At 40.1% G+C, this 219,369-nt stretch overlaps 6 protein-coding genes across 7 annotated transcripts in view; 4 read left to right on the top strand and 2 right to left on the bottom strand.

Annotated features, from left to right (window-relative positions):
- The first annotated feature begins 26,192 nt into the window (after window positions 1-26,192).
- Window positions 26,193-124,531, top strand: gabbr1b (gamma-aminobutyric acid (GABA) B receptor, 1b). Its single transcript, XM_053490380.1, has 23 exons — window positions 26,193-26,272; window positions 30,325-30,389; window positions 30,463-30,601; window positions 33,572-33,757; window positions 33,854-33,871; window positions 64,427-64,587; window positions 74,480-74,614; window positions 82,488-82,658; window positions 85,099-85,200; window positions 86,692-86,757; window positions 86,852-87,043; window positions 90,468-90,713; window positions 91,287-91,350; window positions 95,511-95,588; window positions 105,993-106,143; window positions 108,778-108,910; window positions 109,031-109,147; window positions 112,194-112,301; window positions 112,485-112,578; window positions 114,110-114,237; window positions 120,509-120,637; window positions 120,758-120,901; window positions 122,976-124,531. The coding sequence occupies exons 1-23, from the start codon at window positions 26,197-26,199 to the stop codon at window positions 123,258-123,260; spliced, it is 2,988 nt and encodes a 995-aa protein (XP_053346355.1). The 5' UTR covers window positions 26,193-26,196; the 3' UTR covers window positions 123,261-124,531.
- A 3,489-nt stretch (window positions 124,532-128,020) lies between these two features.
- On the bottom strand, window positions 128,021-129,474 carry tnfa (tumor necrosis factor a (TNF superfamily, member 2)). The gene is made up of 4 exons (XM_053490102.1): window positions 129,203-129,474; window positions 129,075-129,105; window positions 128,906-128,965; window positions 128,021-128,660 (listed from the first exon to the last, which is right to left on the bottom strand). Exons 1-4 carry the CDS (start codon window positions 129,359-129,361, stop codon window positions 128,218-128,220), a joined length of 693 nt encoding a protein of 230 aa, XP_053346077.1. The 5' UTR covers window positions 129,362-129,474; the 3' UTR covers window positions 128,021-128,217.
- Window positions 129,475-142,240: 12,766 nt separating this feature from the next.
- Window positions 142,241-176,483, top strand: sacm1la (SAC1 like phosphatidylinositide phosphatase a). Its single transcript, XM_053489940.1, has 20 exons — window positions 142,241-142,360; window positions 145,648-145,745; window positions 146,161-146,235; window positions 147,080-147,207; window positions 147,627-147,776; window positions 161,589-161,648; window positions 163,609-163,642; window positions 163,932-164,033; window positions 164,128-164,213; window positions 166,411-166,497; window positions 170,295-170,363; window positions 170,466-170,545; window positions 170,635-170,733; window positions 170,810-170,948; window positions 172,296-172,365; window positions 172,458-172,530; window positions 172,978-173,071; window positions 173,162-173,254; window positions 173,410-173,467; window positions 173,573-176,483. Exons 1-20 carry the CDS (start codon window positions 142,332-142,334, stop codon window positions 173,707-173,709), a joined length of 1,761 nt encoding a protein of 586 aa, XP_053345915.1. The 5' UTR covers window positions 142,241-142,331; the 3' UTR covers window positions 173,710-176,483.
- Window positions 176,484-182,279: 5,796 nt separating this feature from the next.
- Window positions 182,280-188,122, top strand: LOC128515857 (zinc finger and BTB domain-containing protein 12-like). 2 transcript variants are annotated; one of them, XM_053490086.1, is made up of 5 exons: window positions 182,280-182,405; window positions 184,238-184,441; window positions 185,163-185,357; window positions 185,469-185,663; window positions 185,800-188,122. In XM_053490086.1, exons 2-5 carry the CDS (start codon window positions 184,238-184,240, stop codon window positions 186,802-186,804), a joined length of 1,599 nt encoding a protein of 532 aa, XP_053346061.1. In that variant the 5' UTR covers window positions 182,280-182,405; the 3' UTR covers window positions 186,805-188,122. The 2 variants fall into 2 exon arrangements, with proteins under 2 accessions (XP_053346061.1, XP_053346060.1); XM_053490085.1 differs by having other exon boundaries at window positions 185,163-185,372.
- A 2,415-nt stretch (window positions 188,123-190,537) lies between these two features.
- nelfe (negative elongation factor complex member E) lies at window positions 190,538-196,283 on the bottom strand. Its single transcript, XM_053490048.1, has 11 exons — window positions 196,225-196,283; window positions 195,891-195,981; window positions 194,558-194,627; window positions 194,235-194,380; window positions 194,067-194,141; window positions 193,891-193,928; window positions 193,444-193,802; window positions 193,211-193,355; window positions 191,810-191,864; window positions 191,618-191,720; window positions 190,538-190,829 (listed from the first exon to the last, which is right to left on the bottom strand). The coding sequence occupies exons 2-11, from the start codon at window positions 195,963-195,965 to the stop codon at window positions 190,756-190,758; spliced, it is 1,140 nt and encodes a 379-aa protein (XP_053346023.1). The 5' UTR covers window positions 195,966-195,981; window positions 196,225-196,283; the 3' UTR covers window positions 190,538-190,755.
- A 1,760-nt stretch (window positions 196,284-198,043) lies between these two features.
- The window catches only part of skic2 (SKI2 subunit of superkiller complex), a 25,986-nt gene continuing 4,660 nt past the window's right edge, over window positions 198,044-219,369 (top strand). The window contains exons 1-25 of the mRNA XM_053490151.1: window positions 198,044-198,113; window positions 198,461-198,582; window positions 200,224-200,345; window positions 201,054-201,171; window positions 201,529-201,643; window positions 201,910-201,984; window positions 202,065-202,118; window positions 202,237-202,394; window positions 202,912-203,091; window positions 203,613-203,758; window positions 204,009-204,155; window positions 204,243-204,327; window positions 204,490-204,596; window positions 206,859-207,005; window positions 207,863-207,959; window positions 209,000-209,212; window positions 210,666-210,776; window positions 212,349-212,460; window positions 214,269-214,387; window positions 216,873-217,004; window positions 217,711-217,848; window positions 218,071-218,175; window positions 218,365-218,500; window positions 218,579-218,705; window positions 218,790-219,000. Coding sequence (XP_053346126.1) covers window positions 198,101-198,113; window positions 198,461-198,582; window positions 200,224-200,345; window positions 201,054-201,171; window positions 201,529-201,643; window positions 201,910-201,984; window positions 202,065-202,118; window positions 202,237-202,394; window positions 202,912-203,091; window positions 203,613-203,758; window positions 204,009-204,155; window positions 204,243-204,327; window positions 204,490-204,596; window positions 206,859-207,005; window positions 207,863-207,959; window positions 209,000-209,212; window positions 210,666-210,776; window positions 212,349-212,460; window positions 214,269-214,387; window positions 216,873-217,004; window positions 217,711-217,848; window positions 218,071-218,175; window positions 218,365-218,500; window positions 218,579-218,705; window positions 218,790-219,000 — 3,090 coding nt within the window. The 5' untranslated portion in view covers window positions 198,044-198,100. The remainder of the gene's footprint in view (window positions 198,114-198,460; window positions 198,583-200,223; window positions 200,346-201,053; window positions 201,172-201,528; window positions 201,644-201,909; window positions 201,985-202,064; window positions 202,119-202,236; window positions 202,395-202,911; window positions 203,092-203,612; window positions 203,759-204,008; window positions 204,156-204,242; window positions 204,328-204,489; window positions 204,597-206,858; window positions 207,006-207,862; window positions 207,960-208,999; window positions 209,213-210,665; window positions 210,777-212,348; window positions 212,461-214,268; window positions 214,388-216,872; window positions 217,005-217,710; window positions 217,849-218,070; window positions 218,176-218,364; window positions 218,501-218,578; window positions 218,706-218,789; window positions 219,001-219,369) is intronic.

Raw genomic sequence — 219,369 nt, 5'->3', positions numbered from 1 at the left:
TGAGTGCGTAACAGGAGTGTGTCTTTGTGTTTGAACAGGAGCCGTCTTGTCTCATCAGCAACAGCGACTATGCTGCGTGCTTCTATGGCTTGCTGATTATGTTCTCGTTTTTTGTGGAGAAGATAAAAAAATATGTTTTAGATGAAAAAAAAAAAAAAAAGGAGGGTGGTAGGGAAGAAAATACGAAATTCAAAAGTCAATGGCGAGGAACAGCTGTAGTAGCGGAATTGATTGAAGTCCACGAGCGCTCGCTTGGAGATGCCTGCTTCAGCTCGTCTGGTTCTCTGTAGAGGATTAAGGATTTTAGTGAAAGTCAGGACTATAATTGTTTTTTTTTTCTTCTTTCATAATCAATAGCATGTGCATGCAAGCTGCAGTTATACATCATATATACGTCACGGTTTTCACTATGTTTCAGCGCATGGATAAGGTTTGTGTGCGTGTTATACTCGGTATAGAAATAGCTCAAGGGTGGACAAATCATTAATTAATTACTTAGTCCAGCAGGCTAATGAAAGCTGCCCAGTCTTGTGTTTTGGTTGCCTGGAAACTGAGTAGTGGTATAATAATGTATGACGAACTAGTTACATTTTCATTAATAAGAAAAATAAATAAATACACTACAGTCCATGTTGTTGGCCAGTGTTTAACCTATGAGATATGATGGTCCTCACATAAGGTTCATTATTTGACCTTTTTTATAATATGTCAAATTCTAATTTTATTTGTCACGTACACAGTCATACACAGTACGATATGCAGTGAAATGCTTATACGACCGCCAGTGACCTTAAAAAAACAACAACTTATGTAAGAAATAAATATGAATAAAAAGAAATAGTAAAGAAAATAAATTTAACTAGTAAAATAAACTGTATAAATAAGGGCATAATAAAAATATTACAAAATATAGAAATATAGAAGAAAAAAAAGTGTATATATAAAATTTGAAAGTGACAATGGTTGTGCAAATATGCATAAAAAGTGACTTATTAGAGTGTCTTGTGCAATGGTCCAGAAATGAAAATATAAATATGTAGTGCAAGTGTGTATGAATGTGTCCATGATTGTCCGGTCAATGTTGGGACTCAGGAGTTTAAAAAGATGTTATTAGTCCTGTGTGGTGGTGTGATTGAGAGACCTTGTCTATCTGTCTTGGCCTTCAGGGAGCGGAATCGCTTCCCAGACCGTAACAGAGAGATCAGTCCATTGTTGGGATGGCTGAGGTCCTTCACGACCTTCCTGGCCTTGGTCTAGCACCGCTTGCTGTAGATGGAGTGCAGGTCAGGGAGCTCAGTGCGGATGATGCGCTCAGCTGATCGCACCACCCTCTGTAGAGCTCGTCTGTCCTGCATGGTGCTGTTCCAGAACCAAGTTAAGATGTTTCCCGTCAGGATGCTCTCTATGGTGCAGGAGTAGAAATTCCCGAGCACGTTAGAGGGCAGTCTGAAGTCTCTCAAGCACCTGAGGTGGTAGAGACGCTGCCGGGCCTTTTACACTACGGTGTTGATGTGACAGGACCATGACAGGTCCTGCGTGATGTGAACACTGAGGTATCTGAAGCTGTCCACTCTCTCCACTGGGCTCCTGTTGATGACGGGGGTCTGGTAGTTCCTCTCCTGCTTTGTACTAAAGTCCACAATCAGCTCCTTTGACTTGCTGACGTTCAGGAGGAGATTGTTCTCCTCTAGGTAGGCCGACTCATCATTGTTGGTGATCAGGCCCACCATGACAGTGTCGTCGGCAAACTTGATGATGGCGGTGGAGTTGGTAGTGGCCACGCAGTCGTGGGTGTACAAAGAGTACGGCATATATGTTTGCTTCTAATAGCATTTCGATGAATGATTAATCTTTATGGGAAAATGCAAATGGTGTTCAAGTCAAACTGGGACTTTTGATGACCTTTCTGTGGAATGATGGCATAAAACTGCTTAATATTTCAGAGCCCACTGCTGAACATTCAGCGAGAAAGACGCCTGATCCTTGACAGTAAACGAATACCTTGTCGCCAACTTGCGGAGGAGACCCATATGCCTGTGGGAACCATAAACACAATCGTTCACATTGCATGTTACAGGAAATCAGCTGGGAGTTATTGCACAGTTCTGACCTTGCGCCGAGGCGTTTTCACATTTGGGCCTTTAAAGGAGTTTTGGCCCAAAGGCAGTCCAATCTGAGACTGAGAAAACTTCCTTCCTTTGATGGGATCCAAGCACTAGTGAAACAGTGAGATAAGTGCGTTAGTGTAGCAGGAGATTATATAGACAAAGTCCCGTTTTCACTTGAACATCTCCATGGAAATGGACTTTGTAGTCTTATTTATGTATGTTAAAGAGTTTTTACTCTAATAACTGAGTTCTGTTGGTCTACACAATCAAAAGTCCTGGTTTGACTTGAACACCCCTTATATATACACGTCATTAAAATACTCTTTAAAATACATTTACTTGCAGTGCTGCATGTGTGCATAAGGAAAATAATTTTCCATATTTGGAATTTGTGAATAGACCATATATATAATGTTTTCTGACTCAGCAGGGAAGACTGATTAACATGACCATAAATGTGCACTACAGTATATCAAATTTAAAAAATATTTTTTTCTGCAATAGAGCTTGTTTTGTGCCTATTGTGCAGCTATGAATAAAGGACTAATAACCCAACCGTTAAATCCGTGTGGCCTGGGCACTGAGCTACTCATTTGTCCATCTCTGTGTTTAATCATATAATTATTTCTGGGTTGTTTAACATACTAATAGAATACTTAAAAACTAATTAGTATTTGTCGCAACCCTTGTGTAAATATTACCGCATATCATTCTTAATTAATGATTTAATGGTTTCATTGATAATTTTGCACACACGCACACAAAAACCTGTGCATTCAGAAAAAAAATACTACTTGGCTTTATAATGCTGCTTTTTTCATATGTGCCTTTCATTAGTATTCCTGGTCAGCGAGCCACGTTCTCCAGAGATGTAGTCCCTTATCAGAGCCTACACAGAGCCGCCCAAGGTTTGTTCAGCATTATGCCTTCAAAATGGCAGATAATAGGTTTTATAACTCTGCAGTCGTGATTTATGACTGGCTGTTGTGTAATACATTGTGCCAGTGTGTCTCCGTCTTTCAAAAAAAACAAAACAAAAAAAAACCTCCAGTCCCACTTTCGTGCTTTTGAAACGCTGGATTTGGAGTTTTAAGGAATTTGATGTGGGTCAGGTAAGCTGGATGGAACGACATTTACATCCTGAGCGGGATTTAGAAAGGAAAAAAATATATAAATAAAAATGAAGGAACAGATGACGATCAGCACAGAGAGCAAAAGAGAGGGAGAGAGAGCGAGATAGAGAGAGAGAGAATTAAAGAGTGACAGAGTGTGTGAATGAGAGAATTAGGGAGATTCTTAGGATTCAATCAGGCTTAGAGAGAGAGCAATAGCATTTCCAGACCGACTGGCTAGATGAATAGCGTCCTCCGTTGTAATAAATTGTTAATGGCTGTGAAAAGACCAGCATAAAGTGTGAGCATCACACTCATCACTTAGTTAAGCTGCATTAGTCTGACTGGTTTAGTTAAATGAGCAAGAATAGCATTTTAAGAGGCATTTTTAATTCCTTCAGGACTGACTTCCATCGTATTGATGGAGATAAAGCCAAGTTGTATGTTTGACTAGCGTAGGTACCCATCATTTCCGACGGTAAAAGAGTTTGTAGAACTAAAAATAAGTAAACAGTGATTTTAGGTCGAAGCCCACGTACTGTACGTCTGCTTGTCTTTCTATACGGCAGAACTCTCTGCCCCAATTATTATTTATGTAGTACCTAAGTACTGTCATCATTTCATTAAATTCTGTCCTGCGATCGTTTTAGGACACGCCCACATTGTGATGCATGTGCAGTACGCTGTCAAAACCTGCGGTTTCTCATGTGCTCATAACGTCCGTTCTACTCAACATTTTGATTTCATTTATGGCACAGGTTTAACTTCAGACAAACACCCAAGTACTGCCAACGTTTCGTTCAATTCTGTTCGGCCAGTTTTGCGCGATGCTGTGACAAAATCTGGCCGGACAGACATACAGATATACAGACAGACAAAGAAAGAGAATTTTCTTAAAGAAAGAGAATTTTCTTGAAAGAGTAAGTTCTAACCAATATACGGACAAAACCTTAATTAAATTTATATAAATAGATGGTATTAAATCACATAATTTGTTTTGTTTGCTTTTCTTTCTATGCTTTCTTTGCAAGGGTGCAACTAATTCTGACAATTACAGTCAGACTCATTAAAAGCAGATATTTTAATTTTCTTTCATATGATTTAGAGGCGTCACTTAAGTGCAGCTTTTTAGCGCTAGGTTTTGAGCTCACAACCTTCCTAATCAGTAGCCCTGTTTCTGAGGTGCGATGCAAATGAAGTCTAAATGGCCTCAGATAAAACCTGTGTTTCTGAACAGCATACACTCACATTAAAAAGCTTTTCAACACATTATTACAGTTTAGCCGCCGTTGTCAATTAACGGATAGAAATAAATAAATAAATAAATAAAAGTGCTCCATCAATCCTTACTTCTTTGTATTTAAGGACTTCTTCGTTATCCACTCTCGAACTGTAATGAGACTGTAAATGAGTGCTTTATTATAGACAAGTGCACTTGTCTGGCGGAGCACGTACAGACTGTAAGGCTGGAAGTTAATTTAAGCTGAGAGTTGTCGTGAATGAAGGAGTGTCGGGGAAGCTACGAGCTAAACGTGGCATGCTACAACTGCTTAAGACTTTGATGAAGTACAGTAGCTAGCTTTACTACAAGCTAGTAAGAAAAAATACCTCAGATTGTTGTTTTAAGCAAACTGAGGAAAAGCATTTTAATATTATTATTTAATTAATTAAAAAATTTTAGGTTTTGTTTTTAGCAAGAACTTTGAGTAGCAGTTAGCATTACCTAGCTGAAAAACAGCTTATCATCATCAAGTTTGTCTCTGGAAATATCTAGCTATCTAATTATTTGGATATTTCGGCAATGTTAATAAATAACTGCTTGTTATCTAATTTAGCTGTTAAGCTAGCATTTAATAGCTTGTATTTTGCAAGTTGTTTGATTTTAAAATAAAGTTGGCTGTGAGAAAAGAAAAAAAATGTGGTTTAGCATTCTGAACAACAGCTTTTTACTAGAAAAGCTAACTATTTTTGGTAATAGCTCCTCATACTCTTAAAAGTGTACCTAAGCTAGTAGCATTAATGCTTATCCCAGTAACACAGGATATTAGGCAGCATTAGTCTCAACTGTAAGACAAATGTGTGTCGTGTTTTTTGTTAAGCAAAAAAAACAACCATTTTTTTTTTAATAGTCAGAACCAGATTTCTTTTTCCCCTTTCGGCTCATTCATAAGCTCTTTTTATTTAGATTTTCTGATGCTGCACTATTTAACAATGAAAAAAACCCTTAGTCTTAATACACTAGAATAACAGTGCATTTTTCACACGTTAATGTAAAGAGATGTGGTGATTAAAGCAGCTAACAAATGAATAGAATACGATTTAGAGGATGTGAATTACAGTAGGACTTGTAATGTGGCTTTCATGGACAAGGCGAGTCTTTGAGCATTTCGAGCGCACGCTGAAAAAAAAAAACGCTGGAAGCCGACTCACATTACTAAAACGCTATAATATATGCTTATGCTGAAAACTCTTCAGCCTTCTGTATTCATGATTCTGCCTTTTATCACATACAGTGCATCTAGTGAATCTTATCAACATCTGAGTTGTCTGGCACAGTGTAGTGATTTGGAGAGAGAGCAAGAGAGATGTATGTGTGTGTGTGTACGTGTGTGTGTCAAGAGGATCTGTCTGCACTGCTGCTTGTTACAATAATCTATTGTAGTATATTGCTTGGTGGCTTAGTGGTCCGCACTGTTGCCTTGCACCTCTAGAGTCAAGGGTTCGATTCCTGCCTCGGGGTCTCTGTGCATGTGAGTTTGCTCATGTTTTTGGTGGATTTCCTACAGTGTCCTCCTACAGTCTAAAGACATGCAGATTGGGCAAACTGTTATTCCCAGATTGACCATAGTGTTCCCTGTGATGGATTGGCACAATATACAGAGTTTATCTTGTCTGATGCACTAAATTCTCCTGATATGTGCTCCAACCCCCCTGTGACCCTGTACATAATAAGAAGTATGGAAAAAGAATGAAAACGTGCAGGATTATTATTATTAATAATAATAATATTTTTGAAGTTGGCATAGTGGCTTAAGGGTTAGCACTGTGGCCTTGCAGCTCAAGGATTGAGGGTTTGATTCCTGGGTGTGTGCTCTGCCATGGATTGGCATCCTGTCCAGGGTTTACCCAACATTGTCCCCAATTCAAGTCAATTCAACAAATAGGTGATAGACAAGAGCTTTGACAAGGAGCCATTTGGGATTTTTGAACTGAGTCTGTTTTTCTGATTCATTGGAAATAGCAGGATTCCCCCCCTTTTTTTTTTGTTAAGTGATAAGTGTAGATCACACTTATTCTTGCAGAAACCGACAGGCGCCAAGGCCACGCCTCCTGATTTGAATCACCGTCGCCATATTTGCCAATAATGAGACTGAACTGTGAGTGCAAATAGTAAGACACTCACTACTGCCCCAAATAATTATTCCTTACAGTTGGCTTATTTTGGAAAGGGCCAGTCTCTCACACAAAAAGAGGTTTTCTCACACAGAGAATTAGTTTCATCATCCTCAAAGACGAAAGCTCTTAGTTTTCCCCTCTGTTTGCTTGCACGGTCTTGTGGTGTGTCTGTAAGGGTTGTTGTGCCTCCTCAGCCTTTCGTCCATTGGCGCTCATGTCAGACGTTAGTTTATGGGTGCAGACACGAGCATCGTCGTAACAGCTGGCTTGGAGGCATTTCAAATCGAGACCGTTTCAAGGGGACTTGAGTCGTTTGAGATGCAACCACTCTAAGGGCTCATTATCAATAGCTGCTGGTGTAATTTTATCCCAGATTCTTGGCTTGAGTGTGCAGTGTGTTCTGAGTGGGTAGTTGTACCATGTTTTGTGTGCGTGTGTGTGTATAAGTGTGCGTGCTTTAAATTGCTTTAAATAAAGCCAGGCTACTTAACATGTACCCTGCATCCATATTCGTAGCCCTCTGCCAGCATCATGATTGCAGCAGTTAATCATAAACAAAGTGGTAATTATGCTGACCCATTTGTGATCTATTTTAATAATTTGGGGGATATTTAATAAATAATGCTTATGCCTGTCTTCTATACCAGCGCTATGTTCCGGTCTTGCACTGCATGCGTCCACAGGGAATTAACTACCCTTGAGATAAGAGGAACTCTATATAGAAGCCTGAAGTCGTCCAGTCCTGCTGTAGAACCCCAGCTTTTGTTTGCTTCTTATTTTCTTCACCATAATAGCACTGATGGCAGCGCTGGAGTGCGTAATACAGGCTGTAAATGCCACACTTATTCCTTTGTGTAGACGCTCAGACGCTCTTTTTTTCCTCCCCGCACTAAGTGCATTGACTTTGAGTGTGTATAGACGCACACTAATAATATGATCATTATCAGCTTTTGGACAGATTGTGTAAGTGGTTGTGCAGGCAGTATAGTTGTGATGCCTTAAATCAGATTAAAGGTCTCATCAGATATCAGGAAATCCATTTCGGATGCATGGATTGTGACCTAGTAATTGGGTTTTTTGGCATTAACGCCGTTAATCTGATATGGTTTGGTTTTTTTTCAACGTCTTTACGTGCGTGCAAACGTAAACATCACAGTGACTGAGTTTGAGCACTTTTTGCAATTTCTCTTTGCAGTTCTTGCAAAATGACACAAAACCCTGAAGAAACCATGCATGAACATTTTGTTCCCGGTGAAATGCATGTTAAAAGTCTTTTTTTTATGTCACCCTCACATTTATTTTTACATTCATTCATTTCACAGCTGATCTTATTTAAAATAGCGACCAAGTGAACCGCGCAAATGATCCTTAATGGCCTTAATCAAGAACCCTAAAACTAACAGCTTGGCTTTACCATGATTCGGACTTGAGGCCTGGCTGCTGAGCCCTTAGAAACCCAGTTACGAATACGTGTACAATGCAGACGTGACTTTCCAGAAGGGCTCCACCACCTTCAGCAGGAAGAATTTCATGTCACCTTCTTGTCATGAATCAGGTTTATTGACTTATTGGTTTATTGACGTACTGTTACATTCAGTATGTACACATCAGTGTACAGTATGTGTCAACCCTCTTGAATGGATTTAAATGGAAGTACTGTGCAAAACTCCCGAGCCCTCTTATTTCTTCAAATTATTTTGCTTCAATAGAGCCAGATTTTCTTGTATTTTTAATGAAGTCTTAAGGAATAGCTCTTCAGGCTTCCTGGCAATCATTTTCAGATGTTTTTTGTTTTATAAGCCACACATTGACCTAGGAATCATTTGAGCCTAAAAAGCATATAGCATAATGCATGATCTAGCGAGCAACAGGTGCGGATGATGATGAATGATCAGGCTAATTAATAATGAATAGATGGTTAGTATACTGGTGATGCTGAATGCTGAGTGGTTGGAAAGAGACGAGAGGGGAAATGAGGTCGCTGCGGAAATGAGGTTGAGACATAAACACTTTAAAGCCTATTCCTTTTAATTATTGTACTGTACATCATTTCATTTAATCTAGTTTTAATCTAGAATTTGAAGAAATGAGGGCTACTCGGCTCAAGACTTTCGCACAGTACCATAGGTATTTTTTTAAACTCTAGCCGCGGATGAGATTAATTCTTCAGATCACACCTGGCCTGCAGGCTCTTCAGTCTTTCACCAAGGGGCTTTGAAGGCTTACAAAGATCCTACAAACGATTGCCAGTAGAAAAATGAGTGTGCGAACTCGAGAGCTCTTCATTCTTTCTCTCTCTTTCACACACACACACACACACACACATTGACTCAGCAGGAGCATGTCCAGCTGGGAGAGCGGAATTCCTGGACACAGCAGCTCTGCTCCACAGATCCAGCATCTTTGGTCACAGTCATGGATTGTGACTGAAAAATGAGACTCGTGTAACGTGGCATGAGATAAAAGTGAAAAAGCGAGGATTGAAACAGGGATCGGTCGTCTTGCGCACATCTAAACTGAAGAAACACAACCTTAAGCCCTCTGTGCTATTGCTATTCACACCAGCAATTTACAGTGCAATAATAGCTGTCTATCTTCCTATCTTTTTAAAAAAATATATTCTTATATGCTGTTGCTCGCTCATATGCCTTTTATGAGAGTTAATTTGCATACGCATTTGGCCCGGCTCGGCACAATTATGCTGTCTAGCTCGTCCTGATGCTGTTCTAATTATGTAGTTATCCATACTGTCCCATATAATTTCGCCGTATCGTGCTGTTCTTGTACTTCTGCACTGTGATCTTGTCGAACACTTGTTGCACAATTTGTACTTTATGTAGTTGTGTGTGTGTGGAATCGTAGAGACTGCTTTTTTTTTTTTTTTTGTCTATCTTGCTCTCTCCGAATGTGGTTTATTTAACCGCTCGTCTCAGAAAGCACTTTGACCCGGTCAGGGTCACTGTGTGGCCTTAAAAACACTAGGCTCGAGATGGAGGCCAGTATATCTGTGCACACACACACACTTTCTCGCACTCAGTCACACCTGGGATGTAATTTAGAATCGCCAGTCCACCTACAACAATGTTTTTAGACAGTGGAAAGGAAAAAAAAAAACGAAAAGGAGACAATAGGAGGAGCATTACAGACAGTAACCCTGGCTCAGGTTCAAACCAAGAACTCGGTTCACATTATTCATCTAAATTTGCCTTGTCTAGGCTTTGCTCGTTTCTTCAGCGCGGTCTGCTTACTACAGCAATATCAGCTTCCTCATCTGTAATACAGCTTGGATTTGTTAAACAAAACGAAACAAAAAAAGCAGGTGTGTGTGTTTTGCACTTTTGGCAATGATCTGTATATCTTGATTAGTTACAGCTCTTGTTCAGGGCCTGACTTCAATAGAAAATAAATGTATACTTATTTTAAAAGAAAACATCTTATTCTGTTGAAGATTATATATATAAAAAAAAAACAATTGCTGTATGGCCACATAGTGGCTTAGTGTTTAGTTGTGTTGCCTACGCTGGTCCAGAGTCCGGGTTCGATTCCGCTTTCAGTCTGTGTGCATGTTCTCCCCGTGCTTGATGGTGGGTTTCCTCAGGGGTCTCCAGTTTCCTCCCACAGTCCAAAGACCAGCAGATTAGGCTAATTGGTGTTCCGAAATGGCCCATAGTGTATGACATCACTTCACGGTCATGACGCCACATCATTACGGTCGTGACATGGTCTGTTCCAAACTCTCTCACAAACAAATCAAACTACAGTACAAAAATATGAAGGTGATCGGGGAATAGGTTTCTTAGTAATAAGGGAACTTCATAAAGTCTTTTGTGCGGTAAATATGAGAACTTGAATTACTTTGTCGTGTATTACAGTATATACAGCGAATTGAAGGTACAAAAAGCCAGCTGTTCCAAAATACATGTATGCAACAATTGCACGGAAGATGAAAAACATATGTTAGAATGTCAAATATACAGTTATCTTATTCATATTCATTTATTCAAATTCATTTTTAAAAAGTCCAGTTTTGTTTTATTCTGTATCCTCTTTAGTCTCAGATTCCTGGTCTTATCTGAGAGCCGTGTAACCTGATGTGGTCTTGTGGCCTTGCGGTATCGCATCCACCTCAAGGTTTGATTGTATTGAACGTTCTGAGAAGCTTTTCTGCTCAGCCTGGCTGTAAGGCGAGAACACTTGAGTTACTGTAGCTGTCAAAGCGTTCTCCATCTTATTGATTCCCTCTCATCAGCGAGGTGCTCACAGAACTGCTGCTCATTGGCTGTTTTTGGTTTTTTTAGCTGTAAATCCTAGTTACTGTTTGTTGTGTGTGAAAAAAAAAAACAAAATAAAAAAACAGCCCAGCTGGCACCAACAACCATGTCATCATCAGAGTCACTCAGAAGATTTTCTTCATTCGGATGTTTGATGTGAACGTTAAGTGATTTTAGATTTGCATGATTTTTAAGCGTTGCACAGCTGCCACATGATTGGCTGATAATATAGTAATATATAATATAGTGCTGGAGCTGATACCAGGAGAATTTGGGTACGAGGCGGTGTACACCCTGGCCAGGGTTCCAGTCCATCGCAGGACAATTAGACACTTAAACAATTTGGGAATGCCAATTAGCCTAATCTGCATGTCTTTGGGAGGAAACCCACCAAGAACATGTAAACTCTATGCACACAGACCCGAGGCAGGAACCCTCGATCCTCGATCTTTCACTGCCCAATACACCCAGAGTCTACATCTCCCTTACTTCCCGAACAAACCCACCTCCTTCTCTGCCCAACTGACCAAAAGGCCACACCTCATTCACTGTCCAACAAACCCATAAGCCACACCTCATTCACTGTCCAACAAACCCATAAGCCACACCTTATTCACTGTCCAGCAAACCCATAAGCCACACCCTCTTTACCACCCAATACACCCATAGGCCACACCTCCTTCAATGCCCAACAAACCCACCTCCCTCACTGGTCAACAGACACATAGGCCACACCCCCTTAACTGGCCAACAATCCCATAGGCCAGTTCCTTCACTGTCCAACAAACCCATAGGCCACACCTCATTCACTGTCCAACAAACCCATAAGCCACACCCTTTTTACCACCCAATACACCCATAGGCCACACCTCCTTCAATGCCCAACAAACCCACCTCCCTCACTGGTCAACAGACACATAGGCCACACCCCCTTAACTGGCCAACAATCCCATAGGCCAGTTCCTTCACTGCCCATCAAACACATAGGCCACACCCACGTCAGTTCCCAACAGACACACAGGCCACACCCCTCATCGCCTAACACATACATAGGCCACACCTTCTTCACTGTCCCACAAACCCATAGGCCACACCTCCACTACTGCCCAACAAACACATAAGAAAACAAAAACTTCACCTCCCGAAATGCACATAGGCCACACCTCTTTCAGTGACCCATGTAGACAGTACAGCCAGACCTTCTTCACAACAATTTACAGGAACTCAGCCCCACCCCATTCACTGGGATGAATAATTATAGAGACCATTTAAATGTGTCAATTTACCCACAAGGCCACCTTCAATCTACACTATTTCTGGGAGGTGGGAGCAAGAAAGAACCGAAAGGAAGCCCACACAGACACCAGGAGAACATGTGATACTGTGAGGTTAATATGATAAGGTTTCTAAATAACAGTATATTAGTAATATGCGTAGGGGCTCAGTCAGACACGTACACAACACATGCTAAGGCGCACACACACACACACGTGCTTGCATGCACACACACACACACATGAACCTGCTGTGCTAAATACTCACAGACATCAAATAGAAAACCCACTGAGAGCCCGGTGAGAGTGTGTGTTTGTGAACGAGATGGAAAGCAGGCTATCAGGAGTAGCAGAAAGCGTACTGGCAGCATTTTTCACTGCAGCCCTCGAGCCTTCAGCCAGACTGCCATTTACACTTTACACACACAGACACACACACGCACACATGCGCACAAGCTACAGTAACACGGCCTGTTTTTCTTTGCTGCATACCCTGACATTTGTCCGGTTCTCCCGCTAAAGCTGTGAATCGGCTATGTCGGATATTTCACTACGGCCGCGCACCTCAATCAGCACCATTTTGAATTTCATGGGGACATCTGGTTATGGGGAAATAAAAATCCCCTCTTTTGACTCTAGCTTTAGATGTGTTTACCGACTGCACATTAGTTAAGTCAATTCCGTTTTAATTGTCATTCCATCATCGGACATAAACGGGACGTAGGAGGATAACAATTAAAAAAATATTTAATAAATGTCGTCTTCTTTAATTTACTTAGCCCTTTTATTGCGCCGCTGTTATTACAATAAACGTTTGAGATTGGAGTTGTAATACGGAATGTTTTTTTCTCGGAGTGATAACTTACAGTGCACGAGTTAAAGCTTGGAACAAAATAAAAATGAATATAATATTATACAGTACAAACAAGGTCACAAAAATAGTAACAAATTAATATTTAAAAGAAAGTGCCTTAGAGATTTATGTATACTTTAACAATGCCTTTTTATGTTATTTTTAGGAATTTCATCCTAGCACTGTTTGTGGTTTATTATTCTGAAAGATGCAGTAAGTGTGCACTATTTAAAGGTTCTTTTAGAGTCACGATAATTAAAACTGCTTTGAAAAATAATGGATAAGATGTAGTTATATACCGACACAATTAAATTGTTTATTACTGAATTAACAGCAACCATTTCATCAAAATATTATATAGTCCAGGGTTGAGTGTCTGATTCCCGCCTTGGGTCTGTGAAGAAGGTGTGGCTTATGGGTTTGTTGGGCAGTGAAGGAGTGTGGCTTATGGGTTTGTTGGGCAGTGAAGGGGTGTGGCTTATGGGTTTGTTGGGCAGTGAAGGGGTGTGGCTTATGGGTTTCTTGGGCAATGAAGGGGGTGTGGCCAATGTGTCTTTTGGGCAGTGAAGGGGTGTGGCTTATGGGTTTGTTGGGCAGTGAAGGGGTGTGGCTTATGGGTTTGTTGGGCAGTGAAGGGGTGTGGCTTATGGGTTTCTTGGGCAATGAAGGGGGTGTGGCCAATGTGTCTTTTGGGCAGTGAAGGGGTGTGGCTTATGGGTTTGTTGGACAGTGAAGGGGGTGTGGCCAGTGTGTCTTTTGGACAGTGAAGGGGGTGTGGCCAATGTGTCTTTTGGACAGTGAAGGGGGTGTGGCCAATGTGTCTTTTGGACAGTGAAGGGGGTGTGGCCAATGTGTCTTTTGGACAGTGAAGGGGTTTGGCTTATGGGTTTGTTGGACAGTGATGGGGTGTGGCTTATGGGCTTGTTGGACAGTGAAGGGGTGTGGCTTATGGGTTTTTTGGGCAGTGAAGGGGTGTGGCTTATGGGTTTGTTGGACAGTGAAGGGATGTGGTCTATGTGCCTATGTGCCTTGTTGGTCTCATGGCTTGGAGCGCATGGTTTCCTGCCTGTCTAAATCGTGGCCTCTTTGCTTGTTACCCGTTGAAGAAAATGTGTCCCCTGCTCTTTAAAGCACTGATTGCACTTTACTGAATCACATCATTTCGAATTAATCAGCCTCTAAATCCCATTATATCAAATTACTGCCTGCTTTGGATCTATCCGTCATACTTTGGATCATTGAGCACACCAAGATGCGCTTGTGTCATTAAACGTTGATGTTATGTTAACTCGGAGTAACTAAGGAATCCCTGTTATTATGTTTATCTGCTTCTGACAAGTACAGCCAATAAACTTGCGAGTGGTCCTAAAGCGTTGCTCCATTGTGACATTTTAATATTCTTGACATTTTTATATTCTCGGTCGAGTCACTATGTAATTGTTTTCATCTCGGTAGCTATGTGTCGGCTCTTTCATTCCAGCTCTTGCTCCGACTTTGTGCATTCTTATCTTTTTCCTTTATCATCTTTGATCTTTATCATATCAGACCGAAAGGAGAAGTGCTGCTCATTATTTGGCCTGGCAGCGGCCCAGGAGTTCTCGGTACTAAATGTCAGTCACTCATGAGGATTGTGACCCTTTGAAACTGTAGAATAGAGCACTGGGGAGATGAGAGTCGACACTAACCTTTCATTCTCCAGAACATGGACATATTGATTAATGCGAGGCTGTGATACGAGTCTTTGCCTTTTGTGTTTGTACAGGTGTGCGCACTTTCCTGGATGCGCAGCTTTAATGAATTACCAGCTTTCATTTGTATAATTTAACACCCTGTCTTTGTGCATTTGAGTGTGAAGAGCACAAGCATCGACAAGGCCGGTGTAAAGGAGCGTGAGAAGGTGAAGGCCGTAGACCTGAACGATCTCTCTCTCTCTCTCTCTCTCTCTATCGCTATCTTTCCCTCAGTGATTACTGACTGCGCGATGTGAAAAGAGGCTTATTGGATTCACGTTTCAGTGCCTTCCATCTCTTTACGTCTGGTCACGTACTGAACCGGCCGCTGCCTCCAAACCCAGACATCTCTTGCGATTTTTGAGGAATTAGCATTGGCGATTCCGAGTTTCACATCGATTCTGCAGACTCGGCAGCATCAACAGCCGAGAAAAGCAGCAGATGATGCGGGAAATACTGTAATGCGTCCTGCATGGTGACTTACGTTTCAGGCTTTTTGATGCCTGAGTGCACCTGGGACAGCTCACACAAGGAAATGTGTCCTTGCTTGAGACATTCTCTCTCAGTCTTTCTCAAACACACACACGGCAAGTTGCACTGCTTGTCGTCATGAATCAGAGATTTACATCTGCCAGTCTATCACGTTTTTTGATCTCGCTTCCTTATCAGGATGCAGACAAGCCAGTCAAAGTCAAGAGATTGTGGACTATCACTTGGTATGCTTAAGGCACGAAACAACAGCGAGACAGAACACGTGTGAAACACGTCCGTCTGGTGAAAATGGCAGCGCTTCTGTCGGTGTGTGCTGTTGGGTCGTGACCCCCCCCTCCACCCTCTTTTTTCACGCCTCACTTTGCGTGTTGACCTCCTGGGAAAACAGTGAGCTCGGTGATGGACTGATGCTAAAAGACCGAGGCTGAGAGACACAGGAAGAGAAGGGAAGGAGGGTTAGATGAATGGTTGCCTGGCAACAGAATGAGGCAGTCAAAGGGAGCTTTTGGTTCGCCTTCTGTTACATGTCCTGAGCAGGACTGTCACATGTCAAAAGAGGGGATTATGGGATGGCTGCCGCATGCTTTTTCTGGAGAAAGAATCTGCAAGAAGGGGCTAAGAACTTGACGTACGTAATCGAGGCACAATCTGGATAAGAAGTACGGATTCAGAGCGGCACGTTCATTGTTCTAAAAATACAAAAGAACGTGTAGAGTTAAGTCAGGGAAGAGGAGGATCAGAGAGAGGAGAAACAGTGAGAGTAACATGAAGTTTCAGTGAATGAGAGCGAGAGAGAGAGAGAAGGAGAAAAGTGTTACACCTCAGGTGCAAGCGAATTTTCATGCTTCCATGCCCACATTAGCAGTTGTGGATTTGTGTGGGTTTGCGTTGATGAGCCATGCTAATCCTTCAGAGCACCAAAGCAACCCCACCAACACACTAACATCTATCTATCTATCTATCTATCTATCTATCTATCTATCTATTTATCTATTTATCTATCTATCTATCATACCATAATGTCTCTACTCCTATTATATCTGCACATCCATCCATCCGCCCATCCGTACAACAATTCGCTGTGTATTCTCATTTCATCCATCCACTTAACATTTACCGTCACCCTAATTATCCAACATCTACCACCCATCCATCAATCCACTGCCACCCTATCCTTTATTCATCCTTCTTTAAACCCATCTTTCCTCTTCAAAATGGTCTGCTCTCCCATTATTATCAATCCAACCATTTAATATGTACCATGCATTCATCCAACCATCCATCAATCCATCAAGTCACCCACTATCCACCCATTCCTTTATCTAACCGTTCTTCAACAATCCACCAAACCACTACCCCATTCCTTTATTCATACTTTCTAAAACACCATCAACAACCCTGCCTCCATCCTACAAACCACCCTACATTCCATCCATTACTCCATCCATATAGTATCTCCTAACTAGTTCTTTATTTCGTCCACCCATTCATTTATGTTCTTAAACCACAATCTCTCTTCTTTTAAATATTTATACCATAAGCCAGTACTGTACATCCACCCTTTCAACCATCCACTCTCTGCTCTCTCACTGTCCATCTGCCCGTTTTTACCCAATTACCCAATGTCTAACATCATCCCAATTATCCAACATCTCCGATCCACCTAATTATTTACCATGTCATCCACCCAATTATTCAACATATTCCATTTACCTTATTAATTAACATCTACCATCCACCCAATTATCCAGCATCTACCATCCACCTAATTATCTAACATCCACCATCCACCTAATCATCCAGCACTGCCACTCTTTATTCCTTTATTCATACATCTTTACGCACATATTTCCTCTACCCATCCAATATCTACCATCCATCCATTCGTCCATCCTTCCCATCTACCTTTTTTCCACTGATTCATTTATCTTGACATGTTTCAACAGCCACCAATCTACTGCTGACTGTAATGACAACCATCCGTCCATCCATTCATCCATCCAACCATCCATCCATCCATCCATCCATCCATCCAACCATCCATCCATCCAACCATCCATCCACCTCTTTTCCACTAATTAATTTATCTAGACATGTTTCAACAGTCACAAATCCACTGCTGTTACTGTAATGGCAACCATCCATCCATCCATCCATCCATCCACCCATTTTCCACCATTTTTTTATCCATTTATATGATGTATGTATAAACATATTTGTATATGGTACATACATCCATCCATTCATCCATCCATCCATTCCGCAATCTATTGTATTCCATCCATCCTTCCACCTACCCAACCACATCTATCAACACTACTTCCATTCTACATTCCATCTACTTTTTCATACTGTATATGTACAGTTTTCTATGTAGTTCTTCTATACATATATTTAGACCCATCATCCATCTATCCATCTATCCATCCATCCACTCATCCACCTATTTACAACTGATTCATTTATCTAGACATCTTTTAACAACCCACTACCTTTACTGTAACAGCAACCATGTATCCATCCATCTATCCATCCATCTATCCACCCGCCCATTTTCTGGCAATTTTTTATCCAGTCAAAGTATGAATGGATAAACATATCTGCATATAGTCCACGTAAACGGATGGATGTACCAGTACATCCATCCATCCATCTAACCATTTAGCCATCCTTCGTATTCTCTCCATCTTTTCACCTACCCAATCACATCTATCAACACTACTTCCAGCCCACGTTCCATCTCCATCTCCATACTATATATGTACTGTTTTCCACCTAGTTATATATTTAGACCCATCCATCTATCTATCCCTCTATCTATGCAGCGATTCATACTTTCATCAACCCTGAGTGTACCTGGGACAGCTCACAAAAGGATATGTGAAATTCTCTCTCTCTCGCTCTCTCTCTCTTTTTTTTCTCTCAGCTTCTTGTGAAATATGTGGTGACATACAAATAAATTCCTCCATCCCTCCATTCATACATACAGCCAGAAGCAGCTGGAAACAGTGTAGCACTCTCAGCATCGCTCCTCCATGGTGGAATTGTTGTGATAATCTGTCGTCACTCAGGCCCTGCTTAAGCGTTAACGTTCTGCTTTCTGTTGTGAGCAGTCATTTTAAAGCAAGCAGCTTGGGAAAAAAAAAGTGCCTTCCTTCATTGTATTGCATGAAACACGTTACGGCACATGTATTCATTCGTGCCCCTTGGAGAGCGCTTCAACTCTGTGCACAAGCTGCAGAAATTGCTTTCTATTGTGAGCAGTGCGCCGAGTCTATAATGCCTGGAGTGGCACGCTCCCTCTCTCAACCTTCCCACCTGCATATCAGATTAGTGCAGGAATGGGGCAAGTCTATTGAATTTTAGTCACATTGCTTTGGGTGGAAGTTGAGTGTGTAATTCAAGTGTGTGTGTGTGTGTGTGTGTGTGTGTGGTTGAAAGAACCGTTGTAGAACGTGCACACACCCTCACTCCATGTCTAAGCGGCACCGGTCGCGTCCTAGATTCCACCCCTCCCCTGCTATCTCTCTTCTAGAGCTCAGGCTCTCATCATGTTAAAGTGCCTCGCTGCAGCAGCATCATCTCACACCTCCCTGTTTTTATCATCCTTCATCGTAGCATACACAGTTTAATCAAAAAAGATACACACGAGATGAGAAAACAATGGTCTGTGGAAATCATTCATCTAGTCCACTGCATCCTTCTCACCGGGAACGACATGTGCCGAAGCACCTCTGAGTCACGGCGCAGCTGGGTGGAGATGGAATATGGATGAGCGGGTGTCACCGCGCTCTGTTCCACGCGAGGGAAGACGCCTAGCGGAAGATGAGTCACTCGAAAGGGAAGCAGGAACGCCGACGAGGAGTTGGAAGTGGGACGGGAGGATTTGGTGGAGATCAAAGGAGGTGTATTTCAGCGTTTTCTCCCGTCATATGTCTTGCTCTCCGTCTCTCTTCTAGGTTGGAGATATTTTAAATTCCATCGCTCTCTCGTCCTGAAGAAATATGACTTTTTCTCTCTACTTTTCCATTGCGCTCTTTCTCTCACGGGTCAGGTCAATTATTGATTCGGCATGATTGCTCTTTTTCTCTTTTTAATATTGTAAGGCTGACTGAGTTCACACTTCAGGGTGTTCCATTATAGGAAAATAATCAGCAACAAAGTTTTAATAACAGCACGTCCAAAGTGTTTTATTCCTCATATCCAACACCGATTTCTCTATCCCCGATTTTAGATTTCGCTAATATATTTTTTCCATTTATTAAAGAATGAAACGTCTTGCTTTTTATTTATCTTTAAAATAACATATTACGTGCCTTATGTACTGTTTGTACCGTCCGCGAATATATCTGTCGTTTCCGTTGCCAGCTTGATATCCGATTGTATGGTGGTGAAGGACCTTACTTAAAGGTCCTTCACCAAAAAAGATTCACCAAAAAAAATACATCAATAAGAAAGTTGGAAATGTAATGCAACTTCAGATGCTTTTCTGACGTAACGTTGTAAGGATGCCATCTCCATTAATCTCAGGTCATTAGATAACACCGTGCCCTTTTTATGACCTTTAAAAGCTTTTGACATTTTCACTCATTCAGTGCTGAAAAGGTTGTCAGGTGCTGGAATGACGTGAGGAAGATTTTTTTCGAGTTGTGGCCGGAGCCTAAGTTTGAAGGAGTACTGCAAGGTTCAAGTTTAGACTCTGTGTCATTGTTTTACATATATAAATAACACCACCTGTTGGGTAAACACACTACAGAGTCCATTTATATGGGGATGCTTGAGTCAAACTGGGACTTTCTGTACCTATATAATCCCCTGCAACACTAATGCACTTATCCCAGTATTTCACTAGTGCTTGGACGCCATCAAGGTAGAACGTTTTCTCAGATGCACTGGCCTCCCAGGAACTCCTTTAATATTTCCAGCATGTGGAAATGTCTCGAAATGAGGTTGAAGGACTGTATGGGGGATGTGCCAATCAGTCCTATTGATTGTCTTATGTATTATTACAGTATACAATATATTTAAAGGTTTTGGGATTGTGTGGCTAGGGGTAGCTCAGTGGTTAAGGCATTGGACTACGGTTCGGAAGATCCCAGGTTCAAACCCCACAACCACCAAGTTGCCACTGTTGGGCCCTTGAGCAAGGCCCTTAATCCTCAACTGCTCAGATGTGTAATGAGATAAAAAAATGTAAGTCGCTCTGGATAAGAGCGTCTGCTAAATGCCCAAATGTAAATTTCCTTGCTTTCTGTATTTTTTCTATTAAAAAGTAGGACTAAAATTTTGCACTGTTTGGAGATTGTGTTAATCTCTGACTGGATGCATTTAAAGTTTAACCACTAAATAGATGAATTAATTTGAATAAATAGACAGACTGGGGTATATACAGTATCATAGACAAGAGTCTTAATCCACACAAAAAAACTATGGCGTATTTTATTCAGTTCTTGTCTATAGAGATTTACATTACTGCACCTCTCATCATCCTTAAAATGCGATTTTGTGTATCACACTCTAATTATCTTCCTTGGTGGTTATTTCGGATTACTCCTCTAACAATGTATAGCTGGATGCGATAGAGGAGTGGAGCAGAGTGCTGACACTTGGGGACTTCCACACAGTGATTTAAGCATCGGAACAAAAGAAGGTCCGACGGGAGAAGAACAATACAGCGAGTTGAACAGTAACAAACGGAGACAACAAAGCACCAGATAAGTCAGAGAGAGGAAAACACCAAAGGGCTTGGCACGGCACACATGCAGTAAAACATGGGTTTAAATAGTCTTATGAATGAGGAACAGGTGCATGTCATAACCTCTGAGCGCGGTGATCTGCTGTGACATCATTACCGGGATTAATCTTTTGCTTTACTTTTGTGTCGCTCCCCAGATTGTTCCCCAGTGGGCATGCAGCATGTGACGGTACTTCCTTTCTCAAGTCTACTTTATCAAACTTCACTTCTTGCTCTGGGTTTAAAAGTGTTCATTCAGTTTGTTCGTGCATTCACTGTGACTTTTGCTGCTTGTGGCCATGGTGACTAGATAAGTCTAGACTCTTCTAATCCCAGACCATAAATTTCAGTTCCTCTGGACGAAATGTTCCAGGCCAATTTGTGGATTTGTAGATTTATAGACCCCAGGGGAAACAACCAAGGGGTATCCTTTAGAGTTGCACCTCTTCTTGCTTTTGGCTTTAACCTAGGGTTCATCTGGTTATTTATTTATTTATTTTTGGAGCTTATAGAAACTTACTGGAGTCTACAGTATGTACTGTAGTGTTTTTGTTCCTAAGCTGTGGAGTTTTGGTCCCAGCTGATGACCATGAGGTTGGTAGAGGGGTGTAGACTGACCAGTGAACAGACAGACTTGCCTACAAACTGAGCTTCTGCTTCAGTGGTTTTTGCTCCATTTTTCGTCAATTTATCTGCTACTGCTTCTTTTTTGAAGCTCATCTGAGCATGGCGAAGGCTCGGTTCTACGTCTAGTTTCTTTTCACCACTGCAGTCTTCACTGCTATTTTTGGCTACTGGCTGAAGAAGAAGGGTTGAATCCCTCTGCACATTGCAGTATGTACAGTAGTGACATAGCGGAGCAGTTTCTTACTGCTTTACTATGATGGCATGACCAGTGTGGGTAAAACACTAATACATGTATTAAGTGGGTGCAAAATGACTTCCTGGTCACTGCACGGATTTGCACTGCAACCTTTTTTTGCAGCTTAGGCAACTATCCATCCATCCGTCCATCCATCCATCCCCACTGCACTAGTCTTTCCACTTGCATCACCTCGTCATCCTTCTTGTGCAGTGGTTGAGCTTGTGCTTGGCGTAGGCGGTGGGGTGGGTAGTCTGTGCGTATCTTGACATGCTTTTAGTTTCTCTAGCCATAGTGGCTCTCTGTTCCTCCACAACTCACCAGATCATACTTGATGTTTTCTTTAAGTCTGATATAAAAGACTGTCAGGGAAGACTTTTGTAGTTCTCCCCTGCCAGGATCTGGAGCTCTGCCCTGTATTCTGACACAGGTTGGGCTCCTAGTTTCAAGTCGGTCCTCACTCTGTTCTTCCTTTCACTAAATGGATTATAAAAACACAACAGGAGGCTGATAGTTTCTACTAAGACACATGCTGGAGCTTTCTGATCCCACAGTGCTTTAACCCATGCCAGTGTCAGATGTGAAAGGAGCAACATGATAAATGACTTTAAAACCAGAGGTCTCCCACAGGGAAAATACTACAGTTTATTATAGTAATTACTACACACTGCAGTAAACTGTAGCATTTATTATAGTAATTGACTACATGCTGTAGTAAACTGCAACACTTACTATAGCAATTCATGACAAACTGTAGGATTTACTATATAACTGACTACATGCTGTAGTAAACTGTAGTATTTACTACAGTAATTGACTACACACATAGTAAACCATAGTATTTACTATAATAATTGATTACACGCTGTAGTAAATATTTGTATTTACTATAGTAATTGAATTCATACCATGTTAAACTGTAGTATTTACTATAGTAACTAACTACATGCTGTAGTAAACTGTAGAATTTACTATAATAACTGACTACATGCTGTAGTAAACTGTAGTATTTACTATAGTAACTAACTACATGCTGTAGTAAACTGTAGTAGTTATTATAATTACTGACTACATGCTGTAGTAAACTGTAGTATTTATTATAATTACTGACTACATGCTGTAGTAAACTGTAGTATTTATTATAATTACTGACTACATGCTGTAGTAAACTGTAGTATTTACTATAGTAACTAACTACATGCAGTAGTAAACTGTAGTATTTATTATAATTACTGACTACATGCTGTAGTAAACTGTAGTATTTATTATAATTACTGACTACATGCTGTAGTAAACTGTAGTATTAACTATAGTAACTAACTACATGCTGTAATAAACTGTAGTATTTATTATAATTACTGACTACATGCTGTAGTAAACTGTAGTATTTACTATAGTAACTAACTACATGCTGTAGTAAACTGTAGTATTTATTATAATTACTGACTACATGCTGTAGTAAACTGTAGTATTTACTATAGTAACTTACTATACAATGTTGTAATCAGTAGTATTTAGTATAGACATTACATGATGTAGTTAATTGCAACATTTAGTATAGTAATTATACAGTACAATACAATGACTATACAATGTCATAAACTGTAGTATTTGCAATAGTAACTGACTTCATGCTGTACTAAAATGTAGTATTTACTCCAAAAATTGACTACATGCAGTATTAAACAGTAGTATCGAGTGTAGTAACTGACTATACAGTGTGGTAAACTGTAACATTTAGTATAGTAACAGACTATACAGTGTAGTAAACTGTAGTATTTAGTATAGTAACAGACTATACAGTGTAGTAAACTGTAGTATTTAGTATAGTAACTGACTATACAGTGTAGTAAACTGTAGTATTTAGTATAGTAACTGACTATACAGTGTAAAAAAATGTAGTATTTAGTATAATAACAGACTATACAGTGTAGTAAACTGTAGTATTTAGTATAGTAACTGACTATACAGTGTAGTAAACTGTAGTATTTAGTATAGTAACAGACTATACAGTGTAGTAAACTGTAGTATTTAGTATAGTAACAGACTATACAGTGTAGTAAACTGTAGTATTTAGTATAGTAACAGACTATAGTGTAGTAAACTGTAGTATTTAGTATAGTAACAGACTATAGTGTAGTAAACTGTAGTATTTAGTATAGTAACAGACTATAGTGTAGTAAACTGTAGTATTTAGTATAGTAACTGATTATACAGTGTAGTAAACTGTAGTATTTAGTATAGTAACTGACTATATAGTGTAGTAAACTGTAGTATTTAGTATAGTAACTGACTATACAGTGTAGTAAACTGTAGTATTTAGTATAGTAACTGACTATACAGTGTAGTAAACTGTAGTATTTAGTATAGTAACAGACTACAGTGTAGTAAACTGTAGTATTTAGTATAGTAACAGACTATACAGTGTAGTAAACTGTAGTATTTAGTATAGTAACTGACTATACAGTGTAGTAAACTGTAGTATTTAGTATAGTAACTGACTATACAGTGTAGTAAACTGTAGTATTTAGTATAGTAACTGACTATACAGTGTAGTAAACTGCAGTATTTAGTATAGTAACAGACTACAGTGTAGTAAACTGTAGTATTTAGTATAGTAACTGACTATACAGTGTAGTAAACTGTAGTATTTAGTATAGTAACTGACTATACAGTGTAGTAAACTGTAGTATTTAGTATAGTAACTGACTATACAGTGTAGTAAACTGTAGTATTTAGTATAGTAACAGACTACAGTGTAGTAAACTGTAGTATTTAGTATAGTAACTGACTATACAGTGTAGTAAACTGTAGTATTTAGTATAGTAACTGACTATACAGTGTAGTAAACTGTAGTATTTAGTATAGTAACTGACTATACAGTGTAGTAAACTGTAGTATTTAGTATAGTAACAGACTACAGTGTAGTAAACTGTAGTATTTAGTATAGTAACAGACTATACAGTGTAGTAAACTGTAGTATTTAGTATAGTAACTGACTATACAGTGTAGTAAACTGTAGTATTTAGTATGGTAACTGACTATACAGTGTAGAAAACTGTAGTATTTAGTATAGTAACTGACTATACAGTGTAGTAAACTGTAGTATTTAGTATAGTAACTGACTATACAGTGTAGTAAACTGTAGTATTTAGTATAGTAACAGACTACAGTGTAGTAAACTGTAGTATTTAGTATAGTAACAGACTATACAGTGTAGTAAACTGTAGTATTTAGTATAGTAACAGACTATACAGTGTAGTAAACTGTCGTATTTACTACAGTAGTAGACTATTTCACTATTGACTGTTTTCTATAATTGACTGAATGCTGTAGTCAGAAGTAGTATTGACTATAGTAATTACTATACCTTGTAGTAAGCTGTTGTATTTACCATAGTAATTAACTAAATGCTATAGTATTTACTATAGTAAACTATAGCAATTTTATTAGATTGCTATAGTACTTAGTACTAAACACTATAGTTTTGAATGTATTTTTTTTCCCTGATATGTTAATAGTCATATGGATGAGGAACAGCTGAACTTCACGTTTACACATTTGGCAGTCAGTGCAGGGTAAATTCCCGTCTCTAGCCTAATGTTTCTGGGAATGTCTTTTAGATCCACCGAGACTCAGAGCAGGATAGAGCTGTTAGTTAAGATGAATAAATGGAAGAATGAAAAGGTTATCCAGAACAATGGGGGAGCTTTGCCCAATAACCCTAGGAGGCAGCCTCAGTGCCCGGATTTAAACACTCAATTTTCCAATCAGCATCCTGGAGCCTAAACCATTGTGCCGTCGCTGCTCACATCAATCAATCTATCAATCAATTAACGGCTCAATTATCTTCTAAACGAGCAACAGAATGATTCACTCTTTCTCTCATTCAATTACATACGTTAAGCTCGTTAATTAATCATGTACATGTGTTCGTTTGGCGGAAACCTCTATCCAAAGCCATGTATATTTTTTTAACTGACCTTTTGGAGGTGAAGAAGGACCAGGCTGGTGGTTCTGTAGCCGCTTTAAACACTTTATCTCTTGCTTAGAAATTAATCACTGAGCCACAAATCACACCAGTGTCTTCTTTCCTTTCGCTGCCTTCGAGTCTGATTTCTTGCTGTGTTTCTGATGAAGCTGTTGTTTACATTCATAGTTTTTCCTTATGATAAGACGTATTACTGAATCCTAAAATAGACCGGCAGATAATATCTGTCAGGTTTTTAGGGCCTTCACACCGCAGTGCACGCTAATTACCCGATTTCGGATGCGTCCAAAAGATAATCATCTTAATTCTCCCCTCCTATATCACTCTCTCTCTCTCTTCTTGTCTCTTTTTCTTTTTTCCTGCAGGTGGAGGCATGACGCTATTATTTTTTTATACGATAATATTCATGTTCGACCGCTTCATCGAGGCTTCGCACAACAACACTGCAGGTATGAACATGCGTAATTATCTTGCTCTATAATTGTGTGTGTGAATTTGTTTTTTTTTGTTGTGCGAATCCCATCCGTTTCTTTATTTTTTTCTCTTTCTTTTTTCTACGTTTTCCCTGAACATCTACGCTCTCATTCACCAGTCAAATTAGCGCGTATCTGGAAATGAAATTGCGATCACGTCCTTTCAGGCGCGCCCTAATTGGCTGCTTCCTATCTCAAACACTGCAGGCCTGGCTAGGCTGCTTCGTCCATTTTGCTCGGCTAATGAATCACAATATCAACAGTATTAAGCTGCTGAGAGCTGTTCTACACAAATACATCAGTGAGTGTGTGTAAATCATTTAATGCATAATATTCGTACAAAACGCCAAGGGCACTATGTACATGCAAATCCGTCTACGTTGGTTTTAGAATATTTGATCTGTTAGAATGTACAGTTGGTTATTTCTGATCAATAATGATATAAACATGATCGTATACTTAATACCCGGATACTAAATACTTTTTTTTTTTTTTTTTTATATACAAAACTACTTGATATGCTTGCACACATAAGCAGTTATACTTACAAACATGCGTGCACACCTCCACACTCTTCTGGCCTCTCTTGGCCACTGGTGCCGGTCTAGATGATTACTGTAATTAGTTGGTGACACAAAAGGTGAACGAGGCTGTAATAACCGACTAAAGCAGCTATTACTTGCTCACTCTTAGCATGATGGAAACCTGAGAGCCTCTGGGGAGAGGTGCCATTTATATGAGATTGGATGCCAAGTACTAAAATGCATAGAAAAAAAAACCCGACAAGATATTTATAATGCACAGCTCTGTTTCATATACAACGTCTTTTTTTTTTTTTTTACCCCGAATCAATTTTCCTGTCTGATTTAGTAATCCAGTTTTAGTGGTTTGGTACATTCCCATGTAACGCCGGATGAAACATGAACCTTCTCATTCAATTACGGCAGAGCCATGGGCATAACAGTCTTTATTCATTTGGCTTTATGGCTTTGGTAAATTCCTTTGCCTCCACACACACTGCTGTCATATTTCACTCTCTTACGAGCTCCGATTGCAAGGCAGAGTGCTCCACCTGCTGCTCAACAGACGTGCTATACAAGTCTCTGCATCCATCCCGAGACGGATTCATTTCAACAGTCTTTGAGAAGGGTGCACATTTTTTTGCGCTGTTTCTGTTCCAAACATACAGCATGCAAACTACTGTATGATCCTAACTATCACTAGGCCTTGGTACCTTTTGGATTATATTGAATAGAGTTTCTAGAATAGATTGATTATTATGCAACAGGGTGTTTGTACAGTATATAAACATGCTATAATATAAAAAAAATATATAAATTTTAGATTTATAATTAATTCTGTCAATCGATTAAAATTTTTAATCTAGTTAATAATCGCAGTCATTGTCTGTGATTAATCACGATTAATTAATCACTATTAATTAAATACCCACTTACTTGTATTATATGATGTTGGAATAAAGAAATGCATGACAGACCAATTAAAGGAAACTATTTATGAAGTTTTATAATATTTCAAACATTAACATTTAAACAAGTGTTAAATCAAAATCTCTCGAATGGGACCGGCACTGACAGCGGGGCTCGAACCTGGATTCTCAGAAACAAAAATGAAGGTAGCTCGAGAGCACAGCTTTGCTTTTATTTAAACTTTCACCCGGAATCTTCTTATAATGAAACTTGCCGTTCAGCACACCTGGTGATGTTTCCTTAGTCATCTCATTATCCGCCTTAAACGTACCGTTATCACACACAGCTGGGTAACCACACTGCGATTATGGGAAGCCATTAGGGCCAAACTTGGGCATATGATTAATTTGCGTAAAAAAATAGTGATGCGTTAAAACGTCTAGATTAATCACGCGCGTTAACAGGGTAATATTGACGGCCCTATTTAAAATATACAATAGTTGTATAAAATAGACAATTTAGTGCTGGTCGGATTTCATTTCCATTGTTTCTTTTATATGAAATCCCTTTACTGTGACAGTTTTTCAAAAAAGACGCAAAAAAAATATATATACACACACACACTGTATTATCCTGTATAGAGGGTCGAGGTGGGTCAGGGGACTTAGGGTGCAAGGTGGGGTACACCTTGGACAGGATGCCAATCTATTGCAAGGCACACACACATGCACTTACACGTTACGGGCAATTTGGGAATGCCACTTAATCTAATCTGCATGTTTTTGGACTGTGGGAGGAAACCGGAGTACCTGGAGGAAACCCACCACGCACAGGGAGAACATGCAAACTCCATGCACACAGACCCCGAGGTGGGAATAAAACCCTCGACCCTTGAATTTCAAGGGGACAGTGTGAAACAACTACCCCAACGTACCGGGACGAGGCTGCAGTCAACAGGAAAAATATAACTCAATAAGGTTAAACTGAAATCAGAGGAGTTTATGGAATACTTACAGGAGTAAGATGTAAAATGATCATTAATTAGGTTATAGGTTTGGCATTGTTATATATTAACTATGAGATTTCTTCAATGTTCTACAACATATATATATATATATATATATATATATATATATATATGGGCACACCAACCATTCAATCAGCTAATTTATACACAATACAATACGCAATCATGTGTTACTCATGCACACACAGGGGTTCATAATGGGTTTACGCTTATTATGACTTAATTCAGCGTAAGGTATGCGTATGCACAAGGTTTTTGATTTTGATGGCTTTTCATTAGTTAAATCTTTTTTTTTATAAGATTCTTGGGCATAAAATATATTTGTAAACATCAGGTTGGCTTACGTCCATGCTGATGGGGTATAATTATGCTAATAATTTCCTAGATTCAGGTTGCCAACATTGCATTCTGATTATATCCTGATGAAATGGAAATACCGATGTTAATGTTAATTCTGCATCACGTCCAGGTGTTGTGTATACCCTAGAGCTTAGTAGCTTTTCTATAAAATGTATAGCCTTGTTGAATATTATTACTATTATTAATGAAGAAATCCATATAATAAAATTAGAAATGAGGATTAGAAGACATTAAGACCTGAGCTAATGCTATGTGATGATAAGAAATACAGAAGAGGGATAGGCTAATGTTATGTGATAAGACATATAAACATGACAAGACATACTGTATACTGTAGACGTGGGCTAATCCTTCGTGATAAGACGTATAGAGATTTGCTAATCCTTTGTGATAAGACGTACAGACATACAGTGCACTAACCCTACAAAGTATTCCCGGCTCGCTGCACTGCTGCCTTTATACATAAGCTTCGGAATGTGGCCTCATGATTTCGGGCCAAAAAAAGAAAATAAAAAAGTGTCAGAGGATTTTTATTCCCCGTCTTATTCAAGCTACACTGCACGCCTAATAAGTTGCGCATCGACTCAGAAGTCTTGTTTATGCTGCTTAAAGCTCTGAATGATCACGTCAGTGTAGCTCGCTGCTCTCTTGAGTGAAGTGCCTGTCTTGAGTACTGTTAGTTTCTTTTCTTATATCGCTCTTAAACCTTCGAACGGCGTACCAGAGAGTATTAAACACATTCGAACGCTTTTTTGGAGATATTTAAACATCGATTTGTTAAATTTAGAGTTCATTAGAGCTTGTATTGTTTTGACCTCCTAATTGTTATTATGTAGAGATCTTTGTGCTCAGGATGATCATAATGTGTGTTATATATTACAATATGTATATATTCCATAATTGAACCCTGACCAAAGACCCTATCGCCTCGCACCTTCAGGGTCTGGGTTCGATTCCCGTCTCGGGGTCATGGAGTTTGCATGTTCTTCACGTGCTTGGTGGGTTTCCTCCAGGTTCTCTGGTTTCCTCCCACAGTCTAAAGACATGCAGATTAGGCTAATTGGCGTTCCCAAATGTCTCCTGGAGTGGGCTCCATGCCCCCTAGAGAATAAAGCGGATATTATAATTATCATAAACCACAGACAATGATTGCCTCAGGAGCGCTAATATACAGTGCATCATTACCACAATAGCTCTTTCTTTCTCCTTAGGCTGTGTGATCATCCGTCCACCCAGAGATGGAGGGATAAGATACAGAGGGCTAACCCAGGAACAGGTAACAAGACATTCACTAGTGTTTGCGAATACTTCCTAGACATAGCATTTCATCACTGTCTGTTGTGTTTCAGATCCGCAGCGTGCAGGTCTTACCCGTGGACTATGAGATCGAATACATCTGCCGAGGGAACAGGGTCATCGTGGGGCCGAAGGTCAGGAAATGCCTTCCTGACGGCACCTGGACCGATCTGAACCAGCGCAGCAAGTGCTGTAAGCCCAGCTCCGTGTTTCTCCAACTTGCTTTCATCCAAGCCTTAAATAAGATGCATAAGAAATCCTGAAATACACAACGAGTACAGTATTGGTACTACAAGTGGGTTTGGAGTTAATCTATAAATATTAGCGCGCCAGGCATATTTTATTTATAGGCTAGCTCGAGCACAGCCAAGTGGCGTCAGATGTACTGTATACTTTCACCTACGCAGCTGTTGTGAGCCGTGTTCGAAACGAAGGCTTCCATTTGGTCATTTCAGCCCTTGTTTTCATTTACATGCAGGATAATTACCGAAGCATGGGATTTGCCAACAAAAACGGCAAGACCCATAATTCATTTAGAGACGTCAGGCCCGTGAGGCGTACACGGCTCGGGGCTGGAATCTGTTTTGGGTGCTCCATCATGGCAACCCACCAACAAACATAATTAGATGGTTAACAGAAGATTGATAGTTATTGAGGGAAATGAGTGTGTGTTATTGGAATTTACTGATACACACTGGGTAGTGCTGGTAGAGCCTCACACCCTGGTGATCTTATTGGGTTTTTTCCTACAGTACCTTCCAAAAGCAAGTAAGTAGGTGGATTGGTGATTCTACATAAATTGCCCCTAGATGTCAGCTGCTGTCTGAACTATTGAGCTGTCTTCATCATCATCATCATCATCATCATTATTTTACCCAGACCTCTTGTTCTTTATCATCTATCTCCTCATTATTCTCCTCCTTACCATTCCTATTATGACCATCATATGCCTCTTTTTGTTCATCATTATAATGGCCACCATCATCATCTTCATTACAGAACACAGGCATAAACCTGAAGAACCTGAAGAAGAACGCATTAGCTTTTAATTAATACAGATAAAGCCTTTTCCATATTATATATTATAGTGAGGGTTAAATAGTTGGGAAACTTATATAATCCATGAGACTTATATATATATATATATATATATAAAATCCATGAGACAACTACTCGTAATTCCGAGAAGTGGGACAAAGTCATTATTTATCAAGTCTTTAAGTCTTGGCTCTCAAGTTTCAAGCCAAGTCTTATAACTTTTAAAGTAAATCAAGATATCGATTATGACCCCATATACAGTATTAAGTCTTTTTTTTTGTTGTTAAAGGTTCAAATTTGGCAAAAGGTTAAAAAAAAATGACAAAAATATATATATATCCAGTGTTTTGTTGGATTACCTTTGATTTTGATTACTGCGCATATCCATTGAAATCCAAGTTCAGAGTTGCATTACCTTTTGTGAAAAATCTTGTTTTTGAAACACTCCGTAAAGTCTTCCCCAGAACATCACCAAAGACTTTCAGTGGTGTTAAAATCAGGACTCCGTGATCAATCGGACTCATCAGACCACATGACCTTTTTCCATTACTCATATTAACAAAAACAGTGGCTTAACCTATAACTGAGCGTTTGCATTATGTTATAATCTAAATTTTTGTAGCAAATCTCTGAATCCAGACGGACGAATTATGGCACAGAGAATGACTTGGTCCTGTTGTTAATATAATACATGATTTTTTTCCCTAGATGCCAGACAAACTCAATAGAAATTCATCACTGTGTTGGATAAATGTGTTTCCAGCACTCTGAGGGAATCTGCACACAAAGTTTATCCACACAGTTTATAAAAATGTTATACAAATGTTTGATTTGTAATTACAGTGATGTACCGCTTAGAGAATATAATCCCACATAATTTTATTTTTGTGCCAAAAATAAATAACTTTGGTAAGCAATTATACTCGGTCGTTGGCTAGATGAGCATCCAGACTGGCCGCTGAATTCAAAAATATTCTATTTGGCCAATAATAATAATGTTTTTTATATATAATTATAATATATAATATTATAATTCAATGGTTTTTATATATATATATAAAATATATAGGGACTGGACTAAAAATGAGAGACATTCAGGAAGCCTGTAGATCTATTCCTCAGAACTACAGTACATAAAAAAACAAAAAGAAAAAAAGCCTGTCTCTTTGAAAGCAAACTATGAAGAAATGAAAATATGAAGCTAAATGAGTATAAAAATGTAGATTTTCCATAGAAAATCCATAAATCTAGGCAAACCATCAATCATGTACCGTTGTCACCGTACCGTAGTCATGTATAAGTGTATTATTAATTAAGAAGAGTCTTTTGTCTAAAGGGAAGATTAAAGCGTAAAAATAACAGTCATGCGATTCATCAGTGTCATCAAAGAAATTTAAATTTGAATTCAAATGTGTTTATTAAAGCAGTTCTTTGATTCCAGTTCACTCAGAACATAAACGAAATGAAAAACATGCCAAGATAAATAATCATAAAAAGTGGAAATGTGGTTGTAGTGTCTACATTTAAGATACGTACACTATATGGTCAAAAGTATGTGGACGCTTGGCCGTCCACACAACCATTTTTGCTTACTGAACAAATCCGTTCCAGATGTATTTGTTGATGTCTTGTATTGTTCTGGTAGTGTGAAAAAGTATCCGCCCCTGTCCTGGATTAATTTTTTTTTTTTTTTTGCATATTTGCACATTTAGATAAATGATTCCGATTATTAAACTAATTTTAGTACTACACAAAAATCTAAAATGCAGTTTATTTAATGATGATTTCATAATTTCAGGGAAAGAAAAGCTGCCCAAACCTACCTTGAACAGTGTGAAAAAGTAATTGCCCCTAAACCTTATAATCGTCTTTTATTCGTTAATCATGGATGAATTTTGGCCCACTCTTCTTTGCATAATGTTTCGACATCTGACGTTTTTTTTGCGTGTACGGCACGTTTAAATGTCCAGACTGGAGTAGTTGTGGCTTTCGGAGATAACCATAACAATAGTGTCAGAAACGAAAAAACATAACCACATGGACCTCGACTCGGGTCTCAGAGAATAGGTAAGTGAGTAAGTGTGTGTGTGTGTGTGTGTGTGTGTGTGTGTGTGTGTGTGTCAGTGCTGCCATGCGCACAGGTGTGGACGTCTCTGGAGAACGGTCGTGTAATGGTGCTTCCTCCTGGACCAGCAGTGGAGGGCACCGTGCTGAGATACAGCTGCCTGAGCGGCTTCATCCTCGAGGGCAGGAACACGACGCAGTGCACCAAACTGGGCACATGGGATTCGCCCAAACCCACCTGCCGCTGTGAGTTTCAGCCTCCGCATTCGGTGTATATAAGTGTGTGTGTGTGTGTGTGTTTTAATTCTAATTCTTTTTTCATTTCCTTCTTTTTTAATATAGACAACAGACACCACACAGGTAAGAACTTACATTTTGTAAATATTGTTTCATCCTGAGAGAGCTACATCTATAAGCGGCGTTCAAGTCAAACCGGGACTTGTAATTAGGTTTCTGGTGAATGGAGGAGAAAAAACTATTTACAATTACAGTAGACTTCAAGCTCAGTACGGTGATGAGACTCTTAGTCGCAGTACAATAATTGAGTGTTTTTAAAGAAGACTGGAAGGTGGTTCAGAGCCCACAGTCAGTGAAACGCCTGATCCTTAAAAATCAACCGATAATGTGGAGTTATATTTATTTATAATAATGTGGAGTTATAGGAATAACTCGGCTGGGAGTTTTTGCCACATCCCGCCTACTACAGTCTTGATTACAGTCCATTTCCACATGTTTGGGCTATTAGTGGCTATCTATTAGGAATTCCTGGGAGGCCAGGGTTTCAGAAGTGTCTGATCATGGCTCTGGCGTACTGAGAAAACTTTCTACCTTGATGGTATCCAGGCACAAGTGGACCGCTGGGATAAGTGCATTAGTGTTACATAGAGAAATAAAGGGAGTTTCTACTCTTATAACTGTTCTGTTATTCTGCACAATCAAAAGTCCTGGGTTGAACACCTCGTATATTATTATATTTACATAATTTTTTTTTTTTTTTTACAAACATTCAATTTTCACTTTATTCAAAGCAGTTTACAGTGGAACAGACAGTGCAGACGGTGATAAAAACACGACATTCCACCATCTGACCAGGTAAAAAAATGCAAGGACAGGCTGATTCAACACATACAGTAGGGAAGGGAAGTATTTTAGACATCGATCTACTATATGCATAAAATACAGTAGAAAAGCTACTCGGTGGGTGTCATGAAATGAGAATAGGAGGAGCAAGAGGTGCGTTAACGCTTTTGAAGGAGCTGAGTTTTGAATCATTTTACCAGTGGGTGGCGTAGGAGTTTGGTTTAGATTTTGCACGACACAGTGGCAGTATCTAGGGGTACGAAGACAAAAATAGCCGGTGCTGGTAGCATGTTCTGCCAAAAGAGGGCAGTGTTGGCTTTTAATATGGACGTATACTGTAAGTTCTGGCAGACTCTCACCCAGGGTGCGCTGATTACTGAATGTGTTTCCTTCCCTGAAACACTGACAGAAACTTTAAACTCATGAATTAAAGGATATTAGACTTATTAAAGGAGCACATATTCACCTTTCAGTCATTTTTAGACCTTCAGATAGGTCTCCACAGGGTGTGTGCAAAGAAAAAAAATGTGTAAACAACAACGAAAAAGAAAATCCTGCTTTCTGTTCGTTATTCCCCCCATTTTTTTTTTACATTTGCCCTTGATTAAACAAACTAATTAGATTTTTCCCCTAATGTGACATCATATAAGAAGAGCCCGTCTTGCTTAAGAACCATGCATTATCTCAGATGTGTTTCAGCTGATGCATTAACCACACACTTTGGGTGATCTCTGAGACCCTGTTAATCTGTTAAATCAATAGTAATACAGTGCTGGTCATTTTTATTGGCACCCCTGGTTTAGATGTGTTCTTGGGCTTCTAATAAATTCATTTTTTACTTTAACAGTAAAGAACCATAATGCAAAAAGAATGAAAAATCCAACATTTTTTTTTTACATGAAATCATGTGTGCCACAATGTAGTTAGCGTCTGATGGTGGTTATGGAGACTTTGTGACCCCAAGATGCCACCCTATGATGCAGTTCTCTAACAGCTTTGGAGATTTTTTTTACATTGTGCGTTCTGGTAAGAAGCTATGAAGCTATGGTTCAGCTGCAACAAGTTATTTAATTCTAACTGATGCAGTGACTAGTAGCTTCTCATTTCTTAAACAACCATGTCAGAAGACATATCCTGTGGGCGTGGCCAGTATGATACTCTGTTTCAGGAGGGTCAAATTATTGTCCTTTATCAAGCAAAGAAAACAACTAAGGAGATTGCTAAAATCAGGTTCAGAATTGTCCAGCCCATTATTAAAACCTGCAAGGACTACCAAAAGAAACGTTCACTTTGAAGAAATCTAATCACAAAAAAAAAAAAAACTATAGCACTCATGGATATGTTTAATAGTGAAAGCATATTTACACTCACACGATGAAAAGAACTCAGGCTTTGCATAGCAGTCCGACTCTCTCATCATCAATACGAGATCATAGAGAGAAATTAATGTGACTCTGGACAGAAATTAATCTTGTGACATTGCATAAACTAATCGAAATGATGCCACTGTGAATTCAGGCTGTAATCAAAGCAAAAGGCGATCCAATAAAATATTAGAGTGTGTGACTTTTAATCATTTGGCAGGGCTAACAAAGTGAATCTGTATAGTTAACATGTATAATGCACCAACTGTGTAAATGTTAAGTTGAGCTTGAAGCATGCATTGGAACTGACGTAATCTTACACTGACAGCTCCTGTAGGCAGCTTGCACCTTATACGCAGTTGCAGTTTTACTGTTTAGAAATATATAATGTCTTAGCTAATTGCAGAACAAATTTAGGCTAATGCTGAAATAAAAGTCAAATAAAATAAACATCTATAAAACACTGTGTTAAAAATATAGGGATAGGGTCTGTCCATGTGCCACCCGGCATATAGGGCGACAGATATTCCCTACCCACTTGTATGTGAGCACTTGCGGGTGAAGGCCCTTCCTCAAGGGTCCACTGGTGGTAGTGGTTTCTGGGGCTCGAACCAGCGACCTCCTGATCAGCAGTCCAACAGCTTACCCTCCGAGCTACACCTTTCATCATACTTAAGATGTTTCATTTCACATTAGACTACAAGCACAAGTGTCTTTGTGGAAGAAGACCTGAAGCTGTAAAATGCGATCTGTAAACTGACCTGCTGAGGCTCAGACCGAGCATCAGAATAGGGAAAAAGGTGATTTAATTTAATTTGAACGTGGCATGGCTTGAACTAGCCAGACAGGCTGGTCTGAGTATTTCAGAAACGACTGATCTACTGGGATTTTCACTCACAACCCTCTCTAAAGTTTACAGAGAATGGTCTGAAAAAGGGAAAATATCCAGTGACTGGCAGTTTTCTGAGTGAAAGTACCTTGTTGATGCCAGAGGGGAGAGGAGAATGGCCAGACTGGTTTGAGCTAATAAAAAGGCAACAGTTACAACCGAGGCATGCCGAAGAGCACCTCTGAATGGACAACACGTCGAACCTTGAAGCAGACAGGCTGCAGCAGAACACTGAGACTGAGTCTACTATTTGCACAGGCTCATCAAAATAGGACAATACTGTAAAAGTTTGGATAAAACCTTGACTGGTTGCATGATGAGTCTCGCTTTCTGCGACAAAAACATGAAACCATGGATCCATCCTGGCTTGTATCAACGTTACAAGCTGCTGCTGTTGGTGAAAGGGTTTGCAGCACTTGCCGCACTTTGGGTCCCTTTGTACAAATTGGTCATAATTTCCTTGAACATTATGGTCATACCTGGTTTCTTGAACAGGACAATGAGTTCACTGTGCTCAATAGTCCTCCACAGTCACCAGATCCCAATCCAATAGAGCAGCTTGGGCACATTGTGGAACGGGAGATTCGCATCATGAATGTGCAGCAACAAATCTGCAGCAACTGCATGATGCAATCATGTCAATGTGGACCAAAATCTCTAGGGAATGTCTCCAGCAGCTTGTTGAATCTGTGTCATGAGGAATTAAATCAGTTCTGAAGGCAAAAGGGGTCCAACCCAGTCTTTTGTGAGTGTCTGCATATGTTGTGCCTGATGGTGGCAGTGTTGAGCTGGTGAACGGAGAAGCTTGAACACTTTAAGCGGGTGAAGATGTTGTCCTGTAACAGAAGGTGTCAGTAGAACACCATGCACAGACCATGAGAGACAATCTAATTGATGGATGGTTTATGATTGATTGCAGGTCACCGGTGTGGTTTGGTAACGCTGCAAATCATTGACCGGCATTCAAAAGGTTACCCCTGTCAACTGACATGGTACTACCACTGAACCTAACTTAAGTGATTGAGATATTTTCAAAATAGGAAATTGATTTTTTTTTCCTCCCCTATGCTACCACGGAGGCAGACACCCAGACGCAGGTGAACATTTAGGGCTTTTATTGAAACCACTCAGGCATACAAGCTAAATGGGTAGGCTGTACGCACAATGAGCGACAGGGAAAGTGTCAGGCTATTTATAAACCGGTCCAAACTAGACAATGCAAATGGGATATAAAACAGTCAAAAATGTGTTGAATTGTCAAATATTCAATGCTGGAGCAAGACTTCACAAAGTGCTAATTTACCAGGGATGTTTATGGGAGTGTGGGGGAGTGTGTATAGGGAAATCCAGTCTGGAAATTCATGAATAGGCATATGTGCAAGGTTCTTTTGGATTGTTTTCTGATCATCATATGATGAAGACTCTAAATCATATGAGTTGTAGGGACACAGCCATGACAGGACCACCTGCCCTCTAACTCCTGGGTGGCTGAGCTGACCAGTCAGGACAGTATGAGTGGCACTCTCTGATGAAAGAACATCTTGTGCAGGGTGTTCCTCAGGGCTGTGGCCCTTCTAGGTGCTGAGATACTGGAGTGGCACTGGCAGTGACAAGAATCACGAATGTCAAGAGTGCTCTTAATGTCTAACAGTGGAAGTGGCCATTCGTCATCCAGTGGACCAGGAATAACAGGACTGACAAGTGAGACCTGAAAACTTAGGGTTAAGTGGTTTTGATGTGTCAGTTGTACAGTAGGTTATACTTTGCCCGGGCAAGAAAAAGTCACACACCTTTAGTTTTTATTCCAGGACACAATGTCTTGGCCAGTTGGTGTGTGAAAATGATTCCTCATTCTCCCGGAATCACTCTTTCACAATCTGAGTCCTGGAGTACACCTGCGATATGAGGGAAGAAAAACTTCATATATGTGGTAACCTGGTCATTAAGGACATACAGGTCGTCAGCTGACCTCATTTTAATGTCACATGATGATGCTAAGTCTAGACCTGACCAACCTTAGCAACCCCAAATTATGCACTTCCCTTCTTACCCTGACGCACCTATCGTTTTGGAATAGGGTCAATCTTTATGCCCCTAACAAATTTTGAAGCCTTTTTCTGTATAACCTCCCTAACAACTGGTTTTCCACTGTACCTGAATGGTCTAATGTCTTTGGTTGATAACCTTAACTGATCCCATGGTCTCCAAATGGTGTTTGCCAGCCAGTTCTTTTTCATCACTGATCTACAAGACTGAAACACCAGTGGTACCTCTATTATTCTCATTTGCTCATGTGGAACCAGTGCATCTGTGTTCCAGGGAAAAAGGGAAAAGGGATGGCTGGTAAAATCTGGGTGATCAGTACCTGGAGAGATATACGCCCAAGGGATTATGGCATCATCAAGGTGTCACCAAGACTCAACAACTATCACCAGCAAAATCATTTTGGGAAACCATGCTACAGCATACCCAAGCTTGACCAATCATGCTCCATTTACACTCCTGCTAAGATTTCATATACTTCTCAACCCCTACCTGTGTCTCTCTCCCGCTCTTCAGAATGCCTTGACTTGACGAACATTCTCCCAAGGTACCAGGAATACATGCTTTCAAAGTTCTCCCAGTACTGGTATCTTGGTGATGGAATGAATACTAAAAAGTTAGAAAACCCATCGCTTCACTAAGCACCTAAATCCTGGCTTCTTTGTTTTTCTTATTGTACTATCTCTTTTCTTACAGGGTTTTAGCTTGATAGGATTCTTGGACTTTGAATCTATATCTTAAAGGATACTACAGAGTCACCCTGGATGAGCATGTCTGCCAAATGCCGTAAATAAAATGTTTGGTTTGGAGGAACATAACTTCTGTCTGGAGGTCACTGGATGGGTGCAGGATGATCTTGAAGTTTACAATTAGTCAGTTGATGTCTTTAACGTCATTAATGAACAACCACTCAGATCAAATATTGTCGATGGACAATATGATCGTTTGGAAATTGCTGGGTACATGCATGATGGGGTTTGACATAGCTTTGACGAGATTATTAGAGTCAGGATGATAGGAGAGTAAAAATTGAACTAGAAGAAGGAAAAGCGAGCCCATCTGTTATGTCCTGACAAAGGGGTGTTCTGAACACTCCAGCAAGTGCCATCATTCCTCTAGTACCACTTTCACACATATGGGATTCTTGGAAAGAGTCCTGATGGTACATTTTGGTTGGAGTGCCCTGATTTTGTGATTGGATGGCTCCCTTCTCCACTTCAGATGTCTTAACTGTACCATGTACCATGATAGACTCATGCCTAGATGCTCTAAACAGTCATCTTGCTTTGATGTGGAAAAACTATCATTTGCTTGAGGCTTCCACAATTACTTAAGAGTTAACTCGAGCCTGACGTTAGCAGTACGGCGGGGTGCGTTGCAGTGGTGCTGAAGCTGCAAATAAAATACTTTTTGTCGAAACTGGAAAACTCTTTGCAGTTGTTTGAAATTTAGGGAAGTGGGCCAATTTACTACTACTAGGACTGTCCATGACAACATCCTCTTGACTTATAACCCAGAAGTGTGACTTGTGCAATTCACGCATTTCTTCTTTTCTGAAGAGGGCGTCATGTGAGACACTCTCAAACATTTGAGTAGATTCTGAAGTTTTCATTCATGGACTTTCCTATGTTTCTGAAGGCCTCTGAAAAAACCTGGAGGGGGCACTGACTAGTCCAAATGCCTTTGTAAAGTATTCATAGTGTCCCTTTGTTGTTCATTCAATCATTTTCTCTATTGCCTATTATTTAAAGGAATAGCCTGGAACCGATCCCAGGAGACTTTGGGGACAAGGTACTGTAGACAGGTCACCAATGTAAGTGTAAGTATGTATCCAATGTTGTAAACATTAAAGCACTTTTTGTAAGTCGCTCTGGATAAGAGCGTCTGCCAAATGCCTAAATGTAAATGTAAATGTAATACACCACAGGACGTTCACACATCACTGCAATTAGGGGATGGCAGTTAGCCGTTAACCTAATCTGCATGCAAACCCCAAACACACAGACCCCAAGGCGCCACTCGAACCCTGGAACCTGGAGGTGCGAGGCCACAGTGCTAACCACTACACCAGCAAATGTTGCCTTCTTGAAATCCATAAAGAAGGGTTTGTTTTTGATTGATATACTCTGACAAAATTGCGTTACATTTTGTAATTAACGGAATAAAAAACAGATGGTCGTTGGAATGTGCTGTACCTTTTAGCATACTTAATTAGAAACTGCTTAGACGCAGCAGTAGAGGTCGTTGTTAAACAGGCTATATCTCTGTATAACACTAGGAAGTGGTCTGATCTCAGGAACAGTGCTGGGGTGTAATTCACATATGGCAGCTGCTGATAACCGGCAGAATTAACACCAGCGCTGGAATGTGGATGCATCATGACCTTGTTGTGCGTCAGGCAAGGTGAATGAATTGCAGATGCCTGTATTCCATGCTACAATGCCTGTGTAAGTGTGTGTGTGTGTGTGTACAGGCATGAGTATGATGCACTGCCTGCTTCATCCCCCACCAGCAGTGTTTTTCTGGCCTGATTAATGAGCATGTCAATGTCAGAGTGTGACTGTGACATTCGCGCACACGTGAATGCTTATGAGGCCAGGAGAGAATAGCGGAGGATGTCAGAGAGGAGGGAGGAAGTGAAAGACAGGAGAAAAAGTGGATTAAGGGAAAGGGTGACACAGAAGAGATGAAGAATGGGGGCCCTGGGTGAAGGGGATGAATGAGAAATGAAAAGGCGACGGAAGAAATCAAAGCAGGGGCTGAAAAGATGAGGAGAAAGAAGTCTTCAGGATGCAAGATAGAGAGTGCGAGAGAGAGAGAGAGAGAGAGAGAGAACGGGAAATAGAAAAAGAAAAGAAAGAGAGAGAGTGATTTATGTCTTCTATCTATTTAGTAAATGATGCATTCTGGGTGTTTTGACTTGCTGGAAATTGTTTCCCGGGTTCTTATTACATTCCCTCGACTCCCACCTGTGTCTCCAGAGCTTCTACTCTTAAACATCAGCTCTTGTTTGTTCACACTCCGCTGTGTGTTGCCTGCCATGCATGCAGCAATGCACCACCACCAACACAACAACAACAATATATTGCATTTATAAAGTGACACATTTATGGTCAATGCTTTTAATCCGAAAGTTCCACCGTTATCAGTGCAGACAAGAGGTAAATGAATTCAGAGACGGGTTACGTACTGTATACGTGCCATCGTGATCATTAAAAGCACCTGCGTGAAGTTCGCATCTTCAAGGTTGGCAGATTTTTCTATTCACCAGAGGTGTTAGAGCCAGAGTTTCGTTCTATTTTAAATAGCGTCTAGACCATATCTTTAAAACAAGCACTTGTCTTTAGACTAGAAATAAATCGGGCATGGTGAATTTTTTTCTTTTCTTTTTGTCCTCTGAAATAACAAAAAAAAAATGAAATAATAGCATGAATAGAGAACATTTCCAAATAAATACTTAGGATTTGATCTAAGTTTCGGTACAGGGTTTGTTATTATTGGGAAGCTTGCAAAATAGCACTTGATCCAGCACATTCTATTATTTATCATTTGCTAGTAAAGCGGTAGCCTGGTGGTGTAGTGGTTAGCACTGTCGCTTTGCACTTCCAGAATCGATTCCCGGTCTGCTTGTGCATGGAGTTTGCATGTTCTCCATGTGCTTGGTGGGTTTCCTCCAGGTACTCTGATTTCCTCCGGGTACTCTGATTTCCTCCGGGTACTCTGGTTTCCTCCAGGTACTCTGGTTTCCTCCAGGGTACTCCGGTTTCCTTCCACGGTCCAAAGACATGCAGATTAGGTTAACATTGCATTCCCAAACTGCCTGTAGAGTGTAAATGAGCGTGCATATCTGTGCGATTGGTACCCCGTTCAGGGTGTGCCCCGTCTCCTGGGATATGCCCAAGGCCCCCGTGACTCTGTATCACCGGATGAAGCAGCAATAGACGATAAGTGAGTGAGTGATTTAGTAAAATGGTTCGAAGTAAAATTTAATCTCATATATTTTCATTCATATAAGCGCTTATCTCTTTGCTTCTTGAGCTTTGCAATCATTCTGTGCACTGTAGTCACATTAAATGTTTTTATTAACATTGGTTTCCATAGTTTTAAGGTGCTTTCGTGTTTACGGCACCAAAACATACATTTCAGCACGACATGTTTTGGTTACAAGCTGTCAGACAGTGGTGCTGGACTTAATACCGCTCCACGCTCCACGAGCCAATACAGCTGATCAAGAATAATGGGCTTTACTCCAAGGTCAGAATGGTGTGTAACTGAGACACGCCTCTGTTTTTTTTTTGTTTTTTTTGGGAAAGAAAAAATAGCAGTTTCCACCCCCTAAGCGGACTCTTTCAAGATTAAACCTTCGCTACATGCACTGTATATAACTCACGCCTTCCACATGAAGGGCAGGAAACCCACCACTGAGCCACTAATGCCCATACAGACTGAATGTCTAAAATCACATAAAAGTGAATTTTGCACAATAGGTGCCCTTTAAACAAGGATTTTAAAAAGCGTTCCAACCCAGGATTAGCCCGCATTTCTATAATTGCACCAACTCGAACCTTCATGGCACGCTGGCACCCTCCTGACTTGCACAAGCAGTTATTCTTAGAAGCGCAAATGTCATCATTTCATCCCTGACGCCTTGATGCTAAACATGGCCTTACCGATAGGTCAACATTAAACTCTGCAGGAATCCAAAGCGCAACGCGGCACACTTTCCCGGTTATGAACGCCGTAGGCTCCGCATTGGAAAATATGGATTTTTTTTTTTTTTTGTGTCTCAAACAAAACCCTGATCTCGAACAGATTTTCGCTGTTAAATATTGAAAAACAAAAATGACAGTGTTGCCGGTGGAGCGCTGGTTATTCTGTCTGTACTTAGTCACTTTGGTGCCCAAGGGTGGAGTGTCTCATATATTGACTTTTTTTTTTTTTTTTTTTTTCCAGATTAATAACACGACTGGGTGTAATTAAATTTCTGCTCTTTGTATAGATTTTGGAAAAATGGCTGAGAATAGTTGTTTGGTATGTTAGCTCTTGGGAATGAACATGGGAGCTGGTGATATTGGCTTTTTTTCAGCAGAGAGCTGAGATTGGTTTGCACCCAACAGGCAGCAAGCAGCATTGAAGGATTTTAATTAACAAAAGACAAACCATGAGTGCCCTCTTTCTTTTTTTTCCCCTTCCTTCCTCTGCCTCCATCCTTTATCCCTTCTCCACCTCCTACTGAACTGAATCTCAACATGTGTTAGGTCATTAATGTGAAGCAGTTTCACAGTGGTTGTGCATCATGCAAATTTTTTATTATGCTGAATTTTATCTATAGATATCTATCTAGAGTGCCGTGAAAAAGTATTTGCCCCCTTCCTGTTTTTTTGTTTTTTTTGTGCATATTTGTAACACTAATATCCTTTTGATCATCATTTTAATATTACACAAAGATAACCCGAGTAATTACAAAAAAATGAAAACGGCTGTCCCAACCTTCCTGGCCCTATGTGAAAAAGTAATTGCTCCCTAAACCTTTAGTAGTAATTAATTGTGCCACCATTGGTGCCAACAATGCAATCAAGCTTTTGTGATAACTGGCAATGAGTCTCTCACATCGCTGTGGAGGAATTTTGGCACGTTCTTTTTTGCAGAATTGTTTTAATTTAGCCACATTGGAGGGTTTTCTGGCACGAACGGCCTGTTTAAGGATCTTAATCAGATTTAAGCTCGAACTTTGATTAGGCTAATCCAAAACCTTTTTTTTTTTTTTTTTTTTGAGCTGTTCAGACTTGGATTTGCTGCTATGTTTTAGATCATTGTCCTGAGTCTTTGTGTCCTTTTTGTTCAGCAGTTGCTTTCTCCTTGGAACTCACCCATGGATGGGGTTTCCCAGTTTCTTTATTATTGTTAAATCATGAATGCTGACCTTAACTAAGGCGAGTGAGGCCTGTAGGTCTCTAGATGTTGTTCTGAGTTCTTATTGAGTCGTTATTGTGGAGCTCTTGGAGTTATTTTGGTAGGCGGCTAATCCTTGGAAGGTTCACCACTGTTCCAAATCTTGTGAATAATTTTGTGGTTCGCTGGAGTCCCAATGCCTTAAAAAAGTTCCACTGCCTTGTTTCTTATCTGTTTTTGAATTTCTTTAGATTGCAGCATGCTTTTTGAGATCTCTTAGTGTGCTTTACTTTGTCAGACTTGATTCAACAGGTCTGGCAGTCATCAGGCCCGAGTCTGGCAAGTGAAATTTAATGTAGCTTTTCAAAAAATATGGTTAAACACAGATTATAGTGTGGGCAATTACTTTTTTATATAGGGTCCGGTAGGTTAGGACAGCTTTTCTTTTTTCCTTTAATAAATGAAATCTTCATTTAAAAATTTGTATTTTGTGTAATATTAACATTTATTTGATGATCTTAATCATTTTAGGTGGACAAATCTACCGATTGATCTATTGGTCTGTCTCCCTGTTTCTCTGTCTGTCTGTCTATGTACTGTACTGTATATACCGTATACTGTATATATTTTTTGCCTTTGTATGTGCATGTATATATGTGAGAGAAATGTCTCTCCTCAGATCAAAGGCATTGGCATTTATTTGACATTCTGAACTGACCACCCAAACCTGCAATATCAAAGAGCATCAGAGAGCCTAACCTCAATTTCAGCTGGACAATAAATAAACGTGCACGCTGTTTTCAGTGAGGGAGAGAGAAAGAGAGAGAGAGAGAGAGAGAGAGATGGGAAAAATCAGGTTGCAGTACAAAAAGCCGTGTTTATTTTCTAATGCATCTTGATATGAAGGTCATTCAATTACTCAGCCCTTGAAGCCCAATATGTCTCCATCCATCCATTCATTCGTTCTTCCATCCAAATCCTGAAATTATACACACATTTGCTTTTTTCCCTCCACACACCCTACATTCTCTCTAGTTCCTCATTCAGTCCCTTGGTGTTTCTTTAACTTCTCATATTACTTCTGCTGGATGTGACTCTTATGTGGGATTGCCACATCTATCACCAGTGCTGTTTCCTGCTCCTTGTTTATTGTTAATATGGTCTGGTAGGTTTGCTGTTACCCGCTTATCTGTCTGCAGTGCCATAGGTCTTATTCCAACTTTAGGACTGACCGATCCAAAAGATTAAAGCGTTACATAAACCACATATAAACGCTAAGCTTACTTTTATTGTACTATCATCTACTGCTCCTTCGGTTTATACTCAGGTGTATTTCAGTCTGTATTGCTTGCAGGTATTGCTGTACACAGTATAATCCCTGCTTTAAACATTGAAGCCCCAAGCCTGTAAACACATTCTGGATTAGAATTATTTACTTTAAAAAAAAAAAGAAAAGAAGAAATTGTGCTAATATGTTGAAACTACAGCTAACTGATCATAAATTCAGTAATCCTAATTAGCTAGTGTAGCTACCACTTATCCAATCACTGTGCATTCTCCGGTCTCTATCTACTAAAAACTTGGCTTCAGTCAACAATGACAGAAAACACAACCACCATTGCCTCCTTAACAAATCATGATTGAACTGTGTTTTTTTGGAAAGCTAAGTCAAATTTCACTTGCCACACCTAGGCTTGATTACTACCGGACCTGTTGAATCAAGAAATCACTTAAATGGAAACTGTCTGACAAAGTAAAGCATGATCAAAGATCTTTAAAAAAAATAAGTAACACGATTTAAAGAAATTTAATAAGAGATGAGAAACAAATTCATTGTCATGTATTGATCTGGAAAGGGTTCAAGGCCATTTCTAAGGCTTTGGGACTCCAGTAGACCACGGTGAGAGCCATTATCCACAAAAATTTGTAACAGTGGTGAGCCTTCCCAGGAGTGACCGGTCTACCAAAATCAACTCATCCAGGAGCCCATAAAGGAACTCAGAACAACATCCAAAGAACTGCAGGCCTCAATTGCTTCAATTAAGGTCAGTGTTCATGATTCAACAATAAGAAAGAGACTGGGAGCAGAAATGGCGTCCATGGGAGAGTACTAAGGTGAAAGCCACTGCTGACCAAAAGAAACACAAAGGCTGTTCTCCCATTTGCCAAAAACATGGGCAAACATCATACCAACAGCCAAACATGGTGGTGGTAGCATAATGGTCTGGGACTGCTTTGCAGCTTCAGGACCTGAACAACTTGCCATAATTGATGCAACCATGAATTCTGCACTCAGGTTTTTAGCTTGTGTGATATTGAAATTAGTTTTTGATGATTTGAGTCATTTAAGTGCGACAAATATGCAAAAAAACGGGTGAGTGGGCAATTTTTTTTTCACTGAACTTTATGCATAATAGGTCTCTTTTAATATTTAGTAAAGACGTCTAAAAATAGACAATGGCAATAAATCCTCTTCTCATATTGTTAGGCTGTTTTTGAGTGGAAACCATCAGAATTGTGTCATCATCATCGACTGCATTCATGCGTTTGAAGTTTGACATCTGATGTTTTTGTTAAGGAGGATTTCAGGAAGCAGCTGCTTTTTATTTCAGCATCTGTTTCTCAATGTCTACTGAATTTCTCTAGACTTTAGTTCAGGAGTGAAACGCACTCGGTTGTGTAATTCGGGGTAAGAGCTTTTCTCTGTGCATTGTTTACATCCTGCCGCTATGTTCTGATCTGTCTCAGGGGCGTATCTGCTATAAAACACCACTGCTGTGATTGATCTGGTGCCGGGCGCTTGTTCTTGCGCTGTTATGATCAGTGCCTTTGGAAGCCTTTTTTAGCCACCGGTAGAATTTTCCAATATCAGCCACCTTTCTTATCCGTTATCTGTCAGTGAACAGGCTCCTGTTCGTGTCAGAGTTGCTGCTTAATGCTGCTTGTACTTGGGGATAGTTCTTGTCTTCTCCAGCACTATAGAGGAGACGGTATTTATAGTGCCAAAATCTGAGTGTTGCTGTTCCTTCTCATGGATGACATGTAACTAGAGGATCATCATGTTGTTGTTTTTTTTGCATAGTGTTATAGTACTGTACTTTCCTTCCATCTGCCCTGACCACTGTTCCTGTTTTTACTTCCCCCCACCATCTTGCATATAATGGTCTTACTGTAGTGTTTGGCATTGGTGAATATATACCCTGCTCAAAGAAATTAAGGAAGCTCGTACAGTATTCACAATCTGAATTGCCTCTAGATGAACGATTTATTCAAGTGGAAAATCTTTTTCCTAATGTACATTGGTTAATTTGTTCAGAACAGAATGACATAACAACCGTCAATGGAAACCGAAATCACCAAGCAGTAGAGGGCTGTATTCAAAATCACCCTAAGTGAAAAATTGAAATCACACGCCCGTCCGAGTGATGGGAATTTAATCAACTTGTCCCGTGATTCAAAAGTGTGTATGGGCCCCCATGTGTCTGTATGCACTCCCGATAATGTCTGGGCATGCTCCTGATGAGTTGGCAGATGGTGTCCTGGGCCATCTCTTCCCAGAACTGGATCAGAGCCTCAGTGAGCTTCTGGACAAGTCTGCGTTGGTGCTTAGCGGGATCGGATGCAACGATACATAATGTCCCATAGGTGCATAATTGGATTTAGATCAGTGAGGGCCATCAGTGCTTCTGCCATCCGGGAACTGCGTACGTGCTCTGGACACATGAGGCTGGGCATTATCCTGCACTAGGAGGCCCATTGCACCAACGTTAATGTCCGACAGTCACTCTAAGGATGTCATTCTAATACCCCACGGCAGTTGGCTATGACATGAAGGCCCTCCAAGGATATGCCTCCCTAGATCATCATGGCACTTTTAATTGGTTTTTGCCCTTCTATGGCTCTGTCCAGCTTTTCTGTGGTCTCCAGGTGTTTCTTCCATGCTCTTGAGACTCTGCTGGCAGACACAGCCAATCTTTTTGCGACCGCTTGAATACCTGTGCAACCTGATTAGGCTGCAGGTAATGTGATAAAGATGCAGCGGTAAAGTGATAAAGACGTTAGCACAACACAAAACCTGAGGATCTGTCAGGAAGGATAACGAAAGGGGAAACCACTTGCTAACCCTTTCCTCGTTCTGGGCATTGTCTTGCTTTTGCCTCTCCATTGCACCTGCTTTCACATGTGAAACTGATTCATTACTTGTACTTTCTAAATGGACAGGTTGATGTCCCTGAAGTTTATATAGTTATAGAAATGACTGTGTTGTGATGCAACAGTACAGTGAGCATGTTTTCCAAGACTTGGAACCAGCACAGGTCCCGGTGATGTCCTGAAAGACGCATTTAACCTCACTGACAACATCGGAGACGCATTTAAAATTTCCTACAGTAATTAGTTGCCATCAACAACCGTCTCATATTCTCGATGGTGTGTTTTAAGTGTCTGGGATTTCAAGCAGCTTGTATTCACCACACTGGTACTTTTTCATCCTAATCACGTCCCACGTATTCCCACCTCTGTCCAAATACTTGCTGCATTGCACACACTTTAGAGTTTAGACTACAAACTGTATAAAAAAAAAATATGTATAAATCACCGAGGGTGACAGTGACAAGTTAAAACCCCCTGAGATGACACTAGGAAGAAACCTTGAGCCCATTGGGAACCCATCCTATAACAGATAGCAGGAATTAATCTGCTGCCATATTGTGTGTTAGGAGGCTTGAGGGTCAGTAGAACAGGAAGGTATTTGAGGTGTTTAATTTATGTGCTTAATGAACATCCTATTGCACATTTGGTCCCAATTTGCTGTTGTAAAGGCAAACCCTTGGACCATTGGATACGACTAAACTTTGGGGGAAACTTCTATTGTACACTTTCCAACAGGTTTTTGAGAGCATGATGAGAGCAATGCTTCACAAGTAATGTATAAAGCGAGAACTTTGACTGGAACAACGCAACGCCTCTAATCTGTTCAGTTCTCTCTACATAATGAGATTTAATACTCATTCTCGAGATGTGTACTCCCATAATGAGCAATAAAGCAATTTAATATATTAGAACTGAGCATAATATCGATATATTGTAATGTGATACAGTGTTGAGCAAACACATTGTCACTAAACCTTGCTTATAATTACAGTATAATAATAAATTTCCTCCTAATGTACAGTTTTACATTCCAGTACTGTTTGGAAATCAAACAGGGGTGACTCTTTACACCCCTCCGGCATAAATGTAACATCAAATTGGGTCTGGAAAGACTGGAAATTTTGGCCAGACAGAATTTTATAGCTCTTAAGAAGACTGCGTGTGCCTTCTGACCGTTCTCTAAAGCGCAGGGATGCCATTAAGGAAGGATAGCGGTATGTCAGGAATATCAATTACTCCATCTCCTGATGGAGCATGGGCTCAGAGCGACCGTATTGCTCATCATAGTCCAGACGCTGTCGTCTACGAGGTGGGCCTTTTTCATCATTTTCTGTCTCTGAGCCTCTGTCTTCTTCAAACCTCTGTCGCCTCCTTCTAACTCATCCATCAATCTTCAGCGGTCGCCAAGGTGATCAGAATTAACCTCATCATCAGGACCACCTTCATCAAGCCAATAACCTGATCCTTATCTCCATCTCCCTTTCCATTCGCTTTATGACCATTCCCATATGCCTTCTGCTCATTTGTCTCTTCGTCTTCGTCACACCGCACACCTCGGCGTCTCACAGGCTCATGTGCCTCGATCTTCCTGGACAGTGAGTCACAGCTGCGCATTTCCCATTTCTTCTTGTCTGATGTCTGATGAGCTTCAGGTCATTATAGCGGGATAATATTCCGCTAATCAAGCGATTGTTTTAGAAAGTTGGTGTTATCGTCTTTTATTATCAATTAGAGTAAGTGTTACATATAACCAGCTAGATTCATTTTTATTAGCACCTCTATTCATGTCTATTACTAGATTATATGACTTTTCAAACTGATACTGTTAATCAATTTGGCCTAATTTCTGCCTATTTAAAAGGCATTTTAATTAAAAGCACAGCATGTTTAATTACACTCTGTCTAATTGAAGCAGGACATTACGTGTACAGATGTGCTAATTGGACAGATGTGCTAGAGGGGGAAATAAGCCTTCAATGAGTGTGATCAATGAGAATCTGGTCTAGAACTGCAAATTCAAACCTAAACATTATATGTTTTTTTCAATAAAAGAGGCACGGGTGGGATGCGTCCCAAACATCACTGGGCACACTGACAATCTGGGAGAATTTAGAATTTAGAAAATTGTAAAAAGGAATTTCACCATTTGCTATTAAAGAGGTTGCACCATTAATAGGTCTACTCACTCATCGTTTATACCGCTATATCTTGTATACAGGGTCACGGGGGTGGAGGGGGGGCGGGGGGTAGGGGTTGGGGGGCGGTGGGATTGCCAATCCATCGCAGGGCAAACACACACATACACTCACTCATACACTACAGGCAATTTGGGAACAGGCAATTAGCCTAATTTGCATATCTTTGGACTGTGGGAGAAAACCAGAGTAACCCGGAGGAAACACACCAAGCACAGGGAGAACATGCACACAGAGATGGGAATCGAACCCGGACCCTGAAGGTGCAAGGCAACTACACCACCGTGCCGCCCCATTAATAGGTCTAAATGAAAGCAAATTCCTGATATTGATCATGCTAAAAGCTTTGTACGCTTATCCCTTCTATTTAATCTTGTATTTGCAGCAATCAGCCATAACATTAACCCAAGGTCAGTCTTTCCATATGCACCACAAGCCGCTGAAACAAGTACTGTAAATACTGGTCATGAGATCAACTGCAGTTTAATTCTATGTACAAGTATTTACAAACATGGTAATATCTTCAGGAGCCGACAATGCCAAAATAAAAAACCAAACCCACTAACTAGAGCCACGAAAGTCTACCCAACCTAACAACAAAAACATACCAAAATACATCGAGTCTTACCTAACTCCCTGACTACCATAACCAGGAGAAAAGGGGGAGAGAACAAAAAGGGCAGTAGGCATGATGGTGTTTAAATACAGCTGTGCTAGCTGCTGTATAAGCGTAACAGCCTGACACATATGGGGCTTAGCAGTCAATCAGTTTTTTGAACAATTGTTGATCCGGCCTCCAAATTCCCCAGATCTAAATCCCTTGGGATGCCCGAGACAAACAAGTCCGATCCCCGCAGGCCCCACCGTGCAATCCACAGACCCCAATGGATTTGCCAATGGTGTGCCAGACACAACAGCACACCCAGATGTTTTGTGGAGTCATGCCCTTACGGTCCAAAGCTTCCCAAATGTACTGTAGGTGACTTTAATGTTAATGGTTTTAGCATTATGGCTGATCTGTGTATTTAGTTGGATCTAAAATTGATCGTCGGAGTTTGGACAAAGTTGTAAAGTGTGTGTCAGCTCAAGTCAGCTCAAAGAGGGCTGTACAAAATCCTAAGAAACGCATCATCTATATTTTAGTCAAGTCATGGCTGATAACATCACTTGTGTTGAAAACCTTGGTACAAACTGAAAAAGAATGCCAAACACTAGCATTCTCAGGAAGCACGGCCGGATGTCTAAACCTACTGTATAAATAGCTAAATGCTTATATATTGTGGATATTTAAAACTATACTATAACTATAACTGTCTACTTACAATTTATATACACTAATAGATTTAATAATAAATTAAATGATTTTAATACCTTATTATAGAAAAAAAAAATCAAAATCTTTCAAAAATTCTCAGTGTACTTATTTTATAAACACATCGAACTATTTAAATATTAAACTCATTATGTTTAAATGTGTACCATAAAAAAAAAGTGTTTTTTGTGTCTAATTATCTGTTTTTTTTGTTTCTTGCCCTAAAGTTACTTAAAGTTACATAAATGACAGAAGCAAGTTATGTATGTGCATTTTTAAGACATTAAGCTTTGTAACTCATGAAGAAGTTAATAATAAATAAAATACCCTTTACAATATTGTACGCTGGCTTTCTTACTATTAAAACCAAAATATTTTCAGAACTCCTTTATTGGTAGAAATAATCAGTTGCTTGCTACCGCGGTATCTTAGCATACAAACGCCTTAAAAACTGAGAGTTTTGCACGACATTTGCATTGGCGTGGAAAACATTATGTTAGCATACGAGCAGACAAGCCGAACCATGTGTATGTCTGGGAGCTGTTCAAAACTTGTTTGCTTTACCTTTGCATTTTGTGCAAGGTTAAGTAAAGACATAGCACCATGGGTCTCAAGAATGTTAACAAGGATGATAGCAAGATGAAAACGAAGGCACTTTCAGTTTCATTTTTAAAGCAGCCAAGAGGAATTATAAATTAAGGTTAAGTGAGGTTTAATGTCTGCTTATTTTATATTTGACCTTAATGGCATGTCTTTTTTTAAAGTTTTAACAGTTTTTCTATGTAAAAATATGATTCGTTTTATTGATAATTTTTTTTGGTTGCTGGAACAGATTAGCTGCATTTACATTATTTCCTATGGGAAAATGCTATTTGCAATACGAACTCGTATCTCAAGGTACCACTGTATTTCTGTCTTTCCGCATATAACGGATATAATTATATCAGTAAGAGACATGCACTAAGACCCAGCAGGGGAGACGATTACCCACAATTCCGCAGCGCAAGAGAGAGAAAAACCGCTGGCTCAGTTGTAATCATACGTGATAAATGGTACTCTGTACTCATAAACCAAGACAAGTCAAAAACAATGAAAAATTTTTGCTCGTCTTGCAGGACACTCGCAAACCGCGCTACTCGCAATCCGAGGTTTTACTGTACATGCTTTATTTTTGGTAAATATACATACACATTCAGATTTTTTAACAGATTTTTGCTAAAAACAATTTCGTGCCCTTTTTATATTGTGTGCATGTAACTTTTTTTGAATTTAAATCTTTTAATGATCTTAACTGTCATTCAGATGAAACTTGGCTAGTTTAGATTTCACATAAAATGACATAAACCTGAAAAAGTGTGTTATTCTAATATGCAAAATTGTTAAGATATTGCAACATGAATTTGACATGGTTACGGACACTACAGATTTTTGGCTTTTTTTTTTAAACAAAAACACAATTTAAGCAACAGTTTTTACAGGTTGTACGCTTTTAGAATCTTACACCAATTTTCGTATCAATACTCATAAAGAAATATAAATCATTGCATATTAAATGATTATCGTTTAAAGCGAGACGGTATGTCCCATTTTTGGGACACATATAAAATAATCTTTGCAAAACTGCTGGAATTAGGCTTAAATTTTTCATTTATGTCTATTTTATGAATTATATATAGCATGAAAATAATAAAAACAGGACTAGTATTGTGTTTTTGACTGTATGTTATTTGCTCATAGCTTGAGCTCTTGATCTCGGGCAGGTGACTGTATTACATCTTACCGCTGATTACAAAGCCAGCATGTCCCTGCAAGGTCGTTACATACCCTCGCTTTTCTTTCTTTTTTTTCTTTTTTTTTTTCTTTTTGCACCCAGCTCCGTCTCACACTGATGATTTCGAAGGCTGCAGTGGAAAAAGAGAGGGCGAGAGAGAGAGAGAGAGAGAGAGGCACAGTCAATGGCCTATCAGTTGTGAGCTGCAGTTTCCTCTGTCATTAGAGTTGTGATTTATCGGCGTGTCCTGCTGACCCTTTCTCCCTCCATCAGCTTGTCAGCTCAGCCCAGGTTAAATGGTTTGTCGGGTCGGTGAAAAGAAATGATTCGTATGGCATCTCAATCCGTTGCTCAGTTCCTCATCTCTTATCTCGAGTCATTTACCTACTTACATGTTTAAACGGTAGCCGTTTAAAAGCCACAGCTCTTTTCTTTCTTCCCTCTCTCTCGGATCGTCTCTAATAGACCGAACCCTCCGCGACTTCATCGCGAACGGACTGCTGATTCAAGCGAACCCTGTTTCTCATGTTGTTTGTCAACGTCCTTGCTTGCGCTCTCTACTCTACTGTACTCCTCCTCTCCGCTGACCTGGAAATACCATCGCATCAGTCCTATTAATCCCCTTGTCTCTTATTCATTGAAACAAAGTCCGGAAAAAATTCCCGAGCGCTCCCAGAGCATGAAATAAGCGCTCGCGTGACAACACAATCATAAGAGATGCGCCATAAACATGAGGGATGTCGCCACCAGAAATAGCAGAGTGTGTTTGGCTGCGCTCGCAGTAAGACAGGCTGATTAGAGTCTGTTTTATGGATGGGCTGCAGCTCACATTAACATTATTATATTCAACCACAGAGTGAGAGAGAGAGGGATGGGATTGATATTTGCTGTATTTGGTGCGCCCTGGGGTTAGAGTTAGGGTTAGAATCATTTTTTTTTCATTTAGCTTATTTTGTTGATGCAGTATGAAGGTGAGAAGCATGTAATCATATTTCACAGCCATGTGTTACTGTATCCTTTAAAATATATATATATATAATTATACCTACTATACTGTATAGTACAACAGATGTGGCCAGATGTGTTATCTATTTATTTATTTATTTATTCCCGACTCTATGCTTTGTTTGGATTTTGCAGCACAATTACATGATCAGAATCAAATCGGTGTGTCTGTGTTGTCTCTACATGAGCGGAAACAACAATTATGTGTCATTATTATCATTATCCTCCATTGGCGTTCAAGTCAAACCAGGATTTCCGATAGTGCCCAATAACAGAACCTTTCTAATCCCCTGCTGCACTAAGGCACTTATCTCACTAGTGCTTGGATACCATCAAGGTAGAAAGATTTCTCAGTACGATGGAGCCACGCTCAGACTGACTGTTGCAACTCTAAAACGCTGGCCTCCCAGGAACTCCCTTAATAGCACGAGCATGTGGAAATGGCTTGGAGCGAGGTCAGGACTGTGGCACGAGTTCACATATCGTACAAGTGATGTTTGAAAGTTTTATCGCGACTAAGAGTCTCATCCACGCACTGTTCTTAAAGGCTTCTGTAAATGTCAATCAGTTTTTCGCCTTAATTTACAAGTCCCAGATTGACTCGAACATCCCTTGTATTTCTGTCCACCCTACTTTTTTGTTTTTTTATTAGGACTAAGATAGCAGTCTTCATTACTGTATCTTTTACTTGGAAAGGTATTTATCGAAAAAACTAAATAAAGTACTAGAGAGGTCCTTAAGGTTCATTTATAGAGATATGCTGCATTGACATTATTTACATTAAGGCATTTGGCAGATGCAACATGACAACATGACAACATGGGGGTCGTAAGATTTGAACCTGGGACCTTCTGAACCGTAGTTCAATGCGTTAAACCACTGAGCCACCCCTGACCCCGTTTATCAAGTAAATCGTGCAAAATATGTATGTACACTTGAGTGAGGTGCTACTGAATATAATACGCCATAATTTAATATCATTAGCTATTCAGACACTCACTCACTCCTCATCGTCTACACCGCTTTATCCTTTACACAGGGTCACAGGGGCCCTGGAGCCTATCCCAGGAAACAGGCGGGGTACATCCTGGACGGGGTGCCAATCCATCACAGAGCACACACACTCACACATTTATTCACTGTGGGCAATTTGGAAACACCAATTAGCCTAATCTGCATGTCTTTGGACTGTGGATTGAAACCCCTCCCCCCCTCTCTAAACTTGCCCACAACCTCCAAGGTGGGAATCGAACCCGGATTCACACAGTGTTTTTCTTACATACTACACTATTCGGTAGAACAAGGCTTTTAACCTCTTCCTTAAGGAACAGGAATGCACCATGCGTGAAGTTGTTTTTCGGGTCCACGTCGTGACGGAGTGAAATGAATGAAAAAGACCGGACTGAGTGAGAGTTAATCAGCGGGGTGAGTCATAGCTCCTGAGCCGAGAGTTTTAACCATCACTGGGCTAGCGGAGGATTGAAACGAACAGACGCTCTAAGCAGCAGGTGTGTTATTAAGCAGCGCCTGGTCATATTTCACACTCCAATTCAGCGGAGCAGTGAGCGCGCCGGCTAGCGATTTGCCACTCAACCGCTGATGGCTTCTGCCGTCTCCCTTACGAACGTTCCGTATCGGAACGCCGAACCCGGGCATGCTCTTACGCGAGTCGACGTGAGCTTTGCTCGAGCTTTGCGTGGGTTTGCTTTTTCAGGTTCCCTCACTGTTGAGTGATCTCTCTTTCTCTCTCTGTCTCTCCCTTTCTCGCTCACTCTCTCTCGCCCCTACTCACGGAGAATGCAATCTGTCAATTACCTATGGGGAGCCGGGGAAAAAAAAAACGGCGCTGATGCAATTTCAAATCCAGGAATTTAGCAACAAATGAAATTTGGTGTCAAGTGAAGCGAATCCTCCGGGAGAATGCTCTCTCCGTGCCTTGAAAATAAAAGGATTACTATGGTGATGAGACGAGAAGTGTGCAGACGATTCTGTGCAGAAATCTTTTCCACAGCAGCATTGTGGAGGAGTGGGTAGGAGGAGGGCATCACATCAGACAACTGTGCTATTTGTATGCCTTTTTTTTTTTTTCCTACCTAAAAACAATCCACTGGGTTGGGTGTGGCTCTTTTGTTCGGGGGCCGACGCCACCCGGATAACTTATTCAACTCCCCCCCCCCACCCCCGGAGTTCTCGGGGTATACTCTTCCTCGGTGTCCTCTGAGTCAGCATGCTCATCCGGCAACCTCGACAGGTGATCGTGGCCACCCAGCTGTGACCTGGCAACCCAAGCAACAAATCGTGGAGCCCTGCAGCGACCTGGCAACCTGGGCGACCAATCACGGTGGCCCGCTGTGACCTGGCAACCGGCAGGTCCAATCGGTCTGTCCTGCTGCCAGCCTGGCAACCCGCGCAACTTTTTCCGCTCGCGCTGCCGTATGATCATTAGCCAGCAGCCAGCTGTCAGTTCGCTCATTTCCTCTTGCCTATGGAGGGCAGGGGAGTGTTCATTACCGCCGAAGAGTTTAGATTTATCTGGCAGCTTTTTCAAAAAACCTGAAATGGCACGTCTTAAATCTCTGACACCTGTGGCTGTCACAACACCTGTGCTACTTCTATTCTCGGGTTTTCCACTGAAGCATGAACGGTTTTAACCAATACCATACGACACGTTTTATATCATTACTGGATATCACAAGCACGTCATAGAGCCCGGTTAGGCGACTGTATAACGAGCCTTCGACTTCATTATTTCTGTGACGTTCGTTCTAATGGAAATACACATTAACGCAGAGGACATGCTCAGGACGGTATGTTGTAGAGAACAACTCTGTCACTCCGACTGAGACGATTCCTGTAATTAAGGCTTCATCTTTTCTTTTTTTTTTTTTTCAGCCCTTTCACCCCAGGCATTGTGGTAATGCGTCTTAAATGGCCTCAGAGACGCCAGGAGCGTCTCACGCTGCTGCAAAGTGGCATTATTATCCACGAATCCCTGAGGAACAAACAAACAAACCATCGATTAGGGAGTGTCACTGATTTATTCCATTGTGTTCACCGCTTTTGTTTAGGTTGGAAGCTTCGGGACACAACGTTCCCGTTTATTTTTTTATTGCGTCGCGTCTATGATTGTCAGTTTTAAACCAGTTTTTAACCACGGAGAGGTTCGGAAACAAGAGCGATACTTGCGTCAAGCACGTCGAAATGATCCGCATGCCGGGACTCCAGCGAGAGCGCTTCTGTTACACCGGCGCGCGTATGCATGTAATATTTTTGATGTGTCTTGAGGCATGTGTTGTTTTTTTTTGTGCACGTGAGACAGAGCCCACTGACCTCCTCCTCTTCCTCCTCCTCCTCATCCTTATCCTCTTCCTTCAGCCTCACAGAGCACCACATGACAGCTGCTGGATTTCTCTCAAGAGGAAAAGCTTCCACCTCAGTATTTCTCCTGCTGCCATCAACCTTGACATTCCTTTCAAAGAGCGTGCATGGAAATCCATACTAATTTTGACAGCGCTCGGTCTAGCATGGCGGGATGCCTTTCCGAAAAGAAAAGCCATGAAGACGCGATTCTTTTCTCAAAAGCTTTAAAGCAGAAAGGTAGCGTTTTTCGAGTTGGTTTAAAGAGTTGGGTTATGGAAATGAATGCCAGGTTGAGATCATGATACGTACTGTGTAGACATCCAGGAACAAAGATCTACTGACGGTCTGCAAGAAAGCGAGGCATTATTAGATTATAACGGCGTTACTTTGATTCTACTGAATGATACGTCCTGTTTTCCTTAAGTCCAGTTTCAGACCAATTGTATACTGAATGCTCTCTGGGAGACCTGTCTTTTGCTAACACTACGATGGTTGTTCAAATTAAACCGGGACTTTGGATTGTACAGAATAAAAAGTAAAAACTTCCTTCATTTCTCTATATAATCCCCTGCTACACTAATGCACTTATCCCACATCTTCATGCGCTTCACATCTGAAACGCCGGCCTCCCAGGAACTCCTTAAATGGCCCAAACATGTCGAAATGACTTGGACATGTACGGGGGATGTGGTGATAACTCCCGGCCGGCTTCCTGTAACATGCAAGTGGTGTTGTTGAATGATCGTGTGTACAGCTTGCACAGACAGATGCGTCTTTTCCAGAAGTCTGTTGATTTTTTTAAGGATAAGCCGTTCCTTTCGCTGAACTGTGCTTAAGGTGTAAATCACTTTTATGTCCTTTATTCAACAAGTCCCGGATTGACTTGAACGCCGCTCCTCTAATATAGTCACGCCAAAAAATGTAACTTCTAATCTTATTTAATTAGATTGAAAGAGATCAGATAATAAAAACATTATAACACCATTAATCAGTAGTTTTTTTTTTTATTTGAAACAGTTATTAAGTGACAGCATGTCTTATGAATTATGGATGAAATACTGACCAGGCCGCCTGCCTAATCAGGTGGACAGAAGGACAGCACTCTGAAGGGACGGGTCTCTGAAGTCTATATTTTCCATTTTTCTCGTCTTGTAGCGTTCCTGCAATATGAACCGTTCTATTCAGAAAGAAGAGAACATGTGCTGACAATAAGCATGGCTTCTGTGTGGAAATAAGGAGCTCTCAAATAGCTTTTAATAACACCCAGGAGAATTGCTTGGTTAGTGTTTCATTTACTATAAAAGTGGATTTAGTGGGTGAAGGCTGTGCTAATTTACCAGTAAAAGCACTGAAAAAAAAAAAAAAAACATAACAGTGTGCAGTTTTAAAGAAAGTGTGTGTACTTAAAATGCTAAATAGACAAACTTGTGAAAGTAAAGTATAGAATGATTCCTCACGCTTCCAGAACCACTCTTACACAATATGGGTCCTGGAATACACCCCGTGCCATCAGGGAAGAAAAACTCCATAGATTTGTTATTCAGTACATTCAAGTTTGTTAGCTGACTTCATTTTTTTTGCCACATAATGTTGCTTAGTCTAGACCTGAGCGACTGAAGCAACACCAGATCATAACACTGCCTCCAGATGTTTTGATAATGTGTTGAAGGGTTCTTAACCGAGTTCCAGTCATTTCAAATCTTTTCAGTTGTTGTCTTTGCCTGATGCAGTCCAATAGTTTGATTCTTCTAAAAAAGTAACTTTTTTTTGGGTCAGGCGGTGTATATACCTACTTTCCTGCAACTACACTACAGTCCTGAGTAGGCCTTGGTCCAAACCGATCCAACATAGAACCTTTTGTTAAGAATAGTAATTGAAATGGAGTTGGATGTTGAGCGGCACTAATCCTACTGGTAAATGTTAGTATTCTGCTGTTTGTTTTAATAATACAGTAAGTCGCCAACTTACAAACAAGTTCTGTTCCAATATACGTTTGTAAGTCGGATTCGTTCGTAAGTCAGACAAACTAAGTCGTATGCGCCTTTGACACGAATATTTAATGTAAAGCATAAAAAAACACCCAGGTTTGGTGTTTTGGTTCTACATTATACCCTCTTGAGACTGCGCCTCCTAATTGCAGGGGGAATCCCAATGACGCAGCGGGGTCAGCTGACACAACACTACAAAGCTACATGGTGTTTACTGCGCACTTGAGTGGATGCCATTTTGTCTTAGAGCTGTTTTCACTGTATTGGACTGTGAACTCTGTCGAATTGAGGATTTTCCGAAATTCAGAGTATTCACCATCGGGACTGCTTTAGAGGACAGACATTTTCTATCATTGTGCTCTCTGACTGATTCATTAAAACCGCTGAGGCCGACTCATTTCTCCCACACACTACACACAAACACGCATACATACAATATACTGGACTTTGGACATTTTATACATTCACTTTATTCACACAGTGAAAATATTGTATATAATTGTAAATATTGGTATCTGGTGCACTGCAGTGTCTATTTTTTAAACGATATACATGAGCTACATCCGTGATTTGTTCGCATCTACAAATGTTTGTAAATCCGGTGTCTGTCCGTATCTGCGGAAATTCGAATGTTCGTAAGTCGGGGAGTACCTGTAATAATAATTAAATTACTTGTCACATCAACTTTATAGGTCAATGAAAATACGCCCTTGTTTGCACATTTGCACGTGCACTTTATGTTGTCTCTTTTGTTTAAAAACGAAGATAGTTCTCTGTTTAACTTCAAATGGCAATCTGTCCTGTCCCAGCTAGCCGGCTAATTAGGTCTCCAAGTTAGCTAGTTAGTTTTTTTGTTAATGTAAGTTGTTAATTTATGAATTAATTGAAGTGACAATAAAAGCCAGCTTGACTACTTGACTTGCATATCCCAGTTGGAAGCTGGGATCAGAGCGCAGGGTCAGCCAGGATACAGCGCCCCCTGGAGCAGACAGGGTTTAGTACCTTGCTCAAGGCCTTAACAATGAAAGCCTGGCAGTGCTGGAGCTCGAACCTCCAATCTTCCGATCAGTAGCCCAATATTCCACAGCTGAGGTTGTATTAGCAATATTACTTTAGGGTCATTCATTCCTCTAGCATTATTACAAAATAATCAACTTTTAAAAGCAACATTGTTTATAACCTAGTTACAACCTCATGGTTCTTGCTGGAATGTCTCTTGTTGCCAAAGGAACCACAGTTACACATGATATCTGTATATGCGTTACATATTCCATGACAGTCTTAAAGCTGGTGTGTACTGTACTGCACCATATGTGTGTTGTAGGAGTGATGGTGTAGATGGATGCCAGATACTCCTTTTCCAGCAGAGCACTTCCCTTAAAGTGCTTCTCTGGTTTTTATAAAATTACCCCGTTGTTTAAGACGGAGTCCAGAATGGCTAATCAGCTTTGCACCAAGATGTCGAGAGAATTTATGGAGCAAGGATCCTGAGAGTGCTCCGGGCGGCTCACGCAGAGTAATGTGCTCGCTCCTCTCCCGTGTCTCATTGTCTTGGGCGAAAGTACAATTATCAGGAGTTTGCGGTGTCCTTGATTTAGCAACGCATTAGCGATGCATTATTCTTTGAAACAGCTGCGCGTAACAAGCGGTTTTGAGCGCTGGAAAGACTCCAGCGGTGCGATAAATAATACATGCACACCTCTAATTTACAGTATGGGAAACGGAATGAGTGTATTATACCTGAGTCTTTTAGCCTTTTAGATGTGAACTCTCAGGGAAATCTGTCAGGGACTCGCTCCGTCACAGTCAAGCTGCAAATCTGTCTAGACGTTAATGATGTCATCCAGATGGCTGGTCTTCGTAAAAGCTTTTCCAATACAAATATAAGTACATACATAAGTACCGTGTATGTATGTATGTATGTTTGTATACAGTACGTGTTGCATATATCTGGCCAAGAGAAAGAGAGATAGAGGTTGAAACGGATAAATGGATGAATGAAGAAAGACTCTCAGGATTAGAGAGAGAGCGAGATAAAGAGAGAGAGAGCAGACTGACGGAACAGACAAAGAGACAGAAAACACAGTGTTACTTAAATTGAAGGATGAAGAGTAGCAGAGAAACATCAAACAGCGTGCACAGGTGTCAGACCATGTGGGTTTATTTTTTTTCAGATTTTATTCATCGCTGAACTTGTATACGCCTTAGAGGGATTAGCGAGAGTGTCTTCCCTGTGTGTTGTGAACGTGCACAATCCCCAGGGATTAGTGAGCGAGGAAAGGGAGACTGCGGTGATGAAGAGGTGGAGGATTGTGTGTGGGAGCGAGAACCCCGGGGTGATAATGCAGTTCGGCTCAGCTCTCAGACCTTGCTTAATGATCCCTTGCTAAATGAAATGCCTCCATTGATTGGCTGATGGAGACGGATGGAAGGGTTTTTACGAGAGAGATAGGGAGAGAAAGAGACGCGCTATACAGTCAGTGCATGTGTTTGTTTTTGCTCGAGCGAAGTCTAAAAAAAGTGAAATACTTTGTTCGGTTATAATTAAACGTCCGTTCGGTTATAATTAAACGTCCGTTATTAACACGGACGCGGGATGAGTAGCAGGTGTCGAAAGCGAAAAGCATCAAAGCATGTGCGGGTCCCTTTGGAGATGTGGATGAGAAAATCCTGTGCATAGATGGCAGAGAGAGAGAAAGAGAGAGAGAGAGAAAGAAAGAGGGAGGAGGGAGATAAATGAGAGCGCCTGCGTTAAAGGGTTGCAAATTCAAAGTGGTTTGTGAAACAGAGAAGGAGCGAGCGCAAGCCCTCCCCTTTATCTGCCTTGCAGCTCTCTCTCGCTCTCTCTCTCTCTTTCTCTCTCTCTCCCGCTCTCTGTTTCCCCCCCTCCCTCGTTCTCTCACTCAAAACCTGGCACATTCTGCTCCTCTCTCTCAGTCTCCCTGCTGCATCCCGAGAAAGCGCATCTCTCCGTATATCGTTTATCCCTTTCGTTCTTTCGGCTCATCAAACTCCATCAAAGCCTCGATCTCCACGGGACTATCCGCGATCACTATACGCACCGGCTCCGTCGCCCTCATAGATTCAGCAATGATTGATCCCGAGGAGGGTTTAGCTTGAGTGGACGTTCTCGCGCCGCAGCGATTGTTAAACAAAATGTGACGTTAGTTTGTACGAAAAATGAACAGTGGAGCGATGTTCGTGACAAAGCCGTGAGTACGCAGACGTATGCATCTTTTCTGTAAAGTCGATGCGAAAAGTGTCATAGACGTTGTACTTCTCCCCGGGCACTTCTTCTTCTTCTTCTTCTTCTTTTCTAAAACTTGCACCAACAAGCCGTAGGAGTAACGTACCGCGTGGACGCTACGCTATATTTATGACCCGCGGCCGGAATGAAAACAGCCCCGTTTAATTATCATCAACTACTATCGAGTGCCGAAATTCAATTAACCGACTCGCTGGCCTGCGCCTGTGTTAATTATTAGCCTTATTAGCCTCCTTACGACTACTGTTAATTCAGTTACGCCGTTTTAGCATCGAACGAGATCGGCCGTATGGTTCATCAGGCTTTTTTTTTTTTTTTTAAACACACTTGGGGAAACTATGACTTCTGAAAGTATGAGGATGTTGAAAGAGTAGACAGCGGTGCAGCCTCCACTCCATCACTCCCTCCTCGGACGTTCTTCCGAAGCCAATTAGACAAATTATTAATAATAATAATAATAATAATAATAATAAAATATTACACATTAGAAGTAAAGTGCACACTTCGAGTCATGGCCGGGCGGTACCCTGTAGGGTGGTCTCGCAGGCTGGCGCTCATCTCGCTCACTCTGCTCCTCTCCTGGTCCTGCCCTGCTTTAGGAAAGAAGAAGCTCTACATCGGCGCCTTGTTCCCCATGAGCGGAGGATGGCCCGGGGGTCAAGCGTGCCTACCTTCGGCTCAGATGGCGTTGGACCTGGTGAACAAGCGGACCGACATCCTGCCGGACTACGAGCTCGAGCTGATCTACTACGATAGCAGGGTAAGCGATGGATGAATACATCTCATGATCTTAATGCAGTATCAAGGCAGGTTGGCTGGTCTTTAAGTGATTTTGAAAAAAAATGTGAATGTGTTCACAGATATATATACTGTACATTTTGATCATACGTGTTCTGTATTGTGCGTGTATGTGATCAACAAATGTCACATGTTGATTGATATTTCCCCCTTAAAGTCATTGTCTTATATAAAAAGTCATTTAGTAGGAAAAAGACCAGCGACTATACGGTATGTCGTTATTGTTGTTACTACAGATTATTCGTAGCTTGTAAAACATTCTGATTAAGTTTCTCCAAGGCAACGATCTGGACATGTGGTCTGTACATTTCCTTATCTAAATCTAATTCGTTCATTGCATCTGGTTATATTGAGTGCGCGAGCGAGCTGATGCATCCTGTACAGAACTGTGTATAATTATTCACTCCTTAGATGATGTTAATTATGTCTTCCAGTTCTTCTTTAAATACGGGCCGGCGGAATTCCAGATCCATCCCAGCGATCTGTCATTAGTTATGATTAGTTCGATAATAAAGAATAAACCGTCCTCGTGTGATTCATCCGGCTCGTTCCGTATTATGTTGTGATTACATAAGTAATGAGAGGTTGTCCGTTATGGCGCTGGAATGCGTCTCCCTCTAGATTATGTGCACTTCAACTAGATTTATTGCGACATGGGACCGTCTCTTTATCTCGCACCGCTCGCTCGCGCTGTTCCCCTCTCTCACTCTCACGCCGTCGTTTCCCACCTGCTAACCTCCTCCCCCGCCTCGGAGATGCCAACAAACACACACACACACAGTAAGAGTTCGAGCCTCAAAGACACACACACACACACATACACAGGCTGCAAACAGTTAACTCGCTCTGACTGGTTGGCTTTGCTAAGAACTCCGCTGTGATTGGCTGAAACGGCTCTGCATTGGAGCCCCACTTCAAAGGTACCAAGAGGGAGGGGGATGCTGGGGGCTGTTGGTTGGCATGGCAACAGTTACCTAGACGACTGCAGTTCAAACAAACACATAACTCCACAGATTCCCACCACAAAGGGAAAGTGAGTCAGAAAGATAGAGAGAGAGAGAGAGAGAGCATCCTTTTACATTTATGGCAAAAATGGGGCCAGATGAGTCAATAGATGAAGCAAGCGGGTCAGTGTTGTTGTGGCCGAGCACACACGTGAGCATGCATACGGAGACCAGACGAGGCCTTTCACGTTTACTATCAATGCACAACTGAAGCAAAGCAAACGGCAGTATTATACATATCTTTATATATATCTATACACTGTCTTGTTTGAGGATTTCGACAAGCTTCCCAAATGAGGAACATATAAAGAAATGCCGGTTTTACACACCACAACGTAATACAGAATTATTATGTTAAACTGTGTTATGTGCATTAAAAAAAAATTTTAGTGTTGGCAAACTGGAGTCATAATAAAATGTAATAATTGTATTACTTTAATAATAAAATAATATCAACAATGTTGATTATGTTCCAATACCAGCACTTCCCTTAAGTGATTTATTTCTGAAATATTGTTTAAACTTAGTCGTATTGGTTCACACTGTCGCCTTGCATATCGGGGGTTGGATTCCTGCCTCAAGGTCTGAGTGCGTAGAGTTTGCATCATGCAGATTAGGTTAATAAGCATTCGCAAATTGCTTGATGTGTGTGTGTGTGTGTGTGTGTGTGTCCTGCAATGGATTGGCACTTTGTCCAGGATGTACCCAGCCTCGTGCTCTAATTCTCCTAGGATAGGATCCAGGCCCCTGCGACACTGTACACAGGAGAAGCGGTATATAAGATGAATGAATGTTTAAGCCTAGTAAGCCAGGTCATGATGTTTAGATATATGTAAAAAAAAAAAAAGAAAATCTACCAACTTGGTATATCATTTATAATATTGCCAATATGATATGTTTTATAATTATGTAAGACATAATGATAAAAACAATATTTAAAAAATGATGGATGATGCAGAGATGAAGGTCTATGAGGAATACAGTAGGATTACGTTATAGGTTCAAACAGTTCCATTCGTCGAAGACCCCTTGTCACATTGTTGGTTACATTCGAACATGATTATGCTAAAAATTGTTATTAACTCTATAGTATGGATAAATAAACCTGACCTGCCTCCCGTTTGCTGGCAAATGCCTTATTTGTATTTTTTTTCTTTTGTAATACAAATCAAAATTTAATTACAGACCGAAATTAATGGTGTGTGTACTACCTATTGTGAAAAGCAATCATGACAGCTAGCGTAAATAATTGTTTCAGCTAGACCTATATTTACGTTTCAGCACCGCTCGTGGCAATAAATGAAAATAAGCAATAACACTGCCACGGATTTGTGCACAAAGGAATCACGCAGGATCCGGTGTTAGTGAATGGAATAGCACTTTCCGGGACGTAACCATGACAACAATCATATTATTATTATTATTATTATTATTATGTGTATGAGAATGTACATGTGCATGTATAAACATATATCCAGCACCACGGACAGTTCCATGTGGCAGGTGTTTTAATAGGAAAAGGCTTGACGAGGAGAGACGCCGGCATTAAGGATTCAGCTCGAGTGTCACCTCCGATCGTGGCCTTTCTTTAAACAGGGTGCCAACATTTATTACCCTTGATTGGACTGCAATCTAATTTCCTCCGAGTCCAGCATTAGATCAGCGAGTCACTCAGGCTGCATATGCTGCCAAGCCATTAATGCCCTTATTGCCTCTGTTTACTTACTTGTTTTTCTTTCCAAAGAAAATAAAGCAGAGCTCGCGAAAGCTTGTGAATTATTACGCTCTGGATATGTGACCTGATAGAAGACAGGTGCGGTCATATTGTACCCCCAAACAAAAATGCGATTATATTTATTAAGGAGACAATGTGACTGTTATTTGTACAATGTGACGGATGGGAATGTCATCATATTGCATCATATTGGGTTTTATCGTGGATTATATCTGATGCAATATAAATAATAATAATAATAATAATAATAATAATAAATTGATGTACTTTGCTGATATCCTAAACTTGGGTCTATCTCATCATTCCCTCTGTGTGTTCGTCATCAGCCATGCTTGTGTTGAAGAATTAAAAGTAGCAGTTTATTCTCTAAGCTACCACTAATGCTAATTACGTACACCAAATTGCCGTGGCTAATAGCGTAATTGCAGTATCAAGCCGAAGATAACCTGCGCTGTAATGGAGAGGGTTTTTTTTTTTTTGTTTTTTTTTAAATGAAAGTCTAATAGACTAGCTATTGTGCTGCACCGCTTAATTTACTTTTCCATTTAAAGCTTTAAACCAGGTGTTTCTTAGGCTGGTCCAGATATTTTCACTCTCACAACTACAAATGTTTAACTCTTCCCTATGTCTCTCATACATTTTTCGCCCCAGTACCTGAGCAGTTCAGATGGATGTTTTCTTGTTTAAAAAAAAACATCTAATTTAAAGCATGAACCAGTGAGAAACAGGTGCAGATGATCAGGCCGGTGATTAGTATACTGGTGATGCTGAATAATGCTGAGTGGTTGGAACAGGCGAGAGGGGAAACGAGGTCGCTGCTGAGGTTAAGACATAAAAAAAAAAAAGTTTTTTAAACAGTACTTTAGTTATTTATTTATTTTAGATTTTTTCCCAGATTTTCTCCCTAATTTAGTCGTGTCCAATTCCTCCCCGTCACTAGGGGGCTCCCACATTAAGGCTACTACTACCATTCAGCCAGGAGGGTCGGAGACTATCACGTGTTTCCTCCGAACTGCGTGACGCCAGCCGACTGCATCTTTTCGAACTGCTTGCTCACGCACTGTTAGGGGCGGAGTAACACACTCGGAGGAAAGCGCTAGCTCCGACTGTGAGAGGTAACAGCATCACCCGGGAATCGAACCAGCGATCCCCGGATTAAACAGTATTTTTAGGCACAATAAAACATTTTATATATATATATATATAGTTCGAAAATGTTTTACTTATCTCATAATACCGCAGCAATTTACCTACAATTCCAATTTTTATCATTTGTTCACAAATGAAAAATGTAACTTTCTGTCTATTCGCGGCTACAGTTACTCTCGCATCCGCAAACAAGTTCGCTCATATTACTACTAATATTACATCGGCTATAAAGAGCTGTTCTTTCATCAGCTTCTCTTTTATCCTCTCTGTTGAAGTTAACAAGATAAAATAGTGTAACGTCCTCTGCTCCGGAGGAACATCATCATTCATCATTATTACCTTTTTCGTTCTAGCAAATTGTTACGCTTACATTATATGTCGATTGGTCGTACGAGTCCGTTTGAGTCAGGTGTCAGTACTGAGGTAGAAATGGATTAGTGTTAACACTTCGATATAAACCAGTGATTTAAATCAGGTTCAGGGCTGTTATAGCTGATAGAGGAAATAATATCATCATTCTAACCTACAGTATGAGAATTAAGCACTCGACAGTGATGTGGTGTAATTCATTATGTTGTGCAGCGGCAAAAAATAATAAATAACTCAGCAAACCTGCCTCTGGTATTAAAAGAAAAATGTATATTGATAAAGCTGTTACAGTTAAACAGTGTGAAAGTTAAAGCATGTGAGAGCAGGACACACATACACACTCATCGGTGTCTCCTTCCCAATAATATCTGAAAAGCCACGCTCTCGAGGGACTGAGCGGAGCGTGGCTAACAAATCGCGCATAGAAACAAATGGGCTACAGTCAGTAATTACAGCGTGACCTATATTGTACTGTAGGTTTAGCTGATATAATGGATAACGGCCAAAGCAATAACGGTGAAATTAGAAGATTTAACACCAATCGCCAGGTTTGTTTACTGCCGATTCCAGCTCATTTCCTGCCAGCACAACATCTACAATCTGGACGGTTAAAGTAACGTTAACTTATTTTCATTTGGAGAAAGGTACTTATACTCGTTAAGTCTGGCAATCATGGATATTTTTTGGAATGGTGGTGAAGTGTCAAGTATGGAATATACAAACACTCCAAAATTGAGGATTTTTTTATTATTTAAAAAAGTTTTCATGTGAGGTTTCAATGTTCTCTTTACAGTTTAAAGATATACAGTGCAGGCTGGTTGTTTTTTTTATTCTCAAATGTGCCCCCAGTGTACCCCCAGAATGGTCGTACCCCCCACAATGGATTGTTTCCTGTTTTCCCCGGTGTAAGTCATATAGACGATGGATGATGGATGCATTACCGTTTATTATTACCTGGGTATCTCTCAGCCACTTTATGACCATGTATAACCAGCAAACCATCTCAGAATACACAACATGAAGCATAAAACCTTAAGGCAGATGAGTGGGTTTTAATGCTGTCAGTCAAGGACGGTAGTCTGAGGCAACTGGGCTCTTGAAGACCGGATACATTGTGCTCGTTTCCGCCCTACCGGTTGGATAATTGCAGGTGTTGCAAGTTATTGCCAATGTGAGAAACAAATGCAAAGAATCAGGCTGGTGATTAGTATACTGGTGATGCTGAATGCTTATGATCTTACTATCTATTTATTCCATCCATCTAGGAACCTCTGTAGTCCAGCTAGGGACCATGGAGGCCAATGGTGACCTTTGTATTTATTTACATTTACATTTAAGCATTTGGCAGACGCTCTTATCCAGAGCGACTTACTTTTTTATCTCATTACACATCTGAGCAGTTGAGGATTAAGGGCCTTGCTTAAGGGCCCAACAGTGGCAACTTGGTGGTTGTGGGGTTTGAACCTGGGATCTTCCGAACCGTAGTCCAATGCCTTAACCACTGAGCTACCCCTGGCCCTTTTATTCCCATTTTTACGACCGTGGTGGGACTTTCAGTCAACATTCACACGTCTTTCACGCACAATATGTATGTCTTTGGACTGTGGGAGGAAACCAGAGTACCCAGAGGAAACCCACCAAGCACAGGGAGAACATGCAAACTCCATGCACACAGACTCCGAGGCGGGAATCGAAACCCGGATCCTGGAGCTGCAGGGAGACTGTGTTAACCACTAAGCCACTAGCTGAGGGTTTAGGCAGTCTGTTAGTGACGTCTTTCAAAGTGTGTTCATGTGCTCTACAGTACTTGGTCCGTCTTCTATCCCTCATAATGTCCCTTTAGGGAGAAATGGGTCTAGGCTGTTATGGGTTAATAAACATCAAAACAATTGGTTTGTATTATATATTATATTATAGACTTTTAAATCTGACAAGCAGTTGTACATCACGGACACACTCTCATCTCTGTAAATTTTACCGAGGTCTCTAATCCCGAGCGAACCTGTTCGGAATCATAATCACCGAACAGCAACATTACGTAACGAAAACATGTCGGGAAATCTTTTCCCTTCTGTATAGTGCTCATCTCTCTGTGATACTGTACTGTATGTGCTGTTGTGTTATTTGAAGTCGGTCAATAAATACTGACGTGAGTTTTATGCCTTGTTTCTTAAACCTTAGATATCTGAACGTTCAGGGGAAAAAAAGGAGGGGAAAAAAATAAAAAACAGTTGGCCTGGCAGGGTTTTCAGTTGATTTGGCAGAATGGGACCCAGCTGCACTACGGAGAGAGTGATCCTCACGCATCACTTCCCTCAGGGATAGAAAAAAAAAGAGATGGAGCGAGAGAGAAAGAGAGATTGCTGCCAATCTGCACTAGCAGTACAAACACAAGAGGATAGCTACACTGCTTCGCTTTAGTATTCACTCCCCTGACAGTTTCCCCTTCTTTTCCTGTTTAGGAATTGAAATGTAAAATACAACCTCTGTTTTTGATCAATTCTAATTGCAGCTTTCACAGCTTTCAATCACATCTCCTACACACACACACACACACTCATTTGTCCCGTGTACAGGGTCGCAGGGGGCCTGGAGCCTCTCCCAGGAGACTTAGGGCATAAGCCGGGTGCCAATCCTTCACAGGGCACACACTAACAAACACAAAGACTACGGGCAATTTGGGAACGCCAATTATCCTAATCTGCATGTCTTTGGACTGTTGATGGAAATGCACCAAGCATGGGATGAACATGTAAACTCCACACACACAAGTCCGGGTGGGAATCAAACCCGGACCCTGGAAGTTCAAGAAGACAGTGCTAACCCCTAAGCTCATACACTCGCACATTAATAATACGGGTTAGTTTAATGTAAATTCATGATGTATAATCCAAATAAATGAAAGCTAGTCCCGTTCAAGAAGATTGAATATGTATGTATGCAAGGCACTGTAGGGACGGATAGAAAAACAAGGGGGAAAGGGAATAAAAGTGAAGTGAGGCCCGTCAGCAAGTCAAGGTGAAAGTAATCACGGTGTAATCTCGAAAATGTTCCAGAGCATCTGAAGGACTTCATCAGGTAGCAAACGTCCTCAAGGCTGTAACACAAGTCTCGTCGCTCGACTGCTCCTGGCGCGCCGCATGAATGTATAATGTCCTAATAAGAGCTGTGGAATATTTCATGGGCTATGAGCCGTTGCTTGTATGAGGACAGCTTCCCTTCTCCGTTTGCACACCGCCTTGACATAAATAAATAAGTATAAACTCGCTGTTGGTTTTAATAGAAACACCTGCTTATTTACTGTAACATCATGACCTCTACTGAATGTTCACATCAAGATTTAGAGGATGGACTATTCTTTTACACTCTTGCTTGCTTATTGTCTGGACCGTTTATCCTGTTCAGGGTCACAGAAAGCCTGGAGCCTATCCCAGGGGACACCCTGGACAAGGTGCTGATCATTATTTAACCTTATCTAATTTGCTGTTAGTCTTACGGCTGCTCCCGTTGAGGGGTCTGTCTCTACAGCGGACCATTTGATATACACACAATTTGGCGCTGGTTGTACACCCTTCCTAATGCAACCCTCCCATTTTAACCAGGCTTGGGCCTCGGCACTGCATCCAGCAGCTGGGGGTGGGAATTGAACCTAGAGCTTCGGCATGGCAGGAGAGAAACCTACCAATGAGCCATTAATTTCACTAAAACTAGATCACCAAGAGGAAACCCCACCAAGCATGGGTGGAAATGCAAAGAGGTGGGAATCGAAGCCTGACCCTAAAGCTGCGAGGCCTGTTTTTGACCTGTTTGGATTGCTTGCTCTTGGCTGACACAAATGTTTTGGGACAGGGGTCTTTAAATCCAGTCCTGGAGGGCCAGTGTCCAACAGTTTGGTACACACTGTACATTACAAACTGTGCTGGTCACTGGCCCTCCAGGACTGGATTTGAAGACCCCTTTTTTAGGAGATGCGGTCATCTTCTTTTGTAGGAGGTCCGCACCAAAGTTGACCAAGCTGTGCCTTCTGAGATGTTTGTTCTGCTCACCACGGTTGTAATGAGTGGTTATGTAAGTCATTGTAGTCTCTCCAATCTGGCCTTTCTCCTCTGACCTTTCATCAAGCAGGTGAAGTCCTGCATAATGTGATGACAAGAATGACACCTAATGCCCTTGCTGGTAATCCAGTGCTTCTTAACTCTTGTCCTGGAGGACTTCCTGTCATGCATACTGTAACGCTGATTCCCCTGCTCCATCACTCCCTGCTTCAATTCAGGAAAGACTGGTACAGTCTGGTAGCTGAATTTATTAGCTGATTTATTTAAATCACGTGTGCTGGGATTTAAGAAAACATTGAACTGTGCGGGTCAGAGGGTCCTCCAGGAGCGGAAATCTATCTGGTGCTACGTACACTTACACAGCTAGTTTGGTATGCTAGCTACCGTTTCAGAACGGAATATCGCTGTTGTTATTTAGGCTTAACTATTTTGCTCAGTGGAAAATGTATCTAGATTTAGTAGTAGTATTTTTAGATTTAGAGTAGTGTTTTCCCTACTTTGCCGATTGAGAACGGTTAATGTTGCAAATGAATCCTGTGGCGTAAATGGACTCCGATGGAGGAAATAACGCAGATGTTTGTATCGTTGGGCGACAAGAGGCGTTCGCTTTATCTGCATTATTAAACGGGACATGTGGACAGATTGCTGTATCAGAAAAAAAATGGCAATGGATGATTTTCCCATTTGCTTTAATTGTGTGCAACGTCTCATCACTTTTGTGCCTTTTACACCGAACCATTTTAATTCTGACAAAGCCGACAGTTCCGCACTAAAAGCGGACCTTTTGTTGTGACTCCAACGATTTCCTGATTTATCTGTGCATTTAGCTGAAATTAACAGCGTCGAGAGAGAGAAAGACAGAGAGACAGAGGAAGGGAGGGGAACCTGCGTCGATGCACGACTGCCAGATCAGACATCGTTAAATACAGAGGAGTCTGTTGCTGGAGGGCATCGCTGATTCAATTTGCGTGATTGCACCAATCAAACAAAATCAAGCTCCGTGCCTATGTAATCAGCCTGCATTCATAGTTTTGTACTGTTGTTCGACGTGCATGCAGTGTTATTTGCTATTAAAATGCGAGTCTTTGTCCCTGAAACCGAATAAGAACGCACACCCTCTCCATCACGATCACGGCCCAAGGCCGCCGACCGCAGCTCATTCCTCTCCGAAACACAATGATCAATGCGGGCGTTAGGCCGCAATTATCATTTGAATGAGATATTGATTTTTCCTCAACACTACATTTAAGATGAATCTAACAACAGCGATTCTCAGACAGTTACGATGGAGGCCACGGTGCTGGATGAATCGATGTTTTCTTTTAAATGCTTATTATACTTATCTCGGGATCTCCATCTCCGTCTCTCAGTGGGACGCTGCGTTAAATAAATCTCTCGAATGTACCCCACATGGAATGCAGCGGCGGCGGTGGAGAAATATTGCGTCTGTTTGCAGCACACCACGCTACGCATCAAATAGGCTCGGAGGTAAGATGTGAAATTTGCACCAGCGACTCAATTCTCTTTCTTTTGCGCTTGCAGTGCGACCCTGGGGAAGCCACTAAACTGCTGTACGACCTGCTCTACACGGAGCCTATAAAAATCGTCCTGATGCCCGGCTGTAGCTCGGTGTCCACGCTGGTAGCTGAGGCGGCGCGCATGTGGAACCTCATCGTGGTGAGTATCCCAGAGTTAATTTATTTAAACGCTTTGCTTTGCGAGTTCAAATCTCCGCTGGAAAAAGTCAGAGTCTGGCTTTTGACTTTCAATTGAGATAAAAAAAAAAAGTGTCTAACAAGTATCTAGGATTGAGTGACAGACAAGCTACTACTATTGCTACTGCTACAAATAATAATAATAATAATAATAATCACTCACTCATCGTCTATACCGCTTTATCCTGTACACACAGGATAAAGAACCTACCTGCCTTGAACCTACCCCAGGTGACTTAGGGCATGAGGTGTGGTACACCCTGGATGGGGTGCCAATCTATATCAAAGCACATAATAATAATAATAATAATAATAATAGGAGATAACAGAAATATCTGGCGACATCTAGTTAAAATATTGGACTACTGATTAAAAGGTCACAGGCTCAAAGCCCAGCACCCACCGGAGTCAGTTGCCACTCTTGGCCCCTTTGAGGCCTCAACCCTATAAACAGATCAAAGGTACAGTACCAGTCAAAAGTTTGGACACACATTCTAATTCAATAACTTTTTTTTTTTTTCAAAACTATAAAACAAGGCATATGAAACCAAGTCTGTAATATTAAGACTTAAAGGTCTGCTGTTCTGGCACAGTTCTTGCAAAAACAGTATTGTGTCAAGTGCAGGTGCAAAACCCATCAAGCACCATGATGAACCTGGCTCTAATGAAGACCTTCCCAGGAAAGCAAGACCAAAACTTACGTCTGTTGGAAAAAGTAGGATTTACAGGTCATAAGAAGCAGACACGTCTCAATATCTGATAACTGCTCAAAGTAGATTTTCTTGCATGTTGTAGATGCCTTAGATGCTTTTGACTGGTAGTGTGCATGGCTCTGGATATGGGTATCAAGAGTCACATATTTCCAACTTAATTTGTTTTTTAAAATTGTCTAAACGCTAAAAAAAGAGTTTTTAAATATAACTCCTTATTTGGAAGTTCTGGTGTTTGTGTAAGCAATGTGTGTGTTTGGGTTTTAGGTATGTCATGTAGAACCATGACATATCGGCATGACATAGAACCATTATTACTTTTAAAATGCATAGTGTACCACTACTGAAATATGGGAATGATGTAATTGAAATGTAGAGTAGAATTCATAAACCATAAAAACACCTGATCATATAGTTTGTTTATTTTTTGCTCATTTAATGTTTGGGGTCTACAATTTTCAGCATAGGTGCATTTCCACTGTGAGAGACAGAATCTAAAAAGAAAAATCCGGAAATCACATTGTATGATTTTTTTTTAACAATTTATTTGTGAATTACTGTGTCAAATAAGTATTTGATCACTTGCTTATCAGCCAGATTTCTGACCCTCAAAGACCTGTTATTTTCCTTTTAAACAGTCCAACTACACTCTGCTCATGATTCTAAATTAGTAGCACCTGTTTAAGGTCATTAGCTGTCATAAAGGCACCTGTGCACCCCACACTCAGCCAAAGTCTAAGTAGCAACATAGGCAAAACCAAAGAGCTATCAAAAGACACAAAAGACAAAATTGTCGACCTTCACATAGCTGGAAAGGGCTACGGGGCTATTGCCAAGCAGCTTGGTGAAAAAAGAACAACAGTTGGAGCAATTGTCAGAAAATGGAAGAGGCTAATGATGACTGTCAATGTCCTTCGGACTGGGGCACCACAGAAGATCTCTTCTCGTGGGGTATCAATGATGCTAAGGATGGTGAAGAATCAGCCCAAAACTACACGGGAGGAGCTGGTCAATGCCGTGAAGAGACCTGGGACCATCGTTTCCAAGGCTACTATTAGTAATACACCAAGACGTCATGGTTTAAAATCTTGCATCGCACGGAAGGTTCCCCTGCTCAAGTCTGTCCATGTCCAGGCCCGTCTGAAGTTTGCCAGGGATCATCCAGTTGATCCAGAAGAGTCATGGGAGAAAGTCCTGTGGTCAGATGAGACCAAAGTAGAACTTTTTGGTCTTAACTCGATTTGTCGTGTTTGGAGGAAGAAGAATGATGAGTATTATCCCAATAATACCACACCTACAGTGAAGCATGGGGCTGGAAGCATCATGCTCTGGGGGTGTTTTTCTGCACAGGGGACAGGACGACTGCACTGTATTAAGGAGAGGATGAACGAGGCCATGTATTGTGACATATTGGGCAAAAACCTCCCTCAGTCAGAGTATTAAAGATGGGTCGTGGCTGGGACTTCCAACATGACAATGAGCGGCCAAGGAGTGGCTCCGTAAGAAGCATATGAACTATTTAAAAGCAAAGTAACTGGTCTTTGAGGGTCAGAAATCTGGCTGATAAGCAAATGATCAAATACTTATTTGACATAGTAATTCACAAATAAATTGTTTAAAAATCATAAAATGTGATTTCTGTCTCTTACAGTGGGAATGCACCTATGCTGAAAATTGTAGACCCCTCCATGATTTCTAAGTGAGAGAACTTGCAAAATCACAGGGTGATCAAATACTTATTGACCTCACTATATATATATATATATATATATATATATATATATATATATATATATAAATTTTAACTTTGATGACCTTTAATGTAGTGTTCATGGCTCAGTGCTCACCAGTATTGGGTGTAACGTGTTACAAAGTACTTGGATTACTTTTTTGATGTAACGAGTTATCTAACGCGCCATTTAAGTACTCAGTTATTTATTTAATTTTTCAAAAATGTAATTCATTATTCAGACAATTTATGTAATCCATGAGCCAGACAGCTGTCATTCCGTTAGTGTGTGTGTGTGTGTGTGTGTGTGTGTGTGTGTGTGTGAAAGTCGTTCTACAAGCCCCGCCCCCGATAACCCGCCCCCCTCTGTTATTGCTGCTGTTATACCCCTATCTGACCTGTGCGGTTTGACTATGCGAGGACTGTCGCGCGGAAAGATAAAAACCTAATCACAGCGCTAAAACTTGCGGTGAATCATGATGATCCGTACTTACGGCCACCCCGCGAAACCGTGTAGGTAAGATAGGGGTATTAGTAGTTAACAGATTATGGGCCAAACTTCGCTGAGTGATGATGGTAGAATAATTATAAAGGTCTTGACTAAAATAACATGCATGAGGAATCACAAAGGAGTTTTCATTTTCTGCAGTGGAAAAGTACTCAAACTAGTTACTTTTATCAGAAAGTAACACTGTAATGTAACGGATTACTTTTTAATGACAGTAATTTTGAAATGCAATTAGTTACTTTAAAAAGTAACGTGTCCGAACACTGGTGCTTACAGAGGTGAATTGCTCTTTCACACAATTTACTATTCTAGTACCCCAGACTTACATTTTTGTGGGTCAGTCTGCAGCTCCTTGGACTCGACCACACTTACTAACACCGCTCTGTGCATCCAGGTTAAGTAGTAGCTATATCTATCTATCTATCTATCTATCTATCTATCTATCTATCTATCTGACTGCAATTACTTTTAGAACCATATAATCTTTGCTAAAATACATCAATGTGAAATATTAAGACTCTATCCTCACATCTGTGAATAGAACTGTCTTGTTATGATTTGCATGAAAAATTTTTTTTTTAATCATTATTCAAACCAGCAGTAAATGCATTAATACTGTTACCATGGTAACCTGAGTTAACTGTCACCAAACACAAGCTGATTGCAGTATATGTGTTTATTTTTGACGCAGATAATTAAAGCCTGTCTCTTCGTTGTTGAGTCCTTTAATCCTTTCATTTACTTCCTCCCCAAAATTAATCCCCTTCATTTCATACTCCATATAGACTGATATATGTTTCAACGTTACGAATATTACAATGGACATTATATTACAATCAACTCCTCTCCCTTCGTATTGCTATTCCTATTCACAGTCCCACATTTCCCACACATACTGCACTTTTTATGCAAAATGTTTATTACATGCTTGTAACGTTGAATGTTTTTTACATCTCGTCCCTGGAAAAAAGTTTAAGCTCGAGGCCCTTTTATGCAGATACAGTATGCTGACAAAATTTTATTAAACTTTAGTATTTTCAGTAATCGAAATAAAATAAGGATGGTTTTAAATAAAGATCGATGTTTGATTAAGTTTTGATTAATTTTAACGAGAAGGTGGCACGGTGCCCTCCAGGGTTCGGGTTTGGGTCCTGGCTTGTGTGCATGATGTTTCCTCCAGGTACTTCGGTTTCCTCCCACAGTCCAAACACATGCAGGTTAGGCTAACTGGCGTTCCCAAATTACCTGTAGTGTGTGAATGACAATCGAGTGTCAATCTGGCAACCCGACCACTTAAGTTATCGCCACAGAAATGACTGATATACCTCCAGGATGGGGAGGATCTGTCACGGAATGTGCCAGATGGCATATGAATGGACCAAAAAAACAAACAAAAGAACTCCTTATACGAACATGACTATTTTTTCACTCATGCGTTGTGAAGAAAATCTTGGATGCTCTAAGGATTTTAACCAAATAAATGTAAAATACGAGAATTAAACATGAGGCTAGGGATTAAGAAATATCTAGGATTATGAGAAAACCTTCAGTAAGATGATAAACACAAACAACCGCAACCAGAAAAAAAGCATACTGTACACAGCATGATTAAATAAAGACAAGGCGTAGAACACCAGCGAGCTAACAGGGGAGGAGAAAATGCAACCTAAATGATAACGAAATCATGTTGAGTAAGTGTGCACAGACAGCGCGCGCTGCTCTGGGAACTGTAATGTGCGCTGAGAGGTGTAATGTGCGGCATTATCTGTTTCTCTAAATTGCCCCACAAATTGTGACCTGATTGTTCATGAGGTCAGAAACCACTTTATGTCATTTGTATCACAACATGAGGTGAGGTCATAAAAACCTTTTAATGGCGAATTTCTGAAAATCCTTTTCAGCCTACGGAAGCTCCACTATGACGGGAAAAACAGCTCTTTCCTGCGTTTTTGACCACATGCGGGTCTGTTTGACTAAGTAAAAACTTCCCATTTTAATTTACACGAAAGAGCAATCTTTTTTTTTTTTTTTTTACTGGTATGATGTCATACCATGATATCAACCCCTGCGGACAGCTCTGGCATCTCTTCGGGCTTCAGAGTGTTTTATCTCGGGTTCCTCATAGGGTTAACACGGTCTGTCAGTCCCCCAGAGGATATAAATCTCTTAATCCTTTCTTCTAATCAGATAAGTGTAATGAATCCGTCCATGTGACGGATCAATCGAGTGGCCGTCTCTCAAACACGTCTCATAATTCCTCTAGCAGGTGGGGACTTCTTCACGGCCACTGAGTATGCTGACCGCAGTTAGCTAAAGTCGCTCAGGTATAAAAATAGAATCTGGTATCTGTGTCATTTCCTGACCTTTTCATTTTTCACCTGAAGAGCACAGCGCTGGCTCTTTCTGTTTCACAATCGTCCACTTCATTTTTAATGTTCAGCTCTGTTTCTATATCTGACACCACCGTCACCGTGACCCACAAAACCCTCTGCTGGACTTAAAACCTGCTCGCTGTAGCTGTTCTAGTTTAGTGCTTCAAATATTTACATTTAAAGTGAGCTTGGCTTACACACTACAGTACTTCTATGTCCATGAAAACAGAGAAAATGATAAAATAATGCCATGGCTAGAAGACAGCCACATGTGCATGTTGGACATCACATACCAGAACCTCCACTCTTCTGCAAATGGTTTCCACTAGGTATTGGAGGACATGGCTGTAGAGAGTTTTGAATATTCAGCTATACAGTAAATGAGGTCAGGTACTAATGTCAAGGAGACTCCATTTCTAGTTTATCCCTAAGGGTTGATGTCAGGGCTCCGAGCAGGACCCTCAAGTACATCTACTTCAACCTTCAAAACCATGCTTTCATTGGGATCACTTTGTGCACCTTGTGTTTTGTTGTGCTGGAACAGGTTTGGAGGGGCATTGCTGAAATTTTAAGCACAGTATGGTGAAACATGCCAACGTGAAGACAAATCATCTTAGACAAGGCCGTTGTTGTGGATCTTTCCGCTGCTCCCGTTGAGGGGTCGCCTTGGCGTCAACTTGGCACAGGTTTTACGCTGGTTGCCGTTTCTGACGCAACCCCCCCAGTTTATCCGGGCTTCTGACCGGCACTACATCCAGTGGCTGGGGCATTGGGTGGGAATTGAACTCATGTTTTCCACATGGCAAGAAACCTTCCACTGAGCCACCAATGCCTAAATTTTAGCGAAGGTCGTGCGTCTATGAATGACAATCCTGGCCCAGGTGGCTCGGAGCCCACTGCAATCGTTCCCATTAGCATTCAGCAAGTGGAACACCTTATAATTGACAATTGACATCCCTTGCATATTACAGAAACTGGAAGTTACTGCCACATCTCCCATACAGTCCTGACTTCACTCCAAGCCATTTACGCATGTTCAGGCTATTAAAGGAGTTCCTGGGAGGCCAGCGTTTCAGACGTGAAGCAGAAGTCCGATCATGGCTCCGGTGTAGTAAGAAAACTTTCTACCTTGATGGCATCCAAGCACTAGTGAAACACTGGGATACGTGCATTAGTGTAGCAGGGGATTATTTAGAGAAATAAAGTAGAGTTTTTTCATCTCATAACTGTGTTCTGTTATTCTGTAAGATCAAAAATCCTGCTTTGACGTTCATGAACATGGTTTGTTTTTGTTCCACAAGCCTGCATGAACGTAAAAAAACTCCTAGGAGATTTGGATTCGTAAACATTTTCAAATCGACCCTGTATGATCGTTGAGGTTTGAATGCTTTTTGGGTTCTTTTTGTGCCAAGAATCTGATCCCTGGTTCTCTTGAGGATGCTTGGGTTCTCTTCACTGGAACCACGGCATATTCCTCATCAAACGTGAAAGCTACCTGCGTCATTGGTTAAATGTTTTTAAATTATGTACCATGTCGGTGGAATAGTGGTTAGTATTGTGGTCTCGTACCTCCAGGGTCGAGGGGTCAATTCCTGTCTAGGATCTGTGTGCATGGAGTTTGCATGTTCTCCCCATGTTTTGTGGGTTTCCTCCCACAGTCCAAAGACATGCAGATTGGGCCAATTGGCATTCTCAAAATTGCCTGTAGTGTGTGTATGTGTATACCCTGTAATATACCGGCTCCCTGTCCAGGGTGTACGATACCTCATGCCCAGAGTCTCCTGGGATGGGCTCCAGATCTCTCATGACCCTGTACAGGATGAGTATTATAGAAGATGAATGAATGAATGTATGGTGTCTTCTTTTGTACTACTTTTTGTTTGCATGGTATTTTTGCACAATGGATAGAAAAATCTCTGTTGGTTTTTTTTCTCTAATGAAATGAGTTTTCATTAGAGAAAAAAACAACACTTCTATTTTGCAAACCTGCGTACACAAACACTGATATATGGAATTGCACAATGCAGTCACGGTTCATGAGGAACTCTTTGATGAAATAGTGGATCTACTGTATGATTATGAGCACTTTCCCCAAACATAGACTTTAAAAAAAGAAAAGAAGTGTGCCTAAGCATTATCTGTTTAATCTAAATATTCATATTCCACCATTTCTAAAAAGGCATTGTCCACGTTTATACTCATCAGACCCCTGTCTCTTGATGAGAATTCATTGAAGTGCTAACAAGGTAGCGGCATTAGCAATAAAAAAAAAAACACAAAGCCATTTTGAAATAATAGGATGGGATGAAATGAGCTCAATGAGTCAAAGCATCGAGGCTCTGTAGCCTAGTTTAATTAGAAAGCTCTAATCCCACACTTCATTTCCTTCCTGTTTACATTTCCCTCTCCAGCTCATTCCTTATCTCAGGTTTTTACGGTCATCGTTAAAGTCTTCAGCAATCTCACTGTGCGCTGCATTTTAACGTTTTTCCTTTCCTCCTTTTTCCGTACCGCAGCTCTCGTACGGCTCCAGCTCTCCGGCTCTGTCCAACCGCCAGCGCTTCCCCACCTTCTTCCGCACGCACCCGTCCGCCACGCTGCACAACCCCACGCGCGTGCAGCTCTTCCAGAAGTGGAAGTGGACCAAGATCGCCACCATCCAGCAGACCACTGAGGTCTTCACCTCCGTAAGTCACATGTGCATTTTATTCACAGTCCACATCGATAACGCCATCACGCACGCATCAGCGAGACGGAAATAAATCACATTTATCACAACCGCTTCATCGACGCCGTCAAAGCCGTAAACAGGAAATAACTCACAGTTCAAGAAATAAAACCTGCGCTCTCTCTTCCCTCTTTCCATCGTTCCATCATAAACCCGTCTCATTACCTCTCTACGTCAAACACCACCATTCATTTCCTTTTTTATTTTTACTTTCTGCTGTCTGTATCTCTTTTAATTTCCACAACTTTCTCTCCATCTCTCCTTAACGTATTTCTTTCTATGTTCCTTGTGCCTGCACTTTTCACTCTCCATTTTTCCACCTTCTATCATTTGCTCTCTATTGCTTCCTCTTTTTTCCCTCTCATCCCAGACAGTTCTTTGACTTCCAACGTTCCGTCTTTCTGCCTTTCATGTCAGCTGGACTTCTTTTTTGTCAGGTAGAAACGTTTGCCTCCACATCCAAGTAGCTTCTTTAGACTGAGCGAAGTTGGGAAGTTCTTCATGTTTGTTCCCTCCAGGGTCAAGTATCCTCCCCTGCCGGAAAAGCCTCGTTAGGTGGACAATGAAGGAGATGAGAGTATAAGGGAGAGTCATTAGACACTATGGGGAGGAAGAGTTGTTAGGAGGAATCAGCAATAGAGAGGGATTAGGGAGAGTCGTTAAGATGTAATGACCAGAGAGAGTAGGGAGGGTCCTTAGGACTGGCTTTTTTGTGGACCTGTGAAGAGGTCTTGCTGTTCTTGGGGATGGATGAAAGGGCAGCATGAAAAATAGAAGACATGATGTGCCTAGGATGTCCAGTTTTGGTGAGAGACGGATTTTTCATTTATTCCTGTCTTGAACCATCTTTATCCTCTCTGTCCTACATTATCATCCTCAAATGTGTGTCCTTTGTCCTTCAGATGAAGGTACGCTGCTGATTCAGGTCCTAAGTTGTTGCTCTTTCAGAGCTAGTACATCCTCCTAATTAGAGGTTGTTTTGTCTCCTCAAGTTAGAGCTTCAATCACTGGACTTTAATTTGTATAATATATTGTTCTTCCTAGGTTTTGGTGTCAGGTCTTCGGGGTGGACGAGTCTGTTTTTTGTGTGTTGGTGGGTTTGAAGTGAACTAATATGTAAGGTTTACCGAAAATCCTTCTCGGACAATTTCATGACCTGCAATGTTGCGAAAAGACATGAAGCAGAGCTGGAGGTGGCAGAGCTGAAGATGCATTAAGATGGTTTGGACATATGCAGTGGAGGGATGAGGGGTATATCAGAAGGAGAATTTTAGAGATGGAGCTGCCAGGCAGGAGGAGAAGAGGAAGGCCTAAGAGGAGATTTATGAATGTGGTGAGAGGGGACATTTGGGATGTAGGAGTGACAAGGGAAGATGTGGTAGACTGAGTAAAATGGAGACAAATGGTCCTCTGTGGTGACCTAAAGAGAGAAGCCTAAATAATAATAAGGAGAAGCTTCTCAGGCATTTTAGCCAACTTATTTTTTTGTTTCTGGGCATCAATTTCCTGTCGTCTTTCTGTTGGATCTGGAAGCTATCGTAGGGCCCACTTGGGATATCTCGAGGCCTTGAAAGCTGTCTTCAGATGCTTGCTTTTTAGCCTAAAACGGAGGTGGGGATGTGGTGCAGCGTCCTGATGACACCTCATTTGTGTAGCAGTGGGCAGTGGGAGTCAAACCGCAAGTATTGGTTTGTAAATGTGGCTTTGCTGTAGACTTCTTTTTTTAGTTTCCCATATGAGAACTGCACAATCCAGGAAGCCCACCATGTTCTCCTTGGTATCTTCCATGGCAAACTTGATATTCATGTCTATTGTGTTGATATTTTATGTGAAGGCCTGTATTTCCTGAATCGTTATCTTCACCCAGGTGTCATCTGCATATCTGGACCAATTGGTCTGAGAAGGCCCGAGGAAGAAGTTGAGTCCTTTCTTTTTTCACTTCCTCTATGTACATGTTGGCCACAATGGGCGGCACCGGGGAGCTATTGAGTCTGTCTGTAAATTAAGTAGGTGTTGATAAGACGCAAGTCCAGGAGAACTTGAGACTGCTTCTAGTGTTGAGGCTGGTGTCCAGTCAGTGGTGGGGAAGCGGGTGCTGAGTGATGTAATCTCAAAGGAGTAATGGTTTCTTGTGGAACTTCGCTCAGACTGAAGAAGCTGCTTGCATGAGCAGTAAAATGTTTCTACCTAATGAAAAACAAGTTTAGTTGTCACGAGTCGACTTCCAGATACTGTACCTTCACCTGGATGACTGAGAAACGTCACTGACATGTTTTTATGTTGTATGATTCAAGAAAAATACAGATTGTATGCCCACCTACTTACCCTTTTCCTTTCTTTCCACATTTTATCTTTTTCCCCCCCGTTTTTCTTCCTCCTCTCTCGCTTCCTCCCTCCAGACGCTGGACGATCTGGAGCAGAGAGTGAAGGAAGCCGGAATCGAGATCAGCGTGAGGCAGAGTTTCCTCACCGACCCTGCTGTGGCTGTCAAGAACCTTAAGGTGCCACCGCGTCTCCTTTACTGCTCCTCACTTTCTTCTCCACACAACACCTACACACACCTTTAAAGCACACAACACCGCACACAAACACACACACACACGGATGTACATGCAATCAGTAGAAGTTAGAAGTGCCCTCCTGAAACTGATTTATATTTTCTTACATATTTAGCAGAAGCCTTTAAAAGTTGAAGGTGAAAGGTCATGCTGCAGATACTTTGTATTATGTAAACATAAATCTGAAGTGTGCGCACATAAAAACACCCACATGGAAGGCACAATGTTCATAAACACACATACACACACACACACACACACACACACACACACTCCCCGCAGAGATGCAGTAGGACTACCTTGTCATGACTAAAGTAATCATCCGTGTTCCTGGAAAAACACCATAGTGTGTGTTTGCAGGTGTGTGTGTGTGTGTGTGTGTGTGTGCCGGGGTGGGGGCCTGTGGGGCTGGGGGGGCGGTCATTTGGGAGACAAAACTTTATAAATTAGAATATGAATCTGATCGTATTCTACTCTTGAGTCTCTTTAGAGTCTCCTTTTTCTCTCTCTCTCATCAGTCTGTCTCTCTCTCTGTCCATCTTTCTTTCTTCATCTCTCTTTGTCCATCTTTCTCTCTCTCTTCATCTTTCTCTCTGTCCATATCTCTCTGTCCTTCTCTCTCTCTTCATCTCTTTCTCTGTCCATCTATATCCATATCTCTCTCTGCCCCGACCATCTGTCTGTCCCTTATTCTTGCCCTCTGTCTCTCTCTCTCTCCCTCCACCTGTCCATCTTTCTCTTTTCTCTCTTTCTCTCTCTGTGTCTGTTTATCTCTCATTCTATCTTTCTCTGACTCTCCATCTCTTTCCCTCTGCCTGTCCCTCTTCGTCTCTCTCTCCCTCTATCTGTCCATATCTCTTTTTCTCTCTCCCTCTGTCTGTCCATCTTTCTCCTTCTCTCTCCCTCTGTCTGTTACTCTGTCTCTTTCTCCCTGTCTCTTCGCCTATGTCTGTCCCTTTCTCTCCTTTTTCATCTCTCCATCTCTCTCTCTTTCTGTCTCTATCTCTTTGCCTATGTCTGTCCCTCTCTCTCCTTTCTATCTGTCCATCTCTCTCTCTCTCTCTCTCTCTCTCTCTCTGCCCACATGATGGCAGCTCGTTCGGCTGACCTAGTTTTTGTACAGAAGATTAATTGGCTCTTATTTGAGATACCATGGTAACCTGGAATATAGCACAACTATAACTCGGAGTGAAGGCGCAGCGTGCGGCCTGGGGTTTCACCACGCACGAGCATTACCGCGGCGTCTCGCAGACACACACTGGCCCTTATGCTAACGCTTTTTTCATGAAGTTCATGTACATATCCCGATGCATTTAGACAGTCCAGACATCATGTCTCGTCTTCCTCCTTCTTATTCCCTTTCCTCTCGGTCACACTGAGCAATGCTTTACTGTACGTTCTCTACATGACTCTCTGCTCTTTCTCGTGCTACAGCGGCAGGACGCTCGCATCATCGTGGGTCTGTTTTATGAGACCGAGGCCCGGAAAGTCTTCTGCGAGGTCAGTATGTACTGTAGCGCTTTACTCCGCCGTGATTAATGGTTTCTCTGTAAGGACTTGTTTTTCTGAGTCGATAATCTGCTCCGGGCTGCAGGTCTATAAGGAGAAGCTGTACGGGAAGAAGTACGTCTGGTTCCTGATCGGCTGGTACGCCGACAACTGGTTCAAGATAAAAGACCCGTCAATCAACTGCACTGTGGAGCAGATGACGGAGGCGGTGGAGGGCCACGTTACCACGGAGATAGTCATGCTCAACCCAGAGACGGTTCGAGGAGCCTCCAATCTGGTGAGGTTTTTATTTATTTATTTTTTATAGGAGTTGACTTGACCTGAGTGCTTACATCATCATGTGTTAACGAGAAAGGCACGGGGAAAAAAGTAAATTATTGTATTTTATGATGCTGTTCATAATTATTGGCACCCCTTGTAAATAAAAATGACAAAATCTACAAGGAGCATCATCTCACACTGGGAAAGAAAAAAAAATATTGTTTTTTTTATCTTTTTGATCATAAATATTGGCACCCCTTTGTAATGATTCTAGAAAATCTACAAGGAGCATCATCTCACACTGGGAAAAAAAATTAATTATGGTATTTTATAATGCTGTTCATAATTATTGGCACCCCTTTGTAAAGATTAGACAAAATCAACAAGGAGCATCATCTCACACTGGGAAAAAAAGAAATTATTGTATTTTTTTTTTTTATCATAATTATTGGCACCCCTTTGTAAAGATTAGACAAAATCCACAAGGAGCATCATCTCACACTGGGGAAAAAAAGAAATTATTGTATTTTATAATTTTGATCATAATTATTGGGACCCCTTTGTATAGATTCTATAAAATCCACAAGGAGCATCATCTCACACTGGGAAAAAAAATAAAAAACAACAGGGAACTTAAATTTTTTTCCTTGTTTAAAGTATCTTTCTTGCCGAGGGATTTGCTTTGTCTCTGAATCAATTCATTTCAATTAAACGTTGGACTTTTTTCATTGTTTTTTCAGTGTGAGATGAAGCCACACTTGGTGTTTGTCTCCAAGTATTGAAAGAAAAGTGAAATTCAATGTTTTAATGACGGTCTCGGCGTTATAAAATAATCACTGTCAAGATAATCAGATTCATTTGTTATTTGATGCAATTAAACTGCTATACCACAATCAATATTTAGTATGACGTCCTCTATTCTTCAAAACCTGCTGGATCCGGCTGGGCATAGAGACAAAAAGACGTCTGATCTTGTATAGAAGTCGGTTTCTTGACCGTTTCTGCATTCTTCCCCGTTCTCTAACAGTTTTCCATTGGGTTTGGGTCTGGAGATGACCCAGGAAATGGATCAGGAATGTTGAATACCATTCTTACACAGCCAGTTTTTCTGTTAATTAGCACAACTCTTCAGCCAGATAGACTTGAATTCATCCATAACATCACACACATGGAGGATTGTCTTGGCCGGTTAACTCAGCTGGTTAGCGCGTGATCTTAATAATGCCAAATAATGTGCTGTTGGCTCAGTGTGTTAAGGCTAAAGTACAAACTGTTCAGAAAGTTAGGTGGTTCAAACCCTACAGTAGCTCCACTACCTGTAGGTTGTTATTTGCTGCCTTAACCCAAGTCTGATCCAGGGGTGCTGGCTAATAGCTAACCCGGCACTTTGACCCCACCCTGGCAAAACAAAAAGCTTGTGCATGTAAAGAATAAAGAATTTCACTGCACAATAATGTATCCATGTGGAATAAATGCTAAATGGAATACCTTTGGACACTACTACTGTATACTTCACCCAAGCTGGATTGTAATCTTTACAATGCAATAGGGTGCCAATAATTGTAGACAGCACTGTATAATGCCACTTATAAGATTGAAATTCTCAATTCTTAGAATAAACGCAGATGTTAATCTTTTTGGGTGGAAAGTTTAAGGGGAAAGGTGCGTACTTTCGCTTTTGTGTTTCGTGTTAACCTTATCTACTTGTGAACTTGTGAATTCTTTTGAAGCTTGGTTCTAGCAGAGAACAAGAGAGAGAGAGCATGGCTGTGGTCTCTGGTGTGGATTTTCTGGCTGGGAGTGTCACTGTGATTACTGCGTGTTTGTGTGAGAGAGAGAAAGTAAAGGCATCACTCTCGCTTATAGAGCACGGCAATGAACAAGAGTAATGAAATTCCCTTTTCTCTTTCTTGCAATATTTCCTCCCTTTGATTACTCTCACTTATGTGGTAAAGACCAAGATGTGGTTTCCATCCACCTGCTTGTGGTTTCCTTCCACCTGTTTTTTCTTTTGTTTTTTTTATGCAAGATGCGACAACCTTACTAGAAAAAGCCACTCATTCAGGAAAACACCTAAACCTGGCCGTCGCATAAAGAAAGCGCGCGGAACAGAATCAGCTTTCAAATAAACACTGCGTTTGTTCCAGTCTATCTCTGTTCATGTGGGTTTGGGTGGCGCTCTTTGATGGGTCGGTGACGTCATCGTCTTGGGCGTGGTCACATGACCGCGATGGATGTTTGCGCAACACATCCATGGTGTCACCTAGCGGCTCACTGTCAGAACCGTATCCGAGGAAGACGCGTGACGGCTGTCTCTGGAGCCCGAACTGCTGATGAGAAGACAGGTGTGAGTTTTCGGGGTGGTGTGTGAGTGTGTGTGTGTGTGCTTCCCCGGGGGGATCCGTTTGAAGCACATCCAGCTTCTGTGCCCCGTGCTGGGAGCTGTCATGAGTACAGATGCCCCTGTTGTTCTCCCTCATCCCGCTCACTCTGGGACCGTTTCCAGATACCTGCGTTTTACACCTGATGCCAAAATAAGGGAAGGAAAAAAAAACACACACACACACACACGTCATATTGGACAGGCATGTTTGTGGGGGGGAAAAAAATGAGCATGCTAAATTTCCTTCATTTGGAAGTGATTTGCTTTCCCCTTATTTCCTCCTGCCGTACCGCGCTTTGATGCGGTGGATTTGAAAGGCAGGAAAAGCTTTTTGACAGCATTGATGCAGCGTTTATGAACACACACACACACACACACACAAACACACAGCCTGAAGCTATTTACAGTACGTACACCTTGGCTTTCTAGCTAAATGGACCTGTCTGAAGCATTTAAAAAAAAACGGTGGAGTCAGTGCTTCAGAGAGGCTGAAGAAGTAGCCGGAGAAAATGTTGCACTTTTGCCATGCGCGGCTAAAATCCCATCTGTCCTTAAATTCAACCGCATCATCTGAATAAACAGCGTCAGCAAAGGTTTTTAATGTATCTGAATATTTGAATGAAAATCGGAGAAAAAAAGCAGTGCTGTGAGAAAGTATTTGCCCCCGATGACATGAGCTTTTGGAGATCTTTCAGCATGCTTGACTTTGTCAGACACCATCCATTTAAGTGATTTCTTGATTCAACAGGTCTGGCAGTCATCAGTGCTGAGTGGTTACTCAGATTTTCGAAAAAAAAAAAAAAACGTGGTTTATTAATGATTTAGCGTTTGTGGGGGGCAATTACTTTTTCACATAGGGCCAGTTAGGTTTGGACAACTTTTTTTCCCTTCGTAAATGACATCATCATTTAAAAACTGCATTTTGTATTTACTCGGGTGTAATATTAAAAGTGTGACAGATATGCAAAAAATATATTTGTTATTAGGAAATACTATTTTACAGCGCTGTATAGTAAATATATATCCTTTCTTCTCGGTATACATGTTTGCTCCGTAGACCTCGCAGGAATTCCTGACGCAGCTGATGTCTAAGCTGGGAGGAAAGAACCCAGAAGAAACTGGAGGATTCCAGGAGGCGCCGCTCGCCTACGACGCCGTGTGGGCCCTCGCTCTGGCGCTTAATAAGACGGTCGGGCCATTAAGGGCCAGAGGGCGCAGGCTGGAGGACTTCAACTACAACAACAAGGACATTACTGCTGAGATTTATCGTGCCCTGAACACCAGCTCATTCGAAGGAGTGTCTGTGAGTACCAGTGGAGGAAGGGATGGATGGATAGATGAATGGGTGTGTGGATGGATGGGTGGGTTTGCTTTGGGGATTGATGGATGGCTGCTTGGATGGAGAGACATGGATGTGGACATGTGTGAATGGATGGATGGATGGATGGATGGATGAGTTGTGTTTGTTGTGTGAATTGATGGATGACTGCTTGGATGGATAAACTGGTGTCTGGATGGATGAATGGATGGATGGATGGATAAGTTGGGTTTGGTTTGTGGATTGATGGATAAATGCTTGGATGGATAAACTGGTGGATGTATAGATGGCTGAATGGATGGATTGGTAGTTGGATTGCTGCATCAATAGATGAATAGAAGAAGCTGATGTTTTATTATTTCAGTTTATCTTCCATCTTTGAAACTCATGATGCTTTAAAACAGTAGGAAGTGTGATTCCTCCATTATCAAGAATAAAAAGGTGTGTTCAAGAAGTGCTAAGGAAAGAGATTTAACGTGACTGAAGTGAGTGTCTTTAAAATAAGCAGTGATGTGAAATGATCTCCCGTCTCGTCTCGTCTCGTCTCGTCTCTTACAGGGTCACGTCGTGTTTGACGCACAGGGCTCGAGAATGGCCTGGACTCTCATCGAGCAGCTTCAAGGTGACTGCATGGATTTGACAGAACTGCTGTTATTGCATTAACATGTGATTGTGATTGTTTTAAACATGGCGCGCATCATTACTTACTAGTTGTCAAACCGCTGGCGGATTCATTCGGTGAGAGCACGACTTTACCCAGCACCTTAACAGGAACATGTCTGATTTGTGTCTGTCTGAAGTCAAACACTGATCATGATGAATACATAATACACTCCGAAGCACTTCGTGTTGCTGTGTGTCGTCTGGGTAAACGCTTACCACCTCATTTTATTTAACCAACTGCTGCCTGATCAAGCGTGAGTGTAGAGGCTGGAAAGGCTTTTAAAGAGCGGCATCTGCAGGTTAAGTGGTACGCGAGAGGGGACAGGAGCGATTATTACACTCCACCACTTCCAGATGATTTATGAGTCTGGTGTCGGCCTTGTCGGCCTTCGTTTCAGGGAGGCTCAGGTGTCGGGTGAAACACGCCCAGGTTCATACTCTTTGCGCATACGCTTTATCCGTTCAAAGCTGGAAAATGTCCAAACTTCTCAGATATCTCAGATTCTTTTCATACCCCTTATTAAAACCTTTTTAAAAAAATGCTTATTATTATGAACAGTGTAATTATTATAACCTACTGTCAGCAGCTCTGAGAGTGGTGCTGTCTTGAGAATATAATAATGCTCTTATTTGAATGCTATAATATTTCTAAAATAGCAGTTCGCAAGACAAGAACATGTGATGTCAAACTAAAAGCCTTTAAAAAACAACTAAGGTTAGGTCCGCACACAGGTTTTACACCGAATGCCCTTCCTGAGCTCGGGACCGACACTGAATACAGCGGCTGAGGTTTGAGCTCTGGCTGGGAATCGAACCCGGGCCTTTCGCATGACACATGAGAAACCTACCACTGAGCCACCAGTGCCCATGGGAACAGATCATCTGCATATTCTGCATATTTAAGAACTGGCCACTGGAACGGATTAAATTTGTATGCCAAAGTTTTCGCTTCGAATATAATTATTAGTATTCTTTTTAAATCTTACCTGATTGATGAAATGCTCTTATATAGTTCTTACAAACTATATCTTCTGCGGTGTGTCTACTGTTTCCCCTTAATAGCATTCTTAGCCTTTCAACAGGAAGAAGTTTGGGGAAAAGGGACGGTGATAGTTCAGCAGGTTACGGGTTACTGATCAAAGGGTCGTCGGTTCAAGCACCAAGCTGCCACTGTTGGGCCCTTAAGCAAATCAATTATCACCACCTGCTCCAGGGGCACTGTATCATGCCTGACCCGGTGCTTTGACCCCCAACTTCCTACGAGCTGGGATATGAGAAGGAAAATTCACTGTGCAGTAAAAAACAATCAGACTTACTGTAACAGTACTCATATGAGGATCAGACAAGAATATATAGTGTAGACCCCATATAAGGTCTTATTCAGGTCTCAAGGGGCTATACAGTAGAAAATGCCACATTCATCATGTAAAGGGTTTCCTTATAACATATAACATGTAGCGTGTTGCTGAAGGCGCTTTCATTTCTTTACTAAAATAGCATTTATAGAAATAGATTATTTTTTTCGCAGTTGTTGTTGTTTGTTGTTGATGGAATAGAGGAATAAAGCCGTGCTGTTTTCTGCTTCACTGTTTCGATCAAGCTGCTGCAATGCCAAGTTCATCGATATTCCAGTCTCTCCTAGCACACGCTGATTGCATCCTCTTATCTCCGCTGGGGGTTTTGTCGGGCCGTAGCTATTTCCAGAGGCCGGAGCGTGTGATTGGCGGGCTTATGTTCTCCCGCTCGCGTCTTTGTGCCTGCGTCGTCACCCGTATCGCCCATCCCACCTTCCAGCCCTGTAGCTTTAAACCCAAAGTATTTTCTCCACTCTCGTTCTTTTTGTAGATTGAAAAGGTTGAAAAGATTACAGCTTTGGCGAATCTGAGCTTATATAATGTGATAGAGTGCGGCTGTTATCCTGTGGAGCTACTGTAGATACAGAGAGTCCCGGTGCAATGCGTCGAAGGGCTGATTTGCCATTGATTTGCTCATTGTCGCTCGGGAGCTCTGTGAGCTGCGGATGCAAGATACACACGTCCACACACTGTAACAGAGACGGTGTAATGAGATGCTTAGGAAAAGGTTATACTTCCCTGCATCCCAGCACTTGATATCGGTATTGTCTCGCTTCTCTGCTCCACTGGCTGTTTAACACCAAGATGAGATGAGATGTCCCTGGGAGGAACTTTTCTTGCCAAGGCACTTTGTGAGATATACAGTATAAATCTACAAGGACACGAGAACGACGAATACTCTTGTAAAAGTTTAAACGCTAGTGTTTAGTGTAAGAGTCCAGCTCCATGAACCGTGATGCATTGAGCCGCAGTTCTGTAGATGCTGAAACACCGACAGCAGGGTAATGCTGGATAGATTACCTCCGCCTGAGACGCTCAGCCCATGGACCGTTAGCCATATATTACACACCGACCTAGACACAACTATCAGACACGGACACTTAGAAATTAGACAAAAGGTGTGTAAAGCATGGACATGTGCAGGGATATTATTCCAGTATGTAGTCCCATGTATATTCAGAATGGTTGTGTCCCCCACTGACGCCCCTATACAGCCGGACAGGTCATCAGTAAATGATGTCACTTCGACGTGGCTGTTCGGTGAGCAAGACTGAGTCATTTGGCAAATTAGTTTGCTATTGATTTGTCTTGTCTTCGTTTCCTTTCCTGTGCTAAGATGCAAGGAAAGGAAACGCAGAACAGCAAGCCAACGATTGAGATTCACCCCGTGGCAATGAACCACAAAAAAACCCGATAAACAAGTTTTAGGATTACAACAAATCACATTAAGATGCATGTAATTAACCGGAGCTGGTGGGAAGCCAAGGGGGTCAAAAACATGTGGGTAGTGTGCGAGTGCGGAGGTCGAATGAGGTCAAAAGTAGGCCAAGTTGTTGCAGTTAATTATGAGGATTTTGATTTGAAACTTACATCATTTACACTAAGAATGCACCTGTAATGCAAATGTAATGAGGTAGTACGGGGTTTACTTTTACATTTGTTTCTTTTGTCTCTGTGTGAAAAACAGGAAGTAAAAAGTGTCATAAACAGGTGGGCCGAAATGTGGAGGTCGAAGGGGGTCAAAAGTGCATAATTTTATTTATCGTAATATTTCGCGTGTGGATTGGGTTGTCTGTTTTCAGTATATGTTTCCTTTTTATATTATAGTAGCTAAACATATGAACAAACCTAAATCAGTCTTATCTCCATTCAGTTCAGGAATGGTTTAAAATGCATGGCTGTATTGCGCATAATAGTCCCAGTGTGCTGAAAATAAGTTTTAATTAAAGTGTAAGATAATTAAGAAAAGCAATAAAAGTTGGAGTTAACAGAACACCTCTCTGCTAGAACATCCTGCGTGCTGTTTCCCGGAAATGAAGTTGAAGACGGTGTTAGAGAGTGAAAGCGCACAGCAACAACGGCGTCTAATAATAACTCTTTCTTTCTCGCTGCGTTCTTCCTTCTTTTTTTTTCTCTCACCTTTATTACTTCCTTACACATGGAGGAACATAAACATATATTCACATGCACACATGCATGAGCACACACACACACACACACACACACGGCTCTCCCAGGAGGTAGCTGGAGCTGAGTGCAGTAATTATGCTTAATGATTACCTGATAATTATAATGCTTCTCATTTAAGTTAATTTCTTGTTGTGTATGTGACTGCAGACCCCCGGAGCCCTGTAAAGACCCAAATGGCTATAAATGGTTTACAAACATGTACAGAGAGAGAGAGAGAGAGAGAGAGAAAGTATATCAGGCTGTCGGCTTGTGCAGCAGCTTTCAGTTTGATTACATGAAATGAAGATAAATTTCTCCGCCAGCCTGTTCCCTATCCTGCACGGGTTCTCAGCTTTATACCCAGCTCTCCATCTGAATTGTAGGAGAAACAGGAGGCGAATATTTAAAAAAAAAAAATTAGATTTCAGGTTTCTGTCTGAAAGCAAAAAGCAACGCAGAAGTTGTCAAGCTGCTCAGATGTCTTATCGCTTTGATTTAAAACGCTATACAGCGGGACTCCTGCCATGTCTCTGTCTCATATCATCCTCTGTCTTCCATGTCTCTCATGCAGTCTCTGTCTGTCCGTCTCCTATAGGAGGGAGCTATAAGAAGATCGGATATTACGATATGACCAAAGGCAATCTCTCCTGGTACGGGAACGACAAGTGGATAGGTGAGTCGCACTCATCTCTATTACATCGTAGTGTAGCAGAAGGGTGGATTCTCGAATCCGATTGGTCGATTCATTTCCGATAAATGCAGCCGTGACCGTAGAACTGGAATTTAAATCACATGCTTGTTCGTTTCTATGGTAACCGTTCATTCACGATAAATAAGCTAATAATTGTTAGCTTGATTGTTTAGCAATCGCAGAAGGAGTCTGCAGTGTGAGCACGGCTATAACGACGTTTGGTAAATGTACAGCCGGTGGTACCACATCATACGAGCGAATTCCCGTCTCTCAGCATACGAACATTTTCAGCATACAAGTGACCGAACCAAGCGTCGGCTAAGTTGAGCGTACGTCCGGGAACCCTTCAAAATTTATTTGCATCAGTGAAAAGCCAAGCAAAGTGTTTTTGGTTTTTAAAGCAGCCAGTGCCACGAGGAATCATAGCTTAAGGTTAAGTAAGGTTTAGTGTTGATGTATTTCATATTTTATTTTCTTTTACATGTCTTTTTGAAATGTTTTAAATGTTTTTAAATGCAAGAATATGATTATAGTTTTGGAAATTTGTTAATATTGGTAATATTTCCGGTTGGCTGGAACGGATTATGCGCATTTACATTTATTCCTATGGGAAAATGCGTTTTGCAATACAAAATTTCACCTTGAGAATGGATTAGATTTGTATCCCGAGGTATCACGGTAAATATAAATAGAAAAAAAAAACAGATTTATTCTTTAAACATTTTTCAAAGATGACATGTTGGAAAAAAAAATAATAAATGTGTGATATATAGTAGTGGAAGATAAAACATTGGAACATTGTGTCCCGAAGTGTTTTAATCTTCGCTCACAGGCTGTGCTACGGTATATCTCTTTACTTCTGTAGAGATCAGGACTGTTTTCTTCTTTACTTCCATTTTGTCTCGCTTTATCTTTAAAACACACACACACACACACACACACACATACACACACTGTTCCTTCCACATTGCTCTTCTTTTATAGCTCTGTGCCTCTTATGGTCACATCCACAGCGACACACACAAACACAAACACAGAGCAGGCAGGCTGGAGGCACTTAATCAATCAGTCAAACTCTGTTTAGTATTCTCTTTGTGAGAACAACAAGATAGCAGGAAGAGAAGAGAGGGGGGAAAAATGAAAAATGAAGGATATTAGAAAACTGCCACTAGGTAATTCCGAACATAAATTGAGCAAGCAGACTAATAAAAAAATCTGCCCCACATAACATGAGCGATGGCTGCGTTCGCATTTCTAATCAAATTCCATGACCGGCTCAAACTCTGTCTCGGGGAAGGGTGTGTGGAGAAGATACCTCGTGACATCTGGAACAAAACAGATCAGAGGGGGGAGACAGCCCAGAGGCGTCTCCGCGTCCTCGGAGGACGGGAATAGTCCGATCGGCATGGGCGGCGGCGGCGGCCGTCCTACGCGCGTCGGAATTTTTCCGTCAGCCGTTTAGAACTCGAAAGCTCGATGCGCGATCTGAAAATGGGATTTGATTTGCGTGCTAGATGTCATTAGTTCTAGGCCCCGGAACGAAGATAGGGAGAGCAGGCGTATGCGCTTTATGCGCGGCATGAGTTCCTTGAGTAGGGCCATCGTACGCCTGTGAGCTTTCAAAACAGGCCTTTTAGCTTTTTAAAGACGTTGAGAACCCATCAAGCTCCATGGCAACTGTAGCGAGCCTCCGTCGCTGAAAGCGCTAATTGCGATTTTCACAAAAACCCTTCCGGTGGGAATGTGAGGAGCCTGCGAGTGTTTATTCGACTTGTGAGTGTGAACGCCGATGTGACAGCAGGCTGATGTGGCAAATCCTGTTACCTATGGATTCCGTGTGTGTGTGTGTGTGTGTGTGTGTGTGTGGGATGCAGTGGAAACTGTCAGGAAGGCGTGATAGTGACCATTGACCTGCATCGTAAAATGAAGACTAAGAGTAAAAATATGTGTCTGCGATGCTGCACACGCACCAAGGTTATTTCATGAGCTCTGCATGATGAGTGTGTATGTGTATGTGTGTGTGTAGCCCGATGGCAGGGACACAAGCCGTGCCATCTGGGAGCATGGACACACACACACACACACACATGCCAGCTGTCACATTGTGGACGCATGAGCATCCCAGGTCACCGCCGGGTTGTAAAACGGCCACGGTGACCCTGTCACACTGTCGCCACGGCAAACGTCACCTAGCACCAACCTCCCGCACGCTGCTGTTCAGGGAAGCGAAGCGGCTAAAAATAAGCATTAAGCAGTGACACGGTTGAATAAAGCAATCGCCAAGGAGAGTGTGACTTTGCTCCAGGACGCTGCATGTTGAGCAATCCCTGCTTTTTATTTGGCATGTTGTGCTCTCTCTCTCTCTCTCTCTCTCTCTCTCTTTCTCTCAAACACACACACACACACACAACATGCTCTATCTTCTTTCCCGGTCGCCCATGACAACCGCTGCCGTCTTCTCCCATCACCGTAGCAACCGTTACCATTATGAGGCTCGGTTGCCATGGTTGCCAGCGGCCCTGATTTCACCATCAAGGTCAGGTGCAAATGCAGACAATGCCTAAATACACACACACACACACACACACACACACACACACACATACTCACACACATATACAGAGATGGTTAAAGGTTGTGTTGCAGTGAAGAAGACAGCGATGCGGCACAAATAGACACCCAAAACCGTACAATGTGACGTCATATCTGCACTTTTTGAAGTGAAACCTTTAACAGATCATCTGGGAAAAAAACAAAACTCTGCACTGTCTTTAGAGCCACGCTTCGAGACACGGGCAGGTTTTCCTGTCTGTGAAACATTACAGATATTGGGGTTTGCGTCACCCTGTGGTAGTTCCTTTTACAGAGATTACCGTGCATAAACGATCAAAAATAAACCCACCTGGCCCTGTTTGTCTGTGAACCCAGGACGGGGTTTAAAGGAAAAATAAATATAGTATAAAAGTCTATATATAGGGTGACAGAAAGCTTGGAGCATTTCCCAGGAGACATTGGGCACGTGGCGGGATACACCCTGGACAGGGTGCCAATCCTTTGGACTGGAGAACATGCAAACTCCACAGAAACATAGACCCGAGGTGGGACTCGAACCCTGGACCCTGGAGATGCACTGCAGCACTGGCGCTACAAATCTAACTAACTTCTGACCTAAGGCTGAATCTCAATTCCAGTCTAACCCTTGATCAAAGGCACTACTTGGCATGTGGAACATGATTTGGGCTTCAACCCCAGAACCTGAAAGTTAGATGATATTCTGAAAAAAATATAAACAGGAATTATATCAAAGTTTATTAACCTATAAAAATGGCATCACAGCCATGCTGATATTCAGCACAACAGCACTCCTGCTCATGTGATATTGCTTTATTGCAACATGGTTGATCAATACAAAGCACACAAATGATAAAGATAAAAAATAAAATGGTTAAAAACGAAAAAAATATTTAAAAAAAAACAATTAGACCTACAACAGGATGAAACCCCGTTCAATTAGTTCATCTGTAAGCACATGCCAAGTATCAGGATAATGTACGACACTCGCTCGAAAGACACAATACAACAGAATGACGTGTGAAAATGAAAGTCCCTGCTAGGACACCATCTGTAGCCACCATTTTACAGAAGAAGGAACAAAAAATACACAATTGAAAGTGTCAAAGAAGAATGAAAAAAAGAAAAAAGGAAAGAATTTATAGGCATGGATGATTTTTTTTCACAGTCATTCTTTTTCATTAAAGATGTTTGCTTTCTAAGACTAGTAGAGCATGCCGAGCTTTGTTAAGTTACTTCATTTCTGAAACACCCCACTCATCTCTCTTTCTAGGTAAATATCTTCCAGGAACTAGAACCAAAAAATGTATCCCTGTAGATTTTACACATATAAGTAACCTCTTACACAACCGAGTGACCACCAACATAATGAAGACATAAAAGCAGAATCGGCTAATTACATTTGGATTTCACTCAGGAAGTAATAGGGCCCCTGGAGTCATTTCATAAAATCATTATCTCATCATCATGGAAGCCTTGTAGTACGAGTTTATTTATAGATTTTTGTTTTTCAAGAAATATTTGGAATGAAAAGGTTTACACGTCGATCCAGTCCATTTTTTTTGTTCCTTGTGGTACCTACTGTACTGTAGGAACAGCCGTCCGATTGGCTCACCCGCTGGTTCGGACTTCAGGAGCTGGCGGGGGCTTCAGCTCCTAATTACCCATGACACAGTTAGGAGGTAACAGAGCAATCAATGTGTTACAGTGCAGTCAGCCAATTATGTTTTAATTGTAATGCCCGGGACCATTTTGTGCTGAAAAGTTTGTTGATACTCTGACACACTGATCTACTGACAAACAGACCTGTGCATTATCTGATTGCAGACATTGATCTACTGACACTAATCTACTTATATAGTGACCCACTGACGCACTGATCTACTGACACAATGATCTACTCACACACTGATTTACTGACATGTTGATCTACTTACTGTATATACTGACTTAATAACACACCGATCTACTCATACACCAATTTATTGACAAACTGATCTACTCATTGGCTGTTTGACTGATCCACTGACTTCCTGACACACTGATCTACTGACACACAGACCTATGCATTATCTGCTTTACTGACATAATGATTTACTTATACACTGTTCTACCCATACACTGATTTACTGACACTGATCTACTGATAAAATGAGTAGATCATGTATATGATCTACTCATACACATGATCTACTGGCTACTCATATACTGACATAATAACACACTGATCCACTCACACTAATCTACTTATTTGCTGGTCTACTAACCACTGATCTTCATATTTGACACACTGATCTACTGACACACAGACCTATGCATTATGTGATTTACTTACACATTGATCTACTGAAACGCTGACATGCTCATACACTGATTTACTGACAGTAATCTACTCATACACTGATTTACTGACAGTAATCTACTCATACACTGATTTACATTTACATTTAGGCATTTGGCAGACGCTCCTATCCAGAGCGACTTACATTTTTATATCATTACACATCCGAGCAGTTGAGGGTTAAGGGCCTTGCTCAAGGGCCCAACAGTGGCAACTTGGTGGTTGTGGGATTTGAACCTGGGATCTTCCGAACCGTAGTCCAATGCCTTAACCACTGAGCTACCCCTGGATTTACTGACAGTGGTCTACTCATACACTGATTTACTGACAGTGATCTACTCGTACACTGATTTACTGACAGTGATCTACTCGTACACTGATTTACTGACAGTGATCTACTCGTACACTGATTTACTGACAGTGATCTACTCGTACACTGATTTACTGACAGTGATCTACTCGTACACTGATTTACTGACAGTGATCTACTCGTACACTGATTTACTGACAGTGATCTACTCGTACACTGATTTACTGACAGTGATCTACTCGTACACTGATTTACTGACAGTGATCTACTCGTACACTGATTTACTGACAGTAATCTACTCATACACTGATTTACTGACAGTAATCTACTCATACACTGATTTACTGACAGTAATCTACTCATACCCTGATTTACTGACAGTGATCTACTCATACACTGATTTACTGACAGTGATCTACTCATACACTGATTTATTGACACACTGACTAACTCACACTGATCTACTCATATGCTGGTCTACTGATTCACTAACCTACTGATTCACTGATCTTTATATCTGACACACTGATCTGCTGACACACTGATCTACAGACACACCTAACTACGCATTATCTGATTTACTGACACATTGATTTACTGACATAATGATCTACTAAAACACTGTGTTTGCTTATACACTGATTTACTGACACTGATCTACTCATGCACTGATTTACTGATCTACTCTAATCTACCGACATGTTGATCTACACATATACTGACTTAATAACAGACTGATCTACTCATACACTAATTTATTGACACACTGATCTACTCATATCCTGGTCTACTGATCCACTGACCTACAGTACTGATCCACTGATCTATTGGCCCACTAATCTCCTTATCTGACACACCGATTTCTACTGACACACAGACCAATGCATTATCAGATCTACTGACACAATGATCTACTAAAACAACGATCTACTTATACACTGATGTACTGATCTACTCATACAATGATCTACTAATATGTTGGTTCTACTCATATACTGACTTTATAACACACAGATCTACTCATACACTAATTATTGACACACTGATCTACTTATTTGCTGGCCTACCGATCCACTGACTCATTGATCTACAGGCACACTAATCTCCTTATCTGATACACTGATCTACTGATACAGCTACACACATGATCGCCTTATCTGATATATTGATTTACTAAAACAGTGATCTACTCATACATTGATCTACTTATTTACTGACCTACTGACACACTAATCTACTCATACACTGATTTATTGATACAAATTTACTGGTTCACCAATCTGTGGATGTTCTAGTCTACTGGCACACTGATCTATAAATTTACTGACAGAATGATCTACTAATATACTAATCTATTGACACACTGATCTACTCATGTACTGATGTATTGATACACTGATATACTTATGCACTGATTTACTTACACATTGATCAGTTGACACAGGGATCTAATGACACATTGATCTGCTGACACGCTGCGCTCTATGTCTGATACATCAATCTACTCTTACACTGATTTACTTATACACTGATCTACTGACACATTGACCTACTCATACACTGATCTACTGACACACTGACATATTCATACACTGATCTACTGACATAATGATCTACTCATACACTGATCTGCTGACCCACTGACCTACTCATACACTGATCTACTGACACACTGACATATTCATACACTGATCTACTGACATAATGATCTACTCATACACTGATCTGCTGACGTATTGACCTACTCATACACTGATCTACTGATGTATTGACCTACTCACACACTAATCTACTGACACATTGATCTACTCATACACTAATCTACTGACACACTGACCTATTCAGGCACTGATCTACTGATCACTCAGACATTGGTCTACTGACACACTGCCATACTCATACGCTGATCTACTGCCATACTCATACACTGATCTACTGACACATTGACCTACTCAGGCACTGATCTACTGACCCACTGACCTACTCAGACACTGGTCTACTGACACACTGCCATACTCATACACTGATCTACTGACATACTAAACTACTCACACACTGATCCACTGACACACTGATCACTCATACCCTGATCTACTGACACACTGACATACTCATACACTGATCTACTGACACTGACCCACTCAGGCACTGATCTACATACACTGACCTACTCAGACACTGGTTTACTGACACACTGCCATACTCATACACTGATCTACTGACATACTGATCTACTCATACATTGATCTACTGACACACTGACCTACTTATACACTGATCTACTAAGATACTGATCTACTCATACACTGATCTACTGACACACTGACATACTCAAACACTGATCTACTGACACTGACCTACTCAGGCACTGATCTACATACACTGACCTTCTCAGACACTGGTCTACTGACACACTGCCATACTCATACACTGATCTACTGACATACTGATCTACTCATACATTGATCTACTGACACACTGACTTACCTATACACTGATCTGCTGACACACTGACCTATTTATACACTGATCTACTGACATACTAATGCACTGATCTACTGACATACTACTCATAGTATGTCAGTAGATCATACACTCTACTCATACACTGATCTACTGACACACTGACCTACTCATACACTGATCTACTGACACACTGACCTACTCATACACCGATTTACTGACATACTGATCTATTCATAAACTGATCTACTGACACACTGACCTACTTATACACTGATCTACTGACATAATATACTGACACACTGATTTACTCATATACAGACATACTGACACGTTGATCCACTAACATTAATTTATTGATGCACCAGTCTATTCATGCACTGATTTACTAACACATAAATCTGTTGATCAATCATAATGACATACTGAACTACTGATACACTGATTTACTCATACACTGATCTATGGATACAGTGATATACTGACACTAACTTACTGAGAGACTGATCTACTCGTAAACTAATCTACAGACACACTGATATATAGATATACTGACACACTGATCCATGCATACAGTGATCCACTCATACACTGACCTACTGACACCCTGATGTATTTTCAGACTAACACACTGGTTTACTGACACATTGCTTAATTGACACACTAATCTACTTATACATTGATCTACAGATAAGTTACTGACAGTTAGGTGATTCAAAGAGGATTCAGTAAAGAGAATTACTGTGTGCCAATTACAATACCAGTTAAAGATGTGTTGTTGTTGGCCGTTGGTTGCTTCCGTTGAGGGGTCGCCACAGCGGACCATCCAATCTGCACAACAGCTTGGCACAGGTTTTATGCCAGATGCCCTTACCGACGCATCCCAGCGGCTGGGGATTGGGTATTGGGCGGGAATCGAATCTGGGCCTTGCACATGGTAGGCAAGAAACCTACCACTGAGCCACCGATGCCCCACAATACCAGTTAAAGGCAACAGACTGATATTAGATGAGGGGGAAAGAACGACATCTGGCAGTTTTATGGTCTACCTGATGTTTTTGGTCCTCTGGCCGACTGCGATTTGTAAATGTTTAATTGTTAGGGAAAGCCAGTGTCCTCTTTTTATTTGAAGATAATGTATATTAACTGGAGTGAGATTTATTACATTTTGTGTTGTTTTCTTATTAATTTAGCTGGAGAAAATATCTCCAAACCAAAGACCTAGATCGATAGGTCGATAGATGGATGGATAGACAGACGGTTGACCTTGTTAGCTAAAATGAGTTGGATGATGACTTCCTGATGCTTCCTCGCATCACTGCTACCTTATTGAGAACTGACGACGCTAAGAGACGTGTCGTTATTGTGATGCCCATTACTGTTGAACGTTTTTGCCAGGGAAAATGAGAAACCCTTCATATGAGGCCGAACACAAAGCTCGGTGAAACAACCAGCCAATTTTCTTTCTCCAATTTTCTCGTGAGTAGCGAAGGGCGAGGAACCTATTGATTGCTCGCCGCTCGTGAAAGAGAGTAAATCTCTCGAAGAGCAAACCTCAGTTTCAATACTATAACAAGAAATGTAACTGATCTGTTCGCACACAAAAAAAAGCACGTAAAATGATCAACAATACAACGCTGGGCTCACATCCTGAACCGTCCTGGCGACTGCATTCTATCCCGCTCGCTCTACCTCTTGTTTATCTCTTTCTCTCGCTTTTTCCTTTGCCATCGACACTCAAAGCAAAAGTCTATTTGCACTTCACACTCTCTATTTCCCTCGGAATCGCAGCTCGGTTGCCTGTAAGGACTTGAATCGTTTTACTCTGCAGCCGTATTCAGCACCGCGAGAGGGAAAGCTATCCTGTTAACCCTTACCGCGCGATTTTAAGGTTCACGGTCAGCGGGAGGCCGTGAGTTTTTTATTTACTTATTATTATTATTATTATTGTTATTATTTTGTTTTGCGCGCTCTGAGTTCAGTTCCTGTACCACGAACAATCCCCTGCTAGAATGAGACACACTTCACACAGAAAGAGCGTAAAGCTTTGGCGTGCAGCATCCTCTTGGGAGAGAAAAGCCATGCTGCGCTCAGCATGCAGTCCTGCACCCGAGGCTCACACAGGAGGAAAGAGGCTGTGATGATATCAGAGCACACAGATGGGGAAATGAAGACATGAAACTCCACACTGACTCCAAGGCACACATCCACAGCACCATGATTACATGAGAATGAGAAAGCCGCTTACTTTATACAACTGGGTCACCGCTAATGCCTCTGTCTCTCTCTCTCTCTCTTTCTCTCTCTCTATTCCTCTTTTTCTTTCCGTGCTCCTATTTTCAGTAGTTCAGTGCTAATCCAGTTTCTTTTCTATTTTCTTTTTTTTTCCTCTTTCACTTTTGTTCTATTCTCTTCTCTTCTCCGTTAACTACTCGTTGTCTGTTTCTTCTCCTCTTCTGTATTTCCTTCTCTTTTTTATTTTCCTTTGATTTGAATTTTTTTTAAATGTTGTTCTTTTTCTTCTCATCTCTCTGTCTTTGTCCTTTCTTCTCTTCTATATCCCTCTATTCTCATTTTGACCTTTTATATATATATATATATACTGTATATTGTTTCTCTGTTCCCCCCAATCTTTTTCTCTTCATCATTTTCCTCTCTCCTCCTCCTCCTCCTCTCCTCTCTTCCCTTCCTCCTGCTCCAGGCCCCGGTCCTCCGGCGGATCAGACGGTGGTGATCCGGAAGTTCAGATTCCTGTCTCAGAAGCTCTTCGTGTCCGTCTCGGTGTTTGCCGGACTGGGCATCTTGCTGGGCATCGTGTGCCTCACGTTCAACATTTACAACAGCAGCGTCAGGTGTGTGTATGTGTGTGTGTGTGTGTGTGTGTGTGTGTGCCGAATTCCCAAAAGCGAAGAAAAGAAAGATGTTTCAGAGTCACAGCGGTTTCATTTCATTAGAGCTAGGTCTCTGTGCAGCCTGAAATAGCGGCAGAAGAGGGCATGTGAGTGAATGAGATTGAATAAGATGGAGAGGACTTCAGATGTTCCATCTGTGCTAGTTAATAGCCAGAGCCACAGTCTCCTCCACATATGTATGCATTAGATAGTGATGCAGTGTGCACAGGAGCGTGCAGAGCCAAGTAAGTGCGGCTGATAGATTCAGAATATTAAGCGCATGATACGCATACTAAGTATGCAGCGTGCTTGTGATAAGCACATTCAGCCTATTTTGTGTGTGTGTGTGTGTGTGTGTGTGTGTCTTCTCTTTCAGTGCGACTAACTGACCTGAGGTAACACTCATACCTCTGGTGACTTTCCTAGGCCTGTGTGTGCACAGCTGTGTGTGTGTGTGTGTGTTTGAACATGTTCACGTGTGTGTTCAGTCCCATGCCTGGTTAAGCCATTTTAAATCAGTTTGTACATGATGCAACAATTCAGATGCAGGTTGTTTTTTCCTCAAAAAAAAAAAGGAAACAGGACACAGAAAGGAGACAGAATCAGCACATAATTCCCCAGTAACAACCACCCCCCCCCCAACCACACACACACAAACACACACACACACACACACACACACATACACACAAACACCAAATCAGAACTGCGGCCTTCTTCTGTTTTGTGTTGCATCCTGTGACCAGGTTTTTTTCAGCTTTCTAGGAATTCCAGTAAACAAGTTGAGGCTGCATTGTAATTGGTAAACAAAAAAAACAACGACAAAATATTTAAATAAACTGTCAGGTCGTGATGCAATTTACTGTTAAAGTAGCCAAACTTAAGGAAGAGGCACATCTGTCTCCGTCACAATCGTTCACCAGCACCACTTGCACATCACAGGAACTCGGCTGGGAGCCCTCACTCCAACCCGTTTCCACATGTTTGGGCCATTAAAGGAGTTCCTGGGAGGCTAGCGTTTCAGACGTGAAGCGGACAGTACAATCGTGGATTTGGGAAAACTTTTTATCCTGATGGTGTCCAAGCACTAGTGAAACACTCCGATAAGGACAATTCGAGATTATATAGAGACATAAAGGGAGTTTTTACTCTGTCATTCTGCACAATCCAAAGTCTCGGTTTGACTTGAACGCCCCTGGTATACATAATATAATAAATAATGCTATGAATCAGGAAGGAGGAACAGATAAATATGCGCGCAAAAAATAAATAAATAAATAAATAAATAACTGATTCGGATGTTGTACTGTAGGAGTCATGTTGGCTTTTCAGGAAAAGATCCATGGTGCGTGAACGTAGCACAAACTAAAACAGTACAGACTGTTGAGCAACAGATTGCACATGAAATTGAATTAGCTCAGAACTCTAGCTGGCTTTTCCTACTCATACAGAAATTGATTCAGAGTTGAGTCGAAAGTGATGTAATTAGATAATATTGAGATAAATACAGAGTGTTAGATGGAATTCAGCGATATTAGAGGCATGTCTCAGTGATTCAGTGACTTGAAGCCGAGGCAGTTTTTTTTGCTTTGCGAGACATCAACTCCAAGATATCAACCGAGCCGTACCGAGCCAGGTTCCTGTTTCTGATCAAATGCACCCAAAGGGCTGTTTGGAAGCCGTATTTCAGTAAAGTCAAATAATTCATAATTATGACCAGCAACATTAAGTTAGCTTATGATTATTCACACAACTACTATTAGATGTTTATTTGCTAATGAATAGTCTGTCCCCTTCTTACCAGTCTATCCCTTATCACCTATTTACTGGTCCTTATGTTCTACCCTTCTTTACCAGTTTTTATTTTTCATCCCTTTAGAAGTCTATCCCTAATTTACCAGTCTTTCCAGTCTTTACCAGTCTGTCCCATATTTACCAGTCATTATTTTCTATCCCTCTTTACCAGTCTGTCCCCTATTAACCAGTCCTTATGTTCCATCCCTCTTTACCAGTCTTTCCCTATTTACCAGTCCTTATGTTCTATCCTTCTTTACCAGTCTGTGCCCTATTAACCAGACCTTATGTTCTATCCCTATTTACCAGTCTTTTCCTATTTACCAGTCCTTATTTTCTATCCCTCCTTCCAGTTTGTCCCCTATTTCCTAGTCCCCATTTTCTATCCCTCTTTACCAGCCTGTCCCCTATTAACCAGTCCTTATGTTCTATCCTTCTTTACCAGTCCTTTACAGTTTCCCTTTAGGCAATCTGTGTGATTCATTTAAAGTTCATTGTTTTTCTGATTAGATAAAAGCATCTGCTAAATGGATGATGTAAAAAACAAAACATTCCGAGCTGTCAGTTTGTAATAAAACATCCAGATGGCGTCACGCTTTTCGTCATTATACAACCGTGAGCATTCGGGACGCTTTACCCTCGTCTTATGAAGTTTTCCAGATGCTCTCGTACCCGACCCGCATAAGCAATGAGGTGTCTCTGTCATTGAATAAAGCGCATCCCGGCGTCCTGGCACGTGGAAGACATTTCTTTCCTTGGTGTGGCTGAGAATCTCTTGTGAATTTCCCCCATATGTTCCAGGTACATTCAGAACTCGCAGCCGTACCTGAACAACATGACGGCTGTGGGCTGTATGATGGCTCTGGCTGCCGTGTTTCCGCTGGGCATCGACGGGCTTCACGTCCGCCGCTCTCAATTTCCTGTAGTGTGCCAGGTAAACCTGAGGGCAACATAGGAAATTGCACTACACTGCAAGCTGAGATTAAGAAAAAAAGGGGAAAAAAATCACATACATGAAAGACAGGTTCCATGCTCTGGGTTTGTATTTCCGCAGTTCCGCTTGTGGCTGCTCGGGCTCGGTTTCAGTCTGGCGTACGGAAGCATGTTTACAAAGATCTGGTGGGTGCACACAGTTTTCACCAAGAAGGATGAGAAGAAAGACAAGCGAAAGGTAAATCTTCTTTACGCGGAGGTCATTTATAAAGCTCTAGTCCTGACTTCATTATAATGGCAACAAAGATGTTCCTGCTGTCTGTGAAAAATTGTGAAATTATGTGATTATGTTACATAATTATACGATAATAAATCCGCCTAACACCTTTTGCTCTCGCTCTTTCTCTCTCTCTCTCTGATGTATTTTCTACTCTTCTTAACTAAAATATGTCTCCCTCTTATTCCCACTCCATCACTTTAGACCTCATCTCTCTGGCTGACCTCAGAGAAATGGGTCTCCAGACGCCCTTGAACACTCCTAAATGAGCCATTTATCGTACAGCCCAAACTCTATGACCCTTTTGCACAGCTCCGGCTGAAACGATTCTCTCCATCATTTCGCAAAGAACCATGTCAACACACCCACTTTCCTGTTAACACTTTCCCCAGTCTCCCACCATCGCGGCGAATTCTTGGGTGCCGGAATGAGAGGAGCGAAAGCAGAGATAAGCCGAGTCGGGAGAAAGCGGAGGCTTTTTTCCGAGATAAGAAACCATTAGTGAATATTTTCGAGCGTTCGCAGGGTTCGCGGGATTAGAATATGGAGGGTTGTCACGAATGTAGCTTGTGCTTCACTTAATGGCGATGATGATGATAATCCACGCACAATGCAACTGACGGAAATGTAATTCCGCGTGCACTTTATTTAGGGATTCACAAGAGCCACATAGTGGATGTAAAATGCAAATATTTGAGCGGGTGAAGTTTGTTTCCAGTGACAAGAAACTACAGAATATTTCAACCGAATCATTTACCTACCTAAACCTTTACTGTACAATACATATCTTTGATTATCTTTAAAATGCATCCTGTCCTGTATTCCCACATACTGAAAGAAGCAAAGAATGAAAAACCTATTTACTCAATTCTTCAGTAAACGACATTATCTTTAAGTGAAGTGCTCTCGTATGCAACAGTTCCTCCGCACACTCGCACATATCCCTGTGTAGCTCAATCACGTCCCATATGGGACTAAGTGGTCTGGGCCTCCAAATGGCACAGTGGTAAAGTGCTCGTCCTATCATCCGGAGATCTGGTTCGGTTCAAGGGTGATGCTGTAAACTCTCGCAGCCGGAGGTCTAGATAGAGCTGATTGGCCGAGCCTGGATGAGAGGTACTTAGTGCTCCCACATTAATCACGGCTCTACAGCCAATCAGGGGAGTATGTGAGCTCATGCACGCGGAAGGAGCGGATAGCACTATCCTCCGAATGTGTTATGCCGCCCCCGACGGGGCGTGAGTAAACAGTTTGAAAAGATGCGGTCGGCTGGCGTCTTGTGGTTCGGAGGAAACAAATGATAGTCTTCGGCCCTCCTGACTGAGTGGTAGTAGCCTTAATGTGGGAGCCCCCTAGTGACGGGGAGGAAATGGACATTGGGGGAAATAAAGGAAAAAAAAATCACAGGTCTCAGATGACTTACTCCTCTTCCGAACGTGCCATTTCAGTGTCTGTGTAAATAAGTTACTGCTGAGTCATACCCCTCCAGACACCTGCAGAGCTAAGCACAACTTGGGGGAGGGGTTATATGAGGTCACAATAAGGATATATCGAACACACAAGGATTTTTTCCGCACTTTGGTAACTGGAAACTCATTAGAATGTCTAAAATGATAAAAAAGTAATTTTTTCATAATGCGTCCTTTTTAAAGATAGTGTTTAAACACCATACGTTTTTTTATAAGGGCGTTTGTTTTCTGGTAACACGCTGATATTCATCCTTTTGATATTCTTGCAGTCTGCTTATGCCGCTTATACAGTGCTTCCTTGCCATTTCGCCTGTTTAACTGCTGGTTAACGCAGATATCTAAACAGCCAATTACATGGCAGCAACTTTAGATATTTCTGTGCAAGACAAGGCGATCTGCTGGAGTTCAAACCGAGCCCCAGAATGAGGAAGAAAGATGATTTAAGTGACAGTAAACTGGTGATCCACTGGGAATTTATAGAAAAAATAGGGTCTGAATGGTCTGAAAAAAAGAAGATATCCAGTGAGTGACAGTTCTCTGTCTTGTCAATGCCAGATGTCAGAGGAGAACGGCTAGACTGATTCGAGCTGAGAAAAAGGCAACAGTAACCCTTGTTATGCTAAAGAGCATCTCTGGAAGCACATCAGGTCCAACCATGAAGCACACTGTCAGATAAGAACATGAAACTGCGGCTCGGCAAAATCAGACAACAAAAGTTTGGAAAAACGTTGCCTTGTCTGATAAGTCTCGATTTCTCCTTTGACATTCTGGTGGCCGGAATTTGGCATCAACAAAATGAAAGCATGGATCCATTCGGGCTTGGGTCAATGATTCAGGCTGGTGGTGGTTATAGTATAATGGTGGTGGTATGGTTGACATTACGTCATAGTATCAATCATTTAGACCGAGACAAAACACCAGCATCTATATCGATGTATCCTTAACAAAAGGTCTCAGACGGTTAACCAGATTCCCTCGTAGTATTACTTAAAGAAATGCACTTCAGTCAGGTGCAATTATGCATGAGATGGATCATCATCACCTCAAAAATTGCATCCTAACAGGAAGTAAACATGCTGCGCTGAATTCGAATTGCGCCGATGGCTTTAATCTCACACGTCCCTCACAGATCCAGATCCAGGCACAGAGCAGGTGTCTGTTATTTTGAGAAGTGAGAGTACACGCCGACAAAACCAACTTGTGTGAGAGCACGAAACAGTGACAATGACACCTTCCCGCATTTGATCATTCTCGAGATGGCTTTTGTTCGTCACAAACACAGCTATCCATAACATAAAACGCGAGCAGGAGCCGTTGACTCCGTAAAAAGAGTAATGCTTTCAATCGAAGCCTGACACTCGTATAAGATCTACACTCCGCACTGGGCCGAATTGGCTTTGCGGTAATGGCCCACTTGTTTTCTCCTCAAGTCCTCTGTGCACACGCCGGTTATGGGGGTCATAAATCCTTTGCTGTCCAGTCGAATGGCTTCTACCCATGAGAAAAGGTGACTTGTTGGTCTTTGTGTATTCGAGCAGCATCTGGAGCCCTGGAAGCTCTACGCTACGGTTGGTGTGCTCCTGGTTATTGACGTCCTGTCCCTCATGATCTGGCAGATTGTGGATCCGCTGCACATCACAGAGGAGGTACTGTTTCGCAGTACATACATCTACAGTATGTGTTGTTGCAGGAATTCAAATGTGTGAGTTTTTGGGTGTTAAAGCTAAGGATTTTTTTTGAAAGCTGTTAAAACAGAGGGACTTGGTTTAAAGCATCAGACAAATGATTCAATTTTTCTTTTCTCTCTGTATCTCTCTCTCTTTGAGAAGAAGTTTACGAGAGAGGCGCCTAAAGAAGACCTGGATGTGTTGATCGAGCCTCTGCTGGAGCACTGCAGCTCTGAGAAGATGAACACATGGCTGGGTAAGGGGTTGATGCAGTTCACGACTGAACACATCTACTGTATATGAATGAAAGAATGGTTTTCTCTGTACATTGGTCAGACATTGCTCTTTTTGGGATTATCTTTACGTCTCAGGATAGCTTCAATTTTATGTCTGTATATCTGTATGTCTGTCCAGCAGGATTTTGTCACAGCATCACACAAAACTGGCTGGTCAGGATTTAATAAATTTTTGCCAGTTCTTCTGGAATTTGTCTGCGGCCATTGTTGTTGTTGTTGGTCTTTTGGCTGCTCCCGGCAAGGGGTCGCCACAGCAGAATATCCAGTCTGCACAACAACTTGGCACAGAGGTTTTACGCCGGATGCCTATTCTGACGCAACCCTCCCATTTATCCGGGCTTGGGACCAGCACTGCATCCAGGCTGGGCGGTTTGGGCACTGGCTGGGAATCGAACCCAGGCCCTCCGTGTGGCAGGCAAGACACCTACCACTGAGCCACCAGTGCTGTGGCCATTAATGCCATCAAAATGTTGAGTAGAACAAACTGTGGGCGCGTCTTAAATCGACTGCTGGACAGAAATTATTCAAATCTTTCAGTACTTTAACCTGCACTATACATAAAGTGAGAATCAAAATGTTGAGTAAATGATATGAACAGTTCTGCGCCAGATTTACAGCTTTAAATAAGCTACTTGCGTAATGAAAAAGTTACACCTGCACCAATAGATATTGATTGGAACAGCTGGACTGAATCTGGAGTCATTTTAAGACAAAACTTAACCTTTATCTGATCTACTTTTTTCATTTTCTCATTCTCATGATTCACTCTCCGATTACCAAACAGGAAGGTGTATTTGGCTGATGATGAAAGAAGTAGCACTTAGCATAAACAAGATACTCAACCTTAGAAAATGGTATTCCTTTGTATTAATGAGTTAGACAGAGTTAAATTCAGACTTCAGGTTTAAATCCGAATACAGATACAGATAGGAATATTTGAAGCACTGACAGATCAAGATCCAGATTTTTTTTATATTTTTTATCACTGCCATACGTGACAGGAAATGTAATACTGTAACTCTTACTGGGAATTTAGCTTTTTTTTTTGTGTGTGTGGTTTTTTTTTTTCCCTCCCCAGGTTTTTCATTTCACGTCATTTTGCACACTAATGAAACATATTAATCACATCCTCTATAAAACAGATTAAACCGGTCTGCGTCCCCTGATCACAGACTGATTAAAATGCATGTGTGAGGCACATTTACAAGGCCTTGACCTTGGGAACAGGAGTCGGAAATTACCATGAAAATTACTAAAGCTGTGCTTTTGAAATATTATCAATTAATACGTTTCATCTGGCTATACAGGTACACTCGCTCACTTTTCTTCAAAGTAAAAAAAAAAAAAAAAAAAACAGGCCAAGATTTTGATAGATTTTCTGATCAATTTTCCGGCAGCCAGGAAAGGATATGATATGGATAAAACACAGCACTTTTTGTAGCTCCTGTTTGTTTTCTGCTGTATGACCTTGCTGTTTCCTTGCCATTCCAGGGGTGGTTTACGGCTACAAGGGCTTGTTGCTGCTCCTTGGCATCTTCCTCGCCTACGAAACCAAATCCATCTCTACAGAGAAGATAAATGACCACCGAGCTGTGGGGATGGCCATCTATAACGTCTCTGTGAGTCTCTCAGCTTGTCTGTCTCTCCATCTGTTTCTATCATTCTGAAAATTTCCCAATTAGACGCCCAGCTGAGGAAGTCTTTTTTGGTTGAGTAAGATGAAAGAAAAAGTTATATATATATATATATATATATATATATATATATATATATATATGCAAATACAGTGGTGTGAAAAACTATTTGCCCCCTTCCTGATTTCTTATTCTTTTGCATGTTTGTCACACAAAATGTTTCTGATCATCAAACACATTTAACTATTAGTCAAAGATAACACAAGTAAACACAAAATGCAGTTTTTAAATGATGTTTTTTATTATTTAGGAAGAAAAAAAATCCAAACCTACATGGCCCTGTGTGAAAAAGTAATTGCCCCCTTAACCTAATAACTGGTTGGGCCACCCTTAGCAGCAATAACTGCAATCAAGCGTTTGCGATAACTTGCAACGAGTCTTTTACAGCGCTCTGGAGGAATTTTGGCCCACTCATCTTTGCAGAATTGTTGTAATTCAGCTATATTTGAGGGTTTTCTAGCATGAACCGCCTTTTTAAGGTCATGCCACAACATCTCAATAGGATTCAGGTCAGGACTTTGACTAGGCCACTCCAAAGTCTTCATTTTGTTGTTCTTCAGCCATTCAGAGGTGGATTTGCTGGTGTGTTTTGGGTCATTGTCCTGCTGCAGCACCCAAGATCGCTTCAGCTTGAGTTGACGAACAGATGGCCGGACATTCTCCTTCAGGATTTTTTGGTAGACAGTAGAATTCATGGTTCCATCTATCACAGCAAGCCTTCCAGGTCCTAAAGCAGCAAAACAACCCCAGACCATCACACTACCACCACCATATTTTACTGTTGGTATGATGATCTTTTTCTGAAATGCTGTGTTACTTTTACGCCAGATGTAACGGGACACGCACCTTCCAAAAAGTTCAACTTTTGTCTCGTCGGTCCACAAGGTATTTTCCCAAAAGTCTTGGCAATCATTGAGATGTTTTTTAGCAAAATTGAGACGAGCCTTAATGTTCTTTTTGCTTAAAAGTGGTTTGCGCCTTGGAAATCTGCCATGCAGGCCGTTTTTGCCCAGTCTCTTTCTTATGGTGGAGTCGTGAACACTGAACTTAATTGAGGCAAGTGAGGCCTGCAGTTCTTTAGATGTTGTCCTGGGGTGTTTTGTGGCCTCTCGGATGAGTTGTCTCTGCGCTCTTGGGGTAATTTTGGTTGGCCGGCCACTCCTGGGAAGGTTCACCACTGTTCCATGTTTTTGCCATTTGTGGATAATGGCTCTTACTGTGGTTCGCTGGAGTCCCAAAGCTTTAGAAATGGCTTTATAACCTTAACCAGACTGATAGATCTCAATTACTTTTGTTCTCATTTGTTCCTGAATTTCTTTGGATCTTGGCATGATGTCTAGCTTTTAAGGTGCTTTTGGTCTACTTCTCTGTGTCAGGTAGCTCCTATTTAAGTGATTTCTTGATTGAAACAGGTGTGGCAGTAATCAGGCCTGGGGGTGACTACAGAAATTGAACTCAGGTGTGATATACCACAGTTAAGTTATTTTTTAACAAGGGGGGCAATCACTTTTTCACACAGGGCCATGTAGGTTTGGATTTTTTTTCTCCCTAAATAATAAAAACCATCATTTAAAAACTGCATTTTGTGTTCAACTACAGTATGTTATCTTTGACTAATAGTTAACGGTTTTTGATGAGTAGAAACATCTAAGTGTGACAAACATGCAAAAGAATAAGAAATCAGGAAGGGGGCAAATAGTTTTTCACACCACTGTACATATCAGATTTTCTTTTAGGATTACAATTTTTACCTTATATGTGAGCTTGTTTTTGTGACATGATGTGTCTGTACCTTTTTCATGCCATTTTATTTATCCTTTTATCCATTTTAACATAATTTTATAATCAAAATCATACTTATATATAAGTACACATTTCAATTTCAACTGTTCAATGGAAATTATATGTATCTATCTATATATACGTATATATATATATATATATATATATATATATATATATATATATATAATTCATCAATGTGACTTGTAGCTTGTGACCTTTCGTTAGTTAGCCTTTGCCAGGTTTTTTTCCCTTCATCCCTTGGTTCCTTCTTCACTTATAAAATATAACAGCTTTTCTGCTTTAACCTTAGCAATTATTTTGAATTTGTGGTTTAACATTTCCCAGAGAATTTATTAAGTCATTTCACCTTTCCCTTATTGCCACCTCTGGTAAGAAGACTTTTATTTTCAGCACCTTACTGCTGTGACCTTAGTAAAGTGAAAAACACACTGTATGCTTTTCTAAAAGGAAAATGTTTTCCTTCACATAAAAAAAAGGTGAATGCTCGGGGCAGCGCTTTTAAAAATCAGCCATGTCTCAGAAGATTACATGTAAAGTGCGCGCTGGTTGTCGGATGAAAACGCCTCGAGAGAGCGTGATATGTTCGACCTCTTTAATACTAAGCGAAGGTCTGGAGTTCCGGGCTAAATGTTAAAGCAATTAAAATTTCACAGGGTGATGAAAGTGCAAAAAATATAGTTTTTCACTGCAGGATCTGTCTAAGGTCGAATAGATTTTATTTCTCATCAGCAAAGACGAAGTCTCTTATTAACATTCCCGCAGACTTCTAAAGATTTAAACACATCAGATTTTTTTTTTCACGTCAATAGAATTGATTTAGTGTAAACTTTCATTTATTGTAAAGGATATATACAGTAAGGTTATAGGAAAACATTAGAGGAACGGTTCGTGACGTGTGTCCTACGGAAGAATTAATCTTAACACCCCGAGTCGACTGTTTTCCTGTAACACCAAGTCCTGAAGAATTTAGTTTTTACTTTTATCTTGCAGTAGTTTGCAGACAATGACAAGTAATCAAAGCTTAATCTGTTTATAGTTACATTGTTGTGGGATGAGATGAAAGTTAGTTTCTGTTAACACCTAGGATTCTCACTCTTGAAGTTAATAAAAAAAAAAAAGTTTGAAAAAACCCACCCTGCAGCACGTCATGTTACCGGATATACAAAGTGCTGACAGCAGAACCTCAAACATGCTACTCATAGAATAAATGTCTTCTCATAGGAAACAAAAAAAAAGTTTTAAAAATATCAGTCTGTATATATATATATATATATATATATACTAATATTTATATATTATATATAATACATCAAAGTGCATTTAACCGTCATAAATCCACTTTAATCTCTGGGTGCGTCTGTGAACGGTGAAGTATTTAATGGATGAACTGCATTGTGTCAGAAAGGCAAAAGTCATGCATGAATAAAAGCGATGCTTGCATGTAACTCTATGTGACCATTTATATATTTATAAGGAAAAGAAAAACTTGAAAATATTTGAATACTAAATTTTTGGGTGCTATACATTATATTTTGATGTGTATGATAATGTTATGATAATAATATGATAACATTATTAATATTAAATGAATACAATATACATCATACTAGTTTTCTTTTCCTGAAGTGTGTACAGTTTTTTTTTTTTGCTGATGCTTAGGCTTTTGAATTTAGTCGGAATAACAAATCAACCGTATGCATGTTCTTATAAAGGTCACAGTTATGAGTAAACAACCGACACTAGTGGTCTAACCGTGTTAAAATATATATATATATAGATGGAGAAAAATGGTGGGTTGGAACGTTGTTGTCGAAAACTACCTGCGCAGCGGAAAAACCCGCATGGACGTGATATTTAGCTAGTAATGCATTAACCGGATTTGCGCAAGACTGGAAAGCGTTGGTTGTTTTACTTTATTTATTTATTTATATATTAAAATCTTTTTAAAGTTTTATACCTACATCCTGTTTAAATGTTGAAACCGTAGGGTAAACACTAAAAACAATACTTTAATAAAAAATTGGGTTGCAGGAATGCGTCTCGTAGCTTGAGATATTAAAAGAAAGTGAATAATACTGTACAGTGTTAATACATGTTATTTATTATTAACTTAGATGCAGTTTGGTTATGTATGAGATGATGGGGTGGATTTAATCTGTCCAATCTGGCAACCTTCATAACCATGTTTTTTATATACTGTGTCAAATGCAAATAATAATAATAATAATAATTATTATTATTATTATTATTATTATTATTATTATTAAAGCCCTGAAATAGTTTGACAGCATGTACAGGACTAATTTACATGTGCCCTTTTACATTCCGATGCTTCACGTATACAGTACATATATACAACAACATAAAATCTATATTGCTGTTTTTAGTTTTAGTTTTTAATATTAACATAAAAATACGACAAAAAGGTCAACGCTGCCTCTGTGCTTCGCTGCGTGTCCTAATTTACGAGTCTTTACAGTGTTTGTTGTGAGATTCGTTGGAATAAAATCTACTCATGAATCCAACATGATGTCAGATACTCTTTGAAGGTTCAGCTTAGCCTTATGACACATTCTGATCTTACATTTTCACAGATATTTTCTGTTTGCGAGCGGAAGCTATTACTCAACCATAGACACTGACAACCCATGAACAGTTTGGGTTTGTGGGCTTTTCAGAAATCTATAACTTCAAACACTGTAGACTGCTGAGCAGCTAACACCATGCTGAGTCAAAATCACTGCTGTGAGCAGGATGCTACTCTCCGGCTCGATCGATCATTCCAGCTCACAAGCAGCTTTCGGACTGACTCTGGTTTCATTCCCGCTGTCGTCTTCTTCCTCGGCTCTGCTGGTTTGTTGGGGTTGAGCCTAATTTGGCTCTTGCCATTAAATAGACGTGGCTTATACTCTGATATAACGCACAGTGCAGATGTTTCAGGCAGATGCAAATAACCGCTGTAGAGCAAGGATAAAAAAAAGTCGTATACACTCAAGTAATACAGTAGTGGGGTTGGTGGCTTGGGGGGTAGGTTTCTCGCCTGCCATACAAGAGGCATGGGTTCAATTCCCACCCAGTGCCAAAAACCTGCAGTACCGGTCCCAAGCCCGGATAGGATGGCAGGAGTGCGTCAGGAGGGGCAAATCCTGTGCCAAGATGGGCGATCCAATGACTGGAGCAGCCGAAAGACAAGCAACAGCAACTCAAAAATACTATTACAAACAGTAATAAATGAAACAAAGTCAATAATTGGTGTGATGGCTGTTTGCTTAAAATATAGTCTAAGGTACAATTTGTGAAGTTTAATAAGAAAATTAGCTGCTTAGTTTTACTGGACATCCTGCACAACCTTCTCAGGCTGTTTTTGGTATAAACATTAATATATTCTTTAACATTAGATGTTGCTTTTATGCTGTAAAATTAACTTTTTTTTATTTAATATCAATGTTTGGAAATAAAAAAAATTCATGTTAATAATGAAGTCATAAAATAAACAGGTATAATATACAGATGTTTGTTCTTAAAAAACAAAAACATTAGATGCTTAAAAAATATTTGTATTTAATTATTTTAAAAAAAAATTTATTCTAAATTGTTTTTTTATTAAAATAATTTTTTTAAACATGATGTCATTAGTTTAGTCACTCACCTTTTTCCAGCGTCATGAGAAACCCGACACAGCTGCAGTATATGAGGCTTTGGCTGGGCAGGTCTGCTGCATGTTCAGTACATGATGGTATTAGCATGAACGTTTAATCGCTGGAAGTTGATCTGTTGGAGCAAAGTGTTCAGATAAGGATAAGAAGGTCAGAGAGCTGCGCTGAGGAAAGGACTAACGTGCCACTGCATCTCTCTTTCAGGTTGAGATGAAGCAAAGCACGAATCCCACTGCACCGCTCTCAGCACGTAGTCCAACAGGAAAACAGGAGGTTTAACCTAAAAGATGTATTGCGCAATCGATTTTGGATTACACGTTAATTAGAAAGATTAATATTGAGGCTGAATATTTCCTTTAATTAAATATTAACAACTATAGGGACACTCGCTTTTTCTGAGTCGTAAATAAGACCTAAATGATGATAATGCATACTTATTTGTCTGTACACGGATAAAGTTTCACCCACGAGTAGCGACAATGAGCGGTGCAATGAAGCGTGATGATCGAGCGATGTTGTCCAGCACCTTGTGTCCTGTCCAAATAACTAATGATCCACACCAGAAAATATCACCTCCTGTTAATGTCAGGTTATTTTTTTTCCCTGCCACTTTGGATGAAATTGTGTTTGTTTGGAGCGATGACTGACCATGGGTCAATATTTATTGATTTACTCTGCTCATTCCTCTCTTTTTCTCCTCCCTCTGTGTCTACAATGCTTGTCCTTTCTTTCAGGTTTTATGCATGATTACAGCTCCTGTCACCATGATCCTGTCCTCGAAGCAGGACGCTTCTTTCGCCTTTGCCTCTCTGGCCATCGTGTTCTCCGTCTACATCACCCTGGTTGTGCTGTTTGTCCCTAAGGTAAAGCACACGATCTCTATCATGTCTTGTGTAGAGCAACCTCGTGCATCAGTGAGCATCCAGGGTGAGGATGAGATACATGTCAGTCTGCTGTATATTTTTGTGTGTATGGTGCGGTAGATGCGAAGGTTAATCACACGTGGTGAGTGGCAGTCGGATCAGCAGGAGACCATGAAGACGGGTTCGTCCACTAATAACAACGACGAAGAGAAATCTCGACAGCTGGAGCAAGAGAACAAAGAGCTGCAGAAGATCATCCAAGAGGTGAATTAAACTATTACTTTCAACTTTTCAAAAACTGTGCACCCATCTCAGGGAACAATCTGTCTGACAATGGGTCATTACTTTTTAAAAAATAAATAAAAGTAACAAGCAACATGTGGTGCGCACCTGCTAATTCCTTTCTTTGGGGGGGTAAGTAAACATCAGGCTCTAAGGAACACTACCCAACAGCTGTGGATGGATGGATGGATGGATGGATGGATGGATGGATTAATTGATTGATTGATTGATTGATTGATTGATTAATTGTTTGATTGATTGATTGATTCATCCAGGCTGAGGTGGCTCGGAACCCACTGCAGTAGTCCCCATGATCATTTAGCAAGTAGAACATCTGATCCTTGAAAATTAACGAATAACTTGTCGCCAACTTGAGAAAGAGACGCATCTGTCTGTGAGAAGCGTACACACAATCATTCACCAACTCCACTTACATATTACAGGAATTCTCCTGGGAATTACTGCCACATGCCCCTGTACAGGCCTGACGCCGCTCCAAGACATTTGCGCATATTTGGGTCATTAAGGGAGTTCCTGGGAGGCCAGCATCTCAGACGTGAATTGGGGAGTCCAATGGGTGGCTCAGGTGTACTGAGAAAACTTTTTATCTTGATGGTATCCAAGCACTAGTGTAACACTGGGATAAGTGCATTAATGTAGCGGGAGATTATATGAAGAAATGAACGTTTTTACGTTCATAACTGTGTTCTGTTATTATACCCATTTAAAAGTCCTGGTTTGGCTTTAAGCTTTAGTGGCTCAAAGCTTCCTTACGTTTTTAACAAAATCCAACTTGAAAGAAGCACACTTCTAAAATGAACAAATGAGAAAAAATAAAAGTTGAATGTCATTTCGTCAATGGTCTCATTGAACCAGGATGACTTTTTACAAGCTGCAGAAATTGTAAAGTGTATTTCAAAATGTCATTTCTTAATGATGGCAATATAAACCAGACCGATTAGAAACTTCTTCGCAGGCCTGGAACTCTTTCTGATGTTGGGTAGATCGACCTGAGGGTAGAGAATACCATGTGAACCCCATTTCACCTTCTGTCAAAAAGATGTCAGGAATACACACCTGTATTTAAAAAAAGAAATGATTGCGCCTATCTGTAATGTGGTAGGAGGCAGGATGAAAGTGTGTAACCTCAGGAATAATCTAGTAATTGGGATAAACCAGTTTCCATCCCAACTACATCATCAGAATCTACTAAAATCCAGTTTCAAACATGTGAAAACTCTCAAACTGTAAAGATCCCATGAAAGGGAATGCATAGCAAGACTTCAAAAAGTAAAGTGGTAGGATGGCAGATATAAAGACGCAATTGACACAAGGATCAGGTGCACATAATGGACCAAATACTATAAAATAGTTGCAAGGACGATGATCGGGCCCAAGCACCAGAAAGACAGAGTGTGATGTCACACAGGAAGTTATGAACCACTTTTCAGCATAAGTTTAAGACATCGTCACGGCTGATTGGTGACAATCATATAAATCCCTAAGGAGAAGTATATCAAATTGCATTGAGTGCATTTTGCCAAATAACTGGCTTGTTGAGTTGAGCCCATGACATGCATTGCGAAAGTTGTTTAGCTCAATGAGCTCTAAATGTTTACCAGGTTTCCTCAAAAAGGCCCAAATCCTTGGAAAAATATTATAAACTTTAGAAGAACAAGAGGGCCCTTCACACACTATGACATGCGCACTATCAGACATCAGAACTATCATAGCGATGACAGTGATGTAATAGTGCTGCTGTCATTGTGCTGCTTTTATAGTGCATGGCCCCTAATAAGGCCTGAGATGGAATCCAAACATGTTGGCCATGTCATGATGCAAAGTGGTGGAGTAGACAGGTCTATGGCCTTATAGCGCCGTGATCCTTTGTTCATTCTTGAACTGAGTCTTTAATGCCTTCCCTGTGGCTCCCTTGACCAGCACACCATCCCATATTATGCACCATTGACCCTAATCAGGATAAACCAGTTACTGCAGATGAATGAATCAATACAGGTGTTAAACATTTGTCTCCATCGTTTGCTTTCTCTAACAGAAGGAAGAGCGTGTGTCCGAACTGAGGAACCAGCTCTCAGAACGACAAGCCTTGCGCTCCCGGAGACATACGTCGTCCACCAACCTGAATCACAGCACCCCTCCTCTTCCGATCTCTCACACCGACTCCAAGTCTCTCCTCCCCCCGCCCGGGTACCCTCTTCCCACCTCGGACAATCACTCCATCCCTTCGACCTTCTCTAACTCCACCAGCGTTTACCAGCCAGACGGCAAGATCAGCCGCAACAACTGCCATCCCAGCCGCCTCCAGCTCCTCTACAAGTGAGGCAACAAAGATCAAGGAACGAGGCACGAAGAAGATCTGAACTTAAAAGACAGAAGGGGCACAACTCTTTTCATCATCTAGATGTTTTCTTGTCTTATCCCCAGGTGTTCGTTCGCTCATTTTGTAACAAGTAGATGAAGGAACATGCAGCTGGACCTCATCATCGTGTCATATCAAAGTCACTGCTGCATACATGCAGTCGTGCGGGAATATTCCTTCTCTGAGAAAGACTACCTCTGGGTGACTTCCAGAAGATGTCTAGGCTTCCTCAGAGAGCAGATCTTGGATCTCAAATATGAGTGGGTTTTAAATTACCGTCTTCATAGCTGAGCTACCAGATCACTTAGCATATCTCTGCATCTTTCAACGAAGCAGCAAGTGCTGGAAAGGTTTTTGTTTTTTTGTTTTTTTTTGTTGTTTTTTTTTTACCTAGAAGATTTAAGAGATAGGTCTGAATTGCTGTGGAATCTTTCTGTATAATAATAAATATACTATCATACCATCTTAAACCACACGTTTTTTCTGTTCCCCCACAGAACGTGCTAGAAGGGAAATCCGTCAATTCTGCAACGGTGTCTTTTTTTCCAACAATGTTATTGCTAATCCCCTGAGGCGTGCAGCTTGTTGTGTTGCATAATTAACCCGGGAAAAGCATTCACCAGCTCTTGGTTGCATTGTTTAGCACATTATTGGGGGTTCTTTGATTTCTAACTGTTTTTGAGTTGAGGAGGAGACGGTGGAGGTATTCAAAGCTAACTTTGAGGTGGATCAGTCGCTTAAGGATGTTACAATCAAACATTTTCGGGCAGTTAATGATTTTACAGTGGGTGAGCAAGGTGGTGCTAGGATTATTGAAGCAACATGTGAAAAGAAAACAATATTTTATATGCAAGCATGTTTTGATGGTTTTAATCTGAAGAGATGCTCAGAAATGACGCGCATTGGTTTTGGCTGCAGCCGCTCGGCCTCCCACAGTTTGGTGCAGTAAATGTTACGGAGATTGCAGATGTTGCACCATTGCGTGTTTAAAAGCCTATTGTGGCAGATTGCAAGTGTGTGATTTGATTAATTTTGTTTTGTTTTTTTTAGCTTATCTTTTATTCTGCCCACAGATGAAAGCTTTAGATTGAATCTACAGTATACGCTGCTATAATCCAGTTAGCATCTGAAAATCTGCATAGAATCGTATTCTTCGTGTCAAGCAGTCCAGCAGTGTGGAGGTTATAAAGGTATTATACAGTAAATACAGTATATATATATATATATATATATATATATATATATATATATATATATATATATATACTGTATTATATATACTGAATTATATTATATATATAAACCCTACCCAATAGCCCTTACGGTTCAGTGAAAAGTGGGGATTGCTGTAAAATGAGTCATAAAACAACACCCCCCCACATTTCTTTCTGTCATTTCTTACAGTTTCCTCTCAGCACAAATCCCAATCTTGTGGTTTCATACTGACTTCTGATGAGAAAAACCCAGGTTGAGGTACTTTTTCTGAGCAAGCTCGTACCTGTTCTCTTCTGTTGTTTGTCTCTTTCTAAGTATATGTGGGGGGGATATCATTTTTAGCGTCTGAAACTCCAGGCTGGATTCAAGGCCTGGGTAAGTTTTAGCTTTTAGTTGACTCTTTTATGGCCCTCTGATTCATCTCGGACTGCACAGAATACAGTAGGTCCCTGAAAGGATTCTGTGCATGACACAATACAGTGTTATTCATCTGTTTACATTGCCATGTTTATGACAAAGACAAATGACCAGGAAATGTGATTTAATAATTTATTATCTCACACTTATTCATAGATGGAAGCATTTCTGGCATCTTTCAATCGATCAACAGGAAGCTCCAGCTATAATCATCCAGACGTTATGCACATACAAATGTGTACATGTTAACTGTATTCTCTCGCACATACGATATAAAGTGTGTACAGTAAATCGTATTCCCATGTGGTATTGAAAGTATATTTATATTCACCATTATAGACTACAGATGTTCAGATTCTGTCAGATGCAACAGAATTGTTGTCTATGAATAAATAAAGAAAGTCGTTTTTCTACTATGGCGTGTGAGTACTTTTATATTCTTCGCTAAAGAGAAGTGCGGAGTGTGCGAGTTTATGTTTATGTCCTCAGGACTCAAGACTCTGGAGAAATTATTTGCCACGTACATGTAAAAATGTGCTTTGCTTTTGTATTTTATATACATTATTTAAGGCAGGTTTTTTTTCACTTTTTTTTTTATAATTTTGTAAAATTTGTCTTTTGAAGTTTGGATGTATAAATGAATAAATAAATTGGATATGTAAAGTAAGCCAATAAATAAGCGAAGTAAGTAAAAATAAAAACAAAATAAGCAAAAGTAAGTCAATTCGATGTAGAGGAGTAAGTAAAACTAACACAGTTATTAAGTAAAGTATTTAAACAAAGTAAGTAAAAGTAAATTTCTAAAGTAAGAAAGTTATTAAAGAAGGGAAGTTAAAGTCAATTTAGGTACTGTCAGTTCCTAAAATGTAGGTAAGTACAAACGTAAAGTAAGCAATTTATGAAGACCGATAAATAGAGTCAGATTGTAAAGTCAGGAAAAGTAATGTTAGTAGATGAGTAAAATTAGTAGGTGTAAATAAAATTCTAAAGATAAATTATGTTAGTAAAAAAGTAAAGTAAGTAAATAATTTTTAAAAGTAAGCTTTTAAATATTGAGTTTTAAGTTAGTAAAAGTGAGTATGTAAAGGTAAGAAAGTAAGTTATGTAAGTAAGTTAAATAAAACATTTTAATGCAAGTAGAAAATAATTCTTAAGTAAGTAAAAAGTAGTAAGACATAAAATTAATTAGGTTAAAGTGAAATAAGTAAAATATTTAAGCAAAAGAAATCGGTAAATAAACTGACTAAAGGTAAATTTGTAAAGTAAGTAAATGTAGGTAAAAACATAAGTACGTAAATTATGAAAGTAAAGTAAAAAAAAAAAGTAAGATAGTAAGTAACTAAAATAGGTAGGTCTAAGTAAAATGAGAAAATTACAAGTACCTAAGTATATTAATAAGAAAAATGTATGTAAATAAATAGTGAAAGTAAGCTTGTAAAAGATAAAAAGTAAATCAGTAAAAGTGAGTATGTAAAGGTAAAAAAGTAAGCTAACTAACTAAGTTTAATTAAGTATATATAAGTCACATAAGAAAAAAGTAAGTTAATAAAAGAAAGGAAGAACATAAGTAGGTAAAAGTATAACATAAAGTGAGTATGTGGAGGTAAAAGCTGTTATTATAAGTCAGTAATATAAGGACAACTTTACTTTGTGCCCATCATAGTACTAAGAATTGAAATTGAGTTTGTCTCTAGATATACAGTTCAGACAAAATATACAGTATATATTTTAAATGGTACTTTATATTTTAAATGGTACTTTTTTTACAGAACATTGTAAGTGACAGCTCATGCTCAGGTACCCCGCATTGCTTGCTATTTAAAGTGCACATTTATTATAATTTTTAAAATAATTGACATCAATCACTTTTGAAAGGCCACATGGGTCCATGGAAATGTCACTACTCCAAGTGCACACTGAAAATGGCATCGAGAGGTCATCCTCTGCTTTCGAAAGCCCACGGGGTCTCAATACCCCAAACCTGTTCAACTGACAGTTCCACCTCAAATCTGTCTTTCCTCTTCTGTCTTTCCTCCCACTTACTATAAATCTGGCCTGTTAAAAGAACATCCTCGCATTTTTCAAATGTGTAACTTTCCAGGCCACATGACCCCAGATCGCGGTGGCGGTGAATGTGACCTACGGAGGAGGACCAGTTGATGGAGTCAGCATATAGTGAAAGAACGGTGTTTCCCCCCCTTTAATAGAAAAATCACACCTCCTGATGTAAGGAGATGTAAGGGCTGTTTGCTGAAAAATTATGCAAAGGTCAATTCAGAGCACTTTCACTTTAGCATTAGTGCAGCATGTAATGATTGGGGAATTATGACCTGAATAAAGGGAACGCTTCAAAGCGCGGCTAATTATAGCTCATTTTTTTAGCTCACTCTGACCACTTCCTAGTTTTGCATCATCTTCTGCCATCATGGTATATCTGGGGCAACTAGTATTCCAGCATACACTGCGGTTAATAAACTAAACCACAGACATGATGACAAAGCTAAGTAATAATCTGAGTAATGCAGCTTTCTTATGTAAAACATACCAAACTATCAATTTTTTTTTTTACATAAACAACAAAAGGTTCCTTTAGGATCTTTTAAGACAAACTGAAGAACCTTCAAAGCTTTTGATGTATCATTACAAAAATATGCTACATTGTATTCATTTTTTGATTCCATTGGATTATAAACAAAGTATAATTAATTAGTTGTATTATTTACATATATGTATTTAAATAGTTAAGAAAGTCTTTAATCGTGAATGCTTCAAAATGATTTCTTTCTTCTTTTTGTTTGCACCATGGAATTCTTTTTTTTTTTCTTGAATAGTTTGAAGTAATACAATGCCATAAATAAGTAAGTAGTCATTAAAACTAAGAGCTGTAGAAATCTTGTATGAAGAAAAATATCAGATTTTCCAACCAAAATAATTAAGACGGCACAAAATTATAAAAAAAATTTCATTTGTTTTATTTTTTTTTTTGCTTAACATTTAAATAAATATATCACAATTGCAGTGTCAATAAATAAATAAATAATTACATAAATAAACATGTTAATTAATAAATAACACTTCATAAAAATTAAATTAATATACACAATTTTTTAAACAAATTTTACTCAATGGAGGCAAAGTCTACTAACTAGGAATATTCTCCTCAACAATTGTGTACACTTCTGTCTTAACATAAAACAGAAGTGTACATGGTTTTTTTTTCTCTTGTTCCGTTCATAGAAACTAATACAGAGACCCAAAACATTATGGCATTTTAGATCTTAGATCTTTATAAAGAGAACGCTCCGAAGAACGTTTTCCCTCCTTCGCTATTCACATGGGGCAGCAGCTTGTGGTCCATCACGGCGCGCAGGCGGTCTCCGGCCTCCAGGTTGAAAGCGGCTCCGAGGTAGATAGCACCGAACCACTTTGTGGCGCCATCTTTACGTGTTTTCTTGCAGGTGGATTTTATGCTGCTCAGCAGTGGCTTGTATGAGTTATAGGCATCAGACCAGCGCTGCACTTTGTGGGTCAGGTGCATCACCTCGCCCTCGTCTTCCTCGCCTTCAGCCTTGCAGTTCAGACTGTAGGACGCCTGGCTGTAGACGAAGTAGAGGCCTTTGCGGAAAATCTTGATCTCGTTGCCCTCCAGTTTTAAGCCTGAAGAGAAAGACTGATCTGCGTTGTCGAACCACTCCACAGAACTGTTGGAAACCAGCGGGTTGTATTGACCTTCAGGGAGAGAAAAAGCGCAAATTAGACACGGGTTCCTGTTTCTTTAATACTTATTTCTCGGCAATTGATCTGGAGTCAACGCTGACATTCAAACAAGTTAGAATTACAAGAATGATAAATAAATCAGCTCTTGTGTAATAAATATCAATGCCATGTTGATTTTTTTTTTGTGTGTAGAACTTGAAATTGAACTTCTCAATCAATGCTGTAGCTTATCTGTTTAAACATGAAGCCAGTCTCACCTGAGAGATGAATCGCAGCCTTTGCCGTCTCGGAGATCTGTCTCAGCGTGTGCTTGATTTCTGATTGCGAGAAAAGTAACAAGGATGTAAGTCTATTGTATTGTACAGTAGGTCTGAGAGAGAACAATGACTAATTATTAGTCTGGAACTAAAGTTAAACTGAGCTCACCTTGGGTTTCATCTGGTTCATTTTTTTGCGTCTGGTGGACAAACAAGAGGAAAAGAGGAAACGTTATTACAGAGCTAAATGTTAACACAAAAGTAAAGCAGTGTCACGTCTCTGTTCAGGATTCTCACCTTGTTCAGCGTAAAGCAGACGGCGGCAGCGGCGCAGAGAGCCACGGCGAGCAGGACTCCGCACGTTCTCCAAACCCGTGAAGCAGAAGTGGCCTTCTCGCGGACGATCATCACCTTGGGTCCGTCCACATCCAACACCACCTGACTATCGCTGGCCATCTCTGAGAGTTTAGTAGTTAGTCCTTTAGGAGAAATGTAGTCTTCTGATGACTGAAAGTCAGTGCAGAGCTCAGTTTGATCTTAGCGTCTGTCCTTCCGTGAGTGATAATGGTGCTCCCGTGTGCTGGGCTGCTTTTAAGTAGCGAGTAGTAGGAAGAGCTGGGGAAACTCCACTGATGTCACGAAGGTCCTGTTCACTGCAGACGCTGAGAGGAGACAGGGGAAGAAACCATGAAGTTTTTTCGTTTGTGAAAGCCCACAGACACACACACACACACCCACACACGAACACTGCTCACCACAAGCACACACACACACACACACACACACACACACTGAAAACATGAGTGTATCATATCTTTGTGGCTGATGCAAACATCCAAAAATCCAAGCACACATTTATGATTCCATACTTTTTTTTTTTTTTTTACAAAAAAAATGACAAAACTTAAAGGTTTTCTAGCCATCGGGCGTTGGTCTCGTGTTATATTTTTTAATTCTTTTTTTTCCCTTTCCTTCCTCATTTCTTTTTCAGTTTCCTTTCCTTCTTTTCTTCTCCTCTCTCTCCTCACCTCAAAGTAAGTTAAAAACAGATCAGTAATGCTTATTATTATTATTATTATATCATTTTATTTATTTATTTATTTATTTAAAAAGAAGAAGAAGGGGAAAAAAGTCATTCTGTTTGGCCAGGAACAAAAAGTCTTCTGTAGAACACACAGTAGAGGACACGAGGACTTCACCAAATGAACTTTGCTGAGCTCTTAGTGATTCGTCCAAAACTTGTACTATATTTAGATATCTAAGTTGATGCCATTTCGCCCTTTCTTTAAATTGATGCCAGTTTTGTTCAAATGACCAGAAATTGTTTCCAATTTTGATAACGTACAGTAATTTGGTGAAACAAGAGTAAACTTGGAACCTTTACGTACTGTTTAGTGTCTCGCCATGGAGAAACTGTCGAAGTTCCTACGATACATAGAACATTAAATATAATTGTAGTAATTAATCGTACTAACAAGTAGGTAAGTACAGTACGTTACCATGACTATAACACACACACACACACCTCAACGATTTAATAACAGTAGTGATCCATTTCCTGTGTTGCATTCTGGTGTTATATTTAAAAGCTGTGGTTTGAATTCGTTACACACCGTCACTGTGTTCAACAACTGCAGGACATCATGGGAGCTAGCCAGCTAATTAGCTTCATTATTAGTCAACTATTAGAATGATTCTATGTTGAAAGAATCTGACTGGAGCTTACAAGAAGTTTAAAGGGGGGGGGGGGGGTTGGGTACAGGTGCCACATAACTGTTGATTTCTGTCTTTTCATACAATACTGTTGTGTTAATACACTACTACACAGTCCTCATAGTGGAGCTAGCTCACGTTACCGCAACTAGCAAGATAGCTCGAACAGTATAGCTAGCTAAAGTTATATGCTGGTCCTCCAACACTTATGCTGATTCACCCAGCTAAACCAGCACCTGGCCAGCACTAACCAGTATTAAGCAACATGGACCAGTATATAAATCATGCTGGATTTTTCAGCATGGATTGCAACTAGCAAGTTAGCAAGATCAACACTGTGCACAGACTAAATAATAACTGATATATATATATATATATATGATAGAATAGATAGAAAACCCACCAAACACGGGAAGAACATGCAAACCCTACACACACAGACCCCGAGGCGGGAATCGAACCCGGACCCTGGAGGTGCAAATTGACAGTGCTAACCACTACGCCACTATAACATGTAGTATATAATATGTTTTTGCATAAACCTACAGATTTATGGTCTGTCGTGTTAGCCTGTTATTATAATCATGTAATAACTGAGGGGGAGCAGATTTCTGTTCACTGTTTATTTTTCTTTACGTTTTTAATCTCAACATCTTCCATCATGAGACTTCCGTTTTCTTAAAATCTATATTCAGTGTTCTTGAAAAGTAAGCCCCAAGGCCACGCTTGGCTGCAGCCTCTTAACCCTTTTACACTGTTTCCTTCCTTTAGCTAAAAATAGGGCCCTGGTGCAAGAGCCATGGGCTGGCCTGTACTAATACGTTGTGCAATATCTCTCGGTTTTAAACACACGTGGGATAGCAAAGAGAAATCCTCAGTTGTTTTGGTTTGTACAGTGCCATGACATTTTCCCTTGACATTTAACATCAAAGGGTTAAATGAGGGGAGAATCACAACAGTTTGTGTGTGGGGTATTATGAGATTGGTATTTCGTAAGGTTGTATTTGACATTTTGATTATCGTATTATAATATTTGATTATTACTCCACCACTGGCGGACACTTTAATCTCCTATGGTGTTGTTTTATTTATTATTTTTGTTTAAAATCCATATCCTCAGATTACAGTATATCGGTTTATTCTCTGATTAAAATTTTATTTCAAAAGAAAATTCACACGGTTGATGTTTTGCCCTGAATAAACCTGCTTGTAATCGAACATATGCACATCTTCTCAAATATTACATGCTTTTTTAGGTTATCTAGCTGCTTATCTAAAGTGAACTTTTCAGAATAACAATGAACTAAAGGTCAGTGGTTAAGAGAGTGATTGCCCAGAGATGTCACGGTCTCAATACGTCTATCATGTTGTCATTAATTTCCTGACACATACATCATCAGGTTCAATGAGATCAAACCAAGTTATTACTATCTTATCTTGTGCTTACATGCACTTACTATGTTGTCATTGCGTATAAATACCACAAGAAACTCAGATTTTTTTTGTTGTTGTTTTTTTTTTGTGACAGTGTGAGTACCCAGTATTTGAACAAAATTTTCTAAACATGACATAGACTTATTGAGAACCTGCTGCATGCGTGCCATAAATGTTCTAAGCACCAGAAGAACATAAGTTGAACTTAATGCGGTCTCCTAATAACATGACATGAACCTACCATGGTCATAACCACAGCCTGAAGAGGGTGTCGTGGGAACTCCATTGAACATCCCAATGACAAACCAACAACCCCTTCGTCAGATCGCCATCCAATCGTTTCTCGTTAGTGCTACGCTCGTAGTATGTTCTGAAATTGTATGATGTTGTGTAGTTATAATAAATAGGTTGCAACACGTTTGGTTCCATCCGAAACCCAACAACAATAAAAGCTTTGTTTTTGGCAGTTTAAATTTATTTGATGAATCACTTTCGGGATAACGTTGAATACGGCATAAACAACATGAAGGTGTGGATCCATCCTGCTTTGTATTACCGGTTCAGGCTGCTGGTGGTGGTTTAATGGTGTGGGGATGATTTCCCTGGTACTTTTTTGGCCTACCAACTCCAACGCCAAGGTTATAACCTTCTATAACCTCCCACTTCCTCTAAACATTTCATTCCGTAGCAAGTTTAAGATTAAACACCATCATCAAACATATTTGTAGCAATCAGGAGGTGGGTTTCGAGCAATCCAGATGTAACCGTGGCAATGAAAAAACTCCCTGAAATGACATAAGAGAGGAACCCTGAGTTGTGTAAGGACGGTTAAAATGTTACTTGTAGGCCTTAGAGCTTGGATTTCAAAATTGCGGTGTCCCAGATTTAAAAAAAAAGGCACAGTACAATTGACACAGCAGATTTGAGATGATGGATGGATGGATGGATGGATGGATGGACACTGCTGAACTCTAAATTTAAACTCACTTTCTTCTTTGAAATGAGTGCCTCCCTAATGACTAAGTGTAAAACCTCTAATCCCTTTATCGTAGTTTGGAAAAAAAAAAAAAAAAGTATCTACCTAGGCCCACACATTAATTCCCACCAAGAGCTACAGAGCGTAACGTCCTACATACCATGACATTCTCACTAACTGAGGTGGTTTCTTTAAATCTTTGCATTTGTAGTACCACAGGAAATGAAATTCTTGCTCATCAAATATCACATTTATATGAAATGCATGTGCTCACCGTCACTATTTTTAACATATTGCAACATTCAAAAATACAAAAAAAAAAAGTTTTTTTCACAGGATGACATAAGATGGTATGACACATGTCAAAATCAGAACCAGTGACAGCCCTATGTGTGATTTATACACACATTAATTACGATGTCTGAACTTTTTCATTCGCGTGTTAGCATTTTATTGTAATCTTGGTGTTTTCAATCACTATGGTAGTAAATGATTCATCATTTTTTGGCTCAGCGTTCTCACCCTTTCTAACAAATCTTTATCTACCGCATCTCTGCAGGTTATTGCCTCAGACATTAATCTTATCATTTTTCCCCATGCTGAGAAAAGAACAAGGAACTTATTTATTACAAACTCACATATACTAACACTTACATTATAGTCACTTAAATGTTCTAATAGACTTCAAGAACAAAAATGAGCTGTTTTTATAAACTTGGCAACTTTTCAACACTTAGGTCCTTCAGATTTTCTAGTATTTAAGTGTAATCAGGTGGCAATGTTAATTAGCTTGTTTACAATGATAGTAGGACAAACTTCATTTGTTGGTGGTTAACACAGGTCTCAGAGCTCCCCTAAAGTGTGTGTTAGAAAATTATTTAAAAATATGTTTTTTTCTTTGTTTTTTGTCTGTTTAACTCCTTCTCCAAAGGTGCCGTTTCAGTGTCTATGTAAATAGGCTACTGCTGAGCCACGCCCCCAGCAACAGGCTGGAGGAGGGAAGCTCGTTATACTGTATGAGGTCACATTAGGGGGGAATGCTAATCGGATTGTTTAAGCGCCAGTCGAAACAAAAATTTACAAAAAATAATTGGAAAACGCAGGATTTTTTTTTACAATTGTTCTTTTTGTGTTGCTACAGTACGTGCATGTTGGAAATTTATCAGAATGTCTAAAAATGACTAAGAACTGAACTGTTAAGTGAAGTGGAACTGATTTAGCTGAGTTTTCGTTTCTTTTCGTTTTTTAAATGAAAAATGAAACACGTTGCTATTTATGGGGTGGCACGGTGGCTACATAAGGTTAGCGCATAGATTGCATAGTTTGCATGTTCCCCTCGTGCTTGGTGGGTTTCCTCCGGGTTTCCGAAAACATGCAGATTTCGCTAGTTAGTAAGTGTGTGTGTGTGTGTGTGTGTGTGTGTGTGTGCCCTGTGATGGATGTGTGCCCCGGATAGGCTCCAAGCCCCCTGAGACGACGAGAAAACTGATATTCTTGATTGTAGTAATCGTTTAAGTGATCATAACAGGTGCAGTCGATAGAAATTAATATGGAAAAAGCATCGAAATGTTACCGCTTATGTGCTTTGTTTGTTTTAAACTTAATTAAAGGAAGCACAGATGGAGAGAGATTTATCATTCATACATCAATCATGCAAAAATAGCACATGCTGTCGTTTTGTAGTTGGGTTCGAGATGAGACGCTGGCAATGAAAGAGACGAGAAAAAAAAAAGAAAACACAAAAAGACAACAAAACAACATTTTTAAAAGCTCACGGGTTACTTCAAAAGGGAAAGTCAGAGCAGATGAGGCTGTGTCGGGGTGTTAGCGCACCAGTTCCACAGAATTTCACAGAATCTTTCTTTTCTTTTCTTTCCTTTTCTTTTTTTTTTGCTCCTGCTAACAAACCAAACATGGAACTGAGTAATTTTTATAAAGAAACCCTCCTACTGTACAGTTTCTATTTAAACACGGAACGAATTTCATGAAATTAGTTTCAAAGCAGATTACATACATTGTTATTGTTATTTAAAGCCGATTCAAGTGTATGAAATGACGATGCAGTCTAAAGTCTGAGCACGGGGTGTGAGCGGAAACTAAACTGAACTGGTGTGAAAAAAGAGGTAAACTTCCGTAGAACACAGAAATATGGGGCATTTCTAAATAGTACAGTTCGAGTTCTACTTCTCTGTAAATGTTGGTGGTGAGACGTAGTAAAGATTAAACGGGCCTGATAAGGGAGAGTCCCATTTCATTTCTCACATTTCAGTTCCATATTTCTATAGGGCATATAAGGTGACTGCTGTTTTATTATTATTATTATTATTATTATTAATGAAGGTTATTTTCTCGAATAGCCGCTTGGACAGTAGTTTCAGCTGGAATATACAGTAGTGTGTAAGTTTATTCTAATGCACAAGTTCCAGTAGGTTATTGTTTCTATATTTACCCAGTAGCATCCATTACTACACACACATTATGACATAATCTCTTAGTACTGTGTAATATTAAACTGTTTCTGTTTTGTTTTTGTTTTTTTTATAAAAACATAAAATTTTCAGTAGGTTCCAAGCAAAAAAGAAAAGAAAGTCTGGGGAAGGAACAAGCTGCTGTAATATAAGTGATAACAGGAACTAACCTGATCTGTGAATATTTCTCAATATTTAATGTAACTTTATGACACAGAACAGTTGAATCTGATTAATTATTTTTGTGATGTTTTGGAAATTAGTTGTGGCTGTAACATGAATAATATTTTTATATACACACACACACACACACACACACACACACTATTGTTTCTATAGTAACCGCTCATACAGAGGAACTTTTAGGTCCACCGACATAATGCTAAGCAGAATAACTCAGTTAACATCCACTTTTTCATTTTTTTATTACTGCATGTGTGACCTTTATTTGACAGCATGGTTACTAAGTGATTAGCTCTGTCTAGCACTGTCGCCTAGCACTTCCAGGGTCCAGGTTTGATTCCCGTCTCGGGAACTGTGTGCATGGAGTTTGCATGTTCTCCCCGCGCTCGAAGGGTTTCCTCCGGGTACTCCGGTCTCCTCCCACAGTCCACAAATTTTGCGGTTGAAAAAATGGAAATAAATACAATGGATCACCTAATTGGACTACAGAGGTTCCTGGATGGATGGATGGATGGATGGATGGCCCTCCATTTAAAACACAGCGTAGTGCAGTTCTAGGGAAAGAATCCAGTGTGGGTGGTACTGCTAATGTCAAAGCTCTTTATTCTACCTCTTCATTCAAATGATTAACATGTACAAATTAAGAGCAGAATTTCCACTCAAGTCAAATTTGCATGTTGAACAAAAAATAAATGAACAAATAAATTATAGTATGTTTATGTTAAACGCATAAAATAGAGTTGCGTCCATTTTCGAGCATTATTTTTTGGGGACATAATATCCCAAATGTCCAATCTTTAACAGCATTAATATCAATATATTAATAGCAGATGATAACACTTCACTTCACAGTTTAACACGTTGGTGATGATTGTACCATGATCCGGATGAATTATTTGTCACGAACAGGCAAAAAAAAAAAAAAAAAAAAAAGAAGAAAATAAATAGCTTTAAAATTTTTCAAAAGGTGTCATGAGTTAATGGTATATCCATTGATATGTTGCGCCACAACTGACTCCATTTTGTCTTTATGCGTCATTCCGAGAGTGTTTTATGAGCAATGTTCTCCGTTCCCAGGTTCCGGATACAATACTTAAATCCGATTCATTTCAAAAAGTAATAAAGTATGAAAATATGTCGGGGTGATTAAAATGATCAAAACTCGAGCTGTATCCTAATATGTTGGCACATACAGTAGCTACCCCTTTTTATTATTATTATTATTATTATTATTATTATTATTAAATACAATGGCACAGGTGGGGGTCTGTTCTTCTTCGGGCATGTTAACTATAGTTTCAATATGCATGTATGCTTTGAACACTCACAGTCACTCCTGCTTTATGCAATGTATATATATTAACTCTTTTTGTCTCATGTGTATATTGCTTTAGGTTACTGCTCTACCAGTTCCCTAGCTGTTTTGACAATTCACAATGCGAACAAGAAGTGAAACCGGGACCCATTAATAGGAAGCATGCTGACAGGTCAGAGATAGCGTGTGCATTAGATATGATGGATTCCAGCCTAATCCGTGTGACCTCTAACTTCTCCATGGCGGATGTCATCATGGGATAAGTTGCTCAGCATGACACTCCATGTGCCGGAGTGTGTGTGCGAGTGAATAATGGACACTGTGGGTAAAGTGTGGGAGGGATCGACTGATCATTTCATCATCGCAGTAATGATTAACTCGACTTCCTGCAGCCGTGCACTGGCATGCCGCAGTTGCGTAATCACATAGGCATCACAGTCCATACCATAAGGAAACATAAAGTCACTTTAGGCGGGAAAAAAAAAGGAAAATGTGTGTTTGATGTGGTTTCGTCTCAGCATGACAAGTGAAATTTGTAACCGAGGATTACTTTAATATCCTTTATGTTTTGAGGGTTTATGTGGCACATTTTCAGTTAGAGTACATTAGAAAGCTCGGATGTCTTCATTACTAATTTATACTGAAAGGTGGTAAAAATATTTTATTTGCGAAAAAACTATTTTTTTTTTATTTGTAAACACCTGATCTGACTCCATTTCGGGGTTTAGAAACGTTAACAAAATTATCCTGCGTGTCGGAATGTTTCAGATGTTCAGGTCCTTCCTTACTTTAAAAAAAAAAAAAAAAAAAATGATGACACCAAAACTTCCATATCTTAAAAAGAGAAGAAAATTCTACTCATCGGAAGAATGAAGTACTGAACTGATTCATCGTGGATCTCCATGCCCTACTTTCCCTTATCGATTTTTTTTATATCTTCAACAGCTCTTTGTATTAAAACATCTGCAATATTTTCAGTTAAATCTGTTTATCTTAAGTTACAAATACAAGTAAGTACATTCACATACTGTAGTATTCCGACTACTATTATACAGTTTCATTAAGTGTTTTAGAAACTAAACCGGTCTTGGAAATTCTAAGAGTGAAAGCAACACTCACTCACACCTAAGACAGTAATCGAACCCGGACCCCCGAGGTGCAAGGCGATACAGTACTAACCCCTGTGGCACCCCCGAAGTGGTCACTTATTTCACCTAATAATAATAATATTAATAATACAACCACTACTGCTGCTACAAATGCACTACTACTGTTATTATTAGTATGACTACTACTTTTGTTACTAATAATTCATTAAATGACTAGATAGATTGTTGTTAGAAAATGATTCATTCATTTTAATGCAAAATAATTCATTATACAATGTTGTTTTTTTTATTGTTTTTATTTATTTCCACTGTATATAGTGTATTATGATCAATTTGGTAATCATGTCCATAATAAAACTCGAGTAATTGAAGTTTCAGTTCAGTACAGCTGGTACAACCTGTGTGTGAGTATGGGTATGGGGTGAGTCTGTCTGTGTTTGTGTGTGTGTGTGTGCGTGTGTGTGAGTATGCACGTGGTGATTTCCCGTCCCTACCCCGTTTATCACACTTGGTTTCAGCCAGGTGGAGAAGTTACCTGAGTAGTGGAGGAAGCTAAGCGAAACTCCCCACTTGAAAGCCTGAGTGTGTGGAGGAGTGTTTCTGTGCTTACTCATATCTGTATACCTTTTTGACCTGTTCTGCACAGGCAAGCCCCTCTCTTATTTTTAATTTCCCCTATTACGGAACATATGAGTTGAGAAGCAATGCATGCTTGAAAATAAGCATAGATAAGGATGCAAGCCTTTATATTTATCTGATGAGTAAATGAAGAAGGTGTAATATTCAAAGAATGACCTCCCAAATCTACCAGAATTTATTTACTGTTTCCGACTCACTCAAGCTTGAGACCTGTGTAAATCCCCACCAGCACCAAATAAATACCAAAAAATCCTGTCTGTATAGTCGATTACATACTACCAGTTTACAAGCACTGGTAGAATGAAGTATGCTATTACAGTAATACCTGTATTTTCACCTTACTTAACCCTGTGGGATGTTCACACTCTCTTTGTTTCATCCATATGAATTACTTTTAATGATTCTAACTGCATTCTAATTTCGTAGTTTTTAAGCTCATACTGTAAATGTCCATACACTAATTATTTAAATAAATTCACAGCGTCACACATGTCTCTGTACCTGTGGGGGGCAGTGTATCTACTAAAGCATTAAATCCAGGGTTGTGTTCAGTGAGACCACAATGCAACACCTTAAGCGCTGGAGTTTCCCCATGTGCAATACAGTGTACAAACTACACACAGACCGTTCATAATGGATTTCCACACATATTATAAAGGGAAGTGTGTTTTTTCCTTTTCGACAAATATAGCTTTTCCTTAGTCTTGGGCGAATACAAAATAACTCATGTGCTACTTATTTTGGACATTGTTACAATCAGGAATTTTATTAAGCAAACTGGGACAGTATGTAAAAACAACATAATATATAATAACTAGCTTTTTTCTTGTGATACATAGTAACCCTTTTTTATATGTGAATACTATAATTGTTTGTGTTTTGTAAACTTTTCACGGCATTGATGGGTCACTGGTAGGTGTCTCACCTGCCATGTGGAATGCCCAGGGTTTGATTCCCACCCAAACCCCAGCAGTCCCAGTCCCAATCCCGAATAAAATGGTAGGGTTGTGTCAGGAAGGGCATTCAGTGTAAAAGCTGAGCCAAGTTGTGTGTGTGGATCGGATGGTCCGCCGTGGCGACCCCTCAATAGGATCAACTAAAAGGAAATAAAACTTTTTTTATTGGCATAGGCGTGGTTCCTTACAGGACGACTCCACGACCCATCCACAGGAAACAAGAGCTTACTGAATGGTTTGGTGAGGATAATAATTATGTAAATCACACGCTACAACCATCGTAATCACCGGTTCTCAGAACAGAAGATAAGGAAATATTTTTGAAAGGACAGTGCTCCAGTATAGTTTCAGAAACCTGTAGTTTAATATCAAGGTACATTAAAGCTTTAATGTTTCCGTAGCACTTTGTTCAAGCACAGTATGGCGATGAAACTCTTAGCTGCAGTAAAACATTTTTATGGTGCAAACGTTTTAAAGAAGAATGACGATCCTAGCTGAGGTGGCTCGCAGTGAACATTCTGGCAAGTAATATGCCAGATCTTTAAAAATCAATGGTCACTTGTCACCAACTTTTGGAAGAGATGCATCCATCTATCGGAACTGTACACACAATTATTCACCAACACCACTTGCATGTGCTCTAGCGTACTGAAAAAAACCTTCTACCTTAAACTAGTGAAACCTTTGGATAAGTGCATTTGTGTAGCAGGGGATTATATAGAGAAATAAAAGTTTCTCATAACTGTGTTCTGTTATTCAGAAGTCCCGTTTTGACTCGAACACCCCTCATACTTTCTAAGTTAATATTTATTTTAAACTAAATTGCTGGATTGTGTGGGTCTCTTGTTTTAACCAATATTTTAAGCAAAGTGTCACTTATAACAGTATTGTGTGTTAAATACTGTATTGTTATAAATAGTATTACATGACTGATAATCCCTCAAGTCTCAGTAATGGGTCCTCTGGTGTTTCTAATCTTAGAGAAAAAAAAGTAGTTAGCACTGACACTTCCTCTCTCTCTACTCTCTAAAGGGATAATTGCCATCTTTGCATCTGCCTTTTAGAAATTAATTAACTCCCGCACCTTGGCGTGTTCCGACAACGTCCGTCAATTTCAATGATGAAATATTACCTTTGCTTTGAGAGTGGAACCTGAGGGATTAATTTATCTGTCAATGAGAATGTCCCCATGTTAACTAGTTTTAATCATCTGCAAATAGTCTATGTTTTAACTCAGCTGAGAAATCAGCTTTAAGCAACTATACTGAATGGACAGGAGTGTGTGGACGTCTCATTCCAGATTTATCCCTCCTTCATTGTTATAATAAGCTCTAATCTTAGGTTTAAGAAGAGTGTCCAAGCTGTTAGGTTTTAAGATTAATTAAAAGAAGAAGTATTATTTCTTGATGCGGGCATCCGCTGAACCTTGATACACGCCCGAACTGTGAGAGGGATGAACATACACGCACGCATGATGTGTCTTCAGCATATCTAAGCTTTTAAACAGGCATCCTGTATTACGTACATTGCGTTACATCAAAAGAAACAGTCATTGACATGTAAGTCATAAAGACATCCGGAGATGATATGAGACACTTTCGTATTTTTCGGTTAGACAAAAGGCTTCCATCGGACATGACCTGTTTGTATGTATATTCGTCTGAACATGTGCTATAGGATGTATTACCATATAAGGAATCAGGAAGACTCAATGAGGTGGTTGTTGTATGGGCATAGAGGCATGGAAAGGTTACATCATATTACAAAACCTTACAGCAGCATTTGCATTTGAGTCACTTGCATTCAGGGAACTTTTCCCTGTTTAGAGTTTTTATACTTTAATTCCAGAATATGTATAGGATTTCCCATATATTTGGCTTCGTCTGGTGTCTTTAAATCCTTTAAACATATACGCTGATTAGCCAAAGTTAACTCCCCATGTGTGTGCAGAATGTCGACCCACTCGCTCACTCATCATCTATACTGCTTTATCCTGTATACAGGGTCTCTGGGGGGAATGGAGCCTAATCCCAGTAGACACACCCTGGACAGGGTCCCAGTCCATCACAGGGCACACTCACACACCACAGGTGGCTTGGGAACGCAAATTAGGCTTATCTTTGGACTGTGGGAGGTAATCCACCAAGCATGTAGAGAACATGAGCACAGACCACAAGATTGGACTCGAACCCGGACCATGGTGGTGCAAGGTGACAACGCTAACCATTAGACCGCCGTTTCGAGTGTCTTCTCACGCGGACTCTCGCCTCGCCTTAGGGCAGTCTTATTTATCATTTTATTTGAGTTGAATGAATGTATAAAAGAACCAAGCGTTGTTATACTGAGGTGTGACTTGTCATTTTCTACCATATTAATGACACTCCCTTTTTTTTTATTGTGCTACAATTTGACCACACCAAGGTTTTATAATGTTTAATATAAGACTCTATTAATTATAAGACTGCTGTAGAGTGATTTTTCACCTGTGTCTATACATTGGTGTGTGTTTGGGGGTCTGTTTTGGGAGCAGGAAAATCTCTAAGAGCATAAAGGAAAGTCAGGAAGTGTTGCGGCTCTTCCGTGTGACGTCACGCTCTGCGTCACGGGAAGCCAGTCTGATCCCGGAAGTAAAGATGGCGACTGCCTACGAGAGGTTTAACCTGTAAGTTTCGATGTGTTTATTACTTGTAAAGTCCGAGTGTGTGTCGGAACTGTCAGTAATGGGCGTTTTTAAATAGTTTTGTGCTGGTTTGTTCTGTACAGGAAGTGTTTTCCCGCGTTAATGTGGGCGCTGTGGGTCAGGTTTAATGCTGAGCCATTCATAGTGACTGGCTGCTGTTTTGACAGCTCTGGCTATTTACATCATACAAGATTAACAACAAGTCTTCTTCACACACTGATGAGTGTTTGTTTGGCTTTTGGTTCTTATACGATTTCTATTACTATTTGAAGGCTTGATTGAGCTGAAATGCCCTGTGGATTGATTATAAAACCCAGAAATCCAGTGTGATTGATTATGTCTGACACATTCCTCATTTATTTTAAATATCTATATTCCTTATGCATTATCACTTCTGTGTATTTATATACTACATATATATTAAAAACAGTACACAGATATTATAATATGTTGCACTACTATACATAATTTAATAAAGTCGATAAAACACTTGGGTGTGCTGATATGGGAAAATAATCAACGACAAGGTGATGTCATCATCATCATCATCATCTAAGGGCAGTTATTTTCCAATCACAGCATGTCTTAAAGTGTTCATGTGTCTTATATCACAGGTAACGGTCAACATTCACAACATCCCGTTTATTTAAGACTGATATGCCGTCCATTATATCGGCGTTCAAGTCAAACCGGGACTCGTGATGAAATTTCTGGTAAATGAAGGTGCAAAAGCGATTGACTTTAATGGAAGACTCCAAGCACATTACTGCGTTGTGACTCTTAGCCACAGTAAAATATTTGAAGGGTGCGAACGTTTTTAAAAAAGGCCGTGTGTACGTTGGCCGAGAAGAACAGATTTAAGAACAAAATGACAAAACTGAAAACAAAATAACAAATTTAAAAACAAACAAAAAAAAATAACTCAAAAACTAAATAACATAACCAAAAACAACAAAACCGAAAGCAATATAACAAATCAGAAAACACAACGACATATCCTGATTTAAAATACCAAATAAGAAAAACCCAACGACAATTCAGTCAAACTGGAAAGGGAAGGTATAGTTTGCGAATGAAATTATCACTGATTGGATGAGACATCTGTCACTCAGTTGTACAATAGCGGTAAGAATGTCATTTGCAAACCACACCTACCTTTTTTGGCTTGTTGATTTTTAATACTGATTGAACAAGACATCTGTCACTCAAAATACACAAGAAGTACTGCAGCCACACAGACAACATTTAGATGTATTTTCATTGAAGGATTAAATTCAGTATTTTAGGATTATACAGCACTTTGGTCAACTAAGTTGTGTTAAATGTGCTTTAAAAATGATTCTGACTTCACTTGATAGTTGTATTTCTTGTATGTCTTGAGTGACAGATGTCTCATCCAATCAGCGATAAGAATTTAGTTTGCGAACTATACCTACCCTTTTCTGGGTTGACTGAATTGTTGTGCTTTTTCATTTGGTATTTTGTTTCTGGATATGTTGTTGTGTTTTCTTATTTGTTATATTGTATTCGGTTTGTTATTTTGTTTTTAAATTTGTTATTTTGTTTTCTGTTTTCTTATTTTGTTTTGCACTTCTCAGCCATCGTATGTACGTATGTCTGTGAATGATGATCTCATGGTCGCGAGGTGGCTCGGAGCATGCTTCAGTCGTTCCTGTAAACATTTGGCGAGTGAAGCGCCTGATCCTTTGAAAATCGACTTGTCGGAAGAGACAGCAGTTATTTCTACATCCCTTGTACAGTTCTGACTTCGCTTTAAGCCATTTTTGGACCATTAAAGGAATTCCTGGGAGGCCAGTGCTTCTGATCATGGCTCCAGCGTACCGAGATATCTCGATATTATCCGAGCATTAGTGAAACACTGGGATGAGAATATAGAGAAATAAAGAGATCTTAAACTCTTATAACGGTGTTTTGTTATTCTGTTCAAAAGTTCCGGTTTGACTTGAACGTCCTTGTATTTACTGTAAACAGGGACTCCAATGCATAAATGCATCATTTAACATTTTTGGAGGGAGTCTCCGATGTCAGTCAGAGATGGATCTGTAATTTTAATTTCTGACATTTAAGACAAGCTGCTATTATAGTAATAATAAGAGAAACCTTATTATCACCAGAAATGTTTTCAAATGTTTAAACTTGTACCTTCCTTGCAAAGGTTTCCACTTAAGTGTATTTTTTTCCCCCCTAAAACTAATATCAGTTCTACTTTTGGAGAAAAGCTGATCTGATCAAATTTCAAGAAATCAGCATCACTAATTTTTTAGTTTAAACCACCCTGGTTTGTTGAATTTCTGGAAAGCACCAGCTCTTTTTAGTAGTTTAAACTCCCAGTAAGGAATACAATATTGCAAATCCTTTCCTTGTACGTCTCTTTAATTGTATCAGTCAGTGAACACATTGGTTCTGAAGACACAGAAACGGATCAGTGATGCAACAAGATCAGCTGACGCCTGCATTTTTACTCACGACAAAGGCAGTTTATGCTTTCGCCTCCCTGTATTCCTTCATACCTGCTGTTATTTTGAATTTATTGTGCAATCCTTTAGCCGTAGCTCTTTCTCCGAGCGCGGCGTAATCGCATGGCTCAACTCCAAGCCCAGAAAAGCATGAACCGATTGCCTTCTGGGTTTTTTTTTTTTCTTTCCTGTGGTCTGATGCTGATGCTTCATGCTTACACTGCTGTTTGTGGTTAGCAGCAAATTTAAGCGCACACTAAATCTGTTGCTCAGCACTCCTGCAAGGAGGGAAGCTTTCTTTACAGACTGCTGCAGAAGCTGCCGTGAACTCCAGCCTTCTTTGAAAGAACTTGTAGGAGAAAAAATCATCCAGAAAATGCCACCGAAAGAGTAGTGTGTGCAAAAAAACAAAAAACAAAAAAAAAAACAGAGCTCTCTATTGCATCATTTCATTAAAAAAAAATCTAAATAACAAAAGTTTATTTCTGCAATCTGTTTGATTTCAAACACATAATGAACCGTACGGAAAATCCAAATTAATTGAATTTTTTTGTTGTTTCTTCTAAAGCGCTTAGACGAACCATGCTAATAGAAATGCGATTAAATCTAACCAGCATCTAATGTGAACGAGAAAATCTCTCTGTATTAGGTTAGAGATTTATTTTCACGCTCTAACCTGATTGCCGTTTTTAACACCTTATCCACAGGCTAACCCTCTCTCTCTCTCTCTCTCTCTCTCTCTCTCTCTCTTTCTCTCTTTCTCTTTACCTCTTTCTCTCCGTCTTCCCCCAGGCACGTGACCCCTGATAAGTTTTACATCGAGGCCTGTGACGATGGAGCTAATGACGTGCTGGTCATCGACAGGGCTTCCACAGAGATGACGCTCACAGGTAAGGACCCACGGAGTCGACAAACAGGAAACGAAAAGACAGAACGGAGAACTGGAAACAGATCTTGCTGATCTATTTGTGTAGACAAAATTCGGGGAAACCTAAACCGAGACCAAAAAAGAGAAATAGAAAAAGTGTGAAGGTGTGATTAAAAAAATACATATATAATTTTTTATAATAATCAGCTAGGATGATGTGTTTTTATAGTTTATAAAAAGGAAAAGGGATCTTTTAAGCATGGCTGTGTTATACTGTACGGCTGTGCTTTTGTTACAGCTAGTATTTCTTTATTAATGGAAAGTCCCATTATTATTAGTGTTATTATTATTATTGTTCCAGAGAGTGCGTCTTGTCCTAATGTGTCGTCCTGCGCACTAAAGCACTGTTTTTTTTGGACACATTTTTCTTTTCAAAGGTTTGAAAAACATCCCTCCATCAGGAGTCACCAAACCCATCTGCGGCATCATGGGAACGATTCGCCTCGTGGCCGGTATGTCCCCCCTTCTCTAAACCCCCCCCCCCCCTTTTTTTTATTTATTTAAATCGTGGCTCAATTTTTTTTTTTTACAATCTTTAGAATCTCAATGCTGTAGATTCGATCCGTTCTCTCTACAAGGGGCGTTCAAGTCAAACCGGGACCGGATTTGATGAAATTTCTGGTGAATGAAAGTGTAAAAACCGATGTCGCTCCAAGACATTTCCACACGTTTAAGGTATTAAAGGAGTTCCTGGGAGGCTGACGTGAAGCAGGCAGTCCGATCATGGCTCTGGCATCCTGGGAAAACCTTCCACTTTGATGGTATCCACTGGGATAAGAAGTCCCGGTTTGACTTGAACACTTAAAAAATGTCAAATTCGGGGTTTGTTTTAGAACCATCAAGGAACCTTTAAAAGCTGAACATGGAATATATAATACATAAATGATTCTCACTAGAAATAATATCGAGACATTACGCAAACATGCTAAGCACGCTAATCTTTCACACTATTTGACCCTATTTTCTCATTTCATGAAGTAACCACACTGGTGAGTCACACACAACCATACCACACACACACACACAAACAGGTCTGTGATCCACCGGATAGATAATGGTGTAAATCCGTCACAGAAGATGTTTGCCCCAGTGCCACAGTTTGCCCCTGGCAGTCACAGTGAAATCGTATGTATTTATGTATGTACTGATCGTTCATCATGCAGCAGACTCGTTTTCGGCGTCTAGTGGGGAATCCCCTGACACCTAAACCTAGATACTTTTACTTTAGCTTGCGTCATAAAGTCTGATGATGAACGACATCACGTCACCTTCCCGTGTCTGGGTCTGTGCTTGCAGGGATGTACCTCATCGTCATCATCAGGAAGAAGAAAGTGGGTGACCTGTTCGGCCACGCCGTGTGGAAGGCCGTGGAGTTCGACCTCATACCCTACAAGAAGACCATTTTGCACCTCACAGAGAACCAGGTTAGAGACCTTGACTCTCACTGTTTCGTCATGGGTTTCAGACAGCGACTCAGGTGAAGGGCTCGGGGGGAAAGATCTGTGATCTGTGAGGACGATGAGGATGAGATCTCGTTACGGCCGTGCTCACACAGTGCATTATTTATTAGCAACCTGAACTGACTTTAAAGGCACAGGAAGTTTTTTTTTTTTTTTTTTTTTTTTTTTTCATTTATACATATAATAGACACAAATCTCCCGTTAACCTCACACGAACTCAGTCAAACAAGAGCCGAGACCTGCTTAATGTTAATAATTCAGTTTTACATTGCGGCTCGGCTAATGTATCGTCTTAAATCATCATGCACTGGCCTTAAAATATATTGATGCTTGTTTTAGTTTTTATATCTCAAAGTGCGAAACATGACGTGTCTTCTCTACAGATGCAGGACAACAAGACGTTCCTGTCCATGATCAACAACGTCCTGAGTACGGACGGCTTCTACTTCTGCACCAACTACGACCTGACGCACACTCAGCAGCGCCTCGCCAACACCTCCCCCGACTTCCAGGAGATGAGCCTGATCGAGAGAGTGAGACACACACACACACACACACACACTAGAGAGATAATATAATAATAACACAGAGATAAAAGACTCAAAGCTGCGACTCTGAGCCGTCTCGTCGCTGCTGTAGTTCTGACATGATTCGCAAAACACTCTGATCCGTCTGGGTTAGTCTGGGTTTCATTCATGTTGAAAGAATGTCCAAAAGAAGCAGTGTTGAAACACGTATGCACAAACACACACTCGATGTATCTTAAGCATCTTCAAGGCGGATCATTTAACCTGTATTAAAAAAATGAAGGGGAAACACAAGTATGGGATTAGGAATGTTTTCTTTTCCCAACAGGAAGTGATAAAGTGATGAAAACCATATAAACATGACAAAGTGTTATTAAGAGCTTAGATGAAAAAGAAGAAGAGTGCAAACAAAAGCAAGCAAAAGTTTGCAAGTCCTATGGAATAGTTTTAATATAATCTTATTTTAATATATTGTTTTTTTTTATACTTTATCATTATACTCATTCATTTCTTTCTAAAACTTATTCACAACGTAGCTGAAAATGAATATGATATGGTGAAGTTTCTAAAGTTTCCTGAGAGGGGATATTAATTTAATATTTATGGCCGAGTTTAGGGTTTGTATGTACAAGGTCCATTCGAGTCAAAGCGGGACTTTTGATTGTGCAGAATAACAGAACACATTTCTGAGAATTAAAACTCCCTTTATTTCTCTAAATAATCCCCTGATACATTAATGCACTTATCCTAACGTTGAATACCATCAGTACACCTGAGCCGTGATCATATTGTCTGAAACACTGGCCTCCCGGGAACTCCTTTAATGGCCCAAACATGTAGAAATGTCTTGGAGACAACACTCTTAAAAAACATTTAAAATCGGTTTTCCACCACCATTCAGGAGAAATTTCATCACAAGTCTAGGTTCGACTCCATGTGATAAATAGAGAATGGTCAGTGTTGGGAAACTGGTGCACTTTAAGAGGAATCAAACGTGCAATAATGATGCGGCTTCACTTACGGTTCTAGTATGCGACCATGATGTTTAATTATGTGTATGCATTCACTGGAAAAAATGCTGTTTTAGGGAAAAAAATAACATCCGCACAGTTATTCAGTGATCCCGGCTTAATAAACACTCAAAAACTTTTTTTTTTTCTTCGTTAAGACCACAGCGCCGTCTTTAATCCTCTCAGATTTGAATTAGGATACATTTAGAATAAAAGAGATTGAGAGCAACCGGAAATGCTGTAGGTGACGTCAGACGCCGGAGACTTGGCGGAAAAACTGAATGAACAGCGAGGACAACGAGGAAGATTTAGAAACTCTCCTGGGTTACATCGACCTGTGCTACGATAGCATAGTCATGAAGAAAGCACAGTTAGTAGGTTCCCCAGCTAAAAGCGAGACGCCGTCTTCCAAAAGAATTCGGCCGGCAGACTCTCCTGAAACGGCATCGCCGACAGGGAAAAGTTTTACTGACATCTTGGATTCAATCGACAAGCGGTTGTCCAGCTTCGACGCGAGGTTGTCCCTGGTCGAGATCCTGCACCGTGAATTCCAGGCCCTGAAAGAATCACTGGAATTCAGCCAGCAGCAGGTTTCTACACTCGCTGCTGAAAACGCACTGCTGCGGGACTCGGTCAAGTCTCTAACTGATAATGTAACCCATCTGAACGAGGAAAATAAAAAAATAAAAGAGACCGTCATAAATCTTCAATCTCGCAGCATGAGAGAAAACTTGGTGTTTTCCGGTATCCCGGAATCTGCCGAAGAAAACGCAGAGGCTACGATTAAAACCTTCATGAAAACGTATCTGAAGCTTCCGGAAGACACCGTGGAAAACATCACCCTCGAAAGAGTCCATCGGCTGGGTGCGAAGAGACCTGGAGCTCCGAGGCCGCGTCCTATCGTGGCCAAATTTGGATTCTTCAAACAGAAAGAGCAGGTGAAAAGTCGCGGCAGGGAGCTAAAAGGAACGGACTTTAGCGTAAACGACCAGTTTCCCAAAGAGATCCTGGAACGGCGCAAAATTCTGTTTCCAATTCGACGCTCTCTAATCCAGAAGGGCTCCCGAGCGGTCATCGCCGTGGATCGTCTCTACGTGAACGGCCAGCTCTACCGCGACTCCAGTACAACTCCCTGGCTTTACTAACACCATTCCAGATAAGAATCCGCTTTATTTCTTATATTTCTTCGTTTTTCTTCTAGTAATCGAATTTGATATGTTACCACGATACCGTCAGTCTCTACAGCGTTTAAATGTGGTTATATAAATGTTTTTCTTTCTGTCAAGTTTCTTATTCTTTTTATTTATTTTTTTTTTTATTTATTTTTTTTTTTTTTTTAGTATTTTTCATGCATCCCCTCCTGTTTTCTTCTTTCCCTCTTCTGCTGTCTTTCTTAATACTAACCTCTCTCACTGTACTGATCACCCGCCTTATTTACACACACACGCACACACAGCACTTTATATCTTTACACATCAGCGCGGCACGACCAAATATACATTCACTCAGCGTCAATACTACCACACCGTACTCTTAGCGCACACAGACATACAGGACATACTGTATTCACACACACACACACACACACACACACACGCTCGCTCATATTTCATTCATCTAAGCTTCACACACAGCAGGCAATACTAGCTACACACACACATCCATGGGTGCACTAAGGCTTGTCACATGGAATGTGAATGGAGCTGGCTCCAGAGAGAAGAGATTAAAAATACTCTACCAACTTAAAAGACTACAAGCAGACGTTGTTTTATTACAAGAGACTCATAGACCTGCCACAGCTATAGATGAACTTAAAACAGCTGAGTTCCCTAATGTGTTCGCAGCCTGCTATAACTCTAGGCAAAGGGGGGTAGCAATTTTATTACATAAAAATGTTACATTTACAGTACTCAACACAGTTATAGACCCGGAGGGTAGATATCTAATCACTAAATTATCTATATTTAATAAAAAGTTTTGTATTGCCAGTATATATGGTCCAAATGTTGATGACCCCTCCTTTTTCCACACTTTTTTTACTGCACTTTCTGAACATCTAGACTGTACACTGATTCTTGGTGGAGACTTCAACTTTGGACTAAATAAAGAAAGGGACAGGCTCAGCACAGCTGGAACTCAGCGTAATTGGGAATCCACTAATATAGTTAAACAGTACATGAGCGACTACGGACTTTGCGATGCATGGCGATCTCTTCACCCCAACTGTAGAGAATATACTTTTTTTTCAAAAGTCCATCACAGTCACTCTCGTCTGGATTATTTTTTAGTCAGCAGCTCACTGCTGAGTGACATTTCAGACACAGAAATACACACCATAGCTGTCAGCGACCATGCTCCTGTATCTTTAACTTTAAAAAACAAGAAGGACACTCCACCAAGTAAAAACTGGAGATTTAATACATCATTGCTTAAAGATGAAGATTTTATTAATTATTTTAAGAAAGAATGGGCTTTATATCTAGACTATAACGACCAGCCTGGAACTTCAGCATCTGTTCTCTGGGAAGCAGGCAAAGCTGTGATGAGAGGTAGAATAATCTCATTCTCATCACATAAAAAGAAAAGGGAGAATAAATATATTCAGGAATTAGAAGAAACAATCAAATCTCTAGAAGAAGCTTATGTATCCTCTCAAGAGAAGGAAATATTGAAGAAAATATGTAAAGCAAAACTAGAATTAAATGAAATTATTGATAAAAATACTCAGTTCTTAGCACAAAGACTCCGCTGGCAAAACTTTGAATATGGTAACAAATCTGGTAAATTCCTAGCTAACCAGTTAAAAATAAATAAAGAAAAAACAACTATATATGCTGTTAAAAACTCAACTGGGGACACAGTATATGACCCTGAAAGAATAAACAATACTTTCAGGGACTTTTATGAATCTCTTTATTCACCACAGATGAACCCGTCTAAAGAAGAAGTTGACCAGTTTCTTGATCATATAACTCTTCCGAAATTATCAGACAACCAAGCGATGGCATTGGATTCTCCACTGACATCAGATGAACTCCAGGAAGCCTTGAACAGTATGCCCAATAAAAAGGCTCCAGGTCCAGACGGCTTCCCAGCGGAATTCTATAAAGAATTCTGGACAATTCTGGCACCAACATTCAACAGAATGTTGCAGGAATCTAAGGAAAATGGTAGACTCCCGCCAAATATGAATTCTGCTAACATTAGTCTCTTACTAAAACCAGGTAAAGATCCGGTACTGCCTAACAGCTACCGTCCAATATCACTTATTAATGTTGACATTAAAATAATCTGCAAAGCGCTCTCAAAAAGAATAGAGAAGGTAACCCCTCTCATAATCCATCCAGACCAAACTGGTTTCATAAAAGGAAGGCACTCCTCAACAAATACGCGCAGATTACTTAACCTGATAGACTATTCATGTAATAAAAACCTTCAAATTACAATATTGTCTCTAGATGCAGAAAAGGCTTTTGATAGGGTTAATTGGAATTTTTTATTTGCAACCTTACACAAATTTGGTTTTGGAAACTCCTTCATAAACTGGTTAAAAATATTATATAATTCTCCAACAGCATGTGTCAGGACAAATGACCAAACATCCTCCAGCTTCCATCTTAAGAGGGGCACCAGGCAGGGATGCCCTCTCTCCCCTTCACTTTTTGCAATTTTTATTGAACCATTAGCAGCAGCTATTAGACAGACTATAGCGATTAAAGGCATTAAATGCAAGAATATAGAACATAAAGTTAGTCTTTACGCAGATGATGTGTTACTTTTTCTCCAGCATTCACAAACCACTCTCTCTGAGGTAATTACATTAATAAACTCTTTCTCAAGAATCTCAGATTATTCAATAAACTGGTTAAAATCTACTGTTCTTCCGATTAACTGCTCCTTTCAGTCCTCCTCCTCCACTCCACTACAATCTGGAAATATTAAGTATTTAGGTATTAATGTCTCACCTAGGCTCGCAGATTTAACAAAATTAAACCACATCCCACTGTTAAAGACGATAGAAGATGATCTAACCAGATGGAAGTCTCTACCCATATCACTCATGGGAAGGGTAGCTTCAATAAAAATGATGGTTTTGCCAAGAATTAATTACCTATTTGCAATGATCCCAAGCAAACCGTCAACTGACTGGTTTAGATCTCTAGACTCCTCCATCTCTAAATTCCTTTGGAAAGGTAAACCCCCGCGTATTAGCTTAAAAACACTACAAAAGACCAAGGACAAAGGAGGTCTAGATCTGCCGAACTTTCACCACTATTTCTTAGCCAACAGGCTTCAACACATATCAGGGTGGTTAAAACACACCCTTTTAGATGAGTCTTGGCTAGATGTAGAACAGGCACTATGCAATAATATAGAGATTTCAGATCTACCATTCATTAGCTCAAACATTAAACGACATGTTTGCTTCAAAAGTATCAGTATCAGCTCCTCTCTGACAGCATGGTGGGAGTTTCTTAAAATGACTGAGTCTTCACTAATCCCATGCAAACGCACTCCCATATGGAACAACCCTGACATAGTACAAAACAATAATATGATAAACTTCAGGGACTGGGGTGGTAAAGGTATTAAATATTTGGAACATATATTCGAAGGGTCAGATTTTATTCCTTTTGATATATTGGTCAATCAATATGGGATTAACAAGAATAGATTTTTAGAATATCAACAAGTTAAATCTATAATAAGAAAGAAATTTAATTCCGATCATATCAAATTACAAATGCCACCAAGAGTGGCAGAATTCCTTGACCTCAGGACCCCCAAATTATTATCTAAAATATACAGGACACTATCCAAAATAGATGAATCAGTATCGATTCCTATTGCAAAATGGGAGGCAGATTTATCAGTCAGCTGGGACCACAATTTCTGGTCTCAGATATGTTTAAAACCTTTTGAACTGATTAGAAATCCCAGTTTACAATTAATACAATACAAAATTCTGCATAGAGTGCACTACACAGGTCATCGGATGTTCCGGATGGGTCTTACAGCTTCTAACAACTGCTCATACTGCCAAAACAACACACCTGACAATTACATACATGCTCTATGGTTCTGTCCACCTGTTCAGAAATTCTGGTATGAGATTTGTGAAGACTTATCAAAGTGTCTTAAATGTTCCATTCTAGCCTCTCCTTCAGTTTGCTTGTTGGGTGACCTAGAGGGTGTCACTACAGAGGTCAACACAATCCACATGGCTTTCACCGCCTTATGCATTGCTAAGAAGACTGTCCTCATGAACTGGAAAAATAGAAATAATCTTAATATCAACCAATATAGAGATCGTTTGTTAGACTATATTAGTCTTGACACGGCGTCTGCTGCCACATTAGGTCAATCTCTCTGGGCTCCTTTGATCGGCTCCATTACCTAGTGTGGCTGGGGGCCGCAGTTCTGTCCGGTTTGGTCCTGGTTGCTGGTGCGGCGGGGGGCATGCTGGCCTGGGGCGTCTAGGCGTTCTTGCGGGGTGGGTTTCTTGGGGGGTCCGGCGCTGGGGCTGCGGTCCTGGCCTGGAGGGGGCGCGGGTGGCTCCTGGGCGGTGTTTTTTTTTTTTTTTTTTTTTTTTAAATTTATTTATTTATTTACGATAATTTTATTTTTATTTCTTTTTTGTCTTCCCCCCCCTACCGTCTGCACGCGGCGCTGCTGGGGAGGGCCGTGTCGGCGGACGTAGGTTGCCGGCCTGGCGGCCATACTGCTCCGAGATAGGTCCGGGGGGGGTTTGGGGTCCTGGGTGCGCTCTTCCTCTGGGCTGGGGTTCCGGCTGGGCCTGGGGGGCCTGGGTCCTGGCTGGTGTGCTGCCGTGGTGTGGGTTGGTGCTTGCCCTGGTGCCCGGCCCTGGGCGGGAACCTTCGACGCATCGGTGGAGCTGGGGGGCCTCTTCAGCTGGTGGGTGTGTTTTTACCATCTGCAAGTGTCCTCTTTGCAGGCGGGGTCCATTACAGGAGGAGGACGGGCCTAACTTGGGTGTCTATTGTTCTATGTAGTCTGGGAGTCGACTGAATGTGGGGGTGGGAGTAATTTTTTTTTTATTTTTTTTATTTTTTTTATTTATTAATTAATTTTTTTTTTTGTTTGTTTCCTTCTTCTTCCCCTCTGTTGTGGGGCCTGGTGGGCTCCCCCGGGCTCTGCGGTGGCCGGTGGGGCCGCTGCCATGGGCCCTGGTTTGGATGGGCCTGGGCCCCCGCCCCTGGGCGGTGGTTTTTTTTTTTTTTTTTTTTTTTTTTTTTTTGGGGCAACGGGGGTGCCTATGGGGGTCAGTAGGGGAGCTGGTCCCAAAGGGGGGGTACTTGCCTCCTCTGATTATTTTCTCCCCATCCCCGATGCTTCCCTCTTCCCGCTCCATCATAACACCATACAGGTAGGGCTTTGGGGTGCGGGGGTGTTGCTGGGATGCAGGGGAGGTTTTCCTTTCCTGTCTCCTTGTGACCACCTTCATCTCAATTTTATATCACATTTTAGACACTCTCATTACTTACTGTCATGTTACACATACATATAGGGCCTTGGGGGTGGGCACACTGAATGGCGTCCAGAGGGCGGGCTGTTTAATCAGCCTTACCTCTGGTGCCAGTGCCCACTTCCCAATTTTAAGTGACACGTAGACATTTAGGGTTCTTGTGAGGGGCAGAGCTGACACGAGCTGCCGGAGGGTGGTTAGTGTCTTGCCCCTCCCTTGTTTTAAAGCACTTTAGAACAACACACACCAACACTACATTAGAGCGGGAGGAGCGAAGCAGGGGTCTTCCTTTTTTCTACACCCCCGTTCTCTATCCGCGGTCCAGGGCCGGGGGCTGAGAGGAGGAGCTGGCCGTTCGGTCGGGGTCTGGGCTGGTGGTCCTTTCCGCTGCTGCGGGGACCGGGGGGGTCTTTCTGTCCCCACGGCGGAGGGAAGTGGGTATATGGGGAGTGTGAGTGTGTATATTGTCTATTTTTGTGTGTCTACATGTGTGAGTGTGTGAATATTTGTTTGTATGTATGAGGGTGGGAATATATGTTTGTGTATGTGTGTGTCTGGCTGTCTACGTTTAGGTGTCAGGTCAGGTCCTAGACTCCACCTCTCTCAACATCCCAGGCCCCCCCTGCTCTGCCACCACACACAGCTGTGGGGTGCCCCCGGCCGCTGGTGGGTTGTTGGTTTCTCGCTTCGGGGCGGGGCGCCCGGGTGAGCGCTGGCTCACTCGCGGCGGTCGCTGGGCGGGATCTGGCTCTCCTGGCTTGGCGAGGCACCAGCTTGTGGATGGGGGGGGCCCTGGGAGCTCTGAACCCAGGAACCGGACTGCCTCGGAGTGGATGACCACCGGCGGAGCCTGCGGTCCTGTCACCACGGCACCCTGGGGCGTCTGCACTGGGGCTGCTAGATGACCCCCCTCTGGGCTCTCCGCTGCCCCTTTCGGGGTGGGGGGGCTGTCCCTGCGGTGGTTCTCCTGAGACTCCTGTGCTCTGGGGGGCCTCTGGATGTCTGGGACCCGTGTCTCCGCCGTATCTGCTCCATGCCTCGCGGGATGGGACTGTGGTCCCCCACACACACTATTAAACATTTACATGGAGGAACCCTATGAAAACAAGCGCGCTCACACACACAGGTGTGCACACAAACGTTCACACTGGTGTACAAACAGGTGCTCACACACACACTGTCTTTGCTGTTGCTTCAAAACAAAATGTTTATTTCAAAATATTTTATGTGCTCAACAGATTTAGGGACTTGTGGTTTGCCGCGAGTCGTGCAGGTGTTGGTTGTGGCTGCGGTTTTTCTGCTGTTGTTTTTTCTCTTTTTCTTCGGCAGGTGCGGAAGCGAGTTTTGACTATATTCTCTCCCCCCTCTCACCCCCCCCCCTTTCTTTTTTTTTTTTTTTTTTTTCTCTCCTTCCCCCCCCCTTTCTTTTTTTTTTTTTTTTTTTTCTCTCCTTCCCCCCCCCTTTTTTTTTTTTTTTTTTTTTTTTTTTTAACTCTCTCTTCTCTTTTTTTGGTCCCCGGTCTTGTCTGTTATAATATGGGAAACAAACTAAATAAATAAATAAATAAATAAATATTTAAAAAAAAAAAAAAAAAAAAAAATGGCTGTGAATGATGATAGAACAGCTACACATACTCTCTGCTATGTGTTATCTGTGATACTGACAGGCCGGGAAAAAAAAAAAAAAAAAAAAAAAAAAAAAAAAAAATAGAATAAAAGAGATTTGATTATCAGGAAGGAGGTAGTAGTTGTGTATGTTGGGGTTAAAAAGTATATATTATTTTTATTCATCTCTAAATTCAATATGTTGTTTTTATAGTGTTTTATATGTTGTTTTATTATTTCTTGCAAATATCTAATCAGCATGGTCAAGATGATTTGCTCAGTTTCAAACTGAGTTTCACCACCAGTGGATTTATAATTATTATTATTATTATTATTATTATTATTATCATTGTTATTATTATTACTAGAATATCTAAAACAATATAAGCTGTGGAAACAGTAGTAGAAAAACAAAGATGCCTTCCTCTGTGAGATGTGCATGACTAATATTATCGGGGTGCTGTGTGCGCTCAGGAGCAGCCTGCTCTGTGATTGATGTTATCAAGCGGAAGTCTCCCTGCACCTTGCACCAAAACCTCAAACACTTTTGACTCAACACTATCTAATTATCTTTCTTTATTTACGCATCTAACCCTCTCACTCTGACATTTCATCTACTTTTTTTTTTTTTTTGTCTGTTACTCTTTTCGTTTTTCATTGCAAAAATCAGTCTTTGCATCGTCGACGCTACTTTAAATACAGGCGCAAGACGAATACAAGGACTCCATATCCCTTTTTGATATACACCTACTGGCCGATTTATTAGGTACACCTGCTCCTTAATGCAGATATTTAATCAGCCAATCATATGGCAGCAACTTGATGCTTTTTTTAGACGTGTAGACACTGTCAAGACAGTTCAAACCCAGCATCAGAATGGGAAAGATAGGTGATTTAAGTGACTGTTGAAGATGGCAGGCTGGTCCTACTGGGATTTCCAAGCTTTAGTTCAAGCTGATGCGCACCATGAAGATGAAAACACATCGGTCCTTGAAGCGAAATGGGCTACAGCAGCAAGAAGACCACACCGGGTGCCGCTCTCGTCATCCAAGGACAGGAAACTGAGGCTGAGCTTTGCATGGACTCACCAGAATTGGATGATAGAAGATTGAGTCTGAGTCTCATTTTCTACTGTGACATTTGGATGGTTGCGACATAAACAAGATGAATGCACGGATCCATCCTGCTTTGCATCAGCGTTTCAGGCTGATGGTGGTGGCAATGATTTTCCTATTACCTTTTAGGCCCACCATGTCCAATCCCTAATGACCAACTGGATAGCGCACCATCTCACAAAGCTACAATCATCTCAAACTGGTTTTCTGAACATGACGATGAGTTCAAACGGCCTCCACAGTCACCAGATCTCATTCCGCACATGAGGTTCCTGCAGAATCTGGAAGCTGAAAGATTCTGCAGCGATGCATGACGCGATCATGTCACTACGGACCAAAATCTCTGTGGAATGTTTCCAGCACCATGTTAATATCTTCCATGAAAAATGAAGGCGGTTCTAGTTGGTAAACCAAATATCGCTATTTTAATCTTTGTTTTACCAGTTCACGAGCTCTCGGTTTTCGTCTGTGCAGAGTTTCAGATCTGCTTCCAGTGTACACATGGGTTTCCCACTCAGACAGATTAAAGTCATATCAGCGACGCACGCTGACTCAGATGAAGACGGTGGAAAAACCTTTACAGACGCTGCTGTAGACATGGCATCCTCCGTGCACCATCCCGCACACTTTCGGGTTTCAGAATCGACGGCTTAAGCTCTTTTGCAGGAGTCCGGGTTAAGAATTGGTACATCTGTGAATAGTGTGATATGATATAATATTAATATTGTGCTGAATTATTGACTTTCAGCATTAAAAGTGCAGCCTGAGAACACAGTGAAGCTGGAAATGTAATTCGTGTACTGGGTGTAAAAGTGCGTAGAAAACCACTGGAACTAATGTTCTTTTTGGTTTGTTTTTAAGATCCTGAATGACAGCATCCAACTTGTGAATGAGTTAAATCCCATTTAATCACAAGTTAGATTCAGACAATACAAATTAAAAAAGTTAGTGCCCCCCCGTCCGTTTTTTTGTGTGTGTATAAACCTCACTAGACAAAAGCCAAAAAGGCCAAACTGTTACTAATACCCTGTAGTACCATTCATCTTTACAACATTACTTCAGTTCATTAAAAAAAAATTTTTTGCATTCACTTATGCACAGTTCTCCTGAGGTCCCACCACAGCATGGCAATTGGGTTGAGGTCTGGACTTTGACCAGGCCATTTCAGAACCTTTTATTTTTTTTTTAGCCATTTTAATATAGATTTACTGATGTACCTCAGATCATTGTTCTGGTACATGACTGAATTTAGACCAAAAATCCTCACCTTGCTGTTTGTTTTTTTGCCACACATGGCGCTGGGCATCAGGGCCAAACAACTTCACTTTGGTCTCATTTGTCATCATGCTTCCACGGTTATTTTAGACAGAAGACGCTTCTCTTTAGCAACCCTTCCAAACAAACCGTACTGTCATGGACTTTAACATTTAACATGCTCAGTGCGGTCTGAGATGTAGCTTTTGGAGGTTTTTGTATTTCTCCGAGCATTGGACGATCTGATCTTGGGGTGAACATGCTAGGACGTCCACTCATGGGAAGATTGGCACCAGTCTTAAATGCTTTCCAGTCATGAATAATCGTTCACACTGTAGAACGATTCCTTCTCCATTAATTACGTCTTTCCCTTTTGCGTCGTGTTGACAGTGACTGCTTCCTGATGATGATCAGTTAATCAAGGGCTGATGATTAGCACCACCTGGGTTAAATGCTGTGGAAGCAGTAAGGGGGTACTTTTTAGTGCAGATGCCCTTATCCAGAGCGACTAACATTTTTATCTCATTATAGATCTGAGGGTTAAGCAACAGGGGAACTTGGTGGTTGTAGGATTTGAACCTGGGACCTTCTGAACTGTAGTCCAATGCCTTAACCACTGAGCTACCCCTGACCTACTTTTAGTCTTAATACTAAAACCCGCTATTTGGTGTGTATTGTCTAGATTACGACTGTACATTTTAGTAGTATATGTTTTGTAATATTTAATTTCAGTACATATTCATTTTTTTTGTTTGTTTGTTTTTTCAGAAGTGTGAAAGTTTCACGGTAGAAGCAACAGGTGTCCGTGGTGCTTACGTTACCAGGGTAACCACACAGAGGAAGCGATGTCTGTCAGGAGGAATTTTGTCAAAAAGGAGGAATTTTGTCGAATAAAGTTCCCCTAACCGACCAGGGACCAGGGAGGGACAGAACTCAGCATGGCTGTGCTGTCTGGGGGAGAGGGAAAGCTACTCTCTCTTTGCCTTGTCAATCACAGGGACGCAGCATGAGCGACAGTGGTAAACTATATCGTGTAGTGGGGGGGAGGGGGGTGTTTCGGGGGGGCACTGATAGGTGACCAAGTTGGGGAGAAATCATTAGACGTCCAACACCTCCGTCCCACCTCCTGTCATAGGCTTCAGAATAGTTGAATTAATAATCTCAATATTCAAAGAAATGTCTAGAAATTGGCTTAATATTATTACCTTACGTTAGGTTTTTAATAAATAAAGTTTATAATGAGATTAGAATAGAATGATAATGAAGATGTTTTCACTTAAGTAAGCGTGAGTTTATTCTTCTGTGGATGTTACATCACTACTCTTACTCCGTTAGTCTTTTCCCTCAAGTTGTATAAACTGTATTGTGTGTGTGTGTGTGTGTGTGTGTGTGTGTGTGTGTGCGTGTGTGTGTGCGCGTGTAATTGTTTATTGTCCGATAGAACTGTAGGGGTATGTATTGTCTAATAGAACTAGTGTGTGTGTGTGTGTGTGCGCGCAGTTATGTACTTGTGTAATGTCTAATGGAATTACAGGTGTGTGTGGTTATGTAGTTGTGTATTGTCCAGTAGAACTGTAGTTGTGTGTGTGTCTCTTTAGGATTATACAGATTTGTATAGTCTAATAGAACTATAGGTGTGTGTGTGTATGGTTATGCAGTTGTGTATACTCTAATAGAACTATGTGTGTGTGCATGCATGTGCGTGTGTGTGTGTGTGTGTGTCTGGTTATGTAGTTGTGTATTGTCCAGTAGAGTTTGGTCTATTGACTATGAATTTTGTGTGAAAGTGTGTGTGTCCGCGCAGTTATGTACTTATGTATTGTCTAATAGAATTGTGTGTGTGTGTGTGTGTGTGTGTGTGTCTGTGTTTTTGTGTGTGGTCATGCATTTATACAGTTGTGTATTGTCTAGTAGATCTATACAGTAGCTGTGTGTGGTTATGTAGTGTGTGTGTGTGTGTGTATGTGTGTGTGTGTGTGTGTGGTTATACAGTTGCCTATTGTCTTGTAGAACTATACAGTAGGTGTGTGTGGTTACACAGTGCGGTTGATTGTCTAATAGGACTGTAGGTGGGTGTAATTATCTGGTGGTTTGCCTAATTACACTCGACTTTGCAATTTTAACACTTTAACATCTCTGTCGCACAATCTCTCACTTATCTTCCACTATCTAGTTGTTTTCCTCTTTCGCTTTGTCTCTGCCGTGTCCCCGCACTGATATCACTCATACCGGGACGCCGCGCTCCCAGGCTCTGGATCCGAGTCCCTGTGACTCTGAGTCATGTGTACAGCTGTTCTTAAACAATGTCCCGCGAGTGTCCTCACTGCTCTGTTTGTTCTCTCCACAGGCTGATCAGAGGTTCGTGTGGAACGGAAACCTGCTGAGAGACTTTACAGCACAGCCAGAGGTACTAGATCATAACTCACAGATTGCTCTTATTTTAGGCAGGTGTGAATATGGAGGATGAAAAATACTAATTTGTGAAATATCATGCAGGCATCTTGTGCAAATTGGAAAACCACGGAAAAAATTGGGAAAAGTATTGTACAGTACCCAGCCCACACGCCACAGCGTGACATTGTTTCGTCAAGCTTCTTCAGTGTCATAACATTATTTATTTCCGTCTAGAGTTGCATTAGTTTCTCTCCAAGATCTTGGCAACTCCCAAAGATTCTCAATGGGGTTAAGGTCTGAATGTCTCATGCTTCTTAAACCACTCTTTCACAATTTGAGCCCAATGAATCCTGGCCATCAGGATCGATTGATGGAAAAAAAACCTGGTCATTCAGTACATTCCGTCGTCAGCTGACTTAATTTTTTGCTGCTGAACCTAGACCTGAGCAACCCCAGATTATAATAATACATTTTTCTTCATTCTTTTATCTATTTATATATTTTTTGCTTGATGTAGGACAAAAATTTGACCCCTTTGAAACAGAGTCTTTCTTTACCATGACCCGGTTTTAAAAAAAAAAAAGAGAAACTACTCACTGCTTCATTTAGAGTTAAATAATGTTTAATTGAAGGTAAGCATCTTGATTACCCACAAGGGCATATATTCTGGATGGGTGAAACAAAAAGGTTAACTTTTTTTGAAGGTGCGCATCAGGTTACACCTGACGTAAAATGTTTCATAAAAAGTTTCATAACTAAGTTAAACATGGTGGTGGTAGCGTGATGGTCTGGGGAGACCTGCTTTGCAGATTCAGGACCTGGACCACTTGCCATAAGTGATGGAACCATCTAATCTATGCTGCACCAGAAAATTCTAAAGGAGAACATCCGGCCATCAGTGACCTCAAGCTCAAGCGCACTTGGGTTATGCAGCAGGACAATGATCCAAAACACACCAGCGAGTCCACTTCTACATGACTCGAAAAAAAGCTAAATTAAAGTTTCAGATGCCCGAATAAAAACAATTCTGCAAAAAAGAGCGGAACAAAATTCGTCCACTGCGATGTGGAAGACATAACGCAAATGATTAATTGGCAGTTGTTGGCACAACCGGTTATTAGGTTTAGGGGCATTTACTTTTTCACATAGGGCCAAGCAAGTTGTATTTACTCTGGTTAGCTTTGTGTGATATATAAATTTGTTTGAGCATATTAATCACAAATATGCAAACTATTTTTTCACAGCTATGTGTGTTGGACGGTGTTTAAAAAAAAATCATCTTCAAAGAGTAAACGTCTGGAAATTTGTGGCTAGAAAGAGTTAAACTTTAGCCCTCCCTATGATTAAAATTTTACCTTAAAATACTTATTCAACTCCTTCACGTCGACCCACAGTAATGTCGATGCTGTGCGTAAATAAATATACTATAAATGAAACATTTCTGTACAGTTAATGGAAGATCTGCCTAACCTCAGCGCTTTGTGCCAGGCCTGAGGTAAAGTTTATAAATTCCTATTTTCAACACAAGTAGTAAAGGTTTCAGTACAGAGAACTTTGTGGTTTCTCGATTACATAACATGCCGAATATTTGTGAGAGGGGAAAAGAGAAGCTGGTGAGGGAGAGACTCTTTATAGCTGCTGTAGGGTAAGTGATAGGAGGAACTGGCCTTTTAAGGTTTCATGGACTTTCCACAACAATGAAAGGAAAGTGGATAAAAAGGTTGTTTTTTTTTGTGGTGTCAGTGGGCATCAGATGACGTCACATCACATATCGTTGTTGTTGATTATTTTTGTATAGCAGCACTTTTTGTTTTTTAAAGTAGGAATAAATTGATGATTGTACAGTATGTGAACTCTTTTTAAAACGTTATCTATCTAACCGAATTCAGACAGTGCCGTGGGTTGTACAATATCAATATTATCATCTGTGTAAAGCCCATGACTTTAGATCTGTATTGATTTCTGCTTTTCAGCTCCACAAGTTCACCTTTCCTGTCATCCATGGCTGTATCCTTTTACTGTGACACACTGCGAAGTGCCTTAAGATACTTTTTTTTTTTTTTTTTTTTACAAATTGGCTGTAAATGTAACAGACTCGGCGGCGACCTCGTTTCCCCTCTCGTCTGTTCCAACCATTCAGCATCAGCAGTACAGTATATTAATCTCTGGCCTAATCATCTGTCATCATCTGCACATGTCTCTCTCAAGTTTTTTTTAATGCTTGAATGATTAACAGTTTGCTGAAAATGAGACAAAGATTTTGTCCTGCTCTTTGAGCCTTAATTCTTCTCACCAGTCATTGTGATGAAGCCGTGCTGCATTAACGGAAAGATATTCGAATGGATCCTCATCTCCAGAAGAAGCTGCTTCCGAGCCGGCGTCCGCTATTACGTCCGAGGTAAGCAGTGTGTCCCGGCCTGCGTCTCGCAGCATGCACACCTTATTGTGTCGAGCGTGACATTTCATCGCCTCGTACCCTTTCGTTGTTCTAGGGATCGACTCAGAAGGACACGCTGCTAACTTCGTTGAAACGGAGCAGCTAGTGCTGTACAATAACAGCAGAGCTTCCTTTGTGCAGGTCAGTAAAAGCCAGGATGAATCAGTGTTTGTTAGCAAACCGTTAAAAGAGCAGCATAACCAGGGTTTCAGCTGTGAAATGATTCAGGGGGCGGCTGATGAGTAATGCAAGACACGACCAGAGCAGTGGTTTTAAAATGATTTCAGAAAAAGGTTTTTACGACATGAAGGACGACACTAAAGATCGTGTCTAGCAGAATCGTCTCTGATCGATTTCTAATCGTTGACGTTTTAACGAGTTCCCTGAAGAAACAAACTACATCCCTAATGAGTTTGTTTGTGCTACCAAAAACTTAATGATTTCCGAACCTCTGCAATCACTCATACAGATTTTTTTTTTGTTAAGCAAAGTGTTTAACAATAAACCGCGCTGCTTGGTCAGAATTTAACCAGCTGCAGTGTAAAGTGTAAATGGGCGAGCGTAAGGATCTGAGTGACTTTGACAAGGGTTAAATAGTACTGGCTAGACGATTAGGTCCAAGCTCTTGTGTGATGTTCCCAGTAGACAGTGGTTATTACCTACCTAAAGTGGTTGAAGTAAGGACAACAGGTGAAGTGGCGACAGGGTCATGAGCACCCAAGGCTGACTGATACAGGGAGAGAAGGGGCGCTCGTCTGGTCCGGTCCCACTAAAGAGCTACCGTAGCACAAAAAGGTTTTTGCTGGTCATGATAGAAAGGTGTCAAAACACGCAGTGCATCACAGCTTGCTGTATAAGGGGCTGCGTAGCTGCAGACCGGTTAAAGTGCACATGCAGACCTGTGTGCACTCCAGAGAGTGAGTGAGTGAGAGTCAGAATGATTGAGAGTGAGTGAATGAGAGTTCCTGAGGTTCAGTGAGTGAGTGTGATTGAGAGGGAGAGGGCGAGTGAGTGAGGGTGATTTAGAGAGAGAGTCATTAAAAGAGAAGGTGATTGGGAGAGGGATTGTGAGTGAGTGAGAGTGATTAGGAGTGAGTGAGAGTGATTAGGGGTGAGTGAGAGTGATTAGGGGTGAGTGAGAGTGATTAGGGGTGAGTGAGAGTGATTAGGAGTGAGTGAGATTACGAGTGAGTGAGTGAGATTACGAGTGAGTGAGTGAGATTACGAGTAAGAGTGATCAAGAGTGAGTGAGTAAGATCAAGAGTGAGTGAGTGAGATCAAGAGTGAGTGAGTGAGATCAAGAGTGAGTGAGTGAGATCAAGAGTGAGTGAGTGAGATCAAGAGTGAGTGAGTGTGATTACGAGTGAGTGAGATTAAGATTGAGTGAGATTAAGAGTGAGTGAGATTAAGAGTGAGTGAGTGAGATTAATAGTGAGTGAGTGAGATTAAGAGTGATTAAGTGAGAGTGATTAAGAGTGAGCGAGTAAGTGAGGTTAAGAGTGAGTGATAGTGAGTGAGAGAGAGGATGAGTAAGTAAGAGTGATTTAATGTTAGTGAGTGAGTGTGATTGCTGGTGAGCAAGTGGGTGTGATTGTGAGAGTGAGTGAGTGAGAGTGATTAAGAATGAGCGAGTGTGATTAAGAGTGAGTGAGTGTGTAATTGAGAGAGAGTGAGTGAGAGAGAGGATGAGTGAGTAAGAGTAATTAAATGTTAGTGAGTGAGTGTGATTGATAGTGAGCACGTGAGTGTGATTTAGAAAGTGGGTGAGTGAGTGTGTAATTGTGAGTAAGAGAGGGTGATTAAGAGTGAGCGAGGTTGATGGAGAGGAGTGTGATCGAGAGTGACTGGGAGGGATTAAGTATGAGATTGTGAGTGATTACGAGTGAGTAAAAGAGATTGAAAGAGCGTGATTGAGAGTGAGAGTGTGAGCGAGGCTGTGAGTAAAATAGAGAGTAAGCATGAGTGAGAACAAATGTGAGTGAGCGAGAGTGAGGCTCTGAGTGTGTGAGAGTGAACTTTATTGATCTTCTGAGTCAGATAGCTTAGTTTCAGCAGCAGGTTATAATAAACAGCAGAAATGACACGGACACAGACTTTGCACAGAGAACACGTACATAATGAACTAATCGAGTGGAATTGAAGGAGATGTACACAGTAAAGGTGCGCTAGTGCAGGTGATGATCATGAGCTGACTGTCATTAGGATGCGTCATGAGGAAAAGAACAAATATTAAATAAAGTGCAGCGGTTCCTAGGAATGAATAAACCACACGGTGTGTGTTTGTGCATCAATGCTCCACTTCACATGGCTTCCTCTCTTTCACCGTCTCCTCTATCAGACTCGAGGCTCCATGCCTTTCTTCTGGTCCCAGAGACCCAACCTGAAGTACAAGCCCAAGCCGCAGATCAGCAACTCCACCAATCACGTGAGCCCTCTTCTCCTTTTTTGAATATTTTATATTTATCCTATGATATTGTCATTTGCACATGCTGAGTAAGTGTTTCACGTGACTCATTGGCGAAAGAGGAGGACGTCTCACGTGGCTTCGCCCTCATGTTCCAGTGTGTTAAAGGTCAGGGTTTCCCAATTCTCTCTTGTCATTCAGAGGAAACAAAAAGAGTCAGTCTGAAGTGCAAGTTTAAAAAGAAGGAAAGTATTAAAACCTCAGAATAGGAATCCGTACAGACGTGCGCATGCTAATGCGTTATGAAATTACAGCACGCTTATGGGGAATTTTCTGAGATTTTTTGCAAATTAAAATCGAAACAGATTTTTGTGGGCACCATTAATGAACTCGACTCATTAACAGCCGCTCCATGAGCTCTGACTAAATTAAAAACTAAATTACAGTAAGAAAAGGATGTTAAGAGGAATATGCGAAGATAAGGGTGTACAAATCTGTCTTCTTTTTTTTTTATCATTCCTGTCTTATAATCAGACACACTTTGTGAGTTGAATGATTTTCTTTTTTTGTTTTTATCAGTAAAACGAAAAACACTTTTTTAAAATCCATCTACATCAGTCAAATATAATCTGTTTCGGAGCCGTGTTTTGTGAGAGTTTGTTTCTGAGCTTGCATTGATCTCAGCACAGATCATTTTCTTATCTCATATTGCAAAAAAAAAAAAGACATCTTGTCTTGTGTGAAGTGAAAATATCTAGAATTTGTCTGTAATTGCAACTTTCCCGTTCAAAGCTTAAATGCAGCTAAATTATCAGCTAAGAGAACAAGATAGTTGCATTTAAAGGAATCGTAAAATACAGTATGTTTAGAATTTTTGCTTTTATATTTGGTTTCTTTTAATCTTATACGTTTGTCCAGTGTGATACAAATACTTAGGTCAATTCCCCGCAATTAAAAAAATTAAGAAATAAAAAACTTCCCAACAGTGTTTGACTGATGGAACATAGTGACCCAGTGAAGGATCAAAGCACTTCTGTAAGGTTTTTTTTATTCTTTATTTTTTCACTTGCTAAAATATTTTTTACTTTTTTTCCCCCACTTACAAAATGCTTATTTATACTTCAGTTGTTTACTTGATGAAGTGCTAGTTTTTATGATTTGTTTTAAAAAGTTTTAATGGCTTAAAGTTCCCGAGATGCGTCCGACTATCTAAGAATGAGCTCATCTTCACGAGTGATGGGGATTTACTGTAGATTTACTCAGTACTGTGATGATTAAGGTGTTTATTTTTATGTCTTACATTACTGCTATATGTTGGTCATTAAAGTGTTAATCACAGCATGAAGTACTGCAAATAATGTACATTGATTTATATTCATATGCTTGTTGTAAATGCTATGATAAACATTTTCGCATATAAGAGTTCATATAATTTTTTTTTGTTAGAAGGTGTTTAGCATTGATGGAAGGAGGCTCAATTTTAATACTGAGAAGGAATGAGGAAATTTTGCTTTTAGAGTTCTTAGAAACTTGACAGGCTGGAGGTTGTTTTTGTCTTATTAACTAAAAGAGAACGGGATAGTTTATAGCTACAGATAACAGAAACTCGCTTGTTTCATGGACATTCCATAACATTAAATGCAGAGGTGGGCAAAGTATGCAAATATTACTTGAGTAAAAGATAAATTACTCAAGTAAAAAAGTAAGTCATCCATATACTTGTTTGCCGAGTAAAAGTACAGAAAAACTCACCTTCAAATTTACTGAAGTACTAAAAATACACACAAGTCACAGAAGCCTTTTTGATAATGAAATCGATTTCTTCCTCTCTCCTCTTCCTGATTGTGAACACGCAGTTTTTGTCGCTTTCTGCAACCAGCTCCACTTCTAAACAACTGTAACATTATTATTATTATTGTTATTATTGTTGGGGGCGGTGGTGGCTAGTTGTATTAAGGCTCTGAGTTACTGATCAGGAAGTCGGCGGTCCGAGCCCCAGGTCCACCAGGTATCCGCCGTTAGGCCCTTGAGCACGGGCCTTAACTCTGTCTGCTCCAGGGGCGCCGTATAATGGCTGACCCTGTGCTCTGACCCCCGGCTACAAACAAGAAGCTGGGATATGCGATAAAGAAGTTCACTATGCAGTAATGTATATGTGATGAATCAAGTCCGAACTCATTAAGTCACGCAATTACGCATAATAGTCAGCAGGTGGCGAAATTCCTTTATCATATACTGTACTACACAGCTCTGTCGTTGGGTACCGCGACACCTTGCCGAGATGTAGTTAAAAGTAAAAGTACAGATACTTCTTCTCTAATGAAAATACTCAAGTAAAGTACAGATACGGGAAATATGTACTCAATGACGGAAACAAAGTAAATGTCCTCGGTTACGTCCCAACTCTGATTAAATGTACTTAAAAGTAGAAAAGATGCTTTTTAATTAGTAAGAGTTATTTTTTCACAGCAGTTCCTGTAGTAGTATAACAGGAATAAAACACTTCTGGATGAAAACTTAATATAATTCAATTCAATTGTATTTCATTTTATTTTTTAACAATTGTCATTGTCGCAAAGCAGCTTTACACAATCAAAAGAATTATTTAATTTTTTGGAATGTGAGTGTGCATGAATCAAAATGATCAGATGGTCTCTGATGAGCAAGCCGAGGGCGACAGTGGCAAGGAAAAACTCCCTGAGATGGTAATAGGAAGAAACCTTGAGAGGAACCAGACTCAGCAGGGAACCCATCCTCATTCGGGTGGGTCAGAAAGCAGGAATTGATCTGCACTCATACTGTGTTTTAGGTGGCAGGCATTCCAGCTATAACAGTTGATGTTAATTGATGTTGATATGGAGTTCAGGTAGTTATTGGAGGCTCAGGTAGACTTGTAGGAAATTCCAGTCCTGAACTATCGAGCAACTGGAGCCAAATCAAATCCTCAGAGAAACAGCTGTCAACATCAGTCAAGGCCAGAACCGTCTTCATGGTAGAGTGAAACAGTCCCCAAGATGATCTCTAGCAGCTCAGGAACGACATGTGTAGCTCGACAGAGAGTGTGAAAGGGAGAGAGGGGGAGAGAGAACAGGAGAGGGGAGAACAGAAGAGGAGAGATAACAGTTAGGTATGGTCACAGTCACATAATGTATAATGTGAATGTATATTTAGTGTAAAGTGCAAGCAGAGAGTCCGGCAGGAATAACTATGACAGCATAACTAAAAGGGAGAGCCAGAAGGAAACACAGACATGAGGGGGAACTGAGATGTAAAGCAAACAATCACCTCGCCGTCAACAAACCTGAGTGATCCATGAGGGTGGGGAAGACAGCATCCAAACATACCAGTTCACCATAATACTCTACGTCCATGAGTCCCCCAGATCTGCTCCTTTACCTATGGCAAATCTATTTATAAAAATGCTTGGCTAAATAAATAGGTTTTTATCCTGGACTTGAGTCCTGAACACTATTTGTAAGGCTATTGTAGTTTTCATAATACGCGGTATAACGGTGATGATGGTAATAAATCTGCATCATCACACTCAACCCATTGTTTAGAGTTTCCCTATAAATAAGATCTATTTCTCATATCCAAATAGATCAATAAACTGCAACCAGATATCATAAACATTTCACATATTAACAAAAGACAGATCCATCTGTGTATTGTACAGCAAAACGCTTACTATCTGTAGATTAGATCCACAGCGCCATCTGCTGGATGTAAACATATTTATGCTACATTAATCGCGTCTCAAATTGGAAAGAAAGCTATTTCTAATTAATATAGGTTTTTTCATTTATTTTTTTTTATAGCTCGATGGTTTCCAGAGACATTTTGACTCACAGGTCATCATTTACGGGAAGCAAGTGATACTGAATTTGGTAAATATTTAAATTGTTGTCTTTAAACTTCAAATGAACAAATAATCTCCAAATGAATAGGGTTTCGCATATAATTTTTTCTCTTTTTTTTTTATTCTGTAGGTCAATCAGAAGGGTTCAGAGTTGCCACTCGAGCAGGCCTTTGCCAAATTGGCGAACAACATGGATAACGGCACCATCAAGTAAGGACGCAGCGCTGTGTCTCCCGCCTGTCTTAGATCTACAGTAATAGAATTGGGTAACTGTTACCAATTAACTTTCCACCCTCCAGGTACATAGCCTTTGACTTCCATAAAGAGTGCAGTAAGATGAGATGGCACCGCCTGCAGATCTTGGTGGACGCCGTGGCTGAGATGCAGGATGAATTTGGGTAGGAAATCCCTCAGATCAGTCTGTGCACTAACGTAGCGGTGTAGCTTGTTTAACGGACATTACCGGCTCTGCAGGTACTTCATGCTGAACACTGACGGGAAGGTGGTGATGGAGCAGAGCGGAACTTTCCGAAGTAACTGCATGGACTGCCTGGATCGTACCAATGTCATTCAGAGCCTTTTGGCCAGGCGTTCCCTGCAGAGCCAGCTTCAAGTGAGAGACGTGGCCTGGTTTTATAGTGAAGGCATCACAGTTTGCGCTATGAATACGTCTGCTTAGTTATGCTTTAAGTAGAGAAGAATACAAGAAGTTGCTCTGAAATTTTTTAATTAAGGGAATAAAACACATTGCTTTAGTAAAATAATAGATCTGATATAAATAGATCCATGAGTTTGTTTACATTTTTTTTATCCATTTAGGCTGATTTATCCGTTGTGATAAAACTGATGGAGTTATAGCGTTTTTAAAAAAAAATTACGAAATTCGCACTGATATTTTTTTTAGGATTTTTCCATCCCACCTCCCTGTTGATTATTTTCCTATGACAAATCTGACCCAATATGTTTTCGTCTTTTTGCCCCCCACAAATTTATATGTTACTCTTAGAAAAAATATAGTTGTTAGGTAAAGCATGAGTTTGTTATATTTTTATTCATCCATTTAGTGCTGATTTATACATTGTGACAAAACCGATGGAGTTAGAGCATTTGAACAAAATTCACACTGATGTTTTTATATATGTTTTTTTTTTTTTTTTTTTGTGGGATCTGTCCTGTCCCAATATGTTTTATTCCGTTCATACCACAACTTTGTACTGTATGTTGCTCTTTAAAATTATATGGTTGTTATTATTTGATAATGATATATTGTATAAAGGCGGGTAGTTCAGAGGGTTACTGATCAGAAGGCTGCCAGTTTAAGCCCCAGCTCCCCTGAACTGCCCTTGTTCAGCCTGTGTTGTCTTTAACCCAATATTCTCCAATAGTGTTGTGTTATGCATGATTCCGTGCGCCGTCCTTTTCATGTCTATGTGACACATAAAAGCTCAATTTAAATAAACATTAAATAAGCGATTATTAGTGTAGCACCTATAAATGGTTGCTCCATCACTTTATTTGAATTTTTTGAGAAAAAAATCAGCATTTCTGCTCAGAACCCAGAATGTCCGACTGTTACAAAGCACTGGCACTGGAGACTGTCCCAAAAATTAACCATATCAATGATAATAACTTTTATTTCTGAACATAGACTGGAAAATGAAAAGTGCTGATGGTTTAGTATTAGTTTTTATGAAGTGTACACTATAATGGTGTCTCAAATGCTTCAGAAGGTTGAAAGTTTGAGCCCCAGCACTGCCAAGCTGCCTCTGTGGGGCCCTTGAGCAAGACCCTCAACCTACTGTGCTCCAGGGGTGCAGTATCATGGCTGACCCTGTGCTCTTGGATATTATCAGGATATTCATATGTATTTCAAGTTTATACACAGAGTTTTTAAACAATGTTCACTTGAATAACAGCTGCTTGTTGCTATTCGATTCTGACAACGTTACTTTTGTTGTAGAGGATGGGAGTTCTTCATGCCGGCCAGAAGATTGAAGAGCAAGCTGATTTTGAGAAGATCTACAAGAACGGTGTTTAGATATCTCTTTACATAAATCAGTAACACATCCACCCTGTGTTGCACCTAATTTTAGTTAATCTGAGTTGTTGCTGTGTCTTTTAGCCTGGGCTGACAATGCTAACGCATGTGCTAAACAGTACGCAGGCACTGGAGCACTAAAGACCGACTTCACCAGGTCTGTATATTTGCTCTAGAAGGAATAAAACTCTTTTTAGAGGGGTTATGGTGGTTCTGATGTGAAATCGGGTCATTATTGCCACCCTGAAGTTTATTATTTTCTAATATCAGGACAACCAGAAGTGTTTTATTTAACTCAACACTTTTCTCCTTGGGGGGACTGGAAAGATTGTTTCCAAAACTGCAAAAATGGATTTATCTCATTTTGATGTTAAACTTTGACATACACTGGCTGGTATATAATATAACATCATATGTCGTACTATAGACTTGCATTCTGTAACATATCGGTTATACAAGTACCTGTAACTTCTCTATTACCGTAATCAGTTCTTCATAGTCATATTTTAGGAACACCTTCCGACCAATCAGATCAGGGAATTCGAAAGCTCTGCAATATCTAAGCTGCTTGTCTTTATTCATTTTGACCTATTTCTTGACTAAGGACTGGGAAAAGGACACACTGGGGTTTAGTGATGGACGGCTGGAATTCTATGATTCGTTATTACAAGAACAACTTCTCAGACGGCTTCAGACAAGTAAGCGTGACCGAATGTTCTTTTGTTAGCATGTTATGTTGATTAGCATGATGTTAATAATTTGACGCTTGTGTTTGGACTCCATGCTAGGACTCTATTGACCTCTTCCTTGGCAATTATACGGTGGATGAATCCGAGAGCCAGACACCACTGCAAGTGCAGAAAGACTGGAAATTCCTTACGGTAATTATATATATTTTTTTTCATTTTACATTCAAATTTTGGAAATGAATTTGGAGATTTTTGGGGGGGTTTCCATACAAGTGAACCCAAGTGTTCTGTAAATTTTATTTATTCTGTAAATTATAACTGAAGGCTTGTTTTACTTTCTCTTTTAGTTACCCATGATCATGCTGGTGGCCTTTTCCATGTGCATCCTGTGCTTGCTTATGGCTGGTAAGGAAAAGAAGTGCTTAAAGCTGTAATTTAATTACATTAACAACCAAAGATGCTTGAGAACAAATAAAGGTTGCTAAATGTTTACATCTGTCTTGCTCTCAGGTGAGACATGGACAGAGACTCTGGCGTACCTGCTGTTCTGGGGGATGGCCGGAGTTCTGACAGCTGTCGTCATCCTCTTTAACGGGAAGGACTTTGTCGATGCACCCAAGCTGGTCCAGAAAGAGAAGATGGACTGAACGTAGACTTGCACTCTTTTTCTTTCTCTCTTTCTTCTACCCTCCTTATCTTTCTGGAGTCTGTACTGATCTGCTCTTGTCCTGTATGTAGAGTCTGTCTCTTTCATTACAGGAAGTAACCTCATGAACCATTTGGGATAGGGTCCAATGATATTTACACTTGGCGCTTCCGTAGTAGTGGTAAAAAATAAAAATCTCAGGTCCGAAAAAATCTGAGTTAAAAAAATATATTAATAGCCAATTAATAACAAAAAAAAAAACTAAAACTTTGACTAATAATTGGGTCTGGAGTTTATGTGTTACTATTTATTTAGTTTAATCGGATTTGAAGGTAATTTGAAAAATAAGCTAAATTGTATGTAACCAACATAAAAAGTTTTTTAAAGCTTAAGTTTTCAGTAATATACAAGTATGTCCAGCACCATAGCCGAAAGAAAAAAAAATCCATATATTCTCATGACTAGACATATTTGCAGTAAGGTATTCCTGTTCAGATACATCATGATCTATGTAAAAATATATTAACCTTATAATGGGGCAACACCGTGGCATTATGTTTAGCATTGCGGCCTCGCACCTCCAGGGTCGGGGGTTCTCGTCCCACCTTGCTCCTGTCTGTGTATGGAGTTTGCATGTTCTCCCCATGCTTGGTGGGTTTCCTCCCACAGTCCAAAGACATGCAGATTCCCAAATTGCCCCATCCAGGGTGTACCCCGCCTCGTGCCCGAAGTTTCCTGGGATTGGCTCCAAGCTTTCTGCAGTATAAGCGGTATAGAAGAATGAATAAATGAATGAATGAATGAATGAATCCTATAATGGTGGACTTATGTGACAGCCTGTATATTGAAAAACGATTCCAAATGCATCAACAAAAATCAGTGTAGCATCACTATAAAGGAGAACATATCTTACAGTTCACTTACATTCAAAGTTCTTTTGATTGGCATCCTGCTACCTGGATATATAATGTTGCAGAACTTAACAACAACAATAAATCATGTGTAATCGATGATTGTTCTATACATACTCTCTCAGAAGCAAGGATACCGAACTGTACATTTTCTTGCCTTTGGAGTGATACTGTCAAGAGTTGACTCAACAGCTGCTTTATTGAGAACATCTGTATCCCCTGCTCAATCCTTAGTGAAGACTTTTTCTTCACTTTTTTGACTTAAACTATCATCATATTTTTTTTTGCCAACTGTACCCTTTAGATTCCTAACTGTGGAACCACATGTCTATTCTGCGGTTCAGCACTTACAGTTCAGTGCTTTTGAGATGCTTTTTCGCTCACCACAGTTGTAAAGAGTGGTTGTTTGATTTAGTGTAGCAAAATTCCTGTCAGTTTAAACCTGTCTTCCTTAATTTCTTCTTCTTTTTTATGTTGTTTCAATCCATTCTGTATAAACGATAGAGACTGCTACGCGGCAGTTTCTGATAAACTCTTCCTTTAACGAATTCGAACAATGAAAAATAGCTGAATCAGATTTTTAGTGCTGCTTCCTCACGATTGGAGATTTCCATGAATCAGCAAGAATCAGGATGTTCCTAATAAAATGCCATGTTAAAGTACAGTATGCTTTAACTTGGAACATGTACAGTAAGTGGTGTATTTTACTGCTACAATCAAGCAAGAACAACAGACTAGCACCTTTATTTCTTTGTCTGCACAAACCCTCCTTTATCTTTTGTACCTTTTATTATGTAACTGGATTAAGTGGAAACATACAGCTTTCATGGTCCCTAAATAGATATTAAAGCTACAACAGGTGTACACTTGACAGTACAGTACCACAGCAGCAAGGACAGGTACAGTTGAGTCCTCTTAAGGTGTAAAACTGGCAAGGTTTCTATCTCTAATTATGTAAAATACTCCATAACGGTCATAGTTCACACATTCCTTCTTTACTTTCCATTTCTTTACTTACGTCATTAACATTTTATTCAGTGCTGTTTGTAGTTTCTCAGCACCTTACTGAAAAAGAAAAAAGAAACACTAATATTTGATGAGCACATGAGCACATTCCCTATTAACGGTTGAAGTGGTATCCTTCGATTTAACATGCTTTTACAGAACTCAATTTTGGGTCCTGAGGCTGATGGTGAGATTTTATCATGTTACATGGTTGTGTTTTTGTGTGCTTCGATACGCTTCCTGTGGGAAAACTTCCATCTTTTTTTTTTTCCATAAGGACACTGAAAATGAATGTATTTTTAATAAATCTAGCTTATTTAGGATTTTCAAATTTAATTTGGTGTAATTAATGAACGGGATACAGACTCACTGATTGGTTATATTGCAATATAGCACGCACAGTTATACTTTTTTAGTTGCAGTAAGAGCATCTCAACGTGTCGCTCGTATTCCTCGCTAGATAAGCTGAGCACAAGAACTCGTCTTTGGTCTGTAATTTGTAAATTGTACATTGCGATAATGAACGCATCAGTTATAAATAGGCCATTGTAACGATGTACTGTACTGTATGGGGTCTACGACGATAGAATTAGCAATGAATTCATACAGACTGGATCGCACACACACACTGTTTTAAATGATCACGGTAGATCGATCCTGGACGACTCTGTTAGACCTGCAGCTATACAACACACAAATTAACATTCCCACTGTAATGATTCTGAATATATTGTAATATGGTCATTGTATTTTTGGACTTCTTACTGTTCTGAAAATGTAATGTAGAATCATTCCAAGAGGTCATACGTGCCTCAATGATCAACTTTATAATAAAATATCTGATTACTGTGTGTGCAAACTGGAGTCATGTGTGGTCTTTAGACAAACACTGGCCAATCAGCTTTCTGCCAACACTTGTGCACTTGCTCATTTATAGTTATCCACTCAGCCAGTCTCGTGACTTGTTCCCAGTTTAGCCTCTGAGTCATATTTGTCCACATGGAACCAGAACCTAGTTGTTGTTCGTTGTATGATCTGTGATGCTTTTCTGCTCACCACGGTTGTAAAGAGTGGTTCTTTGAGTGATTATCACTATAGCCTTAACTAGAACTATTTTCTTTTGATCTTTTTCCTTAAAATTGTGCTCTAAATTGATGTTTCATGCTTTTTCCACCAACATGTATAAACTTTAAAGTAGTCATGTGTGAGGAAGTTCAAGATTCATTTCAGTGACTCAGTTCTTTAAATCTCGTTCATCAAAATGAACAAATCTTTTTTTTTTTGAGGCATTTAGTTCATTTCGTTCTTTTGATCAGAAATAAACTGAAATGTTACATTTTCAGTAAACAGACCCCCAACCGACTACATACACAAATTTTGGCTATAGTTCAAGTAATAAAAATATTACAATGCAACTAAGGACATATTATAATGAGCAGAATGAGTAGCTCACCTCTTATATCTTCTGGTCTGAGTCGTTCTTTCTTTTGTCATGTGATTCCCATAAAGAGTCCCATAGATTCAAAAGAAAGAACGATTTGGACCAAAGACTCAAAGGTAACTACTAATTTTTGTTTCCTGTACATAACCAACAGTACAGAGGTTTTGCGTTGCTTTGCAAATGCGCGTCCAGTAGAAAATGAACGAATCACTCTCCGAGACTACTCATTCTTCTAAATCACATTAAAGACTTGTTCAAAAAGAACGAATCGTTTATGAACGACCCATCACTAATGAAAATTCCAGGTGATCTTTCTTAAGTATGCAAACCAGCCAATCTGGCACCAACAATCATCCCACAATCAAAATCTCTGAGAATGCATTTTTCCTTATTATTATATTTGATGTGAAACTTTAACGAATCTTTCAACCCAGTGCTGCATGATCGTATGTATTCTGCCTTCTGTATAAGTGTATAAATGAACACATGTACAGCTGTTCCAAATAAGGTGGCCTGTGATTGACTGTGCATGATTTATAACCTTATTAGGAAAATTGTGATTGTTAGCAGTCCGTTATCACATGCTGATATTTCAGAAAACAAAAAAAATTCCAGGACATCTTAAAGTGTTTTGTTCCTCTTGCACCACATCATTATTCATTTCCTGAATAGGAAAAGGTCCATCTATATACATTTACCTTTAACATAAAATCTAATGCAGTGTACACATGGTACAGTATCTATATCAAAACATGGAAATATTCATATTTTCTCACAATCATTTTCTTTTAAAATGGGCTAATATTTTAGTTATTTTTCTTCACATTATGTGTGACAGACACCCCCTTGTTAAATCCTGGGAACTTAAACAGGCCCGGTCTAGAATGGATTAGTCTGCTTCTAACCGAAACCAATATATTAGACACAAAGACAAATTTCAGATGAGGCCAATTTCATATGAACATCAAGCACCAATTTTAAGCCTCATTAAGCAAATGTGTATTTAATCAATCCTGACTAAACTCTGAGCAGGACAATTTTCCAGACAATTTCCAAATTTATCACCACAGTCACACTAAATAGTCGACTGAACTGAGCTGAGCAATTACCGTGGTTTGTTCCTGAGACAAGATATGAATGCAGAATATAAATTTGTTCTTTGCTGTGTTTATGGATGTAGATTATCGTTATATCCTATGGAAAAAGAGGCCAATCTGTAAGTTCTACATGTGGATTTAAATTTTTTTTCACTCATACACATTTTTATAAATTATCTTTTCAGTTTGTGAAGCTGCTTCGAGACAATAACCATTGTTAAAAGCACTATATAAATAAAATTGAATTGAATTTATCTAAGCATGTAGGAAATAGCCTGCGATGGATTGGCACCCTGTCCAGGGTGTACCCCGCTCCATGCCCTAAGTCTCCTGGGATAGGCTCCAAGCCCCCTGCGACCCTGAATAAAGGAAGCGGTGTAGACGGTGAGTATAGTTAAAATGGCAGAGAAAAAAATCATGTGGGAAAAAAAGTAAAGTAAAATATGTAAAATTACAGGGAAAAATCTAATAAAAAATATTTAAATTAAGTAAAAAAAATATGCATGTGGAATGCATTAAATAAAAACATATTATTTTTTAAAATTTGAAAGTAAAACCACATCTAAAAATATATAAATATACATGAAAAAGTTTTGGGGACCTAAAGCTATTTAAATAAATGCTGTCAAGCAAAACAATAAAATAAAAAAAACAAAAATGCTAAGGTAAAATCATGAGATCATGCAAAATATTGTACACTGAAAAATAAAAGCATGCATAAATTCAAAATGGGGAAAAAACACTAACAAATATGAGAAAATAAAATATATTGTGAAAATAAAATTACATGTTGAAAATTAACATGTGTACTGTAAAATAACTCCATGTGGAAATTAAAAATGAGAAAATAAAACACATACGTTAAATTAAAAAAATTCCCCATGGTAAAATCTGGAGACATTACGCACAGGAATTCTATGAGACATTCCTGCTAGCAACTGATGGAGAAATGGAGAAATTGATCATTTACATGTCATATCTCATGAAATGCTGAATGTTCTGCTGGAAAAAAGGTGCTCGAGCATGTTGTGACCAGAGATAACTATTTCTACTTCCTGGATTTAAAGATGAATTGGTCCTGTCATCAGACTTCCAGATGTGAGCTTCCTCAGTCTGACTTGCTGCCTCCAACCGCTCAGATCTCGAGCTCAGGTTGACAAACTGGATCATAGCACGTTGTCATTGGAACCATTTGAGCTAATGAAAAAAATCACACTGGTTTCCACTCCAGTTGGCCAGGATCAGGAATCTGTGGGTACAACAGGCACAGAATCACCCGAACTGTCCAGTTTGAGTGTAATTAAGAAAACATTACCAGGTCCTTACAAAAATGCCTGTAAATTATGGGCTTGGAATATGCTAGTGGAGGGAATATTTATTGCATATTTATTTTGCAAATGAAACCAGAAAATTTATGATTGTGTAATTATTCACCCACACTCTTATGAAACCCACGTATTCTGGTTATTTTTGCAAAGAAACATGATTATATTATCAGCACATTTTGACATTAGCTGAGTTTATAGCTCAGCGTTTATTGCTCTTTTTTATCTTTTAGCATAATAGCAAAGACTAGTTCTTATTCGAATATTTCAATTAAATTATGCAGGTTATGTTAAAACGTATCTTGGACGCACTGTCTCATCAGTGCTTTTCGGTCTGTGGCTACTGAAGGGAGGAACATTGCTTTTCCCCAAAAAATATTTGTTTAATTTGTGGTATGCAAGGTGCAGGTTGAGATAACACTGTATCTTTGGGATAAGCAATGTTCCACACACCATAGCACACTTCTGCTGGTCCAACACCTTAATGGAACACTTTATGTTATAAATGTGTTTGTGATTTGTAATTTGGTGATCAAGATTTAATCTTTTATGAAATCATCTTTCGTGAATCCTTTTTTTTTTTTTTTTCAAGTTTCAAGGCCTGTTTTTCTATAGCCTCCGCCCCTACAGTGCCCCTTAATCCCCACACTCCGTGCCAGTTCCTGCATAAGTAACCAAGGCATCTGTCTGGAGCTCCATCTCAAGAGGGGCGGCATTTTATTCAGCCTTCAGCTGTATGTTGAATGAAGTAGCGCTCAAAATGCAGACGAAGCCTGAGCGCCACCATTGAAAGTAGCACTTTAATGCTTCCCACACAAAAGGACATGAGGGGTGTCTTTGTCTGGACAGGTGTCTCCTGGCTAGCTCTTGTGGTCCGGTGGAATAAAATATGTGACTACAATGTATGTGACTACAGACTTTGGCATACACAGACATGCAGGAAATAAATAAACACTTACAGTGTTATGATAAAAATTTATGCACCGAAATTTGTGGTCGTTATTATTACTAATGCGTGTTTCTTTCTCATTAGATTGGTATATAGATGTCTTTAGTCATTAAAAATTTGTTCTGATTTTCGAAACCCTAAATCCTGTTGTCTTACCCTTAACAGAAATATAATTTTATAATATTTTTATTTATTTAAAAGCATAAAACTTCATGACTTCAAAGTCATGACTTCATGTTGTTCGAAGATCTGTAGAGGACAACGCTCACATTCTATGCCTAGACAGGTAGTTCCTCTTAAAGCAGCTAATGGGCCGTCTACAAAATGCATATATAACATTTGACACAAGATATATAAACACTAAAGCGGCAGACTTTGTGAAAATAAATATTTGTTTCATTCTCAAAACTTTGGGCCCTGTCTGTAACCTTGGATTACGAGCATAATTCATTCCGGAAGCTGGCTCGTATTCCAAAACACTTGTAAATAAAATTTTCCCATAAAAAATGGAAATTCTAATTATTCGTTCTACAGCCCAAAAAAATAAATACATAAAAATAATTCATATAAAATATGCAGTAAAGTTTATCTTTAAAAAAGTAAAAATAAATCCAGACAGATAAATGTTTCCGTTTATGCGCGCAGACGCTGTTTGTTTGTGTGTGTGTGTTTTTCTTTCAGAGAGTGTGTGATTTGACAGTGTCAAATTACGTGCGCGCACAGGCTGAGGGAGAAACTTTATTTTTAACCTCTAATGAGACTTTCTTTTGCTTTACACACACACACACACACACACACACGTGGTCACAGTGTAAAAAAAACAGTACACGCGTGCACGGATGTTGATTATACTAGTGAGAGACGCGCACTAAAAACCCAGCAAGGGAGGCGATTACCCACAATTCCGAAGCGCAAGCGAGTCAAATCGCACAGGTTAGATAGGGGTATAACAGCAGAAATAACAGAGGGGGGTGCGTTATCGGGGGCGGGGCTTGTAGAACGACTTTCACACACACAAACTAACGGAATGACTGGTGTCTGGCAATTTATTACATAAATTGTCTAAATAAAGGATTACATTTTTGAAAATATAACTAAATAACTGAGTACTTAAATGGCGGACCTAACGCGTTTAATTACTGGCTACATCAAAAAAGTAATCCAGGTACTTTGTAACGCGTTACACCCAACACTGGGCGAGACACAGGACTGATGGTAGGAGTCTTTTCAGGAAAAACATCAGGGACCGACTGATACTTTGCAAACGGTACAGGGATTGGATGTCATTTTCTTGGATGAATCCCTTTTCAACTGTTTGGGACATTTGGAGAAAAAAAATAATAATAATAAAATAAAAGGTGATCGGCACCATCAGTCCTGTGTCATGCCAGCAGTAAAGTGTCCTAAGACCATCCGTATGAGTGAATCGTGTGAGTGTTCACCTAAAGTTTCCCTAAGAACACAGTCATGTGTAAAAATACGGTACAAAAACATCTGAGAGTAACTTCTCTCAACCTTCCAACAACAGTTTAGTTATCTGAAATACTTATAGTTGTATTTTAGTATACCACAGTAACATTTGACACAAGATATATGAACACTAAAGCGGCAGACTTTGTGAAAATTAATATTTGTGTCATTCTCAAAAAACCTTTGGCCCTGTCTGTAGACTCGATAAACAATCTGTGCTTCAAAACTGTTTAAATGCTAAGCAACGCTGACTCAGCAGAACGTGGCGCGAGCCAGAGCACCCGTATCTTCGAATTCCCAAACGCGTTCTCTACAGGTTAAAAAAACAAAAATAAAAAACAAACAAACCGGAAGTCACTTCCCGGCCGCCGTAGTTTAGGTTACGCTTCTTTAAAAAGTAAACACTAGCGTTAAAGACTTGAAGCCAGTTCGCGACACGCGTGTTTCTGGTATGTGAGACGTCGCGGCGTGTTGTCAGCGACTGAAATACGTGTGAAAGGTCAGTTTTGTGTTTATTTTCCGATTTTCCTTTAGAAAGTGAGGAGAAGAAAGCGCGCGCGCTGCGTACAGGTTCTCGTGAACGCGGCTAACGTTAGCTGGTTAGCCTGCGCGAGACAAAAGGTTACTAGGCGACGGTCTACAGTACAGAATGCTTAAAAAACACTAACAACAACAACAATAGTGTAAAAATCCTTACATTAATAATAATTATAGAATTATACACTAGTGTGTAGAGAGTCTTAGAGATGTATAAGTCGCTGTAGATTATGTTAGCTAGCCGTGTGTGTGTGTGTGTGTGTGTGTGTGTGTGTTAAACTCTTCATTTGAGTAACGGTTTGTGATAGTTTGGTGATTTAACGGTACAGAAAATATATTATGTTTGTTTACTTGTTTATCAGTAAGAAGTGTATATTCTCTAACATCAGTGGGAAACAACCTACCTGATGCATTGTCTAAACAGGTGTGTGTGTTAATATAGATGAGAAAGAGGTAAAGGTAAAATTGTACTAGTCATTTTTTTTGTATTTATTGTCTAAGCAAATAAATTGTGTGGAACATGAGTAATAACAAAGCATTAAGTTGTGGTTTTAAGCATAGTTTATAAAATAACCTGGGGAAACTGTTTCAGAATCTGGAACTTTTTTTGAATGAGTCTCTTGTCAGTAATTATATAGTTATTTTATTGAAATGTGAACATGGTTTAAATGGTGAATCCATTTAAAACAATGGATTCACCATCACTAAATGTTAGTGATGTCAATTTTCGAAGAAGAAGTAATGATAATAATAATAAAGACAATCTCTTTCTTGCTTTGTTTGTTTAGTGCATTAAATTTTACTTTTTGGGATTTCACCATGTCCTTTCAGCTCTTGTCCTATCAGTCTTTTCTATCTATTCTTACTACACGCAATACAAAATAGACAGCACTCACACAAATCACAGTGACTTATGGGTAAAACTTTAGTAGGGATGGGAATCACCATTCACCACCCGGTACGATATCATAAATATCACAATACCTTTGCGATTCTTTATCACATGTATCTCAATTTTATAAATATCCCAGTTCGATATCACATTTCCACCTTATTTTGTTGCAATTTTAAACCTCAAAAAAAAAAACTCAATTAATGCTTAATTGAATGTAACATGTATAAATTTAAACCAAATAAATTAATGCCTTTTGAATTTTAATATGGTGATGCATAAATTGCCACACAAAAAAATTGCGATACGTGTATAACATCAAAATATTTTTCCCATTTTTAAAATTGAAACACCAAAAATAGCTTGTATAAGACTAAACTTTTACTTGTAATTTTAACAGTAGTCAACAGTCCAATGTCAAAAGTAGTCAAAGTGACACAAAAATGATGACAACTAAAAAGGTAAAAAGAGGAAAGTAGCAGGAAAAAAACAGATTCAGAGCCAGATTTCCGATTTTCTGATTTTCTGATTCAGTATTTTTACAGTTTGTTTTTTCTATGATAACTTTTTCAACCATTTCATGTTAAACTTCACAATGCCAGCATGCATCTTTTATATTATGTGTACAGACGCGTCACATCCGTAACATCAGTTTGTTTATCTGAAATAATTTACAACAAACGTTTTTTTAAATCTCCACTTTCTTGTGTTGATGCATAGCTACCCTCTCTCACAGAATGATTAAGGTCAGGGGTGAAGCCTCATAAGCTCCACCTCCACATTATTTCACATTTTTTTCATGTAAAAAAATGTTTGCAGTCTTTGCATTTAAGAACATTACCGTTTTAGTCTTGAATAACTGCAGCTGTTGATGTAGTAATATTTCCCCTGTGTGTGCGCAGATGGACGTGGTGTGTTTCCGCCTGCCCGGCCACAGCGACGCCGCGCTGAGGAACATGAATACCTTGCGGGAGCAGCGGCACTTCTGCGACATCACTATCGTGGCTGGTGGCAGGCAGATGTTCCGGGGTCACAAAGTGGTGCTGGCTGCCGGCTCGGCCTTCCTCAGGGACCAGTTCTTACTGAACCCTTCTGCAGAGCTACAGGTATTACCAGAAGGGAAAAGCTGCTACGCAAAGATTTGGGTTGATGTAAAGATTCGACAAAAACTGAAGTATCAATGTAAATCTTCTGGAAACTGTTAGAAAAGTGTTTGGAGAGTGATAAAGTTAATTTATAATTTATGTTACTTTATAGTTCATTTCATTTAGCATTATTATGTGTTACATGCAGCACACCAATCATCACCTGAGGATGAACTTGGCACTCGACATGGTGATTAACAGAGAGACGTTTTTCATATTAATTCATCAGACAACCCAAAAAAGCTTCCCGTAGACTCGGGTAAAATTTTGACGGCTGCTCAAATCTAGCCTAGGTACTTTTCTTGCTTAATCATGTGACTGGACAAGTAGTGACTGGAGGGTTAGATATGATTTTAATTATTTTCCCAGCCTCTGGATATTAATTATATCCCTTTAAACGATTTTAAAAGCACATAAAGGTGTTGGTAGGTTTTTTTTTTCGTTTTTTTTTCTAATTAAGTTCAGCTCATTAATGAACTTTTTGCCTGACTATAGCGAATGCTTAATGGCATGGGCGCAGGTCAGCGTGCAAGCGGCTGGGTGAGTGTTTTCATTACAATTCAAGAGACGATCCCCCCCCAATCCCAACCCCCACCTCCTGAGGAATTCCGGATGTCTAGTCAGTTTTCAATTTTTTTCTTTTTTTCTTTCTTTCTTTCAAAAGTTTGTTTTTTTTCTGCAGCAGGTTTCCGTGCTGCACAGCTCCACGGTGATCCGCGAGCTCCTGCAGTCCTGCTACACGGGCGTCCTGCAGTTCAGCGCCAAAGAGATAGTGAATTACCTAACGGCGGCCAGCTACCTTCAGATGGAGCACGTGGTGGAGAAGTGCAGGGTGGCGCTGAGTCAGTACCTTCAGACCAAAAGCTGCAGTTCAGGAGTGAGTCAGCGTTCGGTTCGTCACATCCTCTCCACATTCAATTCAGTATAAAAAAAATAAATTATTATTATTTATGTCCCTAAGTTCGACTCGGATGTTCTGCTTGTTCAGTCTGTGAAAACAGAAGAGTCCCAGGTTTTGGCGTCGATGGTCAGCGGCAGCACTCGTTCCCTGGACAGTATGTCGCCCCCTTCTGAGCGCGCCTCATCGTTGCAGCCTCACAGCTCGGAGGAGGAGCCGCAGGTCTCGGGAGTCGAACACGCCGGCTCTCAGCGCAGAGATGAGGCTGATTTGTCTGGAGTGAGGGTAAATACATCTTAACAGGCTGACTTTTTAGATATAAATAATATATTTGAATTTTGAAAATATTGAATAATTTAGTTATTTAAATTGTATTTTTTTTATATCTGTATATATTTTTCCTGATGTTTGATTGTTGTAGCTTCGAGTGTCTGAGCACTCCGGAGGGGTCGAAGATGACGAGAGCAGGAACGACTTCAGCGTGTTCGAGGTGCGCATCAGAGACGAACACCACACCGGCGAAGACAACGCGGGAGTCCACGATGACGCCGTGGATGTGTTGGCTCTGCGTCAGGACGCGCACGTCGACGACCTGTGCAGGGACGAAGGTGGAGCGCCGGGGAGCAGCCCGAGGGGCGGAGTGCGCATCTGGAGGCGGAGATTCGGAGAGCCCAGGGGCGGCCGCGGGCGGGGCTTCAAGCACAGGAAGCGCTACACCTACCGCGAGCGAAGGCCTTTGGGGAACTTCCAGCAGGCGTGGCGCTTCCCCACCTCCGAGGAGATCATGGGGAGCTTTGGACCGGGGATCGGACAGGACTATCTGGCTCTGGGAGACGGTTCAATGCGGGTGGATTACCAGCCGACGGATTGCCAAGGAGACGCGGCGGGTTCGGACGGCGGCCCCGGTCACTACGGCATGGACGGAGCGGGCGCGGAGGACGACGTGGGAGTCGTACCGCTGCCCGCCAACGAAGAAGATGGCGGCGAGGACTCCGTGGCCGTCGTGGGTTCCACGTCCTGCGTGACGGGTTCGGCGGCGTGCGAGCAGTGCGGCCTGGCGTTCTCCTCGGTGGAGGATCTGGCCGCGCACTCGCGCTCCACCCACCTGCTGTACGTGTGCCCGTGCTGCGGCAAACACTTCAGCCAGACCAGCAATCTGAACCGGCACATGGCCGTCCACCGCTCGGCCAAGCTGCACAGCTGCCCGCTGTGCCACAAGACCTTCACGCAGAAGTCCACGCTGTCCGACCACATGAACATGCACAGCGGTCAGCGGCCGCACGTCTGCGCCTTCTGCCGCATCTGCTTCGCTCACAAACCGGCGCTGCGGCGCCACCTGAAGGAGCAGCACGGCAAGACCACCGCGCAGAACTACCTGGAGATCCAGAGAGAGTGTGAGGAACCCGTTATAGGAGGAGGAGTTTAAGATGACTGTTTTAAGACAGAGTCTAAAGTAGCATTATTGAGATCAGAGGGCCAGAGTCTGATAATGTCCTTGTCATATATATATATACACACAGTGTGTTAAACTGTATCCTGACTCAAGGGACAGAAGTTCCCATGGTTTGGTCAAGTCTTTAATTTATCCGTTGCGTCAGTCCTTCAAGACATGTTTGGTGTCTCACGTTTGCTTCTTTTATGTACTGGAGCTACCAGGATGATCAAACGAAAAGGTTTAAACGTTAAAGGTTCTTTAAGTTTTTTTTTCTTTTTTTTTTCCTTGAAGTGGCCTTACTGTGTTTGGTGGGTTTCCTCAAGGTACTCTTTTTCAACAGTCCTAAAACATGCAGATTAGGTTAAGTGGCCTTCCCAAATCGCCCGTAGTGTGTGAATGAGGTGTACCCCGCCTCATGCCCAAAGTCTTCTAAGTCCCCTGCGACCCTGTACTTGATAATATAGAGAAGGAATAAATGAATTAAGGTATTTATGGACTACAAAAAAAAGTATTTTAAGAGCTTAGCCTTAATACATCAACTTGTTCTCGCAATTTCGAAAGACTCAGAGACATTAAACTTATTAGGTGATAAATAGTTTTTGAGAAGCTGTACCTAGGAAACATTTTAGAGAGCCTGATGAGGTACATCATGATCTAGGGCTATATTTTGTCAGATTATTTTAAGGAAATGTAGGAAAAATTGAGTCTAATATAGTGCAAGTCAAGAAATTATTTGAGTAATTTCTATGATCAGAAAAAAATGTAAACTTTTTATTCATTTTATTTTTTTTACAGCAGCTTGATGTAGTTACCTTAACTAACCCTGGGTTTGAAGAGGCCCAGTACGTTCACTTATTTAAAGTTGCGTGTCCTAACACTGTTAGATATCCTGCGTAGTAGACGACCCCTGCCGGTTCATGATTTTATAAATATATTGAAGTATTATATAATCTTTTTTTAATTTTATTAATTCCGTTACAATTCTAAACGAACTTGCCAACTAATTTGCTCCCACCATACAGTGGGAAGTGTAGAGCACCCCCTGCAGGATTATAGAGGAACAAATTTTTACAGCCTTAGATACAAACATATAGTGTGGTGATACATGGACTGACATACGGAGGCTTATGTCCCAATTTATAACCAAAATATTTCACATATTTTAAAATATTAATTCCTGCGGCCATCTCTCTTTAAGTCTGGTTTCCTGAATAAATTAAAAAAATGGCTTTGTTCTCTTTAGTATTCCCCTCAGCTCACATCACAACCCAGTCCATTTTTTTTTCTCTTTTTATCTCTTGTTTGTATTTTTTTTCCTTCTCCTCCCTCTTTTTTCATTTTTTTTTTTTCTGTTTGCTTTTTTTTTTTTTACTTTTCCTTTTTTTTTTCATTTTTTGTTTTTCTCCCTTCTTCTTTTTTTACCTTATCTTTTTTTTTTTCATTTTTTTTTTACCTTTTCCTTTTTCTCTTCTTTTTTGTTTTTTTCTTCTTTTTTCCCCCCCTGCACTACATCACAAATGCGTCTCTGCTGTCAGGACTGTTGTTGAAGAGACAGATCCTTTTAATCAGACCGTACAGACATAAGTATAGAAAAAGTAACGATTATTTAAAAGTGCAGGTATATGACCCTTTTCAAAATTCTCATCACCTGCAGTAATTTTTGGTAATGCAACAGTACTTTATACTGCAAATAATAGAACGAACATTGGCCTGTTTTTTTTTTTTTTTACCAGGGACACAAACAGATTGTTGTAAATCATTTGTAGAAGCTTTAACACACAAAAAAATTATGCGAAAAAATCAATCTGTAAACTTTAAAAGACAAATAAATGAGGTCTGTTATCATTAACTTACAGAAATCATAGCAGGTGACTTTTAGCTTTGTTTTTTCTTTTTTTCTTTTATTAGTTATCTTTTTACTTCCTGTATTCATAGAAATGCTCATGCATATAGGGCACTAGAAAGTTATATCACCTGCACAGGTTTGTGTTCAGTATTCCCTCTTTGTGTCACTCATCAGCAAACTTTTTTTTATTCTTGCCTTAAACAACTTTTAAACTGCCGGTATTTACAGTTTAACATTCAAGTGTTCCTGCTTAAGCGTTCGAAGGAGATGAGTATTTGATTTCTTTCATGAGCCGTATAGCTCCAGAGCAAATCTCGGAAGACCAAACACTGTCGAGGTTGATTGCGTGCATTGAGAAAAGTGTACATATGTTCCTTTAAGAGTCATAAGACACCCACATGGAAGATAAAGTAAGATTCTGGTCTGAAGTCGGATTATTTAGGTCGATGCCTCACTTGCCACGCTTGCCTGTGCTTGGTTCTTGAGACTTGAGAACATCTGTGCCTCATTGATTAAAATAGTATCTGAACACTGTGCTGAGCGTCTGCATTGTGGAGAATAAAAAAAATCAGTATCGGTGTAACCGTCTGTACGTGTATACGATAAATAGTCTGTGACGAGTCTAATAAAGCAGTTAGCCGCAAGCTGTTAATGTTGTGAATCGAGTGTAACACGTTTGGTTTCATGTTGTGTCTTCAGCTACACTGTGTTGTCATTTACAATCAATTAAACGAAACAGGGCGCTTTAACGGATTGCCTTTCTTTTCATTTTCTGCAAAACATTACAGACTTAATGAACAAGGACTTTTTTTACACGTTGGTGTCTGACTGATTGTGTCCTGCCCGTGTAAGAATTTGTACAGGTAGTCCCCAATTTACGAACATTCGAGTTACGAATTTTCGCAGATATGAACGGACCAATCGCAGAAATAGCTCAAGTGTATGGTACCCAAAAAAAAAAAAAGACACTGCAGCGCACCAGATACCAATATTTACAATTGTATTCAATAATCTCTGACTTAAGAACAAATCAGATTTATGAATGTGCTCCTGGAATGGAACTCGTTCGTTTGTTGGGGACTGCATTCATGAATGACAAAAGAGCACAACACGGAAACGTCCACTGGTGTTAAGATCACGACTCTGATGATTCCTCGTGCTCCCAGAGCCAATTTTCATAACCCGAGTCCATCAGGGAAGAAAAACTCCATAGACGTGATAACCTGGTCCTTCAGTACATTCAGGTCGTCAGCTGATTTCACTCTAGATCTGACCAACTGAAGCAACCCCAGATTATAACACTGCCTCCAGAGGTACTTCCCTTCTCACCCTGACACACCCATCGCTCTGGACTCATCAGATCACATGACCTTTTGCCATTGCTCCAAAGTCTAGACTTGCCTTGTTTTCATGATTAGTAAAGTATTTCACCTTACAAGAATTAGTCACTGGAGTGATTATATTTTAGGTATTTTCTTAATTAAATCCAAAATGGCAAAAAAGATGGCAGTTTATAAAATAAGCACTGAGTTCTGTAATGAATGAGTTTTCTATAACACCTACCTGGCCATTAAACTAACTATAGTATTACTGTAGTTTTGTAAATAGTATATAATATATAGTGTATATAAATAGTATTGTATGCTAAAACTAATATTTAGTAAGCAAAAATGACCTTGTACATCAGTATGTAGAATTCCTGAATGAAGAACAATGATAAATCGCTGTGGTATAAGATAAACATGATTCAGAATGTCAATTCTCCGCTATTATGGATTAGTTTCCTATAACTGCATGCCCTGTTCATTACTCAATCCTTCTCGTACGTCAGTGTGTCTCATAGATTAGTAATATTCTCAGAAAAATGACTACACACACTTTTTATTTACAAAGCTGCACCGTATATCGTGTTCACACTTTATTCAGCGCTGTAATACCAAAGCACAGTACGAACTATAAACACATCCTCTACATGTTTTTTAAAGTATTGTAATTAACCAATTTTACAACTTGGTGATTTGCATGAAAAAAAAAAAACAGGAACATAAGGCTATGTATTGTGTGTGTGTATGAGAGAAGGAGAGGGAGAGAGCTGCTCAGATGAAATCGTCGCTGTAGACGACTTGATTCCGCTTGTCCCTGTACGAGCCCTTGGCGCTGTTCTGCACAGCTGTGGAATGAAAACAAGACATAAATACAAAAATGCATTCTTATTTTAAACTAATTTGATATTTACAAGATGACCAAAAAAAAAAAAAACACGTGGTGATGCTCATATAAATATTTTACTGCTGTTGGTTTAAAGGTTCATCTTGTAAAGACGAGAGAATGAATCATGTGTAAGATCATGATTTATTTTAGGATCGGCCTCTTCCAATATGACTCCGCCCACATGAACAGGTCACGAGCGATGACGGCATTTGAGAGGTTTTTTTTGTCACTTTTGTATATTAAAGAAAACGATGCTAGAGAATTGAGATTCTTTCATACACACTTAGCAGTCAAAAGTTTGGACACCCCTCCTTACTCCTGATTTTTTTATTTCTCTCTACACTTTAAAACAATAGTGACGGCATCCAAAATATTCAACAATGCAAGATGTATATCTGCTACTTCTGCTCTGTAAATCCTTCATAACGGCTCTAATCTGAGATAATGTTTGTTAACTGGTGATTTCTGAGTTAACTGGTGACTCTAAATGAACGTCTCTTCTGCAGCAGGTCATGCTTTCCTGGGAAGGTCTTCATGAGAGCCAGTTTCATCCTGATGCTTGATGGGTTTTGCAAACGCACTTAATAAGAACAATACTGTTCTTGCAAGAACTGTTCCAGAACAGTTGAATTTTCTAATGCCATGTCATAGTTTAGAAATCTGCAGTATTGTTGTAGAACGTAGAAAATACAGTAAATCCAAACGTTTGACTGGTACTGTAGATCAGAGCGTGTCGGCGCTACTCACCCAGAGATCCCCAGACTGATTTCCCCGTAGCTGCGTCCAGCATGGGCTGCTTCCTAGCGATGCTGACTTTAATGGTGACTTCGCCCACCGTGGTGTTGTTCAGCTATAATCAGAGATCTATATTAGCATCGTGTACTAAATATCAATAATAAAGGACGTGTGTGCGTGTGTGTGTTGAGACTTGACGCTGACCTCTACTACAGCCTGATCGGCCGACTCCATCTTCTCAAAGGTGACAAAAGCACAGCTTGAACGGAAAACGAAAAGAGGTAAGCTGTTTAAAATGAAGTTTTATACACACACAATAGCTTGTGTTTTCATTTCGTTTTAAATCTTGTGCACACATTTGTGTGTCTGTTTAAAAAAAAAAAAAAAGAAGCCCTTCTACAGTATGTTGTCAATGAGTTCGATGCTTGTTCAAACTCATGATGCAAAGAAATAGCTTAATTTTCTGTTTAGCGAGTTTGGTACTGATGAAACTATCAAAAATCTGAAAAACATGTTTTTGTTCTGGTTGGTCTCACAACGATGTAATCTGAATTTTTTTAATTAAATATAAATAATGGAAAATCCAATATTTACAATCCAATATAATACAATCTCAGTACTCTAAGAATGTGGAACAAGAGGAAAAGTGGAGAAGTGTTTCTACGACACTTCTAAATATGATTTATGGTATGTCCGAATATGCCCTGTTGGTGGCGCTACAGTGTACAGAAATTAGCCTGCAGGTAGCTGAGACTGTGTCATCTGTGCCAAACTGCATAAAAATAAATCCGGTGATGTATCAGGATGCTTTTCTTGGCCAAACTTAAAGATCAATTTCTTTTATTATTATTATTATTATTATTATTTAATCAGGGATCAAATATATTGTTTATACATGGCTTTTACTACAGTAAAAACCCTAATTTTTCCCTTTATATGTTTCTTTAAACAAACAAATATATTGAACAAAAGTATAAGAGTGGATTTCTTTTTTTGCTTTAAAATTAACCTGTATAATAAGGTTATTAAAAATAAAATAAAAAAACTTGATAAAGTATGGGCATTTTGGGGAAACATCCATTTCCCAACACATTTCATTAAATTTATCTTCCTGTAGCCTCGTGGAGAAAATGTTATAAATATCATCATACTAATATTCAATAATTGGAAATTCTGGCGTACATCATTTCCTTGTTATGACCTTTCTCGATTTCTTTTCAAAAAGAATTATTGAGTGGTATAAAATGTTGCAGTTCCTCTATGATCCTACAGGTGGTGCCTTTTAAACCAGTCACACATTGGCAGGCAGGCAGCAAAGCGTCTTATGTGCTAGAAGTGCATTATTTGTCACATTTATTTAGAATTGCAGCAGAATCGTATAAATCAGCGTATTTATAAAATCATGATACTAGCGGTATCGCAATACAAATCGTATCGGGTCATGCCTGGTAATTCCCATCACTAATAAGATTTTTTTTTTTTTTTAAGTGCACAAGCCTACTATGGGCTGCCATAGACTTTGTGTGTAATTATTATTATTATTATTAGTTATTATTATCATAAAAAGTGTAATATAATTAAATGTGAGTTCACTGTTTGTCATACTTGCGTGGCGAGTCCATGGACAGGTCGATGATGGTGCCATGCTGAGAGAAAGCTGTGCGCAGGCTCTCCTCCACCATGCCTGCGCCGTAAACGTACACCGTGTTTCCTTTCCTCATGCCTCTGCGCTCAGGGTACGAGTCTGTACCTGCTCAGGGGGACACACACATTAAGGAAACTATTCCTCAAGATCAATTCTGGTTATATGATTTTGGATTATTATGGAATAATTTTACGTCTGAAGGGTCCATCTCTATCTCGCTCTCTGTCACGTTCCCGGTCTCTGTCTCTTTCCCTGTCGCGCTCTCTGTCTCTGTCACGTTCGCGGCTCCTGTCTCTGTTCCTCTCCCGTTCTCGCTCTCTGTCTCGGCCACGCTCTCTGTCCCTTTCCCTGTCTCGATTGCGGTCTCTTTCCAGATCTCTGTCTCGTTCACGTTCAAAATCTCGGCTAGGCGCTGCTCCTGCTCCTCCTCCTGCTCCTGCTCCTCCTCCTGCTCCTCCTCCTCCTACTGCTGCTGCTGCTGCTTCTCCTCCTCCACCTCCTCCTCCTGAACCTTCCTCGTCATCACGTGAGCGGTCAGATGGGCCGACAAAGCTGCAGCAGAAAGGGGAGATTAAATTTCAGTACCACAAAGAAAGTAACAATCTAAATAACTTTAATACAGAGTGTCATGTAAGCTCACCTCTCATACAGAGCCTTCCTGTGGATTCTTTTGGCCGACTGTAAAAAGGGAAAAAGTCTTTTATTTTTAACTTTTATTTACAATTTTTATATGTGTTGTTGTATTTTTTTAATGAATCAACGAGACAACCTAGCATTGTAATGCAACCTGTGTAGCATTATTAAAATTAATTTTACCTCAGAAAGCTCCTCGTCTGTAGAGACGCTTCTCTGGAACGGCAGGAATGACAGACCCGGACCTTTCTCAGGATCCTAAGATTACAAAAAAAAAAATAAAGTAATGATTGGAAAATAGGATTAAAAACAGGAAGGTGACACCTCTTCAAAAGCATGCTGGTTTATCACCTTTAACTTCCCCTCAAGTGTTCGTGATCGCTTGAACCCGGAGTTCTTGTTCTCTGATTTGATGGCACTTATGGCGCCGGATTTGATGAGCATCTTGGCCTGCTCGGTGGCCGTCGCCGTGTCCACCACAGGCTGATCTGACAAGGCTTTAGAGACACAGAGTACAACACAGCTTTTAACTCCTTTTCCCAAACCAGAACAAGGACAGGAGGTGTTCCGTAACTCCATACATCATAACATAACAGCCGATCACACTGGATAAGACTTTTGTGCTGACTCATGCTCGAAGCCATTTTACAGTCAGGAATGAGAAAGCGACTCACTGCGTTTCAGTCCAGCCTGACTCGTCTGATTGCTGGAGCTCTGCTTCTTTAATGCCTGGAGAGCTTTTTTCTAAAGTGAGAGAAAACAAAAAACAAAACAGTGCCATCAATACAGGATCTTTTTTTCCCCTCCTCTTTATTATTTTTTTTATTATTTCATTAATATACACTACCCAGCCAAAAACAATCCACTATTTTATTGGCCGCCTTTATCTTTAATTACAGCACACAATGTCCTAAGCACTTAATCTCTCAGCTAATACGAGTGAATAGGCAGCAGACACCTTTGGCTCTTGTGATTCTCGAGGGTTTATTAGTTTTTGTACATTTTTCCACAAGTTCTTATCACATTGTGCGTGTTTGTTTGTTTGTATTAAGATTTATTGCTATATCAGCTTCTCAGGCTATTTCATATCAAATATTAAGCTTGTTTATTCGAACCAATATTATTATGTTAAAATGTAAGTGATTTAGAGAGTTGTGGGAAAGTTTAAAAAAAAGATCGAATAAAATAGATGAAAATAAATAAATAATCACATTATAGCATGGTCTTGGCCAGAAGAACAAGATATTACATTAGGTTATTTAGGTGCACTTTAGATTTTGTCTTGCAGAATATGTTTTTTAATCTAGTTCTGGTAGAAATTGTTTTGTTATAGTATTAAAACTTGGGCAGGCCAAAAGTATGGGTTTTTACGGTTAGAGTACGCATGGATTACAGTTGTATGGCCTTAACGGCACCTTGTATATATGACCTGGTCGTGTCTTGATTTAAAGGGGTGATAGCTGCTTTTTTCACACGTGTGTGTGTGGAAATTCTTACTTTAACTATAAAACACTGCTCTGGTTTTTACGGTCATATTTGGATTTATAATTTTTTTAAATCACAATTCATTTACAAAGTTGGCGGTTCAGCACTATCCGTACAGATTTTTAAAATGTGTTGAAAGGTTTTTAACCCAGTTTCAGTCATTTTCAATCTCCTCAGTTGTTTTCTTTGCTTGATGCAGAGCAATAAATGGACGCTCCTGTAACGGTACCTTTTTTTTTTTACCAGGTAGTGTATAATCCTATAACAGTCCTTTATTATTTAAAAAAATATGAACCAAATGCTTAAATGTTTCTCAGTAGAAAATAATACAGATAAGATGATAAGAAATCTCTCTTAAGTACATACTAGTGAAAATGTTATAACAAATGACTGTATTATTTTATAATATATTATATTTATAATATTAATGCTGGTGTGCAATATTTTACACAGCATTATTAAAGCACAAGCCCAGAACACTGGATGTAAATAAACAGCTGGTCTGATTGCATGTATTTCTACCTTTTTCTTTAATTTCGCGTATTTCTTCTGCAGTGTCTCTTCCTCCTCCGTCAGGGAGTTTGGAAACAGCCCCATGCTCCAGATAGTCAGACTGCAGACAAAAAGAAAACGAGAATGTTAATGTCTTTAATTCAAGCAGTCATAAAAAAAACTGACCTGAGCAACAGTGCAGCCTTTAGCAACCTAGCTATGAGAGGAGATTGTTAGCTGAATTTGTTCGCTAATGTACACTGAGAATTCAAATACGACCAGTTAAACCTTATTTATTTGAGCTTTTTGCATTTTTAAGCAATAAGTATATGTTGGAGAAAAATAAATAAGTGTTTTGTTTTACTTCAAATTCCCCCTGTATTCAGTTCTGCGAGCGCGCACTTTTTTGACGTCACTCGGCGCATTGACATGACGTCAATCGCAAGCGCAGATTTGTGAACTTGTATGTGATGAGTAATACGTACATTTTGCTTTACTTCATTTTTACCCTTTTATATTATACTGTATATTTAATTTCATTTTTTACTTTTATTTTTTTCTTCCTATATTGTTTTTGTAATCATTATGGCATTTAATGTTATACTTTAATGTTTTTTTTACGTTGACGTTGGTTTTATACCTTTTATTATACCGTTGGTTTTATACCTTTTATTATTATACCTTTTATTCATCTAAATTAATGAGCTGTACTAAATTGTATTTTAATTTTCAAACAAAGCTGATAATTGAACAGCTGAAGAATGAAAAAGTCCTCCCATGTTTAACAAGCGCTAATAAATGGGATGGTCATGGATGCATAAACAAACATTATCTATAAATGAACTAACTTCCTTAATGAGGTTCAGTACCCAGCCCCTGCCACTGGATACAGTGCTGGTCCCCAGCTCGGATAAAATGGGCATAAAACCTGTGCCAAGTTGTCTGCGGTGGCGACCCCTCAAGATTTATACACAGAGCCCACAACAAGCCCACTGCCATTTCATTTCATACTGAAACTTTATATTTATTGTAACTTTATTCGTCCAGATACACAGTGAGGGACGCCCGTTACACTTGCCCCCGCTCTACCCGGGACCCAGGTGTTGATGATGCTGCCTACTCTTACAGTCGAGGAGGACCGTCTGTGACACGCTCATCTTTGACACAAAAGCTGATGAACACCGCCATCCCGCCCAGACAGACAAACAAACAGAATTTTGGTTTTATATGATGTTAAAAAATCATCTGTCTGTAAAAGAAGGTTATGTTGTTCGAACAAGATGTTGTTCTGCATTTCAGGTTCGATCGTGTCTAAGTTGAGTTTCTGTGTCTCTGTGGATTGCCTCCAGAAAAACTGAAATAGCTAAATGAAAAATCTGTCTATCTACCTGATCTTTCTCCCTGACAAATAGTCATTGTCGCAAAGCAGCTTTATAAAATAAATAAAATTAGGGAAATGAGTATGGAATAAGTGCATGTACACTCACTCATTTTATATATGATGTATATATACTGTGTGAATATATAATCAGCCAAAAAAAAAATACACATTTCAGGAAAAAAATATTTATATTTTATTTATCTAATATTAATGATATATTTATTATCATCATGATATCATCATATTATCTTTTTTTTTTTGACTGATTCTGTGTACATATATTGAGTTGTGAGTTAGAGTTATTAAGGCAATTACAGCCAAAAGTGACAACAGTGCAGAAAGTAAGTGGTGCAAGACTGCCATAATGAGGGTAAATGTGCATTAGTGTACATGATGAGTAGATAAATATGAAGATGAACTGAACAACAACAACAATAATACAAATAATACTGATACTGATACTACTAATAATAATAGTAAAAATAATAATAATAATAATAATAATAATTGTTATTATCATTAATTGAGGCAATAATAAACATAATACTAATAATTGTAATTATAATAATTAGTATTTTTATATTAGTATTATTGGTATTATTTTATTAATATTATTAGTAACATTATTATTATTATTATTATTATTTTTATTTAGTATTATTATTATTAATATTATTATTATTATTGAATTACATTTTTATTGTTGTTAAAATTATGTTAGTAACAGATAAATTACTCTTTTAATTTGCACGATAACTTTTGTTAAAACGAAAGTTTCAACCGAACTTCCGGTGCGTCACTTCCTGTTCACGCGTCGCTTGTTTTCAGTGTCTGAGAGAGAGAGAGAGAGCAGTGCAGGATGGAGAAGATAGGTGAGTTTGCAAAAAACACAGTTCCTTGTATGTTCCGTATATACTATAATGGTTTTACTAATTATATATCGTAATAAGTCATATTGTTTGTAGGAGCAGGGGTTTTGAGGTTGGTTGCTAACTTGGCTAGCATGAATAATAATAATTCATTGTGAGTGTTGTAGTGTGTGTGTGTGTGTGTGTGTGTAAGGTGTGTGTGTGTCTGTCTGGTGTAGTCAGATTTAGTAGGAAGTCTAAGGGATTTAATGTAAGGGTTGTTTTTATTGTTGTTGTAGCAGCAGCAGCAGAATACATCCATTTCCTTATTGTGTGTGTGTGTGTGTGTGTGTGTTAATGTGTTTTTGTAGACTTGCCAGCCCCTGGCCCTGATGATCTGCCCCTGTCCCTGCTGGAGATGGGCTGTTCAGGGAAGTTTGAGGTCCTCACACACCCCCAGGCCACAAACACACCCTTCCCACCCCAGAGCACGGTGAGAACACTCCTGAACCTGATGCTTTTTTACATCTTCTCATTATAATGTCACTCTTATTTTCTTAAAAGTGAGTCAGAAAGATGCTAAGGGAGCAAGGTTTCCACCTGACGCACATTAAACAACTACAGACATACAGTGGAACCTTGGATTACGAGCATAATTTGTTTGTCGCACACAGACAAAGAGCAGGCTGAGCCCTGAGCAGAGAGAGAAAATGAACTTTTAACCTCTCTGATAAGACTTTCTTTTGCTTTACACGTGTGTTAAAAAAACAGTACATGCGCACTATGGTCACACGTTTTACGTGCACACACATGGTCACAGTGTTTTAGTAAACAGTACATGCGTGCACGGATGTTGATTATACCAGTGAGAGACGCGCACTAAGACCCAGCAGGGGAGACAATTCCGCAGCGCAAGACAGAGAAAAATGATTGGCTCAGTTGTGATCATGTGACACTCGGCATCAAAACAAGAAGCGCATGAAAGTCCTGGATTGTTTTAGAAAGAAGAAAAATCTTTACTTGACATGTACAGTACTGTGTAAATGTCCTAGGCACCTTATTACTGTATCTTTAGTACAGATTTTACAGTATGTTTATCATGTCTGCATTATTATGTACGGGAACAAACCTAATAATGAATCAATAAATAACATTACAGAAGAATATTTGCATGTGGTGACAAAGAACCCATGTTCTCTATTACGCGCAGTAGAAATAGAAAAATAATCGATTTAGTTATGAATCATGTTTCTTTTGGGTGTTGATTCCCGTATCGCCACACTGACTCCATTTACAGTAGAGATAAGCCGGTCAACCGGCCGGTGATTAGAATTGGTACGTTTACGTTTTTATGGGTCGTGATCGGAGCGATCAGCGTCGTATATAAACCATTCTGTTTAGCAGAAGCTCCTGAGTGACGCAACAGAAATGCATTTTTTTATTGTGCATGTTAAAAGACTCCAATCTAACTTTTCCTCCAAACTCAGTGAGCGAATTAGTCTCAACCCCACTTATTGCACACATGTACACCGGTCTATTTACACAATTTCTTTCTGTGTAGTAGGAGTAAATTATTTGCTAAGTTTGTTTAGAAATAATAAGTATGGCGGATGACATACCAGAAATACGTGTTGCTCAGTAAAATGTACCTTTTTTGCTTAATTTCATTTTAAGTTAAATTACTTTTTTTTATTTAAATGCTGTTTCCGTTTTTTAATTGAGAAAATTAATTAATGGTTTAAGGAACAGACTGCATTTAATTGATCATTAAACATTTTAAAGGGTTAAAATGTTAACAAAATCGGGAGGAAATATAATATTAAATCGGAATATTTATAAAATTGTGATACTTGGGTTCCCTAAGATTTATTTGCACAGTACTTTATGAAGATAAAGTAAAAGTAAAATTTTTCTTTTTACATACACAAGGTGAATCCAGATGATTTATGATACAGAGACAAGGTTACAGGTTTTATTCAGCTAAGCAGTGTTGTTGTATAAACCTCTGATCTAACCCCTAAACCTACTCTACCAGTTGATTGTTTTATTTCTTCATGATAATCAATCAGAATTTGAATGCTTAAATCTGCGATACTTGATTTTTTATTTATTTATTTATGTTTTATTCTTACAGCTTCCTCATGGGCTTCCTCCATTCTGTGTGGACCTGAAGATGGAGGTGGAGAAACGTTTCCTGCAGGATCCTGCGTGGATGCCCATACACGATACAACTGACGCCTTCCAGAAGTTTCTTAAGTATGAATCCTGATCATGCTTGATAAAAAAACATGGAAAATCCATGGCTTTTTGAGGGTCTTAACCTGCTCAAAAACTTTAGAAATTTGGCAGACTGATTGGAATTTGCTGTTATTAGGATGCCTTAGACCCTGGATATGATGGAATTTGATGTACTCCTCCTAGGGAATTTATACAACCGTCACCAAACCAGACTTAAGTGATCTAAAGGCACTGAGGATGCAAAATTGTGGAGGGATTTTTGTTATCTCAAACGGGTCAGCTGTGATGATGCCTTAAACTTATGCCGAAAAGTGGTTAATAACTTTAAGTTTCATCATAGAATGATGCTTTTTTTTTCCAGAATCTGTGGCTTTTTAAAGGTCTTAACATAAAATTCCCCTTTTTAAAATCATTTTAATATTATGTCCTGATGGTATTGGTATGTCTCCTTTAAATGCATGTTAACATGCTCAAAAATCACCAGGTGGTGATGGCGCAGGGTGCTTGGGCCCGCTCATCGTCGCTTGCAACTTTACATGATACTTTAAAATAGCAATGCAAATCGAATCGGCACCAAGGTATCGTGATAATATCGTATCGGGTGCCCTGTGGTGTTTCCCATCCCTAGTATTCATTTGATGTTATTTTAAGGCTTTGAATTGTAATTTGTGAATCAGAACAATAATAATATCTTGTGTTTTTTTTGTTTTGTTTTTAATCTCTCAGGCTAACTAAAAGGGACAGACAAGTGGACTCGCTGCTGCACTGCTCTCTGTCTCCTCTGCACTCAGGACTGTCTGTAGTGAGAGATCCCACCACCGGCATGCTGCTGGATTTCACAGAGGTGTAAAACCAAACGTTGCGTATACACACACCCGAACATGTCGGAACGTTACTGTGTCTGTTTTTAAAAAGATCTCTATTCTATATCACTGATAATAGAATATCTAATTGCTTTGATTGGGCATGCTTAATGTTTCTATAAAATGAAAGATATATAGTACTGTCTTGAATGACTGTGTGGCAAAAAAAAACAATTCCTTTTAAACTGCTCAGGGACTGAAAATATATAAGAGCCAAAAACATCCTTTAGAGGTTTAAAATCTAGTTCTATAGTATTGTACTGTATATTCGATTGCTACGCTTCACGTCCATGCTAGTGTTTGTGTTTAGTATTGACATTCCTCTCTCTCTGTTGAAGGTGCTAATGGAGCACACCGGCTTGTCGGCGAAGAACTCTTTATCGATGCAGCGGCAGCCGGGGCCGCCGTCTGAGAGCCTGAGAGGCAGCAACACCAACTACCCCTTTCTGCCAGGTCTCCCTTCCTTTTTTTTTTTTTTTTTGTTTAAGTGAAGATTGTTTAGATTAAAAGAGAATATATTATAATAGGAATTAAATTATGTATTTAGCAATCCATCACATCATGTCATTCTGATTTAAGTATGCATTCTGATTATATTTTAGATATTCAAACTTATAATATGTGCATGACACATGTGCATACAGTATAAATACAATTTTTTTCTTCTTTTTTTTTCCAGCTGCTTATGTAACCCAGAGCTTCTTTTTTTTCCCCCTCAGGTGGTATGGAGGAGCTGACGTTGGAGCAGATTAAGAAAAAGTCTGAGCTGGAGGAGGATATTGACTTTGAGAATGGTGAAAATTCTCCCTTTCTTGACGTGTGTGTTTATGTAACTTAGTGTAATGACTCCCTTTTTCCCTCTCTTTTTGTTTAGACTTACTGACGGTGCCTCCGGGGCTAAAAGCCGGCATGAACTTCAGTAATAAAGGTGTAACACCACTCTTTTTTTTTTCCACACACAGTGGACATACACATAGAATCACACGCGCACAGTTTTCCCTTATGTGATGTCTTATTACTGTGTATCTGCTGTCAAAACAATGCAGATGCCAAAACTACCAAAGGAGACGTGAACCTGCTGTCTTTGTTGTCTACGTTTGATGATGTGATTGAATCCGTGCCTGAGGAGAAAGAGAGAGGCTCAGGAGGTGCAGAGGAGGCCAAACTGCATAGAACTAACAGCCTTGAGGATCTGGGCATTAAGGTAAATAAGGAAGAGGTAGCAGTGTTAGCTCTGAGGCAAATGATTCGCTGTGGCGACCCCTGAAAGGGAACAGCCGAAAGACAAAGAAGAAGAAGCAGTGTTAGCTCTGACAAGTAAAATTTAAAACACTTTAATTACAATGGACAAGTACTTATTTAGAAATGTACTCCAGTACAAGTAAAAATACTACTTCCAAGTACCTAAGTAAAAGTAGAAGTACTTGTCTAGAAATGTACTCCAATACAAGTGAAAAATATCACTTCAAAGTACTCAAGTAACTTGGTATTGAAAATTTTAGCCTTAAATGTTAGCTTTAAGTTTTAGCTTTAAGTGTTGGCTTTTTAGGAGTTTCATAATTGAACATCTTAGCTTTAAGCGTTAGCTTTTAAGGAGTGAGTGACTGTGCTTAATATAAATCTCACAGATTTGCTTCTGATTCTAATCAATAACTTATATATATACACACACACACACGGTTATAAATATATAATGCATGGTTCTTTTTCATCTCTCCCAGGACACACTGCCGTCTCCTGCTCCTGCTCCTACTCCTGCTGGAGCTTCATCTCCCAGCAAGAAGGTTGGAGGGACACTAAATAGCAGGACAGAGGAGAAGGAAAGGAAGTGGGCTGTGCATGTGGACATCTCCTCACCGTGTGAGGATTTCTACAAACGGATCCCCGATCCTGCTTTTAAGGTACCTCTGTTTAGTGGCAGTAACTGACTGTAGCAGCTCAGCTCAGCTCAATATTATAGCAATATATAGCTATATATAGCTATATATAGCTAATATCAACCAGTGTACAAGATTTTATTTTAAATGGCAGGAAAAATAACACATTTGCTGTGAAATATAAAGCATGTATTTAAAGGAGTTAAATATATATAGAGTATGATTAAGGTTTAAATGCTTTCTTTGAACCTCAACAACTGAGAAATCTCTCCAGTATTAACAACATGCAAAAAAAACAAGTATGATGTTCATTTTTCTTAAAGTAGGGATCAAACTTTGTGGAAGTGTCCAACTTTATTTATACCATATTTCTGAGAACAGAAAGATCTTCTTGATGTCGAGTTGTAAGACCCGAGTTAGAACAGAGTGTCAGTATGTTGTTGTTTTTTCACGTTCATTTAAAGGAATAAACAGGAATCACCACCATGACGGAATAGGATAATGAGCTATTCCCGTGTGTGTGTGTGTGTGTGTGTGCCTTTCAGTATCCATTTGAGCTGGACGTGTTTCAGAAGCAGGCGATTCTCAGACTCGAGGCTCACGACTCTGTCTTTGTGGCAGCTCACACCTCTGCAGGAAAAACCGTGGTGGCGGAGTACGCCATCGCGCTCTCGCAAAAACACATGACCAGGTCTGTGTGTGTGTGTGTGTTTATAAACCGTACATAAAAACCCAGATTATCCAAAACTATTTTACACATCTTCACCAAGAGTGGCAATAATTTTGGAGCTGTCTAATATGTGTTGAATCTGTGCACAATGTTCATCTGGACGATTTATTAATTTGGGACTTCTAGATAAATGAATAATAAAATTAAATAAAATGAACGATGGTGATGGTGATGATGACGTCCTCTAAACTGTCTCTGTTGTCTCTGTTAGAACCATCTACACGTCCCCCATTAAAGCTTTGTCCAATCAGAAGTTCCGTGACTTTAAGAACACATTCGGCGACGTCGGGCTTTTGACTGGAGATGTTCAGATCAACCCCGAGGGCTCCTGTCTCATCATGACCACTGAAATATTGAGGTGATGAAGCTGTTTATTAACAACCGTTAACCAGGAGAATAAAGCCTTTATATAACTCCGCGTCTCTTCCGCCCCCGTGTCTCTCAGGTCGATGCTGTATAACGGATCGGAGGTCATTCGGGACCTGGAGTGGGTTATATTCGACGAGGTTCATTACATCAACGACGCAGAGGTGAGAAGTGCTCAGATTAGCTTCGCTAGATGGGATTTATTCCTACAGCCTGCTTTGCATTTTTCCCCATCTTACCGTTGCCTTGGCCACATGTCTCACCGTGCTAGAGTCGGTCCAGAACCCATGCTCAGGTCTGGGAGTGTGTTTGTGTTTCTGTTTCAGCGAGGTGTTGTGTGGGAGGAAGTGCTCATCATGCTGCCTGAACATGTTAGCATTATTTTGCTCAGTGCCACGGTGCCCAATGCGGTGGAGTTCAGCGAGTGGATCGGGTATGTGTCGTTACCTCATCGATCATATCAACGCTGTGTGTAATTAGGAGAGCGTAAAATAATCCAATAAATAAAAGAACACATAAATCGCGATCATCTCCATGAACAGGAGAAATGAACACTTCATGACATCATCTTGATCCTGCCATATTCATTTGTCAAAGGCATTCTTATCAGCTATTTAAGTGCAAAAGTCTTGACTTCCATAATATTTTTCACATTTTGTTCCAGACTTTGTTGTATTTTTGATGTAATCCTTAAGGGAATATTTCTTCAGTCTTCACTTTTTCAGTCCAGTCTCTGTAGCTGAGCAGTTTGAGACTTTTTTGTTTTTGTTTTGTTAACCCACACAGTGACTTATGAATCATCCAAGCGTTAAAATAAACATCTAACTTAAGGCATGAACCAGTGAGAAACAGGTGCAGATGATGACAGATGATGAGGCGATCTGTAATTATTATACTGCTGATGCTGAATGCTGAGTGGTTGGGACAGACGAGAGGGGAAATGAGGTTGTGACACAAACAAGCAATTTTTGAATTGTACCTTTAGACATTGTCATAAAAAAAGTATTTGCTCTCTTAATTAATTTACACCATTTAATTTAATGTAATATGAAGAAATTAGGGTGGGACAACAGTACCAGTCAAAAGTTTGGAAACGCCTTCAAATTCCATTGTCCTTCCTGACTTTTATTTCTTTCTACACTGTAAAACAATGCTGAAAACGTCCAAAATCTGCAATAATCTCCTTTGAACAGTTGATATTGAGATGTATCTGCTACTTCTGCTCTGTAAATCCTTCATAACGCCTCTAATTTAAGGTGCTGTTTGTTAATTGGTGATTTCTGAGGTAACTGGTGACTCTAAATGAACTTCTCGTCTTTCTTTCCTGAAAAGGTCTTCATGAGAGAGTTTCTTGCAAAAGCTAGTGCAGAACAGCTGACCTTTATGTCTTTAAATATATATATATATATATATATATATATATATATAGCAAAAAAAGAAACGTCCCTTTTTCAGATCTTGATTGTAAAGGGTTTAAACAATGTTTTCCATGCATGTTCAATTAACCATAATCAATTAATTAACATGCACCTGTGGAATGGTCGTTAAGACCTTAACAGCTTACAGAAAGTAGGATTTAGGGTCACAGTTCTAAAAACACAGGACACTAAAGAGACTTGTCTACCGACTGTGAAAAACACCCAAAGAAAGATGCCCAGGGTTCCTGCTCATCTGCGTGAACGTGCATTAGGCATGCTGCAGGGAGGCATGAGGACTGCTGATGTGGCTAGGGCGATAAATCGTCATGTCCGCACCGTGAGACGCCTAAGACAGCGCTACAGGGAGACAGGAAGGACAGCTGATCATCCTCGCAGTGGAAGACCACGTGTAACAACACCTGCACAGGATCGGTACATCCGAATATCACACCTGCATGACAGGTACAGGATGGCCACGACAACTGCCCGAGTCACACCAGGAACACATAATCCCTCCATCAGTGCTCAGACTGTCCGCAATAGGCAGTCCATGAGGAGAAGATGCACTGCAGTACTTCAAGCAGCTGGTGGCCACACCAGATACTGACTGGTACTTTTGATTTTGAGCCTGCCCTCATTCAGGGACACATTGGGAAACATTTTCAGTTTATGTCTTATGATGTTGACTCTTTTAGTGTTCATACAAATATTTACACATTAAGTATAAACAGTTGAAAATCAGAGGACGTTTCTTTTTTTGCTGAGTATGGAACCCTGGATTACGAGCATAATTCGTTTTGAAAGTGGTTTGTATTTCAAAACACTCGTAAACCAAATTGAATTTTCCCATAAGAAATACTGGAAACTCAAATTATTTGTTCCACAGCCCAAAAAATAAATACATAAAAATAATTAACACAAGATATTAAGTAAAAATAAACCAAATTAACCTGCACTTTACTTTAAAAAAAAGTAAAAAAAAAAAAAATAATCCTGGCATATAAGTGTTTCTGTTTGTGTGCGCAGGCGCTGTGTGTGTGTGTGTGTGTGTGTGTGTGTGTGTGTGTGTGTGTGCGTGTGTGTGTGTGTGTGAATCCAAAGTAAGCTCCCCTCTTCCCCTTCTCGTCTTACACAGTTAACCTTTCTTAAAAAGAAGCGTTACTCGCAATCCGAGGCTTAACTACTGTTACGTTATGGCGTACGATTATTTTTTTCTCATTATTCTCATTCTTATGTCTTAGTTTCCTGTCTCTCTTTTTTCCCTTTTCCTCTGTCAGGCGTATCAAGAAGAGGCCGATCTACGTGATCAGTACAGTGAAGAGGCCTGTGCCACTGGAGCATTACCTCTACACAGGAAACAGCACCAAGACTCAGAAAGAGCTCTTCCTCCTACTAGATGCTACAGGAAGTTTCCTCACCAAAGGGTAAAATCTAACGAGTTTATAAGGTTGAGTGATTTATGGGGGAGGGAAGGATAAGACAGTAGTGTAGTGTAGTATTTTAACCCTTTATCGTATCTTAATAAGAACCAAATTTAACGGTATTGTACCAGTATCAGAACCTCAATGGAAAAAAACAAATCGATACAAAATAAGTATGTTTTTCGTATTTTTGCACATTTTTATGTTTAAATAAATAGACACACTTTTTTGGAAAAAAAAACGATTACCATAGACAGGTGACCGTTTGTGGTCAAATCACTAAGCTTGATTTGCGACACAAAAATGACGGCAATGAAAGTAAAAAAAATATCACAAAAGTATAAAAAATGTAAATAAAGAAAAAAAGTCTTTGAAATTGTCTTAAAATTTCAGTGAGTGCCCTATGAAGGGTTAACAGCTAATATCTCAGATTGGCATGCTTTTAAATTAGAATAATCGATCAGCATTTCAGAAAGTCTTCCTATGTGTTTAAACATTCATCCAGTGATGATGAGGATTTGGGTGTATCTGTTTATGCTGTTAGTTTAGTGCTAGTAATTCACCCAGTCTTTTACTTCAAATAGATGAAAAAAAAAAAAACATTTTGGGAGACATGGATCAATGTAATGTAATTATTTTAATGCAACATTTTTCCAAATCTAATACAGGAAAAGTAATCAAATCGCTCCAGTGAACTATTTTTGCCAGGGGACGTAAAATAATTGATAAACATGTAAACATACAGATGCTTAAAAAAAGAATTTTTATTATATCATCTAAGCCACAGTGTTGTGCAGTTTATACTAACTGAATTATTGTGCAATAGATGCGGGAAGAAGCTGTGATTTTTGTGTGTTCAGGTATTACGCAGCAGTGGAAGCCAAGAAGGAGCGCACCAGCAAACACGCCCAGTCTTTTGGCACGAAGAAGGTGTCACAGAGCACCACACCAAATCAGGTCAGTATTATTATTATTATTTACAACAACACCAACAGCAAAATGCTTGGAGTACACATCAAAAAATAAATTCAGTTGAAGGGAAGTACATTTACTCTGTAGAGTTTATGTATCTGTACTTTACTTGAGTAGCTTTATCAGTGTACAGTTTTGACTCTTACTCCACTACATGCTGCAACAAATATCTTCACTACATTTCTGCCTGGCGTTGAGTTACTTGACCAGGGTGGTGTGTAGAACTTAGGACAAAGAATATTTCAACCTGCAGGTTGTTTTGTGTAACTGATTGATTTGTTTTCCCTCTGTGCCATGCTCAGTCATGTAGCAGGTGTTTGAAATCAGAAGCAGAGCAAGAGAGAGAGACTTGAAGGCTAATAATAAACTTTTCATAATTAAGTACATGGGTACTTCTGTACTTTTACTTAATTGACATAAATGTAATATTTGACCTCAGGTATCTCTACTTTTACTTAAGATTTTTTTTTCCCTTAAACCCTGCGACAGTAACTTCATTTTTTTAATATGACAGAGATGACCAAGTCGTCATGATTGATGCAGAACCAACACTAAGAGTCGATATTTCTGACAACATTTTGGCAAACCAACAATTTACATAAATTATGAAATGATTGATCGGCTTAACATTAGCGTTTTTGAACTTGAAATTTTTAAACTAATTTACCTTTCCTTAGAAAAAATATGCTTCATGACAGTTTTCTGCCTTTTTGTACCAGATTTATAAAATCTGTTCTCAAAGGTTAATCATTCACTATCCTCACAACAACCTCATCCTTAGGTGAGTCTCCACAAGGGGGAGCTCCAATTCAAGCAGCTTTTCTATGTGTCGACACAATGGAGGATCTGATAAATGCATGTATACATATATATATATATATATATATATATATATATATATATATATATATGTATATGTGCATTTATCAGATCCTCCATTGTGTCAACATGTAGAAAAGCTGCTTTTCTATGTGTTGATCAATAATCTTTTATGTATATAAAATCAAACTGTGTTTGTGTGACAGGACCGCGCCGTGTGGCAGACCCTGCTCCATTTCCTGTCAGAGAGGCAGCAGACTCCGGTAGTGGCATTCACCTTTTCGCGCACACGCTGTGATGATAATGCTCGCTCTCTCACCTCTCTGGACCTGACCAGCTCGGTGGAAAAGAACGAAATCCACTCCTTTTTCCATAAGAGTCTGAGCAGGCTGAGAGGAGGAGACCGACAGCTCCCTCAGGTACAACCTCATCCCTGGTTGCTCGATAGTGACCTAATCATCTTGCTTCACAAAGATGCACCTCGAATTTTTAATATTTTTCCTTCTTTCCAGGAAGTAGATGACGTATCTAGACAGGCCTGATGCGTCTACCTCAATATTTTTATTGGTAAAGAGTGTGTTTACAGGTTAACCCTGCTAGATGGTTTTTCCACTTTATGCCTCATATCCTCATCACTCAGGGCATGTAGTGCACTAATCCACTCAGAGCTGGAATGTCTGAATCCGGGTAATTAATCTTACATTCCATATTAGTACGGCCAGTGCTTGGTTTAATGGACCACGCTGAAAATATGGATGATGACATTGTGAAGGAAATAATAAAACAGTCAAGCAACCTGATATTAAGAGACAGTGCTGAGGGTACTGGACAGGATACTCTACTGTATGTGAGTTAGATCCGATAACTTGGCAGAATACAGAAAGTATTTAAGTATATATAATATATATATATATATAAAATGTAAATATTCGGCATGTGTTTCGGGCTTTATTTAAAAAGTGACGGGTATCCGAGGTGCGTATGTTACCATGGTAACGAACAGAGGACGTAAAGTCTGCGATGGTGACTTGTCAGGGTGTTCCGAATGGTGGAGTTTTGTTGAGGGAAGTTCCCTTCACTGACATTCACTGCAAACGGAGCAGAGAGTAGGGAGCACCCTGTGGAGTAACACTTCGGAATGGAACGCAGCCTTTGATTTGTATGAGATTCATTTCCTTAGGCACGATTATGTTTTTTTGCCGCATGGCAGTGTGGGGAACGGGAACAGAGATTTAGTCAAGTGGATTGGTATGTTTTACATTGTATAGTTCGTGTCAAAGGCGTATAAGACTCACTTTGTCAGACTTAAGAACAAATCAGACTTATGAACGTGATGCCAGAACGTAAGTCCTTTGTAAGTTGGGGCCTTTTGAAACCTTTTTTCACATTGACATTTGACATTGACATTAACATTTGAGCCACCACTGCACCTCTATCACAACTGGAGTTACCGGCTTGGATAGTGTTCATTTAGTGCTTTAAAACAGTGATTAGGATTAAAACTATGTTAATTGTGTTTAAAGGTCAGCAAGATTTGGGTATTCATCAACCGACTTTTGCCAATATTTAAAATATGTTACGCTTTGCCTACTGCACTCTGTTGGCCGTAGCATAATACTAACATACGCGACTTTATACCTGACTCGATATGACGTCTTGCATTGTTTTTGTCATGTTCTTCCTAGGGGGAAAAAATCTGAGTGAGATTTTATGATCACGAAACAATTCACGTCTTTCATCAGTTATTAACATTTGCCTAAAACAAATTCTTAGAATGACAAAGGACCCTGGACATTTCAGTTTTGTCATAGCTGTAGACTCTGACACTGACAGCTTGGCACTTGAATGCTTTTGTTCCTTGTTGGTTCTCAGATCCTGCTAATGAGGGACTTGCTGAAGAGAGGCGTCGCCGTGCACCACAGCGGCATTCTGCCCATCCTGAAGGAGGTCATCGAAATGCTGTTCTCCAAAGGCCTTGTGAAGGTGCGTCGTAAAACCGTAACTTACAATATGTCTGGTGATATCTCAGGAAACAGATTATTCCTTAGTATTACAGTCAGGTCCATAGATTGTGGAATAAAGATCTTTTTTTCTTTTTTTGGCATTTGGCCTCTGTACCACACCACATTGAATTTAAAATGAAAAACCTAAGATGCCAAGACTTTCAGCTTTAATTTAAGGGGTTTGGGAAAAGTGTGCCATTAACCATCAAAACTTATTTTCATACATACACTCTACATTTTTGTGGGACTTTGGAACAGATGCCTGACAAGTACTTGCATGGCCAGATGTGGCCTGTTCTCTCATTACCCCATGCTTAATCAAGCAGATAGAAGGCCTAAAGGTGTGTTACATTTACATTCGCTAGCTGTTTACCCGTACTCTTAGCATGAGGTCCAAGGAGGTGTCTATGCAGCGAAGGAGGCAAATACAACCGTTTGGAATATTCTTTAAAAGTAGGATTTAACTGGGTGAGCTCATCAACTGCAAAAGGCCTAGAAGACCAGGGAAGACAACTAAAGTGTATGCACTCCTGAGGAGGTAGGCATGTCATTGGTAAAGTTTGCAGTCAAGAGACGGCTAAATGTAGATGCTTCATAACAAAGTGCAAACCACTGAATTCACCAAAATGCTGCCAAACGTATAGGATGAAGCTTCATACTGCCGATTGGTAATGATCCAAAACATTTAATGAAAGCTACCCAAGGCAAAGAAATGGGATATTCTTCACTGGGCAAGTCTGTCACCTGATCTCAACCTCTTTTTACTTACTGAAGACAACACCGAAGGCAGAAGTACTCACAAACATGGCCTTAAATATTTTTGGCAAAGGCATCCTGAGGGAGTAAACTCAGCATTTGGTCATAAGCAGATGTTAGGCAATGATTTTTATCCTGTTGTTAAAGAAAATTCTTCGTAGTCATGTTAATTTGTTCAATTATTTATGAGCCCCAGTTGGAAGTCTTGACTTTGCGCACACATCTTGAGCGTTTCCTTTCAGATTCACTGTTAAGGTAAATCCCCGAAAAAACGCACCTTTACCATTGCAAATTCTATGGACCTGACTGTGTGTAAGAGAAATGTATAAAATATTTACGTTTAATAATGTAAAAATAATGTAACTCGTTACTCTGGGTATAAGAGGAATAAACCACTGTAATATGTGCTGTTATTGGCAAATCATCAACTTCCCGGTGGTTACAGGTTTCTGACCACACCGTATCACACTACTCTGGTGTTGATTTTTTTCCCTATTACCACACCTTCGGGTTTTTTGTTCTAAGAGCTAAAGATGACCTCATGTTTTCTATTATTATTAGGGCAGATAGGAGTGTTTTGCATTTTTTTATTATTTTTTTTTTTTTATAATGAGACTTCTGAAGGAGTTTCAGTTTTCCCTGATGTCATTATCATGTAAAGGTTTTATATCAGGCAATTCCACAATGCTTGTTGATTTGTGCATTACAAGACCCGCTCAGGGATTAGCTATAATCAGGACTACGATGAATGTAGAATACCGGGTCCTCCCAGTTATGTTCTCCATGTCGTGTGCAGGTCCTTTTCGCCACCGAGACTTTTGCAATGGGCGTAAACATGCCGGCTAGGACCGTTGTGTTCGACAGCATCCGCAAACACGACGGAACTGGATTCAGAAACCTTCATCCTGGTAAAACAGTTTATACACACCGTTGAGTGTTTTTATAATGCTTTATGAGATTCATAAGGAGAATAAAGGTCAAAAAAGTTGAGATCACTTATACAAGTCTTTCCAGACTATAAAATGTCCTGGATCTTGTAAACCTTTTTTTTTTTCTTCAGCTTGTCCTTGTTGAAGACTTCACTCAACTATAAAGTCATTTTAATGTAACCTACTGTATTAATAAGGGTGGCGATAATTCCGGAGCTCTGTGTGCTTCTAAGAAGTTTTTTATTTTTTTATTATTTTTTTTTCTGGTTCCTACTTATGATAACAATAACTCACAAAGATTGAATCAACGCTGATTAGCACCAGCGATCGCGCCGCTCATTAGATCGAGCCAGGTGTTGACGGACTAACAGGCCGCGCCAAATGGGAAACGCTGTTATGTGTAAACAAGACAGATGTCTAATGTAAATTCGCTTCGCAGAAAGCTTTATCAAATACTACAGGAGGCCTTTGAAGTGCCTCTGTGTTTGTGCTGAGTGGGTGTAATCTCTTTGCATAGACGAGTGTAATCACTATGCGCATAACGATGAGTGAGAGGAAGAGCCTCAGAAATGACACGGCTCTAATGTCTTTGTTAAACATTTAAACCAAAATGAGATTTGTGGTCGTCATGAGCCGAACGATACTTGTTCAAATCTCATTATTAGACCGTCATTGAGTTTTGTTATCGGAGGTAGAGGTGAGACAGAGAAAGATGAAAGTCTGAGGATGATGAAGAGTCGAGCTTTTTATTTTGAGATCAGACAGAGGGAGGCTTGAGGCATGTTCAACAACATGCCTCAAGCCTCAGTCACTAGGAGTTAGGGTGACGTGTTTGGTTCTATTAAAACGTTTACTAGTGCGGTTGGTCTCTTGGTGCCTTAGGTCTCTTAGGTTTACTTGACCAAGTGTAAACGCCGCCATCCGAACCTAGAGGCAGCGCTTGGACCGGGCAAGGACCAAGGGAAAATCCCTAGCTACATGGTGTGAGGTTAAAAATATACCTAACATCATTAATAAATTTAACACTGCCAAATTAAGTGTTAAATTTTAATGAGCATCCAAAGATGTTTGCTACAGACGTTTGCTCAGGAGAGCACGTGATTCAATATTTACATGAACGTTGTAATGAAATGTTATGTGTTTTTGAGCGCTCTCGTTATTGAACAGGCCGAACTATCACACGTAGTCATAAGCTTTCAGCTACGCTGCTTGCCTTTTATTTACGTATTATTTATCTTTGTTTCTTAGGGGACTGTCGACAGATAAAAGTTACTTACAAAATAAGAAAAAAATTAGCCATATTGTTGAGCAGTTTATTCGCCAAACAGCTGCTAGAGTTCTGTTTTCCTTGTATGATGTAAGGTTTTTGAAACTCCTCGAGTTTTCAGCCGGTGTATGTATGTATGCGTTCCACATGCTTTCTAGTGTCTTTTGGTCTGATGATGAAAATGCGAAACAAAGCTATTGCATCATAATTTAATGCAAGAGAAACAACTAGTTACAGACGCCACACCTGCTTTGTAGGACAAGACACGCACAGAGACCATGAATCCCACACCGTGACCGTTAGACCTAGAGGCCACGCCCCCTTTGGGTTATTTCAGTTCTGATCCTGTCACAATAACCTTTGCTTGAATTGATCGATAGGACGATCCATCACTTTGCATATATATTTATAGCAGTGGAAAATTTATGTATTACAGCAGCACCAAGATTAAGAAGTGTACCGTGAGTAATGTATTGTCCTAAATGAAAAGAGAATGAGAATAAATCTGTTGTGTTTGCAGGTGAGTACATCCAGATGGCGGGGAGAGCAGGCAGACGAGGGCTGGATGCTACAGGCACGGTCATCATCCTGTGCAAGACTGGAGTTCACGAAATGGCAGACCTGCACACCATGATGCTGGTGGGTTCTCAGATTGGGTGCACTCGCAATTCCAGGGTGTTACCGTAGTGGAGTAAAGGGGGAGGAAATTAATCAGAAACTATTTACAGAATATGAATCGAATCCAAATCACAGTGTTGAACTGAATAACACCACACTTATGATTTGGATCATCATTCTGAATTCTGCTGAATCCTCACTTGGTGAATTGTATTGTATATGTCTTATGATATATTATATACGATATCATAAAATATAGCATATAATACACATCACATTATATATCATATATACCATATATCATATTCCATATCATATACAACTTATCGTACTATCTGTCATACCAAATATCACACCATATCATATTCTATATTATACTCTACAATTTACCATATATCATATTATATATATTATATCACACCATATATCATACCATACATCATATCATATACTATATCCTATATCACATCATATACAATTTATTGTGCCATCTGTCATACCATATATCATATAATTATCATATTTCATACCATATATCATACCATATCATACAATATATCATATACAGTATCATATCATGAACCATATAATGCATTTTATATATCATAAATCATATAAATAATACCATATAGCATATAAATCACATCATATATTTTATCATATGTCATATAATTTATATTAAGGCATTTGGCAAATGCTTTTATCCAAAGCGATTTACAAAAGTGCTGCATATATCATATTTACATTATATATGTCATATGATACAGTATATTTTATTATTTATCACATCATATATGATATCTTAAGATATATATTATGTGTCTTATCATATATAGTGTCATATAATATGATATACACTCACCTAAAGGATTATTAGGAACACCTGTTCAATTTCTCATTAATGCAATTATCTAATCAACTAATCACATGGCAGTTGCTTCAATACATTTAGGGGTGTGGTCCTGGTCAAGACAATCTCCTGAACTGAATGTCAAATTGGGAAAGAAAGGTGATTTAAGCAATTTTGAGCGTGGCATGGTTGTTGGTGCCAGACGGGCCGGTCTGAGTATTTCACAATCCGCTCAGTTACTGGGATTTTTTACGCACAACAATTTCTAGGGTTTACAAAGAATGGTGTGAAAAGGGAAAAACATCCAGTATGCGGCAGTCCTGTGGGCGAAAATGCCTTGTTGATGCTAGAGGTCAGAGGAGAATGGGCCGACTGATTCAAGCTAATAGAAGAGCAACTTTGACTGAAATAACCACTCGTTACAACCGAGGTATGCAGCAAAGCATTTGTGAAGCCACAACACGCACAACCTTAAGTCGGATGGGCTACAACAGCAGAAGACCCCACCGGGTACCACTCATCTCCACTACAAATAGGAAAAAGAGGCTACAATTTGCACGAGCTCACCAAAAATTGGAGAGTTGAAGACTAAAAAAATGTTGCCTGGTCTGATGAGTCTCGATTTCTGTTGAGACATTCAAATGGTAGAGTCAGAATGAGAACATGGATCCATCATGCCTTGTTACCACTGTGCAGGCTGGTGGTGGTGATGTAATGGTGTAGGGGATGTTTTCTTGGCACACTTTAGGCTCCTTAGTGCCAATTGGGCATCGTTTAAATGCCACGAGCTACCTGAGCATTGTTTCTGACCATGTCTATCCCTTTATGACCACCATGTACCCATCCTCTGATGGCTACTTCCAGCAGGATAATGCACCATGTCACGAAGCTCGAATCATTTTAAATTTGTTTTCTTGAACATGAAATCTAGTTATCAATTAGAACATGTGATTTAAAAGTGATGCGCGTGTGTCTGTGGCCTGTGATGGTTTGACTCGCGCAGATCTAAGTACGAGGTTAGGTGATGTTTTCAGCGTCACCATGTTATAATTTGGAATAAAAAGATGATGTTATACTCACTAATTGTTCTCCTCTCCATCCGTGTGTAATATGTTGATTTCTGAAGCGTAATTAAAGAGAAACGAGTTTGTCATGGCAATCAAGAGCCATTGATACGAAGTGAGATGTTGGCCCTAATTCATATTTTTACAGGTGCCATTAGTGTTGCATAACAAAGGATTTTAAAATATAAGTGTTTGTGCAGTGTATGTGTGTGTGTGCGCGCCGGCGTGTTTGAGTGTTTAGAGCTTCCTATCTCTGAATGTTAATCAGCGCTGTGTCACGGATGGTTCCAGAGGCTCGTGCCGGCCCGCTGCTCCATGGCAACAGTATCACCGGCGGACTGAGAGATTCAATTACTCACAGCGGGGTTGGAAAGCGAGCTGCAATCATCATCAAATCCATTTTAGTTATTTTTCACATTCTAAAAAAAAATCTTTTTTTTTAACCTGGTGCAAAAAAACAACAACCCAGTTTTGAGTATTTTATTTTCTTGGTTGTTTGATCATATCTGTGGTGATAACTGTGATGTCCAACAGGGTATAAATGTCTCCCCTTTGCTACGTCTAACCCTAAGGATTTTTGCCGTTTGTTCAGGGCAAGCCGACGTTGCTGCAGTCCCAGTTCAGGCTGACTTACACCATGATCCTCAACCTGCTGCGAGTCGAGGCTCTCAGAGTCACCGACATGATGCGCAGAAGTTTCTCAGAGAGCCACAGAGACACACAGGTGGACACATTTCCCAGCAGCCTCTGTTCCCACAATATTTATTTTTTTCTTTCTGTAAAATACCTGCAGTTTTTTTGTAGGTGTTTTTGCATAAACAGAAAAATAGAGTTAGCAGTGTGAACTAAAAAAAAAAAGCAAAATCTTTTAAACCCTCTAAAGGAAACTGATGTTGGACAGATCTTAAAGGATTTTCATCCTGGAGTGTTGTTGTTTTTCTAGGAAAGATGTGTAGCAGATGTAAGAGCATTTGGTAAATTATAAAATTTCCACATTTTCTGCTTTTTCTCCCTCTCACTCTTTTCTTTCACTCTTCCTCTCTCACTCAATAATTTCTCACTTTCTTACTCTGCTCTGTCTCTTTCTCACTCTCACTCTTCTCTCTCTCTTTTCTCACTCTCTCTCATGCTCTTTTCTCTGTTTTCTTGCTCTCTCTGACTCTTTTCTCTCCTTCTCTTGTCTCTTTATCACTCTTCTCTCTCTCACCCTTCTCTCTCTCTCTCTCTCTTTTCTTACTCTCTCTCACTCTCTCTTCTCTATCTTTTTTTTCTCAATCTCACTCTTTTTCACTCTCCATCTCTCTTTCTTATGCACTCTTTTCTCACTCTCTCTTACTCTTCTCTCTCTTTTCTCTCTCTCCCTTTTCTCACTCTTCTCTCTCTCTCTTTCTCTCTCTCTCTCTCTCTCTCTCTCTCTCTCTCTTTCTTAGGCCAATGAGAGAAGGATAGCAGAGTTGAAACGTGAGCTTTCCTCTCTCCCGCCTCTTGACACAGAGGGTCAGTTATCTGATCTCCTCTCCTATTACCACACTTTGACAGAGCTACGTATTACAACTGAAGCCCTGCAGGTACATGAACACACGCACACACACACACACACACACACACACCCTTTACACCATCTCACCATCACAGACCAACATATCCTTTACAAAATATAAGAAGCTTCTGGAATCGTATAAGCTTTAACTTTTATATTAAGGTGCATATTAATCAGTGTTTTTAAAAAACAAGCTTTTATAAAGGAGTAATAAGGTGTGTGTTTTGTTCCCTTTCACTCACTCCCTCAGCGAGCAGTGATGGAGTCAATGAACGGAATGAAGGCCTTGTCAGTGGGACGGGTTATCGTAGTCAACAACGCTCAGCATTTCAACGCCCTGGCTGTCCTCTTACAGGTCTGTGTGTGTGTGTGAGTGTGTCCTGTGTGTATATATAACAACAAAGGTGAACCAAAAATGATTTTTCTTTTCTAAAAATGTATTAAAATAAATTTCACCACCAGAGGGTGAATCATTTTTGACTCACCCTTATATGATCTCTCTTGTTTAATAATGAATTATCTGACATCCTCCTCCTCCTCTCAGGTGTCCACCGACTCTGTAAATCGGACCTTCACTGCCCTCATCATTTGTGAGAAAGGGAACGAAGAAGCAGCAGGACCTGGTCCGGAGAACCGGGCGTTCACGCATCTTCACAACACCAGCCTTTTCATTCCAGAGGGTCAGTCTCGTACACCTCACCTCGACACCTTTTACTGTCTACCGTATACACAAAAATACCAGTTTTTATTTCTTGTAGGTCCGTGCAGTCACACAGTACAGAAACTGAAACCTCAGGACATCTCCTCCATCACGGTTAAGACTCTGAAGGTCATTCCGGAGAGGATTATCGATAACTATAACAAGAGGCAGCAGCCTCGCTTCAGGTGGACGAGCATCTCTTTGTCATCCACTAAAAATGATTTCGTTCTCCCGGATCCTTAAATTCAACTTCCTGTCCTTTCCTCCAGAATGGACCCGCCTGGTCAAGCGATTTCGACCGCAACTCAGGAGCTCCTGCGATTGGCCGAGGCCAACCCGGGCGGCGTCGCGACCCTCGACCCTGTGAACGACCTCCACCTGAAGGGTGTGGACGTCGTGGAGGACGTGATGAGGCAGAGGGTCCTTCAGGAGAGCCTCAAAGACTTCCACTGCACCCACTCACCCACTTTTACAGAGCAGGTCCTTGTCTCACACGTGTCACTCAGTCCTGTTTGTGTATGAGTCTTTTTATTTAATCTTTGAAGAGTGTTTCCAGAAAAAAAAAGAGAGAGAAAAAAAAAGTGTGATTATTTGTATACTGACTAGTTAAAAAAATTATGTATACAAAAAAAAAAAATCATAAGTGCATTCGTTCAAGCTGCTGCATGGTATTAAAAAAAAAAAGGGATTTATAACGGCTAATCTTTGTGGCCATGATCGCCATCCCTTTAGTCTCACCGCGCGAGAGGCTAATTTCTCCTAATGTTATCCAGGCTACAGTGTCAGAAAATTGAGAAACTCATCTCCTGCCAATAATTTGAATTTACTCGAATACCTAGACAGAAAGGT

The sequence above is a fragment of the Clarias gariepinus genome, chromosome 28, assembly GCF_024256425.1.
Source record: "Clarias gariepinus isolate MV-2021 ecotype Netherlands chromosome 28, CGAR_prim_01v2, whole genome shotgun sequence".
Lineage (NCBI taxonomy): Eukaryota > Metazoa > Chordata > Actinopteri > Siluriformes > Clariidae > Clarias > Clarias gariepinus.
The sequence above is the reverse complement of the archived record's forward strand: the minus strand, read 5'-3'. Positions and strand labels throughout refer to the sequence as shown.

Excerpts from the sequence above, each read along its gene's own strand:
- tnfa (XM_053490102.1), bottom strand. The coding sequence starts at position 129,361 with ATGGCCAGCGATAGTCAGGTGGTGTTGGATGTGGACGGACCCAAGGTG. Across the intron at positions 129,106-129,202 it reads TCTGCTTTACGCTGAACAAG|ACGCAAAAAAATGAACCAGA; the intron begins GTGAGAATCCTG and ends TTTGTCCACCAG. Across the intron at positions 128,661-128,905 it reads GGCTGCGATTCATCTCTCAG|GTCAATACAACCCGCTGGTT; the intron begins GTGAGACTGGCT and ends CTCTCCCTGAAG.
- sacm1la (XM_053489940.1), top strand. The coding sequence starts at position 142,332 with ATGGCGACTGCCTACGAGAGGTTTAACCT. Across the intron at positions 147,208-147,626 it reads TGCACCTCACAGAGAACCAG|ATGCAGGACAACAAGACGTT; the intron begins GTTAGAGACCTT and ends TCTTCTCTACAG. Across the intron at positions 147,777-161,588 it reads AGATGAGCCTGATCGAGAGA|GCTGATCAGAGGTTCGTGTG; the intron begins GTGAGACACACA and ends TTCTCTCCACAG.
- nelfe (XM_053490048.1), bottom strand. The coding sequence starts at position 195,965 with ATGGGGCTGTTTCCAAACTCCCTGACGGAGGAGGAAGAGACACTGCAG. Across the intron at positions 193,929-194,066 it reads CAGACGAGGAGCTTTCTGAG|TCGGCCAAAAGAATCCACAG; the intron begins GTAAAATTAATT and ends CCCTTTTTACAG. Across the intron at positions 191,865-193,210 it reads TCCATGGACTCGCCACGCAA|CTGTGCTTTTGTCACCTTTG; the intron begins GTATGACAAACA and ends TTTCCGTTCAAG.
- gabbr1b (XM_053490380.1), top strand. The coding sequence starts at position 26,197 with ATGACGCTATTATTTTTTTATACGATAATATTCATGTTCGACCGCTTC. Across the intron at positions 74,615-82,487 it reads GCATGTGGAACCTCATCGTG|CTCTCGTACGGCTCCAGCTC; the intron begins GTGAGTATCCCA and ends TCCGTACCGCAG. Across the intron at positions 85,201-86,691 it reads TGGCTGTCAAGAACCTTAAG|CGGCAGGACGCTCGCATCAT; the intron begins GTGCCACCGCGT and ends CTCGTGCTACAG.
- LOC128515857 (XM_053490085.1), top strand. The coding sequence starts at position 184,238 with ATGGACGTGGTGTGTTTCCGCCTGCCCGGCCACAGCGACGCCGCGCTG. Across the intron at positions 184,442-185,162 it reads ACCCTTCTGCAGAGCTACAG|CAGGTTTCCGTGCTGCACAG; the intron begins GTATTACCAGAA and ends TTTTTTCTGCAG. Across the intron at positions 185,664-185,799 it reads CTGATTTGTCTGGAGTGAGG|CTTCGAGTGTCTGAGCACTC; the intron begins GTAAATACATCT and ends TGATTGTTGTAG.